The 274,828-nt window shown below is 43.5% G+C and overlaps 1 protein-coding gene, 2 long non-coding RNA genes and 2 pseudogenes across 52 annotated transcripts; 2 read left to right on the top strand and 3 right to left on the bottom strand.

Moving 5' to 3' along the window:
- Positions 1–20,080: 20,080 nt before the first annotated feature.
- Positions 20,081–24,047, bottom strand: LOC102125023 (high mobility group protein B3 pseudogene; annotated as a pseudogene).
- A 4,589-nt stretch (positions 24,048–28,636) lies between these two features.
- On the top strand, positions 28,637–32,204 carry LOC135967409 (uncharacterized). The gene is made up of 2 exons (XR_010581515.2): positions 28,637–29,008; positions 31,521–32,204. It is a non-coding gene; the product is annotated as an uncharacterized lncRNA (long non-coding RNA).
- Positions 32,205–54,772: 22,568 nt separating this feature from the next.
- RNF38 (ring finger protein 38) lies at positions 54,773–201,259 on the bottom strand. Of its 50 annotated transcripts, none has more exons than XM_045374462.2 (13): positions 200,902–201,259; positions 142,386–142,456; positions 108,559–108,708; positions 93,163–93,356; positions 88,349–88,562; positions 77,950–78,117; positions 76,499–76,669; positions 72,782–72,943; positions 72,357–72,463; positions 70,415–70,499; positions 63,806–63,927; positions 61,303–61,402; positions 54,773–58,184 (listed from the first exon to the last, which is right to left on the bottom strand). In XM_045374462.2, the coding sequence occupies exons 1-13, from the start codon at positions 201,152–201,154 to the stop codon at positions 58,122–58,124; spliced, it is 1,860 nt and encodes a 619-aa protein (XP_045230397.2). In that variant the 5' UTR covers positions 201,155–201,259; the 3' UTR covers positions 54,773–58,121. The 50 variants fall into 50 exon arrangements, with proteins under 50 accessions (XP_045230397.2, XP_045230398.2, XP_045230399.2 ...); XM_045374463.2 differs by having other exon boundaries at positions 108,646–108,708; XM_045374464.2 differs by having other exon boundaries at positions 108,661–108,708.
- LOC141408636 (uncharacterized) lies at positions 93,182–103,116 on the top strand. The gene is made up of 2 exons (XR_012424566.1): positions 93,182–93,385; positions 102,351–103,116. It is a non-coding gene; the product is annotated as an uncharacterized lncRNA (long non-coding RNA).
- Positions 201,260–240,152: 38,893 nt separating the features above from the next.
- On the bottom strand, positions 240,153–240,635 carry LOC102120651 (large ribosomal subunit protein uL23 pseudogene; annotated as a pseudogene).
- Between the last annotated feature and the right edge of the window lie 34,193 nt (positions 240,636–274,828).

The following is a 274,828-nucleotide window of genomic DNA, read 5'->3' as shown; positions in this document are numbered from 1 at the left end:
CAGGATGGTGTTGATCTCCTGACCTCGTGATCCACCCACCTTGGCCTCCCAAAGTGCTGGGATTACAGGCACGAGCCACCACGCCCAGCCTTGCACATTCTTTTACAATGCACATTCTTTTTCTTACTTTGTGAGCCAGTAAATAATAAAACTTTGAAAGTGAATGCATCTTGAGGGTGCTTACAATTTACTTTTTTTCTAGGATAAGGTGATTGCATTGGTCACTGGCTGGAACAGGAGAAATACATTTCACTTCAGATAAAGCAGAGAATACAGTTTTTAGCCAGGCAAAACTCTGGTCTGTTTAAGGCTAAGTTTCACAGAATGACAGAGGAAGTTGTGACAAGCCTCGGGCTCTGGGCAGGCCTCATTTTTAGCCATGTTGCATGGTCCACCGTAAGTGAACTACTTTAGAGTCCCCTCTTTCCTGAGAGAGCAAGAGAGGAGAGAAGTCTCCTTTGGAGAAGCAAAGATTCCTCCTCCAACTCGCAGCTTTTTTACCCCTGGGTTCTGCAATGATGGCAATATGAACAAACGTTAAATGTGTAGATACTGCAAGTATTATCCACAAGAACATCTAAAAATCATTTGCAATCCATCTTCTTCTAAAAGAGGTTAATGCCATTTATGAGGGTTGTAACATGGAGAATTTTCTTATCACTGGGTTTCAGGCTGCAGATGTAGGGGTCAGATGGGCTAGTAATGAGCGGAGTGCCTGGGCAATACACTGATCCAACATCTGCCTCTTGGTCTTTCCTATTTGTCGAGCACACGCAAGGACAAGGACAAGGCCTGCCTGGTTGAAAGGGAAAGGTACAACAGGCTACTTTTAGATCAGACTGTTTGACACTTATGTAAACAGCAAAAGGAAGAGTGGCTCAAGGTGCCAGCTCCTATGGTCTTTGTCCCACTCACCAAAAGGAAAACACCAAAACAAAAAGGGTCGGGTGACTGCAAGGCAAGCCATGGGACACCCTTTCGAGAAGCTCATTCTTAGCTGCAGCTAAGGGCTTTAGTATTCTGCAGCTCTGTTCTGAGGAGGCCATGGCATAAAACCCTAATCTCATCAGAACCTGGAAAGCATAAGAAATCATCTCATAATAGCCTTCCAGGGAAGATAGGAACGTGAATGGGAGATGGCATACATGCCACCATCCTCTCATGTTAACGTAGCTTTAAATAGAAATACACAGAAAACAAGGTTACATATTGGTTGGTTGACAAAAATGACCAGAAACTTGTAGGAACCTAACCTTGTATTTCCCTTAAGAGCAATAATTCAGTATTCACTTATTCAGCAGTCACAGCAACTTTATAGAACATAACTACCATGAAGAATGAGAACTGGCTATATTATTATGAATACAAGAATGTAGTTTGGGCTTCACACACAGCCCCAAAAGGGCTCCAAGGACTCTCCCTCCCTCCTCCAAGGTCCCCAGACCACACTTTGATAACTATTTCTAGTAGACTATAAACTATGGCTGACTAGGGGTCAGCCATAGCTATTTTGTTCCTCTTCACATTTCCAGAGTCTTGCATAGTGCCAGGCATATATTGTGAGTTAAGTTAAAATGGGCTGGGGGTAAGATTTTCATGAGAAAGTTAAACCTGAGAGAGGAGAGACAGAATGGTCTCTTTGGTGCTAAAGGACTGTTCAGCCTTGATTTTTTTTTTTTTTTTTTTTCTTAACAACAGGGCTCACTCTGGTGCCCAGGCTGGAGTGCAGTGGCACAATCTCGGCTCGCTGCAACCTCTGCCTTCAGGCTCAAGTGAGCCTCCCACCTCAGCCTCCTGAGGAGCTGGGACTACAGGCACGAGTCACCACACCCAGCTAATTTTTTGTATTTTTTTAGAGACAGGGTCTCACTATGTTGCTCAGGCTGGTCACGAACTCCTGGGCTCAAGCAGTCTACCAGCCTTGACCTCCCAAAGGGCTAGGATTACAGGCATCCACCATTGCACCCAGCACAACATATATACCTTAATTTTTTTTTTTTTTCTTTTTGAGACAGAGTTTCACTGTGTCACCCAGGCTGGAGTGCAGTGGTGCAATCTTGGCTCACTGCAACCTCTGTCTCCTGAGTTCAAGAGATTTTCCTGCCCCAGCCTCCTGAGTAGCTGGAATTACAGGCCCCCGCCACCACACCCGGCTAATTTTTGTATTTTTAGTAGAGACAGGGTTTCTCCATGTTGGCCAGGCTGGTCTCGAACTGTTGACCTCAGGTGATCCACCCTCCTCAGCCTCCCAAAGTGCTGGGATTACAGGCGTGAGCCACCGTGCCCAGCTGGAATTTTAAAATACTTTATTATGGCTCCATAGCTCATGGGTTAGAGCACTGGTCTTGTAAAACACTTTATACTAAAAAAAATGGTAATGATCACCTGAGCCTTCAGTGAGTCATCTTTTTGATGGTGGAGGGTCTTGCGTCAGTGTTGTGGCTGCTGACTGATCAGGGTGGTGGCTGCTAAAGATTGGGATGCCTGTGGCAATTTCCTGAAATAAGACAAAGATGAAGTCTGCTGCATCGATTGACTCTTTCTTTCACCAAAGATTTCTCTGTAGCATGTGATACTATTTGATAGCATTTACCCACAGTAGAACTTCCTTCAATACTGGAATCAATCCTCTCAAACCATGCCACTGCTTTATCAACTATGTTATGTCATATTCTAAGTCCTCTGTTGTCATTTCAACAACGTCCACAGCATCTTCATCAGGAGTAGAATCCACATCAAGAAAAGATTTTCTTTGCTCATTCAGAAGAAGCAACACCTCCTTCATTCAAGTTTGATCATGAGATGGCAGCAATTCAGTCACATCTTCAGGCTCCACTTCTATCTGTAGTTCTCTTGCTGTTTCTACCACATCTGTAGTTACTGCCCCCACAGAAGTCCTGAGCCCCCTAAAGTCAACTATGGGCATTGGAATCAACTTCTCCCAAATCCTGTTAATGTGGATATTTTGACCTTCTCCCATGAATCATGAATGTTCTTAACGCATCTAGAATGATTAATTCTTTCCAAAGTCTTTCAATTTACTTTGCCCAAATCCATTAGAGGAATCATGATTAATGGCAGTTATGGCCCAACAAAATGTATTTCTTTTTTTTATTTTTTATTTTTTGTTGAGATGGAGTCTTGGTCTGTCACCAGGCTGGAGTACAGTGGCGCAATCTCCGCTCACTGCAACCTCCGCCTCTTGGGTTCAAGTGATTCTCCTGCCTCAGCCTCCCAAGTATCTGGGACTACAGGTGCATGCCACTACACCCAGCTAATTTTTGTGTTTTTAGTAGAGACAGGGTTTCACCATGCTGGCCAGGATTGTCTCCATCTCTTGACCTTGTGATCTGCCCGCCTCAGCCTCCCAAAGTGCTGGGATTACAGGTGTGAGTCACTGTGCCCGGCCAATGTATTTCTTAAATAATAGGACTTGAAAGTCAAAATTACTCTTTGATCCATGGGCTGTGGACTGGATGTTGTGTTAGCAGGCATGAAAACAACATTCATCTCTTTGTACATCTCCAGCAGAGCCCTTGGGTGACCAGGTGAACTGTCAACGAGGAGTAATTTTCTGAAAGCCATCTTTTTTTTTTTTTTTTTTTCTGAGCAGTAAATCTCAATAGTGGGCTTAAAATATTCAGTAAACCATGCTAATTAACAGATAAGGGTCATCTAGGCTTTGCTATTCTATTTATAGAGCACAAGAAGAGTAGCTTTAGCATAACTTTTTTTTTTCTTTTTTTTTGAGACAGAGTTCGCTCTGTTGCCTAGGCTGGAGTGCAGTGGTGTGATCCCAGCTTATGGCAACCTCCGCCTCCCGGGTGCCTCCTGGGTTCAAATGATTCTCCTGCCTCAGCCTCCTGAGTAGCTGGGATCACAGGCGTGCACCACCATGCCTGACTAATTTTTGTATTTTTAGTAGAGATGGGGTTTCACCATGTTGGCCAGGCTGGTCTCGAACCCCTGACCTCAGGTGATCCACCCCCCACCCCCGACCTCCCAAAGTGCTGGGATTACAGGCATGAACCACCACACCCAGCCCCTTGCTTTACTTTCATTTGGCGTATGGTTTTTTCCACAGTGACAACCAACAAATGAAACTGTGCACCTTTGAAAGAGACTGCAGTTAGATTTTGGCTCTAATATCCCACACACCTGTATCCTTGCATCCTGTGAGGGGGAGCAGGTGCAGGCACTGAGCAGATTCCTAGAAATCAGTGGCCACAGGCCATGTTTTCAGAGAGTTGAGATGATGGGAAATTATTGAGCAGACAGTGAACTTCTGGAGGGCAGGAACTTCTAGGGGCCCCCACACTTCAAGTGCCCAACTCCTAGTAGATGCACAATAAATGCTTGTGACTTGAGAGACAGTGGCAGCAGGTGGGCCCAGGGCTGAGGGATGAAGGCCTTCTAGACCCGAGAGAGAGAATAAAGATGACATATTTGGAGCCTGGGGTCTGCAGAGTGAAGCACAAAGGACTGGGGTGCAGAGCAGGGAGGAGATGCCGGCTAGCAGAGCAGAACCCAGGCAGGAGGTGGGAGGAGACCAACAGGAAGGGGTCCCTGAGGAAGCGAGGACTGCCTCTGGCCTCCCTCCTAGTGTGTGTGCAAGTGCATGGTGTGGACCCACCGCCCTGCAGAGAAGTCAGATAGACAAGCTTCTTGCCATTTCCCAGTTGTATTAGCTTCCTGTGGCTCACGTAGCCAATTGCCACGAACTGGTGTCTTAAAACAGTAGACATTCATTCTCTCACAGTTCTGGAGGCCAGAAGTCCAAAATCAAGGTGTTGGCAGGCCACGCTGCCTCTGCAGGCTCTTGGGGAGGATCCTTCTTTGCCTCTTCCAATTTCTGGTGACTGGAGGCATTCCTTGGCTTCCTTGGTTTGTGGCCATATTACCCCAATCTCTTCTCCACCTTCACATAGCCTTCATCTCTTTGATATGTCTCTCCTTTCTCTCTCTCTCTCTCTTTTTGTAAAATAGAGATGGAGGTCTTGCTATGTTGCCCAGGCTGACCTTGAACTCCCGGCCTCCAGCGATCCAGCGTGAGCCACCGTGGCAGCCTGTGTGTCTTTTTTTTTTTTTTTTTTTTTTTTTTTTTGAGATGGAATTTCACTCTTGTCACTCAAGCTAGTGTGCAGAGGCCCAATCTTGGCTCACTGCGACCTCTGCCTCCCAGTCTCAAGCGATTCTCCTGCCTCAGCCTCCTGAGTAGCTGGGATTACAGGCTCCCATCACCATGCCCAGCTAATTTTTGTATTTTTTTTTTAGTAGAGACGGGGTTTCACCACGTTGGCCAGGCTGGTCTCAAACTCCTGACCTCAGGTCATCCACCTGCCTCAGCCTCCCAAAGTGCTGGGATTACAGACGTGAGCCACCAAAGCCGGCCTCGTGTGTCTTTTATAAGGACACTTATCATTAAGTTGAGGGCTTTCCTGGAGAATCCAGGATAATCTCCTCATTTCAAGATCCTTTCTAACATCTTCAAAGACTCTTTTTTCAGATAAGATAACACAGGTTCCAGGGATTGCTGCGTTGGTTAATTTTTTATGTCAAATTAACTGGGCCATGGTACCCAGATATTTGGTCAAACATTGTTCGGATGTTTCTGTGAGAGTGTTTTGGGTGAGATTTGCCTTTAGACTGATGGACTTTGAGTAAAGTGAATTGCCCTCCATAATGTGATTAGGCTTTAATCAGTTGAAGGCCTGAATCAAACAAAAGGCTGACCTCCCCAAGCAAAAGGGAATTCTGCCAGAAGACGGCCTTTGGACCTCATCTGCAATATTGGCTTTTCCCGGGTGTCCAGCCTAACTGCCTTTGGACTTGAACCGCAGCTCCTTCCTGGGTCTCCCCCGTCAGATTTTGAATTCATCGAGCTCCCACAATTGTGTGACCCAATTCCTTAAACTAAGTTTATAGATTCTGTTTCTATAGAAAACCCTGACTAATATAGGGGGTTGTTCTATTGAGGTCTTCAACTGATTAGGTAAAACCCATCCACCAATCAACCCAGTCTGCCAATATTTAACCTAGAGAAATGCTTTTCAGACCTGAATGTGTATATGGTCTTGTTCAGGTGCAGATTCTGATCCAGTAAGCCCGGAATTCTCCATTTCTAACAAGCTCCCAGGGGATGCTGGTTAGAGTGACCAACTCATCCCGGGACTACCCCAGTTTTAGCACTGAAAGTCTCTTGTCCCAGAAAATCTCTGAGCTCCAGGCAAATCGGGATGGTTGGTCATCCTACTGCTGGTCCACGAACCATACTTTGAGTAACAAGGAGTTAGAGATCTCTGTAGTAAGGGAAAATCATAAAAATTCGGCCCTTCCTCAAACATGGGGATAAGTGTAAAAGTATATACCCCGGTGGATAAATCCATTGGTCCCAACATAAAGTGTCATGGATGGTGGTACATTTACTCCCCAAGGGTCTACCCTTTCCAGTGCTTTTATTTCTTTGAATTTTCTATCAGAACAGGATGAAAGCTTCAATCAGAGTGATTTCTTATCAAATTCCCCCACAGTAGCTCAGCAGAAGGTCTCGCCACTGACTTCATGAAGACAGGGAAACTCCTAGGCCAACTCCCTTGTCCTTCCTCTCCCAAGCTGAACATTGCTGTATACACTGACTGCTCTCTTCCACTCAGCTGGCAAAGTAGAAAGGAGCAAGCTTTAAAGTCAGTAGAACTTAGTTTGAATTCTGCCTCTGCCATTTATAGTTGATTGATCTTGGACAAGTTAACTTCTCTAAGGTTGATAATACTTTTGGAGGAATAAATTTCAGAGGGCTGGGAGCAGGTGAAGGAGATACCTAGGCAAAGTGCACATTGACCACCCAATATTTAATGAGTTTCCTTCCTCTCTGCCACCCAGGCAGAAGGTGATGTAGGCCCTTGTGGGTGACGCAGGCAGTAGGGGAGACAGTGCACCTCGGGCTCAATGCTGTACCAAGCACTGCTTGTAATATTTTACCTATTTCTTCCTTCCTTCTTTCTTTCTCTTTTTTTCTCTTTCTCCCTTTCTCTTTCTTTCTATTTCTCTTCCTTCTTTTTCTCTTTCTCTCTCCCTCTCTCTTTCTTTTTTCTTTCTATCTCCTTTTTTCTTCTTTCTCTCTCTCCTCTTTATTTCTCCCCTTTCTTCACTCCATCTCTCTCTTTCTTTTTTCTATTTCTGCCCCCTTTCTTTATCTCCTTCTCTTTCTTTCTCTTCCTTTCTTTCTCTTTTTTTCTCTCTCTTTCTCTCTCCCTCTTTCTTTCTTTCTCCTTTCTTTTTCCTTTTGAGACAGGGTCTTACTCTATCACTCAGGCTGGAGTGCAGCGGTGTGAGTCTGGCTCACTGCAGACTTAACCTCCCAGTTCTATTTATATCTTTCTTGAAATCAACTTTAATTCAATTCATTTTTTTTAAACTTAGCCTTTTCTAACTAATATTATTTGTGAAACCATGGGCTTAACATGCCAATCATATATTTTGTTCCAATAACAGTAAATACATTTAGTCATTCATTCAAGAGATATTTAGGGCTGGGTGTGGTGGCTCACACCTGTAATCCCAGTACTTCGGGAGGCTGAGGTAGGCGGATCACCTGAGGTCAGGAATTCAAGGCCAGCCTGGCCAACATGGAAACCCCATCTCTACTAAAAATACAAAAATTAGCCGGGCATGGTGGCAGGTGCCTGTAATCCCAGCTACTCAGGAGGCTGAAGCAGGAGAGTCGTTTGAACCCAGGAGTGGGAGGTTGGAGTGAGCCAAGATCACATCAGTGCACTCTAGCCTAGGTGACAGAGGGACATTCCGTCTCGAAAAAAAAAGAGAGAGAGAGAGAGAGAGAGAGAGAGAGAGAGATTTAGAGTGTCTTTTATGCTCTCAAAGGGATAAACATGCTAGTTATGTAAAATATATAACTCATATACATTATAATGAATACATTCAAGTAGTCATGCATTCAGCAGCTGTGGAGGGTGCCTTTTTATGTTAGGACAGCCTGGCACACTTCTAAGCTCTTGAGCACTTGTGCTGATCCCAGACCCCAGTCTGAGAAGAGCGATGACTTAGGAAGTTCCATGATGTATTTACCGAGGACCCAAGTCAGGGTGCACCCAGTCCCAGGCCTGGTGCTGGAAGCTTTCTTCTACTCTTCATCTGCCTCCATGCAGTGGGCAGGAGGGAAGTCAGAAGGCATGGAGGGATCTATTTTAGGGCCTGGATTCTTGTGTTCACTTCTCATCTCATTCTCCCTTATAGGTGACTGCAGGAAAAAATGGACTAAAGCCTGCCCTATGGGTTTGGCTAGCGCGCGCGCGCGCGTGTGTGTGTGTGTGTGTGTGTGTGTGTGTGTATTCTCTTTCTTTCTCTTCCTTCATGTCCTCTTTCCAGGCACCCCCATGAGTCAATTGGCTCAGGACAAGCCAGCCACACTCACACTTTTTATTTTCCCTACAGGCCTTCATCCTTCTCCCAACATTGCTTTGGTCTCCAGGCCCATGCACTGATAAGATCCCAAGATTCAGACTGGGGGATAGGAGTTGAGGAGATGCCACCTTTAGGCTGAGCTGGGAGTTTCTGTCCACCTTTATCAGACTTGATCAGACTTTGCACCCTGGGGTATCACCCTCTGCTTCAATTAACACAGCAGCTTCCCACTTTCGCATGCTTTTCCAAGGCTCCTCTTTCAAGGGGGACTAGGCTCGGTCAATTATTTCCTTTGCCTTTTGCATGTTCAGTGTCTTCCTTTCTTCTCGAGGCTTCCCCTCTGTGGACCAACATGTTCCTCCATGGCAAAAACAAAAACAACCAGCCTAAGCCAGTTCTCTCTGCCCTCCTGCCCTCTGCATGTCAGTGCTGCCTCCTCCCTCCCTTTCATGGCGCTGATATGGTGAGAGTGCAATACCCTCAGCGGCGCCTAACAGTCAGCAGTGAGTGCTCAGAACCCTCACCCACCTCTGCGGCCAATGACCCTCTCTTTGGCTCTGGCCCCAGCTGGCCTTGTGCTGTTCCATTTCAAGGTTTTTCCTGGCTCATCTTCATGCCCTTCCCCTGAGGGTCCCGGAGGTCTGTATCCTCTGGCCGCCTCTCCTCTCTCCTTGCACTCCTCCTCTCTTGGAGCGACCCCATCTGTGCCACCTTCTCACCTTCCACACCACACACCTTCAGCCTTCACTGAGAAGAGAGCAGGGCTGCAGCATCTTGTTTCATTCTCATCCCTCACGGAGCCGAGAACTAAAAATGGAAACGGAGAAAGCTTCCTGACAAGGCCGCTGGCAAGTTCAATGGGAACAACTCAGGTTTTCAGAAAGAAGTGTGATCCCTGGAACCAGCGGGTTCAGAAGAACAAAGAGATTTATCAAGAATGAGACATACCAGACCAGTTGTGTTGCTTTCCATTGACAGGAAGCAAATCAACTGTTCAGGAAAAGGTCAAGCGTGGCACCTGGTCTCAGAGAGGTGTCCATCAAAGGCTGTCATGCAGCCCTATGGACAAGAAGGAGACCTGGGCCAGGTGAGAGTGATGCAAAACCATTTGTCCCACGGAGTTGTAGATGGGAATTAGGGAAAAGAGGGGCTCCAGAGGCACTGTAACAGTGTCAGAATGACCGCAGGCTCCTCAGGAGATGTTGAGGGAAAAGAAAGGGCTGGGACATGCCCTAAGACTTCTGTGCACAGGCACTGGTCCCCTCTGCTGATTCAGGGCTCCCCTAACACAGCCACCCTCATCACAAGTATGGTACCAGGCAGTGGCAAAACCTGTTACACTATCAGCAGGGTGGGGCGTGGAGGCTCATGCCTGTAATCCCAGCACTTTGGGAGGCCAACACAGGAGGATCACTTGAGGCCAGGAGTTCGAAACCCCTTCTCTACAAAAAGTACAAAGATCAGCCAGGCTTGGTGGCGCACGCCTGTAGTCCCAGCTACTTGGGAGGATTGTTTGAGCCTGGGAGTTCGAGGCTGCAGTGAGCTGTGATTGCACCACTGCACCAAAGCAAGACCCTGTCTCAAAAAGCAACAGACAAAAAACACATGAGCAGATTCTGACTGCGGCCGCAGAGAGCTCCCTGCTTTCCCGTTCAGCAAGCAGGCGCCCTGCAGAGTGAAGGGTGCTTTCCCAGAGCCACCCGCAAGTGCTGCTGGAGGCCCAGATTCCTTCAAATGACCTGGGCAGCCCCTCTGGAATGCAGTGTGACAACAGAAACAGGTAGGCTGCCGGGGAAAACCATGCAGGCGCCCCCAGGCTCTGATTTGGTAACTGCAGATATTCTTTGATAAATTGTGGAACCATTAGGCACAGGCATTAGGTCTGGGCAGTGGTGTGTGTGGATGGGGAATCTGTTTATGAGAATGTGAAATAAAACGTGCAAACACAGGAGAAGTAGAAGATACAGGTGGCAGGGTAGAGTGAGAACTGAAGTCAGGACTAGGGAGATGGAGAAGAAAATGAAGCCTGAAGAAACTTTTGTGGCCAAAGCCAGCAAATCTTGTATGTGTAGGATCTCCATGAACTGTCCTGAAATTTCCAAGAGAAGGAGACATCTATCAAGTAGAAGACAAAAAGGGATACTGACCAGGGAGGCCGGACACTGGTTGGTAGAGCCCATGACTGGAGAAGCAAGAGCAGCACAAGGTCCCTGAGGGGTGGTTAGGGGCAGCTGGTGGCCGGGCATGGTGGCTTATGCCTGTAATCCCAGCACTTTGGGAGGCTGAGGCAGGTGGATCACTTGAGGTCAAGTTCGAGACCAGTCTGGCCAACATGGCAAAAACCCAACTCTACTAAAAATACAAAAATTAGCCAGGCATGGTGGCAGGTACCTGTAATCCCAGCTACTCGGGAGGCTGAGGCAGGAGAATTGCTTAAACCTGGGAGGCAGAGGTTGCAGTGAGCTGAGATTGTGACATTGCACTCCAGCCTGGGTGACAACAGCGAGACTCTGTCTCAAACAAACAAAAAAAAGAGCAGCTGGAGGCTGGGCATGGTGGCTCATTCCTGTAATCCCAGCACTTTGGGAGGGCAAGGAGGGCGGGTCACTTGAGGTTAGGAGTTCGAGACCAGCCTGGCCAACATGGTGAAACCACATCTCTACTAAAAATACAAAACAATTAACCTGGCATGGTGGCGCACACCTGTAATCCCAGCTAAACTCAGGAGGCCAAGGCAAGAGAACCACTTGAATCCAGGAGGCAGAGGTCGCAGTGAGCCGAGATTGTACCACTGCACTCCAGTCTGAGGCAACAGAGCAAGACTCCATCTCAAAAAGAAAAGAAAAGAAAAGAAAAGAAAAGCAGCTGGAGGCTGGGTGTGGTGGTTCACACCCGTAATCCCAGCACTTTGGGAGGCCAGGACAGGAGAATTGCTTGAGCCCAGGAGTTTGAGACCAACTTGGGTGAAATCCCTTCTCTACAAAAACAAACAAAAATTAGCTGGATGTGTGGCCGGGCGCAGTGTCTCACGCCTGTAATTCCAGTACTTCGGAGGCCCAGGTGGGCGGATCGTGAGGTCAGGAGATTGAGACCATCCTGGCTAACACAGTCAAACCCTGTCTCTACTAAAAATACAAAAAAATGGCCGGGCGCGGTGGCTCAAGCCTGTAATCCCAGCACTTTGGGAGGCCGAGGCGGGTGGATCACGAGGTCAGGAGATCGAGACTATCCTGGCTAACATGGTGAAACCCCGTCTCTACTAAAAATACAAAAAAAAAAAACTAGCCGGGCGTGGTGGCGGGCGCCTGTAGTCTCAGCTACTTGGGAGGCTGAGGCGGGAGAATGGCGTGAACCCGGGAGGCGGAGCTTGCAGTGAGCCGAGATCACGCCACTGCACTCCAGCCTGGGAGACACAGCGAGACTCCGTCTCAAAAAAAATAAAAAAAATAAAAAAAAATAAAAATAAATAAAAATACAAAAAAAATTAGCCAGGCGTGGTGGCAGGCGCCTGTGGTCCCAGCTACTCAGGAGGCTGAGGTAGGAGAATGGCGTGAACCCAGGAGGCGGAGCTTGCAGTGAGCTGAGATTGCACCACTGCACTCTAGCCTGAGCGACAGAGCGAGACTGCGTCTCAAACAAACAAACAAAAATTAGCTGGTGCCCCAAGTCTCAGCTACTTGGTGGGCTGAGGCAAGAGGATCCCTTGAGTCCATGAGGCCAAGGCTGCAGTAAGCTGAGATTGTGCCCCTGCACTCCAGCCTGGGGGACAAAGTGAGACCCTGTTTTAAAAAAAAAAAAAAAAAAAAAAAAAGGCAGCCCGCACCTTGCTACTTTCCCATCTCTCTTCTGTTGTGGGGTGGGGGTTCAAAATCAAGACAAATAATTTAAATAGTTTTTTCCTCCAGATTTTCTTTCTTTTTCTTGACAGTAAACTTATTTTTCATAAAATATATCAAGTATAGAGGCAAAAATAGAGAAAAATATAACGACCAAGCTTTTAAATATTAGCATTATGCTGGCTGAGCATGGCGGCTCACAGCTTTAATCTCAGCACTTTAGGAGGCCAAGGCAGGAGGATCACTTGAGGCCAAGAGTTCAAGACCAGCCTGAGCAACATAGTGAGACCCCCCATCTCTACAAAAAATAAAAAATTAGGTGTGGTGGCACATACCTGCGGTCCCAGCTAATCAGGAGGCTGAGGTGGGAGAATTGCTTTAGTCCAGGAGGTTGAGGCTTCAGTGAGCTGTGATCACACTACCACACTCCAGCCTGAACAACAGAGCCAGATCCGTCTCAAAAAATAAAAAAGTTAGCATTATTCTGTTTTGCATCAGATATTATTTATTTATTATTATTTTTTAAGATGGAGTGGCCGGGCGCGGTGGCTCAAGCCTGTAATCCCAGCACTTTGGGAGGCCGAGATGGGTGGATCACGAGGTCAGGAGATCCAGACCATCCTGGCTAACCCGGTGAAACCCCGTCTCTACTAAAAAAAATACAAAAAACTAGATCCGGCCACTGCACTCCAGCCTGGGGGACAGAGCGAGACTCCGTCTCAAAAAAAAAAAAAAGAAAAGACGGAGTATCACTCTCTTGCCCAGGGTGGAGTACAGTGGCGCAATCTCAGCTCACTGCAACCTCTACCTCCCAGGTTCAAGTGATGCTCCTGTCTCAGCCTCCCGAGTAGCTGGGACTACAGGTGCGTGTCACCATGCCTGGCTAATTTGTATATTTTTAATAGACACAGGGCTTCACCATGTTGGCCAGGGTGGTCTTGAACTCCTGACCTCAAGTGATCTGCCTACCTTAGCCTCCCAAATGCTGGGATTACAGGGGTGAGCCACCAGGCCCAGCCAAATCTTGTGTTTTAGATAGTCAATATCGCAGATACAGTGGAGGGACCTACTCTCTGTTTCTTTTTTTTTTTTCTTTTTTTTTGAGACAGAGTCTTGCTCTGTCGCCCAGGCTGGAGTGCAGTGGCCGGATCTCAGCTCACTGCAAGCTCCGCCTCCTGGGTTTATGCCATTCTCCTGCCTCAGCCTCCCAAGTAGCTGGGACTACAGGCGCCCGCCACCTCGCCCGGCTAGGTTTTTGTATTTTTTAGTAGAGACAGGGTTTCACCGGGTTAGCCAGGATGGTCTTGATCTCCTGACCTCGTGATCCGCCCGTCTCGGCCTCCCAAAGTGCTGGGATTACAGGCTTGAGGCACCGCGCCCGGCCTACTCTCTGTTTCTAAGAGGCTACCTCAGTTCTGTCAGCTTCTGGTCATTCTTGTGCCTTCTGGCCATGGAGTACAAATCCTTTTGAGAATCACAGTACATAGGTCTTTTTTCTTCTATACTTAAAGAGTTCATTTTGCCTGGTATGTACATAGGTCTTGATGTAGGAAGGCAGGTACTGAAGTGAACACTAAATTCCCTCTCTTGCTCACGAAGGGAGGCAGAGGCGGAAGGTGGGTGTGTGAGGGAAGATCTGTTGCTAACTGAGGTCTAAAGAAACAAAGACGCCTTCAAGCTGTCGCTATGTAATTAAGAGCACCCGCCCAAGCACTGGCCCAGTTTTTCTTGTTTATGACTTTAATCTTGCTGGTTGTCCTTTCATTCACATGTTTACTGAATTGTCCACCCTTTTTATGGTATGCCCTTTTAACCACCAGGGTTCATGAACCATTATTGTAATTTTCCACTTATGTGACTTGATCTGCAGATGGGTGTTACCATACTTACTCAAATATTTCCTGCTTATTCCTGCAAAATTAGGACAAAGATCTCAAAGATTTTCTGAGGAATAAGTGAGATAACGTCTGTGTATTTAGCACAGTAATTGGCAATATACAGTGCCTAGTAAATGCTTTTCCCCCTCTTTTCTAATTTCTCATAAAATGTCTGTTTAAAACTCCATTAGAATTATCAGAGTTGTCAACAAGCACTGCAGATAAAGTTTCTGGAAACTACTTTTGGTCCATTTGTGAAAATTGTGGCATTTACTTTCTTCTGATTAGCCTAGCAATTGGAAAACCTGGAGGAATTAACAGTGTTAAAGTGTAATATTTTAAGATGTAAAAACAAGGGCCAGTCGCAGTGGCTCACACCTTTAATCCCAGCACTTTGGGAGGCTGAGGTGGGCTGATCTCTTAAGACCAGGAGTTTGAGACCAGCCTGGGCAACACAGTGAAATCTCATCACTACAAAAACATACAAAGGCCGGGCGCGGTGGCTCAAGCCTGTAATCCCAGCACTTTGGGAGGCCGAGACGGGCGGATCACAAGGTCAGGAGATCGAGACCATCCTGGCTAACACGGCGAAACCCCGTCTCTACTAAAAACACAAAAAATTAGCCGGGCGAGGTGGCGGCGCCTGTGGTCCCAGCTACTCGGGAGGCTGAGGCAGGAGAATGGCGGGAACCCGGGAGGCGGAGCTTGCAGTGAGCGGAGATCTGGCCACTGCACTCCAGCCTGGGCGACAGAGCCAGACTCAGTCTCAAAAAAAAAAAAAAAAAAAAAAAAAACATACAAAAAAATTAGCCAGGTGTGGTGGCATGAGCCTATGGTCCCAGCTACCAGGGAGGCTGAGGTGGGAGGATTGCTTAAGCCTGGGAATTGCTTGAGGCTGCAGTGAGCCAAGATCGTGCTACTGCATTCCAGCCTGGGTGACAGAGTGAGACCCTGTCTCAAAAAAAAAAAAAAAGATTCAAAAACATGGTTTTGTGCAAATAGAGAATGAACACAGGTCAAAGATTTTATTCAATTCAATTAATGAGGGCACTGGTAAGATGTTAAGATTATTTCAAAGGGAATTTGAGGAACAGAGAGGCAAAGAGAAAAGACAAAACTGGTTAATATCCTACAGTGCAATAAAATGTAATGTTTGGTGTTCTCTCTTCTGCAGAGGAGACATCAATATCTTTATCAGGCAAAATTTATTTGCATTGCTATGGATAAGAATTTGCTTTACCATCAGATCTTTTTTTTACAGTTTTACTTCAATTCCTACAAAATTATAAAATAACCTAGTCAATAAGAAATCAGTTAAATTGTACAACTCTATAAAATCCAAAAATTCCAGAAATTCCAATAGGCAGTAATAACAATTCCATTGAAAGGAAACCTAGTAATCTCCTTTGCCCATTTCCATATCTTGGATAATTTTCTCTGGCAATTCTTATGCATTAAGGATGTGGTCTAGGAGGAAGCCTTGGAATTTTCTCACTCTGGATTGTGGAACCACAAAGTCAGCCTGGAGCTGCCTATATCTGGACACCTAAGCTCCTGTCAGAGCCAGTTTGTTATTTCCAGTCACTCATTACTGGGATTCTCCTCTCCCTGGGGCGTTATGAAGGTAAAGAGAGGGTTCTTGGGCAGTCAGTTTCAGCATTAACCGTTTTATTCCCACATTTGGCAATAGGGCTTGCCGTCCATTATTTATGGCCTCTGTCTTAGTCTGTTTTGTGTTGCTATAACATGATACCACAGACTGGGAAATTTATGAAGAAAATCAGTTTATTTCTCACAGTTCTGGAGTCTGGGAAGTTCAATATCAAAGTGTCAGCATCTGACAAGGGCCTTCTTGCTGAGTCATCCCATGGCAGAAGCCAAAAGAGCAAGAGAGAGCGAGACAAGTGAGCAAAAGGAAGCCAAACTCACTTTTAAAACAGCCCACTCTCGAGATAACTAACCCACTCCCTCAAAAATGACATTAATCCTCTCACGAGAGCAGAGCACTTATGACCTAATCACCTTATTAGGCCTCACCTCCTAACACTGTTGCATTGGGGATTAAGTTTCCAACACACGAGTTTTGGGGGACACATTCAAACCATAGCAGCTTCCTTCCAAAACCTGTCTCAACTGCCCAAAGCCGTTTCCAGACTCTTCTTCTACTTGCAAACCCTCCATTCAAACCAAAGAAACAGTTAATATAACCTTAAATTTGCAAAAACCATGTGGTTTGTTAAACAACTAATCATGCACAAAGTTGAAACATCTCTTGTATCACATTTTTAAACTTGTCTATCATTTTTTTGAGTGTTCTTATGTCTTGTGTTTTCAATGAAGTTGCACTTCTAGAATAGATACCAGAAATTTTTCTCCTCTACCACCACCCCATATTAGGTGTTAGTTTTTTTCTTTTTTTTTTTCTTTTTTTTTTTTCTTAGACGGATTCTTACTCTGTCACCAGGCTGGAGTGCGGTGGTGCGATCTTGGCTCACTGCAACCTCTGCCTCCCAGGTTCAAGCAATTCTCCTGCCTTGGCCTCCTGAGTAGCTGGGACTACAGGTGCCCACCACCATGCCCAGCTAATTTTTGTATTTTTAGTAGAGACAGGGTATCACCATAGTGGGCAGGCTGGTCTCGAACTTCTGACCTTGTGATTCGCCCACCTTGGCCTCCCAAAGTGCTGGGATTACAGGCATGAGCACCATGCCCAGCCCTGATTTTTTTTTTTTTTTTTTTTTAATATACAGATAGGGGTCTCATTATGTTGGCAAGGGTGGTCTTGAACTCCTGGCTTCAAGCAATGCTCCTGCCTTGGCCTCTCAAAGTGCTGAGATTACAGGTTTGAGCCACCATGCCTGGCATAGGTGTTAGCTATTTTGTATTAAAGGGCTAGAAAAAAGGGCTCAGAAAAAAATCTTTGACTTCTCAATACCTTCACAATAGTGTGCCAACACTTACCAGAGAGTCCAAGTTCCCCCTCAATATTTTCCACCTTCTTGTGCCAGGCCAAATGCTTACCCCCACATATTTCTTTTTGCATCTCTGTATCTACACTCCCAACTTGGAATGCTCTTTTACTTTACTTTCAGGGCTTAATTCAAATGCTGCCTCTTCCATGAAGTCTTCCTTCATCCCTCTAATTAGAAGTTACCACATGACTTGCCTTGTCCTGTAAAAGATCTCCAGTGAGATGACGCAGGACACAGGCGTGGAGCCAGACTGCCTGAATTCACTTATTAGTTTTGTGATCTTTGGCGAGTCATTGTAGGAGACCAGCATATGCCAACATGAAATATGCCTCCTTAGCATAAGGACTATTTTGAGCTGATGATTTTGAGAAGTTACAGATACAGGAGAAGCTCTGAGAACAGTAGAAATTACCCTTTTGTAAGGGAAATTTAATCTATAAGGGAAGTCTTCATTTGTTTTTTTTGTTTTTGTTTTTGTTTTGTTTTGTTTTGAGACAGAGTCTCGCTCTGTCACCTGGCTGGAGTGCAGTGGCATGATCTCAACTCACTGCAATCTCCGCCTCCCAGGTTCAAGCAATTCTGCTGCCTCGGCCTCCTGAGTAGCTGGGACTATAGGTGCATGACACCATACCCAGCTAATTTTTGTGTTTTTTGCAGAAACGGAATTTCACCATGTTGACCAGGCTGGTCTCGAACTAGTGACCTCAGGTGATCCACCCGCCTCGGCCTCCCAAATTGCTGGGATTACAGGCATGAGCCACCACGCCTGGCCGGAAGTCTCCATTTGTAAGGGTGCCTTCCTTTCTGTACCAGGAAAAGCAGGATGATTCTAAATCACTAGGAACTCATCAGTATAGATGGCTCTGGCTTAAATCTGTGCAGCAAACCTCACTCTTGTTTACTCTGCTTTTCCTGGCAGCTCCCTCATTATCAGCCTTCCCCACATCCTTCTTTCTCTGTCTGGCAAACGATGGTATTGAAACCTGAATTCAAAGCCACCTCTTTGAGGTTTACTCCTTTCTCTGTTTATCTCCTATGGATACATAAGAGGAATACCTGTTGTTAAACTTCTGGAGTTTTGTTTTGTTTCGATACAGGATCTTGCTCTGTTGCCCAGCCTGGAGTGTGGTGACACAATCTCAGCTCACTGCAGCCTCAACCTCCTGGGCTCGGGTGATCCTATTACCTCAGCCTCCCAAGTAGCTAAGACTACAGGCACCTGCCACTGCCCAATTAATTTTATTTTGTATTCTTGGTAGAGACAGTGTCTCAGCCATGTTGCCAAGGCTGGTCTCAAACTTCTGAGCTCAAGCAATCCTTCCAACCTAGGCCTCCCAAAGTACTGGGATTACAAACGTGAGCCACTGTGCCCGGCCTGTTTTTCTCTTGTTATCTGTCCTGTGTTACAGAGGTTCATACTGTCTAAGAACCATGAAAGGCAGAAGAAAAAGTTATTTTTCCTCCCCTTCAATATTAAAACACTCTGCGCCTGAGTTTTCTAAAAAAGAGTGCTACCCACTCACATCATAGGATTTTTATGCAGATTAAATAAATTAATACATATAAAGCATTTAGAAGATGCCTAGAACATAATGAGTGCCCAATAAGAGTTAGTTATTATTGTGGCCGGGCGTGGTGGCTCACGCCTGTAATCCCAGCACTTTGGGAGGCCAAGTCAGTTGGATTACCTAAGGCCAGGAGTTCAAGACCAGCCTGACCAACATGGAGAAACCCCGTCTCTACTAAAAATACAAAAGATTAGCCAGGAGTGGTGGCACATGCCTGTAATCCCAGCTACTCGGGAAGCTGAGGCAGGAGAATCACTTGAACTCGGGAGGCAGAGGTTGCGGTGAGCTGAGACCGCGCCATTGCAACTCCAGCCTGGGCAACAAGGGCGAAATTCTGTCTCAAAAAAAAAAAAAAAAGAGTTATTATTATTCCTTTTGGATGCTCCCATAATTCTTTGCTAGTGCTTCTTTCAGAGTTTTTTGTTTGTTTGCTTGCTTGTTTTTGAGACAGTGTCTCATTCTATCAACTAGGCTGGAGTACAGTTGGCATGATCTTGGCTCACTACAGCCTCGATTTCCTGGGCTCAAGCAATCCTCCCACCTCAGCCTCCTGAGTAGCTGGGATTACAGGCACCCGCCACCATGCCTGGCTAATTTTTTTTTAATGTAATACTGTTCATTTAACTTCAAAACCATTTCAGTGTTCTAAACATACGAAAAAAAACCAGAATGTTGCAAATCGTGTTTAAGTACAGGAGGTTCTTGAACTTTCACTGATGCAGTGGCTCTTCACTTTGCTGACAATGAAGAGTTCTACAGTTTGTTTAAAAACTACCGCGCTTAACTAAAAAAATATATATATATATCATGCCAGCTGACCCCGCTTTGTCCACAGCTAAGATGGCAGCAGAATGCCATGTCACAGAAACAAGACAACCTGAAGCGAAATGGATGCCCACTGCAGAGTCAACAGGTCCAGCCTCACAGAGCACACACCCTGAGCTACAGCCCCTCCAAAAAGCATCTTCCCCACAGCTCAACGCCAAGCAAGGAGCATCCAGACTTTATCTCAGCCGTTTTGTTCTTTTTACAAACTATAGAGATATACAGTTGTTAACTCAGGATTTCTAGCCAATAACCATATAGTTAACACCACCTTACAAATAAAAAGAAAATGCCAGAAACCTCTTTAAATGCCTTGTCACACCCACAGCAAAGTGCACAGAGTGGGGAGAACACAAGAGTGCCTTTTCATTTTAAAAATGTTTGGAAATATGTACACCTTTGATGCAGTTTCAGGGTGCTCCAGACACCCATGGCCGCTTCATGTAAACCACTGACAATTTCTAAAGCACTTTGAGGAACTACAATACGATCATGATCAAATTTTGTAATTAAACCTAATGAGGGCAACAGATACTTCTCAAATAAGAGATATGTTGAGTATGGCGCTCCCCTACTCTAAGTATTCACAAGGAGACAGATAAACAGTTTGTTTGTTCATCCTCCTCCTCCTCCTTCTCTTCTTCCTCCTCGTCTTCATCTTCCTCTTTCACCTTTTTCCGCACAACTTTAGCTGAACCCTTTGTGCCATCAAACTTTCCTTTCAACTTACAGTCAGCAACATCCTTCTCATACTTCTCCTTCAGTTTTGCCGCCTTAGTGATGTAAGGCTGCTTTTCACTGTCATTTAAGTTCTTCCACATTTCACCCAGCTTTTTTGCCATGTCTCCAATAGAGATGCCGGGGTTTGTGGATTTGATCCTGGGGCAGAATTCTGAAGAGAACAGGAAGAATCCAGACGGTGGCCTTTTGGGGGCATTAGGGTCCTTCTTCCTCTTGCCTCCCTTGGCTGGTCCATGATCCTTCATTTCCCGATCATAGAGCACTTTATCTGCCTTTGCCATTTCATCAAATTTAAATTTCTCTTTCCTGGACATTGTCTTCCACCTCCCAGAGTACTTCTTGGAAAATTCTGCAAAATTGACAGGGACCTCTGGGTTTTTCTTCTTATATTCTTCTTTGTATTGGAACAGAAATTAAAATAAATTAAAGAGGCTGGGCATGGTGGCTCATGCCTGTAATCCCAGCACTTTGGGAAGCCGAGGTGGGTGGATCACCTGAGGTCCAGGGTTCGAGACCAGCCTGAACAACATGGAGAAACCCTGTCTCTACTAAAAATACAAAAAATTAGCTGGGCGTGGTGGCACATGCCTGTAATCCCAACTACTCCAAAGGCTGAGGCAGGAGAATGGCTTGAACCCGGGAGGCGGAGGTTGCTGTGAGCTGAGATCATGCCATTGCACTCCAGCCTAGGCAACAAGAGGGAAACTCCGTCTCAAAAAAAAAAGGAAAGAAATTAAAGAATATGTGAGCAAAAACTCAGTTGTATGTAAGAAAACCCAATCCTCCCTGAGAAAGAAAAAAAGCTGAAGTCCTTTAAAAATTAACTGCCTGTTTTTCTGTGGCTAGTGAGCCTTATCTCTCCCTTTCCCAGGAATTGTGAAGACTCTGTTTCTCTAGCTATGCAGCTGCAAGGTCACTAGGCAGATAATCGCAAATCGTAAAACATGTTGTTACTTGAAAAGTAAGAAATGATGTAATGCATGTCTTAATTAAATAACTGTCTTTATTTCTTGCTTCTGTAATATGCTTTACCCTGCACAGATCTCCCCCCACCCCACAAAATGCTTAAAAGGTAGCTTGACTCTTTGTTCGGGCTCAGTCCTGTGGATGTTAATCCAACTGGGCTGGTGCACCTAAATAATAAATAATTCCTCCTCCACCCCTCGGTCTCTCTGAGTCCTTCATTATCCCGCTGCAGCATGTCTGCACAGAGAAAGCATAAGCAGACACCTTGCCCTTTGGTTTCTTGGGGTCACCTTTAGCCATCCTGACTGTATTGTTCACTAGTCTGGGTAGCGCAGGGCATGAGGCGTGGCTCAGCGCTCCCTAGCCTCACACTAGCTGCCTCCACGAGAGCCACCTCCATGCCTGGCTAATTTTTTTTTTTTTTTTTTTTTTTTTTGAGACGGAGTCTCACTGTGTCACCCAGGCTAGAATGCAGTAGCACGATCTGCTCACTGCAACCTCTACCTCCCAGGTTCAAGCGATTCTCCTCCTCAGCCTGCTCAGTAGCTGGGATTACAGGTGCCTGCCACCATGCCCGGCTAATTTTTGTATTTTTAGTAGAGATGGGGTTTTACCATGTTGATCAGGCTGGTCTTGAACTCCTGACCTCGTGATCCACCCGCCTCAGCTTCCCAAAGTGCTGGGATTACAGGCGTGAGCCACTGTGCCTGGTCTGGCTAATTTTTATATTTTCAGTAGAGACGAGATTTCACCATGTTGGCCAGGCTGATCTCAAACTCCTGACCTCAAATGATCCGCCCGCCTTGGCCTCCCAAAGAGCTGGGATTACAGGCATAAGTCACTGTGCCTTGCCACGTTTTACTTTTTCTTTTGTTGTAGAGACAAGGTTTTCCAGGCTGGTCTCGAACTCCTGAACTTAAGTGATCCTCCTGCCTCAGCCTCCCAAAGTGCTGGGTGCTGGGATTACAGACAGGAGCTACTGTGCCCAGCCCTGTTATATTTATAATTAATCAGTTGACATATATTTGTACTCTTATACTAAGTTTATCAGTCTCATATATATTTTATCCACTTTTTTTTTTTTTTTTTTTTGAGATGGTGTTTTGCTTTTTTTGCCCAGACTGGAGTGCAATGGCACGATCTTGGCTCACGACAACCTCTGCCTCCCAGGTTCAAGCGATTCTCCTGCCTCAGCCTCCCAAGTAGCTTGGATTACAGGCATGTGCCACCATGCCCAGCTAATTTTGTATTTTTAGTAGAGATGCGTTTTCTCCATGTTGGTCAGGCTGGTCTTGAACTCCTGACCTCAGGTAATCTACCTGCCTCAGCCTCCCAAAGTGTTGGGATTACAGGCGTGAGCCACCACGCCTGGCTTTATTTTATTCACTTTTTACATTTCTGTCTCCTTCACTGAAGAAAGCCCCTTAAGGGATGTTTGGGGAATATTTGCTGAATGAATGAACAAATTTAAGAATGAGTGAATGGGTAATTGGAGCCCTGGTTCTCAGTAAGCAAATCTTAATAAAAAATCAGACTAGCCAGGTGTGGTGGCTCATGCCTGTAATCCCAGCACTTTGGGAGGCTGAGGCGGGCAGATCATGAAGGTCAGGAGTTCGAGACCAGCCTGGCCAACATAGTGAAACCCTGTCTCTACTAAAAATACAAAAAAATTTAGCCAGGCATGGTGGCATGCACCTGTAGTCCCAGCTACTCAGGAAGCTGAGGCAGAAGAATCACTTGAACCAGGGAGGCGGAGGTTGTGGTGAGCCAAGATCACTCCACTCCAGCCTGGGCAACAGAACAAGGCTCCATCTCAAAAAAAAAAAGAAAAAAATTCAGGCTGGGCTTGGTGGTTCATGCCTGTTATCCCAGCTCTTTGGGAGGCCAAAGCGGGTGGATCACCTGAGGTCAGGAGTTTGAGACCAGCCTGACCAACATGGAGAAACCCCATCTCTACTAAAAATACAAAATTAGCTGGGTGTGGTGACACATGCCTGTGATCCCAGCTACCAGGGAGGCTGAGGCAGGAGAATCGCTTGAATCTGGGAGGCAGAGGTTGCGGTGAGCCGAGATTGCGCCATTGCACTTCAGCCTGGGCAACAAGAGCGAAACTCCGCTCAGACTTTTTGCTCATGATATGTGGAATTTTTTGTGTGTGCGCCAAAATATCATATTGAAGGATTTTTTGACAAACCACCAAACCTATGAAATGAGCTTTTGTTTTGCAGTATCAGGCATTTGTTTGAAGTGTAATGTTTGGACAGGCCTGAAATCTACAGCACCAGGATTTTTCCTACACAAACCATCTTTGGTATCTTTGTTTTCTGGGTGTTAAATCAGAATAGTAACTTGTTAGTCCGTTTATTATGCCTCCTAAAATTCACACAGATGGTTTTTGTACCTGCCTCCCCCCAACCCGCCAGCGAAAGCCCTCAGCTGAACAGTAGGCACATTATCACCAGCAAGTGATGTGACCTTGAGCAAATTACTTCTACGATCTCGGGTTCAATGTCCTCATTTTAAACAGAAGGTGGGTTCACTTCCTGCTCTGTGTGGCTGCTCAGTGCCACTCCCACTTCCTCCTGTGTTCTCCCCAGTATCACAGGAGCTGGCATCTGGGACGTGACGGTTCCTGTACCTGCTCATCTTCAGGGCTCCAGTGCAGGTTCTGCCAATAAATGGTGTATCTGCAAGATTGAGAGAGTGAGAGGAGTAGAGAGGATTGTTGCTTCTGGCAGCGGCAGGCAGGTGAGCAGACTTCAGGCTTTGGAAAGGTTTCAGCCACATGTTCCTGGTGTCTTCTTGCAAGGTGTTCACCTCAGTGCTGCAGGGAGCTGAATTCATTGGTAGTTCCTAAACAGCTTGATTTTCTTAACACTAGCAGCAGTCTTCTGCCCTTCCAACAGTTTGTTTGTTTGTTTGTTTATGTAAAAGTTAGGCCTGGTGCGGTGGCTCATGCCTGTAATCCCAGCACTTTGGGAGGCCGAGGCGAGAGGATCACCTGAGGTCAGGAGTTCAAGACCAGCCTGGCCAACATGGTGAAACCCCGTCTCTACAAAAGTACAAAAAAATTAGCCAGGCATGATGATGGGTGCCTGTAATCCCAGCTAATCTGGAGGCTGAGGCAGAAGAATCACTCCAGCCTGGGCAAGACAGCGAGACTCCATCTCAAGAGAAAAAAAAAGGTGGCTGGGTGCAGTGGCTCATGCCTGTAATCCCAGCACTTTGGGAGGCTGAGGCGGGCAGATCACTTGAGGCCAGGAGTTTGAGACCAGCTCCCCTGTCTCTACTAAAAATACAAAAATTAGCCAGGCATGGTGGTGCATGTCTGTAATCCCAGCTACTCAGGAGGCTGAGGCAGGAGACTCACTTGAACTCGGGAGGCGGAAGTTGCAATGAGCCGAGATCGCGCCACTGCACTCCAGCCTGGTGACAGCAAGACTCCATCTAAAAAAAAAAAAAGTTGGTTTTAGTTTTTATTTTAAAAATAACTACAGATTCCTCATTTACACAGAAAGACTACCAACTTTTTTTTAAGTAACAGCTTTATTGAAATATAATATTGAAAAGCCACTTAAAGTTTACAGTTCAATGGGTTTTTAAAAATATATTCAAGGTGTTGTGCAGTCATCACAATGAATTTTAGAACATTTTTATCACCCTTAAAAGAAACTGCAAACCCATAAGTAGCAGTCTCTCCCCATTCCACCCCAACTCTGCCTATCCTCCGCTCTCCCTACCTAGCCCTAGGCAACCACAATCCACTTTCTGTCTCTATGGATTTGTCTGTTCCCAACTTTCACATAAATGGAAACATGATATGTGGCCTTTTGTGTGAGGGTTCTTTCACTTAGCATAAGGTGTTTAAGATTCCTCCACATTGTAGCTCGTTAGAAGTACTTTGTTTCTCTGTATTACCCAATAAAGTCTCACTGTATCACATTTTATGTATCTACTCACCATTGGAGGGATATCTGGAGAGTGTCCACATTTGGGCTATTAGAATAATGCTGCTGTGAATATTTGTTGCTTTGTTTTGTTTGTTTTTGTTTTGAGATGGAGTCTCGCTCTGTGGCCCAGGCTGGAGTGCAGTGGCACGATCTCGGCTCACTGTAACCTCTGTCTCCTGGGTTTAAGTGGTTTTCATGCCTCAACCTCCCAAGTAGCTGGGACTACAGGCGCCCCTCACCAATCTCAGCTAATTTTTGTATTTTTAGTAGAGATGGGGTTTCACTGTGTTGCCCAGGCTGGTCTCAAACTCCTGACCTCAGGTGATCCATCCGACTTGGCCTCCCAAAATGCTGGGATTAAAGGTGTGAGCCACCGCACCCAGCAAATGCTGCTATGAATATTCACATACAAGTTTTTGTATAGATGTATGTTTTTATTTCTCTTGGATATTCACCTAGAAATGGAATTGCTGTGTCATATGGTAACTCTGTTTAACCTTTTGAGGTGCCTCCGGGCTGTTTTCTAAAGTCGCTGCACCATTTTACAGTTCTACTAGCAGTGTATGAAGATTCTATTTCTCTGTGTTCTCACCAATACTTGTTATTGTCTGTCTTCTAAATTATCCTAGTGGGTGTGAAGTGGTATCTCTCTGAGGTTTTGATTTGCATTTTCCTGATGGTTAAACATGTCAAGCACTTTTCATGTGCTTATTGGTCATTTGTGTGTGTGTGTGTATCTATCTATATATATTTGTTGTTGTTGTTGTTGTTGTTGTTGTTAAGACAGGGTCTGTTGCCCAGGCTGGAGTGCAGTGGCATGATCTTGGCTCACTGCAGACTCGACCTCCTGGGCTCAAGCAATCCTCCCACCTCAGCCTCCCAAGTAGCTGGGACTACAGATACATGCCACCATGCACAGTTAATTTTGTTCATTTTTTGTAGAGATGAGATCTCACTATGTTGCCCAGAGTTGGTCTCAAACTCCTGGGTTCAAGCACTCCTCCCACCTCGGCCTCCCAAAGTGCTGGGATTACAGGCATGAGCCACCGCGCCTGGGCAGCCATTTGTAGATCTTATTTGGAGAGTTATCCATTCAAATCCTCTGCATTTAGCTGGGCTAACTTTTTTTTATTGAGTTGTAGATTTTTTTTTTTAATCACATATATGACTTGCAAACATGTTTTTCCATTTTGTGGGTTGTCTTTTCACTTTCTTGATGGTTTCATTTGAAAAATGAAAGTTTTAACTTTTAGGTGGGCACGGTGGCTCATGCCACCGTGCCAATCCTAGCACTTTGGGAGGCTGAGGCAGGTGGATTGCCTGAACTCAGGAGTTCAAGACCACTCTGGGCAATATGGTGAAACACCAACTCTACTAAAATACAAAAAATTAGCTGGGCGTGGTGATGTGCGCCTGTAGTCCCAGCTACTCAGGAGGTTGAGGTATGAGAATCACTTGAACCTGAGAGGCGGAGGTTGCAGTGAGCCGAGATTGCCATACTGCACTCCAGCCTGGGTGACAGAGCAACACTCTGTCTCAAAAAATATGTATTTAAATATAAAAATTTAAAATAAAAATAAAAGTTTTAACTTTTGATAATGTGTAATTTGTCTATTTTGTTGTTGCATGTACTTTTGATGTCATAACTAAGAAAACATTGCCTAATCCAAAGTCACAAAGATTTATGCCTGTTTTTTTTCCTAAGAGTTTTATAGTTTTAGCTCTTACACTTATGTATATGATCCGTTTTAAGTTAATTTTTACATATATGTATGGTATGGTATTTTGCACCCAAATACATAAAGCAAAAATTAACAGAATGGAGGGGAGAAACAGAATTGAATAATGATACTTGGAGATTGTCATGCACATTTCCACAGATGTATGTTTCCCAAATTTCTTTGTTATTGATTTCTCATTTCATTCCATTGTGGTCAGAAAACATGCTTTAAATTGTTTTTTATACTTTTAAATGTATTAACATTTGTTCAATGGCCTACCATATGGTCTATCTTAAAGAATCATCTATGTGTATTTGAGAAGAATATGTATTCTGCTATTGCTGAGTATTCTAGAAATGTCTATTAGGTCTAGTTGCTTTATAGTATTTTTTTGTTTTTTTTTTTTGTTTTTTTTTTTTTGAGATGAAGTCTCATTGTTGTCACCCAGGCTGGAGTGTGATAGCGTGATCCTGGCTCACTGCAACTCTGCCTCCCAGATTCGAGCGATTCTCCTGCCTCAGCACCCCTGAGTAGCTGGGATTACAGGTGCACGCCACCACGCCCGTTAATTTTTGTATTTTTAGTAGAGACAGGGTTTCGCCGTGTCAAAGAGGCTTTCTGGTTAATGTTTGTAGGACACAGAGACAACAAATATAAACAAGTGCCTGGCCTGGGCAAGGAGAAGTTTTGGTTTGGGTCTTTTTTTCCAGTTTTAGCAGGGTCTGTGACGGGGCCGGGCATTATTCAATCTTTTTTTTTTTTTTTTTTTTTTTTTTTTGAGACAGAGTCTCGCTCTGTCGCCCGGGCTGGAGTGCAGTGGCCGGATCTCAGCTCACTGCAAGCTCCGCCTCCCGGGTTCACACCATTCTCCTGCCTCAGCCTCCCGAGTAGCTGGGACTACAGGCGCCCACCACCGCGCCCGGCTAATTTTTTGTATTTTTTAGTAGAGACGGGGTTTCACCGTGTTAACCAGGATGGTCTCGATCTCCTGACCTTGTGATCCGCCCGTCTCGGCCTCCCAAAGTGCTGGGATTACAGGCTTGAGCCACCGCGCCCGGCCGCATTATTCAATCTTTACCAAATGATGTTCTGAAACCCCTTCCCGTTGGAGGGCACAAGGGCAGAGCCCTGTGAAGACAAGACAGGCATGGCCAAGGCACCTGTGTACCCGACAGCGTTGGGAAGTCCCCTTCCCTAGGCCGAAGGCTGTCCTTTTTTTAGGTGAGCCCTCTCTAGAGCCAGACTGAGCAAAGGACAGTCATTGGCTTTCTGGAGGCAAGGACAGTGCCTGGCGTTCTGGGAGAAATACACATTGACGAGTGGGAAAGTTCCAGACCTGCTGGGAAGACAGGATTTTGGAAAAAGACAGACAGAGGTTTGAAGTCTGACTGAGGAAAGAGAGAGACCCTCTCATATTGTTTTGTATTGTTTTATACTCGGTACCTGTTTTAAGAAAAAAACAAGGAAGTAAAACCAAAGACAGGCAGCCAGGCGCCAGGCCCGAAACCAGGCCTGGGTCTGCCTGGCCTAAACCCAGTGGTTAAAAATCAACTCATAACTTAGAAACCGATGTTATTCATAGATTCCAGACATCGTATAGAAGAACACTGTGAAACTCCCTGCCCTGTTCTGTTTCTCTCTGACCACCGGTGCATGCAGCCTCTGTCACGTACTCCCTGCTTGCTCAAATCAATCAGGACGCTTTCATGTGAAATCTTTAGTGTTGTGAGCCCTTAAAAAGGACAGAAATTGTGCACTCAAAGAGCTCAGATTTTAAGGCAACAACTTGCCGATGCTCCCAGCTGAATAAAGCCCTTCCTTCTACAACTTGGTGTCTGAGAGGTTTTGTCTGCGGCTGGTCCTGCTACATTTCTTGGTTCCCTGACCGGGAAGCGAGGTAACTGACAGACGGCCAGGGCCGCCTCTTAGGCGGCTTAGGCCTGCCCTGTGGAGCATCCCTGCGGGGGACTCTGGCCAACCTGAGTGACGTGATCCAAAAAGCGCTCCTGGGTAGGCAATTGTCCCGGTGGAACGCCTCATCAGAGCAGCGTGTAGCAGGCCCCCACAGAAGATTAACACAGTGGCTGAACACGGGAAAGGAACTGGCACTTGAAGTCCGGACATCTGAAACTTGGTAAGACTAGTCTTTAGAACTTGCCCCACTCCATTTGAGTGGAAGCGTGGCCTGATCACCCATAGTGTGCCTGTATTGGCACTTTTGTTCTGGTTTTGACTTGACTTGATTTGGTAAGACTAGTCTTTGGAACTTGCCCCACTCCATTTGAGTAGAAGCGTGGCCTGATCACCCACGGTGTACCTATATTGGCACTTTTGTTCTGGTTTTGACTTGACTTGAATTGCTGGATACTTTAGTTTTAGTTTTGACTTGGCTTAAATATCTTGGTACTCAGATTTTGAATTTCGCGGTATTTTGATTTTAGTTTGGTATAAACGATAAAAGTGTGCGTGTGCCCTCTTTACCCATTCTGTTTTGTGGTGAGTGTGTGTGGCGTGAGTGTGGTATTTTGTCTTGAGAAAACATAGGTCAGGCACAAAATAAGCCCACCCCACTAAGAACTATGTTGAAAAATTTTAAGGAAAAAAAAAGGAGTGGGGGAAGCAGAATTTATATGAAAAGAATGTTATATAGTAAATTCTTATCCTGAAATAAATTAAATGGTTATTTTAAAAAAGTTTGTAATAAGTCAAAAAGTTGAGACATGTCAAAAAATTGTCTGTGAAAGTCGTAAAAGAAAAAAGTTTTTTGCATAAAAAATGTTATATAATTTAAAAGTAATAAGGCCTCCTGAGTACTATTGAGAAAACAGTTTATGTGCAAGGCATATAAAAAAGTAAAATATACCTTTAGTAAAAAGATTATAAAGAGGCATAAGAATGTAGATTTTTACCTATATTAAAAGGTCAAAAAATTATTGTTTTGAAAGTTTAGGCAAGTTTTAAAACATCAGTTGTAAAGAAAGTTCTGTGTGTAAACATAATAGCTAAAGTTAAAAAAGTATCATCCAGTTTTTCTGTGAACTGGACATTAAAGTAAAAATGCAACAGGTTTTTCTTAAAACATCAACCTGCTCTTTAACAAAAATTATAAAAGGTTAAAAAAAGTCTATAAAATCTTATCTGATGGTCAAACATAAAAAATTAGATAAATATGTCTACAAGGTTTTATTAAAATTAATAACACACTAATATAAAAGTAAAATTTAGCTTATCTAGTATAAAAATCATACAAAAAGCATTATTAAATATAAAATGGTGTTTAGCTTTTTTTTAGTCTAAAAACTAATAAAAATAGGTGCTAAAGAAAACATTCATTTTACTAGAAGATCATAGAAGTTAAAGACTTAAAACAAACTTTGGCAATTAAGACTGCATACCAAGATGCAAATGCCTAGTTGAAATGGATTAAATATTCCATCTGCACGTTAAACAAAAGCAGTTATTATGCTTGTGCACATGGCAGCCCAGAGGCCCTGATTGTCCCCCTTCCACTAAGGTGGTCCTCCAGTCGACCAGGCGTGGGCTGCATGGTAGCTCTTTTCCAAGATTCTACAGCCTGGAGTAATAAGTCATGCCAAGCTCTTTCTGCTATATCCCAAAGTCCCTGCAGGTCAGCCACCAAGGGCTATCCAGCTTGCGTCTCCCAACACTAAGTTCACTTCGTGTCTCTCATGGCAAAGAGGAGACTTAATATTCCTTGGAGACCTGAAGAGATGCAGTGAGCTTAAGAATTTTCAAGAGCTTATCAATCAGCCCTTGTTCATCCCCGAGCAGATGTGTGTTGGTATTGTGGTGGACCTTTACTAGGCACTCTGCCAAATAACTAGAGTGGCACTTGTGCTTTAGTCCATTTGGCTATCCCTTTCACCCTGGCATTTCATCAATCAGAAATAATAATAATAAGACATTGTAAAGCGAGAGAAGCCCCTTATGGGTTTTTCAACTCTCACAACCATTTAGATGCAATTAGAGCCCCACAAGAAATACCAGATCAATTTAAAGCTTGAAATCAAATAGTTACAAAATCTAAATCAATATTTTAGTAGATGACAGTCAATAAAAATGTAGATTACATAAACTACATCTATTACAATCAACAGCAATGAGTTTTTCATAAGTTGAAAAGAAAAACTCATGTTGGCCCCAGCCCTGAGGCTACCTGACCTGACAAAACTCTTTACACTCTATATGTCAAAAAAAAATGGCAGTTAGAGTTTTAACCCAGACTGTAGGACCCTGGCCAAGGCCAGCGGCCCATCTCTCAAAACCACTAGACAAGGTTTCCAAAGGCTGGCCCCCATGTCCAAGAGCCCTGGCAGCAACGGCCCTGTTAGCACAAGAAGCAGATGAGCTAACTCTTAGGAAAAACCCAAACATAAAGTCCCCCCATGCTGTGGTGATTTTAATAAATACCAAAGGACACCATTAGCTAATAAATGCTAGACTAACTAGATACCAAAGCTTGCTCTGTAAAAATTCCCTGCATAACCATTGAAGTTTGCAACAGGCTGAACCCGCCACCTTGCTCCTGGTATCAAAGAGCTCAGTTAAACATAACTGTGTAGAAGTATTGGACTCAGTTTATTCTAGTGGGCCTAACCTCTGAGACCATCCTTAAACATCTGTAGACCGGGAGCTGTACGTGGATGGGAGCAGCTTTGCCAACCCCTGCAAAGTGACTCTGAAAAAACAAGCCCTGCTCCAGTCACACCCGGAACCTGACTGGTCCACGCACGGCCGACGCATGAGGAAACTCATCGCGGGACTCATTTTCCTTAAAATTTAGACTTGTACAGTAAAGACTTCAATTGACCTTCCTCAGACTGAAAGCTGTTCCCAGTGTATACATCAAGTCACTAAGGTAAGACAAAAGATTGCTGCAGTTCTATGATTTTATGGTTATTATGAGTGTACCAGGACTCTAAAAGAAACTTGTTTGTATAATGCTATTCTATCCAAGGTATGTAGCCCAGGAAATAACCAACCTGATGCGTGTTATGACTCATTTTAAGCCTCCCATGATCACAGTTTTTAAAATAAGAATAAGGACTAGTCTTTTTCTAAGTGACACAAGTAAAGTAATAGCTAGAACAGAAAAAAGAGAAGTTCCCAAAAATGTAACCTTAAAATTTGATGCCTGTGCCACTATTAATAGTAAACAACATAAGATAAGATGCAGTTCTCTAGATTAAGAAAAAAGTTACACAGCAGAAAATAAGCATATCTGTCAAGAATCATATTTATGTGAAATGTGTCAATACTGGTTTTGTGTCATTTAGGCGACTTAAAAATAAAATAAAATAAAATAAAAAGATCCTGTTTAGCTCCAAAAAAGAAAAGTCAGCCCCTCCTGCACGAGTAGGAGCTGCAACCCTTTAAAATTAGTAATCACAAACCCCTCAGACCCAAAACCGAATAAAAAAAAATACGTAACATTAGGCATTGATTAAAAAAAAGACTAGATCCTAGTGTAAGCATCCTAATAAAAGAAGAAGTTCAAAGACGCTCTCCAGAACCAGTATTTCAGACTTTCTATGATGAACTAAATGTGCCAGTACCTGAGATTCCAGAAAAAACTAAAAATTTGTTTTTGCAATTAGCCGAACATGTAGCCCAGTCTCTAAAAGTCACTTCATGTTATGTTTGTAGAGGAACCGTAACAGGAGATCAATGGCCATAGGAAGCCCAAGAATTAGTTCCTACAGACCCAGTTCCTGATGAATTCTCAGCCCAAAAGAACTACCCTGACAATTTTTAAGTTCTAAACGTCTCAATTATTAGACAGTATTGCATAGCTAGAAGAAGAAAAAAATTCACTCATCCTGTAGGGCGGCTTAGTTGTCTTAGGCAAAAGCTGTATAATAGTACCGCAAAAACAGTTACATAGTAGACTTCCAATTATACAGAAAGAAACCCATTCAGTAAATTTCCAAGGTTGCAGACTGTCTAGGCCCACCCACAATTCCACCAGGACTAGATTGCCCCCACCGGGTTATACTGGATATGCAGACATAGAGCCTACGCTAAGCTGCCTGACCAGTGGACAGGCGGTTGTGTTATTGGCACTATTAAACCATCTTTCTTCTTACTGCCCATAAGAACAAGTGAACTTCTAGGCTTCCCAGTCTATGCTTCCCGCTAAAAACGAAGCATAGCCACTTGAGCACAAGATGGCTCATGAAGATATCAGACCCCCATCTACATGCTCAACTGAATTATACGGTTACAAGCTGTTTGAGAAATTATTACTAATAAAACTGGTCAAGGCTTGACTATTCTGTTCCGGCAAGAAACTCAGCTAAGAAATGCTATCTATCAAAATAGATTAGCTCTCGATTACTTGCTAGCAGCTGAAAAAAAGGTCTATAAGAAATGTAACCATACTAATTACTGTCTACACATAGATAATCAAAGGCAAGTAGTTAAAGACATAGTCACATGTGCCCATACAAGTATATCACAAATTCGACCCTGAAGCCATGTTTAAAAATTAATTCCCAGCACTAGGAGGATTTAAAATTCTTTTTTTTTTTTTTTTTTTTTTTTTTTGAGATGGAGTCTCGCTCTGTCGCCCAGGCTGGAGTGCAGTAGCTGGATCTCAGCTCACTGCAAGCTCCGCCTCCTGGGATTACGCCATTCTCCTGCCTCAGCCTCCCGAGTAGCTGGGACTACAGGCGCCTGCTACCTCGCCTGGCTAGTTTTTTTTTTTTTTTTTTTGTATGTTTTAGTAGAGACGGGGTTTCACCATGTTAGCCAGGATGGTCTTGATCTCCTGACCTCGTGATCTGCCCGTCTCGGCCTCCCAAAGTGCTGGGATTACAGGCTTGAGCCACCGCACCCAGCCTAAAATTCTTATAGTAAAAGTTATAATAGTAATAAAAACCTACTTACTGCTCCCTTGTCTGTTACCTGGACTTCTCCAAATGACAAAAAGCTTTGTTGCTACCTTAGTTCACCAAAATGCTTCCGCACAAGTGTACTATATGAATCACTATCAATTTATTGCACAAAAAGACATAAGAAGCAAGAGTAAGAACTCCCACTAATAAAAAGTGAGAGTCTCAAAAGGGGGGAATGAGGAAAGAGAGAGACCCTCTCATATTATTTTATACTCAGTACCTGTTTTAATAAAAAAACAAGGAAGTAAAACCAAAGACAGCCAGCCAGGCGCCAGGCCCAAAACCAGGCCTGGGCCTGCCTGGCCTAAACCCAGTAGTTAAAAATCAACTCATAACTTAGAAACCGATGTTATTCATAGATTCCAGACATTGTATAGAAGAACACTGTGAAACTCCCTGCCCTGTTCTGTTTCTCTGACCACCGGTGCATGCAGCCCCTGTCACGTACCCCCTGCTTGCTCAAATCAATCAGGACGCTTTCATGTGAAATCTTTAGTGTTGTGAGCCCTTAAAAAGGACAGAAATTGTACACTCAAAGAGCTCAGATTTTAAGGCAACAACTTGCCGATGCTCCCAGCTGAATAAAGCCCTTCCTTCTACAACTTGGTGTCTGAGAGGTTTTGTCTGCGGCTCATCCTGCTACATGACCACCTACCTGTCTACTGGCTGAGAGAGTCATATCTAATTCCTGCTTCTTCCCAACTTACTCTAAATCTGAAAATGTTTAAATCTCAGCCCTAAGTGAGGAGACCCCAGGAGAAGCCAAAGGAGGGGTGGGAGGGAGGGACAGAGGGAAGAGAGAGGGAGGAGAAAGGGGGAGAAGAGGGGAAAGGGAGAGGGAGAGGAGGAGGGAGAGGGAGAGAGGGAGAAAGGTAGACAGGTGAGGGAATAAAAGTGGGAGCCTGGCTGCAGGGCCCAGACCAGCCCTACCAGCTAGTAAATGATGTCCTCCAGGCAAAGAGAACATTGTACTGCTGGCAGGAGCCGAGCTGACCTGGACACTCGAAGTCAGGGGCCCACAGACAGAACTGAGAGGGCTGTACATTCAGTAAAGAAAAAATTACACACTTATTTTCATTAACCCCTAACTAAACTTTAGCTATTCCTTCAGTTAATGTATGCAGCAAAGTAGGGTGTATCAGAGGCACCTGTGACTCTGGCGCAATTTGAATCTGAAATATTTTCACTTTCCACTGCATTTGTTGCAGATACCTTGAAATTTCTTACATTCGTCACTTCTTCAAAATCGTCATTGTTATTAGAACGACTGCCAGATCTTATCATGCAATGCATTAATAAAGTAGTGTTTATCTTGCCTGAGTTTGTTTACATTTTAATAACTGTATTTCAATACAGCAGGTTCTGTCTGGAGTCCTTTGTGCTTGTTTTAGGCATGAAGAACATGACTCCAAGAACCCGTCCATCTGCCTCCCCGGGCTGCTGAGCCCGGCACCTGAGGGTGAGAACTGAGGAGGGCAGCTGGCAGGGGGAGGCTCTGAAAGCACAGCTGTGTGAAGGTCCGGTTCAATATCCGCTTCAGAAGACACACAGCCCTTTGTTGCTCACGTCTGTTGCGGTCTAAAGTTGATCAAGGGCCAACTTAGAGAACAGGATGGAGCTGTGGAGAGGAATGGGTAGAACGCCATGGAGATATTGAGGAAAAAAGGCCATGGCTAATACTCCCACCCCAGCCCCAGCATCCAGGCACAGGGAATCTGAGCCCCTCCACCTGCATCTGTGAGCCCTTGACAGACTCGGCAGATGTCAGCTTTTTTGAAAAGACAGTGTCTCGCTCTGTTGCCCAGGCTGGAGTGCAGTGGTGCGATCACAGCTCACTGCAGCCTGGATCTCGGCTTTCAAGTGCTCCTTCCACCTCAGCCTCCTGAGTAGCTGGGACTACAGGCATGTACCACCATGCAGAGCTCATTTTTTTTTTTTTTTTGAGATGGAGTTTCCCTCTTGTTGCCCAGGCTGGAGTGCAATGGTGCCATCTCAGTTCACTGCAACCTCTGCTTCCTGGGTCCAAGCAATTCTCCTGCCTCAGCCTCCCAAGTAGCTGGGATTACAGGTATGTGCCACCATGGCCAGCTTATTTTGTATTTTTAGTAAAGACAGGGTTTCTCCATGTTGGTCAGGCTGGTCTCGAACTCCCGACCTCAGGTGATCCGTCGGGATCACTCAGGCCTCCCAAAGTGCTGGAATTACAGGTGTGAGCCACCATGCCCAGCCACGCAAAGCTACTTTTTTACAGAGGTGGGAATCTCACTGTGTTGCCTAGGCTGGTCTCAAACTCCTGGCCTCAAGCAATCCTCCGGCCTGTAATCCCAAAGTGCTAGGATGACGGGCATGAGCCACCATATCCGGCCACTGTCTGCCTTCTAACTCCTAGCCTGCTTCTATCATGTGCCGGGGAGCTACCCTGTCTGCTGAAGAAAGCTGAGACCCTAAACGTCTTTTCCTCAGGAAGGTGAAGGTGAACTTGGTGGCCTTTACCCAATGACTCTGCTGATATTTGATCCGTGAGGGAATGAGCCAAGGCTCAGCACCCAACACCCACTTCAACTCTGCAGTTTCCCGGTTTCATTAAGAAGCCTATTGTTGAGTCTGGCCATGCGTTAAGGACACGTGGACTCTTGGAGCAACCCCGTTTCTCTAGCATCCTCCCAGGCGATGGGTTGGTGTGGCCAGGAGCCAACAGGAAGGGTGTGGGCCAGAGGGGACAGGCTTCTTGGCAGCTGGCTGCCCTGGAGCTCTGGGAGGTTTGACCATCAGGTTTACTGCACCAGGAATATTTCATTCCGTTTCCCCCAGCCAATCTGTAGATTAAGGAGAAATGGAGATTCTAGGAAGATAATCGCAGTGTGGACACAGCCTCAGGTTTTTTTTTGTAAAGTTGATGTTTATTACACAGGGGCACAGTAAGTAAAGCATGCACTTCATTTTTCCATTTTCCTAGAATCCAGTGCTGTTTAAAACAACAACAACAACAACAACAACTGTTTACTCACTTAAGAGCAAATATATACGTTGTTGGATGAGGAAGAAAAAGTTCCGTTGGGACTGGGTGTGGTGGTTCACACCTGTAATCCCAGCACTTTGGGAGGCTGAGACAGGAGGATTGCTTAAGCCCAAAAGTTCGAGACCAGCCTGGGCAAGATGGCGAAACCCCGTCTCTACAAAAAATACAAATATTAGCTGGGCGTGGTGGTGTGCGCCTAGTCCCAGCTACATGGGAGGCTGAGGTGGGAGGATCATTTGAGCCTGGGAGGTGGAGGCTACAGGGAGCGGGAGGTGACAGGGAGCGGGAGGTGACAGTGAGATGAGATTGCATCACTGCACTCCAGCCTGGGCGACAGCAAGACCCTGTCTCAGAAAAAAGAAAAAGTTCCATTGCTCCCCACCACCCAGATGAATGCCACCCAAAATAGGTCTTGAGAGGCTGGGGCCCGAGTGGCCGGTTTGGGGAGAAAAAAACCACAGCTGCCAGCTATGGGGCACCAGCTGCACCACATCGTTCCATTAGATCCCCGCAATGCCGCGAGGCAGGAACTAATCAACTCACTTTCCACAGGAGGAAAATAAGGTTTAGGGAAGTTAAGAAGCTTGTTCCTGCCACACACATCTTACCTTCTGGTTTGATTTTGTGAGAAAAGCCTGGTTTGTTTGTTTGTTTGTTTGTTTGTTTGTTTGTTTGTTTTTGCCGGAGCATGGTGCACATTTCAACCTGGAATGAGGGAGTGTAGTGAGGGGAGGCGCGGGCGCCTCAGCTGTTCAGGTGTGTGGTGTTATTTAAAGCGCACCGCAGCGGCTCGGGGAAGCCTAGGTCCCAGCCCTGTCGCTGAGCTGCTGCTCGACCTGAAGTAGCTCCCTTTTCCCAGCGTGCCTCAGTTTCCTCTTGGGAAAGCTCACTACCGGCTGAAGGTGAGTGGACTGGGGAGGCAGAAGGGGACAGAGCTGGGGTGCAGGCCGGCAGACGGTGGAGTGGGAGAGGCTGAGGCGGGGGGAGTCCGGGGGCAATGGGGTTCCAAAGAGGGGGGTGAGTCCTGGCCTGGGAAGTCAGGTTCAAGGCGCTGGTGTCCCAGCTGATCCCTGGACCGGAACAGGGACGTGTTCCCTGTCCTGCTTGGAAGTCCCGTCCTGGGCGTGGGCAGCCGGAAAGGAAGCGTTCTCCCAGGGCTGCCTGGGCTGCAGGCCCACCCTGCTGGGCTGAGTTCTGTGTTTAACGAAGAGAGGAGGAGGAGAGGGGTGAAAAGCTGGGTCTCTGGTAGCTTTTTATAATTATTTCTAAAATGCTATATTTGGATATTTTCTGCTTCTACAAATAAAACATGCTTATTGTAAAAAATTCAAACAACAAAAATCTGAAATTGCTGGAAATGTTTTCCCAGGGATGCTCCTAGAACAAACTATTACTTATTAGGTGCTTACTGTACATGCTTTTTTACTCCTTTATTTTCCTTTTTTTTTTTTTTTTTTTTTTTTGGTAACATATAAACATGTTTATGTTAGACAATATAGAAGTATTTGAATCCAAATATCACAGTTCCTCTTCCACTCCTTTCAACCCCGTGGTGTGGCAGGCGAGGCCTCAGGATTGCGGGCCTCCGTAAACAACTGTTTCAGCACCCTGCGGTGAAGTTAAATGTTAAAAGCTGATAGAGCCAGTGTCCTTATAGGAAGGCGGGAATGTAACAAAACTCCACCCAGAGTTTCGCCTAGGCCTTTCCTGGGCCTTAAAGCATGACAAAATAACGAAGGCATTCTTAACAGGATCTGTTTAGGATTAAACAAGTTTTACAAGTTTAGGATTAAACAAATTTTTCTGAAGAAGCTCCCCAGCCCTCCACAAACAAATTTATTGGAGGTGGAAAGGAACTCCCCAAACCTCCGTGATTTAGCAGGAGACAAGATAAGGGTAATCACCGCAGCACCTGGACCCATTTAGATGAAGTAAATTCACTGAGGCTCCAGAGGAAGGTCTTCAGGGCTGAGACCTTAGTTATAGATTAGAAGTGAATCACTTACGTCTTTAGATAAATGCACACTTACTCGTACACATAGAGCTTAGAAGGTATATAAGCTCTGGAAAACTTCGAAATTTTGAGTTGGTCTGGCGATAATTTCCAGGCCTTTTCCCCGCACCTGGTTACAGAAATAAAAACTCTCTTCTTTCCCAGTTTATCTGCATCTCAGTATTGGGCCATGAAAATAAGCAGCTCGCCCCTCGGTGTGATCTGGGAGCACCGGCACTAAGCACTGGGCAGTGGGAGGGTAGCTTCTGGGCAGTGCCCCCCAGCCTGCTCCCTCCTGCCTCTCCACCTCCCAGGCAGGTCCTCCCACCTCCCCAGGGCTGTGGTAGGGAGGGCTGGGGAGGCCTCAGCACTCCACTGACTCATCAACCCTTCTGTCCTTTGGTGGGTAGGATGGGGTAGGATGCCAGCAGACCTGATTTCATAATATCTTAGTGTGTTCTGCATGTGTGATCCAGCCCCTCCCTTGGGATGCAGGGGAACTATGCATCTTTTATGTATTCTCAGACTTTGAGGTCTCAGCTGAATTGGAGACAATAATCCCATCGTAATGTCCAGTCACATAACTATACCATCATTTATTTAACTGGCTTTCACTGATGGACATTGGGTTGTTTATGTGTGTGTGTGCAATACAGGTCACATCTGTGTGTGAGCTCCTGTGCTAGTATTAATATTATAAACAATGCCTCTCATCATGCCACCTGACTTCAAACTATACTATGGAGCAGCAGTAACCAAAATGGCATGGTACTAGTACAAAAACAGACACGTAGACCAATGGCATAGGATAGAGAGCCTAGAAATAAGGCTATACACCTACAACCATCTGATCTTTGACAAACCTGACAAAAACAAGAAATGGAGAAAGGATTCCCTATTCAAAATGGTGCTGGGATAACTGGCTAGGCATATGCAGAAGATTGAAACCAGACCCCTTCCTTATGCCATATACAAAAATTAAGATGGATTAAAAACCTAAACATAAAACCCAAAACTATAAAACCCCTAGAACACAATCTAGGCAATACCATTCCGGACATAGAAACTGGCAAATATTTCATGACGAAGAAGCCAAAAGCAATTGCAACAAAAGCAAAAATTGACAAATGGAATCTAAAGAGCTTCCGCCCAGCAAAAGAAACTATCAAGAGAGTAAACAGGCAACCTACAGAATGGGAGAAAAATTTTACAAACTACGCATCTGACAAAGGTCTAATATCCAGCATCTATAAGGAACTTAAATTTACAAGAAAAAGACAACCCCATTAAAAAGTGGGCAAAGGATATGAACAGACACTTTTCAAAAGAAGACATACATGTGGCCAAAAACCACATGAAGAAAAAATCAACATCACTGATCATTAAAGAAATTGAAGTCAAAACCATGATGAGACACCATCTAACACCAGTCAGAATGGCTATTAAAAAGCCAAAAAAGAAGAGATGCTGGCCAGGTTGCAGAGAAAAGTGAATGCCTTTACACTGTTGGTGGGAGTGTAAATTAGTTCAACCATTGTGGAAGACAGTATGGTGAGTCCTCAAAGACCTAAAAACAGAAATACAATTTGACCCAGCAATCGCATTACTGGGTATATACTCAAAGGAATACAAATTATTCTATTATAAAGACACATGCACACATTTTCATTGCAGCACTATTCACAATAGGAAAGACATGGAATCAACCTAAATGCTCATCGGTGGTAGACTGGATAGAGAAAATGTGGTAAATATACACCATGGAATACTATGCAGCCATCAAAAAGAATGAGCTAATGTCCTTTGTGGGAACATGGATGGAACTGAAGGCCATTATCTTTAGCAAACTAATGCAGGAACAGAAAATCAAATACCTCATGTTCTCACTTATAAGTGGGAGCTAAATGATGAGAACACACAGACACATAGAGGGGAACAACACACACTGGGGCCTGTCAGGAGGTGGAGGGTGAGAGGAGGGAGAGGGTCAAGAAAAATAATTAGTGGATACAAGGCTTAATGACTGGGTGACAAAATAATCTGTGCAACAAACCACCATGATACAAGTTTACCTATATAACACACCTACACATGTACCCCTGAACTTAAAATAAGTTAAAAAAACAATGCCTCGGGCATTGTAGCTGCCAATTCTTGTAAGCGACTGTCACTTGGCCTCCCTAGACCTCTAACCAGTCTCCAAACAGGTTCCCCTGCCCTGCTCTTTAAACTGGGAGAAGTTTAGCACTGGGCCTACCCAGTGTATGTCACAGGGCTCTGAAAGCATCACATTTGCTTAAACATTCTGGTATAAAAGGGGATGTAATGTAATTACTATGTACTTAAGAGAGATAATTTGGCTGTCTGGACATTTCTCCATTATAGTGAGCTATTTGCTGTTGGTGCCAAACCTCCAGGCCTGGCAGAGTCCATTCACAGTCATTCCCCTCTGCCCTCAGGGATATTTTGATAGGAAATCTTGAAATGTACTCTCTGTAGTAGCCAGCATCCAAGATGGCCCCAGGGATCCCAGCCTCCTGATATCCACACCCTTAGGCAGTCCCTTCCCACAGGGCACCAGGGCTGGCCTGTGCGACCAAAGAATATGGCAAAGGGATGGCAAGTCAATTCTGCAATTTAGGTTATAAGGTTACTATAGGTTATAAAAGGCTTGAAAGCTGAGTGCCATGGCATGTGCCTGTAATCCCAGCTACTTGGGAGGATGAGCTGGGAGGATCCGTTAGCCCAGGAGTTTGAGACCAGCCTGGACAACATAGTGAGACCCTCATCTTAAAAAAAAAAAAAAAATCCGCTGGGTACGGTGGCTCACGCCTGTAATCCCAGCACATCGGGAGGCCAAGGCAGGCAGATCACCTGAGGTCAGGAGTTCGAGACCAGCCTGGCCCACATGGTGAAACCCCGTCTCTACTAAAAATACAAAAATTAGCTGGGCATGATGGTGCACACTTGTAATCCCAGCTACTCGGGAGGCTGAGGCAGGAGAATTGCTTGAACCCAGGAGGCAGAGGTTGCGGTGAGCTGAGATCGCGCCACTGCACTGCTGCCTGGGTGACAAGAGTGAAACTTGGTCTCAAAAAAAAAAAAAAAAAAAGACTAGAGCTCTCTATCTTTCTTGCATAATTTGCCTCGAGGAATGGTGATGGATACTGGTAGGCAATGAAAAATGTTCATTAGACAAAATGTCTAGATCTGTAAACCCAAGAACTTAGTTAAGAAGACAAGATTACATCTCTTGATTTAGAAGAAACTGAATGCTCTCGAGGGCAAAATAATCGATTTTTCATTCAGTGCTAAGTTTCAGCCACATATCATTAATATGTGAATGATTTCAGGACCTTCTCTCCAGACCGTTGGAAAGTCATCGGTTAATGAGCCTGCATGTGGATATGCCATAGCTGGCACTTTCATTCTCACTTAGTTATTTGCATCCCTTTGATCCTGTGAAGTATCTTCTTATCCCCACTTGCTAGACGAGGAAATGATGCCTGAAGAGGTTATACGAATGACCCACGGACATGTTGCTAATTAGTGGCACATCCCTGGTGTTAATTAGGATTCTCAACGAATTGGAGTTATGTTAGCCAAGTCAAAACATGGGGAACTGGCTGGGCGCGGTGGCTCACCCCTGTAATCCTAGGGCTTTGGAAGGATGAGGCAGGCAGATTGCTAGAGCTCAGGCGTTTGAGGCCAACCTGAGCAACGTAATGAGACCTCTTGTCTCTACAAAAAATTTTAAAAATTAGCTGGGAGTGGTGGCACAAACCTGTGGTCCCAGCTACTTTTGGAGGCTGAGATGGGAGCCTAGGAGCGAGACCCTGTCTCAAAAATAAAAACCAAAACATGAGGAATTTGTCCTAAGGATCCATGGGTGTCTCATGGAGCTTGAGAGCTGAGGTCCAGGTAGGACACGATCAGGGACTGAAGCACCATCGGGATGCTCTGTTTCCCCTTCTGCTCCTCTCTGTCTCTGCTCTGTTTTTCTCTCTTCCTGCAGTCAGGTTCTCTCTGCTCCTCTAGGCCTTGCAGCAGGAAAAGGTGGCCACTACGGTCACTGTTTTTTTTTTTGTTGTTGTTGTTTTTGAGATAGAGTCTCGCTCTGTTACCAGGCTGGAATACAGTAGCGCAATCTCGGCTCACTGCAACCTCTGCCTCCCGGGTTCAAGCGATTCTCCTGCCTCAGTGTCCTGAGTAGCTAGGACTACAGGTGCCTGCCACCACGCCCAGCTAATTTTTGTATTTTTAGTAGAGGCAGGGTTTTGCCGTGTTGGCTAGGCTGGACTCGATCTCCTGGCCTCAGCCTCCCAAAGTGCTGTGATTACAGACCTGAGCCACCACTCCTGGCCATCACTGTTTTCATCCTCCCTCAGTTCCAAAATGCTAGAGAAGGCACACCCCATGGCACAGAGGGCAGGTCATATCATACAAAATGGACGCTGACCTGGCCCCGCTCCCAGGGGCCTCAGCAGATACTGTCATTATGAGCTGCGCTGATAGCCCAGAAGCAGAACTTGCAACTTGCGTTGCAGATCAGCAGCAGGGAGCGAGCCCCTGTGAGCTCGGCCAGGGGCTTCCCACAGGTGGATTGCTGTGAAAGGAGCTTTGTGCCTATGACTTCTGCCAGCTTCCTGCTTTTTCTCTCCTCATGGGCATTTTGTCCAAGCAGCCCCTGTGGCTACTTATTGTGCAATTCACAGAGCGCACTGAGGAGCCTTAAAGAAATAGCTGCCTGGGGCCGGGCGCGGTGGCTCACGCCTGTAATCCCAGCACTTTGGGAGGCTGAGGCAGGTGGATCACGAGGTCAGGAGATTGAGACCATCCTGATTAACACAGTGAAACCCCGTTTCTACTAAAACTACAAAAAAATTAGCCGGGCGTGGTGGTGGGCGCCTGTAGTCCCAGCTATTCAGGAGGCTGAGGCAGGAGAATGGCCTGAACCCGGGAGGTGGAGGGTGCAGTGAGCCAAGATCGTGCCACTGCACTCCAGCCTGGGCAACAGAGCAAGACTCCATCTCAAAAAAAAAAGAAAAGAAAAGAAAAGAAATAGCCGCCTGGGCCTGAGTTTCTGTCCACATCTTTGTGAGCTGAAACTCTGGGTCATTTCCCTCCAGCATGGCCTTTGGTTCCAAGTCAGGTTTGCGTGGTGGATTTCTAGGAAGAGTCACGATGAGCCAGTCCCTGTGGGACAGGCGATGCCCTCTCTGGACAATGGGCCCCGTGGATGCTGGACAGTCGAGGAGCTGATAGCATCTGAGTTCTGTGCACGGGCCAGGGCTTGTTGCTGGTTGCAGTTTGTGTGTGCATGTGGTATGTGGGGGCGGCTCTCACTCTGCCTGGGTTAGTAATGACTGACTTGAACCTAATTCATTAGATACACAAGTCCAGGAAGGCGGTTCACCCAGAATTGGGCGAGTCACGGGAGCCATGGCAGCCTTCCTCTGGCCTGTCTCTGCCAGGTCTCCACAGTGCATCCCTCAGCTGAGAGGAGCCCTGCCCAGCTCAGCAGGCCCAGGGTCCTGAAGAAGGTGGAGTTGGCCCAAGGCCCCCAGGCAGCCCTGGGATGGCAGAGGTGGCGTGGCTCCCACCTGTCTGGAGGCTCTCTACAGCCCCTGAGGCCTTTCGCAAGAAGGTCTTCACCCTGGATCTAACCTGGAAGGGAGGAATCTTCCTCTAGTAGTAAAAGGGGTAGTCCTCTCCTAAAAAGGAGGTTTCCTTCTGAGGCCTCCTGAAGTCAGCCTTGTCTTAGCTGCCACAATTACACGCTAACACCCAATGGCCCAGGTTTCTCTCGAGAGCCTGGGTGTGATCATCCAGCTTGTCTACTGGACATCTGCCCTTGGCACCTCCCAGCATGGGAGGCCCGGTCCTCGTCACTCATGGGTACTCTGCTCTCCTTCCTTACTCTTCCCAAAACCTGCTCCTCCTCTAACATTCACTCCTTACTGGGCCGTTCCCACCAACCCCCTAACCAGTTTGAGCCCAAGTGTTACTCTCCACTCCTTCATTCAAGAAACATTTATTTGGCCTGCAGTGGCTCAAGCCCGTAATCCCAGCACTTTGGAAGGCTGAGGTAGGCAGATCGCTTGAGGTCAGGAGTTTGAGACCAGCCTGGCCAACATGGTGAAAACCCATCTCTACTAAAAATACAAAAATTAGCCAGGTGGTGGTGGTGTGCGCCTGTAATCCCAGCTACTTGGGAGGCTGAAGCAGGAGAATTGCTTGAGCCTGGGAGGCAGAGGTTACAGTGAGCCGAGATTGTGTCACTGAACTTCAGCCTGGGTGACACAGCGAGACTCCGTCACACACACACACACACACACATATTTATTCAACCCCTGCTATGTGCCAGGCCCTGTGCTGGACCCTAGAGGTAAAGACATGAGTCAGGGCCAGCACAAGATGCTCACAGGCCAGCGGAAAGCACACCATTCCACCTGGGAAAAGATGAGAACTCGGCAAGCTCACAACAGGAGGAGGGGGTGCAGCGTCTTGCTCCCTCGCTTCTAAAATTCAGGAAAGGTTTCCTGGAGGAGGGGATACCAGAATTGAGTCAGGGGAGAAGACAGAGGAGGGAGGAAAAGGACTTCCAGGCAGAGGGGAATCTGGGGCCCAGTGTGTCTGGGGGAACTGGAAGCAGGTTGATGCTGCCGGAGTATAATATGCCGGGCAAGGGAGTTCTGGGAGCCAAGGCTGGAGCCATTATCAGGAGCAGGTTAAGAAGGCTCTTGTTGGGAGGGGGAGCATCTAATAAGACTGGACTTTGTCCTGTGGCAGGGGAGAGCCACCTAAGGGTTTGGAGCTGTGGGTGAGAGTCGGCGGTAAAGGGGCCATGATCAGTTTGTATTTGAGTGATCCCCTCTGGAGGCTGTGCAGAGGTCTGAATATGAAAGTGGGGGGTACAAAGCAGGAAGCGAGATCATGATGGAAAGGCAGGAGATGATGGGGTCTGAACTAGGGCTGTGGAGGAAAGGGAAAGAAAAGGACCATTCACTAGGTGTGGGGGAGGCAGAAGATGAAAGAGTCAAGGATGACCCTCCCGTTTCTGGCTAGGGTATCGGGGGAATGGTAGGCCAGCAGTGGAGCCAAACAGTACAGGAGAAGAAATACGTTTGTGGGGAAGTTTGAAGAGTCCGTATTTGGATATGCTGAGTTTGAGTGCCTACCGCTGGGGTGTCCAATCTTTTGACTTCTCTGGGCCACATTGGAAGAAGAATTGTCTTGAGCTACACATAAAACTCTATAACTAATGATAGCTGATGAGCTGAAGAAAAATTGCCAAAAAATCTCATGTTTTAGGAAAGTTTACGAATTTGTGTTGGGCCACATTCAAAGCTGTCCTGGGCTGCATGTGGGCCCGCAGGCCATGGGTTAGACAACTTGGCCTACAGGATCTTCAGGAGGATAACTTCAGGAGGAGATGTTTAGCAGGAAACACAAGGAGAAGTGGGACTGCAGATAGGAATTCCTGTGCTAGGGGAACTATAAAATGTTGCTGATGCAAGTAGGAGAGGATGCAGTAGCTCCAGGAAGAGTACACAGAATGGGATAATGGTGAGGGTCATATCCTAGTGAGCCCTGATGGGAATGGGCGGGCTAGAGAAAAAGAAACTCAGGAGAGAGAACTCAGCCACACGGAGGACTTAGTGAGAGGAGTGTCATGACAGCCAAAGGGCGAGTCATGGGAGCTGCGGCAGCCTTCCTCTGGCCTGTCCTTGCCAGGCCTCCGCACCCAGAAATGCAGAGTCACACAGCATAGAGCAGTCCAGCAGCACAAAGACGGGAATGTGTTCATTAGACCTGACATTTAGGAAGCCACTGGCAAACCTGTGGTTGGGAGAGGCAGGCTTCAGCCAACATGGTAGCTCCAGTCTCAACGGTACCTATGTCTATGTGGAAGGAGCATGGGAGTGGAATTCATATGCAGGAATCAGTCTTGTTCAGCACAGAGGAGGCTTGACTTTAAAGCTAAACAAATTTGCATTTTAGAATACAACCAAGGCTGGGCACGGTGCCTCACACCTGTAATCCCAGCACTTTTGGAGGCTGAGGTGGGCGGATCACTTGAGGTCAAGAGTTCGAGACCAGCCTGTCCAACATGGTGAAATTGTAGCGGGTGCCTGTAGTCCCAGCTACTCGGGAGGCTGAGGCAGGAAATCACTTGAACCCAGGAGGCGGAGGTTGCAGTGAGCCGATATCACGCCACTGCACTCCAGCCTGGGCAACAGAATGAGACTCTGTCTCAAAAGAAAAAAAGAATACAACCAGAAAAAAAAAAATCCATTATTAAATATTCAAAAACCATTTAAACTTTTAGAAGCCCCCTGCTGTAGGGAATAAACACAACATTGCTCAAGAAGGAACGAGGCTGTAAGCTGTAGTGATTCTGGACTCTTCTGGCAGGCAGATTTCTAATGTATGCTTTCCACGAATAAAAGCAATATGAAAGCACATTGGCTGCTTATAACCGCGTCAATCCTGACCTGCGCATTAAGAAGCTTGTACTGTATTTAGAACTTGGTTTTGAACAACAGTGCCTCCTGGTGTAAATGTCATATATAAATACTTTACTAGCATAGTGGCAATATTCTAATAGAAATATTGCTGCTCTGATTTTTTTTTTTAACTTAAAATCAAGTTAAAAACATGTTTTGGGATGAGGAAAGTGATTTGGGGGACTTGTTTAGGTTTTATGTAATACAGCATTAGGGATATTGATAAAGCTATCTGGATGATAAAAATTCACCTGCCCTTGCATTGTACAGCTGTGCCTCTATAAAGTGTCACAGAGTGGGGTCTACCACTTATTTTTTTTAAATAAAAGGTATAGCCAGGTGTGGTGGCTCATGCTTGTAATCCCAGCACTTTGGGAGGCTGAGGTGGGCAGATCACCTGAGGTCAGGAGTTCGAGACCAGCCTGACCAACCAACATGGAGAAACCTTGTCTCTACTAAAAATAAAAAAAATTAAAAAAAAAAGCCAGGCATAGTGGCGCAGGCCTGTAGTCCCAGCTACTTGGGAGGCTGAGGCAGGAGAATGGCTTGAACCTGGAAGGCAGACATTGCTGTGAGCCAAGATCGCGCCACTGCACTTCAGCCTGGGCAACAAGAGCAAAACTCAAAAAAAAAAAAAAAAAAAAAAAGTTTATAAAATTATACGGAAGATTGAACAATGAATTTCTCAAATTGAACCTTTTGTGCAACCAAACATGCAGATCAACAAATAAAAAATGATTGACAGCTCAGATGCCTCCTCATGCCCTGAGCTCCTGTAGGTCACAACCGCCTGGCTAGGGTAATCATGATCACATCTTCTCACATCACAGATCAATTCTGCTTGTTGATCTTCCTACAGTTGGAACAGTTTGTAAGAACATTCTCACAAGTATATTGAATGAGGCACGGGAGTGTGCTCTTCTGGGTCTTTTCAGTGCATTAGCAAGATTCACCCATGTTGCTCGGTGTAGTTGGTTTTCTCTTTGCTGTATAAAGACCATTGTAAAGCTCAACCATAATTTATTATCAGCCCTGTGGTTGATAAACATTTGGATTGTTTCCAGTTTTGGGCTTTTATAGTCTGCTGTGAACATTATTGTACATGGCTTTTGGTGCCCATACGCATGCATCTTATTAGGAATATACCTAGAAGAAGAGTGACTGGGTGAACATGAACTTTAGTAGACAATGCCAACCAGTTTTCTAAATTGGTTGTTCCAGTTTATGTTACCATCAACAGCGGATGGGAATTTGTTTGCTTCACATCCTCACCAACATATGGTATTGTTAATCTTTCTAATTATAGATATTTTCTGGTGGGTATATGTCATTGTGCTTTTTAAAACCAGCTTTATTAATATATAGTTCAATTAGAGATAATTGTACCATACAATTGATCCACTTTGTACAATTCAATGGCTTTCAATATACTTGGAGTTGTCATCCATCACCATAATCAATTTTAGAACATTTTCATTACCTCCCAAAGAAACCTTATAGCCTTTCATTATCACCCTCAACCCCACTATCCCCTTAGCTCTAGTCTACCACTCATCTATTAATACTTTCTCTGTAGAGTTGTCAATTCTTAACATATCATATAAACAGGATCATACTATAAGTGGCCTTTTGTGTCTGGCTGCTTTCACTTCGCAGGATGTCTTCAAGGTTCATTAGATTTTGATTCTCCACGTGGGACACAGGTTGTAGGCTTCCTATCTATTCCCTTTAAGCTCATCTATCTGATGATGCATTTCATAGTGAATTTATTTTCATGGACCTACCAGAAAGTAGTGCTACTTTAAATCAGTCTGTGAGAGCATGACTGAGGTTTATCTTTGACTGCAGGAATGAGTGAGCTTTGTTAACATTTTCTAGGCCAAATTATTTTGGCCATCCTTTATGATGAGACATTCTGAAGTCTCAAGTTCCTTTGTTAGAACAGATCCAAAATGATTTATTGAGTTGAAACAAATCTGGCTTTTTTGTTTGTTCGTTTGGTTTTTTAGACAGGGTTTCGCTCTTGTTGCCCAGGCTGGAGTGCAATGGTACGACCTCCGCCTCCTGGGCTCAAGTGATTCTCCTGCCTCAGGATCCCGAGTAGCTGGGATTACAGGCATGTGCCACCACGCCCGGCTAATTTTGTATTTTTAGTAGATGGGATTTCTCCATGTTGGTCAGGCTGGTCTCGAACTCCCAACCTCAGGTGATCTGCCTGCCTCGGCCTCCCAAAATGCTGGGATTACAGGGATGAGCCACCACACCCAGCCTGGATTGGGCTTTTCTTACAAGTATCCCTACAGCCGATCTCATTGCTGACATCTGTGCAGAGGCATGGGCCCTTCCACCCAGCTGAAGAAGATAGACACGTGGGAGGTGGCCATGTAAAGACAGAGGCAGAGATTGGAGTTATGTCTACAAGCCAAGATATGCCGAGGGTTGCTAGCAGCCATCAGAAGCTGGGAGAGAGGCATGGAACAAATTCTCCCCTAGAGCCGCCAGAGAAAACCGACTCTGCCAACATCTTGACTTCTAACTTGTAGCCTCAACCATGAGAGAGTAACTTTGCTTTAAGCCATCACATTTGTGGTAACTTGTTATGGCAGCACTAAGAAATCAATACACTAAAGACCTGATTTCAAAGCTGCCTGGCATAAGCTGGTGCTCAATAAAAGCTCATGGAGCCGAGTTAGGTTGTGAATATTCCTTAGCAAGGACCTGGACCTCTGTGTGTGTGTGTTGAACAATAACTCAACGTGAGTTCTTTTTCCTGATTTGTTTCCCTAACTAAAATTTGTAGCTTCGATCAGAGGGATGGTCTCAGTTTCCTGTAGATCTTCTGGAATTAGAGTAAATGTGACCTATTTTCCTCTTTAATGGCATCAAGGATGGGGCATTCTAAGCATGAATCACCATGGACAGTGACACATTTTTTATTGGCAAGGGGACTGGCCTTATTTTGGTAGATGAGTCGTTATTTTCCTCTGATTCAGCTGAAGTTTAGTACTAACGTCCAAAAGCAGAAAAGGAGAAAAAGAGCCAATTAGGATGTCTGGATACAATACTGCTTACACTGACTACAGAAATGTCTATCATACTAGGATTAAGTTTGAACTATCAGAAATCCACGTCAGCACACATTTGGAGGGTCTTTTTTTTTTTTTTTTTTTAAAGACAGGGCCTCACTCTATCATCCAGGCTGGAGTGCAGTGGCATGATCAGAGTTCACTGCAGCCTCTACCTCCTGGGCTCAGGCAATCCTCCTGCTTCAGTCTCCCTAGTAGCTGGGACTACAGGTGTGCACCACCACGTGCGGCCTTGTTTTTTGTTGTTGTATTTTTTTGTAGAGATGAGGTTTCACCATGTTGACCAGCCTGGTCTCAACTCCTGAGCTCAAGCCATCAGCCAGATGCAGCCTCTCAAAGTGAGATTACAGGTGTGAGCGACCATACCCAACTGGAGAAATCTTCACCAGAAGATATGCAATAACCACCTGACTTAGCCAGACTACTGGGTCCTGGCAGACTGCTAGGTGTGGCTCAATGGTTATTAACCAGTCACCATGCATTGTTCCCATGTGTAGACCAAGAACTAGACGTTTGAAGGGGAGGTGAATTTCTTCTTCCTGAACAATTCACTTCTTTTCTATGGTGGGGAAATATCCAAACTAATTCTACCACATATTTTCAGATGATAAGGTAACATAATATTCCTGGCTGTCACTATGTTGATGTTTTGTCCTTGTTTCTTCTTCTTTTCTTTTCTTTTTTTCTTTTTGAAACGGAGTCTCGCCGGGCGCGGTGGCTCAAGCCTGTAATCCCAGCACTTTGGGAGGCCGAGACGGGCGGATCACGAGGTCAGGAGATCGAGACCATCCTGGCTAACAGGGTGAAACCCCGTCTCTACTAAAAAACGCAAAAAGCTAGCCGGGCGACGTGGCGGGCGCCTGTAGTCCCAGCTACTCGGGAGGCTGAGGCAGGAGAATGGCGTAAACCCGGGAGGCGGAGCTTGCAGTGAGCTGAGATCCGGCCACTGCACTCCAGCCCGGGGACAGAGCGAGATTCCGTCTCAAAAAAAAAAAAAAAAAAAAGAAACGGAGTCTCGCTCTGCCGCCCAGGCTGGAGTGCAGTGGTGGGATCTCAGCTCACTGCAAGCTCCGCCTCCCAGGTTCATGCCATTCTCCTGCCTCAGCCTCCCGAGTAGCTGGGACTACAGGCACCCGCCACCTCGCCTGGCTAGTTTTTTGCATTTTTTAGTAGAGACGGGGTTTCACCGTGTTAGCCAGGATGGTCTCGATCTCCTGACCTCGTGATCTGCCCGTCTCGGCCTCCCAAAGTGCTGGGATTACAGGCTTGAGCCACCACGCCTGGCCTTTTCCTTCTTTTCCTGTATTTCCTGCCAAATTAGGAGACAGAGATACATGAAAAGGTCAAGAGTATGTGTGCTGTAGAGAATCTCAAGAGGAATCCACTCCATCTCAAAGTGAGGCTCAAGTTTCCTACCCCCAATTCTTCGGAATGCTGAATTTTATGAGGATCAAATTATTAAAAAAAATTTTTTTGAGACAGAGTCTCACTCTGTTGCCCAGACTGGAGTGCAGTGACATGATCTTGGCTCACTGCAACCTCTGCCTCCCAGGTTCAAGTGATTCTCCTGCCTCAGCCTCCCAAGTAGCTGGGATTACAGGAGGCATCTGCTACCTCGCCCAGCTTTTCTTTTTTTGAGACGGAGTCTCGGTGGGTTGCCAGGCTGAAGTCCAGGGGTGCGATCTCAGCTCACTGCAACCTCTGCCTCCTGGGTTCAAGCGATTCTCTTGCCTCAGCCTCCATAGTAGCTGGGACTACAGACATGTGCCACCGTACCCAGCAAATTTTTGTATTTTTAGTAGAGACGGGGTTTCACCATGTTGGCTAGGATGGTCTCCATCCCTTGACCTCATGATCTGCCTGCCTCAGCCTCGCAAAGTGTTGGGATTACAGGTGTGAGCCACCATGCCCGACCCTTTTTTTTTTTTTTTTTTTTTTTTTTTTTTGTATTTTTAGTAGAGATGCGGTTTCACCATGTTGGCTAGGCTGGTCTTGAACTCCTGACCTCAAGTGATCCACCCACCTTGGCCTCCAAAGTGCTGGGATTATAGGTGGGAGCCACTGTGCCTGGCCCAATTTAAATAGCTGTGAATTCAAGCAAATATATCTGAAAATTTACTGACAAACAAGGAGCTTTGTTCTTGAATATTATCTATGGCAGCTTCAGAGAAATTCAGACTGCTTTGAAAATGAGTATTTTCTAATGTATTATAGCAACAAAAGTTACATTCAACTATATATAGAATGTTTTAAAATCATACTATAGTTTGTTAAGGCATGCAATAATAGCAAATCATCTTGGGATTATCACGAGTAACGTTCAGTTCTTTAGAAACCAGGTAGCTTTGCATAGTTCTGGTCTAGACCTATGCCATCTAACTTGGTGGCCACTATGCAGATGTGGCTACTGAGTATTTGAAATGTGGCTCGTCCAAATTGAGATACGCTGTCAATGTAACATACACACTGGATTTCAAAGACTTGGTAGGAGAAAATGTAAAGGATCTTAATATTACAGTAGAAATATTTTGGTATATTTGACTGAATATTAAAAATAATTTCAAGTTTTCTTTCTAATGTGGCTACTAACAAAATTTAAAATCATGTGGCTAATTACACTTTATTGAACGGCCTTGTTCATCCAGTTCATTGAAGTGTACAAGAGAGCTGAAACATTTAGCTGTGATGTGATCCTCCCATTCATAAGAATCTTATCCTCTCGGCTGGGCATGGTGGCTCATGCCTGTAATCCCAGCACTTTGGGAGCCTGAGGCGGGTGATGAGGTCAGTAGTTGAGACCAGCCTGGCCAACATGGCATAAACCCTGTCTCTACTAAAAATGCAAAAATTAGCTGAGTGTCATGGCACACATATTTAATCCCAGCTACTTGGAAGGCGGAAGCAGGAGAATCACTTGAACCCGGGAGACGGAGGTTGCTGTGAGCCGAGATCACATCACTGCACTCCAGCCTGGAGGAAAGAGCAGGGGAAAAAAAACAAAACAAAAACCACAACTCTTTTCTAGGGAGTGACACAGGATGCGACTACCCAAGCAGAGGAAGCAAGCTGGCTTTTATGTATGCTTCTGCATGGAAAGGCCACATAGCCTATGCTTACAGGCCCTTGGCCAGAACCATGCCCCTCCATGACTTATTTAAGTAGGGTGACTTGGGTAGTCATGGGTACTTAGCAGTAAATGCCTCTGTCATAAGACATGGCGTAAGTTTTGGGTTTCTTGAAACATTCAAAGTTAAACACAAGTACTCTTCTACGTATGTTGGAAAAAGGAGGGAAAAAAAATCAGGATGTGGTCACTTCTGTCAGATGAGTACTGGAGCCAGTCAGGAGGGTAAAATCTTAACATAGCATATGCATAAGTATATTGTTTTTATTTTCTTCCTTTTTTAGTCAAAGGAAAACTATACAAACATATATGGAAAATGACAAGCAGAGGCTCCTCTTTCCATATTATGTTGACAGGAAGTTGTACATAAACTGTAGCTAATGTGGATGAATATGACTAGTTGTCTATTGCTGTCTTCTTTCCCGCCTCTTATGGTTAACATATATAGAAAGAACTAGTTGAATTCTAGTTACCTACATCTCCCCCCTCCCCCAAGATGGAGTCTTGCTGTCACCCAGGCTGGAGTGCAGTCGCACGATCTCGGCTCATTGCAACCTACGCCTTCTGGGTTCAAGCGATTTTCCTGCCTCAGCCTCCCGAATAGCTGGTATTACAGACATGTGCCACCATGCCTGGCTAATTTTTGTATTTTTAGTAGAGACGGGGTTTCACCAGGTCGGCCAGGCTGGTCTTGAACTCCTGACCTCGTGATCTGCCCAACTTGGCCTCCCAAAGTGCCAGGATTACAGGTGTGAACCACCGTACCCAGCTTTTTTTTTTTCCTTCCCTTTAGAGACAGGGTCTTCTTGCTATTGCCCAGGCTGGAGTGCAGTGGCACAAATATAGCTCACCGTAACCTCAAATTCCTGGGCTCAAGTGATCCTCCAACCTCAGACTTCTAAGTAGCTAGGACTATAGGTGTGTGCCACAAGGCCCAGCTAATTTTTAAAACAAACATTTTTGTAGAGATAGGGGTCTCACTATGTTGCTTATATATCTCTACTGTTCAAATGCATACACCACATATTTGGCTGTACTCTTTCTGCTATCTTCTTGGCCTTTATAAATATGTACCATATGTTACAATGCTAGTTACTTTTGCATTTCTAAGTTGTTTACACAAATGCAGAAATACAGAATCTGGCAGCCAGTAATTCAACCTAGCTCTATCTTCCTGCTGCTATCTCTCCATCCTCATGCATATACAACCCTTCCCCATCCCTAACACAGTGACATGAAACAACAAATGTTTTAAGTGTACATCATACATTTATTACCAACAACCCTCTCAACTCCAAAATTGGGCACAGGGATTAAAAATAAAAATTCATTGCACTACTTAGTAAAGCATTACTAGTAACTTTCATAAAAAATGTACAAACTTTGTTAAAAATTTATCAAGCCTTCAAATGATTTGGTTACAGATATTTATAATACATACATTTAAAACTATATGTTAACTGATACAATGGAATATGATTTGAGAAAATGACTCAGCAAATGATTCCGAAAAACACCCCTGTGAGCTTTCACAATCGGAAACAAACGGCAAAATGAGGTAACCAAATGTACCAACAGGGGGACAAACAGCTTTCTAATGAAAAGGCCCAAAGATATCTGCGAAAAATATTCTCACAAGTGAGTCGGTAGATCTCATTCAAAATTATTCTAAGAGGCCCAAATTTAAGAATCTTAACAAATCACATTTCAGATAGTATATAAAATCTAAATATGCTTTCACATTTTCCAGATTTTGCTCAAAAAGTTAAGGACAGAAAATCCTAATATGAGATCTTGATACCTGGAGGCCTTTTTTGAGGGGTGGGGGTTAAAAAAAAAAACACCAAAGATGACAATTCATGCCAAAAAACAAGCAAGAACCCACAAAAAACCCACAGCTGAGTTAAGATGGTAAAGCCAATATTATTTTAGGAGGAAAGAGGACGAAGGCCATGAACCAACATCTGCCTGCTATCTGGTGCATCACCCAAGGTGACAATGGCTGGGAACAAATAAACTGTTCTCTTTTGCTAGCCACAAAGCTGCTCACTGTGGCAAGCCTGAGCTGGTCAGAATACGCGTGTGTGTGTGTGTGTGTGTGTGTATTCCTGATACACACTAACCACAATAAGCAAGTCTGCACACATCTCTATGAGCCCCATGCAAAGAAAAGACATTCCCACAGAGATCAGTCACAAGAGTGCAACAATGAAATTCAAGACTTTACCAAAACAGACCCTGCTGCCTCCGAAATTGCCAACTGCCTCTCAAAAATTTACAGAAAAAGGGACATTATAAGAATTCATAGAGGGAGGGAAGAAAAGCTGCTACTCCTAGTCATTAGTACAATGTGCCGTGTTAATTAGGTATCTCTATATAAATTAGAAAAAGTGCTTTACTTGCATGCTTCAATAAAATGAATACTGAGTGTAGTAGTGTTATGTTAGATCTGTACAGATATAAATTTTTTGCAGCTATATAAAAGTGTATAAGATGGGCTTTTGCCATTTTAAACATGATTTTTTTTTCTTTAAAAAAAGATTAAACTATACGTGATTTGTATGTAGCTGATTATTATGCCAAGAATTTTGGTCTTTAACACACTTTTTATTCATCAGGAACAGGTGAGGGATATCCTAATGATTTAAAAGTAACATGTGCATTTTTACCACTGTTTAGATGTATTTCTGATGCACTGACAACCTAAGGGCAAACAGAGTGTGCAAAACCCTACGTGTACGACTAGATAGAGGCAACAGTGTCTCAAAAAGGGCAAAATTGTGCTTCTGTGAATTGACTTTACTTAACTCTAGGCTGTGATGAGCTTATAGACACTTCAAGGGAGGGCAAGCAGCATGGCAGTAACAAGTAGTTAACACTGAGTGGAAAACTGACACAGAACCAACTGAAAGTTGAGTGGGGCTGGCAGCAAGTTATCACAGTCCTGACTGGAATAATGCAGCTTGTGCTATTGCAAACAAAGCAATTACATCAACTGCAGGAAGAGGCAGACAATGTTGAAGACACTAAAAGAATGAGAAAGTAAACACTGCTGGAAAAATGACTTTAAACAATCTGAATTATGCTCAAAGAACCTACTAAAAAAAACCCCACACAGCTATGTGTTAGATCAACTAAATGAAGGTCAATTCCTGTTTAACAGCATTATTTTTTATACAAAAATCAAATCTTCATTTATACTGCAAGTATTCTGGACACCTGTTGTATTAAACTTTTCTCATTCAAACAAAAAAGGAAAAGCGATAAAACATCAAAACAAATCAGGTCTAAGGAACATGAGCTGTAACAGCACTTGATCCATCCTGAAACAGGGGTTTCGATGAGAAGCACATGTGATGAAGGAAGAACTAGACAACTTTCAGAACTGGAGTCTGGCAAGTGAATTAATATGGACAGAAATATAGCTTTCTTAAAACAATTTAGTTGCCCACAGGAGCTTGAACACAGAATACATATCAGAAGTCAAGCTGAATTAACAGATTTTGTTCTGGTGGAAGTCAACGAGGTGAGACTTCATGGAACTAGTGGTCTTCTTAGAAATATATTAATCAAATATCTTCAGAATAGACTACAAATCTAAACATTAAAAAAAAAATCACAGGTACTTTCTGTAAGAAACTGGAAATGTAAAGGAAAAAAAGTATCAACATTCAAATCATTGATTGAAATGCTAATATTGCTAACTGATAATGTATGATATTGCACCTTCTTTTTGGAAACAGCAAGTTGGAGATTTTAAAATTTCCACAACAGAATCAAAAAAATCAGGTTCATGGAGTGAGAATTTTGTTACACTTTTTTTTTTCCTTAAGTGACCTACTTAGGACCACCAATAAAGAGAAGGTGACAGCTGCCTGAAGCAAAGGAAGAAGGCTTTTCTCATTCCATTCATTGGGAGGGAAGGGGATGGAGTATTCAATGCTTGTAATTGATGCACCCTCAGCAATCAGTGTGCAACAGCAAACACAAGGGGAAAAAAACCAGTGTACAGTACTAGTGCTGTTTAAATAACACACCAGATTATACATTGCAGCATAATTAAAACTACACACACATTCTTGGTACATGCTGGTATATAGGATCTCATACACACGTTAGCTACCATGCCCTCTCACAAGTAGTTGTGCACACTCTCACACAGATACACTTATCACCAACAGTCATACGCTGCATTCATTTCCACTCACAGTTTCTGAAGGCTCTATATAAGGTAGATTGCTATATCATCTGTAGCTACCACTTTTTATAAAAGCACATGCTAAAAGATCACGTCCACTGTAATCTTGCAGCAACACTCGGAATGATCACACAAAAACCAGGGAATGTTAGTGCACACACAAAATTAAGCTAAAGAAAAAGTCTTTGGAGTTCCAATCACACGGTTAGTATAACAATCCCATAACTGTGAAGACTAATTGTAAGCTTTTATAGTTGATTAAGTCACACAGTGCAAAGAAAGGTCCATTGACCCTTTTGGTAAAGGGAGGGCTGGAAGCCACACAGATTAAGTTCAATGGATAGTCCATATATACATGTGATGAGGAACACCCAAACTAAATTTGTGCTTCTTAGGTTGGTCATTCTGAATCCCGATGCACTTCTGAAGCATCAGCTCGGCAAATTGGGCAAGTACGATTTGCCTACAAAACAAAAGGGAAAACTTGTTTAAATTGTGACATATACAATGAAACACATTAAAAGCAATGGAACTACTTTTACTTCCCACAGTTTTTACATTCTTTGTTCCTCTGAAGAGGTACAAAGCAATTTGTGTCTTTTTTTAACCCACAAAACCTCCGAATTAGCCCATGAATTTTTTTTTTTTGAGATGGAGTTTCGCTCTTGCTGCCCAGGCTGGAGTGCAATGGCATGATCTTGGCTGACTGCAACCATCGCCTCCTGGGTTCAAGCGATTCTCCTGCCTCAGCCTCCCGAGGAGCTGAGATTACAGTGCCCACCACTATGCCGGGCTAATTTTTGTATTTTAGTAGAGACAGGGTTTCACCATGTTGGTCAGGCTGGTCTCAAACTCCTGACCCTCGGGTGATCCACCCACCTCGGCCTCCCAAAGTGCTGGGATTACAGGTGTGAGCCACCACACCTGGCCGCCATGAATGATTTTTAGTAGGTCTGTTAAAATATACAAACAAGATTACATTCACCAGTTTGGACCAAGTTAACAACTGACATTAAAACACCTTGGTTAGTCTTTTTTTTTTTTTTCTTTTTTGAGACAGGGTTAAACCCTGTTGTCCACAGGAGCACAGTGGCATGATTACAGCTCATTACAGACTTGAACTCCTGGGCCTAAGTCATCCTCCTGCCTCAGCTTCCTGAGAACCTAGGATTAACAGGTGTGTGCCACCACACCCAGCCAATTTAAAAGACAAGGGTTTCACTAAGTTGCCCAGGCTGGTCTCCAACTCCAGGCCTCAAACGATCCTCCTGCTTTTGCCTCCCAAAATGCTGGGATTACATGCCTGAGCCACCATTCCTGGCCCCTTGGCTATTCTTTTTTTTTTTTTTTTTTTTTTTTTTGAGACTGAGTCTGGCTCTGTCGCCCAGGCTGGAGTGCAGTGGCCAGATCTCGGCTCACTGCAAGCTCCGCCTCCCGGGTTCACGCCATTCTCCTGCCTCAGCCTCCGGAGTAGCTGGGACCACAGGCGCCCGCCACCTCGCCCGGCTAGTTTTTTGTATTTTTTTTAGTAGAGACGGGGTTTCACCGTGTTAGCCAGGATGGTCTCGATCTCCTGACCTTGTGATCCGCCCGTCTCAGCCTCCCAAAGTGCTGGGATTACAGGCTTGAGCCACCGCGCCCGGCTGGCCCCTTGGCTATTCTTAATGGAATGAAGTCACAGAAAACATTTAGCGGTACTGAGGAAAGCCTGACTGTAAAATAGGTGACTGGATCTATACCATAGCTCTACTTACTCACCTGGTTCCCTGGCTCCTAAATTTGCTTTCTCCATTTCAACAAATGGGACCATAATTTGTGGAGTTGCTAATGCCAGAAACATAAGCATCACCTGTTCTCCTACTTCCTACAACCCATTCAGCACATAATCTTATTTCTTCTTTTTTTTTTTTTTTTTTTGAGGCGGAGTCTCGTTCTGTCACCCAGGCTGGAGTGCAGTGGCCGGATCTCAGCTCACTGCAAGCTCCGCCTCCCGGGTTCCCGCCATTCTCCTGCCTCAGCCTCCTGCGTAGCTGGGACTACAGGCGCCGCCACCACGCCCGGCTAATTTTTTGTATTTTTAGTAGAGACGGGGTTTCACTGTGTTAGCCAGGATGGTCTCGATCTCCTGACCTCGTGATCTGCCCGTCTCGGCCTCCCAAAGTGCTGGGATTACAGGCTCGAGCCACCGCGCCCGGCCACATAATCTTATTTCTGCATTATGGTAATGCTCAAATCAGTCCCTCTTTTCATCCAGTTGCCACTATCCATTCTCTGGCCCACCACGTCTTTATTCTATCTCCCTGTCTCTCAGAAATTACCTCTTCTACTCTATCCTCCAACAGTGGTCAGAAATCCTTCTAAAATAGTCTGTTATATCCTTCCCAAATGCTTTCAGGATTACATCTAAACTTCACACTTCAGAGTGGCTTCACAACAAGCTGGTCATTGATTTTCTCTCTGAACACCTTTTCTTTTCCCACTCTTCCTCACATTCCAACTATCAGCCACATGGAACTTGTGGTTTTGATTGTTCTCTGTTTGCACATGTCAGGGATTTGCACATATAATGCTTTCCTTTTAAAATACTTTAAGACTCTTTGTCTTCAGGATTGAGTTTGGGCTAAGTTAGATACTATGGAACTGTGCTCCCTCAGAACTGACTTTTAACTCTATCTTCCTCTCCAAATTGTGAGGTTACCTAGTTTTATCCAAATCAGAACATTTCATTTAAAAAATAACAAATTTGACTATATAAATTTTTTTTATAGTCATGGAGCCACTGCAACCCAGCCTATTAAAGTTCTTTTACTGTATCACGTTTTCATTCTACTGTTACAATTTGAGACTATGAAACTATTAAGAGTAAAAAAGCAGATTTTGTAAACCTTCTTTTTTAAACATTAAATAGTCAGGTGCAGTGTATAATCCCAATACTTTGGGAGGCTGAGGTGGGAGGACTGCTTGTGCCCAAGAGTTCAAGACCAGTCTGGGCAACATAGTGACACCCCGTCTCGCTTGAGCCTGGGACGTCGAGGCTACATCGAGCCATGACTGTACCACTGCACTCCAGACTGGGCGACACATCGAGACCCTGTTTCAAAAAATATATATATAAAAAAGAAGCCCCTGCAATAATTTCACCCTGGCATAGCCACTCCTATGGATTTGTGTCCTTTGTGCTTTTGTTCATATATACAAAGGAGAAAATGGTCAGAATTAAATAAAAACACTAGATGTACTATTCTCCATGCAAACCTCTGACAACAGAGCTATAATTAGGTAGCCTTCTAAATTCTCAAAGCAAACTGTGGTCTAGCAAGTTCGGGCTTTGTCCCTGTATGCCATGAGAAAGGACATACTGATTGTCGAGAGGTCATCCATTTGAGTTTTGTATAATCACTCCTATGTTGTTGACTGCAGTTAATTTTTACTGGCCTTTTCTCATTTAAAGAGATCATACTCAAAGCTGTGTTTCCATTTTGTCTTCCTGTCCACTGAGTTACGAACTTACTCTAATTAACCTATGGTCAATAAAATAGAAAAATTCAATGTCATTTCCTTTAAAGATGTTATCACTTTACCTTAAGCCATTTGTCAACACACTTGGCATGGAACTCGTGGTTACAGGGTAAGACTCTAAGTAGCTGCCTTGACTCAAAATCACACATGCATACTACACACCTAAAAAAAGCAAAAAGATCATTTAACCATAAAACCAGATGGTTTTCTATTGTTATGACTATTGAAACCTACAAGATAATTTATTCTGTTATCAAAATATCACTTAAATTTTTAAACAAAATTAACCAATACCCTGAAAAAATTGTGATGTTTTGCAGTAAGAGGGTTTTGCTTTACTAACAGATTATCACAAAAATTTCTAGTTAACATGAAGTCAATCTTAATACCAAAGATTCTATACTATTCTTTTTAAAAAAGGTGTTGGAACAACTGTATGTCCACATACAAAAGAATAAAGGTGGACCCCTACCTCATACCATATAAAAACTGACTCAAACTGATCAAAAGCTTAAGTGTTAAACGCTAAACTATTAACCTCTCAGAAGAAAACACAGTAAATCTTCATGACCTTGGATTATACAATGGTTTCTTGGAGATGACATTAAAAGCACAAGAATTAACAACAAAAAAAGAAATGCAGTTGTTCTTCAGTATCTGAGGGGGGACTGATTTCTAGGACCCACAATGGACACCAAAATCTGCAGATGTTCAAATCCTTTATATACAACGGTATAGTGTTTGTGACCTATGCACACCCTCCCATATACTTTAAAATCATTAATATACTGTAATACCTAATACAATGTAAGTGCTATGTAAATAGTTGTTATACTGTATTGTTCTTTATTTGTACTACATATTGCTCTATTTTCTATTTTTATTTTTTCCTGAATATTTTCTATCTTTGGTTGGCTGAATACAGAGGGCTGAGTGTAGGCTGAAATAAATCAAAATCAAAATTTAAACATTTTGTGCTGCAAAGGACATCACTGAAAAACTCAACAATCCACAGAATGGCAACACATATTTTTACACTTTTTATTATTCTATTCCTCAGAGATCCCTGTTCTGAGGGAAGACATTTTTGAAGATAATTTATCTGATGAGATCTATATATGTATAGAACTTCTACAACTCAATAATACAAAGACAAACCAACTTATGGAAAATGAAGCAAGGATCCAAATAGACATTTCTGAAAAAAAGGTATACAAATGGCTAGTAGCACATGAAACATTCAAGATCATCAGCTATCAGGGAAATGCAAATCAAATCTGCAGGAAATACCACTTCACAACCACTAGGCTGGCTATAATAATAATAAAAAAAATAGACAATATAGCATGATTCAAAGCCATTATTTACCTTTGGCATTATTCAATGCCAAAAGTGGAAACCCAAATGTCCATCCACTGGTAAAAATAATATGATCTATACAGTAGAATATTATTTGGCCATAAAAAGAAATGACTTACTAGTAAAAGCTACAATATAGAAAAAGTTATGCTAAGTGAAAGATGCTAAACACAAAAAGATCATATATGACCTCATTTATGTATAATCTATATAGACACAGTATAGACTGAGGATGGGGAGGAGGCACCAAGGTGAGGTAGAAATACAAAGAGTGTTGCTAGTGGGTGAAGTGGGTGAGGGGTTTCGTTTTAGGGTGATGCAACGGGTCTAAATTTGATTGTCATGATAGTTACACAGCTCTGAATATACGAAAAACCACTGAGTTGTACTTTTTAAATTATTATTATTATTTTTTTTTTGAGACAGTCTCGCTCTGTCGCCCAGGCTGGAATGCAGTGGTGTCATCTCGGCTCACTGCAACCTCCGCCTCCCGGGCTCAAGCAATTCGCCCTGCCTCAGCCTTGCGAGTAGCTGGGATTATAGGCGCCTGACACCATGCCCAGCTAATTTTTGTATTTTTAGTAGGGACAGGGTTTTGCCATGTTGGCCAGGCTGGTCTGAAGCTCCTGACCAGAGGCGATCCACCTGCCTCAGCCTCCCAAAGTGCTGGGATTACAGGTGTGAGCTACCGTGCCCGGCCTCAACTGTACATTTTAAATGGAATTTTACGGTATGTAAATTATATATCAATAAAGCTATAAAAGATCCCATACTAAGCAGAAATTTTTGGTAAGAACCTCAAACTTTATGTGCATGAAGTTTCTATCTTGTGTGAAAACATTCTAGAATGTCAATTAGAAACAGAATTGCTAAGCAACATTAAAATCCAAAACAGCCCTAACAGAACTTTCTGAGATGACAGAAATATTCTAGATCCACACCACCCAACACAGCAGCCATTAGCTAGAATGACTAAGACATTTAATTTTTCATTTAATTAGCTCTATATTGACTTATTGGACAAGTGTTGGCTTAGACTATGAAATAGAGATAACTTATCTTTATCAAAGTTATCTCTGACTCTTAAGCATTTTCTTTTAACTTTTTGTTTCCTCTCCCAACTTCTACCTTAATGACTCTTATGTTTTTATTTCATAAAGGTAGAAAAGGAAATTTAGCAGAGTGATGTCAAAAAAATGTACTTACAAAGTCTGTTCTGACTGGTGGTTGTTAGGATTGAACCGATAAGAAGGAAGTTGTTCAATATCTGCTTTAGTCAGTCCACGAGGCTTTGCCTCTCCCAGTCGCTCTGCCAGGTTTAACAGGGCCTGTAGCGGTAAAAGATGACATATTTTCATCTGTCTTTATGTTTTGCATTCCATTTTTTTTTTTTTTTTAAAGAGATGGAGTTCTGCTATGTTGCCCAGGCTGGAGTATATATAGTGGCTGTTCACAGGCATGATCATTGTGCACTGTGGCCTCAAACTCCTGTGAACTCAAACAATACTCTTGCCGCAGCCTTCTGAGTATCTGGAACTACAATTGCGTACCACCGTAGCCCTATTAAAATAATTTTTAAAATTTTTCTTATGAAAAAATCTAAACACATACAAAAGTAGAAAAGCAACGTTAATGAACCTTGATCTATCCATTACGCAGGTCAGTAGTCCATGGCTAATCTTTTATCTATTACCATCTATCCTAAAGCTCACATTATTTTAAAACAAAACTGAAAGATGGTATCATTTCATTAGTATCAAGTGCATCTGTAAAACAAAGTAACTTTGACCCTGTGAGCTAGATAATTCTTTGTTATGGGAGCTGGCCTGGGTACTATAGGATGTTTTGCAGCATCCCTGGCCTCCCTCTGCTCTCTTAGTGCCAGTTAACAACCCCCCAGCTGTAACAATCAAAAATGTCTCCACACATTCCCAAATATCTTCGGGAGACAAACTGTCCCCAGGTTGAGAATCGCTGCTCTAAAAAGATAGACTTTTTAGAATATAACCACAATGACATCATCACACCTAACATATTAACACTAATTCTTTAACATCAAATGGACCAATTAACGTTCAAATGTCTTTGTTTCAATTCAAAGCTTTAAAAAGTAGTTTGTTCAAATAAGGATCCAAACAAATCCATAACTTACCATGGCTTAATACGTCTCAAGTCTCTTTTTCACTCTTAAATTTGAAGAAACCAGGTTAATGAGCTGTAGAAATTCCCAGTTTGAAATGTGCTAAATGAACCTCCCATCCCTGACCCACTGGGTTTAACAAATTTCTTGTCCCCTTGTCCTATAAATAGGTAGATGTGAAAACTTTTACCATAAGGCCCATCATGTCTAGTGGTTATGTTAGCAGCCAATGATGGAATACTGTCTAGATCCATTAATTCATTAAGAATGGGTAAAATGGTAATATTCTAATTTTATCATTCTTCATTTATTAGAATGCCTAATATTAAACAATACTCAGAATTTAGGTAGAATAGGATGAGACCACCTAATTTCTTTTTTTTTTTTTTGAAGTATCCACTATCAACTCATGAACTTTAATATATTTGATGTGTTTCAATATTGTAATTATTATGCCTCTTTTTTTTTTTTTTTTTTGAGTCAGAGTCTTGCTTTATCCTCAGGCTGGAGTGCAATGGCATGATCTCGGTTCACTGCAACCTCCGCCTCCTAGGTTCAGGCGATTCTCTTGCCTCCTCCTCCTGAGTAGCCGCCACCCAGCTAATTTTTTGTATTTTTTATTTTTTAGTAGAGAAAGGGTTTTGCCATGTTGGCCAGGCTGGGCTTAAACTCCTGACCTCAAGTGATCCACCTGCCTTGGCCTCCCAAAGTGCTGGAACTACAGGAGTGAGCTACTATGCCCAGTCAATTATTATGCTTATTGATTTTACATCAGTACCTCCTTTCCTTAATGACTCTAATAACTCATTTGGTTTATCCCACAATTAGTCTGCCTTTTGTGGACTGCTTTTCTCCATTTTTCAGGTTGCCCCAGTGTTAACAGAATGGGTAACAAATAATGATAGATAAGAGAAACAGAATTAACTTCCCCAAATGTCAATAATTAATGTGGTAATAACTGTGTGTGTTTTATTATGATACCAGAACTCTGCTTCTGTGTCAACATTATTTAGATAATTGCATCATCTAAATAATTTGTTCCCCTTTCACTAGCTCCCTAGCCCTTCTAAATGCTGGAATAGAAAGTAAATTGCCAGGCTGCACATGGTGGCTCAAGCCTGTAATCCCAGCACTTTGGGAGGCTGAGGCAGGCAGATCACTTGAGGTCAGGAGTTTGAGACCCACCTGGTCAACACAGTGAAACCCCATCTCTACTAAAATTACAAAAAAATTAGCTGGGCATGGTGGCGTGCACCTGTAAGCTCAGCTACATGGGAAGCTGAAGGAGGAGAATCACTTGAACCCAGGAGGCAGAGGTTGCAGTGAGCCGAGACTGCGCCATTGCACTCCAAGCCTGGGTGACAAAGCGAGACTCCATCTTAAAAAAAAAAAAAAAAGTAAATTGCCAAATCGATGGTGATTACAATATATAAAATTTAGATAAAACTTATTGTATCGGCCGGGCGCGGTGGCTCAAGCCTGTAATCCCAGCACTTTGGGAGGCTGAGACGGGCGGATCACGAGGTCAGGAGATTGAGACCATCCTGGCTAACACGGTGAAACCCCGTCTCTACTAAAAATACAAAAAACTAGCCGGGCGAGGTGGCGGGCACCTGTAGTCCCAGCTACTCAGGAGGCTGAGGCAGGAGAATGGCGTGAACCCGGGAGGCGGAGCTTGCAGTGAGCTGAGATCCGGCCACTGCACTCCAGCCTGGGTGACAGAGCGAGACTCCGTCTCAAAAAAAAAAAAACAAACTTATTGTATCATTGATAATGATCTTTTATATCTCATATATACCATGGTACACAAAGGTCAACAATTTATGACAATAAAATATGTTAAGTTCTTACAGTATAAAGACTACACAGGCATATTTCATTTTACTGCACTTTGCTTTACTGCATGCCACAGATACTACCTTTTTAAAACAAAAACAAAAAATTAAAGGTGTGTGGCCACCCCACGTTGAGCAAATCTATTAATTCAACTTTTCCAACAGTCATGTCATTTCATATCTTGGTGCTACATTTTGGTAATTCTCACAGCATTTCAAACTTTTTCATTATTTTATATCTGCTATAATGTTCTCTGATCTTTGACGTTACTATTGTACTTGCTTTGTGGTACCACAAACTGCACTTGTATAAGACAGAAAGAACACTTAATTGATAAATGTTGGGTATTCTGACTACTCCACTGACCAACTGGCTATTCACCCATCTCTCCCTCTCCTGGGGTATTCCTAGTCTTTGAGACACAACAATATTGAAGTTATGCCAATTAATAACCCCACAATGGCCTCTAATTGTTCAAGTGAAAGAGTCACATGTATCCCACTTTAAAAACTAGGAATGATTGGCTGGGCATCCTGGCTCACTCCTGTAATCCCAGCACTTTGGGGAGGCCGAGCGGCTAGGTCACGAGGTCAGGAGATCGAGACCATCCTGGCTAATACGGTGAAACTCTGTCTCTACTGAAAATACAAAAAATTAGCCGGGCGAGGTGGCGGGCACCTGTAGTCCCACCTACTCGGGAGGCTGAGGCAGGAGAATGGTGTGAACCCAGGAGGCGGAGCTTGCAGTGAGCCGAGATCGTGCCACTGCACTCCAGCCTGGGCGACAGAGCAAGACTCTGTCTCAAAAAGCAAAACAAAAACTAGAAATGATTAAGCTTGGTAAGAAAGGCATGTCAAAGCCAAGACAGGCCAAAATGTAGGCCTCTTGTGCCAAACCAGTAACCAAGTCCTAAACGCAAAGGCAAAGTTCGAACAGAAAAAGTGCCATTCTCACTGGGCACAGTGGCTCATGCCTGTAATCCCAACACTCGGACTAGCCTTGGGCAAAATGGCAAAACCTTTCTCTGCAAAAGAGAAAAAAAAAGCACAAAAATTAGCCAAGTGTGGTGGTGTGCGTCTACTGTCTCAGCTACTTAGCAGGCTGAGGTGGGAGAATCGCTTGAGCCTGGGAGGTCAAGGCTGTAGTGAGCTGAGATGGTGGCACTGCACTCCAGCCCGGGTGACAGAGTGAGACCCTGTCTCCAAAAAAAAAAAAAGAAAAAGAAAAAGAAAAAACAGAAAAGCCACTCCAGTGAATGCACGAGTAAGAAAGCAAAGCAGCTATACTGCTGATATGGAAAGTCTGAGTGATAGGGATAGAAAATCCAACCAGCCACAACATTCTCTTTAGCCAAAGCCTAATCCAGAACAAGGCCCTGTCTTTAATTCTATCAAGGTTGAGAGAGAGGTGAGGAAGCTGCAGAGGAAAAGTTGGAAGCTAGCAGAGGCTGGTTCATCAAGTTTAAGGAAAGAAGCCATCTTTATAACAACAAAGTTCAAGGTGAAGCAGGAAATGCTGATATAGAAGCTGTAGTAAGTTATCCAGAAGCTCTATCTAAGATCACTGATGAAAGTGAATACACTAAACAATAGATTTTCAATGTAGATAGAACAGCCCCATATTGGAAGAGAATGCCATCTAAGATTTTCATAGCTAGAAAGGCAATGCCTGGCTTCAAAAAACAGGCTGACTCTTTTGTTGGGGCTAATACAGCTGGTGACTGCAGGTTGAAGCCAATGCTCATTTGCCATTCTCTGGGCCCTTAAGAAATTATGCTAAATCTACTCTGCCCAGTAATAAAGCCTGGATGACAGAACGTCTGTTTACAGTATGATTTACAGAATATTTTAAGACCACTTTTGAGACCCGTTCAAGAAAAAAAGATTCCTTTCAAAATACTACCGCTCAAGTGCTCTGATTAAGATGTACAAAGAGATGCATGCTGTTTTCCTGCCAACAAAACATTCACTCTGCAGCCCATGGAAAAAGGGTTCTTTTCTCTACATTCTTGCCAATACTTACTTTTTGATAACAGCCATCCTAACAGGTGTGTGAAGTGGTATTTTATTGTGGTTTTGATTTACATTTCCCTGATTGCAATGTTGAGCACCTTTTCATATCCCTGGTTGGACATTTTGTGTCTTCTTTGAAAAATGTCTATTCAGGTCCTCCACCCATTTTTTTTAAATTGGGTTATTCATTTTTTTTGCTACTGAGTTGTGTAAGTTCCTTGTATATTTTAAATATTAACCCCTTTATCGGATGTTTACTTTTCATATTTTCTCCTAACCTGTAGATTGCCTTTCATTTTGTTTCTTTCTTTTGCGGTACAGAAGCCTTTTAGTTCAATGTAGTCCTAGTTATTTATTTTAGCTTTTGTTGCCTGTGCTTGTGGTGTGATGGCCAAAAAACCAATGCCATGGCCAATATCAAGGAGCTTTTCCCCTGTTTTCTGTAAGCACTTTTATCATTTCAGATATTAAGTTTAGGTCTTTAATCCATTTTGAGTTAACTTTCATGTATGGTGTAAAGGTCCAGTTTCATTCTTTTGCAGGTGGATATCCAGTTTTCCCAACACCATCTCTTTTTGTTTTGTTTTTTTTTTCTCTTTTTCAGACAGAGTCTTGCTCTGTCACTCAGCCTGGCGTGCAATGGTGTGATCTTGGCTCACTGTAGCCTCCGCTTCCCAAGTTCAAGTGATTCTCCTGTCTCAACCTCTCGAGTAGCTGGGATTACAGGCACCCACCACCACGTCTGGCTAATTTTTGTATTTTTATAGAAACGGGGTTTCACCATGTTGGCCAGGCTCGCCTCGAACTCCTGACCTCAGGTGATTTGCCCGCCTTGGACTCCCAAAATGCTGGGATTACAGGGTGAGCCACTGCGCTCAGCCTCCCAACACCATTTCTTAAAGAGGCTATCCTTTCCCCATTGTGTCTTCTTGGTGGCCTTGTCAAAAATTGGCCGACTGTTGTACTCCTTTCTATTCACGGTTCCTAAAGTTCAGAACATGCATGGTTTTATAATTTATCGCCTGACCTATTACAACACCTAAATAGGTTTCCTTGTCACCATTTTTTAACTTCACAGTACTGGCAGAGTTTGGACTCTTAACGAGTACTGATGACATAAAGCACCAAAAACACTTAGTGGCTCCTTCCTCCCCCATAATATTCAAAATTATGTCCACTCTGTAACAAGCACTGAAGGACAACCAATTAAGCTTTCCAATCAAATGCCGATTTTCTCCCTTTTACTTTAACCACAGACCATCTGTTGATTCTCAAGAATGTCCAGCACTTCTCTGCCTCAATCTTAAAGATGAAAAAGCTTCTACATTATTTAAGATCTAGCTCAAACGTTTTGGCTTCCACAAAATCTTTTCAGCACATCTCATCAAAATTCAGTTTTCTCATTTGCATTCTCATCGGAATTGTACGTAATTCTAATAGAGCACCAATCTACCTGTTATCATAGCTATGTGGTAGTACATATTCAAATATCCTTAAAGATGTTAAATCATTTTTATGACATGTTTGTATCTTGAAATGCACAAAGAGTTTACCTAATAAATGTTTAGATCAAGCTTGTCGAACACATGGCCTGCATGCAGCCCAGGATGGCTTTGAATGTGGCCCAACACAAATTGATAAACTTTCACAAAATATTATGAGATTTATTTTTTGCAATGTTTTAAAAGGTTACTGGCTACTATTAGTGTATCTTACGTGTGGCCCAGGAAGTGAAAAGATTGGCCGCCTGTGGTTTAAAGAGTTAAGTAGAATAATACTTTCATGCACACAATACTCCCCAAATTAATTCACAATTCGTCTACTAACCTCGTAATTTTCTACTTCTCCATCTTCTACATCTAATTCAAAGCTGAAAGTTGGGCCCACTGCAGGTGGCACTGGAAGCATTGATCTGCAGTGAAAACAATCACACTAGCATTGAATATGTTAGTACATTAATTCAATGAACAGGACAGGGAGGACAAAGGCCAGTGCTATAAGGATGAAGAATGGTCAGTGTTAATCTGAAAAATTTAACAAAACATATGCAAGAACTGTAAAATAAAAACTGCAAACATATTGCTACAATAACTTAAAGGTGAATAAACAGACATACACCACATAAGACGACGACTCAGTATCATTAAGATGTCACTTTCTCCTTAAAATAACCTATAAATTCCATGCAATACCTACCAAGATTGCAGCAAGCACTTAAGTAAAAACTCACATGCTGATTTAAAAATTTATAAGGAACTGCAAAAGACCTTAAACTAAACATTTTGAGAACAAAATCGGGAGACAAACTAGATCTGACATTAAGATAGAAAGAGAGAGAAAATGGTGAGAGAGAGGAAGGAAGGAAGGAAAAACTATGACAACAGTGTGGTAACATAGGCACGTGGCCTTCTGGTATAAAAACCGTATTTCCTAGCTTTCCTTAGAAAGTAATTATAGACATGTGACTAAGTTACGGCCAATGTGATACAGAGGCAGGGGTTATACGTGCAACTTCTGGGACATATCCTTGAGAGGAGCAGGTAGGCAGAGGTATCTATTTTTATTTTTGCTAGGTGGAATGTCATATGACTAGAGCCTGAGAGGCCACCTTAGATCTTGTACAGGAAGCCATTAACATTGTTCATAGTCACAGGGCTAACAAATCATCGTTGAGCTGCCTACTTCTAGACTTTATTACATGAGAGAGAAATAAAGAATTACTCGCAGGGCACAGTGGCTCACACCTGTAATCCCAGCACTTTGGGAGGGCAAGACAGGCAGATTACCTGACATCAGGAGTACGTGACCAGCCTGGCCAACATGGTGAAACCCCATCTCTACTGAAAGTACATAAATTAGCTGGGCATGGTGGTGCCCGCCTGTAATCCCAGCTACTTGGGAGGCTGAGACAGGAAAATCACTGGAACCTGGGGGCCAGAGGTTGCAATGAGCCAAAACTGCACCACTGCACTCCAGCCTGGGCAACAGAGTGAGACTCTGTCTAAAGAAACAAACAAAAAAAACCCTACCATGTGTACCACCCATGGGAATTTCTTTTGTTTGTTTTTTTTTTTGAGACGGAGTCTCGCTCTGTCGCCCAGGCTGGAGTGCAGTGGCCGGATCTCAGCTCACTGCAAGCTCCGCCTCCCGGGTTTACGCCATTCTCCTGCCTCAGCCTCCCGAGTAGCTGGGACTACAGGCGCCCACCACCTCGCCCGGCTAGTTTTTTCTATTTTTTTTTTAGTAGAGACGAGGTTTCACCGGGTTAGCCAGGATGGTCTCGATCTCCTGACCTCGTGATCCGCCCGTCTCGGCCTCCCAAAGTGCTGGGATTACAAGCTTGAGCCACCGCGCCCGGCCCACCCATGGGAATTTCTGTTACAGACCAACTTAACCCAAACAGAGTAGTTCTAAGACATAGAAATAATTTTTCTCCTTTCCCCCTAAGAAAAACAGCACTAAAAGCTGAATAATCAAGGCTGGTGGTAAGTGTTATCAGTTGTAAAAGAGGCAAAAATCTTAACCTTTTCTGCTTCTTGATTTGTTAAACCTATTTTCTGGCTCACAGATTTCTTCCTTCCCCACTTCTCCTATGTTACCGTTCTTCTCTTTCTTTCAGCCTTAACTGGCTCCTCCCACTCCACCTTTTAACGTTAAGTAAAAACAAATAACTACCACACTGAAAGCTATAGACCACAGAGAAGACATTCATAAAGGAAACAGAATCTTAAGAGTTTCAAAATTCAGAAATCATTAAGAAAGAACTTACAACACATATGGCAGTAAGCTGGGATGATAAGGGGGAGGTGGTATTGGCTGCTGGGATCGGTATCTACTACGTCCTGTGAGCCTCCGAGGCATAAATGGAGGATAAGGCTGCAGGGGGAAAAATGTTAAAAAGATTTAGGATCACTCTACATTTACAAATAATCTGTCAAAATAATTTAAAAAAGACTTAAACAGTAAAGTTTTTTTATTGTTCAAGGTTTTTAATATTCCTTAAATACTAACTTATTAATGGATGCAGCAACCATTTTAAACCATACACTCAGGTGTATTTCTAAATATAACTTTCCAACTGAATGCTGTCAAGAATACATATAATTCTAAATATGGTGAATTATACTAAAACATAACTCAGAACCAATCAGTTGCCAAAGCAAGTAATTAACATAGTACTGTATGAAAACTTACTACTCCAAAGGACACCTCCTGATGCAAAGGATCATGTGTTAAGAACTGCAAAGGAGCTGATGGAGGTAATGTTGGGGGGTGGGCTGATGGAGGGTAAGTAAAACCTCCTACTGGAAGATGTTCTCCTAAGAGTTCCACTTCATTTTCTATCCTTTGCAGAGGCTGAGGAGAGAGAGAAAAAGAAAAACAACTTCCTGTGTTTAGATTATGCTTTATAATAACCACAAATTTAAAATCTCAATGTCTCTAAGGCCATGCATCTCTTGATGTTCACATTAATCTAAAATTCATACAAGTAAACATACAGACTACAGTAAAATATTCCTAATTTTAATTTCAACAAGGTTTAAAACATGTTATTAAACATTTCCATTATCCTCTATTAATTTTACTATGTGAACCTTCTCTTAAAATGAGAAGGCAAAAAGTCATCAAGTAAGCCAATTATTAGAAAATTAAAATTATTTTTTCAGTCATAGCACCTTGACCTAAAGGATTTTCAGACACTTAACCTTTCACAGATGAAACAAAATAGAATGTGCATTTATAAATCAGAAACAGGGCTAAATGAGATATTGTACAGAGGCATTATGCTGTGCAGAAAGATTATGGGCTTCTGGACATTAGAATCTTGGTACTGTCACCAATCAGCCATGTAACTTTTAGATAAATTACTTAATCTGAACCTCAGTACTGTCAACTATAAAACGGGCATGTTCACAGACTACTTCAAGTGTGTGGCGAACACTGAAGCAATGTAGTGCTATGCAAAGCACACAGAAGATATGTATTCTTTTTTTTTTGAAATAACAGCTCGGCTGGGGGCGGTGGCTCATGCCTGTAATCCCAGCACTTTGGGAGGCCGAGGCCAGTGGATCACCTGAAGTCAGGAGTTTGAGACTAGCCTGGTCAACAATGTAAAACCCTGTCTCTACTAAAACTACAAAAATTAGCTGGCTGTGGTGGTGGACGCCTGTAATCCCAGCTACTGGGGAGGCTGAGGCAGGAGAATCGCTTGAATCCGGCAGACAGAGGTTGCAGTGAGCTGAGATCACACCATTGCACTTCAGCCTGGGCAACGAGAGGGAGACTCCGTCTCAAACAAAAACAAAAAAGCCCCAACACGAAAACAAAAAACAGTTCATTGAGATATAACTGACATATGATAAAAGGAATTCAACTGAATGGATTTTTGGTATATTCACAGTTACGTAACCATCACCACTATCTAATTCCAGAACATTTTCATCACCCCAAAAAGAAACTGTATACCCATTATCATTCAATCCCCATTCCCCCAAGTCTTCAGCTTTCCTTTATTTATTTTTGAGAGAGTCTTGCTCTTCTTGCCCAGGCTGGAGTGCAGCGGTGCCATCTTGGCTCACTGCAACCTCTGCCTCCTGGGTTCAAGCAATTCTCCTGCCTCAGCCTCCTAAGTAGCTGGGACTAGGGGCGCTCGCCACTACACCTGGCTAATTTTTTGTATTTTTAGTGGAGACAGGGTTTCACCGTGTTAGCCGGGATGGTCTCAATCTCCTGACTTGGTAATCCACCGCGCATGGCCCAGCTTTCCATTTTTATGTATTTGCTTATTCTACACATTTCATGTAAACGGAACCAGTTCATTTAAATAAGCAAGAAGCTGTGTCTACCTTCTCTGCTTAGCATAATGCTTTCAAGGCTCACCTGTTTTGTGGATTTTATCAATGCTTCACTCCTTTTTATAGTATTACATTGCATGGATGTACCACTCTTTCCTCATCTGTTTATCAGTTGATGGACATTTGGGTTGTCCACTCTTTGACTATTAGGAATACCGCTATTACCACATTGTGTACACATTTTCGTGCTGATGTTTTCAATTGAATTCTCTTAGGCACATTTTTTTTTTTTTTTTGAGACGGAGTCTCGCGCTGTCGCCCAGGCTGGAGTGCAGTGGCCGGATCTCAGCTCACTGCAAGCTCCGCCTCCCGGGTTCACGCCATTCTCCTGCCTCAGCCTCCCGAGCAGCTGGGACTACAGGCGCCCACCACCTCGCCCGGCTAGTTTTTTCTATTTTTTTTTTTAGTAGAGACGAGGTTTCACCGGGTTAGCCAGGATGGTCTCGATCTCCTGACCTCGTGATCCGCCCGTCTCGGCCTCCTAAAGTGCTGGGATTACAGGCTTGAGCCACTGCGCCCGGCCAGGCACATTTATTTTTAAACACTAGTCTGACTTCTTCCCTTAGTTACAGAATAGCAACATGTTATTCAAATGTAAGTAAATACTAAGCTTTAATCTGGAAGCCTATGCAGGCTTGAGAGAAATCACAATTGCTTACACTATGACAACACTAGTGAAAACTAAGTCTTGATATGGCTATGTGACTGGACCTTTAAAACAACTGCAAATTTAGATACAAGTGATAGCTAAATTTTGCTTTAGCTTTGAACTCCCAGATACAGGAAGCTGAGAAGGAGACTATCCTGGCACAAATCCTATCCTAATTCCAAGAAAAGATTATCTTGCGGAAGCAATTCTACCTTTTCTGATGAGCCAAACTTGTGTCATAATTGCTTCTAGAGTTTTCAGGACAGCAGCCTCTTTGGTACCCAGCATAGTATAGAAATCCTTAGTAAACAAACTCTGCTATAATAAACTGTCAAGTTCTTTCCACAGAACTGACACTTGAGTCTTCCACTTGAGTCATTTCTATAGGTTATCTCTCCTGTTTCTCCTTAATGTCTGATGGTTCTGATGCTGAACCTGGCCTATCAAAACAACTGGACCTTTTTTCCTGTGCCCTTCTTTGTACTTATGTAGTACTTACATCTATCTCCCAGTGTCCCAAAATGATATGCCTCTCAACTATATCCCAGTCCCAAGACAGAATTAACTATGTTAATAGACTACCTCATCTGCTTTTCATCACAACATAGTGAAAAAATCAGGCCTTCAGAAAAAGTAACTGAAGTTCAGAAAGGTTAATTTCCTTGCCTAAATGAATACAAATATTATTCTAACAAGTATTAACAATTTAATATTTTCATTTTCCAATTTAGAACCACATAAAAAGAAAAAAAAAAAACCAACTAAAAACTTTTCTTCAGATTTACTTCCTGAAGGACTGCAGATGCAATAGAACACAAATTTAGACAAGTGACATTAAAATAACTAGAAAAATTTAAGAAACCAGAAATTTAAGGTAAATGTTTATACTAATTTGTATATGTTTGGATTCCTTTAATTTTTTTAAGAACCAGAAGAATGCCTAAGTTATTATGTTTGTTTGTTTGTTTATTTTGGAGACAGAGTCTCACTCTGTTGCCCAGGCTGGAGTGCAGTGGCATGATCTTGGCTCACTGCAACCCTGCCTCCTGGGTTCAAGCGATTCTCATGCCTCATCCTCCTGAGTAGCTGGAATTATAGGCATGTGCCACAATGCCCGGCTAATTTTTGTATTTTTAGTAGAAACAGGGTTTCACCATTTTGGCCAGGCTGGTCTTGAACTATAGATCCTAGGTGATCTGCCTGCCTCAACCTCCCTGTTGGGATCACAGGCGTGAGTCTCTGCACCTGGCCAAGTTACTATGTTTAAGTGTGCCATTTAAACATAGTAACTTAGGCATTCTTCTGGTTCTTAAATCCACTAAGGTTATATGCCTGGCCTAAACATTTTGAAAAAATTAAAAATTAGTTAAAAACTAAACATTCTGACGTAATAGTAGAGATACCTACCGATCGTGATTGCTGTGTTTGGAAAGGGACAAACTGGCCTGGTGGTGGCAAATGAGGAGGATGATGGGGAGAAAGGTGAGGAGGATGTATAAGAAATGGATCACTAGAAATAAGGGGTGGGAATGCAGCATATGGTACTGGTAAGTGCTGAACTGAACATGCCTGAAGCATCTGTAAGAGAAACCGTTACAGTTTGGTTAAAAATATCAGAATATATAATTAATTTAAAAGGATTGTGAGATTAAAATCTGTCATTGTCACACCTCTCCCAAAATCATGAAAATGTTTTTAATAGCTAATATTAACAATGAAATACTAGTGTATTTTTATCTACTAGTAAAGTAATGGTACTAATAATTATTCTGTATTTTATATAATTTTCACAAATTGGTTGAAATACTTTAGCCTTTTAAACATCTATGAAACAGGGTGCGGGGGGAGAGGAGGAAGTGCTGCATAGAAGAGGAAACTCTAGTTGGTTTAAGATGTAGCAAACACTACTGATATTTCAAGAAACTCCCCTTTTCAATCCTGTAGAAATCTTTTTCTTCCTACGATTTTCATAAGAGCACAACTCTCAACTAATTGTCCTATAATCTCTCAGTATTTTAGTTAGCAAATTTGGTACAATGTTTCTATTACTGAGAAACCAAGCTTGAGTAAATTAATCTGTTAAGTTAGTATTGGTGTAAGTGTGCATTTTAATCTCACATTCAGAGCAAGGTATTAAGAGTTATATTTAAATTTTGCTAAGTGATCTCCTTTGAAGACATTATTGACCTTGGATACATCATTTAAATACAGCGCCCCCATTTCTGAAAGGAGGCTGAACTGAGATTAAAGATTAAAGGACAAAGCATAAGCTTCAGAGGCAAGAAAAAAAAAAGTCAGTGTGAATCTCTACTCTCTTATACTAGCTGTCTCTATGACACTAAGCAAGTCATTTAACTTTCCAGATTCAGCGACTAGAAAATGGGGGATGATGCTACTTTCATCATAGGTTTCATACAGTAAGGAATAAGACAAAGCACTCAAAGTGCCCATTAAAACTCAGTAAGTGCTGAGACTCTTAAGTGTTGAACAATAAGATCTCTGAGACTTAGGCTGACCTTCATTGGCTTTAATTATAAACGGTGCTGACATATGAGAAAACATGGTTTGACCCTCAGGATATTAAAATATGTATAAGTTAATTAATGTAAAAATACATCAGGTTATAAAGTTAATTTTATTAAATGGTTACTATAAGGATACTATAGAGATTTTTATTGCAATAAAATTGACCTTTTTACTTGAAAGTAAAACTACAGATAGTCTCTTAAATTTTGTTTGCTTATATAATGCAGTTAGCCCCTCTAAAGAGGGTTTCCAGAGTCAGTTAAGTTACAAAACCAAATTCAGGGTGGTGTGCTTAATAGTAGTATCTAATGAGAACAAAGATACAGACTTACTGGAGGAGGCACACTACAGACAGGGAGGTGCTGTCCGCTGAAAACCACAGAGCATCCTGGGACCTGCTGTGTACTACAAGCAGGGATGTGCTGGCCTGTGCAGAGTGGAATTCCATGTGGTGCCACTGTTGTTACTGTGTAAGAAACAGGGACTGTTCCTTGATGGAGCTTTAAAGGAAAAAACAAATGAACAAACTTTAGCTGTTTAGATAAAATGTTAACTATTCAAAATCAACATTTGGTCATTTATTGGCTCCTCTCTCAGCTACACAGATTTTCACAACGTACTCTCCAATAGTTTCGACCAGAATATTCATTGTCTTTGTATGAGAGAGTTGACTATTTCAAGAGTATATACTATTCTCACAAAACTGGGGCTAAACTCCTCCCTCAAATGACTTGAAAAGCCCAGGGAAATAATGGATTACTATATTAACTCTTCTAGCCTGCCGTATAAGGCAGAATAAAAAGAACTGGAATCATGAAAGCTTGTATATTCCATTATTTGGTCACACTCAAAAACGAATTTTAATTACAGCTAGTGAAACAATGCAAAGTATATTTAAAAACAAGAAATCTCGTTTCCTGCCTAGCCAATCTTACTCCCATCCTACCTGCCACCCAGAGGCAAACAATGCTGATATCCTTCTTCTCTTTCTCCATGAACATACAAAAGCACAATTACACATAAATTGTCATGTTTGTTTTCATTTTCTTAACAGAAATGAGATCATACTACCCTGCAACTTTGTTTTTCCATTTAATACTACATTGCAGGTATGTATGCAAGGGAGTTAAAGGTAACTTGTTCTTTTTGGTACTAGCCAGATATTTTAAGAAACACTCGCTTAACGGTCCTATCATATGGTGTATCAATACACGTTCAAGTTGTTTTCAACTCTTTTGCCAATATAAACAAAACTGAAAAAAATATATTAGTTTGGCCGGGAACAGTGGCTCATGCCTGTAATTCCAGCATTTTGGGAGGCCGAGGTGGGCAGATCACCGGAGGTCAGGAGAACGAGACCAGCCTGGCCAACATGGTGAAACCCCATCTCTACTAAAAATACAAAAAATTAGCTGGGAGTGGTGGCGGGTGCCTATAATTCCAGCTACTTGGGAGGCTGAGGCAGGAGAATCACTTGAACCTGGGAGGTGGAGGTTGCAGTGAGCTGAGATCGCGCCACTGCACTCCAGCCTGGGCAACAGAGTGAGACTCAGTTTAAAATATAAATAAATAAATTTATATGAATGTATTAATTTTTATCTCAGAAGGATTACTAGGTAAAGGGGTGAACATTTTTTAAACTTTTAAAGATACTGCCAAATCATCTGCAAAAGGCTGGATGGAAAAAGCCACACCCCCGACAGTAACATATGAGGGCCCATTTCCCAGGCTCTTTACTCAAAAGTAGATGTATTTGCATTACAAGTATGCTTACCTAAGTGAAAAAATGGTATCACAGCAGGTTTGTGTTAAGTTTGCATTTCTCTGACTAAAAAGGTTGACCATCCTTTAACATTTTATTAAGCATTTAGATTTTCTTTTCTGTCAATAATCTCTATCCTTTGATCACTGCCCCTTAAAGAGGGTTTTGCTCTGTCACCCAGGCTAGAGTGCAGTGAGTGCAGTGGCACCATCATGGCTCAATGCAACCTCCATCTCCTAGGCTCAAGCAATCCTTCCACCTCAAGCCTCCGTGGTAGCTGGGACTACAGGCGCATACCACCACATCTGGTTTGTTTTTTTTTTTTATTTTTGAGAGGGAGACTCGCTCTCTCTCGCCCAGGCTGGAGTGCAGTGGCATGATCTCAGCTCACTGCAACCTCCGCCTCCCAGGTTCAAGCGATTCTCCTGCCTCAGCCTCTCAAGTAGCTGGGATTACAGGTGCCTGCAACCACGTGCAGCTGCAGCTAATTTTTGTATTTGTAGTAGAGACGGGGTTTCACCATGTTGGCCAGGCTGGTCTTGAACTCCTGACGTCAGGTGATCCCATCTGGGTAATTTTTAAACTTTTTTGAAGAGACTCACTTTGAATGTAGAGTCTCACTTTGTTTTCCTGGCCGGTCTCGAATTCCTTGGCTCAAGCGATCCTTCTGCCTTGGCCTCCCATAAGTGCTGGGATTACAGGTGTGAGCCGCTGAACCTGGCCCCATCCATCTTCTACTAGGTTGTCATAATCATTTGTAATTTTCTTATTTAAGAGGTATGTGTAATGAAATGTGCTTGTAATGTGCTTGTTGTGTGTAATGAAAATATTTTCCTAGTCTATGTTTTATCTTTTGATGAGATCCTTTATTTAATGGCATATTTTTGTCTTTTGTGATCCTTTTTTTTCTTTTTAATGTAGCCAGAGTGTAGCTTTAGGGTTTCCTTTATTGATGAGGTTATAAACATATATTCCTATATTTCCTAATTCTTTAGTTTTTTATATTCCATTAGACTTATTTTTGTTTATAAAGTAGGGCTCTAATTTTGCTTGCACATGGACAATTGTATTTGCTCCATTTATTAAACCATCTTCTTGCCTCTACAGTGAAATATCATCTTTTTAAAAATTCATTAAGTACTCACATATTCCTGGATTTCATGCCAATTTCATGCTGCTTTAATTACAGTATCTTACTAGAAGAGTTAGCATCTGGTAAGAAATTCTTCTCACCATACATCTTTTCATTTTTTGGCATTTTCACAGTTATTCTTACGTATAAACTCAATTTTATTCGCTTCCAAAACGCATTAGTGTTATGATTGTACTAAATGTTATGTTATTTTACAAAGGACTGAATTTTATATTAAGATTTTTTTCTTTTTTTTTTTTTTTTTTGAGATGGAGTTTCGCTTTTGTCGCCCAGGCTGGAGTACAATGGCACGATCTTGACTCACTGCAACCACTGCCTCCTGGATTCAAGCAATTCTCCTATCTCAGCCCCCTGAGTAGCTGGGACTACAGGCATGTGCCACTACACCTTTTTTTTTTTTCGGTTTTGTTTTGTTTTGTTTTTTTAATTAGAGACAGGGTTTCACCATTTTGGCCAGTTTGGTCTTGAACTCCTGAACTCAGGTGATCTGCCTGCCTCAGCCTCCCAAAGTGTTAGGATTACAGGCGTGAGCCACTGTGCCTGACCTATATTAAGACTTTTTATATCCAGAAACATTATGCCATTACATTGAATATCACGGTTCTGTCTTTCAAGAAGAAATTAAGTTTTCCTTCAGCACCATAAGACAGGACTGAAAAAACAAAATTAGTTTTCTTCTTCAAAGATTATTATTAAATTGATTTCTCAGTTTATTATTAGATTTGTTCCTCAAACTGTGAAGGTTTTGTTATATTTATAAGAGGTTACTTTTCTTGATTTGCATGTCAAAGCGGATAGTGTTAGTATGAAGATAATTTTTATTTATATTATCTTGAATATATCAACCTTACCAACTTTTAAATTCTAGTATTTTTTAAAAATTTAGAATCTCCTTTCCTAGGTATACAACTACAGGATGAGCATCCCTTATCTGAAATGCATGGGACCAGAAGCTTTTTGGATTTTTTTGAATTTTAGAAAATCTGCATTATACTTACCAAATTCAGCATCTCTAATCCCAAAATCTGAAATCCAAAATGCTTAAACATTTCCTTTGAGTGTTGAGCCGGTGCTCAAAAAGTTAAAGATTTTTAGAGCATTTCAGATATTCAAATTAGGGGTATCCAACTTGAATAAGGTTCAACCCAACTATTATCTTTTTGTGTCAGCAAACTAGAACCTTCAAAAATGTGTGTGTGTACCTATATCCTATATCTGATTTTGATGGAAATGTATGATGAATTTTACAAATAAAACTTGATTTCTGATAAACAGCCTTTATCATAAATACCACCCCCCGACCCCGACCAACTGCACACACATTTTCTTGAGACAGAGTCTTGACATACTGCCAACAGTGGAGTGCAGTGGTGCCATCACAGCTCACTGTAGCCTCAATCTCCTGGGCTCAGGTGATCCTCCCACCACAGCCTCCCGAGTAGCTGGGACTACAGGTGCATGAGACCACACCCGGTTAATTTTTGTATTATTTTTTGTAGAGACAGGGTTTCACTGTGTTGCCCAGGCTGTTCTCCAACTCTTGAGCTCATGTGATCCGCCCACTTCAGCCTCCCAAAGTGCAGGGATTACAGGCGTGAACCACCACGCTTGGCCAAGTATCATATTTTGCTGATTCCAAGACATCAGATTGTATAGTCATTTTTCCCCATACTGAGAAAAATACTTCTATTTAAACTAACATAACAAACACTTGGTCACTTATGAGGTTTTTTTTTTTTGAGACAGTGTCTCGCTCTGTTGCCCAGGCTGGAGTGCAGTGGTGCGATCTCAGCTCACTGCAACCTCCACCTCCCGGGTTCACACCATTCTCCTGCCTCAGCCTCCCGAGTAGCTGGGACTACAGGCACCCCACCACCATGTCTAGCTAAATTTTTTTATTTTTTAGTAGAGACGGAGTTTCACCGTGTTAGCCAGGATGGTCTCGATCTCCTGACCTTGTGAGATGCCCCTCCTCTGCCTCCCAAAGTACTGGGATTATAGGCGTGAGCCACCACGCCCAGTCTGATTGTATAGTCATTTTTTCCCCCTACTAAGAAAAATACTTCTATTTAACTAACAGAACACTTGGTCACTTGTGAATTTTATATATTTATTAGAAGCACTTTAAATGAGATCATACAACACTTGAGCATTCATAAAAAGGAAAATATAAGTGAAATAAAGTAGTTAGTTCTAATAGTTCTTCACTTTCAGAGTCTGACTCTGGTGAATCACTTTTAATTTCAGTGTCATTGTCTGGTTTTCCCACAAAAGGTTCAGTGCCATCAAGGGAGTTGGTGATGCAGCATTTCTTAAAACTATCCATAAAAGAAACAAAGGCTACTTGATGCTAGATTCCTAAGTCAGGGATGTAATTATACAGAGCTTGTCTACTTTTGACTCCTGCTTGGAGGTTTATGTTAAACTCACCTCCAGCCTCACCCCCTAAACACTACCACTTAATCCCATATATGAGTTAACTGCAAGCCATCTGATGCATAGCACAAGCAGTGAAGACTGTGTTACAACTGCTGCTTGGATGACACCAAGATTAGTGTGCCATCAATTTTGAGAAGCATCCATCCCAAATTCGGAGATGTTAAAATATGGAAATAGCACATTTTAAAATCAATGAAATAGGGCCAGGCGCAGTGGCTCATGCTGGTAATCCCATTACTTTGGGAGGCCGAGGTGGGTGGATCACCTGAGGTCAGGAGTTTGAGACCAGCCTGGCCAACATAGTGAAACCCTGTCTCTACTAAAAATACAAACAATTAGCTGGGCATGGTGGCGAGCACCTGTAATCCCAGCTACTCGGGAGGCTGAGGCAGGAGAATGGCTTGAATCCAGGAGGTGGAGGTTTCAGTGAGCCAAGATCGCACCACTGCACTCCAGCCTAGGCAACAAGAGCAAAACTCTGTCTTGGGGGTGGGGGAAGTAGTTTCATATTTCTTTTTAAAAACTTCATTGTAAAATACAAGCAAAGTACCAAAGTACATAAACCATGACCATCAAGACTACCAAAAAAAAAAAAAAAAAATCATCAGATGAACACTCATGTAACCATCACCTAGGTCAATGGTCAATAAACAAAACAGGTGTGGTGGCTCACACCTGTAATCCCAGCACTTTGGGAGGCCGAGGTGGGCAGAACACCTGAGGTCAGGAGTTTGAGACTAGCCTGGCCAATATGGTGAAACCCCATCTCTACGAAAAATACAAAAAATTAGCCAGGCATGGTGGCGGATGCCTGTAATCTCAGCTACTTGGGCAGCTGAGGCAGGAGAATCGCCTGAACTGGAGAGGTGGAAGTTGCAGTGAGCCAAGATCTTGCCATTGCACTCCAGCCTGGCCAAGAGCAAAACTCTGTCTCAAAAAATAAATAAATTTTCTTTAAACTCTCTCAACAATGCTTTGGTATTCCACACAGTGGTTTTAAACTACTTTTGTTAAGACTGATACTGTTCTTTTTTTTTTTTTTTTTTGAGATGGAGCCTTGCTCTGTGGCCCAGACTGGAGGGCGGTGGTGCAATCTTGGCTCACTGCAACCTCCACCTCCTGGGTTCAAGCAATTCTCCTGCTTTAGCCTCTTGAACAGCTGGGACTACAGGTGCACACAACATGCCCAGCTAATTTTTGTATTTTTAGTAGAGACGGGGTTTCACCATATTGACCAGGCTGGTCTCAAACTCCTGACCTTGTGATCCACCCGCCTTCAGCCTCCCAAAGTGCTGGCATTACAGGCATGACCCACTGCACCTGGTCAAGACTTTAATTCTTTAGTATTACTATGATTTTTTCAGTTGTACTTTTTCTTTGAATTTTTATTATGGAGAATTTCAAACATGTTCAAAAACAGTAGAATAAACCCCGTATCCACCACCCAGCCCTCAAACCATTAAGCCATAGCCAATCCACCTGAATATACTGCTCTGTTTCATGTATTTTGTTGAGGCAAATTCCAGGACCCTATCATTTAAAAAAAATTTCAGTATGCATTTCTAAAAAATAAGAACACTTAACCAAAATAGCATTATATATATATATATATATATATATTTTTTTGAGACGGAGTCTCGCTCTGTAGCCCAGGCTGGAGTGCAGTGGCCGGATCTCAGCTCACTGCAAGCTCCGCCTCCCGGGTTCACGCCATTCTCCTGCCTCAGCCTCCCGAGTAGCTGGGACTACAGGCGCTGCCACCTCGCCCGGCTATTTTTTGTATTTCTTAGTAGAGACGGGGTTTCACCGTGTTAGCCAGGATGGTCTCGATCTCCTGACCTCGTGATCCGCCCATCTCGGCCTCCCAAAGTGCTGGGATTACAGGCTTGAGCCACCGCGCCCGGCCAGCATTATATTTTTAAAAGAAAGTTATTTAAAATTAAGCATGCAATCACGTTCGAAATTCCAATTATGTCATCAAATAAAAATAAATGATTTTATTAGAACTTTTTCCCTTTCCTCTCAAACAGAATCAAAAAAAAGCTTTACATACTGCAAATGATTAGTATATCTGGGTTGTTCAGTGTTAATGTATCTTTTAAAAAATTGTTCATGTTCTGTTTGATTCTGGTACTAACAAAACATACTGATTATTGTATATTCATTTTTGTAACATTTTAATCTATTCAATTCTTAATTCTAACAATTATCTAAGATGCTTTGAGATTTTCTATCAATATAATCAGTTTGACTGCAAACTGATTGATGGGGTTACTGGTTCTTTTCCTATTCTTACACATTTTTCTTCTTGTCTTTTCTGCTGGCTTAGCCTATAGAACAATACTGAATAGATACAGTAATAGTCATCATCCTGGTTTATTCCAGGTAGCAGGAAAGTGTTCAAAGTTTTACCTTTAAGCATGTTTGAAGTAGGTGAATTCACTGTAGGTCTGTTTCTATTGGTTTTCAATTATAGCCCTTTTTTAAGTCATGTACTGAGTTAATTCTCTTTATTGCTCGCTGTTCTGGAAAAATTATTGGGGGAATTATTTGAGAATCGGAATGAAGGTTCCTTCTTTCAGGGAGAAATTGCCTCTGTTTTCTAGGCCCCTGAGGTACCCATTACTTTAAATGAATTTTCACTAATTTCAGAGTGATGTGAATTTGGGCTGCAAATTTACTTCTGTTCAGTCTTGTCCTAGTGACCAGATATCCCTTTATTCCAGGTATATAGTGATTTAAGGTACCTGGCATTTTATGTAGGAAGGGTCTCCTATACAGGAAGTGACTCCTTAAACTTAAATAGTCTTTGATTTTTGTCCCCTTTGCCTCCTGACAGACTCAAAATTAAAATTCATGTTTGCTCAAATGAACAAATGCCTTAAGGACAGAACTAGCACCCCATTTTCCCTTAGTTTGGGGTCTGGCAATTTCTTCTAATCTATTAGCCCTTTTGATGCTTTCAGGATACTTATAGTATTTTATCTAGCACACTCAGTTGTTCTCAAGCAAAAGGAATGCTATCAATAAGCCTTCCTACCACGTATGGAAAATTAAAGTCCTTTTTACACTTTAAGACCTTCTAATAAGAAATGATGGTTAGTTTTTATATTTCTTGCACCTATTAATATTTTTCCTTTATATTGTTGATATAATAAATTATCTTGAAAGAGTTCCTAATACTGAACCCATGCAGGATGGGTTCACTATTACGTTATTCTTTTAATACATCACAAGGTATATTAAAATAGGTTATTCCAACAGGTTATTCTTTTTTGACTTTTATTTTTTGTAAAAAATTGCTCTCATACCTTCCTGCTGAAAACAGCCTATTCTTTTCATATACCACTAGCTATGGTTTATTATTTAAAACTTTTTCATCTGTATTCATGAGGGAAACTAGTCAACAGCTTTCTTTTGTTGTAATGTCTATGAAGTTTCATTGTTAAGGTTGTGCTAGTTTCATAAAATATATTTGGAAGCTATCTTTTTCTATGATCTAGAAAAGTTTAAATTGGAATTACCAGTCCTTTAAAGGTTAGACAAGAATTCAGATCTTTTTATTTTTTTGAGACGGAGTCTCGCTCTGTCGCCCAGGCTGGAGTGCAGTGGCACGATCTTGGCTCACTGAACCTCCAACTCACAGGTTCAAGCGATTCTCCTGCCTCAGCCTCCCTAGTAGCTGGGATTACACGTGCCTGCCATCACGTCCGGCTAATTTTTTTGTATTTTTAGTAGAGACAGGGTTTCACCATGTTGGCCATGCTGGTCTCAAACTCCTGGGCCTCAGGTGATCCACCTGCTTCAGACTCCCAAAGTGCTGGGATTACAGGTGTGGGCCACTGCGTCCAGCCCAAGATGTAATTTTAATTTTAAAGACAGATTTTGTTATGCTTTTATAATTTCTGCCATGGCTACTAGTCTGCTCAGGATTTCTAATTCTTGTGTTGTTCTGGTTTTTACATATGTAATGTTTTCATATTCCAATATACACATTCAACACGTAACACTACTACATAAATGAGACCTTGCCTTTTCTGAAATGCAGTCTTTTGTTTCTTTGGCTCTATCACTAACCACCACCCCTCCTTCACTTTAGCCCTTACCTCATAAGCCTAGTACATATTTCTCTATATTTTTCTCTGTGTTCACAGAGTCCTATATACAGTCATATACATACTATGTTTTACAAAATGGGACTCTGTAAACACTTTCCTCCATTTTTTTCAACTTTTTTTTTTTTTCCCCAGTATTTTATATCCACACTTTTATCAGGTTACGGCCACAAATAATGTAAGTTTCCTATGTGATCAATTTTTAAGTGTTTCATGAACATAATAAAAATGCCTGGCATAAGAAGAGTATCTAGATATTTTCTCAATTTGCCACTATGTGTTTTGGTTTATTATTATCTAGTGCAGATGAAAAATGAGATCCTATTCTCATTAGCTTTCTCTGGTAATTTTTTTGGTTTATAAACTCACAAGATTTCCCCCTTATCCTTAAAATCCAGCAATTTTTATAAGGACATGCTTAGACACATGTCTTTTTTTTTTTTTTGACCTCAGAAACTCCACAGAAAAGACCACCATGCAATTGTGGTCTTCATCCTCAGGCTCTGAAGATAGGCAACCCCTCCCCTCAGCTAGTCCCTCAGTTCTTGGCAGGAAGAAAAGGGAAAAATGAATTGTAGCCTTGTACCTGTCATCTCCTTAGAGATCTATGGAAACCTATAAGCAAAGATGTACCCAACTGTCTTGCTTATTGAATTATTCCAGAAGAAACTAGAAGAGGAGGAAACAGGGATATATACTCAACCCACCAGCTGTCTGCTATTTCCTATTAATCTTAAATCAGTAATTTCAAATCAACCATACATGAATTCATTCTAAGCTTTCATAACCTTGTTTTGTTTTTTAATTTTTTGAGACGAAGTCTCATTCTGTCACTCAGTGCAATGGTGCGATCTCAACTCACTGCAACCTCCACCTCCTGAGTTCAAGTGATTCTTCTGCATCAGCTGGGATCACAAACATGTGCCACCACGTCCAGCTAATTTTCGTATTTTTGGTAGAGACGGGGTTTCACTGTGTTAGGCTGGTCTCGAATGCCTAAGCTCAAGTGATGCGCCTGCCTCAGCCTCCCAAAGTGCTGGGATTACAGGCATGAGCCAGCTTGCTGGGCTGATACTAATTCAACTTTCTTCTATGGAAGCTGTGTAGAATTTAAATCTCAATTCTTAAAAGGAACAAGGAACTTAAATAACTTAATTTTAGGTAAAACTAAAAGAAATTTGCAACAAAAAGTCAAAAAAAAAAAATCTGAAACTGCCACAAAATTTCAGCTTCTGTATTTGCAAGACATTCTGTTACTGTACCTGATCATGTATGTCAACCATGACTGCATTCTGCTGGGGTGGATGAGCAGCAGGATGTAACAGACGGGGAGATACATTCGGAGGGTGGAAGGCTCGAGGCTCCTCTATTGCTTGCTGCTGTGCATAAGGGAGATGGTGATAGTTTTCATCTTGACTAATGGAATTATGTCGAGACAGACGATCCCTTCTTCCTCTCTGGCGCCTGACAGGAGGACTGTAATAACGTCAAAAAGAAAGTCATTATGTTTACTGTTGTGATCCATCAAGATTCTATATTGTCTTTCTTTGATATCAATAGTATATGCTAAGGTAAGCTTTAGTATTAAATAACTGCTAAAATTCCCCATCAGCTCTAAAAACTTACAAATTTAAACATAAGGTATATGTTTTATAAAATACTGAAAGCGGGCCGGGCGCGGTGGCTCAAGCCTGTAATCTCAGCACTTTGGGAGGCCGAGACGGGCGGATCACGAGGCCAGGAGATCAAGAGACGATCCCGGCTAACACGGTGAAACCCCGTCTCTACTAAAAAATACAAAAAAACTAGCCGGGCGAGGTGGCGGGCGCCTGTAGTCCCAGCTACTCGGGAGGCTGAGGCAGGAGAACGGCGTAAACCCGGGAGGCGGAGCTTGCAGTGAGCTGAGATCCGGCCACTGCACTCCAGCCTGGGTGACAGAGCAAGACTCCGTCTCAAAAAAAAAAAAAAAATAATGAAAGCAAACAATATTGGTATTCATCTCTGAAAGTATTTAGAAATCACCAGCTACAATTTTTTCTTGAATCCTATGAAATTGCCCTTTTTATAAGTAAAAAATAATCTAATATCAACAATTTCATATAATTTAACCTACCATTTTCTCCCTTTTTAAACACTATAATAAAACGAACTTTAATCTATAGATATCTTGTCGGTGTTCCTCATATACCTAATAGGCACTTTTTTGTCTATTTAGCTAAAACATACATAAGACATAATTCCTACATGGCCAAAATGACACTTCTAAAAAATGAGAAGAGAAAACATGAAATAACCAAAGAACATGTAATTTGCTGACAACTGCAAATAGAAACTGGGTAAACACGCAATGAATATGATTGAGAATATGATTGATAGTATCAACATAAATATTCCAAGAATATATAAAACTTTTAATTATTAGGGGTACACACAAGGTATATACATTTATATAGAATTTTAAATTTGAATTTGTTTGTTGGTCCTGTTGCAGTGGCTCATGCCTGTAATCCTAGCACTTTGGGAAGCCGAGGCAGGTGGATCCCTTGAGCCCAGGAGTTCGAGACCAGACTGCGAAACACAGTGAAACCCTGTTTCTACCCCAAAACACAAAAAATTAGCCGGGCGTGGTGGTACGCACCTGTAGTCCCAGCTACCTGGGTGGCTGAAGTGGGAGAATCACCTAAAGCCTGGAAAGCTGAGGCTGTAGTGAGCTGAGATCACACCACTACACTCCAGCCTGGGCGACAGAGTGAGACCATGTCTTAAAAAAAAAAAGACAGAGGGAGGGAGAGAATTTGCTTACTGAAGTAAGCCACATTTACTCTCCATGTACGAGTCATCTACATAGTTTAATAAAAATTTTATTATGACTAAACTTTCATTTTGTACTTCTCTAAACACAGTTCACCTCCACTGCTTTTTACAATGGCTCAGCACAAAAACAACTTGAAAAAGTACCCTACCTCATTAAAATTGTACTCTACATTGGGCAAAGGAGGTCAAACATCTCCCCTTCTAGGAAGAGCTCCAAGTGTCATTTCAGCAACTTTCTTTACTGAGATTGGTCACTTTTTCCTTAATCTTCCCACTCTGTTCCTCTAAATCTGTTTCTTCTTACTCCTAATTCTCCAATCTTAAGAGAACAAGGGACACTCCTTTATGAGATTAACTCACAAAGGTGCTCTTGATATTGCCCCTCCAGCTTCTTGCTCCATTAATTGTTTCTTCTAACTTTATTTTAAATATAATGCTTTTTGCATTTTTGCTTCAAACTCTACTTACTGTATTATATTGAATTCAAGATGCCCTCCACCTTAGGACTAAAAACTTTTTTTTTTTTTTGAGACGTTGTTTCACTCTTGTCACCCAGGCTGGAGTGCAATGGCACGATCTCTTCGCTCACTACGACCTCCGCCTCCCAGGTTCAAGCAATTCTCCTGCCTCAAACTCCCAAGTAGCTGGGATTACAGATGTCTGCCACCAAGTCCAGCTAATTTTTTTTTGTATTTTTAGTAAAGACAGTTTCGGCCGGGCACGGTGGCTCAAGCCTGTAATCCCAGCACTTTGGGAGGCCGAGACGGGCGGATCACGAGGTCAGGAGATCGAGACCATCCTGGCTAACACGGTGAAACCCCGTCTCTACTAAAAAAATACAAAAAACTAGCCGGGCGAGGTGGCGCCTGTAGTCCCAGCTACTCGGGAGGCTGAGGCAGGAGAATGGCGGGAACCCGGGAGGTGGAGCTTGCAGTGAGCTGAGATCCGGCCACAGCACTCCAGCCTGGGCGACAGAGCGAGACTCCTTCTCAAAAAAAAAAAAAAAAAAGACAGTTTCACCATGTTGGCCAAGCTGGTCTCTAACTCCTGACCTCAGGTGATCCACCTGCCTTGGCCTCCCCAAAACGCTGGGATTACACGCATCAGCCACCACACCTGGCCTTGTTAGCCTTTTGTTTTAGTTTCTGTTTTGTTTGAGATGGAGTTTTGCTCTTGTTGCCTAGGCTGGAGTGCAATGCACATCCGGCTAATTTTGTATTTAGGGTACAGACAGGGTTTCAACATGTTGGTCAGGCAGGTCTCAAACTCCTGATCTCAGGTGATCCGCCCACCTCGGCCTCCCAAAGTGCTGGGATTACAGGTGTGAGCCACCACGCCCGGCTTGCCTTTTAACTGTACGTTTGTTTTATTCACCATAAAATAGGTAAAGACTAACAGCAGGTACTCAGGCCTTAACTTTGAAACAACTATACTTCCTCATGCTTATTATATTTAATAGCTATGAAATAATTTACCTGATAGCCATATACTATCTTAAAAAATATTCCCATGTAATTGGTTAATAAGGTACTGGGTAATGTAAAAGTCTTAATGTCTCACCAGAATATGGCTCAGAGACAGGTTTATGTTGTCTCAGCTGGAACACAGAATGGTGGTTTTAAGATCCCTTCTGTATTAGCCCGCTCAGGCTGCCATAATGAAACATTGCAGACTGGGTGGCTTAAACAGATACTTAATTTCTCAAAGTTTTAAAGCCTAGAAGTTTGAAATCAAGGTACCAACATAGTCGGTTTTTGGAGAGGGATCTTTTCCCTGGCTCTTGCAGACAACTACATCTCACTGTCTCCTCACATGATGGAGGATGAGTTTCCTGACATCTCTTTTTGAGACGGAGTCTTGCTCTGTCACCAGGCTAGAGTGCAGTGGCACGATCTTGGCTCACTGCAAGCTCCGCTTCCTGGGTTCAAGCGATTCCCCTGCCTCAGCCTCCCCCTCCCGAGTAGCTGGGACTACAGGTGTGTGCCACCACACCTGGCTAATTTTTTGTATTTTAGTAGAGACGAGGCTTCACCATGTTGGCCAGGATGGTCTCCTGACCTCGTGATTCGCCCACCTTGACCTCCCAAAGTACTGGGATAACAGGCGTGAGCCGCCACCCCCGCCTTCGGCCCCATGCATCCCTTCTTAAAGGACATTAATCCTGCTGGGTAAGGGTCCTAACCTTATGACCTCATTTAACGTTAATTACACTTCCTTAGAGGTCATATCTCCAAATACAACCACACTGAGAGTTACAGCTTCAACACGTTAATTGGGGAGGGGGGGTTACAAACATTTGGTCCATAACACCTTCCTAACTCAAGATCCTGGACATGCAAACAGGTATCTCACAATGCACTATTTCCTTGGGATAAGAAATACATGACCTCCGGCAACAACTAATGAGGAAGAAACTCATGAAGAAATGCACTCCTCTAGAATGAAAAGACAAGGGCCAAATCCCATTGCCTAAAAGTTGAACTAAACTTCAGTCATCTTTTCATACCACAGGCTCCACAGTTGTTTTTTGTTTTTTTAAATAAAAACAGTGTCTCATTCTGTCACCAAGGCTAGAATGCAATGAACAATCATAGCTAAGGCTCACTGCAGCCTCACACTCCTGGGCTCAAGAAATCCTCCTGTCTCAGTCTCAGCTTGGACTACAGACGTGCGCCAACATCCTCAGCTAAATTTCTTTTTTTTTGGTAGAGACAGTGTCTTGCTACGTTGCCCAGGCTGGTCTTGAACTCCTGGCCTCAAGGGATCCTCCCACCTTGGGTTCCCAAACTGTTGGGATTATAGGCATGAGCTAATACTGTGCCGAGTCTCCATGGTTATATAAGAAACATAATTAAGCTCCTAATTGCCTTACAGGATACAGAAGGAAAAGGAATGGAGTAGGAAAGGGGTAGCTCATTTCTAAGATTTCCATGTATCCTTACAGTTATGAACTACAAAATATGTCTTCTAGTAGTCAAGATTGCAGGCTAGTCCACAAAAATCTGTACCATAAGGTAGCTGATTTCACATATAATGGCATGGATGATTTTAGCCTCTTTCCATTTCTTCATCTGTCAATGATAAGCTAAATAAACTCTTCCTACTGGAAATCTAAGCAACTTTATTTTTCGTAAGTGAATATACGTGTATGTGTGGTGATGTGTTTATGAAATGCCTACAGAAAAAATGTTTTCTGATGTTAAATATACTCACAAATCTACCAATGGAAGAAAACTTAAGAAATAAATTGTAATCAACTAACCTTCTTCTGTTGCGTGCAGGTGTGTTGCATCGTTCCCCTGAGAAGTGATGTTGGCTTGGTCGAACTGAAGGGGGCTGCCTATTTGATGTCATCTCCCATGGTCGCATTGGTGGTGAGGGAGCTGGTGATGCTGATGTATAATCAAAGACTGAATGAGAGAGGCGCTGTCTCTTGGGACTTGGACTATCTTCACTCTGCCAATGCAACAAAATGGATCAACTGAGTAAGACCTTTTCAGGATTTCACATTACTGCATATGTACAGGTTAAGATGTACTTAACCTGAAATCTAAAAATGTAAAGCAGGGCAAAAATATATGCTATCAATTAAAATTTAAAACCTTTTTAAAATGCTGGGATGGGGTGGAACAGGGGAGGGAGATGCACAGTAAATGGTATCAAGTGAAAAATGAACTTTGTTTTTGAAAACTCATTCTAAGGCAAATGAGGTAACCACATATAGGGTATATAACAGGATAATAAAACTTTTGTGAAGTACTTAACCTTCTCTTTAAATTCTCAAATCACCTGAAAAATTACACTACACTACAATCTCCCATCAATAAGGCATCAATTTTCAGCTGTGAGTTCAGCTTAGTAGGAGATATAATTTGAGTAGGTCCTCGATTTGATTCTAAATCACACTCCTCTCCCTCCTTATACCTGTTTAGGCCACTATACTTATTTTCTTTAAAGAGAGCTACATGGGGCCGGACACGGTGGCTTGCACCTGTAATCCCAGCACTTTGGGAGGCTGAGGCGGGTAATCACTGGAGGTCAGGAGTTTGAGACCAGCCTGGCCAACATGGTGAAACCCCATCTCTACTAAAAATACAAAAATTAGCTGGGTGTGGTTGTGCATGCCTGTAATCCCAGCTACTTGGGAAATTGAAGCAGGAGAATTGCTTGAACCCAAGAGGCGGAGGTTGTTGTGAGCTGAGATCAGGCCATTGCACTCCAGCCTGGGCGACAAGAGACTATCTCAAAAAAAAAAAGGGGGGGGGGCGCGGGGAGTTACACGGATAAAGTAAGATTTATATTAGACAGATAAAGTAATAGCAGATTTACATCATCGGTTCTTAACTAGAATATCACAGCAGTTCAGAAGTACTTTAAAGTTTTCAAGGGTCCCAGCATGGGCTTACTAGCTACAAAACTGATACGGATCACTTAATTGCATTAATAGTCCAGGGTTCTCCACCTGACTCAATTTCCCAAATGAGTCTACCCAAAACTATCAAAGTTACAAATTAACTGAAAATTTGATAAGGCTGTGTTTTCTAATAGAACGTCTACCTCCAATCTATTACTGCAAGTTCTAATTAGTTGGGCATTACAGTACTTTTGGTTACAAAATAATTAGTACCTGCAGCTACCATAAAAAATCATCTTAAAACATTGTAAAAGTATATGGGATTACAAATTAGTGTTAAATTTTAGATAAGCATATAAATCAGAACTGATTATTTAAGCTGAAAGGAATGAAGCTTAAATTGGTAAATGGCTACATTTGATCATTCCAAATTACTTAGCAGAGGTATTCCAAAAACCATGTCATTTCCCTTCTACATTTAGGAGATATTATAATCAATTTTATTATCATTATAATTAAAATACAAAATACAAAAGCGTGCTGTTCTAACTTTCCTACCACCATACTAACCTTATTTTCTCCCTAGATTTAATTGTACAGTCGTCCCTCAGTATCCTAGGGAGGTGGTTCCAGAGAACCACTCCCCCATACCAAAATCTTAAGACGCTCAAGTCCCTGATATAAAATGGTGTTGTATTTGCATATAACGTACACACATTCTCCCATATACTTTAAATCTCTGTATCACTTAACAATATCAACACAATACAATGTAAATGTTTTATAAATAGCTGTTATACTGTATTTTAAAATTTGTATTATTCTGTATTGTTGTATTGTTACTTTTATTTCACTTTTTCTGAATACTTCCCACCCGTGGTTGGTTCAATCTTTGGGTAAGGAACCACCAACTAATCTAGTAAAAGTACACTTATTTTCATCCTTTGATTTTAGTGAGAAAGTTAGTTCTTATGTTCTGATAATCCTAAAACTTAAAAAAATGGTAAATTAACCACTGAAATTTAAATATTCCGATTTTTTTAAAAAAGGTAGAACAATCAAGACCTGACAAACCTGCACATGAACTACATGAGCCCCAGAAACAGGCTGGCTCCACAACTGGTGAAAACAGATTTGATTAACACTGACTTTTTTTTTTTTTAGACAGAGTCTCGCTCTGTCGCCCAGGTTGGAGTTCAGTGATCTCAGCTCACTGCAAGCTCCGCCTCCTGGGGTTCAAGTGGTTCTCCTGCCTCAGCCTCCCAAGTAGCTGGGACCACAGGCGCATGCCACCATGCCCAGCTAATTTTTTGTATTTTTAGTAGAGACAGGGTTTCAACTTGTTAGCCAGGATGGTCTTGATCTCCTGACCTCATGATCCACCCACCTCGGCTTCCTAAAGTCCTGGGATTACAGGCGTGAGCCACCGTGCCCAGCTTAACACTGACTTTTTAAAAACAAAATGCTAGTAACCAATCATGATCATTAGCTTTTCATACATATCCCACATTGCATATCCTACCCTGAAAAGCCTAATGTAAGCTAAGACACAGAACTTTGAATTCTAAAAATTCACTACCTAAAATGGAGGAGAATGCTACAGATCCTCATGATAAATGTCAAATGACCAGAGAAAGCCCTTAGGTTATAAACCTTTATGTATTTTCAGTGATGTTCAAATTGTGGGCTAAAAATGTTATTTTACAAGACATGCAAAGCTTTTAAAAGTAGAGGTAAGGAAAAGTGACTGTGAAAAGTTACCATCACTTCTCTTTGTGCTGGATGGTGAAAGACAAAGAATGGGAAGTGAAGGGAGCTATTCATTAGAGTACTACTTTTCTTTTTCTTTTTCCTTTCCTTTTTTTTTTTCTTTTTGAGAGGGAGTTTCGCTCTTGTTGTCCAGGCTGGAGTGCAGTGGCCTGATCTCGGCTCACCGCAACCTCTGCTTCCCGGTTCAAGTGATTCTCCTGCCTCAGCCTCCCGAGTAGCTGGGATTACAAGCATGCACCACCATGCCTGGCAAATTTTCTATTTTTAGTAGAGACAGGGTTTCTCCGTGTTGGTCAGGATGGTCTTGACTCTCGACTTCAGGTGATCTGACTGCCTTGGCCTCCCAAAGTGTTGGGATTACAAGCGTGAGCCATTGCGCCGGGCCAGTAAGTTTACTTTCTAACTCAAAGTCATAGGAAACCACAATGACTAAAGACAGGAAAACATTAAAAAGTAGTTTGCTATATGCAATATGATTTCATCACTTCCCTTATCAATTTTAGTACTCTAAGGAACTTCAAAGAAATTCTCACAGTTTCCAGAAAAGGGAAGGGGTAGTAACCTACAAATAACTAAGAATTAGATTAACATCAGACTTCTCATAGCAAAAACAGATGCTAAAAGTTCTCTGAGGGAAACGAACATTGAACCTAGAATTTCATACTCCAATCACACTATTAATCTAGCGTGGAAGCATAAAACACAACTTTTGTCAGATATATCAAGACCCAAAGGTGCTCCTCGCATAGCAGAAAATCACTTGATGTGTGCTCACAACATTCCCTCTCTCTCTTATTTGAAGCTATTACACAACATCCAGTAAATGACAGAAGTAAGCCAGAGAGTACACTGAAATGAAATTCCAGGAATGGTAGCAAGTTTGGAAATTCATCATTCCACATTAGAACAAGAAGTCAGAGGGCTCTGAGAAAAATGCCCTAAATAGAATCAAAATGTATGACTGAGAACTTGGAAGTTATTAATAAAATTTAAGCAGATGGCTCTTTGTAATAAAAAAATATACAAAAGACAATCAGTCCAGGAAAGTCAATGAGGAATGCAAATTCATCTGACCTTGTCATCTAAAGCATTCTTTGAATGAAATGGGTAGTCAGAAGATTACATTCACTTCTCCATGGGCCAAACATGCTCTTGGTTCTGCAATGAGTAAATACATGGATGTTCCTAACATGATGCGAAGTGTTTACTGGTTTCTGATAGTTAAAATCAATCGAGGATAAGGCATGAAAGATCACTACTGTAGTCACAGAATAGAATGTAAGTATAAACTTTGTTAACGTAAACTCTAACAGTTTCTTGGTGATAAAATCATGGACATTTAGTGAAAATCAAAATACAAAAATCTAAAAGTAATGGCTTAAACATAACAAACATACTTTTTTGTTTTTTGAGACGGAGTTTTGCTTTTGTTGCCCAGGCTGGAGTGCAATGGCAGGATCTCGGCTCACTGCAACCTCCCCCTCCCGGGTTCAAGCGATTCTCTTGCCTCAGCCTCCTGAGTAGCTGAGATTACAGGTATGCACCACCACACCCTGCTAATTTTGCATTTTTAGTAGAGATGGGGTTTCTCCACCTTGGTCAGGCTGGTCTCGAACTCCCGACCTCAGGTGATCCACCCGCCTTGGCCTCCCAAAGTGCTGGGATTACAGGCGTGAGCCACTGCACTCGGCCTTTTTTTTTTTTTTTTTTTTTTTTAAAGACAGTCTCGCTCTGTCACTGAGGCTGGAGTGCAGTAGCACAATCTTAGCTCACTGCAACCTCCACATCCCAGGCTAGAGAGATCCTCTCACCTAAGCCTCCCAAGAAGCTGGGACTACAGGTGCACACCACCATGACCAGCTAATTAAAAAAATTTTTTGGAGATACGAGGTCTCACTATATTGCCCAGTTTGGTCTCAAACTGCTGGGCTCAAGAAATCCTTCCACCTTGGCCTCCCACAATGCTGGGATTACAGGTGTGAGTCACTACGCCTGGCTAACAAACATACTTTTAAATGCATTGCTAAATGCAGGGGGAAAAAGGGAAATCATCCATGACTCACAAACTGAGGAAAACTGAAAACCAAATTTGTATTTTTGATGCTCTCAGGAGGAACAGAAGATAAGGCCTTATGACTGAGACCCCTACATGAAGTAGTCAAAACTTCCTAAGTAGTACACTTAAAATAAAAAGGAAGACAAGAAAGAGTCATCCCAGTGGAAAAGAGAAGGAAACGTTAACAAGGAAATGTCTGCTCTGTGTTGACTTTGAGTGGAAGTGGGTTTCTCTCGTGAGAACTCAAACTGGTTCACTCCTCACACCATATTTGGGGTTCAGATTTTCACAATCTATGCTGTCTGTGAACCTCTAAACGTAAAAATATAAAAACTCATCCAGAACTATGCTACCACAAGGACTCTTTACATGAGTAAATACAAAGCTGATTCTGGAAGGATATTCCCACTGCTTTTGTAAACTAAAAATAAAATCCCCCCAAATGACTGAACTGATTCTCTCTTGATTACAGAGACCCCAGAGAAACTAGAAAAATTGAGTTCTTGGCCTTGACAGAAAGGCAGGCTAGATACACCTCATTGTCTCTCTCCATCCCCTGCTTTTGGAGTTCGGGCAAAACTGACCAGCATTAATGTTAAAATAGAAATTATAGGACCTAACAGAATGGACTCTTTGTGACAATAAAATACCAAATTAAAAACAGGACCTAAGACCAAGCCAGACAAGGGTTAACTCACACACCCCTACAGGTCACTCTAACCCAGTGTACTGGTTAACAGACTTTCTTATAAGATTCCCTTCTGCTGAATCCAAATTTTTAGACAAAGCTTTACTCTTTCAACCAACTGCAAATTAAAGAATCTCATCTCTGAATCCACCTAAAATCTTTAAGACCCCACTTCAAGATATTCCGTGTCTTTTCAGTCTGAAACAATGTATACCTTCTATGTATTGATTTATGACTTTGTAACTCCTGCCCCCCTAAAACTGTAATTCAACTTTAGTGGGCACATTTCCTTGGGACCTCTTGAGACTGTTTCCCAGGCCATGGCCACTCATATTGTTTCAGAATAAACCTCTTTAAAACATTTTTGGCCGGGCGCGGTGGCTCAAGCCTGTAATCCCAGCACTTTGGGAGGCCGAGACGGGTGGATCACGAGGTCAGAAGATCGAGACCATCCTGGCTAACATGGTGAAACCCCGTCTCTACTAAAAAATACAAAAAACTAGCCGGGCGAGGTGGCGGGCGCCTGTAGTCCCAGCTACTCGGGAGGCTGAGGCAGGAGAATGGCGTGAACCCGGGAGGCGGGGCTTGCAGTGAGCTGAGATCCGGCCACTGCACTCCAGCCTGGGCGACAGAGCAAGACTCCGTCTCAAAAAACAAAAAAAAAAACAAACAAACAAACATTTTTACAGAGTTGGGTTTTTCCATTAATACCTACGCCAGTAGTTCTCAAACCTTTACATGCTTCAGAAACACCAGATTGCTGGCCCCCCTCCCCAGTCTCTAATTCAGAAAGTCTGGACCAGGGGTCCATCAACTGTCATTTCTACTATTATCCCAAGTGATGATGCTTGGATAATTTAGATTTTGAATTATCAGGCAGTGAAGTTCTTTCCCTCCTCTCCTTGCTGCTTCTGGGCCAGCACACCAACTTTTCAAAGTACCAAGTATTGACAACTTAAAATTCATAAGATGTTGATTCAAATCTGGTACAAGTACTGTCTCTATTATTTAATAATATAGAACGTTGTACAGATATTACAATATAGAAAACTGCTACAGATTTAGGGATCAAGGGAGGTAAAAGAGGTCACAATGGGAGGAAGGAAGGAAAGGCAGGTTTTATGCTTAGCATTAAATCTGATAAAAATGAGTCTTGGAGTACACCTCTATTAACACCAAACCATTTTTATTACCAAAACATCAACAGAAGTGAAATGAACCTGAGGCAGGCATAAGAATGCATTCCATAATTCCAGATGAACAAGTCAGAAGTCATTAAAGGCTAAAGAAAAACAATTTTATATGTAACATATATCTTGGGTTTATATATATCAGCAAGTCTTAGAGACAATAGGAGATGCTGAGCCAGACAAACTTTTCCCAAACAGAAACAGGTTCCAAGTTCTACTCAGTGACTACAATGTGCCTCTAACGGCAACCACTAGGGAGCCCTAAGGACTTCCTTCCCAAAGCAGCAAAGAGGAAACCTGTGTAGGGGAATGGAATTTCTCAAGAACCTGGTCCTCTTTCTAATCAGTCAGAAGGACTACTCTTCACCTTAAATTTACAAATAAGCACAGCATTAGTTAAGAATCTTCAATTCTCCTTTAAACTCCCAGACTTTCTCTACTTGCCTTAATTATCTTTAACAAAAATGAAGTTTCTTATTCCACAACTAAGGAAAAACAGTTAAATGCAAAGGGCCCAGGAAGAGCAAACTCTCACTAAATTTTATTCATTTTAAATAAATGTGAAAACACTTAGAAATCAACACTCTATATAAGCAACTTGTTACTAAAAAATTAAGACAAGATCCTTTTTTGTTTTGCAGAAGATGGATATAAGCTGGGGAAAGCAGAAAATTAATAATTTTATATTTGGATCACATAATAGTTTACAAAATGACTTCTAACATTACCTCATTTTATTCTCCACAAGCTGAGGATTTTATTTTTAAACTATGTCCAGATAATATGTACAACGTGTTTTTTTGTTGTTGAGACAGTCTCACTCTGTTGCCAGGCTGGAGTGCAGTGGCGCGATCTTGGCTCACTGCAACCTCCGCCTCCTGGGTTCAGGCAATTCTCCTGCCTCAGCCTCCCGAGTAGCTGGGACTACAGGCGTGTGCCAGCCAATTTTTGTATTTTTAGTAGAGACAAGGTTTCATCATGTCAGACAAGATGGTCTCTTATCTCTTGACCTCATGATCTGCCTACCTCAGCCTCCCAAAGTGCTGAGATTATAGGCATGAGCCACTGCGTCCGGCCTAAAATGTGTTTCTATTAGTGAAACTGAAACTTTTTAAGGCAGTTCAGTAAACATACTGCCTTGAACTACATAATGTACCGTCTTATCTCACATAGGACTTTCATTTGATGTATAACTCTTATACTCCTCAGATCACAATTTTGCAATGAAATCCAGTCTCTCAACCAGACAACTAATATATTCTCCTGAAATGTTATTTTACTTGCAGACATAGAAGAAAAAAAGAGGGTTTGAATGTTGTTTTCAAAAGTTACCATAAACATGCAGAAACAAACAAATTTTGCTCTTTGATATGATCCAAGTTTGTGTTTTTTTTTAATGGAAGCCCAAAGAAAATAACAGTCTGATATGCAGTGACTGCTCCGAAAAGCACTCAAGTAGTATAACATATTGCAATCATATCATAATGAATAGCAATACGGTATTTTCCTATCATTGGCTATAACTGCTAGTACACCAAAACACAGGAACTGTAAATAAAGCGGTTTCCTAAGTCGAAGGAGGCCTACATGGCTAGTATTTGAGTAACAAGACTGGGTGATGTTATATACTGTATTTTTCACAATTCCTAATTACACAAAACATCATTGGTTCACAAAAACTAATTTAGCTTGATGCTACAATTGTAGTTATCACTATATTTCTACCAGAGTACTAGATTCTACTCATGTATCTGTAACTATAATAATTTTAAGCTATAATTGTAGATAAGAGGCTAAAATAAAAAATCTAAAGTATAAACATTAAACCATTGAAAACAGGAAAGATACTATCACAACCTGAAATCAACAGATCCTTTGAGAGATACCCCACCTGGAGGTGTTCTGTAAACAGCTGAAGCTCAGAGGATAGGAATATAAATTTAGAAGTGTTGGTATACAGACAGATCATAGTTCATGAAACTGCAGACAGAGACAAAATTGCCCCTCAAAAGTTTATGTAATGAAAACAAGGCCCAATACTGAACCCTAAGAATCACCAACATTTAATGCTGGGTACTTGATTAGGAAAGGAGGGTGGAGTGTGATGGAAGCCAGTGGAAGGGGGTTTCAAGGTGCAGGATAAGGGGCTGAAAAATATCCACCAGATGTATTAGGTGAGTGCAAAAATAATTGCAGTTTATGCATTGTTGGAATGTGCCATTTGTATCGGAATACATTCTAAAATAAATGTGGCTATGTTACATATCATTTTAATGGGAATGTCTCACTTTATGTTCTTTATTAATGACTTATTACTTGCTATTTATGTTTATTTTAGACTAGGGAAATGATGTTAGACAAAAAGCAAACTCAAGCAATTTTCTTATTTTAGTTCAAGGTGGGTCATAAAGCAGCAGAGACAACTGGCAACATCGACAATGCATTTGGCCCAGGAACTGCTAACGAATATATGGTGCAGTGGTGGTTCCATAAGTTTTGCAAAGGAGGCGAGAGCCTTGAAGATGAGGAGTGTGGCCCGCCATCAGAAGTTGACAACGACCAATTGAGAGCAATCATCGAACTAGCTGATCCTCTTACAACTACACGCGAAGTTGCCGAAGAACTCAATGTGAACTGTTCTATGGTATGGCCGGTTGGCATTTGAATCAAATTGGAAAAGTGAAAAAGCTCGGTAAGTGGGCGCCACGTGAGCTAACTGAAAATTTAAATTAAAAAAAAAAAAAAATCGTTTTGAAGTGTCATCTTCCCTTATTCTACACAAGACCAAGGTACCATTTCTTGATCAGATTTTGATAGGAGACAAAAAGTGGATTTTATACGACAACCAGTGATAACCACCTCAGTGGTTGGACCAAGAAGCAGCTCCAAATCACTTCCCAAAGCCAAACTTGCACCAAAAAGAGGTCACGGTCACTGTTTGGTGGTCTGCTGCTGGTCTGATCCACTACATTTTTTTTTTTTTTTTGAGACAAGAATTTCGCTCTTGTCATTCAGGCTGGAGTGCAATGGCGTGATCTCAGCTCACTGTGACCTCTGCCTCCCAAGTTCAAGCAATTCTCCTGCCTCAGCCTCCTGAGCCACTGTACTGTGCCCAGTCACTACAGCTTTCCGAATCTCTGTAAAATCATTACATCTGAGAAGTATGCTCAGCAAATCGATGACGTGCACCAAAAACTACAATGCCTGCAGCCAGCATTGGTCAACAGAAAGGGCCCAATTCTTCTTGCCCAATTCGTGCACGTTGCACAATCAACGCTTCAAAAATTGAACAAATTGGGTTACAAAGTTTTGCCTCATCTGCCATATTTAGCTGACCTCTCGCCAACCAACTACCACTTCTTCAAGCATCTCAACAACCAACTTTTTGCTGAGAAAAGGCTTTTACAACCAGCAGGATGCAGAAAATACTTTCCAAGAATTCGTCCAATCCTGAAGCAGTGATTTTTATGCTATCAGAATAAACGAACTTATTTATCGTTGGTAAAAATGTGTTGATTGTAATGGTTCCCATAATAAAGATGTGTTTGAGCCTAACTATGATGATTTAAAATTCACGGTCTGAAACCAGAATTACTTTTGCACCAATCTAATACCAACACAGAGGTCTCTGACAGAGCTAATTCTTTCTAATATGATTTGCTATCTCTTATGGCATATTCTCCCCTTATGACAATTTTCACAAAAAATTTTCCCCCTTTTCTTCAATAATCTTCCATATGAATTTAAAAATAATTCTGAAAGTTCTAGAAACAAAATTCTGCTGATATTTTGGGTGGAAATTTCATTAAGTCTACAAATTTGCCAGAATATAGATATTTTCATAATAATTTGTTTTCTCTTTCAGAAACCTGGCATATTTCTCTATGTGTACAGCTTTTCAAATTTTAATTCACCTAATTTAACTTTAGCAAATTTGTTGAGGTGTTTGAACCAGAGTGCCTCCATATTGAACAGGGGCGAGGTAAAATAAGACTGAGATCTGCTGGGCTGCAGTCCCAGAAAGTTAGGCATTCTGAGTCACAAGATGAGATAGGAGGTCAGCACAAGATACAAGACCTTGCTGACATTAACAGGCTGCAGTAAAGAAGCCGGCTAAAACCCACCAAAACCAAGATGGCGATGAGAGTGACCTCTGGTCTTCCTCACTGCCACACTCCCAGCAGCACCATGACAGTTTACAAATGTCATGACAATGTCAGGAAGTTACCCAATATGGTCTATTTTTATTTTTTCAGAGGTAGTCTTGCTCTGTTGCACAGGCTGGAGTGCAGTGGCACAATCTCAGCTCACTGCAACCTCTGCCTCCCGGATTCAAGCAATTCTTGTGCCTCAGCCTCTTGAGTAACTGGGACCACGGGTGAGAACCACCATGCCTGGTTAATTTTTGTATTTTTAGTAGAGACGGGGTTTCACCATGTTGGCCAGGCTGGTCTCGAATTGCTGACCTCAAGTGATCCACCCACCTTGGCCTCCCAAATTGCTGGGATTACAGGTGTGAGCCATGGCATGGGAACCCCTATGTGGTCTAAAAATGAGGCATGAATAATCCACCCCATGTTTAACACATAATCAAGAAATAACCGTAAAAATGGGAAACCAGCAGGCCTCAAGGCTGCTCTGCCTAGGGTGTAGCTATTCTTTATTCCTTTACTTTCTTAATAAACTTGCTTTCACTTTATTCTATGGAATTCACCTCAAATTCTTTCTAGCACGAGATCTAATAACCCTCTCTTGGGGTCTGGATCGGGACCCCTTTCTTTTTTTTTTTTTTTTTTTTTTTTGAGACGGAGTCTCGCTTTGTCACCCAGGCTGGAGTGCAGTGGCGCGATCTCGGCTCACTGCAAGCTCCGCCTCCCGAGTTTACGCCATTCTCCTGCCTCAGCCTCCCGAGTAGCTGGGATGACAGGCGCCAGCCACCTCGCCCGGCTAGTTTTTCGTATTTTTTTAGTAGAGACGGGGTTTCACCGTGTTAGCCAGGATGGTCTCAATCTCCTGACCTCGTGATCCGCCCGTCTCGGCCTCCCAAAGTGCTGGGATTACAGGCTTGAGCCACCACGCCCGGCCCGGACCCCTTTCTATTAACAAATTTACAAAATAAAAGCAGTCATTAAGACACCACAAAATAGCAGTCATTAAGATACCACAAACACCCCTGAAATTAATGGTTGTGCCAGATATAAAATTATCTCACCATGTACTTAATTACCTTTTGAAAACTTACTATCTTCAATCACAACCATTGAATCCATTGATAGTAAAGACATGGCTAATCTTAAAACTTTAAGATAGGGGTTGACAGCAGAGACATGATTGAATTTTGGGGGGTGATGAAACTATTTTATTATTCATTGTGGTGGTGACTCCGTATCTGTATGCATTTGTCAAAATTCACAAACCTATATGCTAAAAAGGTAAATTTTGTGTTAAGTATACATTAATTTTAAAATGTTTAAAATATTGTATGAAGCACTTTAAGATTCTAATTTTAAATATGGGTTTTTATAGAGATGCAAATGAGCCTATACTTATACCTCTTCTGTGGGCAATGAGTACACAAAGCCATCACTTTCACAGAAACCTTAAAACACCAACCAAATGTGCACCGGGAAGCACATACAAAATACTCCTGGAAGCACTACTTGAAATAACAGTAAAAACAAACAAACCAACCAGGAAACTACCCAAATGTCAAGCAAAAAGAAAGGAGATGAGCTGCAGTATATTCACATAATAGACAACTAAAAACAATAAAATAAATCAAGTATACAGGCAGATGCACTAGTAGGGACGAATTTTTTTCAAGTATACAAAGTGTGACATCATTTATACTAAGTTCAGAAACAAGCAAAATTAAACAGTATAATATCAAGGGATATTTTATATGGTAAAACCATACAGAAAAGCAAAAGGATACTGAAGAGAGATGTACCTGAGGCACAAGTATCGGATGTAACACAGAGGGTCATATGGGGGCTTCAAAAGTATTGGTAATGACTGGTTTCTTACACTAGATAGTCTTATTATTATATAGGTGTCTGCTTTATATTTTCTAAAATGCACATATGAAATATTTCACAAATATTTACTTATTTCACAAATAAAGCATGTAAAATTTAAAAGAAAACCCAGAATTTTTGGCAATTAAAAAGAAGTCTTGACTAGAAGGAATAGAAAGCAAGCAAATATGAGAAGCAAAATGTAAAAATTTGTAATACACAAGGACAATGACAACTGATAAATAATAGATATGACTGACCAAAAAAGGCTCAAAAACAGGGTAACTTTTTTTGTTCAAAAAGACTGGAGGTTAAAACAACAGTAAGAATCCAGGAAGAGTAGCAACACATTTTTTCTCCCATATGGCCACTTTACTAGCCACACACCCAACTCCTCATGCGGCAGGGGGAGGGGATCAATTCACTTCTTTACTCCTAGAGAAGGCTGATGTCCTCAGAAAAGACAGGAGTTTGAAGGAAGCAGAGATGATGCCTTAAGAAAAAAATGAAAACACAGGTAAATCTGTTTAAAACAGATGATTCTAAAAAGAAGGAAAAGTAAAAGGATTGAGAGAGAAGGTACTTGAGGAGAAAGCCAAGAAGAAGAAAGCATAACACATTAAGGCAATAATTTTGTGACATTAGATGGCTGGGTAGGTTTTCCTTTGCATGTGGTTAACTAAGTTTTTAAGGATAAGAAGCATAACTGGAACTAACAAATTACACCCTATTTAAAAGGTATCAACTAGCTGAAGGTATCAGTATCTCAAAGGGGTCGTGAGAAAGATCTAATTTGCTTCACGTTGAACAGTGGTAGGGCAGTTTCTGGGCAAAAAAAAAAAAAAACTCTAGTTCCCTCCACACCCCCACCCCAAAGTTCATTGAGGGCTTTTTTCTAAGGTTCAAGGAAAATAAGGCTTAAGTTAAATTAAGACTATTTAAATTAAAATTTAACAACAATACATTTCATCTTTCTGCAACACTCAAATGCAACTGGCTCTAACTTTATTGTTTTGTTTTCACAACATGAGTTTAAATCTACATTTGGTAGTAGATTTCTCTGAAATTAAAGTTTATATTGGGCCGGGCGCAGTGGCTCAAGCCTGTAATCCCAGCACTTCGGGAGGCTGAGACGGGTGGATCACGAGGTCAGGAGATCAAGACCATCCTGGCTAACACGGTGAAACCCCGTCTCTACTAAGAAATACAAAAAATAGCCGGGCGAGGTGGCAGGCGCCTGCCCAGCTACTCAGGAGGCTGAGGCAGGAGAATGGCGTGAACCCGGGAGGCAGAGCTTGCAGTGAGCTGAGATCCGGCCACTACACTCCAGCCTGGGCGACAGAGCGAGACTCCGTCTCAAAAATAAAATAAAATAAAATAAAGTTTATATTGAATTATTGTTTGAAGACACAAAGGGAATATGGAGAAAAGCACCCCAAAAAACAAAACAAAACAAAAAACCCTTTTTATTGGCGGCAGTAGTAAGGGTATTAAGTCAATTTCTTTCACAAATACATAGTAGACAAGATACAGCTAAAGTTAGATTTGAGCCCCTTCTCTGGCAAATAACTACGTATGTGATTAGGCACCTCACTGAGCTTTTCTTAGCCTGTTTCCACATCTTAAAAACCATCAATGACTAGTTTATTCTGAGGGCTAAAAACAAAAAGAGTTAATACACGCAAAGCAGAGAACCTGGAACAAATTCCAAGAAGCAATACCAGACTGAAGAGCCCTAGATCACCTATCCCTCCAAATTTTATATCTCCAGCTTTATATGTCACAAGCATTTCACTTTCACACCAACAGAAAACGAGCTGGCTCTTATCCAAAAGTCCCAGACTTGATGATCAATTATTTCACTACCTCAGGTTTATACACACTGGCCCGCAATGCTACCACTCAGAGGCAATTGTGTAACCTGACTTTTGTGGTAATAGCGATACTGACTTCCATTACTAGAACATGCTTCTCTAGGAATATGGATTGAAAGTTTGGTAGCCAATGATTTCTATGGGCAGATTCCAGTAACCTTGTTAATAACCTAATGAGTTTCAATCCATTTACACACCTTACTTTCGAGTTTTCATTTTATATTAAAAATTTTTTTTTTTTAATTTTTTTAACTCACAAGTTTACCCACAGGTAAAAGAAGACAAATAACCATGTTTTCTCTCAGAAATATATGTTACTATCAAACTCTGGGTGCCAAGCAAGTAACTAGTGAACATCTTACATGCTTTCATTTTTCCTTTCATACACAACTTCATATATTTTATACTATCTTCTACTTTCCTACAGAACTTGACCTATTAGGACAAGTGATTTAAGACCAAAAGATCAAAACATAAGAATATTAAGTAGTCAAATAATTAACAGTAGCTGAGTAGCTCAAGACGACAAACATTCATCAGAAAGGCTGGCTGAAAAAATATTAAAGTCCTCTAAGAAGAATACTTATTTCCACATACAACAGAAAACAAGGAGACGATATTGCGCATTTTGTTTCAAGCCTTCCTAGAAACACCGTACGTAGAATGTGACTTTCAGCCCTATTTAGGGAAAGGGTAAATATATAAGAACCTGGAAGAAAGCTTTGAAGTGAGCATCCTCTTGAACGGTAGTGTTCTGATCACTTGGGAGGAGAGGGAACAGGCTCTGAAGTCTCACCCTTTCACAAATCACCTTGTTAGGATGGCCAGGTAGAGATGCTGAATTGGCCCCGGGAGATATCTGGGAAAAAGAGGAAGAAAAGGATAGTTCATGGCTAGCTGCACCAATGTGGAGAATCATGCCTATGAAGGATAGTCTGGATTTTCTAGGTATTTGATGATTCTGCTAGCAAAGACAGGAAAGAAATTAAAAATTAATTTTAAACATCAAAACACAAAGATGGCAAAGGTTGCCTCTGGCAATGGATCTCTCTTGCGAAAACTATTGGAGGCAAAACAGCACAGCCCAAGAACACCACATCCTTCCTGTTTCCCAAATACCTATTGGTAACTTTTTCTGTTGGTGTTAATTCTGAAATCCTAAAGGACAGACTTCATGCTAAGAAAACCCAAGGTAAAATTACATATCTTAAGTACAGAAAGGTTAAGTGTTTGCCTGGACCAAGATTAATACTTTTTCTCATTCTGTTCTTTAGTTAACCTTCCAAAATAATCATGTAAAGGAAGATGACAGATTTAACAGTATTTGTGGCAAATTTTCTATAGCAATCATATGTTTGACCGCGGAAATCTCAGCTCTATTTAACACAAACCTAATGACCTTCCTAAGGAATAAAGGACACAATCATAAGCACAAAAGTAAATGACTGCCACGTTTCAAATGCTTGATTTGGCCAATGTGGTGGTCACACCTGTAATCCCAGCACTTTGGTATGCCAAGGTGGGAGGATCGCCCCAGTGTCTACAAAAATTAAAAAACAAAAATAAATGTTTGACTTGATCATGGGTAAATCCCCTTAAATTCATATGTAAATATACTTACTCTGTAACATTAAAAAAATCATGAACATAATGTGTTTCACTGTGCTGTAACAGTGAATTCTTCTTGGGGGGTTAAGGCTAGTGGTCCCTCTTGTCCCTACACTAAAAGTTATATACTTTAACATAGTCGTCTTTTTAGTGTTTCGTTGCCTCATTCGTTCACTCAACCCTACATTTAAGCGTCTATTTGGTGACAGGCACTAAACCAAAAACAATGGCATCGTTTCCTACTTTCAAAAAGTATATGCTATAAAAAAGAAACAGAAGTAAATCACTGCATGATTTAAGTATTATGGTAACGGTAGGCACTAGGTGCTATGAAATAGCAGCTGCCAAGAGACAGCAGTGTAGCCAGGGAACTGCAAAACATTCAGCATGGCTAGACAGTAAAGCAGCAGCCAGAAACTGATCATAAAATGAAATGCTAATTATACTAATATCCCTGCTGTTAATATATTAATATCCCTACCTTCCTTAGCTTTTTTATAGTATTTTGTTTCTGGTTTGCTATGGACTTGGTAAACAGGTAACTGTGCCCACTGGTAAGAGTAAAAATACTTCCAAAGACTCACCTAGAAGTAAAAAAGCACTTGAAAACAGGAACTTTAGAATTCATCAGTTTTCTGTATAGAATGTTCTGATCTCTATACTGCAAACATGAATGTGCTATCCTTTACCATTATGCAGAAGCATGCATTGCTGAATCAAGGCGTATTTACTGATTGATTCCTACAAGCCAAGAATTACATTAGGAAGAATATAGAGACAGGCCAAATGCAGTGGCTCATACTTGTAATCTCAACCCTTTGGGAGGCCCCAATGGGAGAAGCGCTCGAGTACAAGAGCTCAAAACTAGCCTGGGCAACGTAGAGAGAATCCCATCTCTACCAAAATAAATAAATAAATAAAAATTTTAAAAAGTTAAGTTAGCGTGGCATGGTGGCACACTCCTGTAGTCTTAGCTACTCAGGAGGCTAAGGCAGGAGGTTCACTTGAGCCCAGTAGTTTGAGGTTACAGTGAGCTATGACTGCAATACTATACTCCAGCCTGGTCAACACAGTGAGAGAGTTTCTAAAAATAAGTATTTGTTCATCTAATAAGATATAAAGATAAAACATGGGCCCTACCCTGAAGCAGCTTATTCTAACAATTTTTGAAACCCAGATGCAAGCAGCCAACCATAATATATTTAAAAGCCATAAAATAGGGGAAAATTATGAGTAAGAGTTCTGAGTTAATATGAAGGTAAGAGTTAAGATTTCATAGAAAAAGGAATATTTCATATTCCTAACTCAATCTAAGGAGGGCTTTTGCCACTCTCTCAAAATGGTTGGTTTCTTTATGCATCCTCTTGAGCTTTTCATTTGCTCATTATGCATCCTTTGTAGGATGTTATCCTAAGGCCATCCTGCCTTCAACTATCATGTCCAAAGCAGTCTTACAAAATTGCTAGTACAAGTAGCTGGCTGGGAAAAGCCAAATTAAGGTCATGTTTCTTCTCCTTCAGTCCTTGTTCCTTTGTAATCTTAAGATCTTGGTCAGAGACAAATGAAAAACTGGCCAATCTGGTCCCTGTGGCCATAATTTTCAAGCACATCCCCTCCTACTCACAATAGTTTCTTTTGATCAGAAGCTCCATTTGTCTTAAAAAGGATGGACCAATATAACGGAGAAAAGCTACATTCAAATATAATGGAGAAAAGCTATATTCAAATATAATGAGAAAAAACTATATTCAAATACAATGGAGAAAAGCTATATTCAAAATAAGTCTGGGACAAAACCATAGATGGGCTTGATTAAAACGAGGTACAATTTTATTTTACTACTAGGTAAAATAAAATCACACACACACATTTTGTGTGTGTGTGTGTGCGTGTATGCGTGTATGTATGGGACAGGCAGTCCCATACATAGGCCGCCCAAGATTACCTCTGGTGTACATCTATACAACCCCCTTCCCCATGTGCGCAGGCAGGGCTGTGAATGTGATGTATTTCATTCCCATGATTAGGTAAAATCATATGACAAAGGTGGAGAGGTGTTCAGATGTAATGAAGATTCCAAGTCAGGTGAATTCAAGTTAAAGAGAGACATTATCCTGGGTGAGCCTGGGCCTGACTTAATCAGAGAAAGCAGAACTGAGTCCTTCCCAAGAGATTCTCTTGTCAATTCTTTAGACTAAGCTGCTGTAAGAAGGCATGCAAAGGGTACCACGTGGCAGGCGCTGGAGGGCAGCTTCTAGGAGCTGAAAGCAGTCACCAGTTGACAGCCAGCAAGAAAATGGGGGACCTCAGTCCTATAATCACAAGAACCACATTCTACCAGTGAACTTGGAAGGAGACACGGATGAAATCACAGCTCTGGGCCGGGTACAGTGGCTCACACCTGTAATCCCAGCACTTTGGGAGGCCGAGGCAGGCAGATCATGAGGTCAAGAGATAGAGACCATCCTGGCCAGCATGATGAAACCCCGTCTCTACTAAAAATACAAAAATTAGCTGGGCGTGGTCGCGCACACCTGTAGTCCCAGCTACCTGGGAGACTGAGGCAGAAGAACTGCTTGAATCCAGGAGGTGGGGGTTGCAGTGAGCCGAGATCGCGCCACTGCACTCCAGCCTGGTGACAGAGCAAGACAGGACGGACGGACGGACGGACGGACGGACGGACGGAAGGAAGGAAGGAAGGAAGGAAGGAAGGAAGGAAGGAATCACAGCTCCTGCAAGGTAAGGCCCTGGACAGGGAGCCCAGCAGCTAATCCATACCAGGACTCCTGATTCATGGAAATTGTGAGGAAATATCTGCGTTTTAAACAAATAAATGTGTGGTAATTTGTTACACAAAACAGAAAACAAAATGTATATGTATATAACTCGAATAAAAATTATTGTACCACAGTGAAAAAAAGTTGTTCTCCAGAATTTTGGCTACACTGATTTGATTACAAAGGATATAAAAATTAACACATTTTTATTTAAGCAGTATAACAGGTTTTAAACCCTCAATCTGGTAACAGCTGGCTTCATGCCAGAAACTGAACTAGGCTCTTCCATCTTTATACACTGAACATTAGGTTTAACAGACTTGCTTAAAGTCACACACCTCAGAAATATCAAAACCATAATCTGAACTCAAGTGTATCAAATTCTAAGGTTCATACTCAACCCACTAAATCACCTTCTACTTTAAAGTAACATTCTCTATAATCTAGTTTGATTAGTAAATATCAACTATTCCACCAGGCCTATTTAAAACCATTTTTAGTACTTAAAAATAAACTTGTTTCCTGAAAACTGATATAATTTTATTTTTCCTTATGCTGGCATTACACATTTGTTAACTTCGGCTTTCTCTCAGATTGCAACCTGTATTTAAAAAGTCCTGCCAAGGAAACATCCTGAGACCAGATTAAGTCTGCAACTCCCAAAACTCATCATGTTTAATGTCTATTTCCATATAATCATATGACTAATTCATTAAGCATAACTGAGAAAACCCTATTTCACAAGACTAAAGTTTACAGAAAATAGTTTAACCTTTTAAGCATCAATACTACTATTTTAGGACATCCTTTGTTTAATCTGGCCATTCTGTGTTTTCGTAACATAACCAACAATTTAACTTTTCTTGGAGACTGTAAGAATTATTAGTAATTATCACACTAACATTAGCACTTAGGACAAGACACTGTCCCAAAACATTTAAAATTGCTTCTGACAACAGCATCCTTCTTCGTTCATTTCCTTTTTTTTTCCTCCAATAAAAGTGAGAGAGAGGATACAGATACATGACTTCTAAGCCAGTGTGACATAATGTACTTCTACAAAATAAGGTGTTCACAAAGGCCCACACAGCATTCTTCAGCATACCAACTGGTCGGTCAAAAGCACTAAAATCACGGTCTAATATAAAAGATGAAAACAAAACATTAGATGAGGAGTCAGGTGCTTAGTGTCATCTCTAGCTACAAGTCTGGGTATCTGTAAAATGAAGTCAAATCCAGAACTCCAAATATTCTCACCACTTCCATGATGGCAACTGTTAATCTCTTGGAAGTAATTAGGTAGATTAATAGTTTAAAAAAACATGTTTGAATCTCTAATATTTAAACTGATAAATTATCAGGTTATATTCCAAAATATGAGAAAAGCCACATGCATCAATATGGTCACCACACCACAATAGTGGCGACAATTTAAAAGGTAACTAGAAGCAACCTAAATGTTTAACAAATATTTGCTAAGTAAAATTACAGTACACTTGCTTCATCTATGCAGCCATTAAAAAGTAGCAACCAGAAACACTACTACTTGGGGGAGGGGAAAATTATTTAAATGCTATGATTGTAAGGAGGGTTAAATATAAACAGGACTTCATAAATTCAAGGAAAAAATTATCTTGGAATATTAGGAAGGGAAACAGAGAACTCCCTATAAAGATTAAAGAGTAGCCAAATCAATGAGGTGACTTGAGCATACCCTCAGGAGAACATGTATAAGCTCCATGTCCTGTTCAGCACAATGTCACTAACACCTAGAAGAGTACATGGCACATAGCAGGCATTCAACTATTTATTAAAAGAATAATCTTTCAAACTGTAAGCAAATGATATACAGCCTGCCTTTCTCATTTGTGTAACAAGTTTCTTAGAAATCTGGTTGGTGGCCGGGCGCGGTGGCTCAAGCCTGTAATCCCAGCACTTTGGGAGGCCGAGACAGGTGGATCACGAGGTCAGGAGATCGAGACCATCCTGGCTAACATGGTGAAACCCTGTCTCTACTAAAAAATAACAAAAAACTAGCCGGGAGATGTGGCGGACGCCTGTAGTCCCAGCTACTCGGGAGGCTGAGGCAGGAGAATGGCGTGAACCCGGGAGGCGGAGCTTGCAGTGAGCTGAGATCCGGCCACTGCACTCCAGCCTGGGCAACAGAGCAAGACTCCATCTCAAAAAAAAAAAAAGAAAAAAAAAAGAAATCTGGTTGGCAATGAGACAAGCTAAAAGCTTTGATCAAGGAAGAGATGTGATGCACTCACCTGCAGATCACCATTAAATGAAGACAGTGGTTGCCCAGTAAGTCCACCCCATCCTGCTGAGGCAGAATAAATCATTGAGCTACTGATGTATGCTGTGCTCCTTGCTGGGATTTTCTGTTTCCCTGATCTGAGAATAAACTAGACCGAAATGTCACCTCTCCTTTGAGAAGAGTTCTATCACTGGGCCTAAAACAAAACTATTTCCTTGGCTTTTGTTTTCTGGGAGCAGAGTTCTCTGAAAGGATTCTGACAGTGTGGAGCAGGGGTACTCAAAGGCCTGGGTGGCATTCTTCAAAGCTGGTCCAGGAGAGGACACTGGAAGCAGGAATGGGGCTGTGCACCCTTGGAGTTATGCAAAAGGCAGGCCTGGATGGTCACAGGGATCTTTGGGGGATGACAGAAATGTTCAAAATGTAACAAAAATAATCTAATTGAATTGAGTGAATTTTATGGTATGTAAAACATAACTCAATAAAGCTCCTTAAAAAAAAAATCAAGGGCCTGGCTCTGGAAAACTGAGGTCCAAACACTGGATAGAAACTGACCCTCTGAGACGTTATTACTCTTTGAGATCCAAGACAAAATTTCTAAGTCATTCATCTCTAAGCTTCAACAATTCTCATACACAAATGACATATGAAAAAGAATGAAAGGAAAAAAAAATCATTCTATCACCACGCAAGTCACAATTTGTTTTTCATATGTGTCTATATATGTGTGTGTGTATATATATAGACACACTTATGAAAAAGAAAAAAATATATATATATATATATTTTTTTTTTTTTTTCGGGAGACAGAGCTTCGCTCTTGTTGCCCAGGGTGGAGTGAAATGGCGCAATCCTGACTCGTATAATCCTGACTCACTGCAACCTCTGCCTCCCAGGTTCAATTCTCCTGCTTCGGCCTCCAGAGTAGTGGATTACAGGTGCTGGCCACCACACCCAACTAATTTTTTGTATTTTTAGTAAAGACAGGATTTCATCATGTTATCCAGGCTGGTTTCGAACTCCTGACCTCAGGTGATCCACTAACTTCAGCCTCCCAAAGTGCTGGGATTACAGCCATGAGCCACCATGCCTGACCTAAAAAATAATTTTCAAAGGCCGGGCGCGGTGGCTCAAGCCTGTAATCCCAGCACTTTGGGAGGCCGAGACGGGCGGATCACGAGGTCAGGAGATCGAGACCATCCTGGCGAACACAGTGAAACCCCGTCTCTACTAAAAATACAAAAACTTAGCCGGGCGAGGTGGCAGGCGCCTGTAGTCCCAGCTACTCGGGAGGCTGAGGCAGGAGAATGGCGTGAACCCGGGAGGCGGAGCTTGCAGTGAGCTGAGATCCGGCCACTGCACTCCAGCCTGGGTGACAGAGCGAGACTCCGTCTCAAAAAAAAAAAAAAAAATAATAATAATAATTTTCAAAAGCTAATAGGCAGTATTAGGAGAAAACCAAGGACTGGTACTATGTGGGTGAGGATGTTCATTACTGCCCAGCACTGCGATAATCATTTCTAAAAAGAAATTATTGTTCCCATTCTTGAGTTTAGGCAAACAAACTGGACCCATCTTTTTCTGAGAGCACAGCAAAAATACGGTCTGTGAAAACAGCCTAAGGCTCCCCTACTTCCTTTTCCCAGTCCAGAATCCCATAAGGTGATAAAAAAGAAGGAAAAGGGAAAAGAAAACAGATACAACTAAAGAAATCCTCTTCCCATTACACACACAATGCAGAAATAAAGGGTAGGAAAACTAAGAGATATTTTAAATAAACTTTTATTTCCTTCCCTTCCAAAATCTAGATTTGCCTACACAAAGATTTTTCTCCCCTCAAAAAAGTCTCAAATTGTTTTACTTAGGTTGGTTATCACAAAGAATTACACAGCAGTGAAAAATATCTACACCACAAAAGTCCAAACCAATGAAAAATTTTATACACACACTCTCCCCTCTCCCTCTCTCCAAACACACGCACACACATATAATTACTTACATAATAACTGTGTGTTTTACAACAGTTGGAAAAAAGAGGTATGACTGAGTTATTATTTTATTAAATAACAATCATAATTCAAATGTTTATTGCTTGCCTGCCATATGCTGGATGCTGTGACTATAAAATGGGAAAATGAAACAATCCTTACCCTTAAAGCCACTCAGTCTAGTGAGGGACAATTAATAACAGAACTCCAAGAGGATAATAGGTAAGAGGTAAAAAGTTCAGATCCTTAAAAAAGGGAAAGATCTAAGGCAGGCAGGCTCCATGGCAAACACCTGTAGTCCTAGTTACTCAGGAGGCCAAGAAAGGAGGATCACCTGGGCCCAGAAGTGCGCGTCCACAATGGACAACACAGCAAAACCTGTTTCTGGAAAAACTAAAATTAAAAAATAAATAAATAAAGATGTTAGAATTGGGAAAAGAGACTGTGTACATGACCCCTCTTCTTCATCTGTATATTCTAAATTTGTCTCATTAATTTACTATATAGAGTTCAAGTATTAATGCTTTATCTCCTGTAGATAACGTCGTATTAGATAACGTTTGCTGATGAACTAGACAAGAACTATACTGTTCAAATCCATGTTTACAATCTGTTCCCTCTTTATAGAGAAAAGGCTGTGAGTTAAATAGAGCAAAATGGAAGTGAAAACTGTCTGACATGTTTTCTTAGCAGGAAAACAAACACGAAACAAATAAGTAGACCCCGACGCAATGCAACAATCAAGACTAATTAACAACTACCTTTCCAGCAAGATGAATTACAAAATGGTGGTGGCCTAAACCAAACTAGAGGTGGTACAGAGAAATAGGTGGAATAAACTAGACGACATAATCTTGACCAATAATCTTTCCATATTGATCAAGTACCTAATCACTTCAGAAACTTTTATAAGAACTTCTCACCCATACTTTCCACTCACAGCCTCAAAAAAAGAAAGTGAGCACAAACAGAAAGAGCCTAGGAATGTAACATGAATTAACTAAAAGCCTCATCCAATGCTGTTGGCAGACAACATATCTACACTCTACATTATGAGCTAACAGATTCAGTTATGTCTGACTATGCCATCTTGTTTACTCTTTATCAAAAATTAGGTTATTTTAGTAAAGAAAATTCTCAATACTGACCCAGGGTAATACCTGACAATTTAACTATAAAAACAGGATGGGCATATAAAGCCCAACAAGTATGGAAATACGAACTACCTTCTAAAATCACAGACGAAGTCAGAGGTGGAAAACCCACAGATTATATATGTCCAACTTTTTTTATATTTTACAGATGAGAGCCTGAGGTGCACATGACCAGTCTGTCGCAGAACTTATTCCTATAGGATCTAAGGCCTTCAAATCTCTTAGAAATAAGTCTCACAGATACATTATAAAAACCAACTTAAAATTGAACGAACAATGTATGATTAGTACGTTTGCAAAAGGTGAAATATACCAGTACATGTCTAAACTCCAGAGAAAGGGGACACAATTCCCAGGTAAACTTCCAGTCAGAAATTTCTTTTTTTTATTCCAAGTGTGTCCCAGCTTCCCACACCTGATGACATCTATAGGCATTTGGTTTCGTATTGTCACCTCTACAAAAGTTCTATTTCTTCCATTACACGGTGTTCCCTGAAGATAGGAACAATTTTACTTTTATTCCAACTGTCCCTATAAAAGGGAATTTTTTTGAAAGCCTACATACAAGGGTTGCTTGCTATTGAAAGAAATGTATGGTAAATGTTCAAGTATAACAGCACTCGCAATCAAGGCTAAATAGGATACAACAGATTTGCAACTCTAAGGTAACAACTGTATTATGAGCTTTGAATATATTTGAGTTTTCATATATTAAGTCCACCTCTTAAGAAAAAAGAAATGGCAAGTCATACGATGGTGGCGATAATTACATGTGTGTGTTTCTACTTTCGGTAGAAAAATTAGCATACTCAACTTTTACTGAGTAATAGCATACATCATTTTTGCAACACAAAGAAAAATACTGTACCTTACAAGCCATACAAACGTAAACGAAAACTTTATTTTTTTTTGGACCTCAATAACCTGAAATACTCCCGTTTCAAAAACCAACCTCTCTCACGCTTCAGCCCTGAAAGAACTTTCATCCCCTGAGAACAAAACGCAGCCTGTCCAGAAACCCACGGAAGTAGATGGACGCCAGAGACGACCCTTTCGACCGGGTTCCGCGTTCTCCTGGGTGACATCATTTCACCTGCGTCTCGACAAAATGGGAGGGAGCGAGGGAGCGAGGAAGCGAGACAGCGAGACCATCTGCCGGGCAGCGGGCCGGCGGCTCCCCGAGCTGAGACCGCGCCTCCTCGCCGCCGCGGGAACAAAGAGCGCCGGGCGGCCGGGCCAAACCTTAGCCCAAGACTCGGGTGCGGCCCCTCAGGCTCCCAACGGCCCGCGGCCCGTCCCGCCCTCGCGCTGCAGCCAACGGCCGCGGCGGCCAATACCTGCGAGGGGAGGCTCCGCCCTGCAGGGCAGCTCCCGCGGCTCCTCGCTGGGCCGCCGCCTCCTATTGTGACTGCTCGCCCAGCCCGCGGCCAGCTCGCCAGATCCGCCGTCCGCGGGTCTCCTCACCCCCGGAACCCCGGCTCCAACTGAGGCGCTGTCACTGCGCTTCCTTCTTCCCGGCACCATCACACGGGCCGCGCCAAGAAACGACGGCTGCACGCCCAGAGATGACAGAGTCGCCTAACGCCTCGGAGGCTCCATTCTCTCCGCCCCCGCGCCCCAACCTCGGCCCCGTCCCGCAACCCCGCACTAGGGGCCCGGCCCCGCCCCGCCGCACCCCGCTTCGGCGATCACAGACCCGGGCTCGCTCCGCGCCGGCGCACTGGCCTCCGCTGCGCGCGCAGGCGACGCCCCTCGCCGCTAGGCCGCGAGACGCGCGGCCCTCCCACTTCTTGGGTACGGGTCGCCAGTCCCACCCCGTGCCCTCGCCAGCACAAACCTAGCGAGCCCAGCGCGCCGGACCGCCGGAACTCTCCTCCCCTTTCCCCTAGGCTCCGCACCGCGCGCCGAGCCCCCTTTGTTTCCACCCCACGGGGGAAAGGGGCGGGGCGGGGCGGGGCGGGGCTGCGCGCGGCCCGGCGCACGACTCGGAGTAGTTCCGGCAACAGAGCTGGGCGCGCAGCACCACTGCGCAGCCCCGCCCCAGCCCGCCCCCCGCCGCCTTGCGGACGGCAGGGCCCTGTTCCAATTCGTATAAATCTTCTCTTCGTAAATTGTTGCTACTGTTCCGTGCCTCCTACCTACAAAACTCCGCAATCAAACAGTAACTAACCTCACGTAGTTCTTACAGCATAAATGCATTCACGTGGCCCAAAAAGTAGGAATTTTTATTGCAGTACACAAAGGTGTCTCTCAGTGGAGCAAGCAAACAGGTTCGAACCGAACTTGTCTGAGGCTTTAAGTGTGACTGACAGTTGTTCAGACGTCGCTTGGGGAGGGGAAATAAGGACAAAGATTGAAGCCGGCTTGGCTCCTGTCCTGATAATCACGATACAAGAGAGGAAATAAAAATTTCCACAAAAGCACAATCCATACCAGGAAAAAATAGTAAAGTGGTATCAGAGTTAAGGAGAGAGGGCAGTCAACAGAACAACATGGAAGGGGTGGGCTTTTTAAAGCAGATACAAATTAGATGTTTTCCACAAGGATGGTGATCATATTTTAGGGTGGTAGAGTAAAATTATTAAGGACCAGTCAACAGAAAACTCGGGTTCTGAGGTTCTAGTTCTTTTGGCATTATTTAAACCAGTCTCTTTCCCTCTCTGGGCCTCAGCTGCATCCGGTAGAAAATGGGGGAAATCAGACTAAATGTTGTTTCAGGACCTTCTGAACCTTGGACATTCTGTTTATGAACAACACTATATGATAATTATTTGTGTACACTTGTCTCCTATTATCAGACTGAGCACCCAGACTCTTGGAACTGTGTAAACCCAAGGCCCAATCCTAGTGCCAGAAACACAAGAGTAGGTGTTTAGCAACTGCTGAATCAAAGTTCCAGCAATAACATCACAGGTTTTGGAATTCCAGGACAAAGAGAAGCTGGAAAGAGGTATTAAGCCCCTATGAACATATCCACCCCAAACCCATACTCGAATTATGTAACCCAGTTAACCAGCTGGCTCTCTCCCGAAGCAGCCAGTTTGGTGATGATCACATCTAAACTTTTTTTTTTTTCTTTTTTTCTTTTTTTTCATTTCAAGGTAAAGTGCCAACCATATCTTTAAGTATATCCAATTTATCCTATTTCTATCCTCTGTATCCCTCACAAATTGCAATCTACTGTGAATTCGCCTTGCATTACAGATCTTCCACCAGAATCTAAGCTTAAAAAAAAGAAAAAAGAAAAAAAAAATTCCCTACATAATGCAGACCACCCTGAAGTAGCTTCCTCCAAGCTTGGATAGGGCTATGTGAAGAGAGGGGAAAGGGGAGAAGAACATCAGGAAAGGAAAGGGAAATTACATTCGGGAGCTATCTAATTATAAGAGGCAGATTCCTCAAGTGCTGAACTCAGCAGCAAAAATCTATTACAGTCCTCCAACATTCCTCACCTATAAGCTTCAGCAAATCAAGCTTTCTGAAACCTCTCAAATGATTACCATCTTCAACAATGCTGTCACAACCCTAGATTGGATAGTTTTAAATGTGTACCACAGTTTGTTCTTTTTTTTTTTTTTGAGACAGGGTGCTCTGTCGACCAGGCTGGAGTACATCTCACTGTGGTCTCAAACTCCTGGGCTCAGGCAATCCAGGCTAAATTTTTGATTTTTGGTAGAGACAGGTCTCACTGTGTTGCCCAGGCTGGTCTCTTAACTCCTGAGTTCAAGCAATCCTCCCATATTGGCCTCCCAAAATGCTGGGATTATAGGTGTGAACTACGATGCACAGCCTCTAATTTATTTATTAACCAGAAAATCATAAGCCATGCAAGTAAACACCCAAAGAGTAGGCAGGCTTTTAAGGTGGTGGGCCACCTTTGACAACCTAATGTGGCAGGGGTTAAAGTTATACCAGAGCAGTCACTTAACTACAGGCCAGCTAAAATTTTATTTGGTGTCTGTCCGCAAAGGTGGAAAGTCCCATTGTAGAACTAAGAAAACTTTCTGCAATGACAAAAATATTCTACATCTGCCCCATTGAAAAGGCTGCCACTAACTAGTGACATGTGGCTACTGGGCACTTGAAATGTGGCTAGTCCAATTAATGAATTGTCCAGGATCAGTTTTAAAAGCCACACAGGGGTAAGGGACAGTACAGCATTTGTAAGAAAAGGTGCTTTTGGCAAGAGCTTTTTGAGAATTCTGACTCTGAGGCTGCCCTTTAAAAAACTGGTTTTCTTGACAAAAGTGAAAATTGTGAATGACTACTGTTATTCCAGAGGTACCCAAGTCATTTGAGTCCCTTCAATTTTAAAATAAAAATATATCAACACACTGCTTACTGAACAGGAAAATGCTGAAGTTCCTTCAGATGGTTCTGGTAGCTATTCAATGAGATCGTTTACTCTGGTGTTCTCCCATTCTAATACATGGGAATAACAGCAGCCACTATTCAAAAACTGCATAGAATTTTAGAACCGATCACCAGTGAACAAATTCAGCCTATTCTTCAATGCCAAATCTCACCCACTTTTCACCTTGTAAAGAATGTGACTCTGCAAATTCTCTTTTATACCATCATGTTTCTCTCTTTGTTGGATTATTTCTAACAGAACACACAAACACACCATTAATTTTTCCCATCTTTAAATCTTTATAGTTAATGGTTTCAGGTTTGTGCTTCTAGTTGCTGCTATTATCCGGTTTAAGAAATATTTCCCTACACTTGGGTCATAAAGACATTTGCCTATATTATTTCCTTAGAATTTTTATTATTTTCTCTTTTCCATTTAGATCTACACATCACCTGGAATTGATTTTTGGTGTTGGTGAGGTGGGAATCAAGTGCTCCCTTCCCCATACGGACATCTACTTGACACAGCATCATATACTGAAAAAGACTTGCTAACTGCTCCTTTGTTTAAAAAACTGGCCACATATGCATGAGTTTGTTTCTGGGTTCAGTAGTCTGTTGCACTGTTCTCTTTATCCCTGTGCTGATCCACACCATCGTCATTACTGCAGCTCTATAAGACTTCCTTTCATCTGTTACAGCAGGTTGTCCTTCAGAGTGTCTACGTTATCTCTCGCCTTTTGAATTTCCATAGGAATTTAGAATCAAATTATTTCAAAAGAAGGAAAGAAAAAAAGACAAGGAAAAAGATGAAATTGCTGGGATTTTCTTGGGGCTGCATTAGATCTAGAAATGAGTTAAGGAATACTGGAAGATTCAATATTGTAAAGATAGCAATCTATAAGCTATTTACTTGAGTCTTTAATTCTTTCAATAATGCTTCATAGTTTTCTGTCAAGGTCTTGCACATTTTAGTTCTTAGGTTTATTCTAGGTTTTTAATATAGTTCAATTATTAATTCTAATAGTTTATCTCAGTTCTTTTGAGTTTTCTATACGCACAATTCTGTTTACATCCTTGTCTACTTAGCAGAAAATCCTGGCTGTTGTATTTCTTTCTTTCCAACATAGACTCATTTTCTTGTCTTAGTGCACTGGCAAGGACCTCTAGTACAGTGCTAACCAGATAGCTTTAGTTTTTCCCAAACCTCAAATGAAAAACTGTTGATATTTAATACTTAAGTATGGTGTTTGTATTTTTTTTTTAAAGACCCCTTTAGAAAATTAAAGGAATTCTCTATTTCTAATTTGTTAAAAATTTATACATGGGCCGGGTGCAGTGGCTCACATGTGCAATCCCAGCACTCTAGGAGGTCGAGGTAGGCAGATCGCCTGATGTCAGGAGGCCAGCCTGGCCAACATGGTGAAGCCCTATCTCTACTAAAACTACAAAAAATTAGCCAGGCATGGTGGCACGTGCCTGTACTCCTAGCTACTCGGAAGGCTGAGGCAGGAGAATTGCTTGAACCCAGGAGGCAGAGGTTGCAGTGAGCTGAAATCGTGCCTTTGCACTCCAGCCTAAGCAACAGAGAGAGACACTGTCTCTTCAAAAAAAATAAAAGAAAAAAAAATTCATCAATGGATGTTTGATTTTTGGAAAAACTTCTGTATCTACAAGTTAATCGTGATTTTTCTGTTAATATGTGAATTTGATTGGCTTGGGGGTGTTCAACCAAATTCACATTCCTAATCAGCCCATTTTAGGCTTACTGTATTGCTCTAAATGGTTGATTTGGTTTGTTTAGAATTTTTGCTTCTGTGTTTTGAGTGACATTACCTGTAATTTTCCATTTTTGTAATGTCCCTGTCAAGTTTTGTTACAAAGACTTATGCTAGCTTCAGAAAATGAATCAGGGAGTACTGGCTTGCTTTCTATTCTCTAGAAGTGTTTCTTTAAGACTGGTGTTATGCCTTTAAATGTTTAGGAAAATTTGCTGGTTGGCTAACTGGACTTGGAGTTAAATTTCCTTAGATATCCTGTTTTTTCTTTGTTTCTAACTAAGGCAAAACAACTGTAATCTTAGGAGATATATATATATATATATATATATATATATATATATATATATATACACACACACACACACACACACACACATATATATCTATACGAATGAAAGATCTCATTCTGAAATTCACTATCTGCTTCTAGAAAACCATTTCCCAATCTTGTGAATTTGAAGGGTACTGCTGCTACAAATACATTTTAAAACACATTACATAAACAATAATCATAAACGAATTTAAATACGTGCTAGTTAATAGTCTGTCAAATGGTAAATATACAGTTCATTTTTGTGACCAGTTTTGCATTTCTAGACATTAAGGAATATCTAAATAATGGTTATCTGAAGGATCTTTTTACAAAAAAGGTGACTGTGGGTTACAGGCTATCCTCCTTATCCCTCTACATACTTGTATCGTAACACCTTATAGCATTTATCAAATATCCGTTTCCTCCTATTAAACTGTAAGCTCCTCAAGTCTCAGTTCTGCTTTGTTTGTATATCCCTGACACCAATGTTGGGGGGCAGAATGGATGACGGAAAATGCACAAAAATGGAAAGAGGACCATCTCCTATGAAAGGGATGATTCAACAGCTACAGATAAAGAACCACTTGTCCAAATGCTGAAGAACCATTCACACGGAAGGAAATGTCAAAGGAGGTGCTGGGTAAAGAATGGCTTACCTGCTGGAAGTTCTGGACCTCTGCTAATGAGAAGGCAGTTTCCCATTGGTTAACACCGTCAGTACCGTTCTGCCATCACATCCACATCCAAGTATTCCGACTATAATCTCACTCCAACCTCAATCTCTATTGCCGAGTTAGCGGCCTCTCCTGTGTGTTCTAAAATAGCATTAACTATTCTGCCTTCCAACTTTGTATTTACTTGACACTTCTGCCCAATAAATAGTAAACTTCTTGAAGCCAAGGACTAAGTCTCACTAAATCTGGCAAGGGGTTAGCACATGCCAAGTGCTTAATAAATAGTTCAATTAATGATATGTAAATACTTCACAGCAGTGGTTGATTCTACGTTTCTCGCTAGGTAAATTCCCAAGAAGGAATGAAGCACAGGAACAACAGAAAGTGGGCAGTGAAAAGAGAGGAAAAGGGATGCAAAAAAAATAAATTTCAAAATTTTCCCTGAAACTAGCTTTGCTGTCATCCCTAAGTTTCCTTTCTTCCTCCAAAACCAGCTAAAAGGACTGAATAACATAAAGCTGCACTGGGCCAGGCGTGGTGTCTCACGCCTGTAATCCCAGCACTTTGGGAGGCTGAGGTGGGCAGATCACTTGAGCTCAGGAGTTTGAGATTAGCCTGGGCAACATGATGAAACCCCGTCTCTACCAAAAATACCAAAAAAAAAAAAAAAAAAAAAGATAAAGATAAACTGAGGGAAAAGGCATATTGGCTGAACAGCATTTAGGCTACGCAGTATCTACACGCATGCTACAACTTGATCTACTACTGCAAAACAATCAGCATAAGCAGTTTCACCCAGAAATGTTAACGCCTATCAAAGCAGAAAAAGTTAATTATCAGCAGCTGCCAGCTATAGCAGCTAGAGACCAGAAGAGGGCAGCAAAGGCTCACCCAAATCCAAGTCCACTGAAAGCCTCCCATATTATATAGCCACTTACCCAGCTTTGGGGTGAAGAGTTAGTCAGATGGCTGTTCCCACAGTGCAGGTGAGAGATGACTTGGAATGAGCCATGGTAGCTGGGATGACAGAGGGAAAGCTCATGGTAGTGAAGGTGTGAAGGGGCTAAAGCAGGTGGACAGTGAAAAGGCATCAGCCAAGAAGGAGTTCAAATGAAGAAACCTAAGTGCCTAGGACAGCCAAGTCAGAAACAGAAAAAGAGAGACCCATACCAATCAGAAGCAGAGAGCCAAGGGCACAAATAAAGCATGCACTGCACATTCAACCTCTAGAACAGGGGAAACAGGCAGGAGCTGACCCTGAGGCAAGAGGCCTGTATTATATTGCCTGCTGTAACCTAGAGTCTTTGAAGCCATGTTCTTGCTCATTCCGTTCCGGAGAAGACAGCACCTTGGGTTCGACTGTAGTTGCTCCAGCAGCTTCATCTCAGGGAAATCATATTCTGGTACTACAGTTTTTACCAAATCCAATGGAGACCCAGAGCACAAAAAAAAGTTAGCCATGTACAGATCTAGGTTATTCTTTTCAACAAAACCAATTCTTTCTTTGTAAGGGAGGAACCATCTCTGTATTTTTTTTAATCCTGTATTACATTTAGGTTGTTCTCAGTGTTTCGCTATTACAAAGGTATTATTAATATTCATACATATAGTTTGGCATGCATTTGAAAATATATCCATAAAAGTACATTTCTAGAAGTAAAATTGCTGGTTCAAACAGTATGTGATTTTTCTTAAAATTTCAAGATATATTGCTACACTGCCTCCTAAAAAGCAGCATCAATTTTTTGAAACCTGTCACCCAGGTTGGGGTGCAGTATCATGATCACAGCTCACTGCAGCTTTGAACTCCTAGGGCTCAAGTGATCCTCCCGCCTCAGTGCTGAGTAGCTGGGACTACAGGCATACGCCACCACAACAGACTAATACTTTTTTTTTTTTTTTTTTTTGTAGAGACAGGGTTTTGCCACATTGCTAAGGCTGGCAATTTTTATTCAAAGCAAAGCTAACTGATCACAGTTTGGAGTTGACCCTGGAGGGGAATCAGTAGTTTTCAGGGTACTTCCTGAGGAAAGATAGGCTGGTCCTATGGACAGCAGTAAGCCAAGCCTCAGAGAATAGAGAAGCCCTGAGGCAGAACTTGGACCAGTATACTTTGAGTGAAGCCATATTTCATATGCAGTTTTAAGTTCTCTTTGTTCTAATGCCCTTCTGTTAAATCCTTTATTAAATATTAATAGCCTAGGAACCAGGCCCAAACTATAGTCTTATTAAATACTATAGCCTAGGAGCTGGGCCTAAACTTAAGCCAAAGTGACACCAGTGAGAACACCTTAGGGAAGCCGGTGACCAATGGGCCATGGGTCAAAGGACTGGCTGGAAGGACAAGTAGCTTACCTAGGAAGTCCCAGAAATACCTGGAGAGGAAAGCCAGACAAACTGTTCAACTGAAGTTAAGAAGAGCAAGGGCTCAAATCATTAAGAATTGGACATTAATGGAAAATGTGATCCCAAAAGTCAGTGAAATGAGGACTTAAATGGGTTATACTTACAAAAGTGCTTCAAGAAAATTAATGATGTTATGCACATGGCTGGGTGTGGTGTGGTTCACCCCTGTAATCCCAGCACTTTGGGTAGCGGAGGGGAGCGGATCACTTGAGGTCGGTAGTTCGAGGCCAGCCTGGCCAGCATGGCAAAACCTTGTCTCTAGTGAAAATACAAAAAGTAGCCGGGTATGGTGGTGAATGCTGGTAATCTCAGCTGCTTCGGAGGCTGTTGAGAAAGAAAGAGAGAGAGAGAGAGAGAGAGAGAGAGAGAGAGAAGAGAGAGAAGAGAGAGAAGGAAGGAAGGAAGGAAGGAAGGCCGGCCGGCAGGCAACAGAAGCACAGACAACTAGCTACTTTACTTTTGGGAAGGACAATGAGGAGAAATCGCTGAAAAATAGGAATCAGAGTCTTAAGAAGTCTGAGATGCAAGAAACAATAGAACGTGGCAGACCAGACTGCCTGAACGTCTTACTATTTCCATTATGTTCAATGAGGAACACTTTCCTCCAGGGAATTCTGGTGGAGCTCAATTACCTGTACAGTCAATAACTTGCTCTAGATGACACACACCCTGCTATAGACATCTAACATTTTGCATTCATGAAATGTGACCAGCTCACTAAAACTGCCAGTGTTTCCACTGATGATAGTTTTAGGATCCTGCCTAACACGACTGGTTTTGCACAGACGTATGTGATACACGGCACATCTCCACAAACCCTGTATCCTCCTGCCCATGCCACATTCTGTAGGCCCTCCAGACTTTAAGGAAAAGAAGGAAATATATGGGCAGATTTCTAATTTGTACTACAAAACAAATCATAACATTAAATAAATCCCTTGAGGCAGTACAACTCTTTGTAGAGTAAATATAAAATTTAAGCTTCCATAGGAAGCTTATTTCTTCCCCTGGCTTGCTTGTTCCTGGTTGCAATAGTGTCTTGTAAATAAAACAAAATAGACTTAAGAGATGATGACATTTTAAAGACCAACAAAATAATCTCCAATAACAACAACCTCAAAATACCTATCATTACATGGTATCTCTATAATCAGATATTTCACAACAACGCAAAGTGAGAATCTACTGAAAACACAGTGGGCCACATAATCATATACTAAATAAATTCCAGGTAGATAAGAAAGGATAATGTAAAATTAATAAAACTTTTAGAAAATACGGGTAAGTATCTGAATGGAGACAGATTTCCTAAACCTAAAGGCAATGAAACCCTACAAAAGAACATACCAATAGATTTGTTCCTCAAATTATTTTATTTATTTACTTTTTTTGAGACGGAGTCTCGCTCTGTTGCCCAGGCTGGAGTGCAATGGCATGATCTCGGTTCACTGCAACCTCTGCCTCCTGGGTTCAAGCAATTCTCCTGCCTCAGCCTCCTGTGCAGCTGGGATTACAGGTGCCCACCACCACACCTGGCTATGTACTATGAGAAGCCATGCCACTAGGAACAAAGGGAAAGCTATGAAACCTGCTGGCAGATCTACAACATGGAAATGGCTGGCAAGATCAACTTCTTGATGCAAAAGAATAAGGCAGAACTGACGCAAGAATGCTGAGGCCTGTGGATAAGACATCCAGTATGAAAATACCCAACCAGTTTTTGTCTCTATCTCTTTTCTTTCAACAACCCTATTTTCTATTACTATTCTCTACAATAAATCAATCACGTTACCAAGAAGGCCTCCACATATAGAAACAATCGTATTAGTTGGCAGTGGACCCTCTCTTTTATTAAGTGAAGGAAGAAACGGAGTCTGAAATTAGTCTAGGAGTAGAATGGTGTTTCCCAGGGGATGGAGGAGGCGGCAATGAGGAGTTACTGTTTAATGGGTAGAGTTTCAGTTTAGGAAGATGAAAAAGTTCTGGAGATGGAGAGTGGTGGTGGCTGCCCAAAAGGTAAATGTACTGTATGTACTTAATGCTACTGTACTGTACACTTAAATGGTTAAGATGGTACATTTTATGTTATGTGTACTTTATTACAGTAAAAAAAAAAGTAACTTATGTAATAGGTAAAAATACATGTAAAATCATGTCTAATAAGGGGTTAATATCCAGAATCTATAACTCCCAGAACTGAAGAGCAAAAAAAAAAAAAAAAACCTGATTAAAAAATGGCAAAGGGAAGTATAAATCAATACCACCATCTCACACTCACTAGAATAGTTACTATAAAATAAAAAATAAATAAAAACCAGAAAATAACAACTGTTGACGAGGATTTGGAGAAACTGGAATCTCTCTGCACTGTTGCTGGGAATATAAAATGGTACAGCTGCTATGAAAAACAGTATGGCAGTTCCTTACAAAATAAAAAACTGAATTACCATATGATCTAGCAATTCCACTTCTGGGTATATACCAAAAAGAACTGAAAGCAGGGTCTTTGAAGAGATACTTGTCCGCCCATGTTCATAGCAACATTATTCACAATAGCCAAAAGGTGGAAGCAACTCCAAGTATTTATCAATGGATGAATAAACAAAAGGTGATGTATATTACAATGAAATTTTTTTTTCTTGAGACGGTATCTTGCACTATCACCCAGGCTGGAGTGCGGTGGCGCGATCTTGGATCACTACAACCTCTGCCTCCCAGGTTCAAGTGATCCTCCTGCCTCAGCCTCTTAAGTAGCTGGGACTACAGGCACCTGCCACCACACCAGACTAACTTTTCTATTTTTTTTTTAGTAGAGACAGGGTTTCACCATGTTGGCCAGGCCGGTCTCAAACTCCTGACTTCAAGTGAACTACCTCGGCCTCCCAAAGTGCTGGGATTATAGGCATGAACCACCACGTTCAGCCTTACAAAAGAGTATTATTCAGCCTTATAAAGAAAGGAAATTGTGGCATATGCTACAACATGGATAAACCTTGAGGACCTGCTAACTGAAATAAGCCAGTTACAAAAAGACAAATAATGTATGATTCTACTTGTATGAGGTACATACAGCAGCCAAATTCAGAGACACAGAAAGTAGAAAGGTGGTCTTTTAAAAACATATTATGCCACTCCTTTGCATAAAACCCTCCAGTGGCTTCTCGAAAAAGCAGAATAAAATCTAGACCACTTTCCCTGGCTTACAAAGAACTACATGGGCTGGCCCATGCTCACCTCCCCAACCTCATCTCATATCATTCCCACTCCGCATCCACCGGGCTTGCAAATATCAGCCTTTTGTTTCCCTCATCTTTCCGGCTTTAGGGATTTTGCACTAGCTGTATTATTTCCCTGAAACGTTCTTTCCATGACCCTGATTTTCACCTGAATTGTTAGTTGAAGGTCATCTTCAGCACCTAATAGAGAGCAGCTAACTACCCAATTACTTGCACAACATAAATCTTGAAATGATCATGTGATATGGTTTGGATATTTGTCCCCTACAAATCTCATGTTGTATTGTAATCCCCAATGTTGGAGATGGGACTTCGTGGGAGGTATCTGAATCTTGCGGGTGGATCCCTAATGAATGGCTTAGCACCATCCGCTTGGTGAAGAGCAAGTTCTCGCTTTGGTACTCCATGAAAGACCTGGTTGTTTAGAAGAGCATGGCACTGGCTGGGTTCAGTGGCTCATGCCTGTAATCCCAGCACTTTGGGAGGCCAAAGTGGGTGAATCACCTGAGGTAAGGATTTTGAGACCAGCCTGACCAACATGGTGAAACGCCATCTCTACTAAAAATACCAAATTAGCCGGGTGTGGTGGCACATGCCTATAGTCCCAGCTATTAGGGAGGCTGAGGCAGGAGAATCGCTTGAACCCAGGAGGCAGAGGTTGCAGTGAGCCGAGAACAAGCCATTGCACTCCAGCCTGGACAACAAGAGCGAAAGTCCATCGCAAAAAAAAAAAAAAAAAAAAAAAAAACCTGGGCATTGTGGCAGGTGCCTGTAATCCCAGCTATTAGGCAGGCTGAGGCAGGGGACTCACTTGAACCTGGGGGACGAAGGTTGCAGTGAGCCGAGAACGCGCCATTGCACTCCAGGCTGGGCAACAGAGCAAGGCTCCATCTCAATTAAAAAAAAAAAAAAAAGCATGGCATCTTCCCACAACTCTCTCTTTCCCTCTTCCTGAGGCCTCACCAGAAACCGATGCAGCACCATGCTTTGTGTAAAGTCTGCAGAACTGCAAGCCAATTAAACTTTTCTTTATAAATTTCCCCACCTCAGGTATTTCTTTATAGCAACACAAGAACAGACTAACATAATCACATAATCATGCTCAGTGAGAGAAGCCAGACACAAAAGGCTACATTTTGAGATCCTATTTTATGAAATGTACAGAATAGGCAAATTCACATACAGAAATATCAGTGGTTGCTGGGAGCAGGAGGCAAGAAATGTGAAGCATGGGATATGTTTCTGTTTGTTTGTGTCACCTATGATTTCTTTCAGCAGTGTTTTCTAGTTTTCCTTGTAGAGGTCTTTCAGCTCTTAGGTCTATTCCTAATTTTTTTTTTTTTTTTTTTTTTTGCAGCTATTGTAAAAGCAGTTGAGTTCTTGATTTGATTCTCACTTGGTCACTGTTGGTGTATAGTTCAGGTTCCTTGTTTCTTTGTTGACTTTCTGTCTTGATGACCTGTCTAGTGCTATCAGTGGAGTACTAAAGTCCCCCACTATTATTGTGCTGCTCTTTATCTCATTTCACAGGTCTAGTAGCAATTGTTTTGTAAACTTGGGAGCTCCAGTGTTAAATGCAAATATATTTAGGATTATGATATTTTCCTGTTGGACTAATCCTTTTATCATTATATAATGTCCCTCCTTGTCTTTGTTAACTGTTGTTGCTTTAAAGTATGTTTTGTCTGATATAAGGATAGCTACTCCTGTTCAGTTTTCATGTCCATTTGCATGGAATATCTTTTTTCACTCTTTTACCTTAAGTTTATATGAGTCCTTATGTGTTAGGTGAGTCTCTTGAAGACAGCAGACACTTGGTGAATTCTTTTTTTTTTTTTTTTTTTTTTGAGATGGAGTCTTGCTCTGTCGCCCAGGCTGGAGTGCAGTGGCCAGATCTCAGCTCACTGCAAGCTCTGCCTCCCGGGTTCATGCCATTCTCTTGCCTCAGCCTCCCGAGTAGCTGGGACTACAGGCGCCCGCCACCTCGCCCGGCTAGTTTTTGTATATTTTTTAGTAGAGATGGGGTTTCACCATGTTAGCCAGGATGGTCTTGATCTCCTGACCTCGTGATCCGCCCATCTCGGCCTCCCAAAGTGCTGGGATTACAGGCTTGAGCCACCGTGCCCGGCCACTTGGTGAATTCTTACCCATTCTGCCACTCTGTATTCTTTGCAGAGCATTTAGGCCATTTACGTTCAATGTTAGTATTGAGATGTGAGCTACTAATCTATTCATCATTTTCGCTGTTGCCTGAATATCTTGTTATTTTTTTTCCCTTGTGTTATTGTTTTATAGGCCCCGTGAGATTTATGCTTTAAGGAGGTTCTATTTTGGTGTACTTTGAAGTTTTGTTTCAAGATTTAGAACTCCTGCCGGGCATGGTGGCTCGCCCCTGTAATCCCAGCACTTTGGGAGGCCGAGGTGGGTGGATCACCTGAGATTGGGAGTTCAAGACCAGCCTGACCAACATGGAGAAACCCTGTCTCTACTAAAAATACAAAAAATTTGCTGGGCGTGGTGGCGCATGCCTGTAATCCCAGATACTTGGGAGGCTGAGGCAGGAGAATCACTAGAACCTAGTAGGTGGAGGTTGTGGTGAGCCAGGATTGCACCATTGCACTCCAGCCTGGGCAACAAGAGTGAAACTCTGTCTCAAAAAAAAAAAAAAAAAAAGATTTAGAACTCCTTTTAGCAGTTCTTGTAGTGCTGGCTTGGTGGTGTCAAATTCTCTCAGCATTTGTTTGTCTGAATAAGACTTTACCTTTCCTTCATTTATGAAGCTTAGTTTCACTGGATACAAAATTCGTGGCTGATAATTGTTTTGTTTAAGGAGGCTAAACATAGGACCCCAATCCCTTCTATCTTGCAGGGTTTCTGCTGAAAAATGTGCTGTTAATCTGACAGATTTTCCTTTATAGGTTATCTGATGCTTTTCCCTAATAGTTCTTAAGGTTCTTTTCTTCATCTTTATTTTAGTTAGCCTGATGACTGTGTGCCTAGGTGATAATCTTTTTGCAATGAATTTCTCAGGAGTTATTTGAACTTCTCGTATTTGGATGTATAGATCTCTAGCAAGGCCAGGGAAGTTTTCCTCAATCGTTCCCTCAAATAAGTTTTCCAAACTTTTAGATTTCCCTTCTTCCTCAGCAACACCAATTATTCTTAGGCTTCATCGTTTAACATAACCTCAGACTTCTTGGAGGCTTTATTCAGTTTATTCATTTTTGTCACACTGGGTTAATTAAAAAGGCCTATCTTTGACCCCTCAAGTTCTTTCTTCTACTTGTTCAATTCTATTGAAATTTTCCAGTGTATTTTGCATTTCTCTAAGTGTGTCTTTCATTTCCTGAAGTTGTGATTGTATTTTATTGATTCTATTTCTCTAGAGATTTTTTGGTCCATACCTTTTTTTTTTTTTTTTTTTTTTTTAAATGTCAGAGGAAATGTCTGGGGGTAAATGGCTGTTGTTCAGATTCTTTTGTCCCATGGGGTGATCCCTTGACATTGTGCTCTCCTCCTTCCCCTAGGGATGAGGTTCCTGAGAGCCAGACTACAGTGATTGTTACTGCTCTTCTGCATCTAGCTATCTAGTGGAGCTACCTGGGTCCACACTGGTAATGGGGAGTGTCTCCAAAGAGTCCTGTAATGTGATCAGTATCCAGGTCTCTCAGCTTTACCATCAGTATCTGCTCTGGTGAAGGTAGCAGGGGAATGAAGTGGACTCTGTGAGGGTCCTTGGTAGTTTTGTTTAGTGCAGGGACTGGTTTTCTCAAATGCTGGTTGCACTGGCAGTGAAGCTGTAACGTGGACAGACTCAGAACCTCTGGTTAGCTAGGATGTTACAGGCAGTAGAATTTGCTATTATTTTCTCCTTTCTTGGTGCAGAGTTGTTCTTTTATGAGTTGCTGTAATGGCTTCAGTTGGTTGATCTCCAGCCAGAAGGTAGCACTTTCAATACAACATCGACTGCCTGCGTAGTATGGGGGGATACAAGTTTGCCCTAAGGTCACCTGGGTAAGTATTCTGATTTCTCAGGTGATGGGCGGTGCCACAGAGCTCCCAAGATACTATGTGTTTTGTTTTAGGCTATCAGGGCGGATAAAGACCATCAGGTAAGCTACAGGTTAGGCATATCTGAGACTCTCCTTGGGCAGGGCTTGCTGTGGCCACGTGGGTCGGTGGGGGGGGGGGGGGGGGTGGCATTCTTAGGCCAATAAAATTGTGTTCCCTGGGGGATTATGGTTGACTCTGCTGCTTCAAACAGATCACCAGGGAGTTGGGGGGAAGCTGGCGGTGACAGGTCTCACTGAACTCCTGCACAACCAGCAAGGCCGGTCTCACTCCCATCATGGCCCAACAGCACCCTTATATCCAGGCAGCCTTAGAGCAAGGCTGAGATCTTGCCCCAGGCTACAAAAGCCTCTGCTGAGAAAGCAGGAAAGGATTTCAGGTCTCGCCCCTACCTGCCTGCCCCAACTTCTATGCCAGTATCTGCACTTTCGGTTTGCCCACTCCCAAATATTGCCCAGGAAAATCTGCATTCAGTCAAAATTATTACAAAGCTAGGCTGTAAATTTTCCCTCCATGGTCCTTTCCCAATTCTAATGGCAGCCTTCCCCAAGGACCCCTGGTAAGATAAAAGTCAGATATGGCTTCCCTGGGGACTAGAAGTGTCTACAGAGCTCTTTTTTGCCGCTGCCTCGATTTTTTTTTTTTTTTTTAAGACAGAGTCACACTCTGTGGCCCAGGCTGGAGTGCAGTGGCATGATCTCAGCTCACTGCAGCCTCCACCTCCTGGGTTAAAGCGATTCTCCTGCCTCGGTTCCCTAAGTAACTGGGATTACAGGCATGTGCCACATGCCCAGCTAATTTCTGTATTTTTAGTAGAGACAGGATTTCGCCACATTAGCCAGGCTGGTCTCGAACTCCTGACCGCAGGTGATCCACCCACCTTGGCCTCCCAAGATGCTGGGATTACAGGTACGAGCCACTGTGCCTGGCCTTGCATCAACTTTTATATTTCATTTGGCTCTCTAAATTCGTATCAGCTCTAGGTAAGGTTAAATCCTTCTCCCATGATCTGGATTTTCAGGTTCCCCAGTGAGGATGTGTGTTCAGAGGCAGACTTTCCTTCCCCCTCTTGCACTTTGGGCACTCACAGCTTTTTGGCTGTCTCATGGAATTTGCAGCGACAACCCGCTTATTTCGAAGGGTCTGTGAATAATTTCGTCTTTACTGTTATGTTCTTGCAGTAGTTCTTGAAGCAAAAGTTCACGATGTGAGTCTCCACACACTGTTTTGTCCATCCGAGTAGAAGCTGCAAGTTAATCCTGCCCTCTTTTGATTTAAAATTACACATCTTACTTGAATTCTAACAGTAGGTTAACGTTTATTTTTTATATTTGAACTATTTATCTAAAAATACCAATAATTCTATAGATTAACAATACTTTCATCACTTTTTTTGGTTTTGGAGACAGAGTCTCACTCTGTCACCCAGGCAGGAGTGCAGTGTCTCGGTTCAATACAACCTCCGCCTCTGGGTTCAAGAGATTCTCCTGCCTCAACCTTCCAAGTAGTTGGGATTACAGGCGTGTACCACACCACACTCAGCTAATTTTCGCTAGAGACAGGGTTTTACCATATTGGCCAGGCTGGTCTTGAACTCCTGGCCTCCAGTGATCCGCCTGCCTTGGCCTCCCAAACTGCTGGGATTCCAAGCATGAACCACCACACCCGGCCACTTCCAGCACTTTTTAAATGAAACACTGCTAAACTTTTACAAATCTAGTTCCTATCTTAAGCTAGAGAATCTTCATCAAGGTACAATCAAGAAACTTGATTTTACAAGGATGAAAAACATTTCATACAAATATGGTGAGAAAAAAATCTGTTAATACTGAAATTCCAATTGTTATTTCTCAGGAGAGAAACTGCATAGAGTGCTGTGTTTGTTTTTACAATCAATATGTAAATCTTTTTTTTTTTTTGGAGACAGGGTCTCACTCCATCACCCAGGCTGGAGTGCATGCAGTGGCTTGATCTCCATGCAACCTCAAGTAATCCTCCCACCTCAGCCTCCTGAGTAGCTAGGTATGTACCACTAGGCCCAGCTAATTTTGTATTTTTTGTACACACAGGGTTTTGCTATGTTGTCCAGACTGGTCAGCTGGTCTCAAACTCTTGAGGTTGAGTGATCCACTCACTTCGGCCTCCCAGAGTGCTGGGGTTACAGGCATGAGCCACTGCGCCTGGCCAACAATCAATATGTAATTTTTAAAAAATAAAGAGGTCAGGCATGATGACTCATGCCTGTAATCCCAGCACTTTAGAAGACCAAAGCAGGTGGATCATTTGAGGCCAGGAGTTGAAGACCAGCCTGGCCAGCATGGTGAAACCCCGTCTCTACTAAAAAAAAATACAGGCAGGGTACAGTGGCTCATGCCTGTAATCCCAGCACTTTGGGAGGCCGAGGCAGAGGCCGATCACTGGAGGTCAGGAGTTCATGACCAGCCTGGCCAACCTGGTGAAACCATATCTATTCTAAAAATACAAAAACTTGCCAGATGTGGTGGTGTGCACCTGTAATCCCAGCTACTCGGGAGGCTAAGGCTGGAGAATTGCTTGAACCCAGGAGGTGGAGGTTGCAGTGAGCCAAGATCACACCACTGCATTCCAGCCTGGGCAATGGAGCAAGACTCCATTTCAAAAATAAATAAATAAATACTAAAAAATAAAAAGATCAAGAAAAAGGAAGTACACAGTCACGGAAGAAAAACTGGTACGTCTTGAGCAAAAATCTGAAAATCTGAAATCTGAAATGCTAGAAAATCCAAAACTTCTGAGTACAGATTTCACACTCAAAGGAAGTACTCAATGGAACATTTTGAAGTTTCAGATTTGGGATGCTCAACCAGTATATAAAGCAAATATATAAAACCTGAAAAATATCAAAAATCCCAAACACTTCTGGTCCCAAGCATTTTAGATAAGCGATACTGAACCTGTTAGTACATTTTCCATCTTCCCTGAAGATGGTATGCATGGGATTACCTATACACAAGCTAGATGGGTGCTTTTTTCCAAGACAAATGAATGAAGCCTACTATAAGGAATTCTTGTCAAGAAAGACTCCTGCTTAGAATCACACATAAGCAGTTTAGGAAGGACTCTCCTATTTTCGTTTCTCAAATGGCCATCCTCCTGGCAATGTATCAAGAACTCTGAAAACGTATATAATTGAGGCTACAAGTTAATTTACCTCAACTGAGGGAATAGTCTTATCAAATTCTTCAATATCTTATCTCATTCTTGGGTCAGATCTAATCCCCCAGCTCAAGCTCGTTCTCACTGTGAAAATGTGACTATTTTCTTTTTTTTTTTTTTTTTGAGACTGAGTCTGGCTCTGTCGCCCAGGCTGGAGTGCAGTGGCCGGATCTCAGCTCACTGCAAGCTCCGCCTCCCGGGTTTACGCCATTCTCCTGCCTCAGCCTCCGGAGTAGCTGGGACCACAGGCGCCCGCCACCTCGCCCGGCTAGTTTTTTGTATTTTTTAGTAGAGACGGGGTTTCACCGTGTTAGCCAGGATGGTCTCGATCTCCTGACCTTGTGATCCGCCCGTCTCAGCCTCCCAAAGTGCTGGGATTACAGGCTTGAGCCACCGTGCCCGGCTAAAAATGTGACTATTTTCAAACTGACAGTAGCTGAGTTAATTTCAGTATCTAAGTGAAACATGACTACAGGCGGTGCGCGCCTGTATTCCCAGCTACTTAGGGAGGTTGAGGTGGGAGAATCCCTTGAAACGTGGGGGCAGAAGTCGCAGTGAGCAGAAATTGCGCCACTGTATCCCAGCCTGGGCGACAAAGTGAGACCCTGTCACAAACAAACAAACAAAAAACTCACATAGAATTCTGAGCCTGACACAGGGTAGGGATGACTTGGAAGAGGATCCTGGAGTAACAAATAGTCATGAATCAGAATAAAGGCCTGGGGGCAAGAGAGAAACTACAGGCAAAGACTGTTGCCAATGGTTCAGTTCCACTGTGACTCTCTGAGGCCTTCTCCACTTGCAGATATATTTCTCCAAGCATGTCACAGTTGAATGGGTAAAGTTAAAATAGGAATAGGTTTCTTCAAACAGCAGAGTACAGACTCAAGCAAGGCAGCTTGGGATGGAATCCCAGTGTACTGCTATGTGATCTTGGGTAAATATTTAATCCTCACTGATAAAACTGGAATAAAGCAGTCCCTACTTCAAAGGGTGTTATGACTACCTGGTTAAGAGCAACCTTCTTCCAGTACTTCTATGCCCCCTTTCCTGCTTTCTTATTCTTCACAACACAAGTAATCGGTTAACAATATCTTTATTACCTTGCCTATTGCTCTATATGTAGTAGCTACTCAAATATAAATGTTTGCTACCTAGAAATTATGGAATATGGCCCTGTGAACGAATGTAAAAATAATGCTGGAGGGCTTGTGTAAATTGCTATGCCCAATATAAATTAATGAGAATTTGTAACTCACAGGATTTAATAATTCACATCAGAGCTGCAGTTTCTTCCAGCACTATAAACTATAAACAGATACACATCAAGAGAGAAACTTTAAGCTGGAGGACAACAGATCAAGCGAAAAAACTGGGGATTGGCCACCACCTCCAAGGCTGTAGAGAGGATGTCCAACAAATACAATGGCCCTCGCACTCCTTGCATGAACTGTGGTTCCATCCCCAGTCATACACGGATTACTTAAAAATGAGAAAACTTTTAAGAAAAATCAACTTTTCTTCCCCAATCTGAGAAACACACCATGCCTGAAAGGTAAGCAAAGACAAGCAAAGAATCAACACGTTTTGACAATGTGCTCAGAATACCTAAGCAAATATTTTATATGACTTGCATTTGATATAGAAGATCTAGTCTAGCCCTAGCACTGTGGGTTACCACTGAACAAGTAATTTCTCCCATGGTGGTCACAGCTCCCAAGTTTATTTTTTTAAAAGCAGGTTGGGGCTAGGCGTGGTGGCTCACGCCTGTAATACTAGCACTTTGGGAGGCCAAGGAGGCAGATCACCTGAGGTTGGGAATTTGAGACCAGCCTGACCAACATGGAGAAACCTCGTCTCTACTAAAAATACAAAATTAGCTGGGCGTGGTGGCAGATGCCTGTAATCCCAGTTACTTGGGAGGCTGAGGCTGGAGAATCGCTTGAACCCAGGAGGCGGAGAAACCTCGTCTCTACTAAAAATACAAAATTAGCTGGGCGTGGTGGCAGATGCCTGTAATCCCAGTTACTTGGGAGGCTGAGGCTGGAGAATCGCTTGAACCCGGGAGGCGGAGGTTGCAGCGAGCCAAGATCGCACCATTGCACTCCAGCCTGGGCAACAAGAGTGAAACTCTGTCTGAAAAATAAAAAAATAAAATAAAATAAAAATAAAAAGCAGGTTGGTATAAACATACTCTATGATCCCTTTAATTCTGAGTGAGAGACTATGTAAGGAAGTGGGGAAGGGAGAGAGAGTGAGTGTGCAGAGGGCAACAGTTTCATCTTAGTTTTTGCAAAACCAATACCCACATGTCATAGAAAGACATCAGGGGGCTGTTGTAAATGTAGGGATCTGATTTTTAAATATGCTATCCACCCAGTCCCCTCCCCAGAATAACACCTGATGATCCTGTTGAAAGCTATAATCTGGCTGGGCACGGTAGCTCACGCCTGTAATCCAAACACTCTGGGAGGCCGAGTTGGGTGGATCACTTGGGGCCAGGAGTTCGAGACCAGCCTGGCCAACGTGGTGAAACCCCATTTCCACAAAAATACAAAAATTAGCCGGGCGTGGTGATGAACACCTGTAGTCCCAGCTACAGGTGGCAGAGGCTCAACAATCACTTGAACCAGGAGGCAGACACTGCAGTGAGCTGAGATCTTTCCACTGCACTCCAGCCTGGCAACAGAGAGAGACTCTGTCTCAAAATAATAAACAAACAAACAAACAAACATAAAAATACAAAAAATTAGCTGGGCACTGTGGCACACGCCTGCAATCTCAGCTACTCAGGAGGCTGAGAATCGTTTGAACCTGGGAGGCAGAGGTTGCCGTGAGCCAAGATTGTGCACTGCACTCCAGCCTGAGCAACGAAGGGAGATTCAGTCTCCCCACCCCCCCCCAAAAAAAGAAAAAAAAAGGCTGTAATCTGTAACTTTTCTTTTATCCACTTCACTTATAAAATGCTAATACTAGAATCTTTACCTGTTTTGTTTCTGACTGTATTCCCTAAATGCCTAGACACAGAGCTACCAATCAATAAGTATTACTTGCTGACTGAATGAGTTGAATAAATGCTAAATACATAGTCAAGAGACCCTAATCCATTTTCTCCATTTCCATTTAGGAAACAATCAATATATACATGGTAGATAGGAAGAAAGGAGAGATAGTTCTTTAATCTGCTGATCTCCTATTCCTTAATAATATTCCTTAAATTCTTTTCCCTTTTTTCCCCCATATTTCCAGAAAAATCTCCTGTCTTAAAAGCACAAAATCAGCTATAGAAAGATTAATAAATTAGAAAACAAAAACAGTTTAAGGGGCGACAGGAAGTAGCTGGCAAAGACAGACAAAAAGCTTATCTTCAGAATCTAAGGTCTGGAGACAACCCGGAGGGCAGTCTGGCTCCTATACTATAAACGAACAAATGGACAGTAGCATAACACACTTAGCAGAAGAAAAAAAATTTAACCCAAAAGCACCTTCATAATTATGATGCACAATCACTTGTAACATTAGTAACCTAAAATGATTTTGCTTTCTCCCTCTATCATCACTCTTAACTTCAAATGCTCATTTCTAAAATCTGCAGTATACAAAATTTTCTGTAGCCGCCTATATATTCTAGAAGTCTCTTTCAGTGGCTTGCCTTTGAAATAAGTTAAAAACGAAACTCATGCCTCTTGACTGGTACAATAATAAAGGAGACTGGAATGCTATGGCTACCACTCCCTGTAAAGAGAGTGAAATCAGTCTGAGCAAAGCTCACAAAGACAAAGAGACCAACAAACAGAACAAAGAAACCATTTGGAAAATCCCAATGATCAACCAACTTCTTGATCCAGCTCCAACACAATAGGAGAGGAGGATCTTGATCAAAACAGCAGAGAAAAAGACTGCTTAGATTGGTCTGCACTGGAAACTACCAAAGGAGTGACAGATTCCTGCATATAACACACAGGAAATGGGAGGGAAGCCACTGGAAACTGGTGATGAAAAAGACTAAATTTAAGTCCATCCGGATCGGCAGCCAGATGTTCCCAACGCCCAGCCCACAGAAATATTTACTGCAAGGGCTGGGCCATCAAGGGTACTGATCAGGTTTCTTTAGAGATAAAAAGAACAAAAGCAAAAAGCACAATGAAACCACCACCAATAGTTTGGACATAATTTAAAATATACATGTATCAGGCCCAAAGTAGACTTCTTGTGTATGAACCAGATCGATTCAATTGACAATCCCCAATATTTAAATTGGCCTTTGTAAACAGAGCCAAAAAAAATTTTTGAAAGTAAAGTATAAGAAGAAAACATAATTCAATGCAATTAATGCCAAAAGTGGACCAAAAGGTAATGTCCAAGATATTTCCAACATGAGTTGCTGAGATAGCTATCAACCTTTGAAACACATGTTCATATATTAAGATAATCTATTCAGGCTGTGCAGAAAAGGAAGCACCATGATGGGGACAGAGGCATAGGTAGGAAAGTGGAGTGTTGATCAAAAGCCCAACCCACCTCAGGTTGAGGAATTAGCCCTAGGTTTTCTGGAGGAGTCAATAATTTGACACACAAACCACCAAGGCCCTCAGCATCTCAACAATGTGTCCCCACAAATCACACTCTTCTTGCCCTAGGCCCAGAGTTATGCAAGAGAATCCAGCAATGTAAGGTTGGCATGCATTTTCACCATGGCAGACATCAACACGAACCTCACCTTGTCACTGTCATCATGACAAATGTGGTCGTGATGGATGGACTGGCACTGAAAAGAAGCACCAACACTACCTACAAGAAAAAGGGAGGAAAGGTTAAGATGCAGTAATTCCTTACATTTAAACTGCTTTACCAATTAAAAATGCTTTTACATCCATGATCCCATCTAATAAAATACTCATAAGTAGACACTGTGGGGATTATTGTTCATGCATTTTAACAGAGGAAAACAAACCAGAGAGGCTGACCCACACAAAGCGGCAGTCAGAGAGTGGCAGATCTAAAACGACAACTCCGGGCCGGGCGCGGTGGCTCAAGCCTGTAATCCCAGCACTTTGGGAGGCCGAGACGGGCGGATCACGAGGTCAGGAGATCGAGACCATCCTGGCTAACACGGTGAAACCCCGTCTCTACTAAAAAATACAAAAAACTAGCCGGGCCAGGTGGCGGGCGCCTGTAGTCCCAACTACTCGGGAGGCTGAGGCAGGAGAATGGCGTGACCCCGGGAGGCGGAGCTTGCAGTGAGCTGAGATCCGGCCACTGCACTCCAGCCTGGGCGGCAGAGCGAGACTCCGTCTCAAAAAAAAATAAATAAATAAAAATAAATAAATAAATAAAACGACAACTCCATTATTCAAACCGCTAACTCCCCCTCTTTCCACTAGACCAAGTGGTCTGCTTTCAAAGTAAGATTAACTACATAAACACAAGCTTTCAATAAGGCAAACTCTCATTTATGAGGAAAAATATTATATTCCTTTTCAGACTACACACTTCGAGAAAAAATTGGTCCTATAAATTCTAAACATATAAGAAACAATCTAATCTGCAATCACGTAACACTTTAAATGTTTTTATTACTTTAAATGTATACATTTTTAATATATCCATTTGTAAACTTAAAACTTTAAATGTTTTTATTACTTTAAATGTACACATTTTTAATATATCCATTTGTAAACTTAAAAAACTACCTTCCAGTAACAACTGCTCTTTAATAATAGTTAACTTTCTAACCAATAAAAACACAAACTATTCAATAAGTGATTGAACAACAGATTACCCATTTTTAAAAGTTTTGGTTTGTACTTCGTACCATAAACAAAATGGTGAGTCGAAGATCTATGTAATATAAAAAATGAGGGCAGTTTTAGACAAAAATGTTAAGTTTTTAAAATAATCTTGGAGGCCAGGCGCAGTGGCTCAGGCCTGTAATCCCAGCACTTTGGGAGGCCAGGGTGGGTGGATCACCTGAGGTTAGGAATTGAAGACCAAGCTGGCCAACATGGTGAAACCCTGTCTCTACTAAAAATACAAAAATTAGCCACACATGGTGGCGCACCCCTGTAATCCCAGCTACTAGGGAGGCTGAGGCAGGAGAATCACTTAAACCCAGGAGACAAGAGGTTGCAGTGAGCCAAGATCGTGCCACTGCACTCCAGCCTGCATGAGTGAGACCCTGTTTCAAAAAAAGAAAATGAAAATAATCTTGGAGTAAGAAAAACCTTCCGAAAGAAGATACTAAACATGAAGTCATAAATAAAGCACGCACATGACTGTGGACCAAAGGTTAACAAAACCCCTCCTGAGTAGCTGGGATTACAGGCACACGCCACCATGCCCAACTAATTTTTGTATTTTTAGTAGAGACGGGGTTTCGCCATGTTGGTCGGGCTGGTCTTGAACTCCTGACCTCGTAATCTGCCCACCTCGGCCTCCCAAAATGCTGGGATTACCGGCATCAGCCACCATGCCCAGCCTCAGACAGTACATTTTAAGATATTATTAATGTTGGGAAGAAGTAACATGAGGCGGGCCGGGCGCGGTGGCTCAAGCCTGTAATCCCAGCACTTTGGGAGGCCGAGACGGGCGGATCACGAGGTCAGGAGATCGAGAGACGATCCCGGCTAACACGGTGAAACCCCGTCTCTACTAAAAAATACAAAAAAATAGCCGGGCGAGGTGGCGGGCGCCTGTAGTCCCAACTACTCGGGAGGATGAGGCAGGAGAATGGCGTAAACCCGGGAGGCGGAGCTTGCAGTGAGCTGAGATCCGGCCACTGCACTCCAGCCTGGGTGACAGAGCAAGACTCCGTCTCAAAAAAAAAAAAAAAAAAAAAAAGAAGTAACATGAGGCTAAAGACTGCAAGTGAGGATCACATGCTTATTTACTATTACAGTAAGAGCTTACTGATACTTCTAGATATGTGGAGCAGAAAATTCTATTTCAGAATCGGATTTGTTTTGTTTTGTCTTGTTTTAAATAACCTTAGTGAGACACAATTCACATACTATACAATTATCTATTATTTAAAGTATACAATTAAATTTTTTTTAGAATATTCACAAATTTGTACAACCATCATCACAATTTTAGGACATTTTCACCACCCCAAAAAGAAACCTCAAGACCGTTTATCTCTTCCCTGAGCCACTGACAACCACTACTCCAACTTCTGCATATTTGCCTATTCTGGACATTTCACATAAACAGAATCATAAAACTAATGTGGTCTTTGTAATCAGGTTCATTCACCTACCATAATGTTTGCAAGGTTCATCCACATTGAACCACATACCAATTCATTCCTTTCTATGGCTAAATAATATTCCAGTATATGGATATACCACATTTTGTTTCACTTTGGGAATATTATGACTAATGCTGTTTTGACATCCATTTATAAGTTTTTATGTGACCGTTTATTTTCATTTCTCTTCTTGGGTCATTTGATTTTCCATTCAACCTTTTGAGGAACTGCCAAACTGTTTTCCAAACTGACTGCATCATTTACAATTCCACTAGCAATGTATTACAGTTCCTCTAGCATTTTTTGAGTAGAATGAACTTTGGAGTCAGACTTCAATACAATTCAGGAATTTACAGACTATGTGAACTTAGGGCAAGTCACTTAACAAATCATATGCCTTCCTCATCTGTAAATGAGAATGATATTATTTACTTATATATAGGTAATTCATAGAGCTGTTCTGAGAGATATTAAAGTTAGATGTATGAAAAAGCTCACAGCACAGTGCCTGGCACACAGCAATTCGAGAAAGGGTACTACAATTAACACTTCTATTCACATCAAGGCTCTGATTTGCCTGTGAGACCTTTTTTATATATATAAATTCAATTTCCCCTGCTGAGACTGAGCCTTGGTCATCTTTATGATCTCCATAGAGGCTATAACGTAACACAATGGTATCTGTGTATCAAAATACATCTAAACATAGAAAAGGTACAGTAAAAATACAGTATTATAATCTCAGGGGATCAGTCATATATGTAGTCCCTCTTAGACAAAAACATCATTATGCGGCACATGACCACACTTTTGTTTACTGGTTTACTATAAAGGTTAAAGACGAACAGCCAAATGAAAGAGGTACATGGGGTAAGATATGGAGGAAAGGGGAATGGGCAGAGCTTCCATGTCCTTTTTAGGCATACCATCCTCCCAGCACCTCAACATCTTCACCAACCCAGAAGCTCTCCAAACTCTATTATTTAAGATTCTTATGGAGATTCCCTTAGGTAGGCATGACTGATAAAAATCCCTGGCCATTGGTAACCGAACTCAATCTCCAGCCCCTCTCCTCTCTCTGGAGGGATGCAGGGTTGAAAGTTCCAACACTCAAATCGCATGAAGGGTTCCTTTGACAACCACCAGCCCTCATCCAGAAACTATCAAGGGGCCCACCAAGAATCACTTCATTAGCAGAAACTCAGGTATAGCTGAAAGAAGTTTATTATGAATAAGACGCTTCTCTAACCCTAATCACTCAGGAAATTCCTAGGGTTTTAGGACCTCTGAGCCAGGAATTGGGGATGAAGAACAAATATATATGTTTTATTATATCACATTATCACAGTGGTCCACTCCCTCGGTTGTGAGATAAATAATCTAATTTACTGGGTATTCTCCCATGGCTTAATATTAATCTGGGTATTAACTTTCTTTTTTTTTTTTTTTTTTTTTGAGATGGAGTCTCACTCTATTGCACAGGCTGGAGTGCAATGGCATGATCTCGGCTCACTGAAACCTCTGCCTCCCAGGTTCAAGTGATTCTCCTGCCTCAGCCTCCCAAGTAGCTGGGATTACAGGGGTGTGCCACTACGCCTGGCTAATTTTTGTATTTTTGTATTTTTAGTTTCACCATGTTGGCCAAGCTGGTCTCGAACACCAGACCTCAAGATCCACCTGCCTTGGCCTCGCAAAGTGCTGGGATTACAGGCGTAAGTCACCGCGCCCAGGTGAGTATTAACTTTCTTATCCACTCATAACTTCCCATTTTACAAGGGACAAGGGTAAAATTCAAAGAAATACTACTGGCCAGGTGCGGTGGCTCATGCCTGTAATCCCAGCACTTTGGGAGGCAGAGGTGGGCAAGCGGGCGGATCTCGAGGTCAAGAGATAGAGACCATCCTGGCCAACATGGTGAAACCCCGTCTGTACTAAAAATACAAAAATTAGCTGGGCGTGGTGGCATGCGCCTGCAGTACACCTACTCGGGAGGGTGAGGCAGGAGAATCACTTGAACCCGGGAGGCAGAGACTGCAGTGAGCCAAGATCTAGCCTGGTGACATAGCGAGACTCTCAAAAAACAAACAAACAAAACAAAACAAAAAAACAAATAAATACTATTTCAGCCATTCAGGAGAAAATGCCAGCTACATACATGGTAAGCATGAGTCATCACTATTAATTACTATTTATTATAACTATTATTATTTTCACTATTACCATTTATGATAACTAAACATAATACACTTATTTTACAACTTAGTACCTATAGGAGTTCAAATCTTTAGGCTAAAACACTTGAAATCTCTAATATCTTCCCTAAATATTAAATAAGATGAGAAGGTAAATTGCTGCTGTGATTTCTACTATAGAGAAAAGACTGATATTCACAGTGGAGATAAGAGAGAAGAATGATGGCTACCAGAGGCTGGGGAGGATAGAAGAGGGGTTGGGTGGGGGAAGTAAGGATGGTTAATGGGTACAAAAAAAATAGAATGAGTAAGATCTAGTATTTGATAGCACAACAGGGTGACTATAGTCAATATAAGTTTAATTATACATTCTAAAATAACTAAAAACAGTATAAATGGATTGTAACACAAAAAATAAATGCTTGAGGTAATGAATACCCCCCGCTTACCCTAATGTGATTATTAGGCATTGTATGCCTGTATCAAAATATCTCATGTACCCCCATAAATATATATACCTACTAGGTACCCACAAAAATTAAAATCTAAAAATTTTTAAAAAAGAAAACATAGGGCCAGGCACAGTGCTCACGCCTGTAATCCCAGCACTTTGGGAGGCCAAGACGGGCAGATCACTTGAGGTCAGGAGTTCGCGACCAGGCATCGTGGCAGACACCTGTAATCCTAGCTACTCCAGAGGCTGAGGCAGGAGAACTGGTTGAACCTGGGAGGCAGAAGTTGTAGTAAGCCGAGATTGTGCCACTACACTCCAGCTTGGGCAACGGAGTGAGACTTCGCCTCAAAAAAAAAATGAAAAAAAAGAAAAAGAAAATATAAATGACTTTCGATATATACAAATGTTAATTAAGCTTTTCTCAAAAGAAAAATGAAAGTAAAAATGACACCAAGATATACCTTGTCACCCACCAAGTCAATAAAAACAAGAAGTTTGATAACACGCTATATTGGAGAAGGTATGAAAAAAACAGGCTCTCAAACATTGCTAGTAGTAGATATATAAACTAGTACATCTTCTAAAAAGAATAATTTGGCAGTTAAATCACTCAGTGAAAATCACATATAACTTTTAGGACAGGCACGGTGACTCATGCCCGTAATCCCAGACTTAGAGAGGCGGAGGCAGGTAGATGGAGATGGTAAGGAGATGGAGACCATCCTGGCCAACATGGTGAAACCCCATCTCTACTAAAAATACAAAAATTAGCTGGGCGTGATGGCACACGCCCATAATCCCAGCTACTCGGAGGCTGAGGCAGGAGAATGGCTTGAACCTGGGACGTGGAGATCGCAGTGAGCCGAGATTGTGCCACTGTACTCCAGCCTGGCGACAAACAGAGCCTCAGGGAGGGGAGGGGAGGGGAGGGGAGGGGCTTTTGTTTTTTGAGATGGAGTTTCGCTCTTGTTGCCCGGGCTGGAGTGCAATGGTGTGATCTTGGCTCACCACAACCTCTGCCTCCCGGATTCAAGCGATTCTCCTGCCTTAGCCTCCCAAGTAGCTGGGATTACAGGCATGCACCACTATGCATGCCTGGCTAATTTTGTATTTTTAGTAAAGATGGGGTTTCTCCATGTTGATCAGGCTGGTTTTGAACTCCTGACCTCAGGTGATGCACCCGTCTCAGCCTCCCAAAGTGCTGGGATTACAGGCATGAGCCACCGTGCCCAGCCTACATATAACTTTTAAACCAGATATTCCAATCCTAAAAGTGCATCTCACAAATATACTTGGCCCTCAAACTGATGTGTGTACAAATTATGCATCACGGTTTATTGCATGCCTCTCAAGATTAGAACTGGCTCCATGAGGGCAGGAAATTCCCTTGCCTTATACATTATATCCCAAGTGGAAAGAACAGTGCCTGGCAAACAGCAGGTACTCAATCAATATTTGCTCAACAGAATCAGTAAAATCAATTATTTTAAAGGTTTAAATGCCCACCAATAAGAGAATACTCTGCAACTATAAGGGGAGGGTGGGTGAGAAGAGGAAGCTCTTTATGTACTGATAAAGAATGAGCTCCACTATATACTGTCACAGAAACAAAGCAATGTGTGGAACAGCATAGTGGCCCACTACTGTGTAAAAAAGTGGGGCTGGTGGAGCTACAGATGTATGGAAACTGATCACACTGTCTCTAAGTCTAGGGAGAACCACGAAGCAGGACAGGCATCAAAGAAAGTCTTTTTTTCACTGTATGCTTTTTCCTATTTTTAAAATTTTGAACCATGTGAATATATTACCTATTTTAAAAATAAACTTTAGAAAAGAGATTGGTCTTACTCTAAATTACAGTGGTTATAATATGAAGCAGATTCTTAAACATACTTGAGGTTAGCAAGATGAAATGCAAGGCAAACACGAGAGTAGTAATTTTTAAATGAGATGTGACCTATACCTAAGAATTATTTGTATTCCAAAACAAAAAGTAAAAGTTAGGTAGAAATTTACTCTAATAATTTATATTATTCTGTGAAGTCAATATAGCTGTTTGAATAACAGGCATCATTTAGAGGGAGAAACTGACTTTGAAAAAACAATAGTTAATGATTACTACTGGTTCTTAAATGTTCAAAGACACTGAACATGCCTTGGCCTTACTGAATGAAGTTTTTATACACCACAAATCTAATCCAGTTCTTTGCAACTCTTTGTATTCATGAGAAACTACAGATTTTCATTTCCTAAAAAAGCATTTGTTTCAAAATGGCAAAACAATTCATTTAAATGTTAAGCTTACTATATGAGGCTGTAGGGACCTAATATTAAGGATAGACTCTGTGTGTATATTCATAGTTGTGTAATGAAGTTTATAGATAAACCTTTCATTTAAATTAGGCTTTTATCAAAATTAAGTTGTAGCAGGATGTTTTGGTAAGGGAGGTGCCAAAAATGTAAAGAGTGGGTAGAAAAGTAAAATATTGAGAAAGCGCATTACAAAAATATCTAGGGAAGTCAAATGATCTCAAGGGGAAAGCTAACATTAAACAGTGATAATCCAAACAAGAAGAGACCTCAATTTGGTTTAGAAAGAGCTTAGCCATTCAGCTCTTTTTCTAAAAGATAACTGCCCATTATTAAAATAGTAATGACAGACTCACATAGCATAGTCTAGATTACCATATTAGATTCATTTATACCCATTTTCCTTCTATTATTTGTGCAAAATATATAATTTACAGAAGCAATAGTAAGAAACACTTAAAATCGTGGCTGGGCACGGTGGCTCACGCCTGTAATTCCAGCACTTTGGGAGGCCGAGGCAGATCACGAGGTCAGGAGATTGAGACCATCCTGGCTAACATGGTGAAACCCTGTCTCTACTAAAAATACAAAACATTAGCCAGGCATGGTGGCGGGTGCCTGTAGTCCCAGCCACTGAGGAGGCTGAGGCAGGAGAATGGTGTGGACCCGGGAGACGGAGCTTGCAGTGAACCAAGATCCCGTCACTACACTCCAGCCTGGGCGACAGAGCGAGACTCTGTCTCAAAAAAAAAAAAAAAAAAAAGAAAAGAAAAACACTTACAATCAGATTAGCACTAAAAAATGGGAACATAGGCCAGGTGCAGTGGCTCACGCCTGTAAATCCAGCCCTTTGGGAGGCTGAGGCAGGTGGATCATGATGTCAGATCGAGACCATCCTGGCTAACATGGTGAAACCCTGTCTCTTCTACAAATACAAAAATTAGCCGGGCATGGTGGTGGGCACCTGTAGTCACAGCTACTGAGGAGGCTGAGGCAGGAGAATGGCATGAACCTGGGAGGCGAAGCTTGCAGCAGTGAGCTGAGATTGTGCCACTGCACTCCAGCCTAGGCAACAGAGCGAGACTCTTTCTCCAAAAAAAAAAAAGAAAAAAAAAAAAAAAAAAAGGAATAGGAACATAAGTATAAGTAATATAAAATGGATAATCATCCATCCTTTAGTTTTGCCATGGCACCAGGGTCAGTAATCTTTGAAAGCTGTTTTCTGACTTCCTAGTTCTAAAACAGAGAAGGCAGTTTTCTACCACCAGAGAAGCCAAAGGTCAGACCCTTCCGTTTCCTTCTTAGCTATTCCTATGCAGATAAACATTTGAAGAGGCAAATAGGATATGAGTGGCTGCTTAACAAGGCCACTCGGGCTGCAGTGGCAGGTGGCCAGCCCTTTCCTTCACTCTTGCTCTTGGCACTGAAGCTGAGTAGGGCAGGACCAGGGAGAGAATTCATGTGTCAACCTTACTATCAAAGATGCCACTCCCCAACCAACATCAGACCAGTCACACAATGTATTTGGTTTTGTCTCAACATATCTTACAACTAAAGTATCTTCTCATCAACTCTCGGTTCTTTATGAAGGTGAGTGACGCAAGTGAGCCTAAATATAAATACAAGTAAATCAACTCAAAGGAAAAATCTACCTAGCAGGAGAATCGCTTGAATCCAGGAGGCAGAGGTTGCAGTGAGCTGAGATCATGCCCTACACTACAGCCTGGGCAACACAGCAAGACTCTGTCTCAAAAAAAGAAAAAGTGGCAGGGCACAGTGGCTCACACCTGTAACCTGTAATCCCAGCACTTTGGGGGGCCAAGATGGGCAGATCACCTGAGGTCAGGAGCCTGTCTCTACTAAAAATACAAAATTAGCTGGGCGTGGTGGCGGGTGCCTGTATTCCCAGCTATTAGGGAGGCTGAGGCAGGAGAATCACTTGAACCTGGGAGGCAGAGGTTGCAGTGAGCCAAGATTGTACCATTGCATTCCAGCCTGGGCAACAAGAGCGAAACTCCATCTCAAAAAAAAAGAAAAGAAAAGAAAAGAAAAAGTTACTGACATGGAAAAGTTACCAAAATATATTAAGTGGAAAAAAAACCAAGTTACAGAATAAATAAATATACTAAGGCCCTGTATCTATCTAAACACAGAGATTAGAAATATATACAAACTGCTCACAGTAATTATCCTTGAAAAGGACAATGGAACTGGGGACACATTGATCTATTTTGTATTGTTTGCATCTTCTACAATATTAAGCACTATTTGCCTAATTAAAAACCAATAACAAAAGGAAAAAAAGCACTAGTTGTGTAAGTAAAATGAAAATTATTCATACAAGGCACTTACATAATCTCAGATACTTTGGGAGGCCAACCTGTGTGGATCACGAGGTCAGTTTTAACCTTCTTATGCAACACTTTTTTTTCCCCACCTCAAGTGCCTCATGGTCTGACAGTCTTGAATACTCCATGGGCAGACACATTTTTACTCCACCTGCCTGCCAATCTAACACAGTCAAGGCTAAGTTGAGCATGGCTCCTTTAACCCCAATAGTGACTATGGAGTGGGAGAGTAGGGTCCTGGTAGGAAAAAGGGTGTTAGAAGAAAAGATGAGAAAGGAAAAGCTCAATGGAAAAAGAGCATACCCTTTTCTACTTTGTAATGTACTGCTAAGGTTACAAAAAGGCCTTTGTCCAACCTGGCAGAGCTTAGTTATTTATATGCAACACAAACTCTCCAAGAATGTCAGCTAAGTGAAAGATAAAATTTACATAATTTCATTTTGCAGGCTTTTCATCTGTTCCGGGTTACTAAATTAGCTTTTTTTTTTTTTTTTTTTTTTTGAGATGGAGTCTCACTCTGTCACCCAGGTTGGAGTGCAGTGGCATGATCTCAGCTCACTGCAACCTCCGCCTCCCGGGTTCACGCGATTCTCCTGCCTCAGCCTCCTGAGTAGCTGGGATTACAGGCACGTGCCACCACGCCGGCTAATTTTTGTATTTTTAGTAGAGACAGGGTTTCACCACGCTGGCTGGGCTGGTCTTGAACTCCTGACCTCGTGATCCACCCAGGTCGGCCTCCCAAAGTGCTGGGATTACAGGCGTGAGCCACCGTGCCTGGCCCCAAACCTTTTAAAATACTGATTATAATATAATATCACCTAGGATGGATTTCACCAAACACTACAAAGGTCTAAGATGCATTCATATACATGCTCCTCAATTAAAAACAACAACAACTTGTACACCTCTTTCAAAAAGGCTTGCTTTGGGAAGTTAACACTATTGCTCTATGACACCTTCAAGTCCATCTAAATTAGCCTGGGAATTGACCTTCTGTTCAAAGAAATCACAGCTATTTAAGGAATGACAACTTCTAAGAAAGATTATTTTCTAGTATATTAAGGCATTTGTACTTCCAAACTGATTTACAGTGAATCATTAGATTATAAACCTATTTATTATCACTGAATATTAGCCTATTCTTAGACACTAATGATAACTCTGAATACATCATTTTAACCTTGTCATTTCCCTACATAAGAGTCATCAATAGCTTTATCCTACTTATAAGGGTGGGGAAAAGTCAAATTTGTCCATCAGGCATTCCAATCTTCCTAATCTCATCACTACCAACTCTTGCCAAAGCCTTAGCTCAAACCGGCTGTCAACTTCCTGTTCTTTGAACTCACCATAATCTGACTGAATGTTCTCATACTATTAGACCCATCTTTAAAACTCTACCTCAATTCTGCCATCTCTCAATATCCAACTCAAACCTCAAAAAAGCTAGATGGTATCATCTCCCCTATGAACTTTCAGCAATGACTACTATTGGGGCTTGGGGGGTTCATTAAATAAAATCCCTTCCCTCCATCCACCTACCTACTCATTTTGGGAATAAGTGAGAAACATGACCAAAAAAGTCAAATAGATAGTGACCAAACTGTCAGCTTTATTATAAAGCTCATATTTTAAAAATACATTAAAAATTAAAGACACAGGCCGGGCGCAGTGGCTCACGCCTGTAATCCCAACACTTTGGGAGGCTGAGGCAGACGGATCATGAGATCAGGAGATCGAGACCATCCTGGCTAACATGGTGAAACTCCATCTCTACTAAAAATACAAAAATTAGCCAGGTGTGGTGGCATGCATCTGTAGTCCCCGCTACTTGGGAGGCTGAGGCAGGAGAATCGCTTGAACCTGGGAGGCGGAGGTTGCAGTGAGCCGAGATCGCACTATTGCACTCCAACCTGGTGACACAGCAAGACCCCATCTCAAAAAAATAAATAAATAAATAAAAATAAAGACACAAAAGCAATGAGTTTCCTAAAATTGCATTCTGGAATTGAGCAATTCGCTTACCCAATAACAGCAGCAGTTGGAAAACCATAGGCCTACCGACATAGAGATCTGTTTCTGGAAAATTTGCAGCTTCCAAGAATAGGCTACAAGTGGCTGGCTCCTAAGCCCTGCCTAGTTCCTCGCCCAAGTTCTTCAATGAGATTAGTAAATCCTCCTCTGGGCAAAGAGAGGCCAAGGGAATTACATGGTGATGTCCCTCCACACGGAAACATGAACCTAGGAGAAAAGAGGTGTCCATCCCCCAATTACGGCTTTGTTTCAAACACAGGCTTATGCTACTTCTATGGATGCCTTAAAACATTATTTTTGGCTCAGCGCGGTGGCACCTCAAGCCTGTAATCCCAGCACTTTGGAAGGCCGAGACGGGCGGATCACGAGGTCAGGAGATCAAGACCATTCTGGCTAAAACGATGAAACCCCGTCTCTACTAAAAAATACAAAAAACTAGCCGGGCGAGGTGGCGGGCGCCTGTAGTCCCAGCTACTCGGGAGGCTGAGGCAGGAGAATGGCGTAAACCCAGGAGGCAGAGCTTGCAGTGAGCTGAGATCTGACCACTGCACTCCAGCCTGGGCAACAGAGTGAGACTCCATCTCAAAAAAAAAAAGTTATTTTTAAATATCATACTGTTTTTAGTATGTTTGTTATCTCCACATAGATTAAGCTCCTAGAAAGTGAAACATTAAATGGATTGTCCGCAGGCACAGTGATGGCAAGACTTGGGGTGGGGACAGCAACACTGTGAACCAGATAATAAAATCTCTGATGAACTGAGGGATGCAGGATGAGAGAAATGTCTGTGCCTGGAGCTTTAGTAGATGACAGCAAAAAGGGGTTATAGGGAAAAACAGCATACACCTCAAAGACCAATTTTCACATGAAGGTATTAAAGCAATGGCTGAAAGTTGCAAGAGTGAGAAAAATGTCAATGCTATATATTCACATTAAAAAGGAAAAACAAAGCAATTCTATCTGTATATTATTTTTATGCACAATACAACAACCACTCAGTTGTTGGGACACAGAAGACTCAAATGACAAAATGACAATTAGGAATCACTACAAATAGATAAAGACTTAACTAACATTCAATGTTGGAAAATTATTTCAAGCCATCAAACCATATAGACCAGAAAGCAACAAAAAGAATGTAATTAAAATGCAAAAAGAAATGAACTTAAACACTGAAAGGCAGGCATAACCATTGAACTGAAAAAAATACTTAGGATGGTAAACAGACTCATCCATCTGGTTTCCATGACTAATAGGAACAGAGGTGATCAGGGAGAGCGAGTGGAGAGAAAACAGGAGGTTATGGATAAGAACCTGGTGAATATACACAGAAGACAGGTGTTGCAAACTAAAATGTACAGAGGCAAAATTAACTACAGTTAACTTTTGGCTAATGAATGAGTGAACACACTAGATAGAACCAAGCAGGCTGGAGCCAGCACGTTCCCCTCCCAGAAGAGCAGCTCTAATAATCACTGCCACAGGAAAATGGCCACCTAAGTGCAACCTGGTCATCTTTTCCCCAAAAAGGCCATACATTCAGATTTTAAATATTTTTATTGTTAGCAACTACAATAATGTTTTCAAAACACTCTGAGGGCCAATAAAACATCTGCAAACAAGATTTGACAGTCAGCTAGCCATTCTTGATTTAGGATATGGACAAAGAAAAAGCCACAAAAGCACCTGAAAAGAAGTAATTTTTAAAAAGGACAGTGAATGATCAGGATAGAACAGTTCACTGAAACCAAAGGCAAAGGGTTTCAAGAAAAAAAATGAGGGTTGGAGGTTGGGGGGAAGGGAGAGCATCAGGAAGATTACAGCATTCATTATGCTGGGCTTAATACCAAGGTGATGGGTTCATCTGTGCTGGAAACCACCATGTCACATGTCACACGTTTACCTATGTAACAAACCTGCATTTCCTGCACATGTACCCTGGAACTTAAAAGCTGAAGGAAAAAAAGGGCGATAAACAGGAAGTTCAATTAAAAATCAAGACAAAGGCCAAGTGCGATGGCTCATGCCTGTAATCCCAGCACTTTGGGAGGTCGAAACAGGCAGATAATTTGAGGTCAGGAGTTTGAGACCAGCCTGACCAACATATTGAAACTCCATCTCTACCAAAAATACAAAAATTAGCCAGACGTGGTGGTGCACACCTGTAGTCCCAGCTACTTGGGAGGCTGAGGCAGGAAAATCACTTGAATTCAAGAGGCAGAGGTTGTAGTGAGCTGAGATCGCACCACTGCACTCCAACCTGGGTGATAGGAGTGAAAACCCTGTCTCAAACAAACAAACAAACAAAAGATTTGAATAAATAAGGGAATACCACACCCCTCAAATAAAATGCCGTTAGTGCTCTTTAGTAATCGGAAAATTTAAAATAGCTTCATACTGCAGCATTAAGAGCCATTCTCCTTTTTTTTGAGACCCATCAGTGATCGCCAGAGATTCTGGTTAATCCATTATCCCTCAGACTCAAGCAAATCCTGCATAGACTACAAAGGCTCAAATCTCCTGGATTATGCTAGGGGATCCAGAACACCTGGTGTCCCACTAGGGTTCAGCATCCACAAGGGTGACACTTCACCCTCTTTTGCGATGGGACAGTCTGTTGTGACATGATGCTTCTACTCTAGAATGACAGGGAAGGTACATACTTACAGACAACCTATCAGCAATAAATAGCAAGTACTAGAACCAAAGAACAGAAAAAAATCCAGGTAGAATGAAGTTGATCATGAAATGCTTTCTGGGAAAATTTGAACATGGCAGAGGACTTGAACATGGTAAGGATAAAGACAAGAGTCATACAAAGTAGATTTGGTGGCCATGTGCCCCAATTTTGAGGCAATATGATTTCATGTAATTTTTTTCTTTTCAATAATGGTTAATTGCATAATTACTTATTTGTTGCACTCTTTTTCATATTAATAATTCTACAACTAAATTCCTTCATCAGACCTTCTACACAATTTGAGTTTGGATAACTGGTCACCATATGTATGAAAGCAATGGAACCCACACTGGTATACAGATGCTTATGAATAAACTGGAGTTGGGATGAGAGAGAGTGAAAGCAAACAGTCCATGCTAAGACATGGGAATCAAACCACAAACCAGAACCACCTGAGGATGGTGAAGGGGAGAGAGAACTAGCTGGTAAAAGACTCCTCTAAAGTAAGGAGGCATGCGGCTCTCTGAAAAGCCAGCCAACAACTCCTTAATCCAGTTTTTCAGTCTACTTCAGACTGCCAGCTGATCTCAAGGAGTGTCACAATACACCGTAAGGCTATTAGTTAACACTTCTCTTTACAAATCAACCCATAGCTTTAACATGTCACCTGAAATGACAGCCTAGGGAAAAATGTATTCAGGTTCTTCTCCCTTTCAACTATCAGACTCAAACCATTCACCCTGATGTGGAACTTCAGAGCTGTTCCCACACAGCGTAGCACTTAGTCCCTGAGTTGTTTTGTTCTGCCATGTGCATTCTGCTTGAATCCAATCCTTGTCTTCCGTCTTTCCCGCCTCTCAAACAAAGTTTTGGCTCTTACACAGGGAAGTCCACCAAGCTTTGTGATGTGCTACAAACTCTCAGGCTGTTCTGTGTGGTCCACAAGCACACCTGAACCTCTGACCATGTCAGGCAGTTTCCCAGTGAGTTAGCCCTGCCCAAGTGTTAAGTATGCTAGCAGCCTCTAAGAATTCTGGCCCCTCAAGTACAAACTCTGGGAATGTTACACTGATTTGTATCACATGGAGGATTAGTTTCTGTTCCTGGAGTTTGAGCACTCACATAAACAGCAAGGATTCTCCCAACAATCTCTAAGAGTTGAGGACAACAGAAATTCAGCACAACAGTTTACATGAGACGCTTTTTTCTCCCCTGTGCTTCCTGCACACGAAAATTTGGAACAAGGGAATGGTTTGGAAACAACTGTTTCTTTATTAACCAAATTAAATCTAAAAACACTTTAATAAGTTTAAATACACATCGGCCCAGGCACGGTGGCTCACACCTGTAATCCCAACATTTTGGGAGGCTGAGGCAGAAGGATCACTTGAGGTCAGGAGTTTGAAACCAGCCTGGGCAACATGGTGAAACCCCATCTCTACTAAAAACACAGAAAGTTAGCCAGGCATGATGGCACCCGCCTGTAATCCCAGCTACACAGGATGCTGAGGCAGGAGAATCACTTGAACCCAGGAGGCAGAGGTTGCAGTGAGCTGAGATTGCGCCACTGCACTCCAGCCTGGGCGACAGAGCGAGACTCCATCTCAAAACAAAACAAAACAAAAAAGGCCGGGCATGGTGGCTCATGCTTGTAATCCCAGCACTTTGGGAGGCCGTGGTGGATGGATCACTTGAGGTCAGGAGTTCGAGACCAACCTGGCCAATGTGGTGAAACCTGTCTCTACCAAAAATACAAAAAGAAATAGTTGGGCGTGGTGACAGGTGCCTGTATTCCCAGCTACTTGGGAGGCTGAGGCAGGAAAATCACTTGAACACGGGAGGTGGAGGTAGCAGCGAGTCAAGATTGCACCACTGCACTCCAGCCTGAGCAACAGGACAAGACTGTCTCCAAAAAAAAAAAAAAAGAAAAAAAAAAAGAAAAAAAAAAAAGTTTAAATCTGATTAAGTGCTTGTGATTAAGTGTAGCTAGAAATTTTGAATAAGGAGTCTCATCTCTGTGACCTAATAGCCCAATTTTAGATGACTCCTCCTGTATTGCCACAGACCTCTGCATACACCTATTATAACACATCACACTGCTTTGCTTCTCTTTCTAGACCAAAAGTTGCTTGAGAGCAGAAGCCATGACTTACATGAATTGATTAAAAGCCTAGGGCAGTGCTGGGCACATAGTAGGTATAATACAAATTCATTTACCATAAATTTAGGAGACAAATTTCTAACTAAAATTCTGCTATCTCTGAAGGATTCCAAATCAGCAGTAAATAGCTGCACACCTCAAGCCCTAAATGTGTGGGCATCTGATAATATATAATACTAGTAAGTGGACAGTAACAACCAACCTGCTAAAACAGGTACTAAGGAAAGGAATAAGCCACCAAAGAAGCCTAATGAAAATACGCATGTTTAACATAATCTGAACTCTTTAGCTGTCTTAGGATACTTGGCACAGCATTCAAAATAACAATTGAGTACCTAACAGAAATGTAAACATAGGAAGAATGGCCAACTACCATTTGTTTTCTCTCAAACTCAATGACCTTAGGGTTCACAAGAGGAAGCTTGAGATTTTAACACTGGGAAGAATTACCAACTGTATTAACAGCCTAAATGAAAACGCATTCAACTGAACTTCATAACTGGGTTTTGTTTTCACTATGTGCATTAACTACTCTCATAGGCAACCAAAAGCAGCAGCTTCTACCCCCTAAGTTCTTCTTAACTACAGGCATAACAGAGGGCAATTCATCACTGTAATATTGAAGCCTACACGCAGCTCTGCAGTGCTGAAGAGAGCCTTTAAAGCTCATCACATCTACAATTTTACAACAAGCACAAAAGGGGAGGTGACTTACCCAAAGGTACACAGAAAGTTAACGACAGGGTGAGGGCAGAGTGAGGACAGAACTGGTCTTCCTAAGGCCTGGGCCAGCAATCTACCACCCCAAACCAACCATATCCCTATATTTGTGTTCATTGTGATAAGCTATATCCAAGTATTAGGCAAGCGCAAATGTAAATGTAAATTATTAAATATAGAAGAATCTTCTTAACCAGACTTCTCAGAGCTGCATGTTTTAGCTAACTTAATTTTCTGGTTACCAGAGATTGATATTAAAAAACAAACCTCACAATTATCATCAGGAAAAAGAAAACAAGGGAAAAAACAAACAACAAATACTAGTCCTGTCCTTGGACACACGCAGAGAGCTGTTTTCTTTTTGATAAATCTTTGCTATAAAGTAGTAGTGGTATAGTACAAATAGTCCAGCCCTATCAGTAACTGACTAGTTGTGTAACATTATTCAAGTCAATCTCTCTGCAACTCAGTATTTACACCTTTAAAATGAAAAGACTCAACTAGATAATGTAAAGTGCCTTCTAGCTCTGAAATTCAAAGTTCTCCAGAAAATGCCTGCCCCACCCCCAGATAAGTTTGAAGTATATTATTTCAGGTTGAAGTAGACCCAAAAGGGCCGGGCGCGGTGGCTCACTCCTGTAATCCCAGCACTTTGGGAGGCAGAGGCGGGAGGATTGCCTGAGGTCAGGAGTTTGAGACCAGTCTGGCCAACATGGTGAAACCCCATCTCTATTAAAAATACAAAAAAATTAGCTGGGCGCCTGTAATCCCAGCTACTCAGGAGGCTGAGGCAAGGGAATTGCTTGAACCAGGGAGGTGGAGGTTGCAGTGAGCCAAGATCCTACCACTGTACTCCAGCCTGGGCGACAGAGCGACACTCCATCTCAAAAAAAAAATAAAGAAAGAAAGAAAGAAAGAAAGAAATAGACCCAAACGATAAACCAGTTAAAACACGCATCTGATACCGAGAGCTCCTCTATAAATACCTGTAACTGCTATTAATAATGGCTTTTTGGTAGAATTACTTTTTCTGTATCACCATTTACACAAGAACTACTCAGAGATTTGCCATTTTAAAACATATGGGAGGCTTAGGCAGGAGGATCTCTTAAAGCCAAGTGTTTGAGACCAGCCTGAGTAACACAGCAGGACCCCATTTCTACAAAAAATAAAATAAAGAGCCAGGTATTGGGGCCGGGCGTGGTGGCTCAAGCCTGTAATCCCAGCACTTTGGGAGGCCGAGACGGGTGGATCATGAGGTCAGGAGATCGAGACCATACTGGCTAACACGGTGAAACCCCGTTTCTACTAAAAAATACCAAAAACTAGCCAGGCGAGGTGGCGGGCGCCTGTAGTCCCAGCTACTGGGGAGGCTGAGGCAGGAGAATGGCGTGAACCCGGGAGGCGGAGCTTGCAGTGAGCTGAGATCTGGCCACTGCACTCCAGCCTGGGCGACAGAGCGAGACTCCGTCTCAAAAAAAAAAAAGGAGCCAGGTATGGTAGCACACACCTATAATCTTAGATATTTGGGAGGCTGAGGCAGGAGGATCACTTGAGCCCAAGAGTCTGAGGTTGAAATAAGCAGTGATTGCCACTGCACTCCAGCCTGGGTGAGAGAATGAGACCCTTTCTCTTTTTTTTTCTTTTTTCTTTTTGAGACGGAGCATCACTCTGTTGCCCAGGTTGGAGAGCAGTGGCGTGATCTCAGCTCACTGCAACCTCCGCCTCCCAGGTTCAAGCAATTCTCCTGCCTCAGCCTCCCACATAGATGGGACTACAGGCACGTGCCAACACACCCGGCTATTTTTTTGTATTTTTAATAGAGACGGGGTTTCACTGTGTTAGCCAGGATGGTCTCGATCTCCTAACCTCGTGATCCGCCCACCTCAGCCTCCCACAGTGCTGGGATTACAGGCATAAGCCACCACACCCAGCCTAGACCCTATCTCTTAAACAATAAACAAACAAAAACATTTGCAGGTCCTACAATAAAGTAGAAGCAGGGTAAGTTGCTCAACTGGATAGAGGAAATCAACTGGATTAAAAGGCTGGTCTAGGTCTTTCTCCCCAGAAAATACATGGTATTGACAAACATATTCGTCCTGTTCACAAGAACTGCACTACTGAATCCCCTCATGTATTTATATGCGATCATATACTGTCATAAGGCTATCCCTTTCTTTTTTATTGTGGTAGAATATACACAAACTTCACCATTTTAACCATTTTAAACATAAATTCAGTGGCATTAATTAACCTAATTAACTCTTTGAAACAGTTATAAAGCTTAGTTGTGCAACCATCATCGCTCTCTATTTCCAAAACTTTTTCGTTTCCCCTGACAAAAATCCTGTACCCACTAAGCAATAACTTCCCACTCCCACTTGACTTTTATTTTTTTATAATTATATTCTCAAAAGGCTTAATAACTTTTTTCTGAGACGGAGTCTCGCTCTGCCGCCCAGGCTGGAGTGCAGTGGCCCGATCTCAGCTCACTGCAAGCTCCGCCTCCCGGGTTTACGCCATTCTCCCGCCTCAGCCTCCCGAGTAGCTGGAACTACAGGCGCCGCCACCTCGCCCGGCTAGTTTTTTGTCTTTTGTTTTTTTTGTTTTTTTTTTGTTTTTTTTTTTTTTTAGTAGAGACGGCTCAATAACTTTTAAACTGTGATATGCTGCCACCAGGTGGCAAGAGAGTATCATGGCTGCCCTAAATTGGGAGGAAAGGCAGGGAAGGAACCAATAGTACTTTATCCAATAATTAGAAAAGTCAAAATTTCACTCACCAAAACCACCTAGATATATAAGTATAAATTTCTACACGTTTTAATTCCCCTCTAAAATCTATAATAACTAAACTCATGCAAACTGCAAACAAAGAATTTCAGGGAACAATTTTAAAACCAAATAAAGCTCAAAATATAAAAGTTGGTATTTCCTAACTTAACCATCATTATACTTATTCAACTTTTAAAATTAACCTAGGGCTGGGCACAGTGGCTCATGCCTGTAATCCCAGCACTTTGGGAGGCTGAGGTGGGAGTTTGAGACCAGCCTGGCCAACGTGTTAAAACCCCATCTCTACTAAAAATACAAAAATGGCCTGGCGTGGTGGCGCACGCCTATAATCCCAGCTACTCGGGAGGCTGAGAGAGGAGAATCACTTGAACTCGGGAGGCTGGAGGTCGCGGTGGGCCGAGATGGCACCACTGCACTCCTGCCTGGGCAACAGGAGTGAAACTCCGTCTTAAAAAAGAAAAAAAATTGCAGTTTTTTTTTTTTTTTTAATGATAAAAGGGAAAGGCAATATATAGTAGACAAAGATTTGAGAAGCACTGTGAATCACTTGCAAAGTATTTGTTGATGTGGATCCTAATTCAAACAAAAACTTAAAAAAAAAAAAAAACTTTTTAGCCGGGCGCGGTGACTCACGCCGGTAATCCCAGCACTTTGGGAGGCCGAGGCGGGCGGATCACAAGGTCAGGAGATCGAGACCACGGTGAAACCCCGTCTCTACTAAAAATACAAAAAATTAGCCGGGCGCGGTGGCGGGCGCCTGTAGTCCCAGCTACTCAGGAGGCTGAGGCAGGAGAATGGCATGAACCCGGGAGGCGGAGCTTGCAGTGAGCCGAGATCGCGCCAACTGCACTCCAGCCTGGGGGACAGAGCGAGACTCCGTCTCAAAAAAAACAGAAAAAAATTTTTTTGAGGCCGGGCGCGGTGGCTCACCACTGTAATCCCAACACTTTGGGAAGCCGAGTAGGATGGATCACTTGAGCTCAGGAGTTCAAGGCCAGTCTGGGCCACATACTGAAACCCCATCTCTACTAAACTTTTTTTTTTTTTTTAAAATATACATGCACAATGCCGTTTGCTTGCAGTTCCAGCTACTCAGAAGGCTGAAGTGGGAGAACCACTTGAGCGCCCAAGGAATTCAAGGGCGCATCCAGCCGTGATTGCACCACTGCACTCCAGCCTAGGTAACAGACTGAGCTTGTCTCTCAAAAAAAATACTTGAAAATGTTCTTAAAGTGGTTTTTAGTATATTCACTATTCTAGAACATTTTCATCATCCCAAAAAGAAACCCCATATCCATTAGCAGTCAGCTCTCCCCCATTCTCCCTTCCAGTCCTAGATAACCATTAATTTACTTTCTGTCCCAATGAATTTGCCTATTCTAGACATTTTACATAAATAGAAGCATACTACATGTCGTCTTTTGTGTCTGGTTTCTTTCACTTAGCATGTTTTGAATGTTTATCCATGTTGTGGCATGTTAGCAAAATCTTTTTTTTTTTTTTTTGCCTTTTTTTTTTTTCTTGAGATGGAGTCTCACTCTGTTGCCCAGGCTGGAGTGCAGTGGCATGATCTCGGCTCGCTGCAACCTCCACCTCCTGGTTCAAGCGACTCTCCTGCCTCAGCCTCCCGAGTAGCTGGGACTATAGGTGTGTGCCACCACACCCAGCTAATTTTTGTATTTTTGGTAGAGATGGAGTTTTGCCATGTTGGCCAGGCTGGTCTCAAAGTCCTGGCCTCAAGCGATCCGCCTGCCCTGGCCTTCTGAAGTGCTGAGATTACAGGCATGAGCCACTGCACCCAGCCAAAACCTTGTTTATTTTTATGAATAATATGCCATTATATGGGCATACCAATTTTTGTTTCCCTATTCATCAGCTGATGGGCATTTGAATTGTTTGTTTTTCAGCTATAATGAATAATGACCAATCCTGTGAACATTTGTATACAGCTTCTGTGTAGACTACGTTTTCAATTATCTTGTGTATCTATCTAGAAGTAGAATTGCTGGGTCATACAGTAATTCTATATTTAACTTTTTGAGGAATAGCCAAACTGTTTTCTAAAGTGGCTGTGTCATTTTACATTCCTACCACCAATCTGAATGTTCCAATTTCTCCACATCCTTGACAACATGTTATTGTCTGTTTTATTATTATTATAGCCATCTTAACAAGTGTGAAGTAGAAATATTAATTTTTTTTTTCTTTTTTGAGACAGTCTTGCTCTGTTGCCCTGGCTGGAGTGCACTGGCACAAACACAGCTCACTGCAGCCTCAAAGTCCCAGAACTCAAGCGATCTTGCTGCCTCAGCCTCTCAAGTAGCTGGGACCACAGGTGCATGCCACCATGTTCAGGTAAATTTTTATTTTTTAATTTTTTTTTTGAGATGGAGTCTCACTCTTGTCACCCAGGCTGGAGTGCAGTGGTGCGATCTCAGCTCAATGCTACCTCCACCTCCTGGGTTCAAGCGATTCTCCTGCCTCAGCCTCCCAAGTAGCTAGGATTACAGGCGCACGCTACCAAAACGGGGTTTCACCATGTTGGCCAAGCTGGCCTTGAACTCCTGACCCCAGTGATCCACTGCCTTGGCCACCCAAAGTGCTGGGATTATATTAGTCTCTCTATAGTTATGTTTAAGACTTTTCCATAACAAATATTTAAATGTACCTACAATACCATAAATACATATAATTCTTTCATACTTTTTTTTTTTTTTGAGACACAGTCTCGCTCTGTCGCCCATGCTGAAGTGCAGTGGTGCCATCTCCACTCACTGCAACCTCCACCTACCAGGTTCAAGCGATTCTCCTGCCTCAGCCTTCGTTGTAAGCTGGGATTACAGGCACCCACCACCATGCCTGGCTAATTTTCTTTTGTGTTTTTAGTAGAGATGGGATTTTGCCAATGTTGACCAGGCTGGTCTCCAGCTACTGACCTCAAGTAATCCACTCACCTCGGCCTCCCAAAGTGCTGGGGTTATAGGCATACCAACCACCACGCCCAGCCTCTATCATATATTTTTATACCCTAGAAAACAAAATATCATAGCTATTACATTATTTCACATCTCAACATTGCACAAATATTATGTTAGGTGTTTTTGAAAACCTGAGAAAAAAATTATGTCTAATAAAAATATCAATTATACATTAATTTAATTAATTTATTTTGAGATGGAATCTCACTCTGTCACCCCGGCTTCAGTGCGGTGGCACAGCCTCAGCTCACTGCAACCTCTGCCTCCCAAGTTCAAGTAATTCTCCTGCTTCAGCCTCCTTAGTAGCTGGGATTATAGGCATCCACTCAGGATTGGCTAATTTTCTATATTTTTAGTAGAGACTGGGTTTCACCATGTTAACCAGGCTGGTCTTGAAATCCTGACCTCAAGTGATCCACCCGCCTTGGCCTCCCAAAGTGCTGGGGTTACAGGCATGAGCCACTGTGCCTGGCCTAATTTTAAATCCTGTAAACAGATTTTCAAGGTTATATATTCATGCTAGTTACCAAAAACTGTGTTGTATCCAACTAAACTTCATTAGCTACAAATGTAAAAAAAAAAATCAAACTCATCAGTATTCAACTCCCATGTGTATAAATAAATAAATTCTTAAGAACATAAACTGCAAATGCAATTTTTTTTTTTCCTGAGACACAGTCTCACTCTGTTGCCATGTCTAGAGTGTGGTGGTACGATCTTGGCTCACTGCAACCCCCGCCTCCCAGGCTCAAGTGATTCTCATGCCTCAGCCTCCTGAGTAGCTGGGATCACAGGCACGGACCACCATGCCCAGCTAATTTTTCCTATTTTTAGTAGAGATGGGCATTTCACTGTGTTGGCTAGGCTGGTCTCAAACTCCAGGCCTCAAGTGATCCACCTGCCTTGGCCTCCCAAAGTGTTGGGATTACAGGCATTAGCCACTGCATCCAGCCTTGCAAATGAAATCTTGTACTTGATCTCAGTTGAGAAAGTTTTGTTTCTTTAATAGTAAGCACAACACTAAAAGGAGTCAACTCTCAATTATCTTCAGAAAGAAGCTAAGGAGCAAATAGTTTAAAAGTGCACTCATTTAACTTAATTCATTTTTTCTTTCACAAATTGCCATTTAACCAAATCACAGAAAAGGTAGCCTTCCCATTTTTTTCTAGCATCAGAGGGAGTAAGAAGTTCCATCTGAATCAATTTCCTTGGTAACAATCCAATAATAATTTTTTTTTTTTTTTTTTTTTTTGAGACAGAGTCTTGTCTGCCATCTAGGTAGTGGCGTGATCTGATCTCAGCTCGCTGCAACCTCCACCTCCTGCCTCAGCAATTCTCCTTCCTCCACCTTCCTAGTAGCTGGGATTACATGTGTACACTACCACATCCTGCTAATTTTGTATTTTTAGTAGAAATGGGGTTTCACCATATTGGCCAGGCTGGTCTCAAACTCCTGGCCTCAGGTGATCTGCCCACCTCGGCCTCCCAAAGTGCTGGGATTATAGGGATGAGCCACGATAGCTTGTCTCGAACAAATAATTTTTATTTCAACCATATTTAACCAAAATTACTCCAAAATATAATATGCATTTCTGTGCGTTATAAGTCACTAAAATGCAAAGTAATTTTAAACTTTCCATGATACATAAACATCACTAACATCAATTATCAAACTTTTTGATGCTACAGAATCAGGAAAACAAGACATCTGCTTTCATGTATCTCAGGCTCTTGGTTTTTCTCTTCAAGGATCTATCCTAGGCTCTGGCTTGCCAGTGAAGCCTGTCTCTCCTGCTGGGCTGAGGGTTTCTCTGGGCCTCTTCCTGTAATTCACCTCTCAGCCTACTGGACAGTGAATCTAATGAATACTCTCTGTTTTTCCATTCCAGGCTAGCTAGCACAAATACCTGTTATCTCCCTGAATCCAGAAATGTTATATTCTGCATTGTGCCAACCATGAAGACCAACAGATTAGGCCATGTTGACCACTGTGCTAACTTAATGATAGATATGTTTTAGAATTTTAAGATATGAGAACCTTAATAATACAAGTGTAAGAGTTCAACCTCCCTGCTTTATAGATAAGTAAAAAGCCCGGAAGATTAAGTGACCCATCCAAGGTCACTGGGTTTTTTTGTAGCAGAAAAGATATTAACAGTCAGAACTGCTGGTTTCTAGTCCAAGTGCTTTTTGCACTACTTCATCAACACCCACATCCTACAAGATTATCATGCAATAAAGTATAAACTAATTAAGAAGCTAAATTTTGCCCTAATTCTGTAAATTCATGGATGCTGGTCCTTCCAGAAATAAAACCCTAAAATCCAATTTCTGCTAGATGAATTTATATTAAAGTAAAACTAGCTTTATCACAGGTACTTCACTTGCTTTCTTACCAAACAAGAAGGCATTGAATAAATAAGAATCAATCCCATTTAAACCAAACATAAGATACAACTATCTTCAGAAACACACATGCGGCATATAGGTAACACTCTGGAGTAGGGCATGCTTTAAACAGACTTCCTCTAAGTGAATTTAAACCATTTAATTGGCAATTAACCTATTAATTGTAACTCTTTCTACTGAGCTATAACAGAAAAACATGCATCTATCCCTCCAACTGAGTTCTGCTTACACCACTAGATTCTGAAAGTCTGCGATGGGCACAGACATTAATATTTACTTAAATAATCTTTAAGGCACAGGTTCTCAAACTGAGGTCCAAAGGCTTAAAAAGTTTATCAGGGGGCTGGGCGTGGTGGCTCACACCTATAATCCCAGCACTTTGGGAGACCAAGGCAGGCAGATCTCAAAGTCAGGAGCTCAAGACCAGCCTGGCAAACATGGTGAAACCCCATCTCTACTAAATAAACAAAAATTAATCAAGTATGGTGGCGGGCCCCTGTAATCCCAGCTACTCAGGAGGCTGAGGCAGGAGAATCGCTTGAACCCAGGAGGTGGAGGTTGCAGTGAGCCAAGATTGCATCACTGCACTCCAGCCTGGACGACAGAGGGAGACTCCATCTCAAAAAAAAAAAAAAAAAAAAAAAAAAAATTATCAGGGGACTTCAGGAGGTCTGCAAACTCCCTAAAACTGTACACTCAATTCAGAATGTATGTGCATCTGTGCGTGTGTTAAGTGAGAAAAGCCATAGCTTTTATCAGATCCTCAAAAGAGAACCATGATGCCAAAAAGGTTCAGAATCACTGCTTTAAGTAAAACAAAGCTTTCAAGCTGTGGAGGCAAGGCAGTCCATTGATGGCTGCAGAACACACAACAAAGGTTGCCTCTCCTCACATACACCAACACTTTTGGAATGCAGAGCCTCAATATAGTAGTAATGAGAGGTGAAGCCAGCTGGGCTTCTGGGTCGGGTGGTGACTTGGAGAACTTTTCTGTCTAGCTAAAGGATTGTAAACGCATCAATCAGCACTCTGTAAAAACGCACCAATCAGCACTCTGTGTCTAGCTAAAGGATTGTAAGCGCACCAATCAGCACTCTGTAAAAACGCACCAATCAGTGCTCTATGTCTGGCTAAAGGATTGTAAATGCACCAATCAGCACTCTGTAAAAATGCACCAATCAGCGCTCTGTATCTAGCTAAAGAATTGTAAACACACCAATCAGCACTCTGTAAAAACGCACCAATCAGTGCTCTATGTCTGGCTAAAGGATTGTAAATGCACCAATCAGCACTCTGTAAAAATGCACCAATCAGCGCTCTGTATCTAGCTAAAGAATTGTAAACACACCAATCAGCACTCTGTAAAACGGACCAATCAGCGCTCTGTAAAAAGGACCAATCAGCAGGATGTGGGCGGAGCCAAATAAAGGAATAAAAGCTGGACACCAGAGCCAGCAGCAGCAGCAAGCCCAGGTCCCCTTCCACACTGTGGAAGCTTTGTTCTTTCGCTCTTCACAGTAAATCTTGCTGCTGCTCACTCTTTGGGTCTGCACTACCTTTATGAGCTATAATACTCACCACTGCTCCACAGCTTCATTCCTAAAGTCAGTGAGACTACGAACCCAACGGGAGAAATGAACAACTCCTGATAAGCCACCTTTTAGAGTTGTAACACTCACTGCGAAAGTCTGCGGCTTTACTCCTGAAGTCAGGGAGACCATGAACCCACTGGAAGGAAGAAACTCCGGACACATCTGAACATCTGAAGGAACAAACTCCGGACACACCATCTTTAAGAGTTGTAACACTCAACTGCGAGGGTCCGTGGCTTCATTCTTCAAGTCAGTGAGATCAAGAACCCACCAGAAGGAATAAATTCCAGACACAATAATACTGAGAAACCATAAGTTCACCAGTCACAAGACAGGGAAACAAGTCCACTATACATCCTGACCAACATATCACCACATTTGGTGTCTTAACCACAGAGCATCACGACATTCTGTAAGAAAGATTGCCCTCCGGTTGGATGTGGTGGTTCACCTGTAATCCCAGCACTTTGGGTGGCCAGGGTGGGCAGATAACGAGGCCAAGAGATTAAGACCATCCTGGCCAACAAGGTGAAACCCTGTCTCTACTAACAATACAAAAATCAGGTGGGCGGGGTGATGCGGGCCTGTAGTCCTGGCTACTTGGGAGGCTGAGGCAGGAGAATTGTTTGAATCCAGGAGGCGGAGGCTGCAGTGAGCCATGATTGCGTCACTGCACTCTAGCCTGGTGACAGAGCGAGACTCCGTCTCAAAAAAATCAAAAAAAGAAAGCTAAAGATTGCCCTCCACAGCCACACACTGAAAAGACTGGGAAAGGGATGGAAATGTTCTGGAGGAATCTCTAGGGCAAAGGGCCTTCCAGCAAAAACACTCCCTGAAATTACTTTATCTCAACTAGTACTACCACTTCCTATGGATACTTAATTCAGTAACCTGTGTTAAGGTATTTACTCCTTTTATTTGTCCAAAACAAAAATCTCTCTGTCAAACATTAGGGATGGGGCATTGCCTTCATTTTGGTACACTGAGTATTTTGTATTTAGAGAATAAATCCATTATCATGGTTTTACAAGCTGTGAACACAAATCCCCTTAGTGTTTTCTGACACTGAAGAATGCTTTTGTATTTAACACCCTGGATATGTGAGTGTGCAAGAGAAGAGTATGTATATGTGTGTACATACTCCATCACAGGCTACACAAAATATTAACTCTAATTATTGTATGGTGCTTACAAGGAAATCCTGCTTTCCTTCTACCACCACTAAATACTATTAATTTTTCACTTTAGAGACTTGTGGATTTTAGGAAAGTTTATTTTCATTTCCATCTTCTACTGTCACGTACAATACTAAAAATCAGTTTTAACTGATTTTAGTGTTTTCTCAAAAGAAAATGGAGAAAGGATTATTGAGTCAAGAAATCTGTGCGTACAAGATACTCTGTGGCGATTAGTAACATCAGCACAAATGTTGTATTTTACACCTATGTATTTTTAGGCTATTGCTATCCAGCACTGTAAGGGAAAATTTTTTAACTACACCTATGTATTTTTAAGCCATTGCTATCCAGCAGTATAAGGGAAAATTTTTTAACTTAATGCAAACCAATGCTTTTCTAACTTAAATGACAAAGAATTAAATCCATTCACCATAACCATGCTTCTTAATATCTAAAAACCCTAGGGCCAAAATCAGTGCTCCCAATTAGAGATCACAAGTGTAACTTTAAAAAATTTTTCTTGTGGTTTCTTAAGCTTATGATCAGAACTGCCTACAAGATACTAAGAATGTTGCCTACAAGATGTTGAGGATTAAAAACAGTGAAGAGCAATAAATATACTAGAAATTCCAATTATCTAATTTATTGGCACAACTGATGGTTTACTTCTCTAGCATAAGTGACCACAGGAAGGCAAAGACTAATTAATTTAAACCTTACACAACCAAACAGGAAATTCAAAAGCAGGAATAAAAAGCTTTTATCTATAGTGATTTAGTCAAACTATCATACATATACATACTGGAGTAAATGGAGGTGACAACATTAAGTGTGTTTGTGCAAGTGCCTGCCCCCACCCCATCACCAAGAACAGAGTTGATCCAGAAAGTAAGGTAAATCAATGCACAGTGGTGGGAAACAGGCTTTTCCTAGGCCCAGAACACTTAATGGACTAGGAGGAGCAACTAGCTTAATCAGTGACATTCACACACATAAAGAAAAAAGGCAGCCAGGCGCTGTAGTTCACACCTGTAATCCCAGCACTTTGGGAGGCCGAGGCAGGCCGATCAGCTAAGGTTGGGAGTTCAAGACCAGCCTGACCAACATGGAGAAACCCCATCCCTATTAAAAATACAAAATTAGCCAGGCGTGGTGGCACATGCCTATAATCCCAGCTACTCAGAAGGCTGAGGCAGAAGAATCGCTTGAACCCAGGAGGTGGAGGTTGCGGTGAGCCGAGACTGCACCATTGCACTCCAGCCTGGGCAACAAGAGCGAAACTCCGTCTCAAAAAAAAGAAAGGAAGAAAGAAAAAAAGGAGGCCAGGCGCGGTGGCTCAACACTGTAATCCCAACACTTTGGGAGGCCGAAGCAGGTGGATCACCTGAGATAAGGAGTTCAAGACCAGCCTGGCCAACCTGGGAAACCCCGTATCTACTAAAAATACCATAATTAGCTGGGTGTGGTGGTGCACGCCTGTAATCCCAGCTACTTGGGAGGCTGAGGCAGGAGAATTGCTTGAACCCGGGAGGCGGAGGTTGCAGTGAGCTGACGCTGCACTACTGCACTCCAGCTTGGGCAACAAGAGCAAACTCCATCTAAAAAAAAAAAAAAAAAGGTCTGCACCACGATGTAAAGCCATGAATGAGTAGTGGTAAGCTGTATGCTATAAAGGAAAAAGAAAACCAGAATACAATGAGAGAGCAGAGAGGTAAAACCTTCTTTAGACTGAGTAGTCAAGGAAGGCCTCAGAAGAAAGCTGAGAGCTCATGGATGAGAAGGAGCTGAGTACTCAAAAGGTAGAACAAGAGTATTCTATGCAGAGAAAACAGCCTGAAAGAGACAGGAAAAACTGCGTAAATTCAAGTGCAATGGGACGCCACTGAATAGTTTAAGTAACCACGTGACCCATTCTTTCAAAAGCTCTCTCTGGCTGCTATGCAGAGAAAAAAATTGGAGAGACCAGAGAAGTGTGAAGACCAGCTGAAAGGCTACTGTGGCAGTTCAGGGGGAGAGATGGGACAGCTTCAGTGAAAAGAGGTGAAAGAATACAAAATACATTCTGAAGATGTGTTGGAAAGGACTTGGTGAAGAATGTGGTGGGGAGTGGTGTGTAAGAAAAATGAAGGTGCCAAAAATGACTCCTAGATTCCTGGTTTAAGCAGTTCAGTGACCATTTCCGATGGAAAAAACTAAGGGGAAAAATAGCTTTGCTAGATAATAATTTCAGTTTTGGACATGTGAAGTATGAGCTCCCTGTAAAATACAAATTTGGGGATTCTCAGCGCATAAATGATATTTAAATCCTTGGGAACAAATGCTATCATCCAGAAACACAGAAGAGAGATGAAGAAACAGGCCCAAGCCCTGAGGAACTCAAACATGCAGTGTCTGGGAAAAAGAGGTTGACAAAAAGTATATGCAAAGGTGAGAGGAAAACAAGGATTATGAGATTACAGAAGCCAACAGGCTGGGATCCAAGAAAAAGGATGAATTATGTGGATAACTCTGGTAAAAGATGCAGTGAGATGTGGCCTGAATATCCACTGATTTGGCAACCCACCATCATGGATGACCTTGGCAAGAGCAGTTTCAGGAAACTGGAAGAAAGGATTAAGTCAACGAGGGCTGAAGGGTGACTGACTATATACCAACCAGCCTGTTTGCAACTTAGCAAACTTCCCAGCTATCACCAAGATGCAGGTAAATCACCTAATCTCTCTCCTGCTCTACCATAACAGCCTCCAACTGCTTTTCCTGCTTCAATCCTTATCCTCCTACAGCCCATTCTCAGCACAGCAGCCAGAAAGATCCTAAAAGGGAAGTCATACCATATATCACCACTCCTCTGCTCAGTGATCTCATCTCATCTCATTCAGAACAAAGGTCAAAAACAGTCTTCCTAATAACCTAGAAGATCACCATCTTACCTCTGAACACTTATGCTCACATGGAATACAGCAAGCACGCTTTTGCTTGCTGCCTAACTTCCTTCAGGTTTCTGCTCAAATGTTACTGCACCAATGAGGCTTTCTCTGACCAACTGTTTTTTTTTTTTTTTTGAGACAGAGACTTGCTCTGTTGCCCAGGCTGGAGTACAGTGGCATGATCTCAGCTCACTGCAACCTTCACCTCCCAGGTTTACGTGATTCTCGTGCCTCAGCCTCCCGGGTAGCTGGGACTACAGGCGGGCACCACCACACCTGGCTAATATTTGTATTTTTAGTAGAGATGGGGTTTCACCATGTTGGCCAGGCTGGTCTCCAACTCCTGACCTCAGGTGATCTGTCCACCTCAGTCTCCCCTGCTGGGATTACAGGTGGGAGCCATTGCACCCCGCCCTGATTTACTTTTTTCTTTTTTTTTTTTTAAAGTGAAAACAAGTTTATTAAGCAAGTGAAGGAATAAAGAATGGCTACTCCATAGGCAGAGTAGCCTGGTCAACTGATTTAAATAGCACCTGCTTTCATTCTTTGCTTATCTTTGCCTACCCGGATCTACTTTTCTTCTTAGCACTTACCATCCTTATGGCTATTTATGCTTACTGTCTGTCTCACATCATGAGGATATAAGCTTTATAAGAGTAGAGGTTTTACCTGCTTCAGTTCACTACTGTGTAGCAAGTATGTAGGCCTGGTACCCAGTAGACGCTCATTTGTTTCTTGCATGTAAAGCCATGAGAAAGGCTCCTCACATTATGAAATAATAAACTGGCACTTTCAGTTTAATACAAGCCTTCTGTTATTTAGATAATATGAGTCTGGTCACCCGCAGGAATGCAGGGAAAGTCTCATTTCTGGATCCATGAAATAGAATACTAGTTTTTCAATGCTCTAAACGTAGGCCTTGAAAAACTCACAATTATACCATTCTGCTGGGAATCTCCTTGTAAACTCAAGAAGCATTTCCATTCAATTTTTTTTTTTTTTTTTGAGGCAGAGTCTTCACTCTGTCGCCCAGGCTGGAGTGCAGTGGCACCATCTCGGCTCACTGCAAGCTCTGCCTCCCGGGTTCGCGCCATTCTCCTGCCTCAGCCTCCGGAGTAGCTGGGACTACAGGCGCCCGCCACCGCGCCCGGCTAATTTTTTGTATTTTAGTAGAGACGGGGTTTCACCGTGTTAGCCAGGATGGTCTCGATCTACTGACCTCGTGATCCGCCCGCCTCGGCCTCCCAAAGTGCAGGGATTACAGGCGTGAGCCACCGCGCCTGGCCTTCAATTTTCAATATGAACTGTTTACCTTTTGCATAAAGCAAGGTACACTAGAGGAAAAAACAATCATTTGTAATAATGCAAAGATGTGGTCACCGAGGGGGCAATGGTACTGATGAATCACACAAATACAAAAATATGTACATATTATATTTGAACAAAGGCAAGTATGTATGGTGCACTGGGATTAGGTCATTCTTCCAAATAATTGAACCATGCTCTCCAGTCTGTCTATTTAATTTCCCTAATCATCCTCTAATCACCAAGAAACAGACTAAGCTATTTTTCTCTGCAAACTCCCTAGCTCACACTTACTCTTCTGTCCTCAGAAAAATAAGTGACCAAAAAATATTATCTTCTAATTTCTGACAAGATCAAAGCTCTGCATTATATAAATGCAATGCAAGCGTTAATTATAGTTTGAAATCACATTTAGGCCAAGCGCAGTGGCTCACACCTGTAATCCCAGCACTTTGGGAGGCCAAGGCAGGTGGATCACAAGGTCAGGAGTTCGAGACCAGCCTGGCCAATATGGTGAAATCCCATCTCTACTAAAAATACAAAAAAAAATTAGCCATGCGTAGTGGGCACATGCCTGTAATCCCAGCTACTCAGGAGGCTGAGGCAGGAGAATTGCTTGAACCTGGGAGGTGGAGGTTGTGGTGAGCCAAGATCATGCCGCTGCACTCCAGCCTAGGCAACAGAGTGAGACGCGTCTCAAAAAAAAAAAAAAAAAGAAATCATATTTGTATCAGATTATCAGTCATATATATCTACTTACGTAACCCTAAACAAACTGTGAAAACACAAATCCTGGAAACTGCAATATTCACCCAATAAATTAATACACATACACTGTACAGCTAAGAATGGAAGGAAATGGCAAAACAAGTTAAAATACAGATAAATCTAAATAACTATTATCAAATCTGGCTACATAATTGTGTAGAACATTTTTTTAAATCATTTCCAAAAACATGTAATATATAAATATAACAAATAAAATTCCAGATTTGCAAAGAAAAAAATTAAAGCAGATGTACTAAAATGCTTGGTTTACAATTATGAGGACTCAAAAAGATACTATTTAGCGCTCTGCCTCTGAAAATGAGAGCATTTTAAAAGCCTTCTTAAAATATGCATGGACCAGTAACACAAAAAGATACTTAACATCATTAGCCATTGGGGAATGCAAATCAAAACTAGAAGGAGATACCACTTACCACCCACTAGGAGGGCTATAATCAAAAAGACAGATAACAGAGGACAAGTGTTGGCAACAATGTGGAGAAATTAGAACCCTGGTACACTGCTGGTGGGAATATAAAATGGTGTAACAACCTTAAGAAACAGCATGGCAGTTCCTCAAAAGGTTAAGCACAGAGTTCCATTTGACCAGTAATTCCACTCCTACATAGGGGTGGGTTCATGTTTATACAAGATAAATGAAAATATATGTCCACATAAAAACTTATACACAAATGTTCATAGCAGCATTCTTTTCTTTTCTTTTGAGATGGAGTTTCGCTCTTGTTGCCCAGGCTGGAGTACAATGGCGCAATCTCGGATCACTGCAACCTCCACTACCTGATTCAAACAATTCTCCTGCCTTAGCCTCCCAAGTAACTGGGATTACAGGCATGCGCCACCATGCCTGGCTGATTTTGTATTTTTATAGAGATAGAGTTTCTCCATGTTGGTCACACTGGTCTCTAACTCCTGAGCTCAGGTGATCCGCCTGCCTCGGCGTCCCAAAATGTTGGGATTACAGGCATGAGCCACAGTACCCAGCCCATAGCAGCATTATTCATAATCATCCAAAATAGGATGCAATCCATATGTACATTAACTGATGAATGGTTAAAGTATAATACATCTATACAACTAATATTTACCCATAAAAAGGAACAAAGTTCTGATATGTTACAACATAGATGAACCTGAAAATACTATGCTAAGTGGAAGAAGCCAGTACTGTTGATAAAAGTGCATATTGTATAATTCCATTTATACAAAAGGTCCAGAACAGGCTAATCTACAGAGACAGAAAGTAGGTAACTGTTGCCTAGGACTGATGGGAGGAAATGGAGAGTGACTGCCAATAAGTGGAGGATTTCTTTTCAGGGAGATGAAAATGCTCTGGTATTAGACAGTGGTATTGGTTATACAACTGTGAATATACTAAAACCCACTTATTTGTATACTTTATTTGGGAAAATTGTATATGTAAATTTATATTTTGATAAAGCTGTTAAGAATGAGGTAGCAGGCACGATGGGAGGCTTATAAAGGGTACTTTTAGTATTTTATTTCTTGACCTGCTTGGTAGTTACACACGTGGGTTCACACTATGATGATTCACTGAGCTGCAAACTTACAAGATATGAATGTTTCTATACGTATTTAATATGTCAAACAAATGTTTCAAAAAATAAATTCATAAATACTGACTTGGAAAGAGACCCAACATGTATTACAAAGTGGAAAAAAAGCAAGTTTCAGAACAATACATATAGTATGGTCCCACTTTTTATACATAGCAACACTACATGAGTATACACATATCCAATCCCCACTGACCTCTGCAGAATTCAAATAAAGGAACTTTTATTTTCTCTAATATACATTTCTAAAACTTTTTAAATTTAGCCATGTATATTTTTGTAATCAGAAGACAATAATGTCTACTTGTAAAAAAACTTAAAAAGGCATAAAAGATGGTCAGTTGCAGCGGCTCACGCCTGTAATCCCAGCACTTTGGGAGGCCGAGGCAGGTGGTTCACCTGAGGTCAGGAGCCTGGTCAACACGGCGAAACCCCGTCTCTACTAAAAATATAAAAATTAGCCGGGGGTGGTGGCACGCGCCTGTAATTCCTGCTACTCGGGAGGCTGAGGCAGGAGAATCGTTTGAACCTGGGAGGTGGAGGTTGCAGTGAGCCGAGATCACGCAATTGCACTGTAGCCTGGGCAACAAGAGTGAAACTCTGTCCCCCCCAAAAAAAAAGGCGGCCGGGCGCGGTGGCTCAAGCCTGTAATCCCAGCACTTTGGGAGGCCGAGGCGGGCGGATCACGAGGTCAGGAGATCGAGACCATCCTGGCTAACACGGTGAAACCCCGTCTCTACTAAAATACAAAAAAAATTAGCCGGGCGAGGTGGCGGGCGCCTGTACTCCCAGCTACTCCGGAGGCTGAGGCAGGAGAATGGCGTGAACCCGGGAGGCGGGGCTTGCAGTGAGCTGAGATCCGGCCACTGCACTCCAGCCTGGGCAACAGAGCCAGACTCCGTCTCAAAAAAAAAAAAAAAAAAAAAAGGCATAAAGACAAAATTTAATAAAGAGAAAAGAAATTCCTGAATTAGTATACAAAAATATAGAAATAATAAATCCAAGAATAGACTCTTTTTTTTTTTTTTTGAGACAAAGTCTCGTTCTTGTCCCCCAGGCTGGAGTGCGATGGCGTGATCTCTGCTCACTGCAACCTCCACCTCCCAGGTTCAACCGATTCTCCTGCCTCAGCCCCCAGAGTAGCTGAGATTACAGGTGCCTGCCACCATGCTGGACTAGTTTTGGCATTTTTAGTAAAGATGGGGTTTCACCATGTTGGCCAGGCTGGTCTCAAACTCCTCACCTCAGGTGATCCACCCTTCTCAGCCTCCCAAAGTGCTGGGATTACAGGCATGAGCCACTATGCCTGGCCGAATACATTCTTTAAAAGATGATCATTTAAAAAATAATAGCGGCCGGGCGCGGTGGCTCAAGCCTGTAATCCCAGCACTTTGGGAGGCCGAGGCGGGCGGATCACGAGGTCAGGAGATCGAGACCATCCTGGCTAACACGGTGAAACCCCGTCTCTACTAAAAATACAAAAAGAAATTAGCCGGGCGTGGTGGCGGGCGCCTGTAGTCCCAGCTACTCCGGAGGCTGAGGCAGGAGAATGGCGTGAACCCGGGAGGCGGAGCTTGCAGTGAGCCGAGATCGCGCCACTGCACTCCAGTCTGGGCGACACAGCGAGACTCCGACTCAAAAAAAAAAATAATAATAATAATAATAATAATAGCAACTAGGGCCAGGCGCGGTGGCTTATGCCTATAATCCCAGCACTTTGGGAGGCCGAGGAGGGTGGATCACGAGGTCAGAGTTCAAGACCAGCCTGGCCAAGATGGTGAAACCCCATCTCTACTAAAAATACAAAAATTAGCCGGGCGTGGTGGCGGGCGCCTGTAATCCCTGCTACTCGGGAGGCTGAGGCAGAGAATTGCTTGAACCCAGGAGGTGGAGGTTGCAGTGAGCCCAGATAGCCCCACTGCACTCCAGCCTGGGCAACAGAGGGAGACTACGTCTCAAAAAAAAAAAAAAAAATTGCAACTAATCTGATTGCTATTACATATATATACACACACACATACACACACACACATATATATATACATATAACAGTAATAGGGAAATTATATTTTCTAACTATTTAAAATTGTGAAAAAAATTAGATGTCTACTTAAAATTTTTCACGATTTTCAGAGTATATATTCAAAATACTTCAAATATCACTGAATTAAGGAGGGTAGGCCGGGCGCGATGGCTCAAGCCTGTAATCCCAGCACTTTGGGAGGCCGAGGCGGGTGGATCATGAGGTCAGGAGATCGAGACTATCCTGGCTAACATGGTGAAACCCCGTCTCTACTAAAAATACAAAAAAAAAAGTAGCCGGGCGTGGTGGCGGGCGCCTGTAGTCTCAGCTACTTGGGAGGCTGAGGCGGGAGAATGGCGTGAACCCGGGAGGTGGAGCTTGCAGTGAGCCGAGATCACGCCACTGCACTCCAGCCTAGGAGACACAGCGAGACTCCATCTCAAAAAAAAAAAAAAAAAAAAAGGAGGGTAATTATGCAGCAAGAGAAAACAGCCCAGTGCAAGGAGACCACAGCTCTGAGCTATGGGGCCTGAGAGAAGAGCCTAGCCCTCTGTAGGCGTGTTTCCTCAATATGAAATAAGGAGGTCAGATTATGATTCTGCTGCTGTCTGCTTCAAGAGTCACTAACTGGGTGGGTCAGGCCATTTGGGATATAACATCACTACCAAGAATAACACCATTAGCAGCAATAATAAAACCCACTACAGCTTTTTCAATGATTAATGTACATTTCCATGCATCGTCTCTATACACAAATGCCTGCCTCTCTCACACGGGTAATTTGTGGACATACACCAAAATGGTACCTGTTATACCACCTCTAGGATTATAGTGGGGAGAGGCATAAGAATGGAGGGTCCATCAGTCAGGGTCCCAAAAGTAAAGAGATGGCAAATACATATTAGAATAATCTGAGAAGGGTTTGTTTATAAAAGAAATAATTGCCAAGTTAGGGAGTAGAGCCTACAGAAATCATGGGGATGGAACAGAAGTCAGGACTAGTAAAGGGGCAGAACAAGGCTGAGCATCAGTGGCTCACACCTGTAATCTCAGCACTTTGGCATGCCGAGGTGGGAAGACTGAGTGAGCTCAGGAGTTCAAGACCAGTCTGGGAAACACAGCAAGATTCCATCTCTACAACAAATGTTTAGAAACTAGCCAGTTGTGGAGGCACACACCTGTCATCCCTACTCAAGAGGCTGAGGTGGGAAGATTGCTTGGGCCCAGAAGCTCAAGGCTGCAGTGGGCCATGATCGCACTACTGTACACCAGCCTGCTGGGCAAAGCAATACTCTGTCTTTAAAAAAACAAATAAATAAATAAACAAATAAAAAGCAGAACAAGTATTGCTTCTAGAAGTCCCAAAGACAGGAGACAGAGATTACCAGAACTCAGAACCCGGGTATATAATACATGCTACCCTGAGAGTGAGGGGAAGGGATCAATATTCTGACCTCCTTCTCCTCTGGCCCTTCAATCCAGAGGGCCTAAGAGCTCTTTATCTGGGGCAAAGAGACAGGTAGAAAAGAGTAGAGGATGGATCTGGAGAGGTAAAAGATATCCAGTCCAAATTTCTTTTAACTTTTTATAAAATTAAATACATGAGCCTGGCGTGGTGGCTTACACCTGTAATCCCAGCACTTTGGGAGGCCGAGGTGGCTTAGCAGTTTGAGACCAGCCTGGCCAACATGGCGAAACCCTGTCTCTACTAAAAATATAAAAATTAGCTGGGTGTGGTGGCGGTTGCCTGTAATCACAGCGAAACTCTGTCTCAAAAAAAAAAAACAAAAAAAATTAGGCTGGGCACAGTGGCTCACGCCTGTAATCCCAACACTTTGGGAGGCTGAGGTGGGTAGATTACGAGGTCAGGAGTTCAACACCAGCCTGACCAATACCGTGAAACCCTGTCTCTATTAAAAATACAAAAATTAGCTGGGCATGGTGGCAGGTGCCAGCTACTCAGGAGGCTGAGGCAGAAGAATTGCTTGAACCCGGGAGGCAGAGGTTGCAGTGAGCCGAGATCACACCACTGGACTCGGGCCTGGGTGACAGAGTGAGACTCAAAAAAGTAAAACCTTACACAGAAACCTGAAGTCCCACCCTCCATAATCCTGGATCCCTCTCTCCAGACGTAATCATCTTTCTTACAATTTGTTAGGTGGGGTTTACTGTTGGCCCTTTCTATATAGACAGAGAGACATATCACAGTAAAATACAGAGAAGTGTTTTATGGAGTGCTATTCGTTTAACATGAATGGTATTACTCTACTACTTTGTTCAATCTTCCCCCCTCCACTATTTTCAGTTCAGTGAGAAAATAACGTTCAAGGGCCAGGCATGGTGGCTCACACCTGTAATCCCAGCACTTTGGGAGGCTGAGGTGGGCGAATCACGTGAGTTCAGGAGTTAGAGACCAGCCTGACCAACATGGAGAAACCCCATCTCTACTAAAAATATAAAAAATTAGCCAGGCGTGGTGGCGCATGCCTGTAATTCCAGCTACTCGGGAGGCTGATGCAGGGGAATCACTTGAACCCGGGAGGTGAAGGTTGCGGTGAGCCAAGATGGCGCCACACCACTCCAGGCTGGGCAACAAGAGCAAAACTCCGTCTCAATAAAAAATAAAAAAAATATGTGTAATGTTCAATGCCTGGTGCGGTGGCTCACACCTATAATCTCAGCACTTGGGGAGGCCGAGGCGGATGGATCACTTAAGCCCAGGAGTTTGAGACCAGCTTGGCCAACACAGTGAAAACCCATCTCTACTAAAAAACACAAAACATTAGTCGGGAGTAGTGGTGCCTGCCTGTAGTCCCAGCTACATGGGAGGCTGTGGAAGTAGGGTCACTGGAGCCTGGGGAGATCGAGACTGCAGTAAGCCAGGATAGTGCCACTGCACTCTAGCCTGAATGGCACAGTGAAACTCTGTCTCAAAACAAAAAGAAAGAAAAAGGAAATAATGCTCAAGAAGCCAAGATGAGATGGATGGGCTTGATTCTCCTCAGTTGTTTCTACTCCACCACAGTGGCTCTCAAAACACACCCTGCCCTTCATCTGCATTAGCATCACCTAGGAACCTGTTTAAAATGAAAACTGCAGGCCCCACCCAGTGAGGTGAATCAAAAGCACTGGTGGGGGTGTCCAGCTTTTAAAGTCTAGGAACCACTACTCTACCTCCTGGTACTCAAAACTTTCTTCACCACCACCTGATGCCTTGCCAGAGATCGGCATTTCAACAAGATCCCCCTGGTCTACCTCAGGGCCACAAACCATAACCCCCAATCCGTAATGCTTCGCACCCATCCACACAGTGTCTCAGTGGTTTCTGGGAATGGGAGGTAGGGGAGGCCTGCTGAAAGAGCAGCGGTTTTTATCTCTTTGAATATGAATCTATCACTTAACAAGCCTGTGGGAAAAACAGCACTGCATGCCCTAGTTAGACAAGAGTATGTGTTGTGTGTGTGTGTGACAGAAAGCACACGACTACCATTAAACGACCATGGAAATTTATTCCGCTTAGATGTCACTGGTACATGTTATTTTTCTCTTAAATTAAGGGAATTTCAATTTTAACCCCAGGCATAATAAAATTACCAAGACTGTCTAACCTTTGTTTGTACTGCTAATATTGTAGTGGGAATCCATCACCTTAAAACAAACCAAGGGGATATACCTTACCTTCTCTGTTCGAACAAGGACACCTTTACCAACATCTACTCCCCACTTCCATGCAGCAGCCCCCACCTCCACACAGCATGGGGGAGGGAAAACTATTTCCAGTACTTCACCTTTAACTTCCTGCTGCCTCCCTCAAAGGCTCATAAATTTTATTTCAAAATCTGAACTCGAAGGCCCCTAACTCCATCTCTCCCTTTGCTTCTCTCTCATTTTCCTCCACTGAGACTTCTCTGGTCTGTTGTACTGCAAACATATCAGCTCTTCCAGCAAATCTACAGGTGAACTACATACATATTTATGCCTAAGAATTGTACTGTCTCACTGCTCAATCCAGCTTGACTCAGCCTAACCCAACGATGTGCTTTTTTAGGCACTTCCAGTTTCACTTCTAGCTCCTACCAGGCTTCCGCCCCGCCCCAATGCAACATAGCCCCCTCAGCTTCCCAGACCCAGGAAGTAGCAAGGTCAGTTCTGTGAGGCCTATATCCAATTTGACTTGCCTCTCCCTTCTTAAAGCAAACTTGGAATTAAAATTTCTAAAGCCCTGTTTCAATTTAATAACTTTTCTTCCATAGAAACAAGAGGTTTTAATCAAGCCTTAAAAATAAATTTGAGCCTTGTGTTTTTAATTATATGGCATCAGGAAAAATAATATAACTATTCTACCAAATTTCAAAAGGAAACATGTTTACATCTCAAATGTGCTATAAAAAGATCCTGGTATGGTAAAACTAGTTTGATTTCGACTCCCACCCCAACCTTTTTTAAACTTCTCCAACACAGTTCCAGAATAACTTCTCAAAATCACTTCTAAAGCGGTAGGTAATTTCAGCTACTCCAGAGACCGAAGTGATCGCCTGAGCCCAGGAGTTCCAGGTCAACCTGGGCAAAATAGTGACTCTTATCTCAAAATAACAAAACAAAACTCGGCCGGGTGCGGTGGCTGGCCGGGCGCGGTGGCTCAAGCCTGTAATCCCAGCACTTCGGGAGGCCGAGGCGGGCGGATCACAAGGTCAGGAGATTGAGACCACAGTGAAACCCCGTCTCTACTAAAAATACAAAAAATTAGCCGGGCGCGGTGGCGGGCGCCTGTAGTCCTAGCTACTCAGGAGGCTGAGGCAGGAGAATGGCGTGAACCCAGGAGGCGGAGCTTGCAGTGAGCCGAGATCGCGCCACTGCACTCCAGCCTGGGCAACAGCGTGAGACTCCGTCTCAAAAAAAACAAAACAAAACAAAACAAAACAAAACAAAACTCACCCTGTCAATTCAGACCATTTTTTTGTTGTTGTTGTTCTACAAAAAGTTAGACTCAAAAGATGTATAGTACTAACTAAATGTTCCAGAGTCAAATTGTAACTTCACTTTATCTCAACACAGAATTCATGAGTTGCACATAAATTTACTTTACTTCTTTTTAGAAATGGAGTCTTGGTATGTTGCCCGGGATGGTCTCAAACATCTGGCCTCAAGTCATCCTCCCACCTCAGCCTCCCAAGTAGCTGGGATTACAGGTGAGCCACCGCTTCCAATTTACAAATTCACTTTAAAAAGTCAAATCTTTTCACTTCTTGCTTTGCTTCTTGGATTTGTTTGGGAAGGAGGAGTGTTTCTTTTTTAGCAAGTAATGGTAGCTTTTACTTGAAGCTTTAAAATATCATGGAATAGTAACAATTTCAGTTTTCAACAATATATGCAGTTTTAATAGAAACATTAGATAATTCGATTACAAGAGTTCTTGACTTATATTCCTGCCATTAGCAAAGACAGTCAACAATGTCTTAAGAGCCACCAAACATATCAAACTCTAGATACGGTCCAAACCTAAGGTTATTTTAGAAACTAAAAACAGTGTGTAGAAAAACTCTTCAATTAGGGCCGGGCGCGGTGGCTCAAGCCTGTAATCCCAGCACTTTGGGAGGCCGAGACGGGCGGATCACGAGGTCGGGAGATCGAGACCATCCTGGCTAACATGGTGAAACCCCGTCTCTACTAAAAAATACAAAAAAAAACTAGCCGGGCGAGGTGGTGGGCGCCTGTAGTCCCAGCTACTGGGGAGGCTGAGGCAGGAGAATGGCGGGAACCCGGGGGGCGGAGCTTGCAGTGAGCTGAGATCCGGCCACTGCACTCCAGCCTGGGCGGCAGAGCGAGACTCCGTCTCAAAAAAAAAAAAAAAAGAAAAACTCTTCAATTATCTGGATTAATCGGTTTTTATCCTGCCTGTATAGAAACAATGTCTTCCTCTTATGAATTAATTCCACAGTTTAGTAATTTTGAAAGGCAGAGAATTCATTTTTCCTTCCTAGGTATCCATAAGCCAAGCTTGTCTAACCCACAGCCCAGGACGGCTTTGAATGCAGCCCAACACAAATTCATAAACTTTCTTCAAGTGTTATTTTATGTGTGGCCCAAGACAATTCTTCTTCCAACATGGCCCAGAGAAGACAAAAGATTGGACATCCCTGGCCAGCAGTTAGCAGCACTCAAATAAAAAGCCTTATTCCAAAAGTTTCTGTATCTGGCTTTGACCTTAGAAGCCCATTTTGCCATAGATCATTTTCTAAATGGTAGGTTCCCAGGATGGCTCACCAATACCTATTAAGCCCACAATATAGATGAGATAGTGAACTATCAAGCCCAGCCAAGAAGTTTTTCTTTATCTGCTTAAGTGCCCAAACAAGCATTCAGTTAAGATCTAACGTTGAGAATCACAGAGCATGGGACCTTTTATTTTTTTATTTTTATTTTATTATTTTATTTTATGTTTTTTGAGACAGAGTCTCGCTCTGTCACCCAGGCTGGAGTGCAGTGGCACGGTCTCAGCTCACTGCAACCTCCACCTCCTGGGTTCACGCCATTCTTCTGCCTCAGCCTCCCGAGTAGCTGGGACTACAGGTGCCTGCCACCACGCCCGGATAATTTTTTATATTTTTAGTAGAGACGGGGTTTCACCTGTGTTAGCCAGAATGGTCTCGATCTCCTGACCTCGTGATCCACTCGCCTTGGCCTCCCAAAGTGCTGGGATTACAGGCGTGAGCCAACACGCCCGGCCGAGCATGGGACCTTTTCTAAGAAGTAACTCAAATATGCCTGATTTATAGCGAATCCAGGGCCGGGTACAGTGGCTCACACCTGTAACCCCAGAACTCTGAGAGGCCGAGGCGGGTGGATCACCTGAGGTCAGGAGTTCAAGACCAGCCTGGCCAACGTGGTAAAACTCTGTCTCTACTAATAATACAAAAATTAGCCGGGTGTGGTGGCACACGCCTTTAATCCCAGCTACTCGGGAGGCTGAGGCAGGAAAATCACTTGAACCCAGGAGGTGGAGGCTGCAGTGAGCCGAGATCACACCACTGCACTCTAGCCTGGGTGACAAGAACGAAACTCCATCTCCAAAAAATAAATATATACAATCAATAAAAAAATAAAGAGAATCCAGAGCTGGGCACAGTTGGGGGTGCCTATAGTCCCAGCTACTCAGGAGGCTGAGGCAGGACAACATAGTGAGACCCCATTTTTATTTTCTTTTTTTTTTTTTTTTTGAGACAGAGTCTCGCTCTGTCGCCCAGGCTGGAGTGCAGTGGCCACATCTCAGCTCACTGCAAGCTCCGCCTTCCGGGTCTACGCCATTCTCCTGCCTCAGCCTCCCGAGTAGCTGGGACTACAGGCGCCCGCCACCTCACCCGGCTAGTTTTTTGTATTTTTTTTTTAGTAGAGACGGGGTTTCACCGTATTAGCCAGGCTGGTCTCGATCTCCTGACCTTGTGATCCGCCCGTCTCGGCCTCCCAAAGTGCTGGGATTACAGGCTTGAGCCACCGCGCCCAGCCGACCCCATTTTTAAAAATAAATAACCGGGTGCGGTCGCTCATGCCTGTAATCCCAACATTTTGGGAGACCGAGGCAGGCGGATCACCTGAGGTCAGGAGTTCGAGACCAGCCTGGCTAACATGGTGAAACCCCATTTCTACTAAAAATACAAAAAATCAGCCAGGCATGGTTGCGTGCTCCTGTAATCCCAGCTACTTAGGAGGCTGAGACAGGAGAATCGCTTGAACCCGAGAGGCAGAGGTTGCAGTGAGCCGAGATTGCACCATTGCACACCAGCTTGGGCAACAAGAGCGAAACTCCAACTCAAAAAAGAAATTAAATAAATAAATAAATAAATAAATAAATAAATAAGTGTACCACTCCTATGCAGGTACTCCTACTCCTGATGTGACCAAGTAATGAATGACTTAAAAACTCAGTTTTTAAAACCCTAGCATAGTAATTCAGAACTTAAAGTTATTTCTCAGGAGAGACAAAGGCAAAACAAAAGACTGCAAATTCTCTTCATTGGCTAAAATAGTGACCAACTTTGCTTATACTCAGTCTTTTATTATCAAAACTAATTGCTGTGTTTTCAAAGGCTATCTGTAAAGTAAGATGCAGTAAAGCACGATGGCTAAAAATACAGATTCTGGAACTAGACTACCTGGGTTCATATCCCAGGTAACACTCTTAATAGCTGTACCATCTCCAGCGAGTTGTTTAACCTCTGTATGCTCCAGTTTCATCTGTACAATAAGTATGATGAGTCCCTTAAGGGACTGCAGTGAGGATTAAATGAATTAATCCACATAAAATACTTACAACAGAGCCTTAAATAATAAGCACACAAAGTGACCACTATTATCTAGATGTTTAAAAACAGGTAGAATTTAGAAAAGGAACTGAAGGGAAAAGAGGCATTATAGGCTGAAGTAACAATCAAAGGAACAGAAGTAGAAAAATCACACACAGGTGGGCAAAAAGGTGCTGTTCTATTTCCCTGGAGAACAATATTTACGATGAAGAACAGTAAAGACTGGAATAACGAGGACCCAAGAATGCTGGCCCTCAATGCCAGACCAAAAAATATGGCTTTTACTTAGAAAGCAGCCACTTAAAGATTTGATCTAATTAAATATGTGCTTTGGCAAGGTCAATTATCAAGGTTATCAAATCATATCATTAAGCCCGGTGGCTCACACCTGTAATCCCAACACTTTGAGAGGTCAAGGTGGGCAGGCGGATCACCCGAGGTCGGGAGTTTGAAACCAGCCTGGTCAACATGGTGAAACCCCATGTCTATTAAAAATACAAAAATTAGCTGGGCATGGTTGCGTGCACTTGTAGTCCGAGCTACCCACTCAGGAGGCTAAGGCAGGAGAATTGCTTGAACCCAGGAGGTGGAGGTTGTAGTGAGCAGAGAGCACCATTTCACTCCAGCCTGGGCAACAGAGTGAGACTCTGTTTCAAAAAAAGAAAAAAAAAAAGTCATATAATTACTATTAATGCAATTGTGATGTTTCTGCAATCCCAAAAATGCATTTGTTCTGCTAACACTGTCATAATCTATCATTGAACTGCTGCATATCTAAATTATCTCTGAAATCCTCACTGTGCCTAGTACATAGTAACCATTCAACAAATGTTTACCAAATTATTATTAATATTAGTAATTATTATTATCAATCATTATCTTTTTGTGTGTGTGTGAGACAGAGTCTCCTTCTGTCACCCAGGCTGGAGTGGAGTGGCGTCATCTTGGCTCACTGCAACCTCCATCTCCTGGGTTCAAGCAATTCTCCTGCCTCAGCCCCCCAAGGAGCTGGGATTACAGGCGCCCACCACCACACCTGGCTAAGTTTTTGTATTTTTAGTAGAGGCGGGTTTCCACCCTGTTGGCCAGGCTGATCTCAAACTCCTGACCTCAGATGATCTGCCCGCCTTGGCCTCCCAAAGTGCTGGGATTACAGGCGTGAGCCACCAGGACCAGCCTCAAATCGTTATTTTTTAGTGGCCAACAGAGAGCAGTGAAATAGAGACAGGGGTTAATCCCCAAAAGAAATATAAATTAGCCAGGTGCGGTGGCTCACATCTGTAATCCCAGCACTTTGGGAGGCTGAGGTGGGCAGATCACAAGGTCAGGAGTTCGAGACCAACCTGGCCGATATGGTGAAAGCCCGTCTCTACTAAAAATACAAAAATTAGGCGGGCATGGTGGCAGGCACCTGTAGTCCCAGCTACTCTGGAGGCTGAGGCAGGAGAATTGCTTTAACCCAGGAGGTGGAGGTTGCAGTGAGTTGAGATCATGCCACTGTACTCCAGCCTGGGCGACAGAGCAAGACTCTGTCTCAAAAAATAAATAAATAAAAGAAAAGAAAAAGGAAAAAAAAAGAAATATAAATTATAAGTATTATAAATAAGGCAAATAAAGTAACCTAGATAATAGTTTACAATTAAGCTAAAATAAGTCATTGCTAATCAACATACTTAACTACAAACACGTTTTTGTTTTGGAGACTGAGTCTCGCTCAGCCACCCAGGCTAGAGTGCAGTGGCATGATCTCGGCTCACTGCAACCACAGTCTCCTGGCTCCAAACGAGTCTCCCATCTCCCCAGAAACTGGGATTACAGGCATCCGCCATCATGCCTGGCTAATGTTTGTATTTTAGTAGCGACGGGGTTTCACCTTAGCCAGGCTGGTCTTGAACTCCTGACCTCAGGTGATCCGCCCACCTTAGCCTCCCAAAGTGCTAGTATTATAGGCATGAGCCACCCCGCCCAGCCAAATCTTGTGTATTTTGAAGTCTTATAAAATTGAGCTGTCAAATTGGTACAGCCTTTTCAAAGGATTATTTGGGCAATATCTGCTTATGGGCAGTCTTTTTTTTGTTTGTTTTTGAGATGGAGTTTAGCTCTTGTTGCGCAGGCTGGAGTGCAATGGCACCGTCTTGGCTCACTGCAACCTCCACCTCCTGGGTTCAAGTGATTGTCCTGCCTCAGCCTCCCAAGTAGCTGGGATTATAGGCGCCCACCACAGTGCCCGGCTAATTTTTTTTGTATCTTTAGTAGAGACCGAATTTCACCATGTTGGCCAGGCTGGTGTCGAACTCCTGACCTCAGGTGATCCACCCACCCTGGCCTCCCAAAGTCCTGGGATTATAGGCATTTCCTAATCCAGGACAAAATTATGCTGGGGGGTAAGAATAAAGGTCTAACTCCTGACTTGACTCCAAGTAATTACAGGAAAGGACAGCTTACAGTAGCCATAGGTATCCATGGAGTACATACTATCTACCTGTACACCACAGACGTCAATGCTAATTACAGCAACAAAAAGGGCCACATCCTGAGAATGGACACCTGAAGTTTACAGTCCTAAAGTCTAAAGATCACCTTGCAATCAATTGTTTGGTGCATTTCTTACAAAATACAACAACAAAACAGGCTGGGCATGGTCATTCACACCTATAATCTCAGCACTTTAAGAGGCCAAGGTGGGAGGATCACTTGAGCCCAGGAGTTTGAGACCAGCCTAAGCAACATAGTGAAACCCTATCTCACAAAAAAGTTTAAAAGGTTAGCATAGTTGTCACACCCATAGTCCTAGCTACTCAGGAGGCTGAGGTGAAAGGATTGCTTAAGCCTGGGAGATAGAAGCTGCAGTGAGCTATGATTACCACTGCCACTGCACTGCTGAGTGGGCAATAAAGCAACACCTTGTCTCAAAAAACAAACAGAAAACGGCAGTTTGAGATACCAGTAACAAGTAATACAGTAATAATTAACATATTAAGAAAAAAGTTTTAGGCCAGGCGTGGTGGCTCAAGCCTGTAATCCCAGCACTTTGGGAGGCCGAGACGGGCGGATCACGAGGTCAGGAGATCGAGACCATCCTGGCTAACACGGTGAAATCCCGTTTCTACTAAAAATATACAAAAAAACTAGCTGGGCGAGGTGGTGGGCGCCTGTAGTCCCAGCTACTCGGGAGGCTGAGGCAGGAGAATGGTGTAAACCCGGGAGGCGGAGCTTGCAGTGAGCTGAGATCCGGCCACTGCACTCCAGCCTGGGCGACAGAGCGAGACTCCGTCTCAAAAAAAAAAAAAAAAAGTTTTCAGTAAAAGATTGCCAGGCCGGGCGCGGTGGCTCACGCCTGTAATCCCAGCACTTTGGGAGGCCGAGGCGGGCGGATCACAAGGTCAGGAGATCGAGACAACGGTGAAACCCCGTCTCTACTAAAAATACAAAAAATTAGCCGGGCGCGGTTGTGGGCGCCTGTAGTCCCAGCTACTCGGGAGGCTGAGGCAGGAGAATGGCGTGAACCCGGGAGGCGGAGCTTGCAGTGAGCCGAGATCGCGCCACTGCACTCCAGCCTGGGCGACAGAGCGAGACTCCGTCTCAAAAAAAAAAAAAAAAAGATTGCCAACAAGACTTCTTAGAAGCACATCATGACATAGAATGGTTGACGTAAGTGTTTATTACCGGGCATGGTGGCTCACGCCTGTAATCCCAGCACTTTGGGAGGCCAAGGCGGGTGGATCACAAGGTCAGGAGTTCCAGACCAGCCTGGCCAATATGGTGAAACACCGTCTCTACTTAAAAAAAAAGTACAAAAATTAGCCGGGCATGGTGGCGCAGGCCTGTAGTCCCAGCTACTGGGAAGGCTGAGGCAGGAGAATCGCTTGAACTCAGGAGGCGGAGGTTGCAGTGAGCCGAGATCGTGCCACTGCACTCCAGCCTGGGGGCAACAGAGTGAGACTTCATCCCAAAAAAAAAGTTTATTGGCCAGGCCCAGTGAGAAGGAGGTTGCCATGAGCTGAGATCACACCACTGCACTCCAGCCTGGGCGACAAGAGCAAAACTTCGTCTCAGAAAAAAGAAAAAAAAGAATTTATTAAGCACATCAGCCAGGCGCGGTGGCTCACGCCTATAATCCCAGCACTTTGGGAGGCAAAGGTGGGTGGATCACCTGGGTCAGGAGTTTGAGACCAGCCTGGCCAAAAAGATGAAACCCTGTCTCTACAAAAATAGAAAAATTAGCTGGGAGTGGTGGTGCGCACCTGTAATCCCAGCTACTCAGGAGGCTGATACAGGAGAATCGCTTGAACCCAGGAGGCGGAGATTGCAGTGAGCCAAGATTGCAGCACTGCACCCCAACCTGGGTGACAGAGCAAGACTCCATTTCAAAAAAAAAAAAAGAGAGAGAGAGAGTTTATTAAGCATACATCCCCAGATAAACTGATTTTTTTCTGGTGGCAACAGGGAGAAATCGCTTCCCAAAAATGTAAGTGCTTAATTAAAAAAAAAAAAAAAAAAAGATTGGCCAGGCATGGTGGCTCACACCTGTAATCTCAGCACTTTGGGAGGCTGAGGAAGGCGGATCACCTGAGGTCGGGAGTTCAAGACCAGCCTGACCAACATGGAGAAACCCCCGTCTCTACTAAAAATACAAAATTAGCTGGGCGTGGTGACACATGCCTGTAATTCCAGCTACTCGGGAGGCTAAGGCAGAATGGCTTGAAAACCTGGAAGGCGGAGGAGATGGCGCCATTGCACTCCAACCTGGGCAACAAGAGCAAAATTCTGTCTCAAAAAAAAAAGAAAAGATTAGTGGGCGCATCCCTGGGAGAGTAAGCAAGTTATGTATTTGGTTTTTGTAGGCAATCAATCATTCTGCTAACACAAATATAAAGCAAAGTAGACCCAGATTTCTATATATCTTCCTCTAAAGTACTTTTAAGTTACAATTTCAGACTTAAAAAAAAAGTTCCAAGCTCAGTCTTGTCCTTTTTTAAAGCTGCAAGTATTATAATTTAAAACTCTGAAATGTATTCACTTAAACACATTCCTGTCACTAACAACAACACTCTATTATCCACTTTTGGTACTGTCTCCAGATGATTTTTAATCCCTGCCTGACTTCTCCCTACCAACAAGTACTTGGATACCATCTTTACCCTGCCTGCCCCCACTACTTGGTTGTGCCTAGGGAATTATAATTACAGTGATCCCGCCTTTAGAACATCCTCAGAGCACAAAGCTTCTTTGTATAATGGTGGAGGGAGGGTGCCCTCCAGGCTCCACAGAAAAGAGTGGGTGGTAGCAACAGAGGAAGAGGAACTGGAGCCACTATGGTGGCCCTCAGTTCTAGTTCAATATTGTTTGTGGGAATTTACTTGTAGTGACCAGCCAGGGTTCTGTTGAGCCTCTGCATCTCCTCACATATGGGGGTGAAGAGAGAAGCAGGGCCTATCCTGGCAGATGGGCATAATCACCATGCCCAGACTAGGGAGCAGAAGGAAGCAAGAAATTTGGGAGAAAAGCAAGCAATAACTGTCTTGAATTGCACCCCTTTAGGCAGTTTGCAAGACGTTAAGTGAGGAAGTTTTGACAACAAAGGCTATCACCCTAATTAACCAGTGGCTAGTACTGGCATGACTGGCACTCGGTAGATGCTCAAATATGTATTGAGGTGGCAATAAAAATCTACATAGGAAGACAAATCTATAAAAGTTTTAACAAGATAGCATAAAAGCCAAATGAAAAATACTTTTTATTAATTACGAGTCCCAGCCAGGCACAGTGGCTCATTCCTGTAGTAGTCCTAGCACTTAGGGAGGTCGAGGCAGGAGGATTACTTGAGCTCAGGAGTTCAAGAACACCCTGGGCAACATAGCAAGACCCCATCTCTTTAAGTATGAGTCCCAACTCTTCTCTATCTGTAAATGTGATTTTTTTTTTTTTTGAGATGGAGTCTTGCTCTGTCGCCCAGGCTGGAGTGCAGTAGAGCGATATCAGCTCAATGCAACCTACACCTCCCAGGTTCAAGCGATTCTCCCGCCTCAGTCTCCTGAGTAGCTGGGACTACAGGTGCACACCACCACGCCCAGGTATTTTTGTATTTTTAGTAGAGACAGGGTTTCACCATGTTGTTTCACCATGTTGCCCAGGCTGGTCTCAAATTCTTGAGATCAAGTGATCCACCTGCCTCGACCTCCCAAAGTGCTGGCATTACAGGCGTGAGCCACCGCGCCCAGCCCCATAAATGTGATTATTAAATAAACACCTGTTTTACTTTCAGCCTACTCTACTTCTGTTTAGTTTGAGGAACTACTCACTTTTTAGTTCTCTACAATAAAACAAATTTCAACAGAAGGTCAGCATGCAGCATCTGCAGCCACTAAAATCCAAGGTGCAGAAGCAGAATGGACAGGCAACATTTCAACTCCAAGAACATCCCAAAAGCACTACAAATTGTCCTACTACCTAACTGCTTGCTATTCTTCTTTCCATGTATACAGTTTTCTCTCTCTTTTTTTTTTTTTTCTGAGATAGCGTCTCACTCTGTTCCCCAGACTGGAGAGGGCAGTGGCACCGTCTCAGCTCACTGCAACCTCCGCCTCCCAGGCTCAAGCAATTCTCCTGCCTCAGCCTCCCAAGTAGCTGAAATTACAGGCACGAGCCACCACGTCCAGCTAATTTTTGTATTTTTAGTAGAGACAGGGTTTCACCATGTTGCCCAGGCTGGTCTCAAACTGGAGCTCAAGTTATCCACCCGCCTCGGCCTCCCAAAGTGCTGGGATTACAGGCGTGAGCCACGGCGCCCAGCCCCTTCCATGTATATAGTTGTTCCTCTTACTACTACTTCCCTACATTTCTCAACAAAGTCAAAGGATCAGTATATACACCAAAACTCACAATCTCTCACTCCCTTATTTCTATACATATTTTACCACAAAAGTAGAAAATGCACTGATAGCTTTTTTTTTTTTTTTTTGAGACGGAGTCTCGCTCTGTCACCCAGGCTGGAGTGCAGTGGCCGGATCTCAGCTCACTGCAAGCTCCGCCTCCCGGGTTTACGCCATTCTCCTGCCTCAGCCTCCCGAGTAGCTGGGACTACAGGCGCCCGCCACCTTGCCCGGCTAGTTTTTTTTGTATTTTTTAGTGGAGACGGGGTTTCACCGGGTTAGCCAGGATGGTCTCGATCTCCTGACCTCGTGATCCGCCCGTCTCGGCCTCCCAAAGTGCTGGGATTACAGGCTTGAGCCACCGCGCCCAGACTTTTTTTTTTTTTTTTTTTTTTTTTGAGACGCAGTCTTGCTCTCCAGGCTGGAGAGCAATGGCACAATCTCGGCTCATTGCAACCTCCACCCCCGGCTTCAGCCTCCCGAGTAGCTGGGATTTCAGGTGTGTGCTGCCCAGCTAATTTTTGTATTTTTAGTAGAGGCGGGGTTTCACCATGTTGGCCAAGCTGGTCTCAAACTCCTGACCTCAGGTGATCCACCCTCCTCGACCTCCAAAAGTGCTGGGATTACAGGCGTGAGCCAACGCACCGGGCCAGTAATAGCTTTCAAAAGCATGACTTAACTATTGATAAACCCTAATATACGCTCATCATTCTACTCTTCCACCTGTCCAACATCACTGCAGTTAACTGTTCTAAGCAGTCCCAAGAACAGCGCTAATATCCATCTAAGTAGAACAGGAAAAAAACTGAAACCACTCTAGGTAAGGCCTGCAGGTAAGAATCATTTATTTTCTTTCTGTGGGCATAAGACCACTTTTGTTAAACATCTTTAGTTTTTTAACATATAATTTCTTTTAAAAAGTTCCTCCAAGACAGCAGCAAAAGCAAATCGAAACTTCCTATCCACCACCCTCAATCATGTTTAAAAATAATAAAAAAGACAACAGAAACCACTTCAAATGTACCTTTCCCTAGAGCCCCCAGAACAGCATTCGTCCATGACAACTGTTCTGAAAAACACTCTGCCATTATTTCCAAAAGCAGTAGGAAGTCCAGTCTTGTCCTTGGTTTGCACTCCCCACTCCTCTCTCTCCAAGAAAAAAATGAAACAGCAGGAAGCGTAAACAACCACTTAATGGAAAATACAAATGGGTAAATATTTTCAAAATTCGCTAAAAAGCCTCAGGTCTTCAGGAATGCTAGTGCAGGGGGAAATAGGAAGAGAAAAATAACTGCATTTACCCCTCCAAGTGAGCACTGTAAGAAGACAAGAGCAAATGTGGCACACAGCTACTACACTTTCTCTCCTCCATTTACCAGATACTTTTGTCTTTTTTTTGAGACAGAGTCTCACTCTGTTGCCCAGGCTGGAGTGCAGTGGCATGATCTCAGCTCACTGCAACCTCCACCTTCCAGGTTCAAGCAATTCTCCTGCCTCAGCCTCCAAAGTAGCTGGGATTACAGGCATGCGCCATCATGCCCAATTAATTTTTCTATTGTTAGTAGAGACGGGGTTTCACTATGTTGGCCAGGCTGGTCTTGAACTCCTGACCTCAGGTGATCCACCCACCTCGGCCTCCCAAAGTGCTGGGATTATAGGCATGAGCCACTGCGCCCGGCCAACAATGGTATTTTCTAAATAACTTATTCTGTATGTATTTCTCCAGCCTCATAACAAAGTTTACCATTTGAAGCTATGCTCTTTGGTTCAGCTGAGCATGGTGATAAAAAGCCCCTTCCCATGAAAAGTTCACATGGAGAACTCTTGGAGCCCCTAGGGCGAGCACCAACCCAGACCTCATGGTAAAGCCCACAATGCACATGGATGAAACTGTTAGTTACAGCTGGACTAAACAGTTCCAAAGCTGCAGAGCAGTGCTAGATCACAGATCACCTTTGTGTGGATTAGAAAAGGTGCCCCTTCTCTGAGGCTACTCATCGTGGTAAGTGGAGTACAGAATAGATTTCCATCCTCACTTGCCATCCGAAACAGGTATCTTTTTGCTGGGTGCAATCTCTATGGTCCTATACCGCAGCACTGTTAAGAAGCGTACCGGCCAGGCATGGTGGCTCATGCGTGTAATCCCAACGCTTTGGGAGGCCGAGGCAGGCTGATCACGGAGGTCAGGAGTTTGAGACCAGTCTGGCCAACATGGTGAAACCTCGCCTCTACTAAAAACACAAAAATTATCCGGGCATGGTGGCAGATGCCTGTAATCCCAGCTACTCGGGAGGCTGAGGCAGGAGAATCATTTGAACCTGGGAGGTGGAGGTTGCAGTGAGCCGAGATCACGCCATTGCTCTCCAGCCTGGGCAACAAGAGCAAAACTCTGTGTCAAAAAAAAAAAAAAACGAAAAAGTAAAAGAAAAGCATACCTGGGCAATGCTGCACCTCCAAAGTGGGTTTCCAGAAAGAGGAACCTTAATAAAGACAAGCAGGCACTTCACAAATTTCACTATCAGAAAGCCTCAGATTTGTTAATACAAATTCATTCATAAACACATCAGGACTACAGGAAAAAAGGTCTAGCAGAGAAGGAAAACTAGCACATTTGGGAGAAAGGACACTCTTCCATCTTGAGGGATGATCGTTGTTTAGGAAACCTTAATCTTTGACCATAGGTTCAGACGGCTGAACCTCAAATGTTGGTCATAAGCTAAAATAATCACTAGCATCTGCAGAGGGATGATCATCTTTATCTTAAAAAAGACATGATCACATGTTTACCTCTGGGGGTTTTACTTTCTCCAAATTTTCCTTCTCTGCTAGACCCTTTTTGCCCTTATCCTAACTTTAAAACCACATACAGTTGACACATGTACTTAAAATCTGTAAAATCTGATAAATAACCCTGGTAGGTAGTGGGCCCCTTAGCTAACTCCAATGAAAATCAGAGGAATGGACAACCTAGATTAAGAGGGCTATGGCATCCAACCCTATCATTCTTTTACGCTCCATAAAAGAGATCAAGTATCACATGGGTCAAAATTCCATCCCAGTCATCCAGGAGTGGGAACAGAGGGGCAGCCTAAGGAAAAGATGAGGGCTAAGCTGGGGCAAAGCTAAGACAGTGGTTCTCAAACTTTAGTGGACATCAGAATCTATTGGGGAGTTTTCTCAGAATCAGATGTCTGGGTCCCTCCCTACACTTGATACATCAGAATGTCCTGGAGCACATCTATTTTTGACAAAGCTCAAACTGCTGACGCAGGTTCACTAGAAAGTTTAGAAATAATGAGAAATCCACCACAACTATCGGCAGTTCCAAAATAAAAGTCATCCATTGCAAAACTAGGTTTAGCAGGTCAGAAAGGGGCGAAAAAGGATCACCAGCCTGCATGTATAACAGGCTGCGCTGGGCTGGAGCCTGTAGGGAGAGGTCCATTATTATATAGAGACAAAAACAGTGTTCTATAAACAACATTTTTTGTGTGGAAATATTTCAAACATCTGAAAAATATTTAGAATATACTAAATATCTCTGTACCCTACACCCAACATTATCAAATCTTAATTTACAATTACCTGATTCAGATTTTTTTTTAAAGTAATAGAACATTAAAGGTATAAATAAAGCCCTTTTGTGTACCCTTGTGTAATCGCATTCCTCATCTTCTCTTCCCAAAGACAATCATTACTCTTAATATGCGTATTTTAATACTATCACCACATATGGGCATAGCCACAAACAATATTATTTTGCATGTTTTCAGATTTTACACAAGTGAAAAGATTCTGTAAGAATTCTTCTGACTTGCTTCCCCGCTCCATATTATGTTTTTGAGATTCACCTATTTTAATGCATGTGGCTAGTTTATTTTTCACAGTGCTGTAATATTCAATTGTATGGGTCTATCTAAAAATGTATTGGCCGGGCGCGGTGGCTCACGCCTGTAATCCCAACACTTCAGGAGGCCGAGGCGGGCAGATCACGAGGTCAGGAAATCGAGACCATCCTGGGCAAAACAGTGAAACCCCGTCTCTACTAAAATTACGAAAAAAAAATTAGCCGGGCATGGTGGCAGGCACCTGTAGTCCCAGCTACTTGGGAGGCTGAGGCAGGAGAATGGTGTGAGCCCAGGAGGTGGAGCTTGCAGTGAGCCGAGATCACGCCACTGCACTCCAGCCTGGGTGACAGAGGGAGACTCCGTTTCAAAAAATAAATAAATAAATAAATAAATATGTATGTATTATTCTGTTGGTGGATATTTAAGCTGGAATGAGCATTCTTGTATTTTTTTCATACTTATTTTCTTGGACAAGTGTGCAAGGATCTCTTAGGATATATACCCAGAAATGGACATTTTAGGTAACTGAATATGTCTGCCCACCTTCACACTAAACACTAAATACCACTACTCTCTAAAGTGGTTAGATCCATTTACATTTCCACTACAGTATATAAAAGTTTATTTATCCACAACCTTAATAATACTCGGTTTATCACAGCATTACATTTTTGCCAACCTGATCGGTGTCAAATGGCATCTCACTGTTGTTTCAATTTGCATTTCCCTGATTATAAGTCTCTCGCAAGTACATTTTCTTGCTTTTAAGTATATATTTGTCAAATACATGTTTCTTAGAGTTTTTTAGGAAAATCTAACCCATCTTGTCTGAATTGGGGCAGTCCTTCCCAAAGCACCCTGCCAACAGCCACCACAGCAGGAAAGCTAAGGTGCAAGAGGGCAGCAAGAAAACAGCTGACTTAAACAAGGAATCATCTTGGACAAAGGACCTTAATTAATGCATTTGCTAATTAGTCTTTCCCTTCCCTCTTTTGTCAAGCCTTACTTCCAAGACAATACTCCAGGCACTGGGGGTCTGCATCCTTAGAACAGGAGCGAGCATGAGGGGGAAGGAGGAGGGTGCTCAAGCTAGAACGTTTCTATAAAAGTATAGCTGTCCTTACTCAAAAAAAGAAGTGACTGCAGACCAATTCATACTCAACCTTGTAAGCTACCATCCACCTCCAACAGACTCCTTTCAAACTCATCACGTTTGGCACCTTCTTTGAAACATCCCAACCTTTTTCTCCAGCCTAGACACCGTCCCCCGCCCTTCAGCAACCCTTTCATCTCCCTTCCCCCACAATGACTGAATACCCTCTCCTTTTTCCCCATTCTATTTTCTAGCTCCATGGGACCCTCTTCTCTGCCTGTAACACGCTGCTCTCTCCCTTGCTTCGAGAACTGCAAGTCCTTTCCCCTTCCCTTTCCAACAGACATCCGCAGTCAAAACAACCCACCTCATCATCCACCCCAAATAAAAACGGAAATCCCATGTATTACATGCCAGGCAGGCGGGTGACTCGGTCCCAATCCTCCCAGCTACCTTCTCCCTTCACGCCTGGGACAGCTGTTCTTTCTCGGGGAGTTCTCCAAGTGTGGTAGGTCCAAACCACCTGGAAAAAACTCACATGGCCTTCTGTGCCGTAAATGTCTTTACCAGGGCCATGTATGCATTTCTGGTTTCGACATGAACGAAATTCGGGCCATTTACTGAAAAAAGACACCTTACGGGCGCCTCCACAAAAGCGGGCAGGCCTCCCTCCCAGTGATTCCAGCTGAATTGGTTTCGTCCGTGCAGTGGTGGGGAAGGTGGCCTGGCAGACATCAAACGGTCCCCACGATAAGAAGTTTCCGAAGCTCTGCCCCACTCACTCAAGAAAGCCCTCTCCCCGAGAGCATTCCCCGCACAGAAGTCTCTCCCGCTGCGGCTCCCCAGGGCACCACCAAGCTCCCAAGTCGGCCCCCTGCTCTTCTGTCCCACCCTGCAAGAGATCGTTACTCCCAAGCCAGCCCAAAAAGGGCTGGGTGGGTGTGCCAGGGTCCAGGGCCTGACCCCCTCCCCCCAGATCAATCTCCCTCGGCTCCCGGGGGCCGGGAAATCGGCCTCCTCCCAGCCCCCTCTGCTCGGGGCCCGCGCCGGCCCAGGGTAGCCCTGGGTCCCAGCCAAGACACGGCTCTCACCGGCTATGTGACCTTGGGCAAGTCACTTCCCCCTCTAAGCCTCGGTTTCCTCCTCCGCCGAGCAGAGACCTAGAGAGGTCTTGCCCTGCACACCCTGGGGGAGGAGGCTACCCACCGGGTGGGAAAACGCTTTGTGAGACGTTCGGCGCGGCTGAGGCGCAGGGCTCGTAGGGGCTCCGGGGCCGGACAAAGCTGACCCGGACAACGCTCCTCCCCGTCGGCGGAGCCGGGCGGCTGGACCACACGCCTCCGGCCCCCACCCGCGGGACCGACCCACGCCCCTCCCCGCCTGGCCCGCTCCGGGACCCCGTACCTGCTCCCGGCGCTCGGCCGCAGGCGCCTCCACCCTGGGCGCCCGCCCGGAGAGGCCCGTGGCCCGGAGGGCTGAGGCGGTCCGTGGCGGCGGGCTCCGGCCGGGGCGGCGGCGGTGGGGGGCGCGGGCGGCGCGGGGGCCCGAGCTCGGCGGGGCCCGGCCTGGGAGACGACGACTGAGGTTGAAAGTGCGCGGCGGCGGCGGCTGCTGAGGCGGCGGCGGCAGCGACCGCGGCGGCGGCGCTTCCGCTCATGGCGGGGCCGCGAGCAGCGGCTCCGGCTGCGACTCGACTCCGGCGCGGCGGGCGCTGGCTGGGCCCCGGCCGGCAGCAGCGGTGGCGGCGACGGAGGCGGCTCCCGAAGGGGGAGGAGGCGGAGCCGGGAAGCGGCGGCGGCGGCGGAGGGGGCGGGGACGTGGAGGGGGCGGGGACGCCGAGCCGCCGCCGCCAATGGGCGCGGGGCTCCTCAGCCGCGGCTCCGGGGGCGGGCGGGCGCCGCCGAGGGGTATCCTCAATCTCCGCCGCTCCCTGAGGCGGGGAGGCAGAGCGCGGGCCACCAGCCTGGAGAGCCCGGCTCCAGGGGTTGCCCCGCCCCCGGCCCGCCCCTGGGGCGCGGCCGCGGGCCTCTGGGGCCAGGCCTCGCGCGACTCAAGCTGGGGCTGCGCTTGGGCTCCGCTGCGCAGGGGTTCGCGCCCGCGAGGGGGCCGGAACTCGGCCCAGATAGCTGCTGCTCGCAGCCCGCCCGCCAGACTCCCTCCTCCGCTTCCCCGCACTGTAGCCGCAGCCTCCTCTCCCCTCCTCTCCCTCTCTTGGCTGTTTCCTCAAAGTTTTTCCCTTTCAGACACTTAGGAAAGAAACTCTCCCTTCTGTTCTTAGGCTGTGTTTCAGTGATAAATTAGTCCCCGCGGACCCAGAGAGAACAGCAGAGGCAGAAACGAAAGAGATGGAGACAAGCTGCCGTCCCTGAGTCCCCGAGACCATCTTAATTGCTGAGCAGAAGCCAGCCAGGCTCAGCCCTGGCCCCTCGCCCCTTTCTCTGACTTTCTCTTTCTCACTTTACATGCCCTTGTTGTTAGAAGACTTAGATAAAAACATCCAACCCAGCTGGGCCTAGTCTCAAAAGAGGGGGAGGGTGTGAGGTAAGGAAAGGCTTTTGACCTGTCCCGACGGCTTTCCTATGAGGGGAAGAATTCTGCGAGTTGGTGACCCCCTTTGGGCCCTCCTCCACTTGGGTGTGATGTTGGTCACTGAAACCGTTTCCTCCTCATGTTTCTCTGGCTCTTTTATCAGAGCCGTAGAGGAGCAAAATAAAGTCAACCATGTGTTAGGGGTACCTCTAAAGTGCAGGCACGTGGGTGGGCCAGGGGTGCAGCTAAACTGCTGAGTAGATTATTTCAATAGAGCCTTATCCTCAGCCATTCTCCACTGAGCAGAGAGAGAAAGAGCTCTCTTTGAATCTCTGACAGCAGACATTTCAAATTCCATGCTGACACTTAATAGGTGCCTGATCTTTCATTCATGCTGGTCTTTCTGTCATCAGCAATGCTAGGCACTGGGAATACAAGAATAAAAAATACATAGTCGAGGCCTTCAAAGAGTTTACAGTCTCATTGGAGGACAGTGAGATATTTTTAGAAGTTAAAAACTTACAGGTGAGCAGGAGTTCACCAAGTGGGGCAGGTTGGGGGAAAGTGAACTGGGAAAACATTAAGATTGTATTTGGCCAGGGAACCTAAGATTTTCTGAATCCCATCCTTGACTTTTTGGTCACAGAGGAAACAGGTAATATATTACTAGCTGGAGCTTGGGTCCCAATGCCCACTGTAGAACACCTGTCAACTACTGTATGGAGGCACCTTCTTTCCTTTGATAGGTCTCAGCAGCCTTGAGCAACATTGAATCTATTTCTGTGCCAAAGCCCAAACCCCAGTTTCAGCTCTTACAACCCCAATTTGAGCAAATGCCTTGACGACCAGCCCTAGAAGAAAACGGACAGATGAGCAGTTTAATCCAGTAACCAAAGGAGCCCATCCAAGGATGCCTTGAAGCCGGGAAGAAACAGGAAGAAATATAGCGAGGGCCGGGCGCGGTGGCTCAAGCCTGTAATCCCAGCACTTTGGGAGGCCGAGGCGGGCGGATCACAAGGTCAGGAGATCGAGACCACGGTGAAACCCCGTCTCTACTAAAAATACAAAAAAAATTAGCCGGGCGCGGTTGTGGGCGCCTGTAGTCCCAGCTACTAGGGAGGCTGAGGCAGGAGAATGGCGTGAACCCGGGAGGCGGAGCTTGCAGTGAGCCGAGATCGCGCCACTGCACTCCAGCCTGGGCGACAGAGCGAGACTCCGTCTCAAAAAAAAAAAAAAAAAAAAGAAAAGAAATATAGCGAGAGGGCCAGGCAAAGCTTGGGCCACCTCACCTTGCCACTTTAGGGAAACAAAATAAAGAATGGACCACATTCATGTTGGTTGCGATCTTTATTTCTTAACTTTCCGTCCCCCAATGATAGTCAGGAAGCGAGATGAGCATTGGGGTTTGGGAAACGACAGGTTTAATAGGACTGGAGCACAGCCCGGGTGATGAGTGGTAAGAAAAGAGCAGACTGGAATTTAGTTAAGACAGGACCAGGTCATGAAGAGTCTTGAACGCCTCATTGAGGCATTTGAATTTAACCTGAATAACAAAAGGGAGCCATTGAGGACCTAATGAGGAAATGATGTGATTAGATCGTATTTTGGAAAGACTCTGGCTGCTGTGTAGAAAATGGATTGGAGGGTGCTATGGTTTGAATATTTGTCCCTTGCAGAATTCATGTTGAAATCTAATCCCTAGGCCGGGCACAGTGGCTCACGCCTGTAATCCCAGCACTTTGGGAGGCTGAGGCGGGCGGATTACCTGAGGTCAGGAGTTTGAGACCAGCCTGGCCAACGTGGTGAAACCCCGCCTCTACTAAAAATACAAAAATTAACTGGGCGTGGTGGCACACCCCTGTGATCCCAGCTACTTGGGAGGCTGAGGCAGGAGAATTGCTTGAGCCTGGGAGGCAGAGGTTGCAGTGAGCCGAGATCGTGCCACTGCACTCCAGCCTGGCCAACAGGGCGAGACTCTGTCTCAAAAAAAATAAATAAATAAAAATAAAAAATTAATCCCCAATGTGGTAGTATTGAGAGATGGAGCGTTTCAGAGGTGATTGGCGGAGCCCTCATGAATGTACTGATCCATACATGGATTAATGGGCTAGCATGGGAATGGGACTGGCCTTTATAAGAAGAGAGACCTGAGCAAGGATGTTAAGCTCTTTCACCATGTGATGCCATGTGCCACCTCAGGACTGTGCAGAGTCCCTGGCAGCAAGAAAACCCTCACCAGATGTAGCCTCTCAACCTCAGACTTCTCAGACCTTGCAACTGTAAGAAATACATTCCTTTTCTTTATATATTGCCTAGTTTCAGTTATTGTGTTATATATAAACAAGCATCAGAAAACAGCCTAAGATAGAGAAGAACAAAAAGAGAAGAAAACTGGCTAAAAAGCTTTAGGCATGAGATGAAAGTGACCTGAACTAAAGCAGAGATAGCAGTAATAGAGAGATGTTAAGGTGGTAGAATCAACAAGGCTTGAGGAAGATGAGATTGATTCAAGGATAACAAAGATTTTTGGCTTGAACAACTGGGTGACGGTGGTGCCATTCCTGAAAATATTAACAAGTAATACAGAGAACTATGAAGAGCAGAGAACCATGACCCTGGTTAAATCAGATTATTTCTGTGACTTTCCACATAAAGCAGAAGGGCTGAAGCAATTGGGCTAGAGTCACCACTGTACAATTACTAATGTCCTCTGAGATTGGGATCCAAAGATATGCAAAGGAGAGGCACAATAGACGGATTGCCCATTCCTTTTTTTCCATTAAAAAAGAAAAAATCGTGGGGCAAGCGCGGTGGCTCACGCCCGTAATCCCAACACTTTGGGAGGTCGAGGTGGGCAGATCACCTGAGATCGGGAGTTCAAGACCGGCCTGACCAACATGGAGAAACCCCGTCTCTACTAAAAATACAAAATTAGCAGGGTGTGGTGACGCCCGCCTGTAATCCCAGCTACTCAGGAGGCTGAGGTAGGAGAATTGCTTGAAACTGGGAGGCAGAGTTTGCGGTGAGCCAAGATCGTGCCATTGCACTCCAGCCTGGGCAACAAGAGCAAAACTCCGTCTCCAAAAAAAAAGAAAGATCACTTGGACACGGGAAAGGAACATCACACACTGGGGCCTATTGTGGGGAGGGAGGAGGGGGGAGGGATGGCACTGGGAGTTATACCTGATGTAAATGACGAGTTGATGGGTGCTGACGAGTTGATGGGTGCAGCACACCAACATGGCACATGTGTTCATATGTAACAAACCTGCACATTGTGCACATGTACCCTAGAAATTAAAGTATAATTTAAAAAAAAAAGAAAGAAAAAAAATTGTGGTAAAATATGTAAAATTTATTATTTTAACCATCTTCAAGTGTACAATTGTAATTTCTTTTTTTTTTTTTTTTTTTTTTGAGACGGAGTCTTGCTCTGTCGCCCAGGCTGGGGTGCAGTGGCCGGATCTCAGCTCACTGCAAGCTCCACCTCCCGGGTTTACGCCATTCTCCTGCCTCAGCCTCCTGAGTAGCTGGGACTACAGGCGCCCGCCACCTCGCCCGGCTAGTTTTTTGTATTTTTTAGTATAGATGGGGTTTCACCGTGTTAGCCAGGATGGTCTCGATCTCCTGACCTCGTGATCCACCCGTCTCGGCCTCCCAAAGTGCTGGGATTACAGGCTTGAGCCACCGCGCCCGGCCACAATTGTAATTTCAAGTGGTGTTAACTATATTCACAATGAATTAGCTGGGTGTGGTGGTGGGCGCCTGTAATCCCAGCTCCTCAGGAGTCTGAGGCAGAGAATTGAATTGCTTGAACCCGGAAGGTGGAGGTTGCAGTGAGCTGAGATTGCACTACTGCACTCCAGCTTGGGCAACAGAGCGAGACTCTGTCTCAAAAAAAAAACAAACAAACAAACAAAAAAACAAAAAAAAAAAACTATATTCACAATGTTCTAAAACCATCACCACTATCTGTTTCCAGAAGAACATCTTCATCACCATCCCAGACAGAAACATACCCATTAAGTAATTTTCAGTTTCCTCTTCCCCGCAGCCCCTGGTATATCTATTCTACTTTCTGTCTCTACGAATTTGATTATTCTAGATACCTAATGCAAGTGGAACCATACAATATTTGTCTTTTTGTGTCTTTCTGGCTTATTTCACTCGCATAATGTTTACAAGGTTTATTCATGTGGTAGTATGTATTCGAATTTCCTTTCTTCTTATTTTATCTTTTTTTTTTTTTTTTTTAGACAGAGTATTGCTCTTGTTGCCAAGGCTGGGGTGCAATGGCGCAATCTCGGCTCACCGCCACCTCTGCCTACTAGGTTCAAGTGAGTCTCCTACCTCAGCCTCCTGAGTAACTGGGATTACAGGCATGCGCCAATACGCGTGGTTAATTTTTTTGTACTTTTTGTAGAGACAGGGTTTCTCCATGTTAGTCAGGCTGGTCTCGAACTCCTAACCTCAGAGAGTGATCTGCCCGCCTCCGCCTCCCAGAGTGCTAGGATTACAGGTGTGAGCCACCAAGCTTGGCCTTACTGCTTTTGGTTCTTTGGAGTATATACCTAGGAGTAGAATTGCCGCATCATAATGGTAAACTCTGTGCTTAACTTTTTGAGGAAGCACCAGACTATTTTTCTATAGGGCTGCACCATTTTTGCATTCCCACCAGCAATGCATAAGGGTTCTAATTTATCCACATTCTTGCCAACACTTGTTATTCCACCCCCACCCCCACCTTTTTCTTCATAATAGCCTTCCTAATGGGTGTCAAGTGGTATCTCATTGTGGTTCTGATTTGCACTTCCCATTTCACTTTCAAGCTTAGCACAATGTCTGCTTACTTGTATTTGTCCCAGCCTGGCTTGTAAATCATTATTTTATTTGGGGAGTTAATGAGGGAGTGGAGGAGAGAAATTGTAAGAAAATACTGAAGGGGTGCCGGGCGCAGTGGCTCAAGCCTGCAATCCCAGCACTTTGGAGGCCAAGGCAGGCGGATCATGAGGTCAGGAGATCGAGACCATCCTGATTAACACGGTGAAACCCCATCTCTACTAAAACTACAAAAAGATTAGCTGGGCGTGGTGGTGGGCGCCTATAGTCCTAGCTACTCTGGAGGCTGAGGCAGGAGAATGGCGTGAACCCGAGAGGTGGAGCTTGCAGTGAGCCGAGATCCCGCCACTGCACTCCAGCCTGGGCAACAGAGCAAGACTCCGTCTCAAAAAGAAAAGAAAAGAAAAGAAAAGAAAAGAAAAGAAAAGACTGAAGGGGCTATTTCATGAAAAAGGATAAGACAGTGATAGACCTAATAGCATATAAAACCAAAAGAGGAGCAAGATGGTATTTCAGAGTATTACAGAATAATACTCTGCAGCCTTGGCAACTGAAGGAATCTAGATAAGGTAGACCCAATGGAATTTGTAGCCATGCTCAGCAAAGGAAGTGAAAATAGCAATGCCAAATGGAAGGGGCTGGGGCGGGAGATGAAATTAACCACCAATACCACGTGACTACTTTCCTTCACAAACACATCACAAGCACATGTGAGACAACTATATGGTTTCCCTGAAATGCTTGGGGATATAAATTGCAGGGTGTGAGACAGGGCAAAAGAAAACACACTGACCATTTTTCCTCACTGTTATCACATTAATAAACATTAGTTTCTATTTCCTTAGGCCACATTCCTCAAGGTGGAATTGCTAATTCACTGTTTTGAAAAGTTTTACTTTCCAGAGAGATCATAGCAATTTATTTGTTTAATCATTTATTTTTATTTAAATATGGTTAATCGCCGGGCGCGGTGGCTCAAGCCTGTAATCCCAGCACTTTGGGAGGCGGGGATGGGCGGATCACGAGGTCAGGAGATGGAGACCATCCTGGCTAACACGGTGAAACCCCATCTCTACTAAAAAAAAATACAAAAAACTAGCCGGGCGAGGTGGCGGGCGCCTGTAGTCCCAGCTACTCGGGAGGCTGAGGCGGGAGAATGGCGTGAACCCAGGAGGCGGAGCTTGCAGTGAGCTGAGATCCGGCCACTGCACTCCAGCCTGGGTGACAGAGCAAGACTCCATCTCAGAAAAATAAATAAATAAATAAATAAGGTTAATCATTTATTTTTATTTAAATATAAGGGATTGAATTGGTCATATTTCTCACTTGTAAGGCCACTGTCATTTGTTTTCTTTATTTATTCTCTTTTATTCACATTCACTCATCTCATTCCCCTTTCTCACCACAGGTAATTATTCCAATGTGTTTCACGTATATCCTTTTGCTTGTGTTTATTTAAAATATGTAGTATTGGGCTGGACATGGTGGCCGACGCCTGTAATCCCAGCACTTTGGGAGGCCAAGGCAGGCAGATCACTTGAGGTCAGGAGTTTGAGACCAGCCAGGCCAACATGGTGAAACCCCGTCTCTGCTACAAATACAAAAATTAGCTAGGCGTGGTGGTGCACGCCTGTAATTCCAGCTACCTGGGAGGCTGAGGCATCAAAATCCCTCGAACCCAGAGGGTGGAGGTTGCAGTGAGTCAAGATTGCACCATTGCACTCCAGCCTGGGTGGTGACACTCTTTCAAAACAAAACCAAAACCAAAACCTCCCGACAAAGAGATTTTTCAAAAAAATAATAGTAATAAGATGAAATATGTACTATTGTCTTAGATGTGTGTATTTTTGTCTTCTGTAAATAACTTTGTAAGATAGATTTTTTTTTTTTTTTTTTTTTGAGGCGGAGTCTCACTCTTTCGCCCAGGCTGGGGTGCAGTGGTGCAATCTCGGCTCACTGCAACCTCCACCTCCTGGATTCAAGTGATTCTCCTCCCTCAGCCTCCTGAGTAGCTGGGACTACAGGTGCCCGCCACCACACCCAGCTAATTTTGTTTTGTATTTTTAGTAGAGACGAGGTTTCATCATGTTAGCCAGGCTGGTTTTGAACTCTTGACCTCAGGTGATCCACCCGCCTCAGCTTCCCAAAGTGCTGGGATTACAGGTGTGAGCCACCGCGCTAGGCCTATAGATTTTTTTTTCTTATTTTTCTTTTTTGCTGCAACATGTTTTTAAGACCTGGCCCATTGCTTCTGTCTACTGCATATTACTCCACCCATCACATTTTGCCTAAGGTCTTCTTCATTAGGGACATCCAAATTGTCTACAACCAAAAACATCACTGCCGTAACTATCTTTATACATACCCCTTATAGAACCTGTGTGAGAATTTTAGGAGGGTTATATATATAGTATCAGAATTGGAATTTTACATTTTTTTCTCTTTTATATAGTTTTAGTTTTCATATTTTTATTACTGGTAAGGATAAATGTCTGTGTTATGTGTATATGTGTGTGTGTTTCTTTAACCACTGTATTCTAGGAATTTTCTGATCACTTTATTCTAGGAATTTTCTGATCACATCCTTAGCCCTATCGTCTATTGCTTCTTTAAAGACTAATTGAGTCTGTAATTGACTGTAATACGTTGAATAAATGTAATACATGAGTTCATAATGATACTCAAAGAGTGAGAGAAAGAGAAAGGAGGAAAAAATTCATTTGCCACTATTGGAAATACTATGACACCAACTCCTTTGTCAGGAAATTGGTAATTAAAGAGAAAGAATGAAGCATTTAACCTGTCATTTTAGGAAGAAATGAGGTTCATCCCCAATTGATGAGAGGAAATTCTTCTTTACAGAAGAATGTCATCTAATAAATGTAGAAGGATTGATAGAATTAAAAACTCACCATTTTGCAATCTCCAATGAGATAATTGATTCAAGCAAGGATCATCAGTGAATGTTAAACTATTTAAAAAGAAAGAAAAAAGACCAATCTACCATTGTATCTATTTCCCACCATTCACTTGCTCTACAAACACTTCCAATTTGCCTTCTGCTCCTACCATTCTATTAACTACATGCTTGAAAGACAATGCTGACTTCTCAATTGCCAAATACAATGGTCTTTTCTCAGTTCTCATCCTCCATGCTCTCTTCCTGGTATTTGACAATAACAGCTACCTCCTCTTTCTTGTAACTCTCTCCTTTCATCTGCAAAAGACTGGCTATCCATTGCTGTATAACAAACCACTCTAATATATTTAGAGGCTTTAAGCAATTTATTGTTATTTCTCATGGTTCTGTGGGTAGACTAGGCTTAGTTGGGTGGTTCTCACTTGGGATCTCTGATGTTTCAGTAAATGGTGTCTAGGGCTGGACTCATCTGAAAGCTTGACTGTGCTAGACATCCAAGAAGCCTTCTTCACTTACTTGTCTGGCATCTCGAAAGGATGGCTGGAACAGCTGGAGGTTAGTAGGGCATCTCTCTGTCTCCATGTGACTGGCTTGGGCTCCCTAACAGCGTGGTAGACTCACTATAGTGAAGACTAAACTCTGATTTTTTATTTTGTCCAAATTCTTACCTAATGGCCCTGGGGAGTCATGCCCTACAAACCATAAAGTCTCATCAGAGGGGTTTTCATTTTAACTCTATATAGTGTGGTCTGCTTTCTAACCTGACTCTAGCATAACATCACATAACAAATAAGGGAAGAAATCAAAATATTTTAACCCTAAATATAATTCCTTGCCGTATCTTGACATTGCCCTGAAAAGTTGTCTCTTGTGGGAAAAATCCACATTCCATAGAGAAACCCCTTTCCCGTTTTTTTCCTTCCTTCATTTCCAGATCCAGGAGATAATCAACTAAGAGCCAGGCACCCTTTTACATCGGATAAGAAACATTTTACAACTTATTCTCTGTGAAGTCTGCTATCTGAGGGCTTCCTCTGCACAATAAAACTTGGTCTCCACAATCCTAAACTAAACATTTCCTTTCTATTGATCCCAGGTCTTCAGATAAACTCAACCAATTATCAACTGGAAAATATTTAAATCTACCTATAGCCTGGAAGCCCCCCCACAAAAAAAAACCAATGTACATCTTAAATGTATTTCGTTGATGTTTCCTGTCTCCCAAAAATGTATAAAACCAGGCTGTGCCCTAACCACCTCAGGCTTTTATACATTTTTGGGAGACAGGAAACATCATGTCTCAGGATCTCCTGAGGGCTGTGTCACAGGCCATGGTCACTCATATTTGGCCCAGAATGAATCTCAAAATATTTTACAGAGTTTGACTCTTTTCATCAACAATAGATAAGACTTCTTACATAGTGCCTGGCTTTCCCCAGAGCAAGTGTTCCCAGGTGGAAACTGCAAGGCTTCTTAAGAGACAATTCATGCTCTTTCTCACCCAATATGCATCATCTACTATTTTCGGCACTAGTTTCTTTAGAGGGGGAAAAAGAACTCAAAGACTTTTCCAAAGCTGAGTGTAAAATCCATCCATGTTTTTATTGTTTCATTTCTTTTTCTTTTTTTTTTTTTTTTGAGACAGAATCTCACTCTGTCGCCCAGGCTGGAGTGCGGCCGCGTGATCTCGAATCCCTGCAAGCTCCGTCTCCGGGGTTCACTGCCATTCTCCTGCCTCAGCCTCCCGAGTAGCTGGGACTACAGGCACCCGCCACCACGCCCGGCTAATTTTTTTTTTTTTTTTTTTTTTTTTTTGAGAGGGAGTTTCACTCTTGTTGCCCAGGCTGGAGTGCAATGGCGTGATCTAAGCTCACCTCTACCTCTGCCTCCCAGGTTCAAGTGATTCTCTGCCTCAGCCTCCCTAGTAGCTGGGATTACAGGCATGTGCCACCACACAAGGCTAATTTTGTATTTTTAGTAGAGATGGGGTTTCTCCTTGTTGGTCAGGGTGGTCTCGAACTCCCGACCTCAGGTGATCTGCCTGCCTCGGTCTCCCAAAGTGCTGGGATTACAGGCATGAGTCACCATGTCCGGCCTAATTTTAATATTTTTTTTTAGTAGAGACGGGGTTTCACTGTGTTAACCAGGATGGTCTCGATCTCCTGACCTCATGATCTGCCCGCCTCGGTCTCCCAAAGTGCTTGGGATTGCAGGCATGAGCCACCGTGCCCGGCCTATTATTTCATTTCTAATGATGTGTCTATCCATATCTAACCCCAAAGCAATTTTTTTTTTTTTCTTGAGACGGAGTCTCGCTCTTTCGTCCAGGCTGGAGTGCAGTGGCGCAATCTTGGCTCACTGCAAGCTCCACCTCCCGGGTTCACGCCATTCTCCTGCCTCAGCCTCCCGAGTTGCCCGGACTATAGGCGTCCGCCACCACGTCCGGCTAATTTTTTGTATGTTAGTAGAGACAGGGTTTCACCGTGTTAACCAGGATGGTCTCGATCTCCTGACCTCATGATCTGCCCGTCTCGGCCTCCCAAAGTGCTGGGATTACAGACGTGAGCCACCGCGCCTGGCCTAACCCCAAAGCAATTTTTAAAGAAAGTTTTTTGTAGAGACGGGGTCTCACTATGCTACCCATGCTGTTCTCAAACTCCTGGCCTCAAGCGATTCTCCCCCGTCAGCCTCTCAAAGTGCTGGGATTACAGGCATAAACCACCACACCTGGCCCCCAAAGCAGTTTTGAAATACCTTTATCGGCCGGGCACAGTGGCTCACGCCTGTAATCTTAGTACTTTGGGAGGCAGAGGCAGGCAGATCACCTGAGGTCAAGAGTTTGAGAACAGCCTGACCAACATGGAGAAAACCGTCTCTACTAAAAACACAAAATTAGCCGGGTGTGGTGGCGCATGCCTGTAATCCCAGCTACTTGGGAGGCTGAGGCAGGAGAATCACTTGAACCCAGTGAGCCGAGATCATGCCATTGCCCTCCAGCCTGGGCAACAAGAGTGAAACTCCATCTCAAAAAAAAAAAAAAAGAAATACGTTTATCGTCTTTCAAAAACATTTAGCTTAATTTTCATAGAAGCAGCAACAATCTTTCCACTTGCACTTGTGTTTCCACAGTTTACTTCATATTTAATTATGTAACATAATTTCTGTAATAAATAAAACTAACACAAACAGATTTTGGGAGAAACTTCTCAACTGGTAGACTCAGTAAGTCCCAGAAAGTAGTTTACCAGCTATGAGCATTCGGTGCACATGGGCGTAAATTAGTATATTTTACAGACAGAATAGTGGGCATTGGTTAAATACAAGTAATCGGTTAAAAGGGTTTCTAACGTATCTTTTTTGAACCTTTTGAATTGGAAGTACATAAACCACTTTAAGAATCATAGACTCGGCTGGGTGCAGTGTCTCACACCTGTAGTCCCAGCAGTTTGGGAGGCTGAGGCAGGCGAATCACTTGAGGCCGGGAATTTGAGACCAGCCTGGCCAACACGGTGAAAACCTGTTTCTAGTAAAAACACAAAAATTATCAGGGTGTGATGGCATATGCCTGTAATCCCAGCTACTTGGGAGGCTGAGGCACGAGACTGACTTGAACCCAGGAGGCAGAGGTTGCAATGAGCCAAGATGGCACCACTGCACTACAGCCTGGGCAACAGAGCAAGACTCGGTGTCAAAAAGAAAAAAAAAAGAAACATAGGCTGTATTGGCTTTTATAATCCAAAGCCTGGGGTGGATCTGGCGTGACTTGATTCAGGGACTTGAATGATGTGTCAGCTCCCAATCTTCTTCTGTCTCTCAGCTGTGCTTACCACCATGTTAGCTTCATGCTAGACTCCATGCGGTGATAAGACAGTGATGGCAGCTCCTGGCACAGAAGAGAGAACATGTAATCCTCTCAGCTATCCTAACAAAAAGTCTCACTACTTTTTATCAGCTAAGATTGGTTATATGCTTACCTTGTAATGATCTGTGACCAGGGAGATGTGATGACCTGATTGACTTAGGATTGAGTCCCATGCCTCTCTGAAGCCCTTTCTAATCCCTGGACTGAGAAGAATTGCCTTGGAGCATTCCAGCTTGATATTACATAAGTTGTTGGGTTTTTTTTGTTTTTTTTGTTTTTTTTTTTTTTGAGATGGAGTCTTGCTCTGTCCCCCAGGCTAGAGTGCAGTGGTGCGATCTCGGCTCACTGCAACCTCCGCCTCTGGGTTCAAGCAATTCTCCTGCCTCAGCTCCCAAGTAGCTGGGATTATAGGCACCTGCCACGATGCCCGGCTAATTTTGTTGTTGTTGTTGTTGTATTTTTAGCAGAGATGGGGTTTCACCATCTTGGCCAGGCTGGTCTCAAACTCCTGACCTCAAGCAATCCACCCACCTCGGCCTCCCAAAGTGCTGGGATTACAGGTGTGAGCCACTGCGCCTGGCCTTACAGGTTAATTTTTTTTTTTTTTGAGACAGAGTCTTGCTCTGTTGCCCAGGCTGGAGTGTAGTGGTATGATCTTGGCTCAATGCACCTCCACCTCCTGGGTTCAAGCGATTCTCCTGCCCCAGCCTCCCGAGTAGCTGGGACTATAGGCACGCACCACCACGCCCGGTTAATTTTTTGTATTTTCAGTAGAGATGGAGTTTCACCATGTTGGCCAGGCCGGTCTTGAACCCCTGACCTCAGGTGATCTGCCCACCCCAGCCTCTCAAAGTGCTGGGATTACAGGCGTGAGCCACCACGCCCAGCAGAAGTCCATTCTTGAAGTAATGATTGGGTTAAGGAAGGACTATGGGCTTCTTGAGGGCAAGAATGGCATTGTGTTTCTCTCTGTATCCTTACTCTTCTTACATAGCACCCAGCATGTTTCCCTATACACAGCAGACATCACTTAATTGTGAACCAAAATACTGCAAGCATCTTTCTTCATTCACTGTGTATCTTATTGCAGTTTATAGAAGACTTGCCCTTACTGTGCAAAATGCCAGTCCCTAGTTGCCTGGGTTTTGTCATCTTTTAATCTCTTGTGCTGCCAGAAGGCCTCAAAGCATAGGTTTGAATGGGGCTTGGACTCTGAGACCCATAGAGCTAAGCTGCGTATAGAATTCCCTGAGGGAAGTCTTTTCCTCTCTATCTCAAGTCTGGCATATTGCTCTATAATGCTGGTTATGGTGATGCTGCAGTTTTAATTTTACCTTTTGTGTTTGTTCTAGAGCCACTTTAAAGGACTCTCTTTGGGTCTTTCCCCCAATCCTTCTTTCTGACCCCCAGCTTCCCTTGGTCCCTCTCTTCCCTGCAGCCACAGCTGCCTGGCTCCAGGGCACTCAGACGGCACTGTCGCCTAGGCAACCCAGAAGGGGGCTTCCATCTACTGTCTCCCCAGAGGGGTTGGGCTGGCCCTGAGCCAGGAAGAGGCAGGGGGCAGGGGACCTGTACCAGCCCTGCACAGGGCATGTCAGGAAGTAAACAGACTACTGGTGTGCTGTCTGCATTAAGAGATGGGGAATGTCATGGGTGTGTTGTCTGTGTGTTATGTAAGCAAACAACCAAGGATGCCACTGCCGGCTAAGAGCAAAGAAATGGAACAAGAGAAAGAAAGCTCTTCTGTACATCTTGGACTCAGATCTGCAGTGTTGGAGTTAACTGGCCAAGGCTCTGTTTTAATTTCCTAGGGCTGCTGTAACAAAGTACTACAGGCCGGGTGCGGTGGCTCAAGCCTGTAATCCCAGCACTTTGGGAGGCCAAGGCGGGTGGATCACGAGGTCAGGAGATCGAGACCATCCTGGCTAACCCGATGAAACCCCGTCTCTACTAAAAATACAAAAAACTAGCCGGGCGAGGTGGCGGGCGCCTGTAGTCCCAGCTACTCGGGAGGCTGAGGCAGGAGAATGGCGTGAACCCGGGAGGGGGAGCTTGCAGTGAGCCGAGATCGCGCCACTCTACTCCAGCCTGGGTGACAGAGCGAGACTCCGAATCAAAAAAAAACAAAAAACAAAGTACTACAAACTGGATGGCTCAAAACAACAGAAATGTATCATCTCACAATTCTGGAGGCTAGAGATCCAAAATCAAGGTGTCACCAGGGCCGTGCTCCCTCTGCAGCCTGCTGGAGAACTTCCTTGCCTCTTCCTAGCTCCTGGTGGTTTGCTGGCAATCTTTGATGTTCCTTGACTTACAGCCACATAACTCCAATCTCTGCTTCCATAGTCACATAGCGTTCTCCCTGTTTGCCTCTGTTTTCATGTGGCCTTCTTCATATAAGGACACTAGTCATATTAGATTAAGAGCCCACCTTTGCTCCAGTATGACTTCATCTTAACTAATTACTTCTGCACTGACCCTATTTCCTAACAAGCTCACACTCTGGAATGGGACTTCAACATATCTTTTTTAGGGGACACAATTCATCCCGTAACAGCCTCCCAGATGCGTATGAAATGATGGGGGAGATGGTTTTAGAAGTTCCCATAGTAAAAGAGAAAGCCCTTTCTAGGGCTAATTGACAAAACTAAGGAAGCTCTGGAACACCAGGCTGAGGATCTTGGCTTTATTTAGTAGAGGGGAGCCACGAAGGGTCTCAGAGAAGACAGCAGTGTGGCAATCTATAAGACTTAAGGTTTTTGTCATTGGTTGCTTTTTATGTTTTAGTGCCAGTGAAATGAACCACTCTTTTCTCCAACGCATACTCCCAGCTGCCTCTTTAAGTAACAGCCCTACACAGCTAGTTGTAGCATGACAAAAACCTTCGAAATGAATAGCACAGAGTTTGGTGTGGTTCCGAAGTAAGACTGCCACTTGCCAGCTGTGTCAGCCTTAGTTGCCTCCTCAGTCAAATGAGGTTTATAAAAGTACCAATCTCAAGAGTTGTTACGAGGATTAAATAAGTATGATGAATATATATAATATATATGACATATTACATATATATATGTCTCAGAAGAAAGCCAGGCAAAGTAATAACTCAGAAAATGTTCACAATTATTATGCAAAGATGAATAGTCCATTTGGCTAAGGAGTAAAGTAGAAGTCATTATTATTAGTGCTGATTATTAAGACTTTAGATCCTGGCTGGGCACAGTGGCTCATGCCTGTAATCCCAGCACTTTGGGAGGCCAAGGGGGTGGATCACTTGAGGTGAGGAGTTCAAGACCAGCCTGGCCAACATGGTGAAACCCCATCTCCAATAAAAATACAAAAATTAGCTGGGTGTGGTGGTGTGCACCTGTAGTCCCAGCTACCCAGGAGGCTGAGGCAGGAGACATGCTTGACCCGGGTGGCAGAAGTTGCAGTGAGCCAAGACCACACCACTGCACTCCAGCCTGGGTGACAGAGTGAGACTCTGTCTCAAAAAAGAAAAAAAAAAAAAAAAGAATAGGAAGAGAAAGCTTTCACTTTTACTTTATACAATTTTAAAATAAGCACATAGTATTTTAATAATGAAAACTTAATTCCATTTAGAAAATTATTAAAATAAAGCATTTGGTATGCAAGCAACATTATTATAGGCATATCTTGAATCTGCTCTGATTTTCTTCAAGGAAATCATTCATGAATATGCATAGACTATTTCTGGAAGTATCTTCAAGAAGCTGATGACAGCGGTTGCCTCTCAAGAGGGAGATTGGGGGACTGGTGTTTGGAGTCAGGGATGGGAAGAAAATGACCTTTATGTTATATTTTCTTTTAAAAGATTTAATTTGTTTTTAACCAAATGCATGTATTATGAATTCGAATAAATTAAAAGAAAATTTTAAAAAGCTACAGTAATTTATAATTATCAATGAATAATGTGTAACTTACCTCATGACTGATCACAACACATCAGTGCTGACAGTCAAACTCAGGACTCCAAGTCCAGGGTTTATTTTTTTTTTTGGGTGAGGGGCTCAGAGTCTCTCTCTGTCACCCAGGCTGGAGTGCAGTGGCACGATCTCACCTCACTGCAACCTTGCCTCCCGGGTTCAAGCAATTTTTGTGCCTCAGCCCCCTTAGTAGCTGGGACTATAGATGGGCACCACCACACCCGGCTAATTTTTGTATTTTTGAAGTACAGACCAGGTTTCGCCATGTTGGCCAGGTTGGTCTCAAACTCCCGACCTCATGTGATCCGCCCACTTGGGCCTCCCAAAGTGCTGGGATTACAGGTGTGAGTCACCATGCCCAGCTGTCCATGGCTTTTAATACTACATCATTGCCCCGTACGGTTGCTTCAAGGACTGCACCCTTGCAAGCCCAGTACTTCCAGGGCCACACCCCCAATCAACAAGCCATGACAGTAACATCACAATTGCCATAGCAGAAAAGTCATGACTGTGGAATTAACTCCTCAACAAACATTAAATATTCAGCTCAGTGAATTGTTATAAATGTTCACCTGTGTAACCATGATCTGGATCAAGATATAGACCATACTGGTCAGGCACGGTGGCTCACACCTGTAATCCCAGCACTTTGGAAGGCTGAGGCACGTGGATCACCTGAGGTCAGGAGTTCGAGACTAGCCTGACCAACATGGAGAAACTCCATCTCTACTAAAAATACAAAAAAAATCAGCCAGGCATGGTGGCGCATGCCTGAAATCCCAGCTACTCAGGAGGTTGAGGCAGGAGGATCACTTGAACCCAGGAGGCAGAGGTTGCTTTGAGCAGAGATTGCGCCATTGCACTCCAGCCTGGGCAACAAGAGTGAAACTACGTTTCAAAAAAAAAAAAAAAAGATATAGAGCATACCATCTCTCCAGAAGGCTCCCTCAGGCCCCCTCCAGTCCATACCCCCTAAATGTAACTACTCTTCTGATTCCTATCATCATGAATTAATTTTGCCTGTTTTTTAATTTCGTATAAATGGAATCATATGGTGACTACTTGTTCATGTCTGGTTTCTTTTGCTTGACACTATTTTGTGAGATTTATCCATGTTGTTGTATGTAGTAGTTATTTGTTCATTCCAGGATTGAAAGTGCTGAGTCATAGGGCATAGATATGTATATTTAACTTTGTACTGCCAAGCAGTTGTCCAGTGTAGTTATACAATTTATACTCCCACTAGTAATGTAAAAAAAGTTTCAATTGTTGGGCCAGGTATAGTGGCTCATGCTTGTAGTTCCAGCACTTTGGAAGACTGAGGCAGGAGGATCACTTGAACTCAAGCGTTCGAGGCTGCAGTGAGCTATGATCGTGCCACTGCACTCCAGCCTGGGCAACAGAGTGAGACTTTGTCTCTACACACAAGAAAGTTCCAGTTGCTCCACATCCTCACAGACTCTTGCTATTGTCAGTCCTTTTAACTTCTGCCATTTTGGTAGGGGTCACTATTTTAAACCCCTCTGGGTTCCTTGGTTTCCCATCTGCTCAGTCTTCCGGTCTGACAGACCCTTATGGACTTTGAACTCCTGACCAACACTTCCTGCCCTTTCTTTCCTGGAATAGAGCCGTATACTGTTATTACCTGATTGAATCCTAGAGCTCACCACACATAATTCTGATCTCTGCCACAGGCTGAGACCTGACTCCAGCCCAGACTAAGCCCTAATGCTAATCACAGACTGGTCTCTACCCTAATCACAGACTATGCTCTTAGCCCTACACACTGAGCCCTAATCACAACTGCAGGGTGAACCCTGGTCCCAACCATACCCTGAGCCATTACCCCAGCAACAGATTGAGCTTTCATCCTAGATGAAGGTTTCAACTGATCTGATCCAAATTCAGACTGATAAACACAAGTGGGCCAAGCAGAGTGTCAGAAATTATTAGAAGATGTCAAATTGCAAGAATAAAATGCATTGTAAACTACTATCTCTGTAGTCTCTCCTTGGTTCACGTCAAATTTTAATTGTGACTGAATTTTGCTAAGTTAGGGAAAGAGACTACAATCAACCCCACCCTGACATGTTATAAAGAACAGGCTGGGGGCGGGGGAGTGTGGCTCAAAGAAGCCTAAAGCTGAGCCAGTCTGCAGATGGTGGCGGGAAGACGGGTAACCTTCTTCCTGTCCTCACAAGATGGCAGGTTTATTTTAAGGGTGTTTTTAACAGCTTAAAAAATGGATTCAAAGAACACTGGGGGAAGCCTCTGATTTTTGGGCTTCTGCCCATGGTGTCTTTTTTTTTTTTTTTTTTTTTTTAAACAATGGTATTTGACTCCCAGTGAGATTTATTCCTTCATTACATTCTGATCATATTGCTTTTCACATCCCCCTCCCTGCAGAGGCTGTTGGGAAGGAAAAAGGAAACAGAGCCTTGAAGAATGAATGCTTAGAGGTTCTGGGTTTTTTTTGCTTTTTTTTTTTTTGAGACAGAGTTTCACTCTTGTTGCCCAGGCTGGAGTGCAATGGTGTGATCTCGGCTCACCGCAGCCTCCGCCTCCCAGGTTCAAGCAATTCTCTTGGCTCAGCCTCTTGAGTAGCTGGGATTAGAGGCATGTGCCACCATGCCCGGCTAATTTTGTATTTTTAGTAGAGATGAGGTTTCTCCATGTTGGTCAGGCTGGTCTCGAACTCGCGACCTCAGGTGATCTGCCTGCCTCGGCCTCCCAAAGTGCTGGGATCACAGGCATTAGCTACCGTGCCTGGCCTGCTTAGAGGTTCTATTTGCCCTATGTCTGCTAATCAGCAGTAAACTGGGAACATAATTTTCACTTTTTCTTTCTTTTTTTTTTTTTTTTTAAGACAGAGTCTCGCTCTGTCACCCAGGCTGGAGTGCAGTGGCGCAATCTCGGCTCACTGCAACCTCTGCCTCCTGAGTTCAAGCAATTGTCCTGCCTCAGCCTCCCAAGTAGCTGGGACTACAGGCGCATGCCACTACATCCGGCTAATTTTTTTTTTTTTTTTTTTTTTGTATTTTAGTAGAGACGGGGTTTCACTGTGTTGCCCAGGCTGGTCTCGAACTTCTGAGCTCAGGCAATCCACCCGCCTCGGCCTCCCACAATGCTGGGATTGTAGGCGTGAGCTACCACGCCCGGCCATTTTTCACTGTTTCTTATGCCCATGAGAAAAATCTTGATTTTACCCTTAACACCAGGAACACCCTTAATACCAGGTCCACAATGCAAAGTAGACCTTCATACACATTTTCTTTCCTGGACAAAAATCCCAATTCGTTCGATATTTCTAAACATTAACTGGGCAAGACAACTTGGATGATGAGGCCACATGGCATTGTGGAAAAGGCTCTGGACTGAGAGTTAGGAGATCTGAACAGTCATGCCATCCTATGTCATGCCACTACAAGTCCCACCCTCTCTCTAGGCCTCCCTTCTCCATAAATAAGAGTAAGGTTTAAGTGCAGCTCTTTGTAGTGTCTTTACATACATTATTTCATTTAATCCTCATAAGAAGCACAATTATTCCCATTTTATAAAAGAAGTAGCAGGGATTTCTAGAAATTAAGACTTGCTGAAGGTAACAGAGTAATCAAATAGCTTTGATTGGTTTGATTTTGTTTTGGTTGAATGTAACCTGCTAATGTTGTTATTTGTCATTAATTCACTAATTGACAAACATTAATTCAGCATCTTCATGTGCCAAATGCTGTTTTTTGGTTCAAGGAACAGGGACGTTTTCAGGAATAATCTTGTTGGTTAATGGTCTATACAGGTCAATGTGTCAGTTAAAAAAAGTATAATTGCCAGGCACGGTGGCTCACGCCTGTAATCCCAGCACTTTGGGAGGTCGAAGTGGGCAGATCACCTGAGGTCAGGAGTTCAAGACCAGCCTGGCCAACATGGTGAAACCCCGTCTTTACTATAAATAAAAAAATTAGCCAGGCGTGGTGGCGAGCGCCTGTAATCCCAACTACTTGAGAGTCTGAGGCAGGAGAATCGCTTCAACCCAGGAGGCGGAGGTTGCAGTGAGCCAAGATAGTGCCACTGTACACCAATCTGGGCGACAAAACAAGACTCTGTCTCAAAAAAAGAAAAGAAAAGTATAATTAAGGGTCTTTCCTTTCTTCTTTTTCTTCTTCTTCTTCTTCTTTTTTTTTTAACGGAGTCTAGCCTTGTCGCCCAGACTGGAGTGCAGTGATGTGATCTCGGCTCACTGCAACCTCCGCCTCCCGGGTTCAAGCGATTCTGGTGCTTCAGGCTTCTGAGTAGCTGGGACTACAGGCGCATGCCACCATGCCCAGCTAACTTTTTTGTATTTTTAGTAGAGACAGGATTTCGCCATGTTGGCCAGGCTGTTCTTGAACTCCTAACCTCTGCCCTCCTTGGCCTCCCAAAATGCTGGGATTACAGGCATGAGCCACTGTGCCCGGCGGAACAGGGCATATCTAAACTAAGGTTGTCACCACACCTGTGAATATGTTCCTGTTTCTTTGCACCTGAGCTGTCACCTGGGGGGCCAAAGAAGACTAGTCACTGGATAGCTACAAGAACTCTGCTGAAGAGAAGTGCCAGAGGCTGTTCTGCTGGCACAGCGTGTCATGTCTTGAATCCTTCTGAGTAATCTGATGCCAAGTAAAGCCTATGGTATTGAGGGTAAATGTCTGGTTGAGCTCAAAGACCACCTAATAGTGGACATTTCAGGGGCAAATCCAGATCCAGTAGTTTTGAAGATAGAATTCCAACCCTGTTTTGTCTGACTCTAGCCATGGCTCTCAATCTTGGCTACATATTGGACTCACACTGAAATTATATTGACTCCCTTGCCACAGTGGACAGAGCAATAAAAAAGAAGAAAGCACTACTACACACAACATGGATGAATCTCTCGGGCGTGATGGTGAAAGAAAGCAGCCAGCCACAAAAGAGTACAAACTGGATAATTCCACTTCTCAGAAGTTCAGACGCAGTCAAAACTAACCAGAATAGTGGCTATTATTGAGGGGGTAGGTATTGACTGGAGGCAGAAGGGAGCCTTCTGGGGAGCTATAAATATCCTGTATCGTGATCTGTGTGGTGGTTACATGGGTGGGTGTATATATTCATAAAATATGTGAAGGCAGGGAATCTAGAAGCAGAAAGATAGGCTGAATCCAAAGGTGGGTGGGGGGCTTAACTAGAAATTTGAGGCCTGAGCTGGAGGCTGAATCTTCTGTAAAAACTCCCACTGACCCTGCAGGGTAGAAAGTGTGAGCCCAGTGGAAAGGTACTGAGTAGTAATTCTATCAGAGGGACCCAAGACTTTGAGAAAGGAGAAATAGAGGAATGGGACCTGGATGTTCAACTCCCAAGTGAAGCGGGAAAGCAGCCTGCAGCTGCAACCAAAAGGCAAAACTCCACTATGCAAAGAGCTATGAATGTAAAAACTCAGGGGAGGTAACATTTTGTGGATGTCAAGTGACAGTTTTGGGGATGGTATTTTACTTTTTATGTGTCTCTTTCTTCCCCCATCTATTTTGTAAGACTTTTAATTGCAGGAGAATTAAACAAAGTAATGCACAAGACTTTAGTTTAGTCAGAGTGGAGTCCAGACAGCACCTGAAATGAGGTCCTGCCTTTGTTAAAGTGGATTAATTTATCCCTAGCTTCGAGCTGGGATGAAACTTCTGGTGTAAGACCAAATTGAAAGAGAAAATCCAGGAGTCATGTTCATGACAACTGGCTGAAAGGATGGAGGCCACTGTCTTGGAGGAGGAAGGATCTGAGGGAAAGGGACAGGACATGGGAAGTGTTTCCATATATCTGAAGGTTTGCCACGTGAGAAAAAGGCAGATTTGTTTAAGATGAGTGCAGAGGGAAACAAGGAAATTCTATGTGGAAATTCTTGGAATTCTTGGAGGCACCAGGATTGCTTGAACCCAGGAGGTGGAGGTTGGAGTAAGTCTTGATCGCACCACTGCACTCCAGCCTGGGTGGCGGAGTGACTCTGTCTCCAAAAAAAAAGAAAAAACTTTTCTTCTGATGTTTTCAAATAATATCATCAGCATACAAAGATAGACAGCTAAAGTCATAAATTTGTGTTCTAAGTGATTCAAAGCTGTGCAAGTATTGATATGAACAACTATATTTGTGTAGACAGGGAGGGATAATATCACCCATACAGAGATGGCAGGATGAGTGATCTTCACTGGAATTACACCAGCATGCTCATGCTCTTCCTTTTTCATTTTTTTCAGGTTTTTAAAATAATCTACCATATTTTTATTGGTTGCAAGAAATATTTTCCCTCCTCCAGATTTGGAGAACGGGATATTCTTCCCTCCTCCCTGCAACCCATTCCAGTTGCTCACCCTATGTTTGGCTTGGCTAGCCAAGTGATTCCCTCCTGCATGAAATTCTTACATTGCTCTTGATTCAAATTCATACTAGGTGTTTAAAAATGCATAATCTCAGTTAATCCTCTCAGCAACTCACAATATCAGTATAATTATTCTCATTACAATTAAATTCATGTCTTGGATCTTTGAGGCTGTTTGTGAGTAGCTGAAACAATGAATAGTAATTCACAAATGTCAAGGGTCTATTCTAATTTACCTGTCTGTCTCCCAAAATAGACTATGAAGACTTGAACTTTTTTTTTGTTTGGTTTGTTTTTTGAGATGGAGTCTCACTCTGTCACCCAGGCTCGAGTGTGGTGGTGCGATCTCTGCTCACTGCAACCTCTGCCTACTGGGTTGAAGCGATTCTCCTGCCTCAGCCCCCCAGTAGCTAGGATTACAAGCGTGTGCAATGTCGCCCAGCTAATTTTTGTATTTTTGGTAGAGAAGGGGTTTCACCATGTTAGTCAGGCTGGTCTTAAACTCCTAACCTCAAGTGATCTGCCTACCTCGGCCTCTCAAAGTGCTGGGATTTATAGGTGTGAGCCACTGTGCCTGGCTAACTTTGAACTTATGAACCATATCTTGTTCATCATTATATTCTCAACAATACCTAGCATGGTTCCTGACATATAGTAGAGGCTCAGAAGTATTTTTCCAACAAATAAATGGATTAATGTAAAGTATAATAATTAATATTGCATTTGAATCATTTAAATAGGATGTATTTATGTATAATAGATCAAAGACACTTGAGGGAAATCTCAAAATAGTCTTTTTTTTTTTTTTTTTTTTTTTTGAGACAGAGTCTCAGTCTGTTGCTCAGGCTGGAGTACAGTGGTGCAATCTCAGCCCACTGCAACCTCTGGCTCCCAGGTTCAGGCAATTCTCCTGCCTCAGCCTCCTGAGTAGCTAGGACTATAGGCACCCACCACGAGCCAGGCTAATTTTTGTTTTTTATTAGAGATGGGGTTTCGCCATGATGGCCAGCTTGTCTCCAACTCCTGACCTCAAGTGATCCACCCTCCTCGGCCTCCCAAAGTGTTGGGATTACCAGCGTGAGCCACCGCACCCAGCCTCAAAATAGTTTTAACTGTGGTGAAAAGACTAGAAAAAGATCCTACATGCAGTTTCTTACCACGTGAAATAATGCATTCTTGAAAAATAAGACAGCAGAAATAGCGACAGAATCCCTTTTTAACTAGGTATCACTCTTGTAATAAACCAAAATAATTAGTTTATTCTGAGGAATAAAAGGGTAAGCCCTTCAGCCCCACTCCTTCTCGTCTCTCCTTTCCCTCCCTTTTCTCTCTTCTCCCTTTTCTCCTTTCTCTTCTGTTCCCATTTTCAAACATTTACTAAGACACTATTGCATTAACACACTGTGAGGATTTCAACCGCTGCCTTCAAAGAGTTTACTTTATAGTCCAGAGGGAATAAAACTTAAGAAATGGCAATATCTATAACCACAGTGACAACATCTGATTTTCTACAATAACATCAAGCCCACAATTTTGCCCGAGCTGCCCTCTGGCGCACCATGAATCCCATCTTGGAAGACTTGCCTGATCTTTTTTCCTTGAGCATAGGCACAAAGAAAATTCTCCTCATTCTGTAAATACTCACTGTATCTGACTGAACTGCAATAGCAACAGGGCTGTCCTCTGGGATTAAAAGCTAGGGAAAGCCTCAAAACAATATTAAAAATGACTGGAGCTACTCAGAATTATAACAACTGGAAGGGGACTTAGAGATCTTTCTTTTTTTTTTTTTTTTTGAGACGGAGTCTCGCTCTGCCGCCCAGGCTGGAGTGCAGTGGCCGGATCTCAGCTCACTGCAAGCTCCGCCTCCCGGGTTCACGCCATTCTCCTGCCTCAGCCTCCCCAGTAGCTGGGACTACAGGCGCCCGTCACCTCGCCCGGCTAGTTTTTTGTATTTTTTAGTAGAGACGGGGTTTCACCGTGTCAGCCAGGATGGTCTCGATCTCCTGACCTCGTGATCCGCCCGCCTCGGCCTCCCAAAGTGCTGGGATTACAGGCTTGAGCCACCGCGCCCGGCCGAGATCTTTCAATTCAACTACCTCGTTTTCCAGATTTGGAAGCTGAGAACCAGAGTTGGAAGGTGGTGACCTGCCTGTGGTCACATAGCAAATCAGTGGCACTGCAATAATCCTGAGATTATTTTAAGTAGTGCACAACAAACTTTTACATATACAAATAATTGTGCATTTCTTTTTTTTTTTTTTTTCTTTTTTGCAATGGAGTCTGGCTCTGTCACCAGGCTGGAGTGTAGTAGCGCGATCTCAGCTCACTGCAACCTCTGCCTCCCGGGTTCAAGTGATTCTTCTGCCTCAGCCTCCCTAGTAGCTGGGATTACAGGCACATGCTACCACGCCCAGCTAATTTTTGCATTTTTAGTAGGGACGGGATTTCACCTTGTTGGCCATGATGGTCTTGATCTCTTGACCTCGTGGTTCACCCGCCTCAGCCTCCCGAAGTGTTGGGATTACAGGCATGAGCCACTGCACCCGGCCTGCATTTCTATTTTCAACTCGTATAAATTTAATGAGTATAAGTGCAATTTGCATTTATTTTAGTTTAGAAAATATATAAAAAGTACATCAAGCTCTGATTTTATAGATAAGGGTATTATATAGTGGTCAAAAGTTTTATTTAAATTTTAAGATAAAAAGACGAATGGGCTGGGCATGGTGGCTTACACCTGTAATCCCAGCACTTTGGGAGGCTGAGGCGGGAGGATCACTTGAGGTCAGGAGTTCGACACCAGTCTGGCCAACATGGTGAAACCCCATCTCTACTAAAAATACAAAAATTAGCCAGATATGCTCACTTGAACCCAGGAGGCGGAGGTTACAGTAAACCGAGAGTGTGCCACTGTACTCCAGCCTGGGCGACAGAGCAAGACTGTCTCAAAAAAAAAAAAAAGTGAATGAATTAAAATAAAAATTTTTTTAGGCCAGGTGTGGTGGCTCACGCCTATAATCCCAGCACTTTGGGAGGCCGAGGTGGGCGGATCACCTGAGGTTGGGAGTTTAAGACCAGCCTGACCAACATTGAGAAACTCTGTCTCTACTAAAAATACAAAATGAACCAGGCATGGTGGCACATGCCTGTAATCTGAGCTACTCGGGAGGCCAAGCCAGGAGAATTGCTTGAACGCAGGAGGCAAAGGTTGCAGTGAGCTGAGATTGCGCCATTGCACTCCAGCCTGGGCAACAAGAGTGAAACTCCGTCCCCCCTACAAAAAATATATATATATATAGGCCGGGCTCCGTGGCTCAAGCCTGTAATCCCAGCACTTTGGGAGGCCGAGACGGGCGGATCACGAGGTCAGGAGATCGAGACCATCCTGGCTAACATGGTGCACGGTGAAACCCCATCTCTACTAAAAAATACAAAAAACTAGCCGGGCGAGGTGGCGGGCACCTCTAGTCCCAGCTACTCGGGAGGCTGAGGCAGGAGAATGGCATAAACCTGGGAGGCGGAGCTTGCAGTGAGCTGAGATCTGGCCACTGCACTCCAGCCTGGGCGACAGAGCAAGACTCCGTCTCAAAAAAAAAAAAAAAAAAAAAAATATATATATATATATATACACACACACACACACACACGTCTATATACACACGTATATATTATATATAGACGTATATATACGTACTATTATACTATACGTACATATTATATATATATACACACACACACACATTTTTAAAAAGTAGAGGCCAGGTGCAGTAGCTCACACCTATAATCCTAGCACTTTGGGAGCCCAAACCAGGTGGATTGCTTCAGCCCAGAAGTTCGAGACCAACCAGGGCAACATGGCAAACCCCATCTTTACAAAAAATACAAAAAATTAGCCAGGTGTGGTGGCACGTGACTGTAGTCCCAGCTACTCAGGAGGCTGAGGTGGGAGGATCACCTGAGCTCGGATGGTCGAGTTTGCAGTAAGCTGTGATCATGCCACTGCTCTCCAGCCTGGGTGACAATGTGAGACCCTGTCTGGAAAAAAAAAAGGGGGAGGGAATAGTCAGTACAATAATGGAGTAAAAAAATTATGAAAGTGGTATGCAAATTACTGAAGTTTAGAAAACATCATGTTTACTATATCACACTGCATCTGTCCAAGATAAGACAAAGGACTTTGAAGCTGGGCACAGTGGCACATGCCTGTAGTCCCAGTTACTCAAGAGGCTGAGGCGGAAGGATCACTTGAGTCCAGGAGTTTGAGGCTATAGTGTATTATGATTGCACCTGTGAATAACCACTGCAGTCCAGCCTAGGCAACAAACAAGACCCTATCTCTAAAAAAATATTTAAATTTAAAAAATTAGAAAATGTAAAGGACTTTGACAAATGTGCCTGCTCAGAACATTTTGAGAAGACAACTTTTTAATGTAAAGGTGATGACTGAATAGTTGGATATGTGCACGTTTAGCAAAAATGGATTAGGCACAGTTAAGAGTAGGTATTTTATTCAGGAAGAATAGAAGACAACTAGATGGGGGAGTTTGGCCTGAGTTTTGGCATTTGATAGAAATGATTGTCTTTTCGAGTATGCCTTCCTGGATAAACAAAGGGTCAGGTAGAAACCCTGCAACCTGTTTTCCTATAACTGAATGTGAGTGAATATTTTATCAGAATTGGGTTCAAATCCTGTTTCTGCCACTTCCCAGCTTGTGCCCTCTGCCAAGTCACCTAACCACTCTGAGTTTGTGAAGAAGCTATGTTGTGAGGAGCAACTATGAGAATGTCAAAATGCCTCGAAAGGGAGCGTGAGAAAAAGACTGAAAGAAAGACGAAGAAAAAGAAAAAAAAAATGACAAAGAGAGGAAGCCAGGTTGGAGGGACTATAAGAAGAATGGGAGCTGGTAAAATTATTTCAGACTTTATGTGCTGAAATAGTCATTCTTGTCACAAGCTGCTAGATTTTCTTCTTATGAAAACATTTCTAAGGTGGCAGATGAATATATTTTTAAATTTTTTCCTGAAACATAACACTCCAACAGGATGTGTTAGAGAAATGCCAAGAAAAGAAGGCAGAAGGAGGTAAAGTCCTTGAATGAAAAGGAAGATAAAGGGATCCGTGCATGGACCTAGAGGGGCAGAAATCCCACCTCCTCTATGAAGCCCTCCTGAGCTCCTGAGTGGAGCTGACTGTCTCCTCTTTAGACCCCTGCTATATTTACACACCTTCTACTAGGGCCAGTGCAACGGCTTAGGAGCATCTCTGTTTGTCATTCCCGTTAGATAATAACCCCTTAACTGCTGGGACTGTCTTATTTATCTTATGTATTCCCAGTCCTTCTCAAAGGACCTGGTCCATGTGATATGCTTGATAAACATGTTGAATGAATGAGACTGTTTCTAGGAACTTGCAGTGGTGATCTTTGAGGGATAAATAGAGGTCAGGAGGACATTTAACCTGGGGAGTATCTGGGAAGATATACTTACTGTTTTCCAATAGTTGAAGAACTGTCTTGGGGAAGTGTATTTTTAAAATGTGCTCTGTGGTCCTTAATGGCACAGGTAGGACTAAGAAAATCAGCCTGGCCAACATGGCAAAACCCCACCTCTACCAAAAAACTACAAAAATTAGCTGGGAGTGATGGCACATGCCTAAAGTCCCAACTACTCAGGAGGCTGAGATGGGAGGATCATTTGAACCTGGGAGGTGGAGGTTGCAGTGAGTCGAGATCACATTCTGGGCAACAGAGCAAGACTGTAAAAAAAAAAAAAAAAAAAAAAAAAAAAAAAAAAAAGGAGCCATGGGCTTGGACTGGAATGTACTGCCCATGTTTACTATGTTCATAAACTCTGGTGCAGGGCTTCAAGTGCCCAGAAGTAGGGTCACCTGTTTTAAATTTACACACAAGTGCCCTATGGGATTAGGAGTCAGAAAGACCTGAGTTCTAATTACTCAACTTTTCTAGCAGTGTAACTTTGAACAAATTAATTAGCCCTCTGAGCCTCAGTTTCCTTATTTCAAATATGCCAATAACTATACCTCCCTCCCAGGGTGAGATAAGGCTTAAATAATAAAGCAGGCTGGGTGTGGTGGCTCATGCCTTGTAATCTCAGCACTTTGGGGGACCAAGGCAGTAGGATTGCTTGAGCCCAAGAATTCAAGACAAGCCTGGGCAACATAGAGAGACCCCAACTCAAAACAAACAACAAAAAAAATTCTTTTTGTAGAGATGGGGTCTCCCTCTATCACCCAGGCTGGACTGCACTGGCACAATCTTGGCTCACTGCAACCTCTGCCTTCCAGGCTCAAGTGATCCTCCCACCTCAGCCTCCCAAGTAGCTAGCACCACAGGCCCACACCACCAGAGCCACCTAAGTTTTTGTATTTTAAGTTTCCCTATGTTGTCCAGTTGCCCAGACTGGTCTTGAACTCCCAGTCTCAAATGATCCACCTGCTTTGGCCTCCCGAAGGGATGGGATTACAGGTGTGAGAGCCACCACATCTGGCCAGAATTTTTTTTTTTTTTTTTTTTTTTTTTTTTTGCGGGGGAGCTGGGGTCTTGCTCTGTCTCCCAGGCTGGAGTGCAGTGCTGCGGTCTCAGCTCACTGCAACCTCCACCTCCTGGATTCAAGCAATTTTCCTGCCTCAGTCTCCTGAGTAGCTGGGATTACAGGCGCCCATCACCACGCCTGGGTAATTTTTATATTTTTAGTAGAGACAGGGTTTCACCACGTTGGCCAGGCTGGTCTCGAACTCCTGATCTCGAGTGATCTGCCCGCCTCGGTCTCCTGAAGTGCTGGTATTACAAGCGTGAGCCAACGCGCCCGGCTGCCCTAGTGTTTTTATTTTCCTTTCAATCTCTTCCTGGCTATAAACATGGATAACTGAATAAAACTTCTCAACACTGCAACTTCTCTTTTTGCAGGAAACAACCCTGTTCAATCCCATTGTCTGCCTCCATGAAGACTTCCCTTACATTCATTAACTAGATGACATTGCATAGTCACTTCCTTCTGAGAGCTTGTTTTTCTATCTGCAATGAAGACAGGAGAGGGAGGAATGTCTATTTCTATTTTTAGCAGTCCATTTCCACAAGTGTATGTTAATTTTGTAATGTAAAGAAATAAAAGATTTTTAAAAATTGAACTAAACTGCTGTCTAATGTCCCTTTTTGCTCTGACATTATTTGAGCCTGAGAATCTAAGCCTCCCTCTCTTTCCCCTGTTCCCATTCCCTTCCTCCATTCCTACCTTCTCTCTCTCTCTCTCTGGCCTTAAAATGCAAAATTCCAGTGAGAGTGCACCGTATAGGTGGAAGGACTGCAACAAATACATTTCTCCTCTGGTCCCATGCTAGGAACTGGTCCCAGAAATGGCTATAGCTGGGAACATGTAGGGAAGCCCAGAGGAGATCTGATTGCCTTATTTAGCTGGAGCTCAGCCTATCTATTCTTTTTCTTTTTCTTTTCTTTTCTTTTCTTTCTTTCTTTCTTTCTTTTTTTTTTTTTTTTAAAAAAAAAAAAAAAAGGAGTCTTGGGCCGGCCGCGGTGGCTCAAGCCTGTAATCTCAGTACTTTGGGAGGCCGAGGCGGGCAGATCATGACGTCAGGTGATTGAGACCATGCTGGCTAACACGGTGAAATCCCGTCTCTACTAAAAATACAAAAAATTAGTCGGGCGTGGTGGCGGGCATCTGTAGTCCCAGCCACTCGGGAGGCTGAGGCAGGCGAATAGCGTGAACCCGGGAAGCGGAGTTTGCAGTGAGCCGAGATTGTTCCACTACACTCCAGCCTGGGAGACAGAGCAAAACTCCGTCTTAGGAAAAAAAAAAAAAAAAGGAGTCTTGCTCTGTCTGTCACCCAAGCTGGAGTGCAGTGGAATGATCTCGGCTCACTGCAGCCTCTGCCTCCTGGGTTCAAGTGGTTCTCCTGCCTCAGCCTGTTATGTAGCTGGGACTACAGGCGTACACCACCACACCCGGCTAATTTTCTTTCTTTCTTTTTTTTTTTTTTGAGAAGGAGTCTTGCTCTGTCACCCGGGCTGGAGTGCAGTGGCGCGATCTTGGCTCACTGCAACCTCCACCACCCTGGTTCAAGCAATTCCCCTGCCTCAGTCTCCCAAGTAGCTGGGATTATAGGCACACACCACCACGGCCGGCTATTTTTTTTTTTTTTTTCTATTTTTAGTAGAGACGGGGTTTCACTATGTTGGTCAGACTGGTCTGGAATTCCTGAACTCCTGACCTCAGGTGTTTTTTGTTTTGTTTTGTTTTGTTTTTTGATGGAGGCTTTCTCTGTTACCCAGGCTGCAGTGCAGTGACGTGATCTCGGCTCACTGCAACCTCTGCCTCCTGGGTTCAAGCAATTCTTCTGCCTCAGCCTCCAGAATAGCTGGGACTACAGGCACATGCCACCACACCCGGCTAATTTTTGTATTTTTAGTAGAGATGGGATTTCACCATATTGGCCAGGCTGGTCTTGAACTCCTGACCTCGTGATCTGCCCACCTCGGCCTCCCAAAGTGCTGGGATTGCAGGCATGAGCCACCGCACCCAGCTCACCAGGCTAATTTCCATATTTTTAGTAGAGATGGGGCTTCAGGCTGGTCTCGAACTCCTGACCTCAAGTGATCCACCCGCCTCAGCCTCCCAAAGTGTTGGGATTACAGGTGTGAGCCACCGCACTCGGCCTTCAGCCTATGTTTTCATTTGAGCATTTTTCTTATAATTTGTCATCCTCAACTAGTACCCAGTTTCCTATAGGGAAATCCAGCAGTTGAGTACAGAATGATAGACTTAAAAGTGTGCAAACTGAGTAACAAATAAATCACGTTCTGGTCGTGTGAAGTGGCTCACGCCTGTAATCCCAGCACTTTGGGAGGCCAAGGCATCTGGATCACCAGGTCAAGAGATCAAGACCATCCTGGCCAACATGGTGAAACCCTGTCTCTACTAAAAAAAAAACCCAAAAATTAGCTGGGCATGGTGGCGCTGGTGGCATGCACCTGTAGTCCCAGCTACTCGAGAGGCTGAGGCAGGAGAATCGCTTGAACTGGGAGGGCGAAGGTTGCAGTGAGCTGAGATGGTACCATTGCACTCCAGCCTGGGCAACAGAGTGAGACTCTGTCTCAAAAAAAAAAAAAAAAGAAAGAAAGAAAGAAAAGAAAAGAAATCACATTCCACAAAAAGTGTGTAACCCGGCTTGGTGGCTCATGCCTGTAATCCCAGCACTTTGGGAGGCCGAGGCGGGTGGATGGCTTGAGGTCAAGAGTTCAAGACCAGCCTGGCCAATATGATGAAACCTCGTCTCTACTAAAAATGCAAAAAAATTAGCCGGGCGTGGTGGATGCCTGTAGTCCCAGTTACTCAGTAGTCTGAGGCAGGAGAATCACTTTAGCCTGGGAAGCAGAGGTTGCTGTGAGCTAAGATCACGCCATTGTACTCCAGCCTATGCGACAGGGCAAAACTCTGTCTCAAAACACACACATGCACACACACATACGCACACGCACAAACCTATGCAGTCCACCCCGTCCTTATTTCTGTTATACTTTTTTTCCTCAAGGACAAAGTGGGTTAAGCTTTTCTGACCAAATAACATTAATTTTATCTTTTATCTTCTCCCTCTCCCCATCCCCCTCCCCCGCTCCTCCCCCCTCCCCTCTCTTCCTCTCCCTTTCCCTCTTCTTTTTCTTTTGAGACAGGTTCTTGCTCTGTCGCCCAGTTTGGAGTGCAGTGGCAGGATCTTTGCTCACTGCAACCCCTGCCTCCTGGGCTCAAACGATTCTCATGCCTTAGCCTGCCGAGTGGCTGGGGCTACAGGTATGCACCACCATGCCTGGTTAATTTTTTGTGTTTTTAGTAGAGATGGTTTCTCCATGTTGGCCGGGCTGGTCTTCTGACCTCAAGTGATCTTCCAGCTTTGGGCATCCAAAGTCCTGCGATTACAGGCATGAGCTCTGCAGCCAGTCATCTTTTCTTCTTTAAATGTTTGTTTGTTTGTTTGTTTGTTTATTGTTTTGAGACAGAGTCTTGCTCTGTCGCCCAGGCTGGAGTGCAATGGCATGATCTCAGCTCACTGCAATCTCTGCCTCCTGGGTTCAAGTTATTCTCCTGCCTCAGCCTCCCTATTAGCTGGGATTATAGGCTCATGCCACCATGCCTGGCTAATTTTTTTTTTTTTTCTTTTTTGAGATGGAGTCTCACTCATTTGCCCAGGCTGGAGTGCAGTGGTGTGATCTCAGCTTGCTGCAACCTCCACCTCCCAGGTTCTAACAATTCTCCTGCCCCAGCCTCCCGAGTAGCTGGGATTACAGGCACCTGCCATCATGCCCAGCTAATTTTTGTATTTTTGGTAGAGACAGGGTTTCACCATGTTGGCCAGGCTGGTCTTGAACTTCTGACCTCAGGTGATCCACCTGTCTTGGCCTCCCAAAGTGCTGGGTTTATAGGCATGAGCCACCATGCTGGCCCAGTTAAAATGTTTTGAAGAGAATACAAAATGTAAAAATTAGGAATATATGAAAAGGCATTTCTGACTTTTCTGGGAAAACTTACAAGATTCAGTGACAATAAACTGAGTCAAAAATCAACTGGGATTCAGTAGCAGCTGCCCTAGTATCGCAGACACTGGCCAGTTGGTCTTCAGTCTCTATCCCTTCCTGTTATCACCTGACCCCCCCAAGGTCAATATCAATTCCAATACACTGTTAAACCCAGCCCACTTCACTAGAGCCCAACCCCTGTAGACAAATGAGTGTATGACTCCAAGATTAGAGTGAACCTATGGATCAACACACACGCAGAATTATTTGCAGTCAATTAGTAAAATGTCAAATGCAATTAATGAGATTACTTTACGAAAGTGTCTGGACCTGGCATATTACAGGCACTCAACAAAAAGTAATTGCTATGACTAGTATTAAAATTATTATTACTTAACTGAGATGCATCTTTTTACTTTGAGGGCAATCTTAAGTCAGTGACATATCCAAGAGAAAGGAGTCGGTGACTTCTCTGATGGAAAGCAGTCTCAACCTATCCTTTTCCAGTCCTCCAGGAATGTTGCTGAGTAATGTTTTCTTCATTTTGTTACAGAGGTGTTTATAACATGGGAGCCCAGCGGAGTAACTGACTCTACCAGAATGAGGGCACAGCATCACTGGAAGAAACCTCTTTATCCCAGGCTTCATGTATTCACATGGAAGAACCTCCTTTAGGGGAGTAGTGGCTTATATAATTGGTTAGTTTGGAAGAAGGGACAACAGCACATACAGGGCTTAGCATTTACCTTTGTTTTTCTTTGGCACAACCTTACATGAACCTGGTACATATTCTGATCTGTTCCTTTGTATGTATATAAAGTATATAGGAGATCAATGATTGCCTGGACCTGAGAGAGGGTCAGGAAATGTATTACAAAGGAGTATGAAATATTTTGGGGGGGGGGGGCAATGGATGCATTCATTATCCTGATTGTGTTGATGGTTTCACAGGTAGGGAGAAATGTTAAAACTAATCAAATCGTACACTACTGCTGGGCATGGTGGCTCAAGCCTATAATCCCAGCACTCAAGCCTATAATCCCAGCCTCCCACCAGGCTGAGGTGGGAGGATCACTTAAGCCCAGAGGTTCGAGACCAGCCTGGGCAACGAGGTGAAACACTGTCTTTACAAAAGAAATATAAAAATTAGCCAGGTGCGGCCAGGCACGGTGGCTCATGCCTGTGATTCTAGCACTTTGGGAGGCCAAAGCAGGCGGATTGCCTGAGGTCAGGAGTTCAAGACCAGTCTAGGCAAGGTGGTAAAACCCCATCTCTACTAAAATACAAAAAACAGACCGGGCACAGTGGCTCACACCTGTAATCTCAGCACTTTGGGAGGCCAAGGTGGGCAGATCATGAGATCAAGAGATTGAGACCATCCTGGCCAACATGGTGAAACCCGGTGTCTACTAAAAATACAAAAATTAGGTGGACATGGTGGCGTGCACCTGTAGTCCCAGCTACTCGGGAGACTGAGGCAGGAGAATTGCTTGAACCCGGGAGGCGGAGGTTGTAGTGAGCTGAGATCATGCCACGGCACTCCAGCACGGGTGGAGCCTTAAAAAAAAAAAAAAAATTAGCCAGGTGTAATGTCACATGCCTGTGGTCCCAGCTACTCAGGAGGCTGAGGCAGGAGGATTGCTTGAGTCCAGGAGTCCAGGACTTCAGTGTGCCATGATCGGGCCACTGCACTCCAGCCTTTGTGATAGAGCAAGACCCTGTCTCAAAAAAAAAATAAAAAATTTACACTCTAAACACGTGCAACTAATTGTCAATTATATCTCAATAAAGCTGGGAAAAAGCCATGTAAGTAAATGGAGAGAGAAATGTAAAAAGGCATTTTATAATGTTGAAAAAGTTTTTTCTATAATTACATGATTTGATTGTAAAACCAATGATAGTCACCTATACAATTTGTGTATACATACATGGAAAATGGAAAAAAAAAAAGTTGACCACTTAACAATCTTCCAGATAAAGAGGTTCAGTGAGTTGTTTTTAACCCATTTCTTTCTTTTTTCTTTTTTTTTTTTTTGAGACGGAGTCTTGTTCTATTGCCCGGGCTGGAGTGCAGTGGCGTGATCTCGGCTCACTGCAATCTCCGACTCCTGGGCAAAGTGCTGGGATTACAGGCGTGAGCCACTACTCCTGGCCTTTTTTTTTTTTTTTTTTTTTTTTTTGAGATGGAGTCTCACTCTGTCGCCCAGGCTGGAGTGTAGTGGTGTGGTCTTGGCTCACTGCAGCCTCTGCCTCCCAAGTTCAAGCCATTCTTCTGCCTCAGCCTCCCGAGTAGCTGAGACTGCAGGTGCATGCCATGACACCTGACTAATTTTTGTGTATATATATATATATATAAATTTTTTTTTTTTTGAGATGGAGTTTCACTCTTGTTGCCCAGGCTGGAGTGCAATGGTGCGATCTTGGCTCATTGTAACCTCTGCCTCTCGGGTTCAAGTTATTCTCCTGCCTCAGCCTCCCGAGTAGCTGGCATCACAGGTGCCTGCCACCACGCCCAGCTAATTTTTTTTTTTGTATTTTTAGTAGAGACAGGGTTTCACCATGCCAGCCAGGCTGGTCTTGAACTCCTGACCTCAGGTGACCCACCTGCCTTGACCTCCTACAGTGTTGGGATTACAGGAGGCACTGCGCCCGGCCTCAATTTTTGTATTTTTAGTAGAGACGGGGTTTCACCATGTTGGCCAGGCTGGTCTCGAACTCCTGGCCTCAAGTAATTTGTCCACCATGGCCTCCCAAAGTGCTGGGATTGCAGGCATGAGCCACCACGCCTGGTCCTAACCCATTTCTTAAAACTATTGGAGTGTCACATCTTCCAAATAGTTTGTAAGGAAAATTGATTAAAGGAAGATGAAAATTTACTAACTGGATTTCAACAAAATGCTGTGCATAGTAAGTATTTAAAATTGAAAGAGGATATTAAGTTTTAATATAGTCGTGGATTTACATGTCACTGTGAAACATCTTTTTTAGTATGACAGTCTCCAAACAAAGCATCCACAAAAGCTGAAATTAGAACAGACCTGGGTTGGGTGCAATGGCTAAGAAAAATACAAAAATTATCCGGGCATGGTGGTGGGCGCCTGTAGTCTTGGCTACTTGGGAGGCTGAGGCATGAGAATTGCTTGAGCCCAGAAGGTGGAGTTTGCAGTGAGCTGAAATTGCACCACTGCACTCCAACCTGGATGATAGAGCAAGACTCTGTCTCAAGAAAAAATAAAAGAATAGACCTTTAAAGTTTTATATGACAAATTATTTTAAAATATTCTTAGAATAATGAAATACATTCAATCACATTGTACTCATTAAATATCACTGGTAACAAAAATATTTTTCTGGCCGGGCGCAGTGGCTCAAGCCTGTAATCCCAGCACTTTGGGAGGCCAAGACGGGCGGATCACGAGGTCAGGAGATCGAGACCATCCTTGCTAACCCGGTGAAACCCCGTCTCTACTAAAAAATACAAAAAAACTAGCCGGGCGAGGTGGCGGGCGCCTGTAGTCCCAGCTGCTCGGGAGGCTGAGGCAGGAGAATGGCGTAAACCCGGGAGGCAGAGCTTGCAGTGAGCTGAGATCCGGCCACTGCACTCCAGCCTGGGCGACAGAGCGAGACTCCGTCTCAAAAAAAAAAAAAAAAAAAATTTCTATAGCTAATGGATAAAATAAGATAAAAATAATTTGAAATGCTTTTAAAATAATACTTTATTAGCTATAATAAAATTTAATTTTTTTTTAGTCCCCTTAATTCTATGTCCAAATCTTTTTTTTTTTTTAATTAATTAATTTTTTTTTTTTTTGAGATGGAGTTTTGCTCTTGTTGCTCAGGTTGGACTGCAATGGTGCAATCTTGGCTCACCTCAACATCTGCCTCCTGGGTTCAAGTGATTCTCCTGCCTCAGCCTCCTGAGTAGCTGGGATTACAGGCGTGCACCACCATGCCCAGCTAATTTTTGTGTGTGTGTATTTTTAGTAGAGACAGGGTTTCTCCACATTGGTCGGGCTGGTCTCAAACTCCCAACCTCAGGTCATCCGCCCACCTCGGCCTCCCAAAGTTCTGGATAATAGGTGAGAGTCACTGTGCCTGGCCTTATTTTATTTGTTTATTTTATTTTATTTTATTTTGAGACGGAGTCTGGCTCTGTTGCCCAGGCTGGAGTGCAGTGGCTGATCTCGGCTCACTGCAACCTCTGCCTCCCAGGTCCAAGCAATTCCCCTGCCTCAGCCTCCCAAGCATCTGGAACTACAGGCGCCCACCACCATGCCTGGCTAATTTTTTGTATTTTTAGTAGAGCAGAGTTTCACCGTGTTAGCCAGGATGGTCTCAATCTCCTGACCTTGTGATCTGCCCGCTCGGCCTCCCAAAGTGCTGGGATTATAGGCGTGAGCCACTGCACCTGGCCCCCCAGGCTGGTCTTAAAACTCCTGGGTTAAGTGATCCTCCCACTTCAGTCTCCTGAGTAGCTTTCCAAATACTGAGGCATATGCCACCAAGCCCAGGTAATTTTTTTTTTTTTTTTTTTTTTTTTTTGGTAGAGACAGAGTTTCCTATGTTGCCCAGGTTGGTCTTGAACTCCTGGGCTCCAGAGATCCTCCCAGATCAGCCTCCCAAAGTGCTGGGATTATAGGCGTGAGCCACTGTGCCCAGCATAGCATCAAATATTAATAAGGTCATTTGGTCTCAAACATAAGCCATGTTCTCCAACTTAGACTTTATTAATAATGAAAACGACATTTTAATCTTTTTTTTTTTTTTTTTGAGACGGAGTCTCACGCTGTTGCCCAGGCTGGAGTGCAGTGGCGCGATCTCGGCTCATTGCAAGCTCCGCCTCCCGGGTTCCCGCCATTCTCCTGCCTCAGCCTCCTGAGTAGCTGGGACTACAGGCGCCCGCCACCGCGCCCGGCTAATTTTTTGTATTTTTAGTAGAGACGGGGTTTCACTGTGGTCTCGATCTCCTGACCTTGTGATCCGCCCGCCTCGGCCTCCCAAAGTGCTGGGATTACAGGCTTGAGCCACCGCGCCCGGCCGACATTTTAATCTTAATGAGCCAACACCTTTGACTACAACTAAAATAGTTTTTAATTGAAAAGGAAAAGGGGGACGGAGGTTGTTGATCTCGTAATAGTGGTGACGTTTTGTTTGATTTTTGAAGACTGAGTAGAAGGTCACCAAGCAAAGATGTGAGGGAGGACTTTGCAGGAAAGGATAATGAGTACAGAGAAAATTTCGTGATCAAAGTATGGAAACATTAGAGCCTGCTGCACCAGGGAGGTGCATGCCTGTTGTATTTAGTGTATGCATTGAAATGTGGTAGGAAAAGAGGCTGTTGGGCCATAGGCATGGATCCAGATCAGTGCTAGCTATATATGTCTTCAAAACAGGGGTTGTTTTTATCATGTTCTCCACTGGTTTCCTAGTGCTTGGAACAGTGTCTGCTAAGGGAAAGGAATGAAAGACATTTTACACTATGTTTAATAAATTTGCATGTTCCCCTGTAAGTGATAGGAGATTTGGTTCTTCAGTCATTCCCTTTCTTCTGTGAGCTAGCTCATATAATTTTTTCTTTTTTTTTTTTATGTTGAAAAGATATATATATATATATATATATTTAGAATTAGGCAGCTGGACTCAGTTTAGATGATCCCAATTTTGTTGGCAACATCCAAAGCGTCGTAATCAGGAGCCAGTCGAACATACGCCTTTTTCTCTCCATCAGGCCGAATCAGGGTGTTGACCTTGGCCACATCAATGTCATAGAGCTTCTTCACAGCCTGTTTAATCTGGTGCTTGTTGGCTTTAACATCCACAATGAACACAAGTGTGTTGTTGTCTTCTATCTTCTTCATGGCAGACTCAGTAGTCAGCGGAAACTTGATGATAGCATAGTGGTCAAGCTTGTTTCTCCTGGGGGCGCTCTTCCGAGGATATTTGGGCTGCCTCCGGAGTCGCAGTGTCTTGGGCCGCCGGAAGGTGGGTGACGTGCGGATCTTCTTTTTTTTGTGGCTGTGGACACCTTTCAACACTGCCTTCTTGGCCTTTAAAGCCTTCGCTTTGGCTTGGGCTTTAGGAGGGGCAGGAGCTTCCTTCTTCGCTTTCGGCGCCATCTTGTGAAAAGATCATTTTTTCTTAAGTTAAACATGGCTGCTTTCTGTTGCTTGCAACCAAAGAACCCTGCCTGATTCAGTTGGGATAGTTCATCCGCTTACAGGAGATACATCACCTGTAAGGGAGTATCTCTTTTTTTTTTTTTTTTTTGAGACAGAGTTTCTCTCTTGTTGCCCAGGTTGGAGTGCAATAGCACGATCTCAGCTCACTGCAACCTCTGCCTCCTAGGTTCAAGCAATTCTCCTGCCTCGGCCTCCCTAGTAATCTGGGATTACAGGACCCCGCAACCACATCCAGCTAATTTTTTATTTTTTTTTTTAGTAGAGATGGGGTTTCACTGTGTTGGCCAGGCTGGTCTTGAACTCCTGACCTCAGGTGATCCACCCGCCTCGGCCTCCCAAAGTGCTAGGATTACAGGCGTAAGCCACTGTGCCTGGCCGGGAGTATCTCTTACATGAAGAATATCAAGGACATTCAAAGTGCTTTTAGTAGTGGGCCACAAGTTCAGAAATCCCTGGGTGTGCAGCCACTGGCATTTAAACTAATGGCAAGTAAAGAGGGTTAGTATGTGTAGGAGTTGGAAGTCAAGCGTATGTATTTAAGTCAAGTGTATGCAACATATGAATGAGCAGAAACATTAAACATAACCTTTAGGAAAAGACAACAGGCAAGGGCAAACAAAAAGAAAGCAGACTATGCATTATTCATATCACAAAATAAATTCAAGGAAAGCAAAATCTATTTAGATATTTACTAAAAGGAGAGCACTACATAACAGAGCTTATGGGAACGGGCCAAATCTCCACTTACAAGAAGATTAACAACCTTAAATTTCTTTATTGTAGAGCTAAGAATGAAAATACCTGAACTGAGCAGTCAGTTCAAGAAAAATGACAAAAAGAAGGGAGCAGACTGAATCAGAATTTGGCCACAGTCCAGTTCATAGATGTGGGGCAGGGAAAGGAAAAAGGGTCTCTCAAATGCACAAATAACATGATCAGAGAGATGCAAGTACAACCAAGGGAGCTCAGTTTCACTGAACCAAGGGGAACAGAGTTTTTTGGTTTGTTTTTGTTTCAGATAGGGTCTTGCTTTGTTGCCCATGCTGGTCTTGAACTCCTGGCCTCAAGCAATCCTCCTACCTCAGCCTCCCAAAGTGATGGTGCTGGGATTGCCGGTGTGAGCCACCACGCCAGGCCATGAGAAATGGAGAGTTTTTGTTTTTGTTTTTGTTTTTGTTTTTGAGACGGAGTTTCACTCTTGTTGTCCAGGCTGCAGTGCAGTGACACAATCTTGGCTCACCGCAACCCCCGCCTCCCGGGTTCAAGCGATTCTCCTGCCTCAGCCTCCCAAGTAGCTGGGATTACAGGCACCCACCACCATGCCCAGCTAATTTTGTATTTTTAGCAGAGACAGGGTTTCTCCGTGTTGGCCAGGCTGGTCTCGAACTCCCAACCTCAGGTGATCTGCCCACCTCAACCTCCCAAAGTGCTGGGATTACAGGTGTGAGCCACCGAGCCCAGCCTGTTTTTGTTTTTGAGACAGGGTCTCACTCTTACCCGGGCTGGAGTGCAGTGGCATGATCTCAGCTCACTGCAACCTCTGCCTGCCGGCCTCAGGGATCCTCCCACCTCAACTCCCCAAGTAGCTGGGACTACAGGTGCAAGCCACCACACCTGACTAATGTTTGTATTTTTGGTAGAGACAGGGTTTTGCCCTGTTGCCCAGGCTGGTCTTGAACTTCTGAGCTCAAGCAATCTACCCACCTCATCCTCCCAAATTGCTAGGATTACAGGCGTGAGCCACCCATCCAGGCCAGGAAATGGAGTTTTAATGAATAAGTGAGGGAGCTGCAGAAGGGGGGGAGTAATCAACAGTGTCAAATGCAAAAAAAGAGGTCCAATAAGAAAATGTCTTAAATTTCTACAGAGTCTGGCAATTACTAGTAAGAGGTCAGTAGGATTTATTCTGAGCTTTCCATAGAAAGAAAATACTTTGGCAGAATTAAAAGGAAAGACACTAGAGTCACGATCATTTCTCATGTTTGCCATCCAAAGTCTCCTTCCTCAGACCTCTTACGCTATGTGTACTCCAATTTTGTTGGGAAACAGACATCCTTTTTTTTTTTTTTTTTTTTGAGACAGAGTCTTGCTCTGCCACCAAGGCTGGAGTGCAGTGGCATAATCTCGGCTCATTGCAACCTCTGCTTCCCGGGTTCAAGCGATTCTCCTGCCTCAGCCTCCCAAACAGCTGGGACTACAGATACACACCATCATGCCCAGCTAATTTTTTTTTTTTTTTTTTGTATTTTTAATAGAGATAGGGTTTCACCACGTTCGCCAGGCTGATCTTGAACTCCAGACCTCTAGTGATCCGCCTGCCTCCCAAAGTACCAGCTGATGCATTTCTATGTCCAGGGTTTGATATGGCAGACTATGGGTTGAATAACCCCATTCCCATTCCCAACCCTCTTCTCCCTTGCCTGCCTCACCTGTACTCACTTTCCCAACGACCTTACAGCACGCAGTAGCCAGGTGGTATGTATCCCAAAACAGACATGATATCCAGGTAGACTAGAACTGGGCCGGGCGCAGTGGCTCATACCTGTAATCCCAGCACTTTGGGAGGCCTAGGAGGGCGGATCACCTGAGGTCAGGAGTTTGAGACCAGCCTGGCCAACATAGTGAAACCCATCTCTACTAAAAATACAAAAATTAGCGGGGCGTGGCAGCATGTGCCTGTAATCCCAGCTACTTGGGAAGCTGAGGCAGGAGAATCACTTGAACCTGGGAGGCAGAGTTTGCAGTAAGCCGAGATTGTGCCATTGCAGTCCAGCCTGGTAAACAGAGCCAGACTCCGTCTAAAAAATAAATAAATAAATAAAAATAAAAATAATACAAAAATTAGATGGGTGTGGAAGCGGGTGCTTGTAATCTCAGCTATTTGGGAGGCTGATGCAGAATTGCTTGAACCCAGGAGGTGGAGGTTACAGTGAACCGAGATTGTGCCACTGCACTCCAGCCTGGGTGAAAGAAGGAGACTCCATCTAAAAAAATATATATATACAAAAATTAGCCGAGCTTTGTGGCATGCACCTGTAATCCCAGCTACTGGGGAGGCTGAGGCAGGAGAATCACTTGAACCCAGGAGCAGGAGGTTGCAGTGAGCTGAGAGGTGCCACTGCACTCCAGCCTGGGTGACAGGGTGAGAGACTCCATCTCAAAAAAAAAAATAGAAATAAAAATAAAAGATATGGCTGGGTGGGGTGGCTCACACCTGTAATCCCAGCACTTTGGGAGTCCAAGGTGGGTGGATCATGAGGTCAAGAGATTGAGACCATACTGGCCAACATGGTGAAACCCTGTCTCTACTAAAAATACAAAATTAGGTTGGTGTAGTAGCGTGCCCCAGTAATCCCAGCTACTCGGGAGGCTGAGGCAGGAGAATCGCCTCTGGGAGGTGGAGGATGAAGTGACCCGAGATTATGGCTCTGCACTCCAGCCTGGCGACAGAGCAGGACTCCGTCTCAACAAACAAACAAACACAAGATACGTAACTAGAACTGGGGCACCCATCTTGTGAGAAACAGTGAAAAATCAAGAGAATCCCAGCTCTACCAATCCCAAGTCCTTGAGCCACTGGGTCAACACGTTACTATATGACTTCAGACTTTTGTTTGTTTGTTTGTTTTTGACACAGAGTCTCATTCTCTTGCCCAGACTGGGGTGCAGTGGTGAAATCAATCTCGGCTCACTGCAACCTCTGCCTTCCGGGTTCAAGTGATTCCCCTGCCTCAGCCCCCCGAGTAGCTGGGATTATAGGCGTGCGCCATCATGCCCAGCTAATTTTTGTAGTTTTAGTGGAGATGGGGTTTTCACCATGTTGGCCAGGCTGGTCTCAAATTCCTGACCTTAAATGATCCACTCGCCTTGGCCTCCCGAAGTGCTGGGAATACAGGTGTGAGCTACCGCGCCTGGCCTGACTTCAGACTTTTTATGATGTGAGAAAAATACACCCCTGATGTCAACTCTTGATGTAAAGTCTGTCCTTGTACTTGAATTAACATCTGTTACAGAAGACTTGTGACTTACAATGATGCAGATTTTGTCCCTAGGGCCATAGGTGGCTATGTTGACTTAAGTCTTAGCCAATTCACATAGAACATTTCCTTGATGACAGTGAATTATTCAGGGACAGGCACAAGAGCCAAGTCAGGACAATTAGGGTCAAAGAAACTCACTTTCCAGGATATTTTTGTGAACTATCAGAGAAGCAGACTTCTCTTTTCCAGCAGTAATTGATTAAGAGAAGATATGTGGACTGAGCCGCAGCAGCATCTTGAGGGGGAGAATCTGTCTGAGGCTTGAGCCAGCACAGGAAAAACTGAACCCAGAGATGAAAAAGAGAAAGCGGGTTCTGGTGACATAGCTCCAGACTCAGTCAAGCCTTATTTGGAGTCAGCCCAACCCCTGGAGTTTTCACATATGTGAGCCAATAAATTCCCCCTTTTTAAAGCCAGTTAGGTTTGGGTTTTCTGTTACATGAAAGCAAAGTATCTTCAGCAGATTGTATTTTCCAAAGATGGTTCCATCAGTATATTTATCCCATTCCACATGCTCTTCTTGCAATAACTGGTACTGTTCCCACTATTGGGTGGGATTTGTTTTCCCACCCCTGGGTGGGGCTTGTGTCTGCCGTAACCAAGGAGTATGGCACCATGATGCTATTGACTTACAAGGTATAGATTCTTTCTTTCTCTCTCTCTCAATGCTTAGCTTTGTAATTTGGCCTCTATATTTTAAGGAAACCTAAAGCCACTTGGAGAGGTCACCTGTAGGTGTTCTAGCCAACAATCTTAGCTAAGGTCTCAGGACAGCCAGAATCTATCACCAGATGTGAGTGAATGAACCTTCAGGTGATTCTAGCCCCCAGCATTCAAATATTCCAACTGAGACCCCAGCCATCCTGGAACAGAGACATGCCATTCTGACTATGTTCAATCCAACCTCCACCTCCTGGGTTCAAGCAATTCTCCTGCCTCAGCCTCCCGAGTAGCTGGGATTACAGGTGTGCCCCACCATGCCTAGCTAATTTTTTTGTATTTTTAGTAGAGATGGGGTCTCGCTGTGTTAGCCAGGCTGGTCTGAGAGCATGTGCCCTGATTATCATTGTTTTAATGCAACTAAGCTTTGGGGTGATTTATAACATAGCAATACATACACTAACATGGAGTCCTAATTGATAGAATTGGTGTTCTGTGTGAGAGTGGTTTAAGAATAGTAGAGGCTGGGTGTCACGACTCATGCCTGTAATCCCAATACTGTGGGAGGCCGAGGCAGGCAGATCACTTGAGGTCAGGACTTCGAGACCAGCCTGGCCAATGTGGTGAAACCCATCTCTACTAAAAATACAAAAAATTAGCCTGGTGTTGTGGCATGCACCTGTAATCCCGCCACTCGGGAGGCTGAGGTATGACAATCACTTAAATCCAAGAAGTGAAGGTTGCAGTGAGCCATGGTCGTGCCACTGCACTCAAACCTGAATGACAGAACAAGACCCTGTTTCAAAAAATCAAAACAAAACAGAAAAAACTATCAACAAAAAAAACCCCCCCAGGCCGGGCGCGGTGGCTCAAGCCTGTAATCCCAGCACTTTGGGAGGCCGAGGCGGGCGGATCACAAGGTCAGGAGATCGAGACCGCAGTGAAACCCCGTCTCTACTAAAAATACAAAAAATTAGCCGGGCGCGGTGGCGGGCGCCTGTAGTCCCAGCTACTCAGGAGGCTGAGGCAGGAGAATGGCGGGAACCCGGGAGGCGGAGCTTGCAGTGAGCCGAGATCGCGCCACTGCACTCCAGCCTGGGCAACAGCGTGAGACTCCGTCTCAAAAAAAAAAAAAAAAAAAAAAAAAACAAAAAACCCAAAACCCCCTAAATATAGTGGAGACCACATATGGTAGCTCACACCTGTAATCCTAACACTTTGGAAGGCTAAGGTAAGCGGATCACTTGAGATCAGGAGTTCAAGACCAACCCGCCCAACATGACGAAATCCTGTCTCTACAAAAAATACAAAAATTAGCCAGGCATGTAGTGGCAGGCACCTGTAATGCCGGCTACTTGGGAGGCTGAGGCAGCAGAATGGCTTGAACCCAGGAGGCGGACGTTGCAGTGAGCCAAGATCGTGCCACTGCACTCTCTAACCTGGGCGACAGAGCGAGAGTCTATCTAAAAAAAATTAAAAAAAAAAAAAAAAAAGAAGAAGAGGAATAGTGGAACGGGAAATAAGATTGCAGAGTATAAAGAGTGAACAGGAGGTGAGGAAAATGGAATTAGAAAGGTAGATACTCTGGACGCTGGACAACTTCCATGAAGGCCTCTCCCTGGTCTTAGAAAAGGATACAATAAGTCTTAAACCAAAGCTGACAGTCACTATTCATGCTTCTACGGATCATCAGAGGACTAAAGTTTATGAGTTTGATAGAATTCTGGAGGAGGGGCTTCTACTAATTGGCTTTGTGAATTCCTCAGAATTCTAAAAGGCATTAAGAAGGAATCAAAGGTGAATCAATAAAACCCTCAAGTAAGCGTTTCTTTCAGAAGCATTACCTGCTCAAAACCTCCAGCAGACTTCATTGCTTCTGATTCAGCATGGCATTCGGGGGTCTCCTTGCCATTTCTGTTTCCCAGTGCTCCCCTTTACACCCCCCAGAGTCCAGCAAAACTGCAATGCTTGCTGACTGCACTACGTGATATTCCCTGAACTCTCCTTCCCTGTGTCACCTCTAGGTGTTTGCCTTCGTGAAGTGCTCCTCAGTGCCTGTGCCCGTGCTCATCTCAGCCAAAGTACAGAGACCTTCTGTAGTGAAGGATCAATGATGATCAATGATGAGTTGTAGGCCCCACAGCCTTTTTCTTTTATGATTTTTAAATTCAAGGTTTTTTTTTTTGAGACAGAGTCTCACTCTGTCACCTAGGCTGGAGTGCAATGGGGGAATCTTGGCTCACTCCAACCTCCACTTCCCGGGTTCAAGTGATTCTTCTGCCTCAGTCCCCTGAGTTGCTGGGACTACAGGCTTGCGCCCCCAAGCCCGACTAATTTTTGTATTTTTAGTAGAGATGGGGTTTTACCACGTTGGTCCGGCTGGTCTTGAACTCCTGACCTCAAGTGATTTGCTTACCTCAGCCTCTCAAAGTACTGGGATTACAAATGTGAGCCGCTGAGCCCAGACGGTAAATTGAAGTATAATTTATATACAATAAAATGCATAGATCTCAAGTATAATGTCCTGTGACTTTTGACAGTTGTATTCACTTGGGATGATATGATTTGGCTGTGTGCCAACCCAAATCTCATCTTGAATTCCCACAGGTTGTGGGAGGGACCTAGTGGGAGGTAATTGAATCATGAGAACAAGTCTTTTTTTTTTTTTTGAGACGGAGTCTCGCTCTGCCGCCCAGGCTGGAGTGCAGTGGCCGGATCTCAGCTCACTGCAAGCTCCGCCTCCCGGGTTCACGCCATTCTCCTGCCTCAGCCTCCGGAGTAGCTGGGACTACAGGTGCCCGCCACCGCGCCCGGCTAGTTTTTTGTATTTTTTAGTAGAGACGGGGTTTCACCATGTTAGCCAGGATGGTCTCGATCTCCTGACCTCGTGATCCGCCCATCTCGGCCTCCCAAAGTGCTGGGATTACAGGCTTGAGCCACCGCGCCCGGCCTTTTTTTTTTTTTCAAGACCGAGTCTTGCTCTATCACCCAGGCTGGTGCCTGGGTGCAATCTCGGCTCATTGCAACCTCTGCTTCCCAGGTTCAAGGCATTCTCCTGCCTCAGCCTCCAAAGTAGCTGGGACTACAGGTGCACACCACCATGCCCAGCTAATTTTAGTATTTTTAATAGAGATGGGGTTTCACCATGTTGGTCAGGGTGGTCTCAATCTCTTGACCCTGTAATCTGCCCACCTTGGCCTCTCAAAGTTCTGGGATTACAGGCAGGAGCCCCCACACCTGGCCCCTGGGGGGCAAGTCTTTCCTGAGCTGTTCTCCTGATACTGAATAAATCTCACAAGATCTGATGGTTTTTTTTTTTTTTTTTTTTTGAGACGGAGTCTCATTCTGTCGCCCAGGCTGGAGTGCAGTGACACAATCTTGGCTCACTGCAAGCTCCGCCTCCTGGGTTCACGCCATTCTCCTGCATCAGCCTCCCGAGTAGCTGGGACTACAGGTGCCTGCCACCATGCCCGGCTAATTTTTTTTTTGTAATTTTAGTAGAGACAGGGTTTCACTGTGTTAGTCAGGATGGTCTCCATCTCCTGACCTCATGATCTGCCTACCTCAGCCTCCCAAAATGCTGGGATTACAGGTGTGAACCACTGTGCCCAGTCGATCTGATGGTTTTAAAAGAGGAGTTCCCCTGTACAAGCTCTCTTTCTTTGCCTGCTGCCATCCATGTAAGATGTGACTTGCTCTTCCTTGCCTTCCACCATGATCATGACGTTTCCCCACCCATGCAGAACTGTAACTCCAATTAACCTTTCTTTTGTAAATTGCCCAGTCTCTGGTATGTCTTTATCAGCAGTGTGAAAATAGACTAGTACAATAAATTGGTACCAGTAGAGTTGGGTGTTTCTGAAAAGATGCTTGAAAATGTGGAAGTGACTTTGGAACTGGGTAACAGGCAGAGGCTGGAACACTTTGGAGGGCTGAGAAGAAAACAGAAAAATGTGGGAAAGTTTGGAACTCTCTAGAGACTTGTTGAATGGCTTTGACAAAAATGCTGAAAGTGACATGAACTATAAGGTCCAGGCTGAGGTGTTCTCAGATGGAGATGAGGAACCTATTGGGAACTGGAGCAACGGTGACTCTTGTTATGTTTTTGCAAAGAGACTGGCAGCATGTTGCCCCTGCCCTAGAGATTTGTGGATCTTTTAACTTGAGAGAGATGATTTAGAGTGTCTGGCAGAAGAAATTTCTAAGCAGTAAAGCATTCAAGAGGTGATTTGGGGGCTGTTAGTGCATTCAGTTTTTATTATTTTCTTTTCTTTTTTTGAGACACAATCTCACTCTGTCACCCAGGCTGGAGTGCAGTGATGTGATTTCAGCTCACTGCAACTTCTGCCTCCTGGGTTCAAGCAATTCTCCTGTCTCAGCCTCCTGAGTAGCTGGGACTAGAGGGGTGCACCACCACACCCAGCAATTTTTGTATTTTTAATAGAGACAGGGTTTTACCATATTGGTCAGGCTGATCTCTAACTCCTAACCTCAGGTAACCCACCCACCTTGGCCTCCCAGAGTGCTGGGATTACAGGTGTGAGCCACCGCACCAAGCCCAAAAGCAGTCAGTGGTTTTTTTTTTTGTTTTTTTTTTTCTTCTTGAGACAGAGTCTTGCTCTGTTGCCAGGCTGGAGTGCAATGGCATGATCTCCGCTCACTGCAACCTCCACCTCCCGGGTTGAAGCAATTCTCCTGCCTCAGTCTCCCAAGTAGCTGGGATTATAGGCACCCACCACCACATCCAGCTAATTTTTATTTTTAGTAGAGACGGGGTTTCACTATGGTGGCCAGGCTGGTCTCAAACTCCTGACCTCAGGCGATCCACCTCCCTCGCCTCCCAAAGTATTGGGATTACAGGCGTGAGCCACTGCACCCAGCCTGCATTGAGTTTTATAAGGGAAGTAGAGCATAAAAATTCAGAAAATTTGTAGCCTGACAATCTAATAGTAAAGAAAATCCCATTCTCTGAGGAGAAATTCAAGCCAGCTGCAACAATTTGCATAAGTAACAAGGAGCAGAATGTTAATCCCCAGGGCAATGGGGAAAACGTCTCCAGGGCATGTCAGAGATCTTCAGGGCAGCCCCTCCCATCACAGGCCCAGAGGCCTAGGAGGAAAAAGTATGAGACCAAAGTCCCCATGCTGTGTGCAGCCTAGGAACTTGCTGCCCTGTGTCCCAGCCACTCCAGCTGTGGATAAAAGGGGCCAACATAGAGCTTGGGTCATGGCTTCAGAGGGTGGACCAAGGCTTGGCAGCTTCTACATGGTGTCAAGCCTGTGGGTACACAGAAGTCAAGAACTGAGGTTTGGGAACCTCTGCCTAGATTTCAGAAGATGTATGGAAACACCTGGATGTCCAGGCAGAAATTCGCTGCAGGGGCGGGGCTGTCATGGAGAACCTCTGCTAGGGCAGTGAGGAAGGGAAATGTGGGGTGAGTCCCCACACAGAATCCCTACTGGAGCATTGCCTAGTAGAGCTGTGAGAAGAGGGCCACCATCCTCTAAACCCCAGAATGGTAGATCCACAAACAGCTTGCACTGTGCACCTGGAAAAGCTGCAGACACTCAATGCCAGCTGGTGGAAGCAGCCGGAAGGGAAGCTGTACCCTGCAAAGCCACAGGAGCAGAGCTGCCCAAGACCATGGGAACCCACCCCTTGCATCAACATGATGTGGATGTAAGACATGGAGTCAAATGGCCAGGCGCGGTGGCTCAAGCCTGTAATCCCAGCACTTTGGGAGGCCGAGACGGGCGGATCACGAGGTCAGGAGATCGAGACCATCCTGGCTAACACAATGAAACCCCGTCTCTACTAAAAATACAAAAAAATTAGCCGGGCGAGGTGGCGGGCGCCTGTAGTCCCAGCTACTCGGGAGGCTGAGGCAGGAGAATGGCGTAAACCCGGGAGGTGGAGCTTGCAGTGAGCCGAGATAGCGCCACTGCACTCCAGCCTGGGCGACAGAGCGAGACTCCGTCTCAAAAAAAAAAAAAAAAAAAAAAAAAGACATGGAGTCAAAGGAGATCAGTTTGGAGCTTTAAGATTTGACTGCCCAAAGGCTGGGCGCCGTGGCTCACGCCTCTAATCCCAGCATTTCGGGAGGCCGAGGCAGGCTGATCACAAGGTCAGGAGTTCGAGACCAGCCTGACCAATGTGGTGAAACCCTGTCTGTATTAAAAATACAACAATTAGCTGGGTGTGGTGGTGGGTGCCTGTAGTCTCAGCCACTCGGGAGGCTGAGGCAGGAGAATCGCTTGAACCCGTGAGGCAGAGGTTGCAGTGAGCCGAGATAGCGCCATTGCACTCTAGCCTGGGCGACTCAGGGAGACTTCGCCTCAAAAAAAAAAAAAAAAAAATATTTGACTGCCCTGCTGGATTTCTGACTTGCATTCAGCCCGTAGCCCCTTTGTTTTGGCCAATTTCTCCCATTTGGAATGGCTGTATTTACCCAATGCTTGTACCCCCATTGTATATAGGAAGTAACTAACCTGCTTTTTGATTTTACAGGCTCATAGGTGGAAGGGACTTGCCTTGTCTCAGATGAGACTTTGGACTATGGACTTTTAAGTTAATGCTGAAATGGTTAAGACTTTGGGGGACTGTTGGGAAGGCATGATGGGTTTTGAAATGTGAGGACATGAGATTTTGGAGGGGCCAGGGATGGAATGATATGTTTGGCTGTGTCCTCACCCAAATCTCATCTTGAATTCCCATGTGTTGTGGGAGGGACCCAGTGGGAGGTAATTGAGTCATGGAGTCCAGTCTTTCCCATGCTGTTTTTGTTTTTTGTTTTTTGTTTTTTTTGAGATGGGGTCTCACTTTGTCACCCAGGCTGGAGTTCAGTGGCACAATCTCAGCTCACTGCAACCTCTGCTTCCCTGATTCAAGTAATTCTCCTGCTTCAGCCTCCTGAGTAGCTGGAACTACAGGTGCACACCACCACACCCAGCTAATTTTTGTATTTTTAGTAGAGACGGGGTTTTGCCATGTTGGCCAGGCTGGTCTCAAACTTCTGACCTCAGGTGATCCACCTGCCTCGGCCTCCCAAAGTGCTGGGAATACAGGTGTGAGCCCCCATGAAAGACCCAAATCACTTCTTCTTCTTCTTTTATTTTTTTCTGAGAAGGAGTCTCTCTCTGTCACCCAGGCCGGAGTGCAGTGGCACAATCTCAGCTCACAGCAACCTCTGCCTCTGGGGTTCAAGTGATTCTCCCATCTCAGCCTCCTGAGTAGCTGGGATTTCAGGTGTGTGCCACCATGCCTGGCTAATTTTTGTATTTTCAGTAGAGACAGGGTTTCGCCATGTTGGCCAGGCTGGTCTCAAACTGCTGACCTCATGTGATCCAACTGCCTTGTCCTTCCAAAGTGCTGAGATTACAGGTATGAGCCACTGTGCCCAGCCCCAAATCACTTCCAATAGTAGAAATGGAAATAAATGTGAGCTCTACATACACTCAGAAAAGATTAATATAAACAAGAAAGATAATTATTTACCCAAATTTTGGTATATCTGAGTGATGGCAGTTGTAGTGGTGGTGGGTTAAGTCGTGGAATAAATGCTTAGAAAGTGAGAATGGTAAGGAGTGCTTCCTACAATCATGCAGTTCAAAGACAATCACAAATAAGGTCGGCTTGCTGAGTACTTTCTTCTTCTTTTTTTTTTTTTTTTGAGATGGTGTCTCACTCTGTCGCCTGGGCTGGAGTGCAGTGTCACAGTCTCAGCTCACTGCAACCTTTGCCTTCGCCTCCTGGGTTCAAGTGATTCTCCTGCCTAGTCACCTGAATCACTGCGATTACAGGCACCTGCCACTATGCGCAGCTAATTTTCTGTATTTTTAGTAGAGATGGGGTTTCACCATATTGGCCAGGCTGGTCTGGAACTCCTGACCTCATGATTCGCCTGCCTCAGCCTCTGAAAGTGCTGGGATTATAGGCGAAAGCCACCGCACCCGGCCTCGCTGAATACTTTCATACTATATCATTTATTGTCACGCATCTTTATGATGATTGTATACTTTGTGAATTTTTTATTGTACAATAATTTGCATTCATTTAGTAATTTTCTAACCCACTTATTCCAGTTCAAGGTTGTGGGTAGCCAGAGCCTATCTCAGCAGCTCACAGCACAGGGCTGGAACCTGCCCTGGACTGGACACCATTCTGTTATAGAGCACACTCTCACACACAGCTGCACACACACCCACACTCACTCAGACCAAGACAATTTAGACATGCGATTAACCCACGCTGATTAATCAACACCTTTTGCTTTGGGATGTGGGAGGAAATCACAGTACCCGAAGAAAACCCACATAGACATGGGAGAGTGTGTAAATTCCACACAGGCAGGGCCCCTGCCGGGAAGCTTTTTTTTTTTTTTTTTTTTTTTAATCACCTAAGGTATAAGGAAACCAGGCCAGGCTCAGTGGCTCATGCCTCTATAATTCCAGCACTTTGGGAGGCTAAGGTGGGAGGATCGCTTGATCCCAGCAGTTCCAGATCAGCCTGGGCAACATAGAGAGATCCTGTTTCTACAAAAAATACAAAAATTACCTGGGTGTGGTGGCGTGTGCCTACAGTCCTAGCTACTCGGGAGGCTGAGGTGGGAGGATCACTTGAGCCCTGGATGTCCAGGCTGCAGTGAGCTGTGATCAGGCCACTGCACCCAGCCTGGGTGACCAAGAGAGACCCTGTCTCAAAAACAAAATGTTATAAGTGAACCACATTGTACAAAATGATGGTCTTCCAGGACCTGATGTATTTCTATCACTCCAAAAAGTTCCCTCATTCCCCTGCTCCTTTCTTTTCTTTTTTTCTTTTCCTTTCTTTTTTTTTTTTTTTTTTTTTTTTGAGATGGAGTCTCCCTCTGTTGCCTAGGCTGGAGTACGATGGCACAATCTCGACTCACTGCAACCTCCGCCTCCTGGGTTCAAGTGATTCTCCTGCCTCATCCTTCCCGAGTAGCTGGGATTACAGGCATGTGCCACCACACCCAGCTAATTTTTTTTGTATTTTTAGTAGAGATGAGGTTTCTCCACGTTGGCCAGGCTGGTCTCAAACTCTTGACCTCAGGTGATCCGCCTGCCTTGGCCTCCCAAAATGCTGGTATTACAGGCATGAGCCACTGTGCCCGGCCTCCCTTGCCCCTTTCTAGTCAATCCTTGCATACCTCCCCTCCCCACACCCCAAAAAACAACTGTTGATTTCTGTCACCATAGATTACCTGTCCCTGAACTTGATATACATGGAATCACATAGTGTGTATTCTGTGTGATTCTTCTTTCGTATTTTTGTATTTTTTGTATTTTTGTATTTTTAGTAGAGACGGGGTTTCACCATGTTAGCCAGGATGGTCTTGATCTCCTGACCTCATGATCTACCCGCCTCGGCCTCCCAAAGTGCTGGTATTACAGGCATGAGCCACCATGCCCGGCCACTGTGTGATTCTTCTTTCAGTCAGCGTAATGTCTTTGGGATTCATCTGTGTTTTTGTATGCATTAACTGTTCTTTTTTATTGCCGAGTAGTATTTTATTGTATGAATATAACACAATTTGTTTATCCCTTCCCATTGGTGTATATTAGAGTTGTTTTGAATTTTGAACTATTCTCAAAAAAGCTACAGTGAGCATTCTTGAACATTTCTGGTGGCCTTGTTTTTATTTATTCCTCGGAATGGAATTGTTGAGTTCTTGCGTAAGTGAATATCTAACTTTATAAGAAAGCACTAAAGAGTTTCTCTAAGTAGTTGTGTTATTTTGTGCTCTCACCCACAGTGTATGAGAGTTCCAGTTGCTCTATCCTTGCCAATATTTGGTATTGTTAGTCTTTTGGTACTGCCAGTGGGTGTGAAATTGTATCTTATTGTGGTTTTAATATTGCATTTCCTTGATGAATAAAAATGTTTAGAACGTTTCTGTGTGCTTATTTATTTTATTTTATTTTTTGAGATGGAGTCTTGCTCTGTTGCCCAGGCTGGAGTGCAGTGGCACCATCTCGGCTCACTGCAAGCTCGGCCTCCCGGGTTCATGCCATTCTCCTGCCTCAGCCTCCCTAGTAGCTGGGACTACAGGCACCCGCCACCACACCCGGCTAATTTTTTGTCTTTTTAGTAGAGATGGGGTTTCACTGTGTTGCCCAGGATGGTCTCGATCTCCTGACCTCGTGATCCACCCGTCTTGGCCTCCCAAAGTGTTGGGATTACAGTCGTGAGCCACTGCGCCCAGCTTCTATGTGCTTATTTATATATCTCCTTCTGTGAAGTGTCTGTTCACGTCCTTTGCTGTCTTTTACACTGATTTGTACTTGAAGCCTACTTTGTTGCCAAGGTTACGGATACAGAACCCAGAAGCCCACCTTGAATTCACATGCCTTGGCATACAGGTTCAAGGCAAGAAGAAAGGCCAGGTGTCTATAATTCGAAGGATCTGCACCTGCTTAGGGGTTAGGCTACACAGGACTATGCAAGTGTTGCAAATCGGGTCTTTTGGTATTGGGCACGACACAGCGCACCTGAGCAAAAAGCAGACCTCCTGAATCTTACACTGCAATAGTGATTTATAACCCTGGATGCAAATCAAAATCACCTGGGGAATTCTTGTCCCCCAAATTCTGATTTAATTGGTGGAAGTTCAGTCTGGGCATTTGGAATTTTAAAAGCTTTCCAGGTGATTCTAACATGTAGTGAAAGTTGAAAATCTCTGTTCTGAAACGACATTCATTCATTATTAAGCATATGTTATGCTATTTTGTGAAACTATCAAGTTAATTTAAACCAAACATTGGGTATTTTTTTCCCACATAGATAAATTGGGGGAGCTGAAGATTTTTAGCTCTTTATCAACATCAAGTATCAAACTATAGAATGCGGCCGGGTGTGGGGGCTCACACCTGTAATCTCAACACTCTGGGAGGCCGAGGTGGGCAGATCACGAGTTCACGAGTTCAGGAGTTCGAGACCAACCTGGCCAACATGGCGAAACCCGGTCTCTACTAAAAATACAAAAATTAGCCAGGCATGGTGGCTGGTGCCTGTAATCCCAGCTACTCGGGAGTGGCTGAGGCATAAGAATTGCTTGAACATGGGAGGAAGAGGTTTTAGTGAGCTGAGATCGTGCCATTGCACGCTAGCCTGGGTGACAAGAGCAAGACTCCCTCTCAAAAAACAAACAAAAAACAACAACAACAAAAACTTTAGAATGTAGACCCTGATGATCACTATCTAGTCTTTATAATTTGCTCAAGGCCCCATCTCATCTATAATAATCATGTTTGAAATAAGAATTCAGTCATCATAGGCCGGGCGCGGTGGCTCAAGCCTGTAATCCCAGCACTTTGGGAGGCCGAGACGGGTGGATCACAAGGTCATGGGATCGAGACCATCCTGGCTAACATGGTGAAACCCCGTCTCTACTAAAAAATACAAAAAAACTAGCCGGGCGAGGTGGCGGGCGCCGGTAGTCCCAGCTACTCGGGAGGCTGAGGCAGGAGAACGGCGTAAACCCGGGAGGCGGTGCTTGCAGTGAGCGGAGACCCGGCCACCGCACTCCAGCCTGGGCAACAGAGCAAGACTCCGTCTCAAAAAAAAAAAAAAAAAAAAAAAGCCGGGTGTGGTGGCTCACGCCTGTAATCCCAGCACTTTGGGAGGCCGAGGCGGGCGGATCACAAGGTCAGGAGATCGAGATCATGGTGAAACCCCGTCTCTACTAAAAATACAAAAAACTAGCCAGGTGAGGTGGCGGTGCCTGTAGTCCCAGCTACTTGGGAGGCTGAGGCAGGAGAATGGCGTGAACCCGGGAGGCGGAGCTTGCAGTGAGCTGAGACTGCGCCACTGCACTCCAGCCAGGGGGACAGAGAGAGACTCCGTCTCAAAAAAAAAAAAAAAAAAGAATTCAGTCATCATAGTTCTAGACACATTTACCCAGCAGTTAAAATCAGATGTAAGAGTTCTGTTTATTTATTGTCTTAAGTTGATCTGGAGACATCTCATGTATTTGTAATTTACTTCCAAGTTCTATCCCCTAAAAAGCCAGATTTCAAATTTGGAAAAGGTTGTACAGACATTATGATGTAGGGCCAGGAGTAGGCAAACTATGACTAGTGGGCCGCGTCCTTGCTGTGGGCCAGATCCAGTCTGTTGCCTGCTTTTTTGTAAAGCCTGTGAGCTAAGAATGGTTTTAACATATTTAAATTAATGAAGAAAGTCAAAACGAGAGTAATAATAATTACATGAAAATCAAATTTCAGTGTCCACAAATACATTTTTTATTTGAAGACAGCCATGCTTGTTCATTTACTTATTATTTATCATTGCTTTTGCATACAAATGCAGAATTGAGTAACTATAACAGAAACTTCATGGCCCACAGAGTCTGAAATATCAACCATTTGGATTTTTTGGGGGTTTCACTATATTGCCCAGGCTGGTCTCAACTCCTGGGCTCAAGAGATCCTCCCACTTCGACCTCCCAAATGCTGAGATTACAGGCATGAGCCACCGCACCCAACCCTATTTGGATCTTTTTTTTTTTTTTTTTTTTTTTTGAGAAGGAGTCTAGCTCTGTCTCCCAGGCTGGAGTGCAGTGGCCGGATCTCGGCTCACTGCAAGCTCCGCCTCCCGGGTCCACGCCATTCTCCTGCCTCAGCCTCCCGAGTAGCTGGGACTACAGGCGCCCACCACCTCACCCGGCTAGTTTTTTTTGTGTTTTTTAGTAGAGACGGGGTTTCACCGTGTTAGCCAGGATGGTCTCGATCTCCTGACCTCATGATCCACCCGTCTCGGCCTCCCAAAGTGCTAGGATTACAGGCTTGAGCCACCGCGCCCGGCCTTGGATCTTTATGGAACAGATTTGCTGCCCTGTGATTTAGATAAAGATTCTCTGAATGGGGGAGGAGAAGAATTGGAGAATTGAGGAATGCATAGATAGTATGAGTCTTTCGCTAAGAATGAGCCCCATCTACCCACTTTCCCACTAAGCCAAGCCCTGGGAGATAAGGACTAAATAGTAGTAAATAACAGAACTTCTAAGTTGTTTGGGTAATCTGAATGTAGAGGGCTGACCCCCTTCCTGGTTCGAGCCCTAGGTTTTTTTTTTTTTTGAGACAGAGCTTTGCTTTTGCTGCCCAGACTGGAGTACAATGGCTTGATCTCAGCTCACCGCAGCCTCTGCCTCCTGGGTTCAAGCAATTCTCAGCTTGAATAGCCTCAGCCTCCCGAATAGCTGTGATAACAGGCATACGTGCCACCATGCTCAGCTAATTTTGTATTTTTAGTAGAGATGGGGGGGTTTCTCCATGTTGGTCAGGCTGGTCTCGAACCCCCAACCTCAGGTGATCTGCCCGCCTCGGCCTCTCCAAGTGCCAGGATTACAGGCATGAGCCACCGCACCCAACCCTATTTGGATCTTTATGGAATAGATTTGCTGCCCTGTGGTTTAGATAAAGATTCTCTGAGTCAGGAAACAACAGGTGCTGGAGAGGATGTGGAGAAATAGGAACACTTTTACACTGTTGGTGGGACTGTAAACTAGTTCAACCGTTGTGGAAGACAGTGTGGCGATTCCTCAAGAATCTAGAACTAGAAATACCATTTGACCCAGCCATCCCATTACTGGGTATATACCCAAAGGATTATAAATCATGCTGCTATAAAGACACAGGCACATGTATGTTTATTGCAGCACTATTCACAATAGCAAAGACTTGGAACCAACCCAAATGCCCATCAATGATAGACTGGATTAAGAAAATGTGGCACATATACACCATGGAATACTATGCAGCCATAGAAAAGGATGAGTTCATGTCCTTTGTAGGGACATGGATGAAGCTAGAAACCATCATTCTGAGCAAACTATTGCAAGGACAGAAAACCAAACACCTCATGTTCTCACTCATAGGTGGGAATTGAACGATGAGAACACTCGGACACAGGGAGGGGAACATCACACACCGGGGCCTGTTGTGAAATGAGGGGGGTGGGGAGGGATAGCATTAGGAGATATACCAATGTAAATGATGAGTTAACGGGTGCAGCACAGTAATATGGCCCATGTATACCTATGTAACAAACCTGCACATTATGCACATGTACCCTAGAACTTAAAGTATAATAATAATAATAATAATAAAGATTCCCTGAATGGGGGAGGAGAAGAATTGGGGAATTGAGGAATGCATAGATAGTATGAGTCTTTCACTAAGAATGAGCCCCGTCTACCCACTTTCCCACTAAGCCAAGCCCTGGGAGATAAAGACTAAATAGTAGTAAATAACAGAACTTGTAATTTGTTTGGGTAATCTGAATGTAGAGGGCTGACCCCCTTCCTGGTTAGAATCCCAAGTAATAAATGGCTGTGTGATTAAATCTGGGCTCCTGGTTTCCAAAGTCTCATTCCCATACTTGTAGCATCACCACCACCTAGAAGCTTGTTTGAAGTGTAAATTCTCTAGCTTTGTCCCAGACTCACAGAATCAGGAACTTTGGGAGTGGAGCCCAACAGTCAGTATTGCAACAGGCCCTCCTAGTGGTGCTGATGCACAGAGGAGCTTGAGAAGCTAGGCAGGCAGAACCTTCAATAGTAGCCTGAATTTCCTGTGACTGTGCATAGCACTGGCCATGCTGAATGATCCCCAGGAGCCTCAGAGGGGCACAGAAGTAGCTGAAAGAGAACTGGGCTTAAAGAAGTTACAAGGTTGGGATCAAAGAAAGTTGTGGTAGCAAAGCATGGAGCAGGGACTGAAGACCACCTGGGGAGAAATACATCTTGGTGATGCCAAAGTGGGGAGACCGCAACAACCGCGGGGAGAGAAGCTGCGCAGGGGAAAAGAGGATGGATCCCAAGCTGACCGAGGTTGGTTTTTGCCAAACTACAGAAATAAAACAACATAAGGTACAGGTGAAATAAAGTTTCATTTCTTGAAAGAGAAATTTGTATGGCCAGGCACCGTGGCTCATCCTGTAATCCCAGCACTTTGGGAGGCTGAGGCGGGTGGATCACTTAAGGTCAGGAGTTCAAGAAAGAGAAATGTGTGGCTCAGCGCGGTGGCTCACGCCTGTAATGCCAGCATATTGGAAAGCTGAGGTGGGACGATCACCTGACGCCAGGAGTTAGAGACCAGCCTGGCCAACATAGTGAAACCCCATCTCTACAAAAATACAAAAATTAGCCGGCATGATGATGGCGGGTGCCTGTAATCCTAGCTACTCAGGAGACTGAGGCAGGAGAATCGCTTGAACCTTGGAGGCAGAGGTTGCAGTGAGCCAAAATCACGCCATTGCACTCCAGCCTGCGCAACAGGGCAAGACTCCGTCTCAAAAAAACAAAACAAAACAAAAAAATAATGGGTGATGTGGTGGCAAGTGCCTGTAATCCCAGTTACTTGGGAGAGTGAGACACAAGAAGCACTTGAACCCGGGAGACAGAGGTTGCAGTTAGCTGAGATCACGCCACTGCACTCCAGCCTGGGCATTGAATCGAGATGCTGTCTCAAAAGTAATAATAACAATAAAATAGACCAGGCACGGTGGCTTATGCCTATAATCCCAGCACTTTGGGAGGCTAAGGCAGCCAGCTATGCAGCACTGATTTATTCCAGAGGGGCTGCTTTCCTCACTGTATTCTTCCTCTACGGGTGGACAAATCAACCTATTCGTACTTATGCATTCATAGGGCATGAATATGCCTTGCTATGGATTATTGCCATTCATCATCACTATATGATGGAGAAGGTGAGTGGGGGCAAGGAAGACCTTGCTGGTGAGCAGCAGCAAGCCGCTGTTACAGGGAATCCTACAGTCAAGGTTTGCTCAGCATTTTCCCAATTCGGAGGGTTTGTCCTGGGGTTATTCATCCTCCATCACACAGTTCTCCAAGAATACTTTACTGTGGCATCTCTTAGTTATGAATGCTACTTCTTTTTCCAGGCTAATGTCACCACAGAGCAGTGAAAACTTAGGAGTTCCCTTTCAGATCTTTGTGTTCCTAACTGGTACCTGTGACTTGCCAAGGATTCGCGAGTGCCTTGTTTTGGTGGTTTTGATGTGGCTGTGGCTTGTCTCCAAGCAGGCCTGCAATGAGATATGTGTATCCCTGTGGGTGGTCTGCACAAAGTACAGCCATGGGAGTGGTCAGAAGAATTTCATAAGGCTGAACAAATGGGCTTGGCAGGTCTTTCTCCAGAATTCCTTTTGTAGGCCAGTTTCCCAGCTGCAATGGATGTGTTGGCATGGAGTCCAGTCTTGGCCTCGAGGCCTGCTGAGGTCTGTGGTTCTTTTTTTTTTTTTTTTTTTTTGAGACTGAGTCTTGCTCTGTCGCCAGGCTGGCATGCAGTGGCACAAACGCATCCGGCGTATTTTTTAAATCAACATTTTATTTTATTATTTATTTATATTTTTGAGACGGAATCTCACTCTGTAGTCCAGGCTGGAGTGCAGCGGCATGATCTCAGCTCACTGCAGCCTCAGCCTCCCAGGCTCAAACGATTCTTCTGCCTCAGCCTCCTGAGTGGCTGGGATTACAGGCATGCGCCACCACGCCTGGCTAACTTTTGTATTTTTACTAGAGACGGGGTTTCACCATGTTGGTCAGGCTGGTCTGGAACTCCTGACCTCGTGATCCACCCACCTCGGCCTCCCAAAGTGCTGGGATTACAGGCACGAGCCACCGCGCCCGGGCTATTTTATTATCTTTAGAGACAGGATCTCGCTGTATTGCTCAGGCTGGGGTGCACCGGTGCAGTCATAGCTCACTGCAGCCTACAACTGTTGGGCTCAAGAAATCCTCTTGCCTCAGCCTCCCAAGTAGCTGGGACTACAGGCATCCAACTAAGGATTTAATTGAAGGAAGGGTAGCACACGTCAAGGCAAATTTTAGATGTCAAATTGAAAAAAATGAGAAAATATGATATTTCCATTTGTTTTCACAAAGATAAGGATAATATAACACCCAAATCTCCTAATTTAAAATTCTACTTTATACAGAGGCATATATTGAGTATCTATTAATTAAAAAGATTTAAGCCAGGCACGGTGGCTCACGTCTGTAATCCCAGCAATTTGGGAGGCTTAGGTGGGCGGATCACAAGGTCAAGAGATCGAGACCAGCCTGACCAACATGGTGAAACCCCATTTCTACTAAAAATACGAAAATTAGCCAGGCATGGTGGTGCATGCCTGTGGTCCCAGCTACTCAAGAGGCTGAGGCAGGAGAATCGCTTGAACCCGGGAGGCGGAGGTTGCAGTCAGCTGAGATAGCACCACTGCACTCCAACCTGGTGACAGAGTGAAACACCATCTCAAAAAAAAAAAACCAAAAAAAAAAAAACCAATTTAAGAGACTGTATCTCTTGAGAGGTCAAAGGAGAAGATGGATAAATATATAAAGCTATGGAACTATGCCGTCTAGTATAGTAACCACTGGCCATATATGACTATTGAGCAAAGCTAGTCTAAATTGAGTTGTGTTATAAGCGTAAAGCACATATCCAACTTCAAACACTTAGTATAAAAAAGAATAGGTGGCTGGGTGCGGTGGCTCACGCCTGTAATCCCAGCACTTTGGGAGGCCAAGGCGGCTGGATCACGAGGTCAGGAGATTGAGAACATCCTGGCTAACATGGTGAAACCCTGTCTCTACTAAAAATACAAAAAATTAGCCGGGCGTGGTGGCGGGCGTCTGTAGTCCCAGCTACTCAGGAGGCTGAGGCAGGAGAATGGTGTGAATCCAGGAGGCGGAGCTTGCAGTGAGCTGAGATGGCGCCACTCTACTCCAGCCTGGGCGACAGAGCCAGACTGTGTCTCAAAGAAAAAAAAAAAGAAAGAAAAGTATAGGCCAGGCGTGGTGGCTCATGCCTGTAATGCCAGCACTTTGGGAGGCTGAGGAGGGCAGATCACTTCAGGTCGAGAGTTTGAGACAAGCCTGACCAACATAGAGAAATCCCGTCTCTACTGAAAATACAAAATTAGCCGGGCGTGGTGGCACATGCTTGTAATCCCGGCTACTCAGGAGGCTGAGGCAGGAGAATCGCTTGAACCAGGGAGACCGAGGTTGTGGTGAGCTGAGATTGCGCCATTGCACTCCAGCCTGGGTAACAAGAGTGAAACTCTCTTTCCAAAAAATAAATAAATAAAATAAAAATGAAAAAAAATAGAATACTTCATTAATAATTTTTTCTGCCAGACACGGTGGCTCACACCTGTAATTCCCGCACTTTGGGAACCTGAGGCAGGAAGATTGCTTGAGCTCAGAAGTTTGAGACCAACCTGGGCTCAACTCTACAAATATATATTTTTAAATCAGCTGGGCATGGTGGCACATACCTGTGGTCCCGGCTGATCAGGATGCTGGTTGAGAGGATCACCTGAGCCCAGGAGTCTGAGACTGCAGTGAGCTGTATTTGTACCACTGTACTCCAACCTGGACAACAAAGTGAGATTCTATCTCAAAAACAACTTTTTTTTCTAAGTGATTACATGTTGAAATCATATTATGTATCTATTGGGTTAAATAAAATATTAAATTAATTCATCTTTTAAAGAAAACTTTTTAATATGGCTACTAGAAAATTTAAAATTTGAACCCAGGAGACAGAGGTTGCAGTGAGCCGAGATCGTGCCACTGCACCCCAGCTTGGGCGACAGAGCGAGACTCCGTCTCCAAAAAAAAAAAGAAAGAAAATTTAAAGTTATAATGTGGCTTGCATTATGTTTCTGTGGGATAGCACTGCTAGAGAGAAATTGTGATGAAGACCCATGGGAAATGTATCAAAGTTGAAATACATGGAAAACTTAACTAAAGGGTTTAATAAGTAAATTTCAATAACTTTTTTAGCAGTGGGTCAAAATTATAAAGTGGCAAAAACATTAACTTTTCGTAAAATAACCCTTACTAATGAAATTTAATGGTATTTGCATTTCATTACTCTGCCAATTTAATAATTGGTATTTGGTTCTAAGTCTGTTAAAAGGAGTTTTGAATATTCTGTTACCTACTTGCATGTGCATTTGTTTTTTGTTGTTTGTTTGTTTGAGATGGAGTCTCACTCTGTTGCCCAGGCTGAAGTGCAGTGGCACGATCTCGGCTCACTGCAACCTCTGCCTCCCAGATTCAAGCAATTCTACTGCCTCAGCCTCCTGAGTACCTGGGATTATAGGCGTGTGCCACCATGTCTGGCTAATTTTTGTATTTTTACTAGAGACTGGGTTTCACCATGTTGGCCAGGCTGGTCTTGAATTCCTGACCTCAAGTGACCTGCCTGCCTCAGCCTCCCACAGTGCTGGGATGACAGGTGTGAGCCACCATGCTGGCCTGAATGTGCATTTGCAATTACAAATGTAGTGACCCAGGAATATTGTACTGACACTCACATTCTAGTAGATGCACGGCCAAAAACAATTTGATTTCCCAAAATGGTCAACATTACTTGGTAAGGTTCCCAACAAAACAAAGTACATTTTCCCTACATTTACACAGGAGTTTGGTTCCTGGAAAATTCAGTGAATGTTAAAACCATGCAAAAATACTTTTCTTCATGTGTATGTGGAGTGGGGGTGTGTAAAACAGAATAAGCTCAGATCACTATAAACAGATTTTTATCTTACAGGAATCTCTGGTGATAACAGTGGAAAATCCTCAAAGACACAAAACAATTATTTGCTATGAAGAGAGTTTGGCATCCCTGCCCTCCCCCATTACATGCCTATAGCGTCTCAATATTTTGTAAACTTTTTTTGGGGGGAATAATTATAGATTTGCAGGAACTTCCAAAGAAATGTCCAGGAAGGTCCAGTGCACCCTTCACTCCATTCTCCCTCAATGTTAATATCTTCCATGGCTACAGTGCAGTATTAAAACCAGGAAATCAACATTGGTACAATGCACAGAGCCTATTCAGATAGGAAACCAACATTGGTATAATCCTCATAGCTTATTCAGACTTCACCCATTATATTGCAGTCATTAGTGTGTGTGTATATGTCTTGCTTTATATAACATTACCACATGCCTAGCTTTGTATAATTACCATTACAATCAAGATACACAACTATTGAGTAGGGAGGGATCATGGCGGTAGGGAGGCAGGACTAGACTGCAGCTCCCACTTGGACGGACAGAGCAGTGTGTAGACTCTCGCATTGTGAACTTTCGCTCCAGAAGTACTGCAGGAATAGATCAGGAAAAACCAAGAGAACTCACAGACCCTAGGAAGGAAGCAGATTGCTCCTGCAGGACCTGGGAGACACCCTAAATACTGTGCTGGTATCCATGGCTGAGAGACCTACAGATGGTCACATCACATGACTCTGTGCAGACAACCCCCAGTATTAGCTGGGAGCCTGGTAGACCTGCTGGGTGGCTTGATCCAGAAGAGAGATAACAATCACTACAGCTCTGCTCTCAGGAAACCACATCCCTAGGAAAACGGGGAGAGTACCACATCAAGGGAACACCCCATGGGACAAAAGAATCCAAACAACAGCCTTGATCCCTAGACCTTCCCTCTGACAAAGCCTACACCATGAGAAGGAACCAGAAAACCAACTCTGGTAATATGACAAAACAAGTTATTTAACACTCTGCAGAAATCACACCAGCTTAGAAGCAATGGATCCAACCAAGAAGAAATACTTGATTTACCTGAAAAAGAATTCAGAAGGTCAGTTATTAAGCTAATCAAGGAGACACCAGAAAAACGCAAAGCTAAATTTAAGGAAATAAAAAAAATGATACAAGAAATGAAGGGAGAAATCTTCAGTGAAAAAGATAGCATAAATAAAAAAACAATCAAAACTTCAGGAAACAATGGAGGCACTTAGATAAATGCAAATGCTCTGGAAACTCTCAGCAATAGAATCAACAAGCAGAAGAAAGAACTTCAGGGCTCGAAGACAAGGTTTTCGAATTAACCCATTTCAACAAAGACAAAGAAAAAAGAGTAAGAAAATACGAACAAAGCCTCCAAGATGTCTAGGATTATGTTAAACCACCAAACCTAAGAATTATTGGCGTTCCTGAGGAAGAAGAGAAATCTAAAAGTCTGGAAAACATATTTGGGTGAATAATCAAGGAGAACTTCCCCAGCCTTGCTAGAAACCCAGACATCCAAACACAAGAAGCTCAAAGAACACCTGGGAAATTCATCGCAAAAAGATCATCAACGGCTGCGCGCAGTGGCTCAAGCCTATAATTCCAGCACTTTGGGAGGCCGAGGCAGGTGGAACACTTGAGGTCAGGAGTTTGAGACCAGCCTGACCAACATGGTGAAACCCCATCTCTACTAAAAATACAAAAATTAGCCAGTGTCATGGTGCATGCCTGTAGTCCCAGCTACTCGGGAGGCTGAGGCAGGAAAATCTTGAACCCAGGAGGTGGAGGTTGCAGTGAGCAGAGATTGTGCCACTGCACTCTAGCCTGGGCAACAGAGTAAGACTCTGTCTCTAAATAAATAAATAAATAAATAAATATCATCTCCAAGGCACATTGTTGTCAGGTTATCTTTTTTTTTTTTTTTTTTTTTTTTTTTTTTTTTGATACGGAGTTTTGCTCTTGTTGTCCAGGCTGGAGTGTAATGGCGCCATCTCAGCTCATCACAAGCTCCGCCTCCCGGAGTTCAAGCGATTCTCCTGCCTCAGCCTCCTGAGTAGCTGGTATCACAGGCATGCACCACCATGCCTGGCTAATTTTGTATTTATGGAAGAGTTGGGGTTTCTCCACTTTGGTCAGGCTGGTCTTGAACCCCAGACCTCAGGCGATCTGCCTGCCTCGGCCTCCCAAAGTGCTAGGATTACAGGCATGAGCCACCGCGCCCGGCCCTGCCTAGACTGGCGTTTTTTTGTTGTTGTTGTTTGTTTGTTTGTTCGTTGAGATGGAGTTTCGCTCTCGTTGCCCAGGCTGGAGTGCAATGGTGCGATCTGGGCTCGCCGCAACCTCCAATTGCCTTTTTTTACTTAGTATAATTCACTTGAGGTTCATCCAAGTTGTATGTATCAATAGCTCATTCCCTTTTATTGCTTCGTAGTAGTCCATGGTTTGAATGTTCTGCAGTTCAGCCGTTTATCTATTGAAAGACATTTAGAGGCTGGGCGTGGTTGCTCATGCCTGTAATCCCAACACTTTGGGAGGCCAAGGCAGGCAGGATCACTTGAGCCCAGAAGTTCAAGACCAGCCTGGGCAACATGGCAAACCCCCGTCTCTACAGAAAAATGAAAAATTAGCCAGGCTTGGTGGTTCACACCTGTAGTCTCACCTACTTAGAAGGTTGAGGTGGGAGGATCACCTGAGCTTGGGGGACAGAGGTTGCAGTGAGCTGAAATTGTGCCAGTGCACTCCAGCTTGAGTGAAAGAGTGAGACTCTGTCTCCAAAAAAAAAACAAAAACAAAAACAAAAAACCTTTAGATAGTTTACAGTGTTTGGCTATTATGAATAAAGCTGCTGTGAACATTATCACAAGCTTCTGTGTGAAAAAATATATATATATTTATCTGAGATAAATGACCAAGTGCGAAATTGCTGGGTCATATGTTAAGTTCATTTTGGGTTGTTAAAAAAACAGCTGTGGCCGGGCGGGGTGGCTCATGCCTGTAATTTCAGCGCTTTGGGAGGCTGAGGCTGGCAGATCACGAGGTCAGGAGTTCGAGACCAGCCTGATCAACATGGTGAAACTCCATCTCTACTAAAAATACAAAAATTAGCAGGCTGGGCGTGGTGGCTCACACCTGTAATCCCAGCACTTTGGGAGGCCAAGGAGGGCAGATCACGAGGTCAGGAGATCAAGACCATCCTTGCTAACACGGTGAAATCCTGTCTCTACTAAAAATACAAAAATTAGCCAGGCTTAGTGGCAGGCGCCTGTGGTCCCAGCTGCTTGGGAAGCTGAGGCAGGAGAATGGTGTGAACCTGGGAGGCAGAACTTGCAGTGAGCCGAGATTGCACCACTGCACTCCAGCCTGGGCAACAGAGCGAGACTCCGTCTCAAAAATAAATAAATAAATAAAATAAAATACAAAAATCAGCCAGGCATGGTACTGTGTGCCTGTAATCCCAGTTACTCAGGAGGCTGAGGCAGGAGACTTGCTTGAACCCAGGAGGCAGAGGTTGCGGTGAGTTGAGATCGCACACTGCACTCCAGCCTGGGCAACAGAGTGGCATTCCGTCTCAGAAAAAAAAAAAAAAAGAAAAAAGAAAAGGAAAAAGAAATAGCCCAAGTGTTTTTCAGAGCAGCTGTACCATTTTATGTTCCACCCAGCAAAGTATGAGTGACTCAGAGTCTCTGCATCCTCACAAGCTCTTGGCATTATCACTATTTTTATTTTAGCCATTCTTAGTATTTTGACAATCAAAATTTGCTCACAAATTTCTAAAATATTATCTAGGTGGTAGCATTGCGTCTATTGAGAATCGTTAGATGACTGGCTCTCAAACGAGGCTGTGCATTCAGATTGCCTAGAGCACTTTATAAACATACCTGCGGCTGGGCCCCTGCTTCAGAGATTCTAGTTTAATTGGTCTGGGATGTGACCTGGCCATCAGGAATTGTAAAAGCTCCCCAGGTATTTCATTGTACAAACAAATTCATGAATCATTGATACTATTCCCATGTCTCACTCATTTTAGTCCTAAAGTTTCAAGATCCTATGGATGAGATAAATCAAGGGTTGAGGCCAGGCACAGGGGCTCATGCCTCTAATCCCAACACTTTGAGAGGCCGAGATGGGCAGATCATGAGGTCAGGAGTCTGAGACCAGCCTGGCAACATGGTGAAACCCTGTCTCTACTAAAAATACAAAAATTAGCTGGATGTGGTGGTGTGCACCTATAATCCCAGCTACTCAGGAGGCTGAGGGAGAAGAATTGCTTGAACCTGGGAGGCGGAGATAGCTGTGAGCCAAGATCATACCACTGCACTCCAGCCTGGGTAACAGAGCAAGACAATGTCTCAGGAGGGAAAAAATCAAGGGTCAAGATCATTTCTCCAGAATAAGTAAGATTTATAGTCAGCGTGGTATTTTCTCAGCAGAATGTCAGTAGAGCTCAAAGGGGAAGCAAAAGTAACTGTGGCCTAACATGCTGGGTTATAAGAAGAAACTTCTTAAAATAGATATATAAGACTAAAACTAAGACCAAATTACATGAAAACAAACCACAAATGCCTAGGACGTATTTCAATTCCTAGACGTATGATGTAGTGGTACCAAAAGATGGGCTTTCGAATAAAAAGTTCTGGCCAATCGCTGGGCGCGGTGGCTCATGCCTGAAATCCCAGCACTTTGAGAGGCTGAGGAGGGTGGATCACTTGAGGTCAGGAGTTTGAGACCAACCTAGCCAACATGCCAAAACTCTGTCTTTACTAAAAATATAAAAATTAGCTGGGCTTGGTGGTACATGCTTGTAATCCCAACTACTCGGGAAGCTGAGGCAGGAGAATTGCTTGAACCAAGGAGATGGAGTTTGCAGTGAGCCGAGATTATGCCATTGTCCTTCGGCCAAGGCGACAGAGCAAGACTCCGTCTCAAAAAAACAAAACAAAGACTTACAAGTCCTGGTTTTGGGTTCTGGTTTTTCCATGTAAGAGCTGTGGGATCTTGGATGAGTCATCTGACCCCTCTAAACTTCAGTTTTCTATCCCTGAGATCGATAATGATGAAAACCTCAGAGGTTTATTCCAAAGCTTAAAGTGCCCATATGTGCTGTATTTTTAACAAAAACATGCTGCAATTATGATACAATTATTACTAATAGGAAAATTAGAAATATTTGTTATCCACACCTCACCCAACTCACTCCAGTCAATATTTGATGACCACATTTTATGTAATATTTAATATATATTATCATGGCCAGGCACAGTGGTTCATACCTGTAATCCCAGCACTGTCGTAGGCGTGGCAGGTGGATCACTTGAGGTCAGGAGTTTGAGACCATCCCGGCCAACATGGTGAAACTCCGTCTCTACTAAAATTACAAAAATTGGACTGGGCGCGGTGGCTCAAGCCTGTAATCCCAGCATTTTGGGAGGCTGAGGTGGGCGGATCACCAAATCAGGAGATCCAGACCATCCTGGCCAAAATGGTGAAACCCCGTGTCTACTAAAAGTACAAAAAATTAGCCGGGGATGGTGGCGGGCGCCTGTAGTCCCAGCTACTCTGGAGGCTGAGGCAGGAGAATGGCGTGAATCCGGGAGGCGGAGCTTGCAGTGAGTCAAGATTGCGCCACTGCACTCCAGCCTGGGCAACAGAGCGAGACTGCGTCTCAAAAAAAAAAAATTACAAAAATTAGCCAGGTATGGTGGCGGGAGCCTGTAATCCCAGCTCCTTAGGAGGCTGAGGCAGGAGAATTGCTTGTTGAACCCAGGAGACAGAGGTTGCACTGAGCTGAGATCATGCCATTGCACTCCAGCCTGGGGGACAGAGCAAGATTCCGTCCCCCACCCCCGTCCAAAAAAAAGAAAGGCCTGGTGCGATGGCTCACACCTGTAATCCCAGCACTTTCAGAAGCCAAGGTGGGCAGATCACCTGAGGTCAGGAGTTTGAGACTAGCCATGGCCAACACGGTGAAACCCCGTCTCTACTAAAATATAAATATTAGCCGGGAGTGGTGGTGGGCACCTGAAATCCCCAGCTATTCGGGAGATTGGGGCAGGAGAATTGCTTGAACTTGGGAGGCAGAGGTTGCTGAGATTGTGCCATTGTATTTCAGCCTGGACGACAAGAGTATAACTCTGTCTTCAAAAAAAAAAAAAAGAAACACACACACACACATACACACACAAAGAAAACAAAACAAAACAAAACACAGACTAATACAATTTTATTTATTTATTTATTTACTGAGACAAAGTCTCATTATGTTGCCCAGGCTTGTCTTGAACTCCTGAGCTCAAGTGATCCTCCCACCTTGGCCTCCCAATATGCTGGGATTATAGGCATGAGCCACCATGCCTGGCCCAGAATAATATAATTTGGGGCTTCTTAAGTTTAGTGTGCCTGCAAATCACCAAGGGATCTCTTTAAATTTCACATCTGACTCAGCAGATCTTTGGCAGGACCTGAGGCTCTGCATTTCTTTTGTCGTCGTTATTTCTGAGACAGAGTCTCGCTAAGTCACCCAGGGTGGAGTGCAGTGGTTCGACCACTGCTTACTGCAGTCTTGCCTTTCTGGGCTCAAGCAGTCCTCCCATCTCAGCCTCCCAAGTAGCTGGGCCTGCCTGCCACCACACCCTGGCTAATTTTTTTGTTTGTTTGTTTCGGATGGAGTCTTGCTGTGGCCCAGGCTGGAGTGCAATGGCGTGGTCTCAGCTCACTGCAACCTCTGCCTCCCAGGTTCAAGCTATTCTCCTGCCTCAGCCTCCCAAGTAGCTGGGACTGCAGGTGCCTGCCACCATACCCGGCTAATTGTTTTTTTTTTTTTTTGAGACGGAGTCTCGCTCTGTCGCCCAGGCTGGAGTGCAGTGGCTGGATCTCAGCTCACTGCAAGCTCCGCCTCCCGGGTTCACACCATTCTCCTGCCTCAGCCTCCCGAGCAGCTGGGACTATAGGCCCCCGCCACCTCTCCCGGCTAGTTTTTTTGTATTTTTTAGTAGAGACGGGGTTTCACCAGGTTAGCCAGGCTTGTCTCGAACTGCTTACCTTGTGATCCGCCCACCTCAGCCTCCCAAAGTGCTGGGATTGCAGGTGTAAGCCACCACTCCTGGCCTAATTTTTGTATTTTTTGTAGAGACAGGTTTTCGCCGTGTTGCCCAGGCTGGTCTCGAACTCCTGGGCTCAAGCAACCCTCCTACCTCAGCCTCTGAAAGTGTTGGGATTACAGGCATGAGCCACTGTGCCCTGGCAGGCCCTGCATTTCTTATTTTTTTTTTTTTTTTTGAGATGGAGTCTCGCTCTGCCACCCAGGCTGGAGCGCAGTGGCCGGATCTCAGCTCAGCTCACTGCAAGCTCCACCTCCCGGGTTTACACCATTCTCCTGCCTCAGCCTCCCGAGTAGCTGGGACTGCAAGCGCCCGCCACCTCGCCGGGCTAGTTTTTTGTAGTTTTTAGTAGAGACGGGGTTTCACCGTGTTAGCCAGGGTGGTCTCGATCTCCTGACCTCGTGATCCGCCTGTCTCGGCCTCCCAAAGTGCTGGGATTACAGGCTTGAGCCACTGCGCCTGGCCCAGGCCCTGCATTTCTTTTTTTTTTTTTTTTTGAGATAGAGTCTCGCTCTGTTGCCCAGGCTGGAGTGCAGTGGCCGGATCTCAGCTCACTGCAAGCTCCGCCTCCCGGGTTTACGCCATTCTCCTGCCTCAGCCTCCCGAGTAGCTGGGACTACAGGCGCCTGCCACCTCGCCCGGCTAGTTTTTTGTATTTTTTAGTAGAGACGGGGTTTCACTGGGTTAGCCAGGATGGTCTCGATCTGCTGACCTCGTGATCCGCCCGTCTCGGCCTCCCAAAGTGCTGGGATTACAGGCTTGAGCCACCGCGCCCGGCCCAGGCCCTGCATTTCTAACAAGCTCTTAGGTGACATTCGTGCTGCTTGTCTGCTGACATTCTGAGTAGCAAGGATAAAATTTTCAAATACCATAACTCAGTTTTAACAATTGTTAACTACTGGCCAGTTTCGTTTCCATCTTCTTATACATTCTCTGCCCCAGATTATTTTGAAGTAAATCTTGGACGTTCTATCATTTACCTGCATTTAATTACATATCTCATTAAAAAGTTCAAAGTGCTTCCTTTGGAAAATATAATCACAATAGCACCAGGAGCTCCCCAAAAGTTTAACAATGATTTCTTAGTATCATCCAGTATCCAGTCAATTCACATTTCCCTGATTATCCCATGAATGCTTTTTTATTGTGATTTGTTAATATGCCTATTCAGTCACTTTTTATTTTATTTATTTATTTTTGAGATGGAGTCTCACACTGTTTTCCAGGCTACAGTGCAGTGGTGCAGTGGCGCCATCTTAGCTCACTGAAACCTTTGCCTCCCAGGTTCAAGTGATTCTCCTGCCTCAGCCTCCTGAGTAGCTGGGATTACAGGCACGCACCACCATGCCTGGCTATTTTTAGTAGAGACAGGGTTTCACCTTGTTGGTTAGGCTGGTCTCGAACTCCTGACTTTGTGATCTGCCTGCCTTAGCCTCCCAAAGTGCTGGGATTACAGGTGTGAGCCACCACGCCCGGCCTCTTAAGTAATTTTTAATCTGAAGATTCTCCTTCCAGTTTTTTCTTTTCCTTACTTTTATTTATTTATTTATTTATTTTTAAGAAACTAGATATTTGTTCTGTAGAGTTTTCCAGTGTGGATTTTGCTGCCAACATCCTCCAGATATTGTTGAGCATGTTCCTTTCTCTCTTGTATTTCCTATAAATTGGTAGTTGGATCCAGAGCCTTAATTAGATTCAGGTTTGATTTTTTTGACAAGGCTACCTAATAGACTGTGCTGTGCATTCCATCATGAGGTGCTTCATGTCTGGTTGTCTTTCTGTCCATGATCTTTGCAAAGGAGTCATCTCCCCTAACAGTGGAACCCGTGATTGGGGTCTGCTGCCACCGGGTGGTAGCAGCATGCCATAGCCACAGGTTCAAGGAGTAGTAAAAGGAGAGAAACACTGGTGTGAGATCCCAAACGGTAGGACTTGTCCTCTTCATTGAACCTACAATAAATCATCATGATTCTCAAACATGATACTTCAAAGCTACTTTTATTTTTTATTATTATTATTTTTTTTTGAGACGGAGTCTCACTCTGTAGCCCAAGCTGGAGTGCAGTGGCGTGATTTTGGCTCACTGCAACCTTCGCCTCTGGGGTTCAATCGATTCTCCTGCCTCGGCCTCTCGAGTAGCTGGGACTAGAGGCGCCCGCCACCACGCCCAGTTAATTTTTTTTTTTTTTCTTTTTTTGTATTTTTAGTAGAGACGGGGTTTCACCATATTGCCCTGGGTGGTCTCAAACTCTTGAGCTCAGGAGATCTACCCACTTCAGCCTCCCAAAGTGCTGGGATTACAGGCATGAGTCACCGTGCCCGGCCTATTATTATTTTTTAGACAGTCACCCAGGCTGGAGTGCAGTGGCAAAATCATTGCTCACTGCAGCCTCAACCTGCCGGGCTCAAGCTAGTCTCCCATCTCAGCCTCTTGAGTAGCTGGGACCACAGCACACACCACCATGCCTGGCTAGTCTTTTTTTTTTTTTTTTTTTTTGCTTTTTTCTTTTGGTAGAGATGTGGTCTAAGTTGCCCAGGCGCAAAGCTACTTTTAAAATAAGGCCAGGCACTGTCTCATGCCTGTAATCCTGAACTGAGGTGGGAGGATCGCTTGAGGTCAGGAATTCAAGGCCAGCTTGGCCTACGTGGGGAAATCTCGTCTCTACTAAAAATACAAAGTTAGCCAGGCGTCCAGGAACGGTGGCTCACTCCTGTAATCCCAGCACTTTGGGAGGTGGAGGTGGGCAGAACACCTGAGA

This window comes from Macaca fascicularis, chromosome 15 (assembly GCF_037993035.2).
Source record: "Macaca fascicularis isolate 582-1 chromosome 15, T2T-MFA8v1.1".
NCBI lineage: Eukaryota > Metazoa > Chordata > Mammalia > Primates > Cercopithecidae > Macaca > Macaca fascicularis.
The sequence above is the reverse complement of the archived record's forward strand: the minus strand, read 5'-3'. Positions and strand labels throughout refer to the sequence as shown.

What these genes read in the sequence shown, in the direction of transcription:
- RNF38 (XM_045374462.2), bottom strand. Translation starts at nt 201,154, where the DNA reads ATGAGCGGAAGCGCCGCCGCCGCGGTCGCTGCCGCCGCCGCCTCAGCA. An exon ending in ACTTCAAAGCTTTCTTCCAG is followed by an intron (nt 93,357 to 108,558) that starts GTTCTTATATAT and finishes TTGCATTGGCAG; the next exon opens with AGTGAAGATAGTCCAAGTCC. An exon ending in CACCAGTCAGAACAGACTTT is followed by an intron (nt 61,403 to 63,805) that starts GTAAGTACATTT and finishes TGCTTTTTTTAG; the next exon opens with GTGTGTAGTATGCATGTGTG.